Source organism: Bos mutus, chromosome 1 (assembly GCF_027580195.1).
Source record: "Bos mutus isolate GX-2022 chromosome 1, NWIPB_WYAK_1.1, whole genome shotgun sequence".
In the NCBI taxonomy this organism is placed as follows: Eukaryota; Metazoa; Chordata; class Mammalia; order Artiodactyla; family Bovidae; genus Bos; species Bos mutus.
This window is the reverse complement of record NC_091617.1, coordinates 49,016,151-49,304,508: the sequence shown is the minus strand read 5'-3', so window position 1 is coordinate 49,304,508 and position 288,358 is coordinate 49,016,151. Positions and strand designations below refer to the sequence as shown.

General features: G+C 37.2%; 1 protein-coding gene and 1 non-coding gene across 3 annotated transcripts; one reads left to right on the top strand and one right to left on the bottom strand.

The window, feature by feature from the left end:
• Positions 1–46,630: 46,630 nt before the first annotated feature.
• Positions 46,631–272,527, bottom strand: ALCAM (activated leukocyte cell adhesion molecule). Of its 2 annotated transcripts, XM_070368771.1 has the most exons (15): positions 271,811–272,527; positions 112,894–112,994; positions 108,297–108,516; positions 101,241–101,305; positions 99,490–99,577; positions 98,846–99,028; positions 93,667–93,794; positions 91,843–91,975; positions 72,808–72,920; positions 70,101–70,236; positions 69,858–69,995; positions 66,720–66,848; positions 64,826–64,864; positions 64,419–64,536; positions 46,631–46,746 (listed from the first exon to the last, which is right to left on the bottom strand). In XM_070368771.1, exons 1-15 carry the CDS (start codon positions 271,881–271,883, stop codon positions 46,659–46,661), a joined length of 1,752 nt encoding a protein of 583 aa, XP_070224872.1. In that variant the 5' UTR covers positions 271,884–272,527; the 3' UTR covers positions 46,631–46,658. The 2 variants fall into 2 exon arrangements, with proteins under 2 accessions (XP_070224872.1, XP_070224876.1); XM_070368775.1 differs by lacking the exon at positions 64,826–64,864.
• Positions 257,609–257,680, top strand: TRNAW-CCA (transfer RNA tryptophan (anticodon CCA)). Its single transcript has one exon. It is a non-coding gene; the product is annotated as a tRNA-Trp (tRNA).
• Positions 272,528–288,358: the final 15,831 nt, after the last annotated feature.

The following is a 288,358-nucleotide window of genomic DNA, read 5'->3' as shown; positions in this document are numbered from 1 at the left end:
ACATTTGAGTCAGTTCTAATGAGGTGGATGAACCTAGAGCCTATTTTACAGAGTAAAGTCAGAAAGAGAAAGATAAATATCATATACTAATGCATATATATAGATATAGAGAGATGGTACCAAAGAATTTATTTGCAGGGCAGCAATGGAGAAACAGACATAGAGAACAGACTTAAGGACATGGGGAGAGGGGAGGAGAGGGTGAGATGAATGGAGAGAATAACATGGACACTTACTTTACCATACATAAAAGAGATAGCCAATGGGAATTTGCTATATGTCCCAGAGAACTCAAGCAGGGCCTCTGTATCAACCTAGAGGGGTGGGATGGGAAGGAAGATGGGAGAGAGGTTCAAGAGGGAGTGGATATATGTATACCTATGGCTGATTCAGGTTGAGGTTTGACAGAAAACAGTAAAATTCTGTAAAGTAATTATCTTTCAATTAAAAAATAAATTTTAGAAAAAAATCAACTAGAAACTGATGAAAAATGGCAAAAACAAAAACAAAAAACTACATTCATCAAAACAGTAGACCAATGAAACACCTTTGAGAGCTAAAATGTAAACCAAGTAGAGAGGGTTTACAAGGGAGGGAAGAATACTCAATGGAGAAAATACATTCTCTTCAATAAATAGGTCCTGGGATAAGTGGATATTCACACACAAAAAAGTGAAACTGGATCCCTATCTTACACCACCTACACAACTTAAAATGGATTAAACACTTAAATGTCAACCTAAAACCATGAAACTCCTGAAAGAAAACATAGGAATAAAGCTCCCTGATTTGGGCCTTGGTAATGATTTTTTGCATATGGCACCTAAAGCACAAAGAACAAAATCAAATACAAACAAAATTGGACTACATCAAATTAAAAAGCTTCTTGTGAAACAAAAGAAACAATCAACAAAATGGAAAGACAACCTACAGAATGAGAAAAAAACATATCTGCAAATCATATATATGATAAGGGATCTAATACATACATATATATATATTTTTTAAAAACCTCATATAACTCAATAGCAAAATAATAATAATAACCCAACTTAAAAACATGCAAAGGACGTAATAGACATTTTTCTAAAGAATACATACAAATGGCCAACAGGTACATGACAAGATGTTCAACATTACTAGTCATTCAGTTCAGTTCAGTCGCTCAGTCATGTCCGACTCTTTGCGACCCCATGAATCGCAGCACGCCAGGCCTCCCCGTCCATCACCAATTCCCGGAGTTCACCCAGACTCAACATCCATCGAGTCAGTGATGCCATCCAGCCATCTCATCCTCTGTCATCCCCTTCTCCTCCTGCCCCCAATACCTCCCAGCATCAGAGTCTTTTCCAATCAGTCAACTCTTCGCATGAGGTGGCCAAAGTACTGGAGTTTCAGCTTAGCATCATTCCTTCCAAAGAAATCCTAGGGCTGATCTCCTTCAGAATGGACTGGTTGGATCTCCTTGCAGTCCAAGGGACTCTCAAGAGTCTTCTCCAACACCACAGCTGCTAAGTCACTTCAGTTGTGTTCAACTCTGTGTGACCCCATAGCCAGCAACCCACTAGGCTCCCCCGTCCCTGGGATTCTCCAGGCAAGAATACTGGAGTGGGTTGCCATTTCCTTCTCCAATGCATGAAAGTGAAAAGTGAAAGTGAAGTCGCTCAGTCATGCCCAACTCTTAGCGACCCCATGGACTGCAGCCTACCAGGCTCCTCCGTCCATGGGATTTTGCAGGCAAGAGTACTGGAGTGGGGTGCCATTGCCTTCTCCTCAGGGGAATGCATATTAAAATCACATAAGATATCACCACACCTTTTAGAATGGCCATCATCAAAAAGACAAAGATAATAAATACTGACATGAATGTGGAGAAAAGGGAACCCCTGTGTACCACAGGTGGGAATATAAGCTGGCATTGCCACTATGGAAAATAATACAAAGGATTCTCAAAAATGTTTAAGTATAATTACCATATGATTCAGCAATTCCATCCCTGGGTATGTATCCAAAGGAAACAAAAACACTAACTTGAAAATATCTGTACCCCAGTGTTCATAGTAGTATTATATTTACAAAAGCCAACACATGACAACTACCTAATTATCCACCAATGAATGAATGAATGAAGTAGTTGTATAAATACACAATGGAATATTCAAAAGTGAGAAAATTCTACCATTTGGGACAGTGCAGACAGACCTTGAAAGCATTATGCTAAGTATACTAAGTCAGAGAAAGAATACAAATAGTGTATTAATTCACCTATATAGAATCTCAGAAAAATAAAAAACAAAGCAAACTCAAAGAGGTAAGACTTAGTGTTACCAGAGGCTGAGGGCTGAGGGAGAAGAGCTGGAGGAAGGTGGTCAAAGGCACAAATTTCCAATTAGAAGATAAAGAAGCACTAGGAGTTTCATCTACAACATGATGACTGTAGTTAACACTGTTAAATGATATATAGAAATTTAAGAGTGTGGCTCAGTCTTAACTTAAAGAATCTGCCTGCCAGTACAGGGAATGAGGGTTCAGTCCCTGGGTTAGAAAAATGCCCTGGAGAAGGAAATGGCAACCCACTGCAGTATTCTTGCCTACCTAGCAAATTCCAGGGACAGAGGTGTCTGGCGGGCTACTACTGCACTTGGGGTAACAAAAGAGTCGGACATGTCTTAGCAACTAAACAAACAACATGATATACAGAAGTTTGTTAAGAGAGTTATCTTAACAGGTTCTCATCGTAGGACATTTTCTTTATTCTTTTTTTATCTATATGAGATGACAGATATTAGCCGAAATCAGACCATGATGCTATGAGCCTCAAACTTGTACAGTGGTGTGTGTCAACCAACTCTTAATAAAACTGGGTGGGGGAGAACAAAACTGAGATGTCCCTGAGTCAGAAGAAATTCCATCTGTGGACTGCAGTTAGCTCCTGCTTGAGAGTGGCCAGCCTGCTGGTCTGCCCTGCAGATATGACTTCCCAGCCCTCACAATCATGGAAACCAGTTCCTTGATCTCTCTTCCCCACTGGTGCAGGCAGAGACAAATGACTGCACTAGAATCAGTAAGCATGGCTGCTGTAATAGAAACCAAGTCCAGAATATTAATCAAAATGTTTTGATAATTAGGAATCACTGGCAGTGGCTTAAAATATTTGGGTGGAATACTGTTGCCAAACATATTTTTCTTTGAACAACAAACAAAATCCTATCAAGCTACAGGTCTGATCTATGTGCCCCTAACTTGAATCTCTATCATTATAATGATAGAGACTGGTTTTATCTAGACTGGCTTATCTAAGACCTTTGAATCAGGAGATAAGGTATCCCTTTGACACTGTCACAAGTATGTAGTGCAAAGCTTCTTTACAGCCTCCACAAAGGTGCTGCATCTCCTTACTAGTTACAGTCAACCAGGAAAGCACCTTGGCTCTGGGAGTCTGGATGCCAGGATAAGACATGACAGGCTGAGGGCAGGGGGTCAGGAGATAAACCAAACTTCAGCCTAAGTGCATATCAGAATAGGCCGAGTGAGTCTGCAAATACACTCTAAGGTCATTTTCCTTATGAATGCATTATTGGTACATACATATGCTGCAACTAACACAGTTCTACCACTGGCTCCCTGACCAAGGGAGTGAAGCCTGCTAAAATGAAAAGGGGATATTTGAAACCCCTAAAGTAATCCTTACCCATAAAACACAATACTGAACCTTTGGAAAAATGTCAAAAGTGAGTACCAACATCAAGTCTTGAGAAGATATAAGAGTGCTAGTCTGGGTTACGTTGTGTCCCCCTCCATCCTCATCCTCAGTACCTCAGAATGTAACCTTATTTGGCAATAGGGTTGTTGCAGATATAATTAGTTAAATTAAGATAAAATCAGGCTGGTGTGGTTTCTTAATCCAGTATGACTGGTGTCTTTGTATTAGAAGAGGAGAGACACAGAGAAGAGAATGCTATGTTAAGACACAGATACTCACAGAGGGATGATCCCATGTGACAATGGAGGCAGAAACTGACGTGATGAGCTACAAGCTAAGGAATGCCAAGGCCTGATGGGCAGGGCCAGAAGCCAGGTAGAGGCAAAAAACGATTTTTCTCTGCAGATTTCTGAGGAAGCATGGCCCTACAACAACTTGATTTTGAATGTCTAGACTCCAAGACTGTGAGACAATATATTTTTTGTTGTTTTTAGACACCCAGCTTATGATACTTTGTAACAGCAGCCATAGGAAAGTACTAGAGACCTGATCCCTTTCCTATCTTCATTTAACTTCCATTTCATCAGTGAAAAAGTTAGATGGGTCTTGAAGAATTCAATGTCTTAGCAGATCAGGTAGTAACCTCAATTATAGCTGACTAATCAGATGGGCCTTGCCTGAAGAAAATCAACAGAATCTCTAGTACATAGTACAAAGTTACTGAGAAGGCAGATGGTTATTTTTTTTAATGATATTATACATGTTTTAATGCCATTCTCCCAAATCATCCCCCCCTCCCTCTTCCACAGAGTCCAAAAGACTGTTCTATACATCTGTGTCTCTTTTGCTGTCTTGCATACAGGGTTATCATTACCATCTTTCTAAATTCCATATATATATGTGTTAGTATACTGTATTGGTGTTTTTCTTTCTGGCTTACTTCACTCTGTATAATAGGCTCCAGTTTCATCCACCTCATTAGAACTGATTCAAATGTATTCTTTTTAATGGCTGAGTAATACTCCATTGTGTAAATGTACCACAGCTTTCTTATCCATTCATCCGCTGATGGACATCTAGGTTGCTTCCATGTCCTGGCTATTATAAACAGTGCTGCGATGAACACTGGGGTACACGTGTCTCTTTCAATTCTGGTTTCCTCGGTGTGTATGCCCAGCAGTGGGATTGCTGTGTTGTATGGCAGTTCTATTTCCAGTTTTTTAAGGAATCTCCACACTGTTCTCCATAGTGGCTGTCCTAGTTTATTTTAAGCCAAGTCTATCAGAATCCATTTTCTTTCACTTGGAAGAGCCAACAGTATTTTTTACAATCTTAATTAATCTCTATGTTAACGTTCTAATTCTCCATCATACCTAGGTCCACAGGGATTTCTGTCATCACATTTCCATCGAACATTGCCTGTCTGCTACATTAAAGACTTCATGTCTACTGGACTTGATGAGCATAATACACATAATATCTCAGGAAGAAAAACGCATGCAGATAATGCACAATAAACCCCAAGAACATTCAAGGACATGCCAGTTTAGGGAAATTTCTGGATGTCTATTTCCAGGCATGGTACAGCTGTAGAGGAATGACAATTGCTTCACTTTGTCCTACCAACTACAGCGAAAAGGTTAAATATTCAGTGGGCCTCTTTGATTTTGGATGCAACATAATCATATCAGGATGTGCTGCTCTATCTACCAACGGAGAAGGCAATGGCACCCCACTCTAGTACTCTTGCCTGCAAAATCCCATGGAAGGAGGAGCCTGGTAGGCTGCAGTCCAAGGGGTAGCGAAGAGTCGGACACGACTGAGCGACTTCACTTTCACTTTTCACTTTCATGCATTGGAGAATGAAATGGCAACCCACTCCAGTGTTCTTGCCTGGAGAATCCCAGGGACGGGGGAGCCTGGTGGGCTGTTGTCTATGGGGTTGCACAGAGTCGGACATGACTGAAGCGACTTAGCAGCAGCAGCAGCAGCAGAGTAGGTGCCCTAGCTGTCCTAGATTGTGTTCCAAGAGCTCTATCACCTGAGTCTTCAGATGATCAAACAGTGCTTAAATATCCCATGGACCAGAGTGAGTGAAGTCTCTCAGTCGTGTCTGACTCTTTGCGACCCCATGGACTGTAACCTGCCAGGATCCTCTGTCTATGGGATTCTCCAGGCAAGAATACTGGAGTAGGTTGCCATTTCCTTCTCTGTGGGCCTGTGGAATGCTAAAGGGAGCCTGCCACAAACTCCATATGAGTGTTTCAGAGTTTCAAGCAATAAAACACTCTTTTCAACAACTCTCCTTTTGAGACATAGCTTTGGGCTGTTGCAGGTTCTAGTAGAGACTGGAGAAGTCTGTCACCAAAGAGCCAGGAACCTGAACTACCCACGTTACATTGAGCATCATCCATGGCCTAAGCCATCTGGGCATGTGCAGCAGCAGAGCGGCATCTAATGGCGCAAGAATTTTGCATGAGCAGGTGACTGATATGTATACACACTTAAACCCGATGCACTGATTTCTCTCCCTCGTCCCACATTTTTAGTCTCATGAGAAAGCTCCCTATGAAAAGTTGACTGAACAATAAAATGGCAACTGCTTTACTGACATTCTCTCCAAAGATATGGAAGATCTATCCCTTTAGTGTGAAGTGACAATCATTAATAGAAACCAAAGAAGGATGCAGAAGTCTAGGTAAGTGCCACAGATGTTCTAATACATAAGGTCAGCGTGACAGTTGTACCTGTCCTGAGGGTACAATAAAGGGAGCTTCCAACACGTGAAACAGAGCTGACTAGAGGGAGGGAGTGGGTGTATGGAAAAAACCTAGCAGGGAGATTTTTCAGAAGAGACTAGGCAAACAAGTATTTGAAATTTGAGTTAGATTGGATGTTACTATGTGTTATCTAGTAAAGAGAATATACACATAAGTATTTAAGCCTTCACAAAAGAATCGAGCTTTTAAACATTTAAAAAAATTAGAAATTCTTATGTGGAATTCTAACATTTAAAATACACAAAAGCAAAGACACTCTGATTGAATGGGAGACATGCTGGAAGCTGACTGCTTCCCTGTCTTGGTCTCCTTCCTACTGTTAAGCTGCCACTGGTTTAAAAGCCATCAGTGTTTAAGTTTTTACTGAGAACAAAATCATACCTGCGTTTTTAAAAAAACAGCATCAAATTAAAATGGAAGACAACCCAAGCTTTCCCCAAAAATGTATTTGAAAATTGTAAAAATGGTAGTTATAAATTATCCTCCTGTATATTTGACAATTTTTACACTTATAAGTCTCTTGTTTTTTCTGCAGTCTCAAAAAAGTCTCAGTGTGATTCTAGAAGTACAGAGTAATGTAAAGGCTTGAAATAAGGATAAAATATGTGTTTACCAAGTGTGTCTGGGCCCCATGGGGATTTAATAGTCTTATCCTACACCTACCTTGAAGGGGGAATTAACATTTCAGTAAAACCTATAGCAGTTTCTAAGGCTTTGTGAAATTAAATTCGTTTTGGGGGATTCAATACAAATTTTGTAGGAAAGAGGAGGAGAGGGCTGTATTTGCAAAAATTTTGCCACACAAAAATACTCAATATAACTCCCCCCTTAGACTTCTGAGTTCTGTCTCCAAAGTTCTAATGCATCTACAGTCATGTTATTTCCCTCCCATCCTTTCAGAACTCAATGTTTCCAGCTCTCTTGACTTTGGATTTCACCAACACTTCTATTCTCAGGTCTTGCTATTAATATAATCTTTCCCTTATTTCCTCCCCTAGATACAGAGCCTTACCATTTGCTCAGCAAAGCATGCAGTCTTCCTACACTCCATTTTTCTGAGAAGTCAGTAAATAGCTGATTATTCTGTCATTATTTTCTATCATATTTTTAACTTACTTAGGTTCATGTAACTGGTGGAATAAATCTCCATCGACACCCAGTTATATATTTTTCCCACCTCCTTCATTAATTATATAGTTCCTACCTACCCCTACCTATGGCCTCTTCATGGCATTATTACAGCAAACTTCATAATACTATACAGGCAGAAAAAGCTAGATTAAGTCATAGTAACAAAGGAATCCAAAATCTTGGTGATAGGAAAAAAATCTAAATATATGTCTTGCCCTTTCTGCATACCTGCTGTGGCTTCCCACCACACTCCAGAACTTAGTCTGATGAAGCAAACACCATCTCAAACATTCCTGGTCACAGTAACAGGAGAAAAGAGAGCTCTGCTGGCGGGGAGGTAGGGGTGCTGGGGGTGGGGAGGTGGTTTGAAAGCAATAATTGAATGCACAGGTCCAGATGTGCTATATATCTTCTTATACCTTATTACCCATCCACAGAGAGGCCCAAAACACATTATTCTATATGTGGAGAAGGCGGGAAGCCAGAAATACTTGTAGTCATCATTAATGATTACCATGCTGTATTAATAACATCTCAACCCACCTCTCATTTTTCTCCCCCACAAATGCAGAGGTGTAATTTCTAAGGTTTTGACACAGTTTGTTTCTTGCCACTTATTTTATATCTTGAAGGATGTACTGCAAAAACAGCTCTTTCTACTCTACTGTCTCCTTTTTCTCTTCTGAATCTCCAGTTTCCTTTTTTCTAAGTATTGTCAACAAAATATTTTATACACGCTATAGAAGAGCTGGAGGATGAAGTGTGGAATTTTGCCAAATTCACTCTAAAATGTTGCCTGAAAGCTTTCTTGCATGAGAATTGTCAGAAAATAATCTGAAGATTCTCAGTCTCTTCAATTACCCCAAGGAAAGACAAAAGCGAGCCAAAGATTAGTAGTAGATATAAACCAAAATGAATTTTTGTCACTTATATCATTTAGTCTTAAAGTGAGGGCTGTGTGTGTATGTGCACGTGCTTGGTCATTCAGTCGTGTTTGGCTCTCTGCAGCCCCATAGACTGTAGCCCACAGGCTCCCATGTTCATGGAATTCTCCAGGCAAGAATACTGGAGTGGCTATTAATGCTTTGGCCCAGATTCATTTGTCAGAACATATAGTTTGAATTTCAAACCCTGAACAAATGAAACACAATAAAGGTGAAGAATACTGCAGTTACAAATAGAGAGGAAGAAAGAGCATTAAGAAAAGGGACTAAGTGAAAGTGAAAATGGCTCAGTCACATCCGACTCTGTGACCCCATGGACATACAGTCCATGGAGTTCCCCAGGCTAGAATACTAGAGTGGGTAGCCTTTCCCTTCTCCAGGGGTCTTCCTAATCTAGGGATGAACCCAGGTCTCCTGCATTGCAGGAGGATTCTTTACCAGCTGAGTCACAAGACAAGTCCAAGGGTAGTGGCTAACGAGGGCATTATCAGTGGTGATGTTATCGGTGATTGAAAGTGGAGGACAGAGTTAGGAAGAAGGGACTGAACCAAATACACCTTCACAGAATTGTGTGTATGTTCTTATCTCCAAGGACAGTCTTCCTTAAAATTCTTAAGAAAATAAAAGTAACCTAGAGTGAAAAAAAGAAAGAAAGAAAGAATACTAGAATGGGTAGCCATTTCCTACTAATGGGGACCTTCCCAAACCAGGGATCAAACCTGCGTCCCTTGCATCTCCTGAATTGGCAGGTGGGTTTTTTTTTTTTTTTTTTTAACCACTAACACCACCCAGGAAGCCCATAGTGAGAGGGCAGCAGTAATTCACCATTGGCTTATAATCGATTTGTAAAAATTTCTCCTTTCTATTTAGATTGGAGTTGATCAGTGGCTAACCTCAGATATCCAGATGACACTACTCTTATGACAGAAAGTGAAGAAGAACTAAAAAGTCTTTTGATGAAAGTGAAAGAGGAGAGTGAAAAGTTGGCTTAAAGCTCAGCATTCAGAAAACTAAGATCATGGCATCTGGTCCCATCACTTCATGGCAAATAGATGGGGAAACAGTGGAAACAGTGGCTGACTTTATTTTTCTGGGATCCAAAATCACTGCAGATGGTGATTGCAGCCATGAAATTAAAAGACGCTTACTCCTTGGAAGGAAAGTTATGATCAGCCTAGACAGCATATTAAAAAGCAGAGACATTACTTTGTAAACAAAGGTCCATCTAGTCAAGGCTATGGTTTTTCCAGTGGTCATGTATGGATGTGAGAATTGGACTATAAAGAAAGCTGAGCACAGAAGAATTGATGCTTTTGAATTGTGGTGTTGGAGAAGACTCTTGAGAGTCCCTCGGACTGCAAGGAGATCCAACCAGTCCATCCTAAAGAAAATCAGTCCTGGGTGTTCATTGGAAAGACTGATGTTGAAGCTGAAACTCCAATACTTTGGCCACCTTTTGTGAAGAGCTGACTCATTTGGAAAGACCCTGATGCTGGAAAGATTGAGGGCAGAAGGAGAAGGGAACAACAGAGGATGCAATGGTTGGATGGCGTCACCGACTCAATGGATATGGCTTTGGGTGGAGTCCGGGAGTTGGTGATGGACAGGGAGGCCTGGCGTGCTGTGGTTCATGGGGTCACAAAGAGTTGGACACGACTGAGTGACTGAACTGAACTGATTGGTGGCTGGTATTATAAATGATTTTTTCATCACAACATCCAAGACTGATTTGCAGATAGTAGGCAGTTCCAAACTGTCAGTTACATTGTACAATAAGACACTAATTGCTTCTAGGAATGTTTAAATAGGCCAGTAGAAGCAAGGATTTTTTTTTTTTTTTCTGCAAAGACCCTTTCTTGATTAGAATTAATTTTAATACTCTATATAATCTACTTTCACAACAACTTTATAAGTATGCATTATTTTGCCAAATTTTAAAGTGGAAGAAAATGTTCTCCAAAAGATTAAATTACTTTCTCAGTTGTAAGTGATGATTTGGTCATCAGGAAACCTACAACAGGAATTCATGCTTTCATAAATCCAGGATTGTTTCCATTAAAAATCTGTTATAACTCTTGAAGCCAGATGTATCATTTAGGATTGGGTTTCGCTGCATTTATCCAGAATGGAACAAGACAGAAGTTCTTTTCTGTTGTCTCTATGGGGAGGTGGGCAGATTTGAGCCGCTGTGATGATCCTAGGGAATGATTCAGGACTCCCTCTGCTGTCTTTATTCCTCAACATGGCTGCCACCCTCAGCAACAGTTTATGCTCCAAGAGCACAATTGGTCTCCTGGGGTTTCCAGCCATCCCCTCCCTATTGAGGGTTAAATGGAGAATTACTAAAAATGAGCATTTCCCAACCAAGTCAACTCTTCTTAAGCTGTGTACTTTGAAGTCCTCACGACACTTCCATCTCTGTGTCATTGGTCAGAACTTAGCATGTGACCAATCTCATTCTAAGGGTGGCTGGAAACCTGTGGAATTAATATTTAGTTCTGAGAGATATGAACTCAGTAAAACTCATGGACCTGATACCAAGGAGGAGGGGAAGAATGGACATGACATAGGACAGTGGCTGTCTCTGCAACAGTTTGGTACCTATTTTAATCTGAATATTCTCTCCATCTTCAGTTCAGTTGCTCAGTAGTGTCTAACTCTTTGCGATGCCATGAACCACAGCACGCCAGCTTCCCTGTCCATCACCAACTCCTGGAGTTTACCCAAACTTATGTCCATTGACTCAGTGATGTCATCTAACCATTTCATCTTCTGTCATCCCCTTCTCCTGCCTTCAATCGTTCCCAACATCAGGGTCTTTTCAAATGAGTCAGCTCTTTGCATCAGGTGGCCAAAATAGGAGTTTCAGCTTCAACATCAGTCCTTCCAAAGAACACCCAGGACTGATTTCCTTTAGGATGGACTCGTTGGATCTCCTTGAAGTCCAAGAGACTCTCAAGAGTCTTCTCCAGCACCACAGTTCAAAAGCATCAATTCTTCTGTGCTCAGCTTTCTTCATAGTCCAACTCTCATATCCATACATGACCACTGGAAAAACTATAACCTTGACTAGACAGACCTTTGCTGAAAAAGTAACATCTTTGCTTTTTAACATGCTATCTAGGTTGGTCATAACTTTCCTTCCAAGGAGTAAGCATCTTTTGATTTCATGGCTGCAATCACCATCTGCAGTGATTTTGGAGCCCAGAAAAATAAATTCAGCCACTGTTTCCCCATCTATTTGCCATGAAGTGATGGGACCAGATGCCATGATCTGTTTTCTGAATGCTTAGCTTTAAGCCGACTTTTTCACTCTCTTCTTTCATTTTCATCAAGAGGCCCTTTAGTTCTTCTTCACTTTCTGCCATAAGGGTGGTGTCATCTGCATATCTGAGGTGACTGATACTTTTCCCAGCAATCTTGATTCCAGCTTGTGCTTCTTCAAGCCCAGCATTTCTCATGATGTACTCTGCATATAAGTTAAATAAGCAGAGTGACAACATACAGCCTTGACATGCTCCTTTTCCTATTTGGAACCAGTCTGTTGTTCCATCTCAAGTTCTAACTGTTGCTTCCTGATCTGCATACAGGTTTCTCAAGAGGTAGGTCAGGTGGTCTGGTAGTCCCATCTCTTTCAGAATTTTCCACAGTTTATTGTGATCCACACAGTCAAAGGCTTTGGCATAGTCAATAAAGCAGAAATAGATGTTTTTCTGGAACTCTATTGCTTTTTTGATCATCCAGCAGATGTTGGCAATTTGATCTCTGGTGCCTCTGCCTTTTCTAAAACCAGCTTGAACATCTGGAAGTTCACAGTTCACGTATTGCTGAGGCCTGGCTTGGAAAATTTTGAGCATTACTCTGCTAGTGTGTGAGATGAGTGCAATTGTGCGGTAGTTTGAACTTTGGCATTGCCTTTCTTTGGGATTAGAATGAAAACCGACCTTTTCCAGTCCTGAGGCCACTGCTGAGTTTTCCAAATTTGCTGGCATATTGACTGCAGTACTTTGACATCATCTTTTAGGATTTAAATAGCTCAACTGGAATTCCATCACCTCCACTAGCTTTTTTTGGAGTGATGCTTTCTAAGGCCCACTTGACTTCACATTCCAGGATGTCTGGCTCTAGGTCAGTGATCACACCATCGTGATTATCTGGGTCATGAAGATTTTTTTTTGTACAGTTCTTCTGTGTATTCTTGCCACCTCTTCTTAATATTTTCTGCTTCTGTTAGGTCCATACCATTTCTGTCCTTTATTGAGCCCATCTTTGCATGAAATCTTCCCCTGGTATTTCTAATTTTCTTGAAGAGATCTCTAGTCTTTGCTATTCTACTGTTTTCCTCTATTTCTTTGCACTGATCACTGAGGAAGGCTTTCTTATCTCTCCTTGCTATTCTTTGGAACACTGCATTGAAATGAGTATATCTTTCCTTTTCTCCTTTGCTTTTCACTTCTCTTCACAGCCATTTTGCTTTTATTAATTTCTTTTTCTTGGGGATGGTCTTGATCCCATTCTCCTGCACAGTTTCACAAACCTCCATCCATAGTTCATTAGGCACTCTATCAGATCTAGTCCCTTAAATCTATTTCTCACTTCCACTGTATAATCATAAGGGATTTGATTTAGATCATACCTGAATGGTCTAGTGGTTTTCCCTACTTTCTTCAATTTAAGTCTGAATTTGGCAATAAGGAGTTCATGATCTGAACCACAGTCAGCTCCCAGTCTTATTTTTGCTGACTGTATCGAGCTTCTCCATCTTTGGCTGCAAAAAATATAATCATACTGATTTTGGTGTTGACCATCTGGTGATGTCCATGTGTAGAGTCTTCTCTTGTGTTGTTGGAAGAGGGTGTTTGCTATGACCAGTGCATTCTCTTGGCAAAACTCTTATTAGTCTTTGCCCTGCTTCATTCTGTATTCCAAGGCCAAATTTGCCTGTTACTTCAGGTGTTTCTTGACTTCCTGCTTTTGCATTCCAGTCCCCTATAATGGAAAGGGCATCTTTTTGGGTGTTCTAAAAGGTCTTGTAGGTCTTCATAGAACCGTTCAACTTCAGCTTCTTCAGCATTAGTGGTTGGGGCATAGACTTGGATTACCGTGATATTGAATGGTTTGCTTCGGAAACGAACAGAGATCACTCTGTCGTTTTTGAGATTGTATCCAAGTACTGCATTTTGGACTCTTTCATTGACTATGGCTACTGCATTTCTTCTTAAGGATTCCTGCCCACAGTAGTAGATATAATGGTCATCTGAGTTAAATTCACCCATTCCAGTCCATCTTAGTTCGCTGATTTCTAGAATGTCGACGTTCCATTTCCAATTTACTTGATTCACGGACCTAACATTCCAGGTTCCTATGCAATATTGCTCTTTACAGCATTGGACCTTGCTTCTATCACCAGTCACATCCACAACTGGGTATTGTTTTTGCTTTGGCTCCATCCCTTCATTCTTTCTGGAGTTATTTCTCCACTGATCTCCAGTAGCATATTGGGCACCTACCGACTTCGGGAGTTCATCTTTCAGGGTCCTATCTTTTTGTCTTTTCATACTGTTCATGGGGTTCTCAAGGCAAGAATACTAAAGTGGTTTGCCATTCCCTTCTCAGTGGACCACATTCTGTCAGACCACATTCTGTCAGACCTCTCCAGCATAATCCGTCCACCCTGGGTGGCCCCACATGGCAAAGCTTAGTTTCATTGAGTTAGAGAAGGCTGTGGTCCATGTGATCTCCATCTTAAACCTCCAGTAAATAATGATTAATGCAGAAAATTACTATGAAATTATAGTTCTGCATTTTTATCATTTGTGAGGTATACTCTTTCACCACCACCTTTTCACATGATGTATCTTATTGTCAGTAGAACCAATACAATCAGTGAGGAGAAACTTATCAGTACTTGTCACCTGCCCTAACAGCCAGCTTCTGTTTGCCTAAGTTTACCATAGATGATGCATAGATGTCGCCTTTTGTTGTTGTGTTAGTTGCTCAGTCATGTCTGACTCTCCATGACGCCATGGACCGTAGCCTGCCAGGATCCTCTGTCCATACTGGAGTGGGTAGCCATTACCTTCTTCAGGGCATCTTCCCGACTCGGGGATCAAACCTGGGTCTCCTGCACTGCAGGCAGATTCTTTATCATCTGAGCCACCAGGGAAGCCCAGGTGTAATGGAGACTTACATTAATAAGAGCTCCAGAACCTGAGCCTCTTTTGACTGAAGGACAAAATTCCATTCCTTGCCACACTTGGATAAATTTAATAGTCATTTATTCTTTCATTTACTCCATAATTCAGAAGTATTTCTTGAGTATCTAAAAACAAGTATTGTCCTGGGCCCTGAGGATATGCCAGATACCATGTCTTTGCTTTCATGGGTATGGCAATCTTCTGGAGACAATGTGACACGGAAAACAAATTATATAAATATATGTATATATATATATATATACATACACACACACACACATACATACACACCAGAAGTGCTAAGCGCCAAGAAAAATAAAACAGGTATGTGATAAGGGGTGTGCTGTGGGAAGCAGGGTCATCTTGGAATTTACAATCAAAGAAAGTCTGGTAGGTGATACTTTTGTGGATAGTTAATTGAAAGCAGAGTGCTGACGTGCATGCCCAGAGGAAAGACACTCCAGGCAGCAAGGGATTTAGGATTAACCTTATCTCTCAGACACAATATTTGATCCAGTGACAAAAAAAGAAAAGAGCTATCAAACCATGAAAATACATGGAAAAAACTTACATGCATATAGCTAAATGAAAGAAGCCAGTTGGCAAAGCTTCTCCACTGTATGATTTCAATATGACAGGCTTGAGAAGGCAAAACTGTAGCAACAATAAAGGATCAATGGATAGATACTAGAGGTCTGTTAGGAAGGAATGATGAACAAGTGGAAAGCAGAGGCTTTTTAGGGCAGTGAGCCTATTCTCTATGATGCTGACAGTGAACACACCGCATTATGCATTTGTCAAGACCCACAGAATGCACAACAGAGTGAACCCTAATGTGGACTACGGACTTTAGGTAATTATAATATAGATATTGGATCAACTGGAACACATGTACCATACTAATGCAAGTTATTAATAACAGGAATGTGCATGCGTGTGAGAGGGGGGAGAAAGGAGGGTTGGGGAAAAGGAGTATATGGGGAATCCATTCTTTTGGCATAGTTTTCCTGTAAATTCTCTAGAAAGCCTTTAAAAAAATAGCTAGGGGAAGAAATACGCATAAAAGGATAAGATGAATTTGTGACTGCTTTTGCGATCTACCACAGCATCAAAGACCATCTGCCAAACCTCCGGATTCATCTCTTAATTCATCTCCCCAGGCTTCTGGTCAAATGGCTTAGCAACTCCCAACCCAGGCCCTGAATACAACTGCGTTTCTACACCCTGGTACATTTCCTGATGTTCTTCCCTTAGCTCGAGGGCTCCAAACTCCCCTTCTCTGTGTATTAAAGTTCTTTTCATTTCTTAACCAGATTCTCTTATTTTCTCCATAAATCTTGTTTGTATCCTTTAGTCAAAAATTATCCTCCTCCTCTTGTTTTCCAACAACATCCTGCTAGTGCCTTATTATTGATCCTGGTTGGCCTTATGTTATGCTGTTGTTGTATGTTTTTGAATCTGTTCCCCTTGAGGGCCAGTTCTTTATCTTAATTTTGATTCAATTATAACACTAAGCACAGTGCAAGGCATGTAAGTGGGACCAAGTGACTGTTAATTGGAAACAGTAATTTAAAACGTAGAAGAGAAGTGATAATTTAGTCACAAAAGTCTTGTTTTCTTGGTTTTCCAAAGCAGTTTGGATTTCCTGGTCCTCTTTCACTGCTAATGACCCAAATTACATTTTACTTGTAAAATAGAGAGAATGATATGGAGAGACAGTGTATGTTATTAAATTATACAAACAATAATAATAGGAAGTGATTTCATGTAAAGTATGTAGTGGAAAGGGAAATCGGATCTATTGAATATAAAAAATATCACATTTAACTTAGGGGCTGTGGTGAAGGAAAATACATATAAATTATTAGCTATTAGAGCTAGCAGATTCCTATTGTAATTGACAATGCTAACACTATAAACACAGTTTCATGAGAATAAATTTGGAGTCAATGCTATACCATTTGGGGGTATATTTTTCTTTATTACCTTGACAATCAGAAACAGTGGGGAGTTGAGTTGCTGATTTTAATTGATAAGCAGATTGCTTTTGCCAACTATTGAGCTCTAATGGCCAAGGTCTGCTCATTTTTTCAACATCATTTCTGTGCAATTGAAATAAAATGATCAATTATTCTTTTAAGCACAGCATCTGTGTTTCGAGGGCAAGTTAAGAACGGATGTAAAAATTGATTTTGTGGATGAGTCTCAGAGGGGTACTGGCTCTTTCCCTTCAGGAAAGTTCCCATCTTTGAGCAGAAGGCAGCTGCTAGAATTAGGGCACACGTGGCAGATATGTGCAGGTTTAGTACACAACCTATGGAGCAGTTTAAACTGGTAACAACTGACATAAGTGAGAGCTAATCTAATGCCACATTAGCTGAGAAAAACAAGTGACCTAAAGAGAGCAATAACTACTCAGTGTTACATACCTAGAAGGGAAAGAAGGCCATGACCCTAACAATACACAGCCTCTCCCGCTGCCACTATGAGGGACATGTGGGGTAGGGACAAGAACCAAGGAAGGAGAATCTCCATTGATGGGAAACTTTATCTTCTTCAAAATTCAGTAACAGCTTCACATAATCCCCTGGGCTTTGTAATATACACTTATTAATACAAATGTTTGTAGGGATGTGCTTAGTGATAGAACATGGTGCTTACAGATGTATGTATTCTATTATATCTGTATGCATATCTGTATTATGTACATCTGTATATCAGTTCAGTTGCTCAGTCGTGTCTGACTCTTTGCAACCCCATGGACTGCAGCATGCCAGGCTTCCCTGTTCATCACCAACTCCAGGAGCTTACTCAGACTCATCCCCATTGAGTCAGTGATGCCATCCAGCCATCTCATCTTCTGCCATCCCCTTCTCCTCCTGCCTTCAATCATTCCCAGCATCAGGGTCTTTTCAAATGTCAGTTCTTCACATCAGGTGGCCAAAGTATTGGAGTTTCAGCTTCAACATCAGGCCTTCCAATGAATATTCAAGACTGATTTCCTTTAGGATGGACTGGTTGGATCTCCCTGCTGTCCAAGGAACTCTCAAGAGTCTTCTCCAACACCACAGTTCAAAAGCATAAATTCTTTGGAGTTCAGCTGTCTTTATAGTTCAACTCTCACATCCATACATGATTACTGGATAAACCATAGCTTTGACTAGATGGACCTTTGTTGGCAAAGTAATGTCTCTGCTTTCAAATATGCTGTCTAGGTTGGTCACAACTTTTCTTTCAAGGAGCAAGCATCTTTTAATTTCATGGCTGCAGTCACCATCTGCAGTGATTCTGGAGCCCAAGAAAATAAAGTCTGTCATTGTTTCCACTGTTTCCCCATCTATTTGCCATGAAGTGATGGGACCAGATGCCATGATCTCAGTTTTCTGAATGTTGAGTATTAGCCAATTTTTTCACTCTCCTGTTTCACCTTCATCAAGAGGCTCTTTAGTTCTTCACTTTCTGCCATAAGAGTGGTGTCACTGGATATCTGAAGTTATTGCTATTTCTCCTAGCAATCTTGATTCCAGCTTGTGTTTCATCCAGTCCAGCAATTCTCATGATGTACTCTGCATATAAGTTAAATAAGCAGGGTGACAATATACAGCCGTGACGTACTCCTTTTCCAATTTGGAACCAGTCTGTTGTTCCATGTCTAGTTCTAACTGTTGCTTCTTGACCTGCATACAGATTTCTCAGGAAGCAGGTCAGGTTGTCTGGTGTTCCCATCTCTTGAAGAATTTTCCACAGCTTGTTGTGATCCACACAGTCAAAGGCTTTGGCATAGTCAGTAAACAGAAGTAGATGTTTTTCTATACATACACACATACATACATAAATGCATGCATATCCATATACATACATAAACGTATGTATATCTGTACTTTAGAAAATGTATGTATATCTGTATGTATTCTATTAGTTAGAAAATAGTATAAAATTAGAAAAAAAAAGAGAAAGGATCTGTAATCAAAAAAAAAAAAAAGAAAATAGTATTCATAAATGTATGTATTCTAAAGTGTATACCTAGGATCAAGATAACACCAGAAGAAATAATCTGTAGAAGAAAGAAAGAATCTTTCTTCTACATATAGCCCAGAATGTAGAGGGAAAAAATGAGCAAGACTATGATATGCATAAACCCAACTCAGTTAATACTCTACATGACATCCAAGACATGCCTAGTTCGAAAAGCTCCACCAATTCACTGACATCCCCAATTTTGATTAAAAAGATACCCTCCTGTTGTTTCATTTTCAGTGATGGAGCCTAGAGTTCATATGATCCATTCCTCTGCTGTGAACACCAGCCCAGGCAGCTATCTGTATCCCTACCAAACCCAACACACACACACACATCGCACTCCAACCTCAAGGGAGGAAAGACAAAATTCTTCATTTACCAAAACCATAAAAGCATTTAATTCATTTAGTTGTTTTGACTAGTAACTGAGCCAAATTTTATAAAATTCCTTGTACATGGCAATCTCATAAAAACTGCTGTTACTGTTACTACTGTTGCTGCTACTGTCTGATTCCAAGGCAACACATAATCTAGGCATTAACCGTTATGCATAATGAGTTCATTGTGATATAATATAAAGTGCTGAACCTGGAATCACATTCAAGAGAGTTGGCTTATTTACTCTACCTCCCTGAATCTCCACTTCTCCCTCTGTAAAATGGAGCAGTAGCATTTACCTCAGGATTGTTGTAAGGAATTGATGTACAATAATTAGGAAGTGGCTGGTGATGGATAAATGTCAGTATCTTCTGCGATCTTCTTCTAAACCCTGCCTGTGAGTGTCTCCACTCGAGATAAGAGGTCGCAGCACTTGAATCAGTGGGTTGTACACCTGCCATCCCTTCCTACTCTGAGTGATGGATGAAAACCTGTTATCTCTTTCTAAGCAGCAGCTGCTGTTGACTGCCACACAAGTGTTCCTGGAACATGTTGTGAGCAGACAGTGACGCATTATGGCCCACAGTCAGCTGACCATTTCTCTGGAGGAGTGAAAAACCCAAATACGGTATGTGAACCAGTGCAGTCAACCTATTCAGAATTTGGACCTGGATGGGTACAAGAGTGATCGCATCCTTAACTACCCCATTTCCAGCAACACTGCATGCTTAAGAAGCACTTAAAAGCCCATTCATTGTAATTGTGCATTTAAAATGCCCCAGTTTTTATGTTTATCTCTAAAGCCAATTATGTTCCTAAATTTGTTTTGCAAGTTTTCTCCCAGGAAATTTCCAGTCATTCTCCAGATTTAAGCTATTGTATGACTTTTTATCTCTTTCCACCATTCTTATCTATTCTACTGGCCACCAAGAAGTTTGTAAAGAAATTCAAGATGAATATTAACATGAATCCTGTACTAGCACTTCTTCAGAGAGGCAGAGTAATCTGGGAGGCAAGCAGGATACAGGATACTGATCGTCTCTCTGTAGGGGATCTGTATCAGTCAAGCCTCGCTTCTCTCAATTATGAAAGAGAGAAGAATGCATTCTGGTAAAGAATGGTTGAAGCTTAAGTGAACACACGAAAGGGAAATGCCTAGCACATAGCTGATGCTCAACTTTTCTATGGGTCTTCCTTCTCTACACACAGATTTGCTCAGTCTATCCTTGATTCCCCTTGTTAAAAACTTACTCTGAGCCTCTTGCCTATTTTAACTCAGCCCTGTCACAACTTCAGAGAAGCAATTTGTGAGCACGTAGCTGCAGAAATACCCCAACTGTGTAATTTCAGAGCTCCCGTGCTTGGTGGCGGGGATGGGAAGGATGGAGCCTTCCTGGGAAGAAGCAGTGACACTGTGGCTCCACCCGCTATGAGACCACAGGCGGCCTGACAGACAGGCACGTTTTCCAGGTGCCCACTGGGCTCAAAGCACCTGATTAGGCTCAGTGAGGGCAGACAAAGGAAAGAGATGATGGACCTCCTGCCTGGCTGCTCCTTCCACCAACTGCTCAGAAGCCTGAGAGAAGCCAGGGAGTCAAGGTTAGCTGGAAGATGTCATACCACAATGTACTCTACTCAAGCAGAGCTCATTTTGAGCTGGCAAGTATTGTTAGCACAGAAAATATTCACTCCTGGAGTAAGGAAGCTGGAAGTTAACCAGATTCAGAGCACTCAGGGGGCCTTGTAAATCACAGAGCTGCTGAACAACCTGAAAACTCAACTGAGAACAATGAGAGTATGTATTCCAGTCACAAAGGAGCATAGAAGCTTTTTGTAAACCCAGTGAAGGTAGATGCTGTGCGATTGCTTAACAGAGAGGACAAAATCTAGGACAGCAGCTACAACAAAGCCACAGAGAAGCCACAGTCCTGGTGTCTTTATTTTTACTCAGTACTTAAGTTTTTGGATCTGTCATTTGTGAATATTGCCTGATCAAAATGAAAACCTCCTGTGTGAACAGAGAAGGGCTGGGGAGGGCAGAGGCTAGTTTATCTCTGCAGTGGATCCGTCCCTCTGCCTTGCCTGAGGAGCTTGGAAGAGCAGACTGTTCCAGCTGGAGATAATGGGGAGCATGATCGCCCCACTGTCTCAATTATTTCTGAAATGCAAAAGTGCAAGGGCAGATTTGTATTTAGGAAAAACCCAAGCCTTCCCACACAGTTGTGGGCTTTGTTCTCCCAGTTTTCTTCTCAGAGTTCCACTCTCTCTGGGAGAACTAGATTCTCGCAGAAACTGAACCAAACTGGGAAGATTAATCCAGGTGGGTTACATGCCAGTTTTTCAACAAATCTTTGAAGGTGGATGTGTAACAGACATTTCTAATTATTTATAATGACACTTCTATTACTGTGGCTCTTTTCTCCTAAGGACTTAGATTTCAGCATGCTCTAGGGTACTGCTATTCATCACAGGTTATTTGTTTAAAAATTGAAGTAAGGGGGATATGCAATAGGCAATCTAAAATCACATTTTATTCATCTTTCCATTATTAACATTTTTATATTACCAAGAGTGACTACTTTCTTGTGTCAATTATATTTTTTAAAGACAAATTTCAAAGTTGTAACTTAAAAGATTTAAAGTCAAAGTCAACAATAAACTTCAGTATAGGAGAAAGAACTTCAGATTTGAGACAAAACACTAGGTTTAGTTTAACTGTATCACTTTAGAAAATGTTATTTACCCTTTCCAGCCCCAGTGTCGTTAGGTATAAAACAAGGATGAAAGTGTCTATGAAAATGAAAATGTTGTGGTTATTAGAGTTGAATTGTAGCTATAAGAGTTGAATGTGATCAATTAAATACACAAAAGCTACCAGGTGAAACAGTTTATGACAGTGTTTTCTTGGGTAGCGGTTCACGTTCACAGACGGAAGGATAGCTTTAAACAGAGGTCCCATATTTGAGGACCATGGATAAAGTTTCAAAGATGGAGTTCCCCAGGAAGTCCACAAATACCCTGAAAACAATGAGCAAAACTTCCGGGCACCTGTGTATGTTAGGACTCTGAGTTGCAAGTGACAGAAACTGAACCCATATCAACTTACCCAGACAAGAAAGTACAGGTAGAAGCCTGAGGAGCTTGGAACAGGTGGAACCAGGGCTTGGAATACAGCCAAGTTGCTTGCCCCACTTGGTAGCTGTTTCTTTCTCAAATGGGCATTATTTGTAAGCAGATAGGGTGTCGGGGGGTCCTAGAGAAAGAGAACCAGGCATGGTTTTCTTTACATAAGAGAAACTATTTTGGCCTTAACCATTTTGTGATCTAAGCCTAGCTAGAATGCTTGCTCTTGAGCAGGTCTCAGTAACTGATGTTAAGGAAATGCAGAAACAAAGGAAAAGTAGTCAAGAAACAGTCATTCAAAATACAACAGAAAAAAAAAAAAACAACAGAGTCCTGGTTCCTTCTCCAAGGTATACACAACAATCTGATACAAATCTGAGTTCTACAGGAACTAGGTCCCCCCACCCAGGTGGAGGATGGAATGATGATGTTGATCCTCCAAACTTCAATCAACTAAAGCTTGGACTCTGGCAACCTTTGCCCCAATTCTATAATGAATTCTGCTCTGCTCAAGCCCCTTCAAGTACACACATACCCTTTTGTCAAGGGTTCCTTCATTTTGGTGTTGGGGAGACACTACTTTGTGAACAATCCCTCGCATTCTTCATACTTGCTGCAAGTAATAATAAATCCCTCCTCCCGATCTCTGGGTTGGTTGCGTATTTCAGCAAACCTAGTTTTTGCATAACATATTCACTTTTACACAGCTGACCAGCTCCTCAAAAACATGTTGAGGGGCATGGATTCAGACTATCACTCACCCATACTCGAGAGGAACTGGTTCTCTCTCTTCCCAAGAGGTCTCAGGAGACGACTCCTTGTAAAGAGACTTCTGTCATTTTAGAACATCACTGTGACCAGGAGGCAGAGTATTGAAGATGCTAATGAGTACCACCTGCATGATGCAGAGTAGGAAAAAGGAAAGCATTTCCCAGGAGAAAAGGAGATTGCGTATGCGGAGAGAAAGTTCACATAAATGGACTATTTTGTGGGAATTCTTTATCAGATTTTCAAATGTTTACATTCACCATAGAGGAACCACACATATCTACAGATTTGAAAATTAAAAGGGTATTTCCTCTTGTGGAAATGTCTTAAGGCAGATATTTCTTAAAGAAACCTAATGTTCTGTGATACATAAAAAGTTTTCACTTAAGTTTAGTTCTGTGATTAAAAAATTAAGTTACTCACTAAAACCTTCACATAAATTAATATTCCAATTGACATGCAAAGAAGACTACAATTAAATTCTCAGTCAGCATCTTAGGTTCCATAAAATGGCTAATATCTGTAAATAGACATCCGTTAACTTCAACAAATATTTGAATACTTCTTATGCATAAGATTTTGAGCTTAGATAATGTCAAAATATAGTTGATCATTTTGAGGAAACATCCTTAACATTTGTGATGATTAATTTTACTTGTCGACTTAACTAGGCTATGGTGTCCAATCGCTTGTCAAACACCAATCTTGACGTCGCTTTGAAGGTACATTTTAGACGTGATGAACACTGCAATCAGTAGACCCAGGAACGCAGATTAGTCTCTATACTGTGCACAACTCACCTAAACAGCTGAAGCCCTTAAAAGCAAAAACGGGTTTCTCAAAAAAGCAGTTTGGCCTCAAAACTGCAGCATAAAAACCTCACCTAAGTTTCCAGCCAGCAGATTCCCAGCTTTCAGATTTTGGACTGAATACTGCAACACTAACCCTACCTTGAATTTCCAGCCTGCTGTACAGATTTCAAGACTCGCAAGCCCCACCATCATGTGAACCAATTCCTTAAGGCAAATCTCTTTCTTTCTCCTACTGGCTTTGTTTCTCTAGACTCTGGCTAATACAAGATCCCTAAAATATAAAGAGTATCAAAAATTGAGCCGAAAACCCAAAAATTAAATCAGCAGAAGAAGCAGACCTTCTGCAAGGTCACCTACCTTGACGTGGACTTCGATCACCGGCTTGAAAACATCCCACCAGCAGCGCAAGCAGCGGGGACAGAGCGGCGGGCGGAAGAGACCTTTGCAAGAAGCCTGCTCTGGGCCAACGCGGCTGCGTGAGGCTGAAACCCAGGCGCCGCCCACGAAAAGCCTGAGATGGTAAAGATGCATGTGTGGGTCATGATCGTCCTGCCTGAGATGGTGGTTAGCGTGGGATGGGGTGGGTGGGCTACAATTGCAAGAGCTTCAACCAGGTGCAAATCAAGCCTGATGGGCCCCCACCTGAGCATGTTCTCAGTCACCTATAGGGCCTCTGAAGCTCTTGGGGGGCGGGTGGGGGGGAGTGGACCACCCACTCCAGTGCTCAAGTAGCCTACTCTGCCAATAAAGGCACAGAATTCTCAAAAAAAAAAAAAAAAAAGACAGTTCTGTGACTGTTTCATGTAAAAAGAAATACCAAAGACACTTAATGTTTTTCAAGATTAGGGAAAGCACATTAACAGTAAATTAAAATATCTATATTACATATCAGAATGACAAAAAAAGAAATAGTTTCAATTTGTACTAGTAAACAAATGAACTCTGTTATTGGTAACCACACAGAGATAATTTTTTTAACCTGTGGTCACTTAATTATATTAAGGTAGTTAAAGAGACTTTCAGTGTGAGAAAACAGAGAAAAGATATGCAAAGTAAAACAAGTTAAATGTAAAACTGCTAGCTTAAATTTGAATTGGAAACTCATTTTTCTCTTAAAAAACAAGCACATTTCTTGACTCTGTCCACAGAAAACACCTAATAGCAACGAGAAGCTGTGTGGTTTGTGAATATAATTTCTACTAAAATATTCCAGGGCTCTTGATGAAATAAGTGTTTATAGCCAGACCTGGGGCAAGTGATGGGAACATGAACTTGAGACATCTTACTGTACAGGAAATAAGGAGTTTGTCTAGACCAATGTCCTCACATCAAAAGAAAACAGAAACCAAAATGTAAAGTGCTCTCTCCCTATTGGCCTAAAATGTGGAGCCCTATAATGGCACCCCACTCCAGTACTCTTGCCTGGAAAATCCCATGGATGGAGGAGCCTGGTGGGCCGCAGTCCATGTGGTCGCTAAGAGTCGGACAAGACTCAGCAACTTTGCTTTCACTTTTCACTTTCCTGCATTGGAGAAGGCAATGGCAGCCCACTCCAGTGTTCTTGCCTGGAGAATCTCAGGGATGGGGAAGCCTCGTGGGCTGCCATCTTTGGGGTCACACGGAATCGGACATGACTGAAGCAACTTAGCAGCAGCAGCAGCATACCAAGGTCACAGGTGTGGAGCCGTGGACCACAGTCACAGGAGAAAAATCTCTGGAACTTACCAAGCCCCATAGCAACTGTTGCCTTGAGCCTTGTGATCTAAACTGGCCAGGTCCCTGACCCCATGTTTGGTAAAAATACCCATGCTATTACCCACCCTGTAGCATCCTAACCAATCACCTAGTGCCACCTTTCTAGAAGGAATTTTCTCTGTCTCGAGGCTATAAAAATTGGCTACTAGCCTGTGAAATGGTTTTGCTCTCCCTTGAGCAGGCCTGCTGTTCTAACAGCATCTCCCACTCTAATAATTTTATTTTCCTCTCATTCTGCCTCGTGTTTGGAAATTCTTTTTCAACCTGCACACAGACCATGATGAATAGGACAATGTGAGCATCAAAATAATAATAATGCCAATGATAGATTGAAATGCATATGATATATAAAAATCCATTAGCTCATTAATATTCCTGAGGAAAAACTATTCCTTGGTTACCATTTGGAGTTCGTAAGACCCAATGTTGTTCCTCTAAAAACTGATGCAAGAAGAACCAGGCATCTATTCTTCCTTTCCTGTAGAAACTTTAGGGTAGGGTAACTAAGTAATTAATGTGTGTAGTTATTTATAGAAGACTCTCCTCTAATATCGGAGAAGGCAATGGTACCCCACTCCAGTACTCTTGCCTGGAAAATCCCATGGATGGAGGAGCCTGGTGGGCTGCAGTCCATGGGGTTGCTAAGAGTCAGACACAGCTGAGCAACTTCACTTTCACTTTTCCCTTTCATGAATTGAAGCAAATGGCAACCCACTCCAGTGTTCTTGCCTGGAGAATCCCAGGGACAGGGGAGCCTGGTGGGCTGCTGTCTATGGGATCACATAGAGCTGGACACGACTGAAGTGACTTAGCAGCAGCAGCAGCTCCTCTAACATATGCTGAAATAATGGTATAATTAGAAAATCACCATTTGCAACCTCCAGGTTATCAATGGAGCTGGAAAAAGGTCATCAATGTATGTTCAACCATTTGTTAAAGATTGATAGGGAAATTCATAAGAAATACTTTGAACCCCAAATCTAATAATCATTAAAAGTGTGACTACCACTTAACAAGTATTAGTGAGAATGTGGAAAAATTGCTACCCTTGTGCACTACTGGTTGACATGTATACAACTGCTGTGGAAAACAGTACAGCAGGTCCTCAAAAAATTAAAAATAGAATTCCGATATGGCCCAGCAATCCCACTTCTGAGTGTATATCTACCAAAATTGTAATCAGGGTCTTGAAGAGATATTTGGACACCTGTTTTCATAGCAGCACCATTCACAATAGCTAAAATGTGGGAGCAACCTAAGTGTCCACTGAAGGATGAATGGATGAGCAAAATATAGTATACACAAGCAATGGAATACTATTCATGCTTAACAAGGAAGGAAATCCTGAAAATACTACAAGATGGATGAACCTTGAGGTTATAATGCTAGGTGAAATAATCCAGTGACAAAAGACAAATATCCTGTGATTTCTCTTGTATGTGGTACTTCTGATAGTCAAAATCATAAAGACAGAAAGTGTAATGGTGGATGCTAGAGGCTGGGGAAAGGGAAAGTAGGTTGTTTTATAATACTTTTAGAGTTTCAATTTCATAAGATAAAAAGCTGTAGGGCTAGATAGTGTTGACAGTTGCATAACAATATAAATGAATATGATACTCCTGAACTGTACATTTAAAAGTGGTTATGCTGGTGCCTAGGTGGTGCAGTTTTAAAGAATTGCCTGCCAATGCAGGAGATGCAAGAGACTTGGCCTCAATCCTAGGGTTGGGAAGATACCCTAGAGTATGAAATGGCAACCCATCCCAGTTTTCTTGCCTGGAAAATTCCATGGACAGAGGAGCCTGGTGGGCCACAGTCCGTGGGGTCACAAAGAGTCAGACACGGCTGAGCAACTGAGCACAGCACAAAGTACAGCATGCAGGCACATTTGATGCTATGCATATTTACCACAATTTTTTAAAAACTGAGACTATTAGGCATGAACCTCCTGATGTGATACAAAAGGAACTGCATATTACAACCTACAAGAGATGTTTGCCTAGATAATTGCAACTAAATCTACTCAAGCATCTGCATTTAACCACGTGTTTACAAGGAATGTATATGTATGTACTCAGTCCCTAAGTTATGTCAAACTCTTTGCGATCCCGTGGACTGTATCCCACCGGGCTCTTCTGTCCATGGCATTCTCCGGTCAAGAACACTGGAATGGGTTGCTGTGCCCTCCTTCAGGGGATTTTCCTGACCCACGGATCAAACCCACATCTGCATTGGCAGGCAGATTCTTTACTGCTGAGCCACTTGAGTTGAATTTGGAATGATAAGCAGATTGAAGTTTGATAGGAGAAGGGAGGGCTTAGAGGAAAGCATTGAAAGCAGGGACCATATCACAAGAATAAAGGAGGAGCAAGCTGTTCCTGCAGGAAATAATAGGCATTGAGCTGCATTCTGGAAGCCCTTGAGTGTAGACGTGAGAAGACACAAATAAAAAAAAATAATGGCAGTCACTCATGAGTGCTTTATAAGGGCAAGGCACTGGATTTTTTGTGCTCATTTATTTCTCAGCAATCTTGTATGAGAGGCATTGCTTTCATTGTTATACAGATGAAGAATCTGGGGCTTACAAAAGGATAAGTGATGTCCTCAAGGACGTGTGTACTCACATGCTCAGTTGTATCCAACTCTTTGTGACCCCCTGGACTGTAGCCTGCCACGCTCCTCTGTCTGTGAGATTTCCCAGGCAAGGATATTGGAGTGGGTTGCCATTTCCTACTCTAAGGTCCCCAAGGACACTCAACACTTACAAACAAAGACGATTTCAAAGGTTCAACATCATTGCTTTCTTGACAATAGAATAGGAAATTCTTGAAGAAAGTATTGCTTATACCTCTCTAGCTAAAATGCAAATCACTCTCTGTGACTTTTCCCTGGATTATTTATCATATATTATATTTAATTGATTCAAATACCTTCAATTACAAGACTCAATGATTTCATGTACCAAGAAAAATGCTGTCAATTAGGGTAAAATACAATGTTTCATCATTTAGAATTTTTATTTGCTACCCATTGAAGGAATCTCTATGGTATTATTTAGACATTTATTTTGCATCACCTATCACTGTTATTATATATAAAATTAATGATATTAGCAAACTATGTTGGCTAAGGATTCCTAAAATTTCTTAGCATGCAATGTGGACTCTCCTACATTGCTTTTCAACTCAGTCAGCAAGGTCTATATTCTTCTATACATTTTCCTCTGTGCCATCAAGAGCCAAAATATACTTAAAGTCCACTGGTGTTGGGTACTTGTCTGTTTTGCCATAATATACAGATAGTCTACTTTTGAATTCCACTTAGAAGTTAATCCATTTTTTTTTTTCATGTCCTTCCCACCTCCTCCTGCAAATGCCTTTATCCTATGAGGTAAAAGAGTGCTTCTGATTTTCCTCCAATATACTGAAATTTAATTCTGCAAGTTTCGATGCTATAAATTTTCATATTTTCTTGTAAAATGACATCTATGGCACAAATGCTGTGAGGCAAAATAAGGTGTCATTGGGTATAACTTGTATCTTGATTACAGAGGTGTTAAAATGTGAGAAAGAAAAATGAAGGCCTTTGCACTGCTAAATATGGTAGTGGAAAATAACGTATTTGCTTAAACATTATGAGGTGTGGAGAGAGAACCAGCTGGGAGACTGCCTGGGTTAAATCCTCTCTTAAATTACTTACTGCAATGGCAACCCACTCCAGTACTCTTGCCTGGAAAATCCCATGGATGGAGGAGCCTGGTAGGCTGCAGTCCATGTGGTCGCTAAGAGTCGGACATGACTGAGTGACTTCAATTTCACTTTTGCTTTCATGCATTGGAGAAGGAAATGGCAACCCACTCCAATGTTCTTGCCTGGAGAATCCCAGCGACAGGGGAGCCTGGTGGGCTGCCGTCTATGGGGTCGCACAGAGTCAGACACGACTGAAGCGACTTAGCAGCAGCAGCAGCAGCAGTGTTTCAGCAACAGCCTCCCTTTCTCCCTAATTTCTCCCTGTCTTTCCTTTCTTCCTTCCTGCACATATTTATTGAATGTCTGTCATGAACTAGACATTAGTATAGGTATTTGGAAGTCATTAGAAAAAAAAATAAGGATCACACCCTTATCCATTTTGATTTTAATCTTAAGGAAAAGAAACATCTGAAAATTGTAGAGAAAAATAAAGATACTTTAGATGAGTGGGCTATGCAAACAAGTCAACAATCAAAACAAAAACATTTTTTCCTACAGTCAATTTAAACTCTTCAGAAATTACTTTCTGATCTTTATATTAATCATTTGCATAATTATGTGAATAAATTATGTATGTGTGTGTATTACTCTTTAAAATTGAAATACATATGGAGCTATTTGTACAGAACATCATGTATTCGTCAAGGTGAAGAAGAAAGACTTCTGCCTAAAATGATGATCAGTGAAATGCAAAAAAGGCAGCAGCATGAAAATGAAACATAAATGAGGTTTATAAAATTATCTTGGATATATTTCTCTGTGGTGTTGTTTTCAGCCCAGATGATCCCCACCCCACACCTTTAGCACATGAGTTCTTGTTTAAATAAGATGTCTTTGGAGTTACTTTGCTGTTACTCATATGTGTTATGAATTTTATTTTTCCTCCCTTAAATCCATGGAGAATATGTATCCTCCCTAAATGCATTTAGTCATCTTGAACTTGAAATATTTCCTTGGATTCCTCATATAGGAACAAATCTATTATTTTGTACAGGGAATATTTTTTTTTCTTTTGCTTGATATCACAGGATAAATTTTCAGCAATTTAAATTTAAATGAATCAATGTGGTAACTTTGATTTGCCTCTGTTCCTTCACAGCCATATATAGTAGTTTGCATTAATCAAATTAATAATAAAGGGATTAAAATGCTAACTTCTAAGGGAAGGATGTGTCAGTGGTATTAAATGTTGAACTTGGAATGATTGTTCTTGCATGTTAATTATTAGCTGCCTGAGATACAGAAGAAATTCAAGGAAATGATACTCTAACCATATGTTACCTTAATTTAGGAAAAGTTCCTTTAAAGGATGAACTGCATTGCACTGGGCTTTCTAATCTGACCACACACTAATTTAGATCAATGACCTCTAGTCCTTTAAGTCCACTGTCATTGGCAGTCATTGGGAGGCTTTTGTAAAGCTGTTTACAAAGTTACATATCAGGACACAACAAAAGATGCATTTGTTTACTAAATCGAATTTGTAATTGTGTGCAATAGAAAGGTCATCTCATTAGTTGTAGTGGTGAACAGATAATTTGTGGCATCCTGTTTTTGGTGTGTGGGTAGACTTGAGAAAGAGGAGAAAGTGGAAGGAACAGTAAGCAAGAAAGGATCACAAATGTGGTTTTTATCAACTGCTTAATTTCTTTCAGCAGCCTAACTGCTGCCACTTAATGGATTCCACAACACAGATGACCATTTTTCCTTCGTTAAGCCTAGGTATACAAATAATAATGGGGCTAAATCAGCAATTGTTTGGTTGCTGTAGTGTCCATTCAATGACTTTCAGTCTAAAGAACCAGACATCCCAGAAGAAAAGAGCCTTCTTTTTGAGTCCCCTATCCCTGGATGGAAACTTGGACAGGACTCATGACTTTTTGGCTCACTGAGAGCTAATAGACAGTTCTGTAATTACTTGAAATCACAAAACATAGTCTCATTTCAGCAAGGAAGAATGTTCAGTCCAAGATATTAATCAACAATTTGACAACTCAATCTTCATTGTGAAGGAAGGCTTTTCATTTTCTATTTTGCTCTGACTAAAGCTTGAGCACAGAAGTGCAGTGTGACTGCTTTTTCCCCATTACCACCACACACTTGCTTTGTATCTGGAGCTTTGACTTTTGGGACTTGGAGCATGGGGAAGGAGGAGGGAAAAGCCTAGAGAGGTAGGAAGTTTATTTATTGATGGTTTCAAGGTCTCTGGCCTTGGAGGATATTTAAAGCTATCTCTTCTAATTATTCAATATTCTCCCCCTCCAATATAGCACAGTAGGTCACAGACACAATAGACTAAGCTACAAAATTCTCCAAGCCAGGCTTTAGCAGTACGTGAACCATGAACTTCCAGATGATCAAGCTGGTTTTAGAAAAGGCACAGGAACCAGAGATCAAATTGTGAACATCCGCTGGATCACCGAAAAAGCAAGAGAGTTCCAGAAAAACATCTATTTCTGCTTTATTGACTATGCCAAAGCTTTTGACTGTGTAGATCACAGTAAACTGTGGAAAATTCTGAAAGAGATCGTACAAGACCACCTGACCTGCCTCTTGAGAAACCTATATGCAGGTCAGGAAGCAACAGTTAGAACTGGACATGGAACAACAGACTGGTTCCAAATAAGAAAAAGAGTACGTCAAGGCTGTATATTGTCACTCTGCTTATTTAACTTATATGCAGAGTACATCATGAGAAATACTGGGCTGCAAGAAGCACAGGCTGGAATCAAGATTGCCAGGAGAAATATCAATAACCTCAGATATGCAGATGACACCACCCTTATGGCAGAAAGTGAAGAGGAACTAAAAAGCCTCTTGATGAAAGTAAAAGTGGAAAGTGAAAAAGTTGGCTTAAAGCTCAATATTCAGAAAACTAAGATCATGGCATCTGGTCCCATCACTTCATGGTAAATAGATGGGGAAACAGTGGAAACAGTGTCAGACTTTATATTTTGGGGCTCCAAAATCACTGCAGATGGTGACTGCAGCCACAAAATTAAAAGACGCTTACTCCTTGGAAGGAAAGTTATGACCAACCTAGATAGCATATTGAAAAGCAGAGATATTACTTTGCCAACAAAGGCCCATCTAGTCAAGGCTATGGTTTTTTCAGTGATCATGTATGGATGTGAGAGTTGGACTGTAAAGAAAGCTGAGTGCCGAAGAATTGATGTTTTTGAACTGTGTTGTTGGAGAAGACTCTTGAGAGTCCCTTGGACTGCAAGGAGATCCAACCAGTCCATCCTAAAGCAGATCAGTCCTGGGTGTTCATTGGAAGGACTGATACTGAAGCTGAAGCTCCAATACTTTGACCACCTGATGCGAAGAGTTGACTCATTGGAAAAGACCCTGATGCTGGGAGGGATTGGGGACAGAAGGAGAAGGGGACAACAGAGGATGAGATGGCTGGATGGCATCACTGACTAGATGGACGTGAGTCTGAGTTAACTCCAGGAGTTGGTGATGGACAGGGAGGCCTGGCATGCTGTGATTCATGGGGTCGCAAAGAGTCGGACACAACTGAGCGACTGAACTGAACTGACCTGAAGCTACAAAGGAAGCAAGTAACTAAATGATTGAATTAGAAGAGGTGATGTCACCCCAAACAACACTCTATCAGTCTTAGTTGTACTGGGTCATGTGCGTCCATATTGCTACAAACTGCAGTAGACTAGAACAGAGTAAGGTGAACGTACATCCATCCAGTGTCTCCTGTTCAGCTGGTCCTGTGGTCCTTTTGCTTATGTCAGACCTTGACAGGGCCATTGAGCGTGCTGACAGTGGCACAGATCTGACTTTAAGCTAGAATGAGGACCCTTCCATGGGTGTTTTCCAAGGTCTTGTTTTCCAAGACCATTTCCAAGGATAACTACAAACAGATAGGCCAGAATTTGCCCAGGAGCTAATCTATTAGACCACATAGCACCAGCACATCAGCAGTTCTCAGAGACTTTGTCTTTCTAATGCAGAAAAAGATACTGTTCATGGTTTTGATATTTTAAAAAAATACCTATTTTTTTTGCTTACTGCCTCCATCTTTGTAATCTACACTCTGTTTTACCGGGTTTCCCTGCTCTGCCAAAAGCTCCAATTTGCATTCAGTAGTGCACACAGAGTCATTTTCTCCTTAACATTTGTATTTTATTCTTTAAAAGGCAATAGTCTCTGATGTAATCACCATTCTTGCCATTTTACAGATGAGATAAGTGAGGCTCAGGACTTTGAGTCTTGCGCTCCAGGCCTCACTGCTAAATAAGTTACAGATCCCTATTCATTTGGGAGTCCATTCAAAGACTGCAATTTTTTCATTAAACCAATAAGTACCTCTGTCTCTCAAGAATAATCTGTGCCATTTGGGGAACACAAGAAATAAAGTACCCTTCTCTCCCTTCATACCATCGTCACCATTACTTTATCTCGGAGGTAGTGGAGAGTTGGGTCTGCAGGATCTGCAAAAGTTGCAAGAGAATTCAGTGAGGGTGTATGCATGTGTGAAAGTGAAGTTGCTTAGTCATGCCCGACTCTTTGCGACCCCATGGATAGTAGCCTGCACCAAGCTCCTCCGTCCATGGGATTTTCAAGGCAAGAGTACTGGAGTGGGTTGCCATTTCCTTCTTCAGGGAATCTTCCCAACCCAGGGATTGAACCCAGGTCTCTCACATTGTAGACAGACGCTTTACCATCTGAGCCACCAGGGAAGTCTGTACACATGTGTATGTCTGTTTAATAACGCCATCCCGATTATTTGCTATTTAAATAGCCCTATTCATATTTTCCTCTGCTTACATTGAACCTTCCTGCTGAGAACTTTTATGTCTTTAAAACTTGGTGCCTGAAATGTGAAAACACAGGAAAAGGTTAATGAAAGCATAGAGAAAACTTTCCTGATATCTTTTGGGTTGTTGCCTGTGCTCTTTTAGATTCATGTTCTGACTTAGTGTCTGAATACCTGAGTGCTTGCTGATTTGTATGATTGTCCTAATGACCAATGACATGAATTACTGAAAACGTAATTAGGCCTTTTGAGCTAAGAATATTTTTTAAGAGACTCTGACATTTGGTGAGAAATGTGGTGTCAGCGGAATATCTAGCCTGAATATAATTTCTAATTTGGGAAAAGTATTGGCATGTAATTATATGAGCATATAGAGAGAGCAATTATATGAACCTGTCTTGAATGCTGAACTTTGGAACAATGAGAAGGGATGAGTGTGGGCCAGAGCCAGACAGAACACATAATGTGCCCAGTCTGCCCAGAAGCTTGTATATACACTTACAACTTATATACTTAAGATTGCTGGATAGCTACTTGGCATTGCTCCAGATAATTCTATGTGTTGATGCCAAAGTGCATTTAATACCACACAGAAGAGTTGGAGGTCCTGGTGGGAGAACATTGATCCCAGAAAGGTCAGAGAAGAGGGAAGCATTTCAGAAGCGCAAAAATCTAATCATTGGGGTTTTAATGAAATGTCTCTGATTTTTAGAGGAGAAATCCTTTTGATATTAATCTGACCTCAGAAGTCAACCAGGAACTTATTTGCCTCTGCAGAGGTGTGCCAGTTATTTACTGTCATATAACAATAGTCTCAAAACTCAGTAGCTTGAAACAACCCTCTATTATTATAATGCTCATGTCTGTGGGTCATCTGACAGCTGATGTGGCCTGGGCTCAGGTGATCTTGGCTGAGCTTGCTCACATGACTGTGGCTGGTGAGGAGCTCTGATCTAGCTGAGGCTTGTCTGAGGCACTTGACCTGGTACAGCTATGGTCCAAAGGTCCTCAGCCTCCTACTGGCATTAACAGGCTTGTCTTGGCTCATCCTTCTCATGGTGATGACAAGAAGAAATGTTGTAGGCCCCTTGAGGCCTAGGTCCAGAATAAGAAAATGGCTACTGGTCACTTCTACACAATTTTATGGGTCAAAGCAAATCATATGGCTGAGTCTAGAGTCAAGGGGTGGGAAAATATGCTCCACCTTTTTCTAGGAAGAACTACAGTCACATGCAAAGAGTATGAAGACAAGTTAGGGAAAATAATTGTGGTAACTAATGTAACAGATAGACCATAGAAGAAACAGGAATGCTGCTTGCAAAAGCATTTAATTTTAGGAAACATCTTCTGAAACATACAAAGAGAGGAATGGAAGGAAAGGACTTATCCTATGGTAGAGCTGTGGTGTGTCTTCTTCTAAGAAGAAATGTGAGCCAAGGAGAAAATCAAAGGTTGTGGAAGCTTTGTGACATGCTTCATATCACCAAGTCATCTTTTAGCAAAAGATCAGTTAACTGCAATTCCAAATACATGTGCTTTAAATCTGGGAACACGAACTGATTTGGAGAATCAAATCATAACTGAACAGTTCCCTGTGCACCTCTAAGTTCCCAGACCTCTGCTGCTCTGTTCTGCTCTTTCATTTCTAAATTGGAATGTAAATTATTTTGGTAAAGCCCATTTGACTTTGCTTCCAACCACATCATTTCTCCATTGGATCAAAAGCCTGGAAAAAACATTTTAAAGAAGAAAGTGAGAAGTTGATTTCCACCCTCAGCTATACACATCCATATACTACTTCCGCTGGTTAAGAATGGGGAATAATGGAGCTAGCCTGACAAGAACTGTCTTACTGGCAGTTTTTCTTAGGTACAATGCCAACAGTCACTGGGTAATGATACTGAGGGGGTTAATGTAAATTTCATTCCATCAACAATACAGCATAAAAACCACAGCATTACTATTTATAAATCTAAACAACCCTTTGGATGGAACACTAATTCCATATATTGCTATTGTCATCAGGACAGCAAAAAATATAATGAGTCCAGTTGCTGTCTGAGGAGGCCTTACAAATAGCTGTGAAAAGAAGAGAAGCAAAAAGCAAAGTAGAAAAGGAAAGATATACCCTTTTGAATTCAGAGTTCCAAAGAATAGCAAAGAGAGATAAGAAAGCTTTCCTCAGTGATCAGTGTAAAGAAATAGAGGAAAACAATAGAATGGGAAAGACTAGAGATCTCTTCAAGAAAATTAGAGATACCAAGGGAAGATTTCATGCAAAGATGGGCTCAATAAAGGACAGAAATGGTATGGACCTAACAGAAGCAGAAGATATTAAGAAGAGGTGGCAAGAACACACAGAAGAACTATACAAAAAAGATCTCCATGACCCAGATAATCACGACGGTGTGATCACTCACCTAGAGCCAGACATCCTGGAATGTGAAGTCAAGTGGGCCTTAGGAAGCATCACTACGAACAAAGTTAGTGGAGGTGATGGAATTCCAGTTGAGCTTCTTCAAATCCTAAAAGATGATGCTGTGAAAGTGCTGCACTCAATATGCCAGCAAATATGGAAAACTCAGCACAGGCCACAAGACTGGAAAAGGTCAGTTTTCATTCCAATCCCGAAGAAAGGCAATGCCCAGGAATGCTCAAACTACCACACAATTGTGCTCATCTCACACACTAGCACAGTAATGCTCAAAATTCTCCAAGCCAGGCTTCAACAGTACATGAATGGCGAAATTCCAGATGTTCAAGCTGGTTTTAGAAAAGGCAGAGGAACCAGAGATCAAATTGCCAACATTTGCTGGATCATCAAAAAAACAAGAGAGTTTCAGAAAACATCTGTCTACTTTATTGACTATGCCAAAGCCTTTGACTGTGTGGATTACCACAAACTGTGGAAAATTCTTCAAAAGATGGAATATCAGACCACCTGACCTGCCTCTTGAGAAATCTGTATGCGGGTCAGGAAACAAAAGTTAGAATTGGACATGGAACAACAGACTTGGTTCCAAATTAGAAATGGAGTATGTCAAGGTTGTATATTGTCACCCTGCTTATTTAATTATATGCATGGTACATCATGAGAAACACTGGGGTGGATGAAGCACAAGCTAGAATCAAGATTGCCAGAAGAAATATCAATAACCTCAGATATGCAGAAGACACTTCCCTTATGACAGAAAGTGAAGAAGAACTAAAAAGCCTCCTGGTGAAAGTGAAAAATGAGAGTGAAAAAGTTGGCTTAAAGCTCAACATTCAGAAAACTAAGATCATGGCATCTGGTACCATCACTTCACAGCAAATAGATGGAGAAACAGTGGAAACAATGGCTGACTTTATTTTTTTTTTGTCTCAGAATCACTGAAGATGGTCACTATAGCCATGAAATTAAAAGACACTTACTCCCTTACACTTTATTTATTTATTTTTTTGGCTCAAAATCACTGAAGATGGTCACTATAGCCATGAAATTAAAAGACATTTACTCCCTGGAAGGAAGTTATGACCAACCTAGATAGCATATTAAAAGCAAAGACATTACTTTGTCAACAAAAGTCTGTCTAGTCAAGGCTATGGTTTTTCCAGTAGTCATGTATGGATGTGAGAATTGGACTATAAAGAAAGCTGAGCACCGAAGAATTGATGGTTTTGAACTGTGGTGTTGGAGAAGACTCTTGAGAGTCCCTTGGACTGCAAGGAGATCCAACCAGTCTATTCTAAAGGAGATTAGTCCTGTGTGTTCATTTGAAGGACTTATGTTGAAGCTGAAACTCCAATACTTAGTCCACCTGAGGCAAAGAGCTGTGTCATTTGAAAAGACCCTGATGCTGGGAGAGATTGAGTGCAGGAGGAGAAGGGGATGATAGAGGATGAGATGGTTGGATGGTATTACTGACTCAATGGAGATGAGTTTGAGTAATCTCCGGGAGTTGTTGATGGACAGGGAGGCCTGGCATGCTTTGCTCCATGGAGTCACAAAGAGTTGGAGACAACTGAGTGACTTAACTGAACTGAACAGGCCAGTATCACTGATGAGCATAGAAGCAAAAATCATCAACAAAATTCTAGCAAACAGAATCCAACAACATATTAAAAAGATCATACATCATGACTAAGTAGGCTTTATCCTGGGATGCAAGGATTCTTCACTATTCACAAATCAATGTGATACACCACATTGACAAATTGAAAGATAAAAACCATATGATTATCTCAATAGATACAGAGAAAGCCTTTGACAAAATTCAACGTACATTTATAATAAAAACTCTCCAGAAAGCAGGCATAGAAGGAACATACCTCAACATGATAAAAGTGATATATGATAAACCCACAGAAAATATTATCCTCAATGGCGAAAAATTGAAAGCATTTCCCCTAAAGTAAGGAACAAGACAAGGATGCCCACTCTCCCCACTTCTATTCAACATAGTTTTGGAAGGTTTAGCCACAGCAATCAGGGAGTAAAAAGAAATAAAAAGAATCCAGATTGGAAAAGAAGAAGTAAACTCTCCCTGTTTGCAGATGACATGATCCTCTACATAGAAGACCCTAAAGACACCACCAGAAAATTACTAGAGCTAGCCAATGAATATTATAAAGTTGTAGGATATAAAGTTAATTCACATAAATCCCTTGCATTCCTCTACACTAACAATGAGAAAACAGAAAGAGAAGGAAACAATTCCATTCACCATTTTAATGAAAAGAATAAAATACTTGGGAATAAATCTACCTAAAGAAACAAAGACTTAAATATAGAAAACTATAAAACACTGATGAAAGAAATCGAAGATTTCTTAGATGGAGAAATATACTATGTTCATGGATTGGAAGAATCAATATAGTGAAAATGAGTATACTACCCAAAGCAATCTATAGATTCAATGTAATCCCTGTCAAGCTACCAATAATATTTTTCACAGAACTAGAATAAATAATATCACAATTTGTATGGAAATATAAAAAACCTCGAATAGCCAAAGCAATCTTGAGAAAGAAAAATGGAACTGGAGGAAGCAATCTGCCTGACTTCAGGCAATACTACAAAGCTACAGTCGTCAAAACAGTATGGTACTGGCACACAGACAGAACCATAGATCAATGGAAAAAAATAGAAAGCCCAGAGATAAGTCCATGCACCTATGGACACCTTATCTTTGACAAAGGAGGCAAGAATATACAATGGAGAAAAGACAATCTCTTTAACAAGTGGTGCTGTGAAAACTGGTCAACCACTGGTAAAAGAATGAAACTAGAATACTTTCTAACACCATACACAAAAATAAACTCAAAATTGCCGGAGCAATTCCAACTCCAGCAACCAGGGATTCAACCTGAAGAGGTGAACGGTGTCGGCGAATGAGACAGCCTCTTATTTTTCTTGGACTGCCTGTTTATTTCAAGTTTAAGATTCTCTTTTATACTTTTACAAAAACATTAGGCCAGAGGTTTGACATTTTCAGTTCCCCCTGTCCCAGATTTATTATCTCCATAAATCATTGTTGCTCTTCAAACAGAGTTCCTGCTTCAGTGATTCTTTTGGAATCAGCCTTATCATCTATTATCTACCTCCTCTAACGTGTCCTATAGTTAACTTGTGATTACCTAGTAACTCATGCTACATTCCTCAGTTTAGTACTTATCTTCCTAAATCCTGTTTGCCCCTAACATCCTGAGCTCACTATCTCTTAAAAAGGCTTCTAGCTATAGTGTCTCTAAAAATTCCTAACTTCTAAAATAAAATAAAATTTCCTAACTTCTATAAGCTATAGTAAAATATGTTAACTTTACAACATTCTTTAAATCTTTAACTTCTAACTGTTTTAATTATTTCTAAGCCCTAAATTCAGTAAACTCCTTTGCCATAAACATTCTCCTCACAAATAGGCTTCAGATAGCAATCCCTCCCATGGCCCCAAGCTATGGCCTATGTGCTCATCCTGGAACACTCTTTTGTAAAAATCCTTGAACAAATGTCAATGGTTAACTTTATGAATTATTTTCTGAGCACAGCTGCAGAAGGCTTTGTGCCTTCTCATGCTCTTCTCAGGAACAATAAGCACCTTAATATTCCTTTTCAGTCAACTTAGCCAAGGAAAGGAAAAGACAAGTCAGAATTACAAGGCCTAACTCCTTCATCCTGGGGCAGTGCCTACAGAATGAGAAGAGGGGTCTGGGGCCGTGCCTTCATTTTGTCAGTAATGTCTAATGAGGCTCCCAACACAAAATGAATTAAAGATCTAAATGTAAGACCAGAAACTATAAAACTCCTAGAGGAAAATATAGGCAAAACACTCTCTGACATACATCACAGCAGGATCCTCTATGACCCACCTCCCAGAGTAATGGAAATAAAAGCAAAAATAAACAAATGGGACTTAATTAAACTTAGCTTTTGCGCAACGAAGGAATCTATAAGCAAGGTGAAAAGACAGCCTTCAGAATGGGAGAAAATAATAGCAAATGAAGCAACTGACAAACAACTAATCTCAAAAATATACAAGCAGCTCCTGCAGCTCAATATGAGAAAAATAAAAGACCCAATCAAAAATGGTCCAAAGAACTAAACAGACATTTCTCCAAAGAATACATACAGATTGCTAACAAACACATGAAAAGATGCTTAACATCGCTCATTATCGGAGAAATGCAAACCAAAACCACAATGAGGTACCATCTCACTCTGGTCAGAATGGCTGCTATCAAAAAAAGTCTACAAACAATAAATGCTGGAGATGGTGTGGAGAAAAGGGAACCCTCTTACACTGTTGGTGGGAATGCAAACTAGTACAGCTACTATGGAGAACAGTGTGGAGATTCCTTTAAAAACTGGAAATAGACCTGCCATATGACCCAGCAATCCCACTGCTGGGCATACACACCAAGGAAACCAGAACTGAAAGAGACACGTGTACCCCAATGTTCATCGCAGCATTGTTTACTATAGCCAGGACATGGAAACAACCTAGATGTCCATCGGCATACAAATGGATAAGAAAGCTGTGGTACATATACACAATGGAATATTACTCAGCCATTAAAAAGAATGTATTTGAGTCAGTTCTAATGAGGTGGATGAAACTGGAGCCTATTATACAGAGTGAAGTAAGTCAGAAAGAGAAATACTAATATAGTATATTAACGCATATATATGGATTTAGAAAGATGGTAACAATGACCGTATATGTGAGACAGCAAAAGGGACACAGATATAAAGAACAGACTTGGACTCTGTGGGAGAAGGTGAGAGTGGGATGATTTGAGAGAATAGCATTGAAACATGTATATTACCATATGTGAAATAGATCACCAGTCCAAGTTCAATGCATGAAACAGGGCACTCAAAGCTGGTGCATTGGGACAACCCTGAGGGAGGGAGGGAAGTGGGAAGAGGGTTCAGGATGGGGGACACATGTACACCCATGGCTGATTCATGTCAATGTATGGCAAAATATACTATAATATTGTAAAGTAATTGGCCTCCAATTAAAAAAAAAAAGTTATGTGGTGCATGTATATGTGATATATATATATATGTATGTGTGTGTATAGGAAGTACTTAACAATGTGATGTGATATATTAAATTTAAATACAAAATTGTTTGAACACACATTATACAATTTAAATATATAATTTCTAATATATAATATTAAAATATTATAGTATTTGTATATTTAGTCATTTGAATATCTAGGAATAATCCTTTATAGATGGTATAAGCAGTTCATGTACCAATTAATATTTCTCAGTTTTACATATCATGAAAAGGAGGATCTCTTTATTAAAGAAGTGTGGAACTATAATAGATTTTGGTGAGCCCAGCCTTTAGAATCAGATCTGGTTTGATACCTTACTTACCTACTTAGAAGGTAAATGTACTCAGGAGTTATAGTATCTCTCTAAAGCTTAATTTTCTTCTCTTAAATGGAAGATATTTAATACAACTTATAACTTTTAAGGATTAAATAAGATAATATATAGATGGGCAGAGCTCACAGTACGGGCTCAACAAATATTAATTACTTTCTCTGGCATGCTGCAGTCCATGGAGTCACAGAGTTGGATATGACTGAGCGACTGAAATGAACTGAACTTTCTCTGACACACATAGCTAGCTTTACCTTATTTTGAGGGGGAAGCATTTCTAGGTTCATTCCTAGGTAATGTCAAATAGTATGCTGAATGAAGTGTTAGAGAGGAAGTGAAGAAATAGGTAAGGGTCCTCTTAGTTCAGTTCCGAGGACAGCCACATGGGACACCCACATAAGCATGATCCCATGGTTGAAAATGGAGACACATATTATAGAAATCACCACTTGTGAAATCGAGGACTAGCTGAAGTGGCCCACTTGACATAATAGGAAGGCAGAGACAATTTTATTTTGCTGCATTACCTCTCCAGGGCGATGGGGACTCACAGTGAGTTTTCAACTCTATAATAAAGACAACTACTTTCTATGCATTGACATCCTAGTTTAGACAAGAGGCAGACCAGCTGTGAGAGACGTGAAGACATATTTCAGTTTTATTATTTTAGGTATAGATGGGTATGTTAATCCATTTCCACATACAATTCCTGTAATCACAGATAGGGAGTGAACCTTGAACTGGCAAACAACTGTCTCCTGTTGTCAAAGAGTTAAGTTGGAAAGATGGAACCTCAAAGTTGAGAATTGGTGTATCATCTTCCTTCCCAGCCTTGCTGTGCTGATGGTTGCGGGCACACACACAAGCTTTCTTTTTTATCCAGGCACTGATCCACAGTTAACAATATTGTCTCTTTCTTCCCCCTGGCAAATTTTCTGCTTTCAGTCCATAGCTCAGAGTTTCCCATGTTCTGCTCTCTAGGTTCTGACAGCTCTTTTCAGACTTATTAGAAGCCAAGAAATAATTGTAGTATAAAACTCTCTTTCTATTGTCACATTGCTTCTTTCTGCAAATATATCTCAGGAGTTAAACTTTGAACCTTTGATCTCTCACACCAAAAGAAAAAAAATATTTATATGAAAGTAACTTAATTTTAGTGTTCATGGTTTATTATGGAAAGGAGGTGTTTAAAATTTTTAGAATTTTTTTAAGAAAATTCTAAGATAAAAGAAAAAAAGAAATCACAGTATTTACAGAGATAACAGAATGGCATAGCCATGCAGAACAAATAACTTTGGTTTTTCCCCTTTCACTTTGGTTTAAATATTGACCAAGATTCAATTTTTTTTCTGCCAAATAAAACTTCAATAAATCAAAGTTTAGAGGCAAAAATAACATATTTTCTTTTTTCCCATCATATTTTATACAGCATTGAGTCTAAATAGGATATTTTATGTATTTAATTCATACCAATACACTATAGGAAGCTTTTATTAAACTGAGTCACTATTGCTCAGACAGCAAATGGTTTACAAATGTACAACAATGTGTATTTCTAAATAATGCAAAAGTGGCAAAGTATTTATTCCTAATATTCTTCTGACTTTAACCTTTATTTTTCATTGCCTTCCTAATTAATTATTCCATCAATCTAAAAAACAAACACCAGTTTTCCTTTCCTCCCAAAGAACACAGTTCTATACCTGGGAATCTGATGTTCATTTTTTTTGGATAAAATTATGTAAATCTTGGGACAAAAATGGCCATGCCATGTTCTCCCAGAAACCAGGCTTCTACTTGAAAGAGCAAAGTTTAAAAGTCTAGTCACAAGTAGCTATTGGCCCATATCCAGTCTACCTCAAAAATTTTCATTTAATACTACCACCCTATAGAGTTCCTCCAGCATAAAACATGTTTATAAAGTTACAAATTTGAATGTAACTAAAGATACATAGACATTTTATTATTACACTTTAACATACTGCTTGATAAATTATGTACCAGTTAAAAACACTAAATGATCTCAAGGTGCATTCAATATCTGTAGCATAGTTAACAAAAACACACACGAAAAAAATATATATTCTATATTCTGTGGAAAATAACACAGCTTTGATAATGATCACTGTTAAAAATCTCCAATTCTGACTGGTATCTTTTTTTTAAAGGAAATAGGTATAATTTTAAGGCAGTGGATAACCCAAAGGATTTAACTCCAATTTTCAGTTCCAGTGATTTACATTGTAACCTATGAAAATGGGAATGTTAGCCATGAGTTTTCCAAACTGTCTCTTATACACTGACTTTCTTTTTATTTTGACAGAAAATAATTTACTAGCAGGTGTCTCTAAAGGTAAATGGTACCCAAGTTCTGTGTGCTGTTTTTTTTCATAACAAGAAAAAGCCTCAGTTTGGGAGTACTATTTATTATTATGTGTATGTCCATATGTGTGTGTGATTGCTTCTGAGAGTCAGCTGGTGGCACATTCACAGAAATAGTTCATCTGGTGCTTATCAACCTGACTCTCTGCCTGCTCCTCCCTAGTGATAAAAATCAGTTTTTGATTAGGGCAATGTGTGTCCCCAATCTTCACAAGCTTCCACCTTTGGGATTTAGGTGCTTGTGAGAAAGTTTGGGGGGATTACTGATAGCAATCAGAATCAGAAAGGTACCTGCTCAGATTATTCATATAAACAATTAAAATAAAAATATCACATTATACATCAGATTAACAGCAACTCCCAGAACAAAGCTTACAGTGTATAAAAATAGCTACGTAAAAAATTTACATAAAAGGCAAACCAAAAAGAAATTCTCAGTGCAGACATTTACAGAAAAAAATCAAACCAACACAACATATGACCTATCATCATGGCTGCCAAAACTTGTTATTGTTTGTAATTTCATTTCATTGTTTTACTTGAGATAATTCCTGAAATCCTGTGACAGCTTGGTAGAATGAACTGCTTAATACTTGAACCATGAATTGCTATCAGTGTCTTTGTATATGTCTTAAATACAATCCACGTTCATGCTTCAATTGTTCTATATAGTTTTTTTCTGAAATTATAAAAAAAACACAATTCAGATAAGTTACCATAGCAATCACTTTTTACAATTGGTATATGCTTTATACTAAATGTGATACTTCACAAGAACTTTTTTTTTTTTTTCACAAGAACTTTTTATAAAACTCTATCATTCCTGAACCTAGCTGCAATCCCAGGTATTGTTGCAGCTCTTTGATTAATAATTTTTTTTTTCTGAATTGTTGAAAGTCTTTATTTTGGGGAATCTTGCTTAATTCTTATGAAAATTATAAGGTTTTCCAGGAAAATATTTCATTCTGTTTCTTTTCAGGTTAAAAATCTCATTTATCCCTTCAAATCACACCCTATTTTGTAGGCTTTGTATGCAAGCTCATTTTCCTTTGAGAATTTACTCTATCTGATTTTGAAGAAAACAGAAGGCAAACTCCATGTTTATAAAGGATTGAGGAATGAATCCTAGAGAAGCAGAAATAAAAATCAGGTGGGAATGCTGCATGCTTGGCCTGCAGTGGAAGGCAGTATGGGGAAGGAATTCAGTTTTTACTCCTTTCACCCCATCATTTTGAAATTCTGGTTTTCAGATTTTAAAAATGTCTTATTTCAGTCATTTTATTTTTCTTTCCTTTGTGCATCCCTCTAATTTCAATTCCTTCCCTTGTTCTCATCTCCTTTATGAGATAAACTTAGGTGACCTACTCAAACTGTTAAACTTGTGGTTTACTTACAATCAACCAAATTTCACTGTGGTTGTTGGGGACTTTTACATATATGAATAAAGTATGGTAACACTTATTCTCAAGGACATAAAAATAATTTGTCCAAATGACTTCTCTGTTGGACTGGCTTGAGAGAACATAAATAAAAATAAAATGTTCAAATTGCAGGTGGCAATACCATGGAAACATACCTCTTGGAAACTGTCTTTAAAATCAAATTCATATAGCTATTATATATAGATATATGCAATATATATGTATGTATATAACATCAATATGTACATTATATACACATATATATGCATATATAGATACATACATATATACACTATTTGGAAAAGTTGTGTGTACACACATACAAATTTGTTCATCTTTTCATTAGAATGATTTGAGAAATGGCTGCATAAATACACTGGCCCTTCTAAGTATATTAAACCCTTGGATTAAAATTTTTATATTTTAAAATTGTTCTCATAATTGCTTTTTAAAGTAAAATATGAGAATGGCTCTTACCTAACCAAAACATCAATTTATAAAATTAAGCTTTTTGTACTCAGCAAAATTTTTGGCATTAGACTGAAAATGCTCATTGAATGTTAAAATCTCTAAATTGAGTTCAATTATCCTGAGGACAATGATTTGCTTGAGGATGGGGAGTCCATTGAGATTCCATTCTTCTGAGAATACCTTTCTGAGTAGCCAAAGTTTTCTTTGGAAAAAATTTCTTCCTGTTTTTAAAGCTGCAATTATAATGCATGTTAATGTCAAGGCCTTCCCTTTTATCACTAGAATGTTTCATATTTTCCTGGGAATTATCTTTGTAAACCTCACACAGCCTACCCACCTGGATGACAAGTGGAACAATTTCTCTCTTAGGCTTCTGTTTTGTGATTGTTTTCTTCTAACTTTTTGTTTTCTTCCATATTACCAAGGTCCTTGTTTACGTGTTTTGATGCAGTCCTATAAGAGAATTAAATACACATCATCACATTGACAAACATATTTAACTTTTCTTAAAAACTGGTTTAAAACTCAACATTCAAAACACAAAGATCACAGCATTCAGTCACATCACTTCATAACAAACAGATGGAGAAACAATGGAAACAGTGACAGGCTATTTTCTTGGGCTCCAAAATCGGTGGACAGTGGATGGTGACTGCAGCCATGAAATTAAAAGATGCTAGCTCCTTGAAGGAAAAGCTATGACAAACCTAGACAGTGTATTAAAAAGCAGACACCTTACTTTGCTGACAGAGGTCCATGTAGTCAAAGCTATGGTTTTTCCAGTGGTCATGTATGGATGTGAGAGTTGCACCATAAAGAAGGCTGAGCGCCAAAGAACTGATGCTTTCCAACTGTGGTGTTGGAGAAGACTCTTGAGAGTCCCTTGAACCCTAAGGAGATCAAACGAGTCAATCCTGAAGGAAATCAGTCCTGAATATTCATTGGAAGGACTGAGGCTGAAGTTGAAGCTCTAATACTATGGCCACCTGATGTGAAGAGCCAACAGATTGGAAAAGATCTTGAAGCTGAGAAATATTGAAGGCAGGAGGAGATGGGGACAACAGAGGACAAGATGGTTGGATGGCATCACTAACTCAATGGACATGAGTTTAGGCAAGCTCTGGGAGTTGGTGAAGAATAGGGAAGCCTATCCCATGCAGACCATGGGGTTGCAGAGTCAGACACAACTGAGCAACTGAACATTTTTAATATTAGAGGTCACATTAATGTACCTTTTAAAAGCAAATGTTTTACATCAAATACACATATGCCCTTAGGATGAACAATTCCACATCTGTGAGCCTTGACTGGTAATAGAACACATTTCACTGAAACTATCTTGACCCTGGGGTTGCATTACATATATGCTAAGAGAAATAGAAGTCATCAGGGAAACCACAGTGATGGTACTTCAAATTATTGTTGCTATATAATTCCTAGTAATTGTTATTGTTGTTCAGTTGCTAAGTCATGTCTAACTCTTTGCAATCCCATGGACTGCAGAATGCCAGGCTTCCCTGTCCTTAACTTTCTCTCAGAGTTTGCTCAAACTTATGTCTATTGAGTCAATGATTCCTAGTAATACTTACACTTTTAAAAATTATATAACACCAGATGTGTTTCTTGATTAAAGAAGCTGGGGTAGAAAATGCCATTTTTCCCTAAAAGTGAAAAATTTTAGAGAATATGCTATGCTTTAAATAGAATTCTGTAACTCATTTGCCAAGAATCACAACTTAAAAGTGTTAATAGTGTTTAAGAGTGTATGTTTTATGTCCAAGTGAGATAAAGACATACAGCTCATTCATATTGGGACATTAATTATATTTAGCCTAAATTTAATTTGTGATTAAAAGATTTTTAATTTAGCTTAAATGACAGTCTTCTAAATTGTTCATAAGCAGGAGAGAGTCCTATAATATGTGACAGGACAGATATGAATTTCAGTTCAGTTCAGTCGCTCAGTTGTGTCCGACTCTTTGCGACCCCATGAATCACAGCACACCAGGCCTCCCTCCATGTCCATCACCAACTCCTGGAGTTCACTCAGACTCATGTCCATCAAGTCAGTGATGCCATCTAGCCATCTCATCCTCTGTTGTCCCCTTCTCCTCCTGCCCCCAATCCCTCCAGCATCAGAGTCTTTTCCAATGAGTCAACTCTTCGCATGAGGTGGCCAAAGTACTGGAGTTTCAGCTTTAGCATCATTCCTTCCAAAGAAATCCCAGGGCTGATCTCCTTCAGAATGGACTGGTTGGATCTCCTTGCAGTCCAAGGGACTCTCAAGAGTCTTCTCCAACACCACAGTTCAAAAGCATCAATTCTTTGGCACTCAGCTTTCTTCACAGTCCAACTCTCACATCCATACATGACCACTGGAAAAACCATAGCCTTGACTAGATGGACCTTTGTTGGCAAAGTAACGTCTCTGCTTTTCAATATGTTATCTAGATTGGTCATAACTTTTCTTCTAAGGAGTAAGCGTCTTTAAATTTCATGGCTGCAGTCACCATCTGCAGTGATTTTGGAGCCCCCAAAAATAAAGTCTGACACTGTTTCCACTGTTTCCCCATCTATTTCCCATAAAATGATGGGTCCAGATGCCATGATCTTCACTTTCTGAATGCTGAGTTTTAAGCCAACTTTTTCACTCTCCTCTTTCACCTTCATCAAGAGGCTTTTTAGATATGAATTTACATATATAATATAAAGGTATATATACCATTATATATGTATATATCTATAATATAGATGGTGTATATATATAATGTAATGTATATATATATATATAATGTAATGGTGTGTGTTTGTATATATATATATATATATATATATATATATATAAAAATGTAGATGGATATATATCCAGTATTCTTGCCTGGAGAATCCTGTGGACAGAGGAGCCTGGTGGGCTGCTGTCCATACGGTCACACAGTTGGACACGACTGAAGCGACTTAGCATGCATGCATGCATTGGAGAAGTAAATGGCAACCCACTCCAGTATTCTTGCCTGGAGAATCCCAGGGACAGAGTAGCCTGGTGGGCTGCTGTCTATGGAGTCTCATAGAGTCGGACACGACTGAAGCGACTTAGCAGCAGCTGCATACATATCACAGATTTTTTGAGTTCTACTGTCTAATTAGTTACTTTGTGTGTGTGTGCTCAGTCACATCTGACTCTTTGCAACCCCACAAACTATATCTCACCAGGCTCCTTTGTCTATAGGGTTTTCCCAGCAGGCATACTGGAGTGAATTGTCACTTCCTTCTCCATGGGATCTTCCTGACCAAGGCATCGGGCCCGTATCTCCTGCATTGGCAGGTGGATTCTTTACCACTGAACCACCTGAGAAGCTTAATTAGTTACTTAACTAGTAACAAATAAAGTCTTAGTAACCTCAATAATGGAGTTTTCCAGGTGACTAAGTGGTGATGGACAGGGAGGCCTGGCGTGCTGCAGTCCATAGGGTCGCAAAGAGTCAGACACAACGAGAGACTTAACTGAAGTGAAGTGGTAAAGAATTCACTTGCCATTGCAGGAGACCCAGGAGATGTGGGTTTGATCCCTGAGTCAGAAGATCCCCTGGAAGAGGAAGTGGCAACCCACTCTAGTATTCTTGCCTGGAAAATCCCATGGACAGAGGAGCCTGGTGAGCTACAGTCCATAGGGTCCCAAAGAGTTGGATGTGACTGAGCAACTGAGCATGCACACATGCAACCTCAATAAAATCCATAGAAGATAATGTACCCATAAAAAGTGTACAATGAATTTTCAAAAGTGGATGCACGAATGTAACTGGTAACTGGCAACTAGCTCAAGAAACAGAATGGCTTCAGATGTAGAAGTCCCCCATTATACTCCCTTCCAGTCACTGCTACCTCCCCAAAGGTTATCACAATCCAGATTTTTCATAGAATGGTTTTATCTGTTTTTATAATTTGTTATAAATGGAATCATACCACATGTATTCATTTCTATCTGCCTTTTATTTAAACTCAACTTTATGTTTGTGATATTCACATATAATGTTGCATGTAGTTGTAGGTTGTTCATTCTCATTACTGTATAGCTTGTTATTGGGCTGATTTATTTCATTGATGATGGACATTCTTACTCTTTATTCTTTCTGGGATTTCACTTATGTTGATACATAAGGTAGACCTTTATATGTGTCCCACGTGTCTCTTATTCTCTTAAGCATCCTATGTATTCTTTTCCTCTCTGTGCCTCAACCTCTATGTGTTCTATTGATCTGTATTCTAGTTTGCTTCTCTTTTGTACTGCTGTGGCCAATCTACTTCTAAATTTATCTACCAGAGACATATTTTTAATAACCCAAACCCTAACCTATTTTAATATATTTCAGACCTATTTTAATATATATTTTAATATTATATAATGTAATATGGTGGCTTAGACAGTTGCTCAGATGGTAAAGAGTCTGACTGCAATACAGGAGAATTATATTTAATATTATATTTTAAAAAATATTTTAAAGTTAATTTCAATTTTTTGACTCCATCTCCTTTGGCCATCTTTCTTTCACTTTCAATATATTATTTATAGTTTTATTAATATCCTTGTCTGTTAACTACAATACCCAAATAATTCACAGATCCGCTTGTCTGCTTTTCCTCTTGATTATTGATTATATTTTCTTGACTCTTTGTAAATCTAGTCCTTTTTATTTTGCATGACACCATATACAAAATAATAGAAGAGTCTACACACAATGTTATTTTCCATCAAATAAGGTCCCCCCTTTACTTTGTTAAGCAGAAAGGTGAGCAGATAGGATGACTTCAATTCGGTCAGGGTTTGAGCTAGGTTGAAGCTCAGTTGCAGTTTTAGTAAGATTCAGTCTACATCTGGTTTGTCCCTATCCCTAAGTCATGGCCTTCTCAAGCTTCTGATTGAGATTCTGACATGTCTCGCTTTCTCCAGACCTTAAACATAGAGAGATCCAGCTCTTCCCATCATAAAGTCTCCACCCCGGTCTCCAGGCATCTGTCCTGTAACATTTCAAATGTGGTCAATCTCTTTAGTCTCCTTGACTTGAATGTAAACTCCTTGATAATAAGGACCATGTTTTACTTATACCTTCTTGTCTGAATAAGGTAGGCACCCAAAATATATTTCTTTTACTGAATTGAACTAACTGGCCTTATTACACTTCTTATGTATTTCCTTTTACTGTCCCTTATGATATTAGTGTTCACCAATATCAAGTCTAAACTAAAGAGCCTCTTGACAAGGGTGAAAAAGAGAGTGAAAAAGCTGGCTTAAAACTCAATATTCAAAAAATTAGGATCATGGCACCTGGTCCCATCACTGCATAGCATATAGATGGGAAAAAAGTGGAGGCAGTGACAGATTTTCTTTTTTGGGGCTCCAGAATCACTGCAGACAGTGACTGCAGCCATGAAATTAAATGATGCTTGCTCCTTGAAGGAAAATTATGACAAACCTAGTGTTTTAAAAAGCAGAGAAGTCATTTTGTTGACAAAGGTGCATTATAGTCAAAGCTATGGTTTCCCAGTAGTCGTATATGGAAGTGACAGTTGGACTATAAAGAAGGCTAAGCACCGAAGAATTGATGCTTTCAAACTGTGGTGTTGGAGAAGACTCTTGAGAGTCCCTTGGAGTACAAGGAGATCAACCAGTCAATCCTAAAGGAAATCAACACTGAATATTCACTGCAAGGACTGATGCTGAAGCTGAAGCTCCAATACTTTGGCCACCTGATGCAAAGAACCAATTTATTGGAAAAAACCGTGATGCTGAGAAAGATGGATGGCAGGAGGAGAAGGGGACGACAGAGGATGAGATGTTTGGATGGCATCATCAACACAATGGACATGAGTTTGAGCAAATTTTGGGAGATAGTGAAGGACAAGAAAGCCTGGTATGCTATAGTCCACGGGGTCTCAAAGAGTCAAACATAACTTAGTGACTGAACAACAACAGTATAAAGTCAGAACACACCCAGCTGCTTTTTCACAGATAGGTAAAATAGAATACTTTTGATAGCAATCAGCATAGTGATTGCCTAAGGGAAAAAGGATGACAGGGCTGTATAGGAAGGAATTCCAAAGGGGTGATGGGGTGCTCTATATCATGATTGGAATAATGGCTACAATGGTGTCTACATTTACCAAAACATATTTAATTACATATTAAATGTAAGCAAATTTTACCTTAATATAAAATTATTATATAGAGAAAAACTAAAGCATTATCCTCATGGCCAAGAATTGCAAGAATCAGGCAAAAAGTACAATGAGAAACTGGATACCATTCCTACTTCCAATTCTACTCACTTTATAGGTGGATTTAGTATTTGTGTAGGGATGAAGGGTAATTTCTGTGATTTCAAAAAATTCTATCAAATAAAAGAAGGGGGTCTTGAGAGGAAGGGAGTGACTAGAATTCTAAGGAAGTTGTGATTTTCAGGGAAAATCACAATATTTTTCAGCATATTGGTCAGGTAAAATCAGGCTAAGAATCACTGCTTACAGTTTGGTATTATGAAAAAGAGTTTGTTAAGGGTAACATGAAACATATTTGTAGAACATGTTTGTAGAAGGAGAGTTGAGCAACTTCAAACTGATTATTTTTAAAATCAAAAAAAGGAAAGAAAATTCCCATCTTTTCTTAATCTCACTGTCCAAAAAAAAAATAACTGCTAAAACTCTTATTATGCCTCATTGTGCCCCAGGCCAAGCATTTAGAAAAGGGCCTGGGGCACACTGAGGCATAATAGCTTTAGGATACCTCTGTTTTACACTGAAGTACACTAATAAACTTGCTTGTGGTTACACAGCTAGCAAACAGCAAAGCCAGGATTCAAACTCCAGTAGTCTGGCTCCAGGACCTATGGGCCAAGTTACACAGTTATACAAATATGCCAAGTGTTAACCACTGTGAAATGTTTTAAATAGAAATAAATTAGTGTTGCTGCTGCGGGAGGGAGGTATTCACTGAGTGCATGTATGTAAGATTTACTTGAAGATTTTACAAATTTTTGTTACTGAGAGTCTGCTCTCTCTAACTGGGAAAAAAACTCTAGAACTTACTCTTGGGCTTGATTACTTTTGGGCTCAGTTTAGAGCTTGATGTGGTAAAAATAAATATAATTTTATGGATGTGTCTTTTTTTTTAAATTTTATTTTATTTTTAAACTTTACAATATTGTATTAGTTTTGCCAAATATCGAAATGAATCCGCCACAGGTATACCTGTGTTCCCCATCCTGAACCCTCCTTCCTCCTCCCTCCCCATACCCTCCCTCTGGGTCGTCCCAGTGCACCAGCCCCAAGCATCCAGTATCCTGCATCGAACCTGGACTGGTGACTCGTTTCATACATGATATTATACATGTTTCAATGCTATTCTCCCAAATCTCCCCACCCTCTCCCTGTGTCTTTTTTAATTTTTGGAAATTTTAGCGGTTTGAAAGCATTACACAGGTTAGAAATCTATCTACTACTGGAAGAGAACAAAATTTTATTTAAACCATTCTTTTGAGCAATATTTTAAGTCAATATTTTTTTTTAAGTTGATTGATTTAAGGAAGGAGGTTAAGACATTTATAAACAATGAGCATTTCGGTTAAAATACAAATTATTACAATTACTTGTCTGGAGAGTTATGCATCAGTCAACTTTTTTATAATTTTAAAATGAGATAAAATTTAAATAATAGAATAACAAATTAATATTGGAAGAAGCTCTGGAGGTGACCCTCTAATCAGTAAAGTGGAGAGAAGAGTCTTAACCCTGAGGTTAGTAATCCTGGGTTCTAATCCTCATGTGTCAAGTGTGAGCTGAGTCCTTAGACAAGTCCCTCCTCTTAAGATGTTTGCTCTTCTGTAAATGGGGGACAGTAGGGTCTACTCCTAGGGCTGGTGTGAGGATAAATGTAGAATATATGTGAAAGTCCCCAGGAAGTGACAGGGACTCAAAACAATGGTGAGTCCTGGATTGTTGCCCAGCCACATAGCTACTGAGTGGCCGAAGAGAGTTCAATCCTCTCTCTCAACTACTCCTCTGTGTTATTTCTGTAAGTGCAGTGCTGTTAAGCATTCAAGTTGCTTTTAAGTAACATTTTAGAAGATTCTTTAACTTTTTTGTGAGATTTTCCCCAGTACTATAAATTTGTTACCAGATCTCTTTGAAAGAAGGTAAGGAACTAAATCCAGCAGTGTCTTCTAAATGTGCCTTTGCTTTAGAGTTACTAAGAGATGGGATAGAGATGTTACTAATGCTACAGTGGAAATCACATTGCAGTATATAAATGTATCAAATCAACACATGGTACACTTTAAATTTATTCAATGTTATACATCAACTATAGCTCAACTAACATAAATTTAAAAGGGGATAAAGGAGGTAGGAAAAGTGAAGGGGGTAGGAATGGCAGACATAGCCAATATATCATAATCTTGGAATGTGGTGTCATTTGAAAGGATACATAAAGTGTTCTAACAGAGTTGCACATTTGGAAAATAAAAACAATAGCCATGTATAATAACTCATACATGAAAGAATTCATAGGACTTTAGGTTTTCCAAATGTAGGCATATGTATAACAAATTCGAAAACTGAGAGGCAACATGAGGAATTAATACTTCCCAGTTTAAAAGGGCATTTTCTATGATTTCTACTATATAGCATGCCTGGAACACAGCACAGAAGGGCACCAGGATCACAGGTATTTACAACTGGGACCCTGGCAGTGTGGAATTGCCACTCTCAGCAAACCTGCCATTGATACCTGTGCAGGTAATCAGGATCATAACCATGAGAATAGTTATTTTTCTTTATTCCTTGGTCACAGCTCTCAGCAAAGTAAGCTTCCCCCTAGGCTAACCTTAATAAAGACTTAGAAGAGGAGAGGAGGGCTCTAAGCCCCACATCTCTGAAGGACATTTGTCAGCAGTTTTGGGGTTTGAAGAAGGAAATAAAGAAAAATGAATAGTTGGACTTCTTAAAGTTTTGATTTGATATCTTTAGCATTTCTTCAAATGACTGTCCGAAGAAACTCTCTACCAAAACAGGAAATCCTAATACTGGCAGTGAAAAATAGAAGACAGCCTTTCATTTGGGCAATAGCAGATATGGGAACCACCATTATGTCAGTGGATCAGTGGATCAAAATAAATGTAACAACACTGAATGTGCACAAAAGCAGGATGCCACTGGCATGTATTCAGCATCATGGTTCAAAGCATTTCCTTTAGGTGGGTGATTTAGGCATTTCCTTTAGGTGGGTAATTTAGGTGTTTCCTTTAGGTGGGTAATGTGGTAACAGTATGGGCAGAAGCAGAAACTTGAGAAATAGGACTTCCCTTCACTTTTGAAACAATGATTAAAAAAAAACAAAACATGAAATTAAACAAATTAAGTGAAATGCTAAAAGACACTTACTCCTTGGAAGGAAAGTTATGACCAACCTAGACAGCATATTAAAAAGCAGAGACATTACTTTGCCAACAAAGTCTGTCTAGTCAAGGCTATGGTTTTTCCAGTGGTCATGTATGGATGTGAGAGTTGGACTGTGAAGAAAGCTGAGTGCCAAAGAATTGATGCTTTTGAACTGTGGTGTTGGAGAAGACTCTTGAGAGTCCCTTGGACTGCAAGGAGATCCAACCATTCCATCCTAAAGGAGATCTGTCCTCGGTGTTCATTGGAAAGACTGATGTTGAAGCTGAAGCTCCAATACTTTGGCCACCTGGTGTGAAGAGCTGACTCATTTGAAAAGACCCTCATGCTGGGAAAGATTGAGGGCAGGAGGAGAAGTGAACGACAGAGGATGAGATGGTTGGATGGCATCACCAACTCGATGGACATAGGTTTGGGTGGACTCCAGGAGTTGCTGATGGACAGGGAGGCCTGGCATGCTGCAGTTCATGGGGTTGCAAAGAGTCAGACATGACTGAGTGACTGAATTGAACTTAACTGAAGTGAAATGCATGTATATAGACAGGCTTCTCTGGTGGCTCAGTGGTAAAGAATTCACCTGCCAATGCAGGAGATGCAGTTTTGATCCCTGGGTTAGAAAGATCCCCTGGAGAAGGAAATGGCAACCCATTCCAGTATTCTTGCTTGGGAAATCCCATGGACAGAGGAGCCTGGTGGGCTACAGTCCATGGGGTTGCAAAGAGATAGACAGGACTGAGGGACTAAGCACTCAAAGAGAGATAAAAATGGAAATTTTGATGCTATCTCTTCCCACTGGAAATGGTTCAATTCACATGTAGTAGGAGAGAGCAGGGCCATGGACACTTCTGCTCTTTTGGGGGGCCACGACCTTGTGACTGACTGAATGGGGACTCAAGCATTCCCACATTGTCTTATTTCCTATTTAGTCTCTTCTATTATTTATGCTTTGATAGAATAATGGGGCATTGTCTTTTATTCCTCTTTTGGCTGCCTGCCAGGCTATAGGGTAGTGAAGGAAAAAGAAATCAAAGCTTGGATTAGCTTGATGTCTAATATAAGGCAAGAGGCCACATCAGCTCTGCACTTGAAAACACATCCTCCAACCCCTAGCACTACATAAAATGCCAGCATGCAATTAAAGTCAGAGATGAAGTTTTAATTCCAAAGAAGTCCTTGTGAGGCAGCAAAATATATTTGAAAGTTTGTACGGGATACGGAATAATATACTGCATGCATTAACTTGGGCAGGTAATATTCACTGAGCCTTAGATACTATGAAATATGTTTAAGAAGGCAATGGCACCCCACTCCAGTACTCTTGCCTGGAAAATCCCATGGACGGAGGAGCCTGGTGGGCTGCAGTCCATGGGGTAGCTAAGAGTCGGACACGACTGAGCGACTTCACTTTCACTTTTCACTTTATGCATTGGAGAAGGAAATGGCAACCTACTCCAGTGTTCTTGCCTGGAGAATCCCAGGGATGGGAGAGACTGGTGGGCTGCCGTCTATGGGGTCGCATAGAGTCGGACACAACTGAAGCGACTTAGCAGCAGCAGCAGCAGCAGCAGCAAACTTATCTCATTAAATTTTGAGGATTTCAGTTAAGTAGTAATACACTAGGAAAGTCACTCAAAATGTACCATAAATGGTCCTTTAACCCTGTATTTTCAAGTCATTCAGCGGGGAGTCAATCTTTCCTTATGGGAACATTGATTTTAGAGAGAATATTGATTGAAAATAGAATTCAGTTAAAATTAAATTTCTTGCAAGATCCTCTTCCATATACTAAGAGATACTAATGAGAAGAGTTTTAGAAAGGCTTAATATAACCATATTTCTTAAAGTTTTGAGGTTAAAGACTAGTCTTCTTTAGTCTTTTGCCAATTTAGGACTGCCTGGTTTTTTTTCCCCTAAGACAGTAGGAGAATAGTAAAGCATTATATAAGGCAGAACTGACAAAAGATATTTGTGAATTTTAGACTTCACATTGTCCTCATATTGTACAAAAACTTCATGAAAATAGTCATGAGTTTCACAGTTGCAAAAGATAAATCTCTTGGTAAATTTCCAAGATCCATACAACATGTATTTTGAGATTATAAATGTTTGGTTGGTGCTTACTTTCAGTTTAGTGATAAGAAGTATGGTGGCCAAGGGTCTCTTAAATGTAACCCATCAGGAAATTATGGTTTTAATATACTTCTGAATAAGCTTGTGGCTACATCATGCTGCCTTACATTTTTTCCTTTATCTCTGACTCTTTCAATTTTTCAGTAGTTCTTATACTATAAAAAATGTGGGAGAGAATTTAGAACTCAAAAAGTAACATTTAACTTCCTCCAAATATAAAAACAATGTTCAGAGAATATGATGGATTGAATGGAGTAAATAATTTTAAAAGTCATTGAATTATCTCTAGGTCTAGGTCTTCATGTTTCCATGTTTCCTATTAAACATGGCTCAGATGGTAAAGAATCTGCCTGCAATGTAGGAGACTGAAGTTCAATCCCTGGGTAAGGAAGTTCCCTTGGAGAAGGAAATGGCAACCCACTCCAGTATTCTTGCCTGGAGAATTCCATGGACAGAGCAGCCTGGTGGGCTACAGTTCATTGGGTTGCAAAGAGTTGGACATGACTGAATGACTAATATTTTCACTTTTTTTCACCTGTTAAACAACTAGATATGAACTGGGTTTAGTCAGTTAATATCTTTTGACTGGAAATGACAGTTAATACCCTGCATACATAGGAAATTGCTGGGAGCCGGCATATTGCATATTGAGTGCAGCACTTTCCACAGCATCATCTTTCAGGATCTGGAATAGCTCAACTGGAATTCTATCACTGCTGGGAGCCAGCGTGAGGAACTCTGCCCATGACAAAGGTCATGAGGAAGGAGGCTCGGCATACGCAAAGGCGGGATCAAGCCTCAGGAGTCCCCCTGGAAATTCTCGAGCATCTACCCCCAAAACCAGAGTCTGCCTACTTTCTGCTTTGTGCTTTCACCTACACCTCTGACTTAACGGGGGGCTGTCCCCCACTACCTCTCTCTGAAACAAGAGTTAGCTTACAGCTCCAGTTAATAATTCCTGGGTGTGACAGTGTTTAACCTACAAACTCCTTTGGAAATCCTCTAGCCTACCTGAATAGGTTTTTCCGGCCACATGGGATTGTTCAGAGCCTCCCAACTGTGAGAGGCAGGAGATGTTCTAAACTGTCTAAACACAGATTCCTTTGAGTAGTTAAAAGATTGATTAGAAATTGTATTGGTGAAGGGTTTTTCACTTATTGGGCCAATGTTTGCTGCTAAGTCTCCATACTCTTTACCTACTGTGTCCTTGGCAGTGTATTGATTGATATAATGGGTGTATAGAAATGTAAGTAGTAGCCTCAATGTTTGTAACCTTGGACCCTTGAGTTAATTCTTTTCTTGATTGAGCCCACCTCACCTTTGCCCTATAGGAATGCAGCTTTGTCCAGTGCTTTTTTGGAGGCTGGTGCCTGACTTTGGAATAATCACCTTTAGAAAAAGATAAGTTTCTTAAAATGTTAACAGGCCTCCTGGCCAGAAGATGATGTAATTCACCTGAACTTTTGCATATGATAAGTTTGAAAGCCTGGCTTCAATTAGGACCAGGAACTGCTGTCCTTGCATGACTCCACCCCTTCCCCCATTATCCTCTATGCACAACTTAAGGTATAAAAACTACTTTGGAAAATAAAGTGCGGGCCTTGTTCACTGAAATTTGGTCTCCCCATGTCGCTCTCTCTCTCAAATTCTGGCTGAGTCTCCATCTGGAGCGCGGAACCCGCCATGCTTGCTAATTATGCCTGGGCTTCTAAGATCCGACCGGGGAGGCCTCAGTGTCTCCTCTCCTTCGGGAGAACGGAAGGACGCCTGCGGCCTACGTAAGTGGTGCAAACTTCTTGTCTTGAAGTTTTATTGGTCTCCCACGTAAACCAAGCTACTCAGCCTCTTTTCTCCACTGAATTTTCCTACTGAGCTATCCTCATTCTATTACTCTTTATATCTTTGATAAATATTTAAATAAATAGGTCGCCTATGCCGTCTCTTCTTCGAATACCCTGGATCAGCCGGGGCTGGACCCTGGCAGGAAATGATGAGTTATCCATTCTCACTATCAAAATATCTCAAAAAAAAAAAAAAAAATTTCCAGTGAGCAGTTATATGAATCAAAACAGTAGAGAAAGCACGAGTCCTTATTCTGCAATGAACATACCATATCACAACGTCAAGCACCACTGCTAAGCATTTCCTGCTGCAGTTTTCCATATTTAAAAATAGATATAAAAATATGTATCTCATATGAATGTAATGCGGAGTTCCTGGTTTTTGAGTAGTCATTAGGTATGTTGTACTCAAATTCTGCTGCTAAGTCACTTCAGTCGTGTCCAACCCTGTGCGACCCATGGACGGCAGCCCACCAGGCTCCCCCATCCCTGGGATTCTCCAGGCAAGAACACTGGAGTGGGTTGCCATTTCCTTCTCCAATGCATAAAAGTGAAAAGTGAAAGTGAAGTCGCTCAGTCGTGTCCAACTCTTCATGACCCCATAGACTGCAGCCCACCAGGCTCCTCCATCAATGGGATTTTCCAGGCAAGACTACTGGAGGCGGTGCCATTCTACTTGGGCATAAAAGATTGTTTCTCTCATTTCTCTCTCCACTGACATTAAATTGCCAGTGCAAAGAACTAATTTAATTGTTGCTACAAGTTGTTTGTAATAATGTGTGACTCACTAAGATTTTTGATGGCATCATTTCACAGGAGGGTAAACACAGGGGTATATTTCTTTAGGTATCTGAGAAAAAAAGTCTGAACCATATCTTTATTATTAAATTGTCTCATATCCATATAAAATGGTGATGAATTAAGCTAAACGTAGAAATGAAACTCATATTGATTTGTAAAGGTGAAGTTACCTAGAAGAAAAGGAAGAAAGGGAGTATAGTGGACCCAAAAATAGACTTAAGAACTCTTAACCTGAAAGCTCTTATTATGAATCTGCATTTACTCTGGGCATAAGTATTAACAATAACTCATATAGCAAAAATGCTTGCTTATCTCAGAGGGGAATAAAAAAGCTAGTCAGGAATGTGAAGCACTTTCTAGGAGAAGGAAATGGCACCCACTCCAGTATTCTCACCTGGAAAATCCCAAGGATACAGGAGCCTGGCAGGCTACAGCCCATGTGGTTGCAAAGAGTTGGACATGACTGAGTGAGCACAAATGTGAAGCACTTAGCAAATCTGAAGAGTTCTGCAAAGTCTTAATAAAAACACTTTGATGCTTGAGGTAAAACTGCAATTTATTTTGATTACCAATAATACTGACTCTAGCAAAGTTGGTGCACTTTTCAATAAATAACAGTTATTTAGACAAATGTCCAAGTCAGATGGTAAAATAAACACTTAATTAACTGAAGTACTTAATTGATGCTTTTGAACTGTGGTGTTGGATAAGACTCTTGAGAGTCCCTTGGACTGCAAGGAGATCCAACCAGTTCATTCTGAAGGAGATCAGCCCTGGTTTTTCTTTGGAGGGAATGATGCTAAAGCTGAAACTCCAGTACTTTGGCCACCTCATGCGAGGAGTTGACTCATTAGAAAAGTCTCTGATGCTGGGAGAGATTGAGGGCAGGAGATGAAGGGGACGACAGAGGATGAGATGGCTGGATGGCATCACTGACTCGATGGACGTGAGTCTGAGTGAACTCCGGGAGTTGGTGATGGACAGGGAGGCCTGGCGTGCTGCAATTCATGGGGTTGCAAAGAGTTGGACACGACTGAGCGACTGAACTGAACTGACTGACTTCAAAAGAAATGTATGCAGTCTTAGTCCTTAAACTAAAGACATTATGAAGCTAAATGTCCAGCATTTATTTACCCATGATTTTAATTCTGGGTTACCATATGGTAATATACAATGACATAACAACCTCCCTGCCCTCCACACACAATATTTTTTTCCTATTCATAGAAAGACAAATAGGATATGATGAAATATTGGCAATCAGAGTAGGATGATTAAGGACACTGGAGAGTGCCATGAATTTCACATTCATTTGATCATAATGTACAAGACTGCTGTTTATTTTTCAGTGAAATTTCAGGATACAGAGAAATTTTATTTTTATTCTTTAAGAAGTAAAATTACTTTGAAGTGCCCTAAATAAAAATTACCTTCAGAAATCCTAAATAAATAAAACCAAAATACTTTAGAGGCCAAGTTGTTAGATTTGTGAGCACCTCATTATAGATTATAAAGGAAGGATAAGATTTTGATAGTTGGGAAACTTAGACACATAGAAGGAGAATATCTAATAAGATAGATACTGCCTCTGGGAAATTACATTTCCTTTCTTCTACATGGTACAGACAGTCTTCTAAACTTTCCATGGAAACCATGGGTACAAAGCAACAATGAAGAGTTTGTAGGTAAAATGTTCACTGAGAAAAAAACCCACATTTGTTATCAAGTGATAGTGTGGACTGTTTGAGACTGAGGACTGAAGTGCTAAGACTAGCAGTGGCTATGCCCTAGTGTGAGAGTGGACATGCATATCAACTACAATACACAACAGGAATGTGTTTCTGCCTCTCTGAAGAGAGAAAAAGTAAGGCATAATGAGAGAAAATAAGACTTAGGAATTAAACACCAAGATTCTAAAACACTACTGCCTTAAATAAAATATAATTCTGTCGCTTACAAGTGTATGATCTTAAGCAAGCCTTATAACCATTCTCTGCCTTAGTTTGTTTCCAAAGTGAAATATGTATAATAAGATTATCTACTTCAGAGATGGACTGTGAGAACAAGGCAGAACTCAATCCATGCTCATATTATGTGAGTTTAAAAATTCTAAGCTACTACCTTCCTTTGATGGCAGATCCGTTCAAATATTACTTCACTGAAATTTGTATCTGTAAAGAGTAGAACCATGGATCTGATTCAGTCTGTTTTTTCTTTTGATTTTAAATTAACTCAACCTGAGTTGTTGATAGGGGTTATATCAAAACATCAAGAAAATACAAAATAAAGTCCAAAGTTACCACAAGCTACACACATTCCCTTGTAAAATTCAATTTCCTCATTTATAAGATACAGGGGTTTGAAACTCATGATTGAAACCAAGGGTACGCCACAGAATCACTAATGGAATTTTTATAAAATGCAATGCAAGAACTCCATCTTTGTCCAATTGCATCTGAATCTAGGGTCAGAGCTGGGGCAATGAGGAGTACTAGGCACATGTGTATGTTAAGAATCTTCACTGTTAAGGGTGAAAGAAGGAGTAAAAAAGCATGTTTAAAACTCACCATTCAGAAAACTAAGATCATGGCCTCTGGTCCCATCACCCCATGGCAAATAGAAAGGGGAAAAGTGGGATCAGTGACAGATTTTATTTTCTTGGATTCCAAAATCACTGTGGATGGTGACTGCAACCATGAAATTAAAAGATGCTGGATCCTTGGAAGCAAAGCTATGAAAAACCTACACAGCATAGTAAAAAGCAGAGATATCACTTTGCCAACAAAGGTCTGTATAGTCAAAGCCATGGCTTTTCCAATAGTCATGTACAGATGGGAGAGTTGGATCATAAAGAAGGTTGAGTGCTGAAGAATTGATGCTTTTGAACTGTGGTGTTGGAGAAGACTCTTGAGAGTCCTTTGGACTGCAAGGAGATTGAACTGGTCAATCTTAAAGGACATCAACCCTGAACATTCACTGAAAGGACTGATGCTGAAGCTAAAGCTCCAACTGGGCCACCTGATGCAAAGAGCCAACTCACTGGAAAAGAACTTGATGCTTGAAAAGATTAAGGGCAGAAGAAGCACGACAGAGGATGAGATGATTGAATGGCATTGCTGACTCAATAGACCTGAGTTTGAGCAAACTCCAGGAGACAGTGAAGGACAGGGAAGCCTGGCATGCTGCCGTCAATGTGGTCCAGAGAGTTGGACACAATTTGGCGACTGAACAACAACTGTTTATTGGATTTTCATTATAAAACACTATTAGATGATTTGTGAGGTTGACTCTACATTTATTATTGTATCATTCTAATAATCTTTAATCTAAACACCATTTAGTCATTTTTAAAGTAATTTTATTACTTTAATCATTTTTTTTAATTCAGCACAGCATAATGATGACTTTTCCTCTGAATTAGATCCTCCTATAAAACAAAGTGACCTAACTAGAATCTAAGAGGAGTAGTGACAGCAAGGCAGCTTGACCTCACCAACAATTTTGCTGCTGGCCTGTCACTGTAAAGACACCTGATGTCCCCATGGGATATACTAACCACTTTTAATTAATGTCCACAAACCTCCATCAAACAGTTCAGAATAGCTGACTCCTAGGGACTATGTGCTTTTTAAAAACCTACCTATGCATTGAGAAAAATAAGATAATTCAATTTGGACTACTGACTGAAAAAAATAAGGGGACACGTGTGAAATCACTCCAAGCCATGTCCCCAGTGTTGGTAATGTAGCCACGGTGAGCTGAAGCAAAATGTTATCAGCCTGACTTTGGGCAACATGTCTTTCCTCTTAGAGAAATTTACATGCTCAGCTGAAATAAACATAATGAACACATTGAATTTTCTCCCTGTGAAAGTCAATGAACAATGAAGATCTTTTTTCTTCAACTTACTTTGATTTCTTCATGTATAGCCAATAGACGACACCAGCAACTAGGGCAGCGAGGAGGAGACCAACAACAATTCCCACAATTAGTTTTGCCTGGTCATTAACCTTTTCTTTGTTTTCATCTACAACAAAGAAGAGAAGCCCATGCAATTACAGACAATGCCAAGCATTTCTGAAAAGAAGTCAATCTAGTTATTATTTCTGATTAAAAATGACCAAGGCTCACTACTAAGAGTAACATGCAAACTTGTGCTTCTAAGGGATTAAAATTTTAGCATTCTTACTATCTTGTCTCATTTGCTATTTTAATTCAAATCAAAATGTGGCAGCTAGGAAAATTATTTATGCAATGACACTTCATAAATCTTGAGCAGATAGTCAAGGAAGAAGAGCCGGCAGCATAGTACCTACCACTTATCTCGTCTGCCTCATCGTGTTCTGGAATACTTACTGAAATGAAAAATGTTAATATGAAATTAAAAACAAAATTTGTTGATATATGAAAGTCACCTTTACCATTATAGTATGATGTAATAATACTCAAAGATAAAATATCTATTCTACAGCTGAGGGTAGAAAAACTTACATTTAATAAAGCATGAACTTCCGTACAAAGAAATTCATCTTGTTTTAAAGAAAAGACAGTAGTTAAAACTGCAAAGGTATTGATCTACCATAGAAAACTTCACAACTGACAAGCTATAGTATTAATCTGAAATCCATAACTTTCCCACTATCTACCACCTTTTAATAGGATTTCTTTTTTTAGGAGAAACAAGTTGCAGTGCATGGAATCTACAGTGTAGTGTTTCTCAACTTCAATTTTCCTGCCTCGGTGGAGGAGAATTTATTTTCATACTCTAGTGTCAGAAATTTGCCACTTAGAGACATTTTCAAAGTGATAGGAGTGGTGGTTAAAACTGGGGACATCTCAGAGGTGAAGGTGCAATATATGTGATGCTTGTAAAAACCCTCCAAATGACTAATAGCACGATGATCTTGGCCCATTTAGAGGATTGTCACTGTGGTGGATTATCATTTAATATTAGACTAAATAAATATTTTTCTATGAACATGGGCTTCCATCAGAATTTTCAGTGATCATTGTTAAAATGCAGATTCCTAGACCCCTCCTCATACCTACTATATTGGAATTTTAGCAGGTGCTCATTGACTTTGAAAATGATGGTATTAAATGTTGATCAAACCACTGCAAGGTCTATAAGCCACTATTCAATGGGTTAGAATTAAAAAGAGAGACTTGTGTTCAGGAAGAAAGGATAACTTCTCTTTTAGGTAGGACAAATCAATACTCACTGAATTGAATTCAGAGAAGTCAATGCTCCTATTTTAGAGTTAAATTCATTTGGCTCTTTTCTCCTGTCAATCCAAAAGGTTTTTATATTCCAGTCATATTCTGTTAAGGGCCATTATCTTTAGAAAATTATTTTCTCCTAGCTTCAGCTAATTCCTAGCCAGTATATCTCTATCTTGCTAAAATCACATAGAGAATTCCAACTGACTGAAGAATGAAAGTTTGGAGAGTCAGTTGGTATCCTGCCCAGATCTGAGTCTCAGTCTAGGCCAGCCCTGATTTAAGACTAACACAGCAAAATAAAGAATTATAGAATTGAAGATGAGAGATAACTTCAACTTAAATAAAGAAGCAGCTATTGGTATCCATTACCTTGATTTCAGCATTGACAGATTTTTTTTCACTTTCTCTGAGATTATCTAATTTGTTTGATTTTTTAACCTATGATTCAAATTTGATATTCAAATGCATCAATTTTTGAAACTAGATTTTTGGATTCCTGATATCAGTTTTACTACCAATTTTCTGAGTGACTTTACGCATGTGGCATTCCTTTGCAAAATAAGAATAGGATAAATACCACAAAGAATTGAAATGAAAAATAATAGATTAAAGGGAATTAAAAATTTACTAAAATTAAAACTGTTAGAGAAATGTTTTCAGGTAATCTTTGAATCATCTGAACACAAAACATGGATTAAGTAAGAGCAACATAGTCCTTATCCTCTGTTGATCTTGGAAATATTCCTGTACAAGATAAAGTCTCTGATCCATAAAACATGAAATGATTTAACTGTCAAGACAAGGATTGTAAAGAATGGACACCAGGAAGAAAAAAAAAAGAACCTTATGATGATGATACCAAATGCAAAATAAATAAATAAAACTTACCATAATGCAGTACAGGAAGATGGAATTGAAGATTTTAAACTAATGAAGAATAACTTCAAATTTTCTTACTTTTTTTAATGCCAGAAAGGAAATACTCACTAGCAGAGACATTCAAGGAGTTTACTGTTCTCTCCAGCTGGTTTTCTGCTGTGCAAGTTAATGTAACATTCTCTTCAGGGGAAATGATAATTTTACTATAATACCTGCCATTGATATACGGAGATTCCTCTGTCTGGAAAAAGAAAAGGAACATGGCTTTAGAAATGGAAATGAATTAAAAACATAGGAAAGAGTAACACTGAATGAAACAAGATAGGTGCGGTGCTCTGCGGCATTATCTGGCATGCAAGGGTATATGTAAGTTCATAGATGAGACCATTTCAGGTTTATAACTACATCAGAGAGGAAAAAGAATAGTGAATCCATACTTGGATTTCTCTTTATGTTTCTATTATTAATTTTAATAATTAAACTAAGCTGTTCTTTTTCAATAGATGCTCGTTAGTTTATATTTTGGCATGATAGTACCTATCTCAAAATAATTAGAGATTAACTCATCACCAGTTTTCTTCTAATAAACTTATGAGTTTAATTCTATTTGTAAACTACATCCTCAGTTAGTAGAGCATGAACCTCTTAATCCCAGGGTGATAGGTTCATGCCCTAAGTTGGGTGGTTGCTCTCCTATGTTTAGGGCTTCCCTGGTGGCTTGGCAGTAAAGAATCTGCCTGGAATGCAGGAGATGTATGCAGGAGATGTGGGTTCAATCTCTGGATCAGGACGATCCCCTGGAGAAGGAAATGGTAACCCACTCCAGCATTCTTGCCTATATTCTTGCCTGGGCAATCTCACGGACAGAGGAGCCTGGTGGACTACAGTCTGCAAAAGAGTTGGACGTGACTTGTGGACTAAACAACAAAACTCATTCCCCTCCACTATAATGGTGAATTCTTTTATTTTAAACCATGATACATACGTGCATAGGTATGTATGGTTTTCTCATGGGAAAACCAGACTCTCTTTCTCAATTTATTTGAGTTAAATACAGAGGATGGGTTCTTTTTCAGTGACTAGTGATGAGGGTAACCACTGCTATTTAATTTCTTCAAACATAAGAGACAATTCACATTACTCTCTTCTGGATTCTCAGTCCAACTCCACTAAAGCAAGCACGTACTTGCATTGTTTTCTGAGACATATTATACACACCACGTCCTCTAGTCCTCTATTGCTCTATATGTGCTTTCTTCTCAAATGCATTGTAAAGGCCTTGAGGACAGGAGAGAGCTTCATGATTAGAGATATCATGGAGTCCCTGGGATAGGGGTGGGACAGAGGTATCAGCAGTTGTAAAATAATAGATTCACCATGTGATTGAGGAAGGAACAAATAAAAAAATTATGGCTGGATCATCACAAGCCTAGGACAAGAAAAATAACATATCACCTAGTGGGCCAGAATCAATCCTTCTCCTTGACAATGAAGAATGGATTATTATTTTTTATCCTCATAGTAAGTTCACCTGCTATTTTTCCAATTCCCACCAGTATTTTTCATATGACTTTCTCACTGGACTTTTCTCATATGACTTTTTTTTGTTTTTATTACTTTATCTCTACAAAATGCCTTTGCCTATTTCTAGGTTGACCTTTTAAATCTTTGTACCTTTTTCTTCATTAAACACTTATCTGATACTTATTTTTCTATTTTTTATGTTTACATTATCCAGAAACAAAAGGTTTTTTTGATATAATTATTATTAAATTGAACTAGAGAGCAAAAAAAAGAATAGAGTAGAATAGAAACTGTCATTTTTGATGCTAAAAAAGAGATCTAAACATTGTTAGCAATTCAGGTCTTTATTCTGAAATCAAGAGCCTCTTTGTCATCTTCAGGCATATTCTCTTGCTTGTGTGTCCCATCACATATAACCAAATCAGGAAGCATTTGCTTGTGTCCACTCCTTTAGGGACATTCCATACTTGAGTTATGCAAGTAAACATGCATCACCCATAGCTGAAAGAGCCAAAATTCACCAAGTTCCGCAAAACTAGACTACATAAGCTGGACCACTAGCCCACCTTCCCTAGACAGAGAAAGGGTGGACACTTTAAATTATGATTCTGGTTTATGCATGCCTTCTCAGATTTCAACTGAGTCTAAAGCTGGGAAAGAGGGAACACAGAAGATTCAAATAATCAAATGGCTCATGGGGGTATTCCTGAGGAATCTTTAAGTGGCTCCACTGAGAAGAGAGACATGAAGACTGTTGTGGAGAGAATGGAATTAACCAGTATGTCAGTAACCCAAGTTGACTGGCAATTTAATGCGATTACATATCTAAACAGTTTGTGATAAGCCAGATTCTCATATTTTTTTTTCAAAGAGAAAATTATTGGTAGTGTTCATACATTCTTAGCCTTTTACTACTGCAAACTAAAATGGTGTGACAAAGGTACAAATATTACTGTTTGGTTTACATACAAGTTTGTTCAGCAGAAATCATCCTAGATACTATATATTTAGCTAGCCATACTTTGGCCCCAGTACACACAGATCAGACCATATGTTCACAGTGACTATGTTCTTCACCATTCCCCAGGGCCAAGTCTCAAGAAGAAATGACCCATAATGTGCATAAAAGTAAGCAAAGTATAAGTGAGGCCACTTATACTGAGATGTGGAAGTTCAGGATGTAGGTAATATATACCTTAATGTTTTAATCACCCAAATTTCAGGAATTAGTGACCATGGGGTAATACCTAATTTATATATTTTTAAAATTTATTTTTAATTGGAGGATAATTGCTTTACAATGCTGTGTTGGTTGCTGTGGTACAACAATGTGAATCAGCCTTAAGCATACATATATCCCCCCACTTGAGACTTCCTCCCACCCCCCACCCTATGACACCCCTCTAGGTCATCACAGAGCACCCTATGCTATATAGCAGCTTCCCATGAGATATCCATTTTATACATGGTCATATACGTATGTCAATAGTACTCTCTTAATTTGTCCAGATACTGACCACAACAAAATAAGTCTTCCATGCTCCATGACCCTAGGATTTTAAATTTCTCTTTGAGCTACGGTCTTCCTTTGGGAGAAGTTAGCAAAAGCTTCCTCTGAGGACATAGCGTGAATTTCGTGTTGATAATGTTAGCTTACAGTTTAGATACCTAAATAAAACCCTACACTGCACCAAGTACAGCACTCAACAAGAAGACAAATACTTGCTTGGTTTATAACACTTCCACTGCCAGTAATTGTCCACTGTATAGCTGGCTTCGGAAAACCTTCCACATGGCAGATTATTGTTTTAGACAGTCCACTGGGATCAGTTTTCTTTGTCATTTTGATTTGAGGTTTTCCTAAAAATATTACAATTAAAATAAGATGTTGAACTGAGATCATAAAAGAAACAGATATTAAATTCTCAAAGAAAATTTTGAATTGGTGCTCACGTATTTTATTACCTTCTACAATTAGAGTCAACGACTCTCTTTTCTTTAATCCTTCAACCTCTTGCAGAGCTGTTTCACAGACATAGTTTCCAGCATCCTGATAATGAAGACTAGAAAATGATGGGCTAGATCGAAGCTTGACGTTATCCTGATTAAATAAAAAGTTAATTATGTCACATGGCACAATTATAGCTCTCCATGTATTTATTATATAATAATAAAGACTGAAATTATTCTTCTGGGTCTAATGAAAATTTCTTTTCTTAACTTCAAATGCTTTCACAAATAGACTTCCTTTTTCCTCTGAACTTTTAGAGTTAGACAAATCAGAGTTTTATTTCAGACTCTTCCATTTACTGAATTTATATTTGGAACAAGTTCATAAACTTCTGAGATTCAGCTTCCTTACTTGTAAATAGGGTAGTAATCTTACCATATTAAAGACAGTTATCAAGACATGGAATCTATTACAGAACAATTAAGACAAAAATGTTTTTTAAAGAAAACTTTTAAATGGCTTACTATACTAAAATTTCTATGAACAAATAAAATGCAACATTTAACTTTGAAAATAATTTTATATATAGAAAATAATACTATTTACCAGGAATTGAAATGCTCCTAAGGCAACCAAACACAATCTTAAGATTATATGGTCTTTGTACACTATAATTTTTTTTCCATTTCCATCAACTTACCAACAGGCAGGCAACATTGATCAGCACTACTGATATGAGTTATTTAATCAACAACAGTAACTGCAGCTTCTGTGGAAACTGGTTTAACCAAGTAAACTTAGCTTCTCTAGTTCTGAGTAAAACACACCATGAGTGTTCATATACCAAAAACCTATCAAGCCCTTTGACCATTAACTACCACAAACACATCATGTTAAGTATTCAGTCTATGGAGTGACATTTTAACTATCTGAGCAAATGAAATGTTGTGATGAGGCTGTGTTTAAGAGAAAATGAAATAATAAACTGAGTTTTAAGAGTTAAGATAACAAGTAACAGAGGATCTGGCATGAAAAGAGATCAAAAACCAATAGAAAATAATTTACATTTTCATCTAAAAGAAACTGGAGCAATATACTTCCCACAACTTTTTACAAAGATAATTCTTGTCAACCCCTATTTTAAGTGGTTTGATGTGTTTTTGTCAACTCAATACTGCTTAAGTGCTTCTGCTACATGTCACATTACAGGAATAAACAGACAGGGTGTATACTAGTTAAGGATTTGAGTGGAGGGAACATAGTAACAACTATGTTACTATATGTTACTATGTTACTATAGCCTACCAGGCTCCTCCATCCATGGGATTTTCCAGGCAAGAGAACTGGAGTGGGTTGCCATTGCCTTGACACAGGGATTGAACCCAGGTCTCCCAGATTGTAGGCAGACACTTTACCATCTGAGCCACCAGGGAAGTCCTGGTGATAACCTTATCTATGTTGATAACCTTAGTTAATAACCTTATCTCAAATCACCAATTTCCAATCCTACTAATCTCACTCTAAAAAGATAACAGCAATGCTTGGGTCCCCAGATAATGACCTACATTTCAGATGATAACAAGAACATTAGCGCTCAGGACAGCATATTAAAAAGCAGAGACATTATTTTGCTGACAAAGGTTCATCTAGTCAAAGCTAGTAGTCATGTATGGATGTGAGAGTTGGACCATAAAGAAAGCTGAGCACCAAAGAATTGACGCTTTTGAACTGTAGTGTTGGAGAAGGCTCTTGAGGGTCCCTTGGACTACATGGAGATCCAACCAGTGAACTGTAAAGGAAATCAGGCCTGAATATTCATTGGAAGGACTGATTCTGAAGCTGAAGCTCCAATGCTTTGGCCATCTGATGTGAAGAACTGACTCATTTGAAAAGACCCTGATGCTGGGAAAGACTGAAGAGGGGAGAAGAAGGGGACAACAGAGGATGAGATGGTTGGATGGCATCACCGACTCAATGGTCATGAGTTTGAGCAGGCTCCAGGAGTCGGCGATGGACAGGGAAGCCTGGCATACTGCAGTCCATGGGGTCGCAAAGAGTCGGACACAACTGAGCGACAGAACTAAACTGAACTGAAACACTCAGGAAATACAGACTAAGCTCTTAGTATGTTCCAGGTGTTCTACTACGGCCCAGGGGTGAAAAAAGATCACTACCATCAAGGAGCTACTAATTCATGGAACCCACATTCAAACACTTAAGGTCAGTCTCCAGAAAGGCAGAAGGTTATGTAACTATAGTGGTGTTTATGCTGGGTAAGGCCTGAGCCTGAGCCTCTACTCTGTCACCTATGAGCTCTCCGATTTCTCTCACTTCAAGTTCTTTGAAATAATGTAGGGAACTAACCATTTTCTTGCATATTTCACAGGGTTGTTATAAACACACTGTTAACAACATTATGGGTTAAAACACACTGGAAATTGCTAAAATATATAACTGTATATGCGTGTGTGTCCATATGCATGTGTATAATTATTTAGTAAATACACATAATTAAATTAATGCCCCAAACTAAGTTTCAGAGCAACAATTATGGATGCCATAGTGATGTTGAGTACCTCTAAATTTTATTGTAGTAATCTTTATTATTATATATAAAAAAAGAGAGTATGAGTTTTTGTGTATAAACATATTACACATGAATATACAAGAGAAGCCTAAAAGGAGTCAGTCCAAAAGTGGAACATTACCAAGAATACTTACTTTCATCCACACCACAGTTGCATTCCTACTGGCAGATATTGTGCATGACACAGGCAGAGCATCGCCAATCTGCTTAGTCACCTCCCCGCTTGGGTTTAAGGACAAATCCAAATCTGTGAAGCAGAAAAATATGCTTGAAATACAACTCCAGAAAGTAAGACAGTCAAAATATTTTTGGAGAAAAAAAATAGATGAAAGAAAGAAAAACTCCTGCTAACTCTACTTGAAATTCAGAAGTGATTTATGTGACTGAAATAACTCAAGTGTAGCATAATCACTCTAGTTTTTCAAGCCAGCTTTGAGACCAGTTTGGACAAGTGCGAATGGTCAATTTAATTGATTATGCGTTTATATGCAGTTAACATGATTGATATTTTGAATGCATGTAAGTATTCATCTGGGGTCTATCACCTTCAGAAAAAAATTCTTAAATCATTTCTGGAAGAAAATAAAGATGATGACTAAGTAAATATTATGAGAAGAATTGATAAGACATACCATGGGAAATCAAGTATATTTAGACAGCAGGTGATAAACTAAATTATCATAAGGTGTTTACACGTTTCTTCAGAGAGAACTGACTACAGTAGCTAGATATTTAAAAAAAAAATGCTATCCCATTTCTCATGCAGTTGAAATTTTAAATTTAATTTTTTTTGTTGAAGGATAATTGCTTTATAGAATTTTGTTGTTCTCTGTCAAACTTCAACATGAATCAGCCATAGGTATACATATATCCCCTCCCTTTAGAACCTCCCTCCCATCTCCCACCCCATCCTACCCGCTAGGTTGATACAGAGCTGCTGTTTGAGTTTCCCGAGCCATAGAGCAAATCCCCATTGTCTATCTATTTTACATATGGTAATGTAAGTTTCCATGTTACTCTTTCCATACATTTCACCCTCTCCTCCCCTGTCCCCATGTCCATAAGTCTATTCTCTATGTCTGTTTCTCCTTGTTGCCCTGAAAATAAATTCTTCAGTACCATTTTCCCAGATTCCGTATATATACATTAGAATACGATATTTATCTTTCCTTTTCTGACTTACTTCACTCTGTATAATAGGCTCTAGGTTCATCCACCTCATTACTACTGGCTCAAATGTACTCCTTTCTATGGCTGAGTAATATTCCATTGTGTATATGCACCATAACTTCTTATCCATTCATCTGTCTATGGACATCTAGGTAGCTTCCATGTTTTAGGTATTGTAAATAGTGCTGCAGTGAACAAAGGGATACATGTTGTCTTTTTCATTTTGGTTCCTCAGGGTATATGCTTAGGAGTGGGATTTCTGGGTCATATGGTGGTTTTATTCCTAGTTTTTTAAGGAATCTCCAAACTGTCTTGCATAGTAGCTGTATCAATTTACTTTCCCACCAACAGTGGAAGAGGATTCCCTTTTCTCCACACACTTTCCAGCATTTACTGTTTGTAGACATTTTGATGATGGCCATTCTGACTGGTGTGAGGTGATATCTTATTGTAGTTTTGATTCGCATTTCTATAATAATGAACAATGTTGAGAATCTTTTCATGTGCTTATTAGCCATCTGTATGTCTTCTTTGGAGAAATGTCTGTTTAGGTCTTTTCCCCATTTTTTGATCGGGTTGTTTGTTTTTCTGGTATTGAGTTGTGTGAGGTGCTAGTATACTTTGGAAATTAATCCTTTGTCAGTTGTTTCATTTGCTATTATTTACTCCCATTCTGAGGGTTGTCTTTTCACCTTGCTTATAGTTTCCTTTGCTGTGCAAAAGCTTTTAAGTTTAATCAGGTCCCACTTGTTTACTTTTGTTTTTATTTCTGTTACTCTAGGAGATGGGTCACAGAGGAACTTGCTTCGATTTATGTCATCAATTGTTCTGCCTTTGTTTTCCTCTAAGATTTTTATAGTTTCTGGTCTTACATTTAGGTCTTTAATCCATTTGGAGTTTATCTTTGTGTATGGTGTTAGGAACTGTTCTAATTTCATTCTTTTATATGTAGCTGTCCAGTTTTCCCAGCATTTATTGAAGAGGCTGTCTTTGTGTCATTGTATATTCTTGCCTACTTTGTCAAAAATAAGGTACCCATAGGTGCATGGGTTTATTTGCTTTCTATCTTGTTCCATTGGTTTATATTTCTGTTTTAGTACCAGTAGCATGATGTCTTGATGACTGTAGCTTTGTAGTATATCTGAAGTCAGGAAGGTTGATTCCTCCAGCTCCATTCTTCTTTCTTAAGACTGCTTTGGTTATTTGGGGTCTTTTGTGTTTCCATATGAATCATGAACTATTTTGTTCTAGTTCTGTGAAAAATGCCATTGGTAATTTCATAGGGATCACAATGAATCTGTAGATTGCATTTGGTAATATAGTCATTTTCACAATATTGATTCTTCCTACCCAGGAACAAGGAACATCTCTCCATCTGTTTATGTCACCTTTGATTTTTTTCATTAGTGTCTTATAATTTTCTGTGTACACTTCGTCTCCTTTGGTAAGTTTATTCCTAGATATTTAGTTATTTTTGTTGCAATGGTGAATGGGATTGATTTCTTAATTTCTTTTTCTGATTTTTCAGTTAGTATATAGAAATGCAAATGATTTCTGTGCATTGATTTTGTATCCTTTGCTAAATTCACTGATTAGCTCTAGTAATTTTCAGCTACTTTCATTAGGGTTTTCTATGTACAGTATCTTGTCATCTGCAAACAGTGAGAGCTTTATTTATTTTCTGATCTGGATTCATTTCTTTTTCTTCTCTGATAGCTGTAGCTAGGACTTCAGAACTAAGTAGAACAATAGTGACAAAAGTGGACACCTTTGTCTTGTTTCTGATCTTAGGGGGAGTGCTTTCAGCTTTTCACTATTGAGAATAATGTTTGCTGTAGGCTTATCATATACGGCCTTTACTATGTTGAGGTAGGTTCCTTCTATGCCCATTTTTTGAAGAGTTTTAATAAATTGGTGCTGAATTTGTCAAAGGCTTTTTCTGTATCTATTGAGATGGTCGTATGGTTTTTATCTTTCAATTTGTTAATATGGTGTATCACATTGATTGATTTGTGTATATTGAAGAACCTTTGCATCCCTGGAATAAACCCAGCTTGATCATGGAGTATGAACTTTTTGATGTTTTGCTGAATTCTGTTTGTTAAAATTTTTTGAGGATTTTTTCATCTTGTTCATCAGTGATATTGGCCTGTAGTTTTTGTGTGTGTGTGTGTGTTGTCTTTGTCTGGTTTTGGTTTTAGGGTGATGGTGGCCTCATAGAACAAGTTTGGAAGTGTTTCTTCCTTTGCAATTTTTGGAAAGAGTATTAGAAGGATAGGCATTAGCTCTTCTCTATTTGATAGAGTTCTCCTGTGAAGCCATCTGGTTCTGGGTTTTTGTTTTTTGGGAGATTTTTGATCACAGCTTCAATTTCAGTGCTTGTAATTGGGTTGTTCATAATTTCTATTTCTTCCTGGTTCAGTCTTGGAAGATCAAAATATTCTAACAATCTGTCCATTTCTTCCAGGTTGTCTATTTTATTGCCATATAGATGTTCATAACAGTCTTTTATAATCCTTTGTATTTCTGCATTGTCTGTTGTAACCTATCCTTTTTCATTTTTAATTGTGTTGTTTGCTTCTTCTCTTTTTTTCTTGATGAGTCTGGTTAATGGTTTGTCAACTTTGTTTATCATCTCAAAAAACCAGCTTTTAGTTTTATTAATCTTTACTACGGTTTCTTTCATTTCTTTTTCCATTATTTCTGCTTGGATCTTTATGATTTCTTTCCTTCTACTAATTTTGGGATTTTTCTGTTCTTCTTTTTCCAGTTGTTTTAGGTGTAAAGTTAGGTTGTCTATTCAATGTTTTTCTTGTTTCTTGAGGTAGGATTGTATTGCTATAAACTTCCCTCTTAGAACTGCTTTTGCTGCATCCCATAGTTTTTGAGTTATCATGTGTTTATTGTCATTTGTTTCTAGAAATTTTTTGATTTCCCTTTTGATTTCTACAGTAATCTGTTGGTTATTTAGGAATGTGTTGTTTGATCTCCATGTGTTTGTGTTTCTTACACTTTTTTTCTTGTAATTGATATCTAGTCTCATAGTATTGTGGTCAGAGAAGATGCTTGATGCACTTTCAATATTCTTAAATTTACTGAGGCTTGATTTGTGACCCAAGATGTGGTCTGTCCTGGGGAATGTTCCATGTGCACTTGAGAAGGTGTATTCTTCTGCATTTGGATGGAATGTCCTGAAGATATCAATGACATCCATTTCATCTAATGTATCATTTAAGACTTTTGTTTTCTTATTAATTTTCTGTTTTGATGAACTGTCCATTGGTGTGAGTGGGGTATTAAAGTCTCCTACTATTATTGAGTTATTGTTAATTTCTCCTTTTATGTCTGTTAGTCTTTGTCTTATGTATTGAGGTGCTCCTATGTTGGGTGAATATTTTCAATTGTTATGTCTTCCTCTTGGATTGATACCTTGATCACTATGTAGTGTCCTTCCTTATTGCTTGTAATCTTCTTTATTTTAAGGTCTATTTTGTTGATATAAGGATTGCTACTCCAGCTTTCTTTTGCTTCCCATTTTCATGGAATATATTTTTCCATCCTCTGATTTTCAATCTGTATGTGTCTTTAGGCCTAAAGTGGGTTTCTTGTAGACAGCATATATATGAGTCATGTTTTGTATCCATTAAGCCATTCTGTGTCTTTTGGTTGGAGCATTTAATCCATTTACATTTAAAGTAATTACTGATATATATTCCTGTTGCCATTTTTTTAATTGTTTGGGGTTGATTTTGTAGATCTTTTTTCTTCTGCTGTATTTCTTGACTATATAAGTCCCTTTAACATTTGTTGTTAAGCTGGTGTGGTCATACTGAATTCTCTTAACTTTTGCTTCTCTGAAAAGCTTTTTCTTTCTCCATCAGTTTTAAATGAGAATTTTGCTGGGTACAGTAATCTTGGTTGTAAGATTTTTCCCTTTCAGTACTTTAAATATATCCTGTCATTCCTTTCTGGCCTGCAGAGTTTCTGCTGAAAAATCAGCTCTTAAGAATATGGGGTTTCCCTTGTATGTTACTTGTTGCTTCTGTGCTGCTTTTAATATTCTTTCTTTTGTATTTAGTCTTTGTTAGTTTGATTAGTATGTGTCTTGGCATGTTTCTCCTTGGGTTTATCCTGTATGGGACTCTTTGTGTCTCTTGGACTTGAATGACTATTTCCTTTTCCATGTTGGGGAAATTTTCAACTATAATTTCTTCAAAAATTTTCTCATACCCTTTCTTTTTCTCTTCCTCTTCTGGGACCCCTATAATTCAAGTGTTGGTGCATTTGATATTGTCCCAGAGGTCTCTGAGACTATCCTCAGTTCTTTTCATTCTTTTTACTTTATTTTGCTCTTCAGAATTTATTTCTACCATTTTATATTCCAGCTTACTGATTCATTCTTCTGCTTCAGATATTCTGCTACTTATTCCTTCTAAAGTAGTTTTGATTTCAGTAATTGTATTGTTTGTCTTTGTATGTTTATTCTTTAATTCTTCTAGGTCTTTGTTAATTGATTCTTGCATTTTCTCCATTTTGTTTTCAATATTTTTGATCTTTACTATCATTATTCTGAATTCTTTTTCAAGTAGTTAGCCTATTTCCTCTTCTTTTATTTGTACTTCTCGTTTCTAGTTTGTTCCTTCATTTGTATAGTATTTCTCTGCCTTTTCATTATTATTAACTTATTGTGTTTGAGGTCTCCTTTTCCAAGGCTTCATGGAAAGTTGAATTCTTTCCTTCAAGAAGGTTTAATTTTTTCTTCCTTTTGGTTTCTGCCATCCTAAGGTTGATTCAGTGGTTTGTATAAGCTTCTTATAGGGTGAGATTTGTGCTGAGTTTTTGTTTGTTTTTTCCCTCTGATGGGCAAGGCTGAGTGAGGTGGTAATCCTCTCTGCTGATGATTGGGTTTATATTATTTTTTTGTTTGTTGCTTAGATGAGGTGTCCTGCACAGGGTGCTACTGGTGGTTGGGTGATGCTGGGTCTTGTATTCAAGGGGTTTGTTTGTGTGAGTTCTCACTATTTGATACTCCTTAGGGTTAGTTCCCTGGTAGTCTAAGGTTTTGGAGTCAGTGCTTCCACTTCAAAGGCTCAGGGCTTGGTCTCTGGTCAGAAAAGAAGATTCCACAAGTGGTTTTTTAATGGCATTAAGTGAAATTAAAACAAATATCCAAAAATGAGAAACCAAAGATGAACCCCAGACAAATGGCAGTTACAAAATCAGGCAAATAATAATTAAGATAATGGAATACATACACACACACACACACACACATATATATACCCATGAGCAAAGTCAAAACTGTCCAACAAAAATAAAGTACAGTTGATTTATCCAGCAAACAAAGGAAATAAAAAATTATATTTACCAGTTAAGAACAAAACTAACTAAAGCACAAACTCAAAAAAAAAAAAAAGAAAAACTAAAGCAAGGTGCCAAATGAGGAATAAAGCTATGAAAACAAAACTAATAAATATGTTGAGAGGAAAGAAAGAAAAAAAAGAAAGAATAGATATGCAAAGTTAAACAGAGGTAGATGAAGATTTATACTTATTAAAGATTAACTGCAAGGGGAAAAGAACAGTAGGAAGGGCAAACAAAGGAATAAATGTAGAGAAAATATAATAGGTTTAAAAAAATTAAAAATTAAAATTATTAAAAAAGGAAAAAAGAAAACAAAACAAAAACAAAACAGAAAAAAAAAAAAGGAAAGGAAAACTCCACTGAACTTCAAAAGCCCAATGTAGAGGCAGAGGTTTATAACAACAATAAAAAGTGTGACTGAATATATACATATACATCTATAAGCAAAATCAAAACAGCCCAACAAAAATAAAGTACAGTCGATTGACCCAGCAAATAAAGGAAATCAAAAATTATATCTACCAGAACAAAACTAACTAAAGCACAAACTGGAAAACAAAACTAAAGCAAAGTGCCAATTGGGGAATAAAGCAATGAAAATAAAACTAACAAATATGTTGAGCAGAAAGGAGAGAAAGAAAAAAATATATATGCAAAGTTAAATAGAGGTAGATAAAAAAGATTTATATATGTTAAAGATTAACAAGGGGAAAAGAACAGTAGGAAAAGCAAACAAAGGAATAAATGTAGAAAAAATAATAATAGTTTTAAAAAATTAAAAAAGAAAAAAAATAGGAAAACTCCACAGAACGGCAAAAGCCCAACATAGAGGCAGAGGTTTATAACAATAAAAAAATGTGACTGTGAAAAAAAATCTCAAAAGCTTAATTGGATTTCATAGTGCCAATAAAACAGACAACTACAACAGAGGGGGTTCAAAAAAGGAAACAAAAAGAAAAAAGTCCAAAAGATTCTACAGAACAAGTCAAAACATAAGAATAATAAATGTTTTTCTTGAGTCACTGCTGTCAGGGTCTTTACCCTTGCTGGGAGTCACAGTCTACCTTACCTCCCTAGGATGCCCTCCAACACTGTGCTGATCTCTGGACCTGCTTTGGGCAAAGCAACTCAGATTCAACTCAGATTCTGGTCCTAGTCCTGTGTGTTCTTGCCTCCAATGTCCACAGCTATCAGAACTAGTGCGTTTTCTTTTGTGGAAGCTCTAAATGACCTTTTATATATTCCATAGATACAGAGTCTGCCTAGTTGATTGTGTGGATTTAATCTGTAGCTTGCACAGCTGGTGGGAAGGTTTTGGGTCTTCCTTAGCCACACTGCCCGTGTGTTTCAGTTGTGGTTTTATTTCCACCTCTACACGTGGGTCATCCACTGAGGTTTGTTCTTGAGGCTGCCCTGGAGGACTTGGATTTGTCCCTGTGAGGGCCAGGTGGAGGTGGTGCAGCTGCTTGGGTTGCAGGGGTTCTGACAGCAACAGGTACCCAGGGAAGTTGGCAGTTAGGGCAGCAGGAAATATAGTGCTCTAGAAGGGTATGGCAACCAGTATTGGCCAATATGCTCCAGTATTCTTGCCTGGAGAATCCCCCTCCCTGACAGAGAAGCCTGGCAGATCACAGTCTACAGGGTCTCAAAGACTCGGACAGGACCGAAGTGACCCTGCGCGCATAGATGAAAGACTTTTTTGGCCTGTGGCAGCTCTGCCCCACTGAGAGTTGAGTGTGAAGGTGGCGCAGCTGTTTGCCTTGCAGGGACCCTGGCAGTGCCAAGTGTGTAGGGACACAGACTGCCTCCGCTGCAGGAGTTATGGCCCTATCAGGGTCTTTTTTTGAGCCTCTTGTAGCTGGCGATCAGAAGGTCTCTTTGGCCAGTCTTTCTCCATAGCTCCACCCATTCAGGCGTTTAGTGGGTTCCCTTGCCTGGGGTCCTTCTGTGTTATTTGGCACATAGAAGGGCCCCCTAGCTGGGGTCCTACTGTGTAGATTGGTGTGTCAGGTACTTACAGGGGCACCCTGGGTGGGGTCCTACTCTAGTTCTGCACCTGGGTGGGGTCCTACTTTGTAGTTCAGTGCGTCAGGTGTTTGATGGGCCAGCGTCTGTATTGTTCAGCTGCTGATGCTGGCAAGTGGGGAGAGAGGCTATGGTGATGGCTCCACCCCCTACGTGTGACTCAGCATTATTGCCTTGCTTCCATGGCTGCCTGGTTTTCCTCCACTGGCATTTCCCACCACGATCTCCTCCCTCACATCCCCTCGATCTGTCTCTCTGCAGTCAACAGTATCCCTTGCTCTGGGATTGCTCCACAATTTCTAAACCCCAGCTCCCAGCCGCTGCACCTTCCAGGGGACCAGCATTCCTGTTTGGGATGTGTATGGCTGCAGCAAGGACTATCTGATTCTCATTCCATTTAGACTGCCACAGATCAGCTGTTTCAGTCTCAGCCTTAAATGCTTCTCCTCTGACTTAGATAATTGCCTTGATGTAGGGATAGGACCATCGCTTCAGTTCCCCTACACAAGAAGTGCAAGTCCAGTGCTACTAACACTCCTGTTTTTTCCCCTAGTTTCTTCATCCTACTGAGCTTGGCGTGGTTTTATATAATCTTTTCCACTGATCAGGTACTCCTGTCTGCTCTCAGCTGGTGTTCTGCATGCACTTCTGTGTCTGAAGGTGTATTCCTGATATATCCGTGGAGAGAGATGTGTTCCACATCCACCTACTCCTCACCATCTTGTTCTCTCCAGTTGAAATTTTAAATAAGATTTATTGTTAGGTACATTGTCAGCAGATACCATTTTTTAAAAACACAGCATAAACACATCTAAGGAAGTATAATCTTTCAGATGGAAAGTAATTTCTATAAAAAACTACTGTCATAGTATGATTTGTATGAGGAAAATCCAGTTCAATAGAACCTTTATTGTACAGCTACTAGGTTCCAAGCACTGACAGGAGATACTGAGATGAATAATGAGCTTACAATTCACAATTTGAGGTAGAGGTAATATGCACTGTATGTGATGACACTACATAGCAGCATGAAATCAGTACCTAGTGGTAAAGGTGTTATAGATTAGGAGCTCAAGACATATTTGCTGAAAAACTAGAGTAAAGGCTACAGACAGAGGTACAAGCAAAGACTTATAGGAGAGTGGAGAACAGAACCAAACTGGGTTTCAAGGCAGTAATAAAGGTTTTGTATGGGAGGTGATATCTGTCTGTGGCCCCTGATGGTTGAGAAGGGCTTTGATAAGTGGAGATGTTGGTAAAACTTCTGCCACATAAGTAAAGGCAAAGAGGTAAGAGAGGGTGGTGGATTTCACAATGGTGAGTAAAATGGTATCAGTGGTTAAAACACATGGAAGATAAACCTATACAAGTAATTAAGGCGAGCCTATGAGGGACTATGCTTGCCATACTAAGTGAAGTGAAAGTACTAGTCTTTGCAACCCCATGGACTGTAACCTGCCAGGCTCCTCTGTCTTTGGAATTCTCCAGGCAAGAATTATGGACTGGCTAGCCATTCCCTTCTCCAGGGGTTCTTCCTGACCCAGGGATTGAACTCGGGTCTCCTGCATTGCAGATGGATTCTTTACTGTCTGAGCCACCAGGGAAGTCCATTTCAATTTGGTGATTTAGATGTATTCATTCATTAGTTAAATAAACATTCAGAGATGACAAAGCCTATTAGACATTATTAGAGTTATTGTATGCATCTGTGCTAAGTTGCTTCAGTCGTGTTCAACTCTGTGCGACCCTATGTACTGTAGCCAGCCAGGCTCCTTCTGTGTCTATGGGATTCTCCAGGCCAGAATACTGGAGTGGGTTGCCATGCCCTCCTCCAGGGAATCTTCCCTACCCAGGGACTAATCCCATGTCTCTTAAGTCTCCTGCACTGGTAGGCATGTTCTTTACCAGTGGCATCACCTTGGAAGACTGCCATATGGAGTTGGGACTCTATCCTATGGCAGTGGGGATTTGCCATTGCACCTTGTCCTTCCCGTTGGTTTTTCATGTTATAATCACAATTTGTTGATTGTTTGCAACATTATTTTTAATACTTGTTTCACCTACTAGGCTATAAGCATCATGAGGGTAGGGACCATGACCTGAGTTGTCACTGTGTATCCACAGTGCCTGGCACATTGTAGTCCTTCAAAAACTATTGTTGAATGAAGTGAAGAAGCATGTTTCTCAGTTTCTCATTAATATAAAAATATACATTATCACATAGAAAAGTGGAGTTTCCTCAGACAATTTTGTTGAGTTATATTTAGATGAGAATTCAATTCAGGTAGAGTTAAAGCCTTTATTAGTTGGACAGATAACTTGCCAGTGAGAAGACAGAAGTTTTTTTAAAGAATGATGATGGAGTTTGAAAGCTCAGATGAAGAATCTATATGTGAATGAATCAGCAGAGGACTAGTACTTCAGCAACTATGATTCTGTGGACTGAAAGCCTAATGAGAGGTCTGTTCTGCTATCATGTGCAAGTGCTGGTGGGCACTTCTCTATCCACTCCCTTTAGTCATCTATGAAAAGAAAACAAATCTTGATTTTTTGGAAACAATTTAGGATAAGTAGGCTAAAGTAGGATTTTTATGTTTTCATTTCATGTGAAAGTGAAAGTGTTAATTGCTCAGTTGTGTCTGACTCTTTGCAACCCCATAGACTGTAGTCCTCCAGGCTCCTCTGTCTATGGATTTTCCAGGCAAGAATACTGGAGTGGGTTGCCATTTCCTTCTCCAGGGTTCATTTCATGTAATTTAGAGGAAAATCTTGATTTACTTGCAATGTTGGTAGCTCAGCTGGTAAAGAATCTACCTGCAATGCAGGAGACCCGGTTCAATTCCTGGGTCAGGACGATCCTCTGGAGAATGGATAGGCTATCCACTCTAGTATTCTTGGGCTTCCCTGGTGGCTCAGCTGGTAAAGAATCCACCTGCAATGCAGGAGACCTGGGTTCAATCCTGGGTTGGGAAGATCCCCTGGAGAAGGGAATGGCTACCCACTCCCAGTATTCTAGCCTGGAGATTCCACGGACTGTATAGTCTACGGGGTACCAAAGAGTTGACACGACTGAGCAACTTTCATTTTCTTCACTACTTTAGCTTTTAAAGAGCAATACAGGCTTTAAAGCCCAGTGTTAGAGCCTACCTTGCAAAACCTAAATGTATTTAAATTAAATTTAATTAAATTGTGCTGAAATTCAATTAAACTGTTGCATGCTTTTAATTTTTCTTTTTTTTTTTAACCACAGCTGATCACTGAGTTATTATGCAGCTGCAGCCAAGCCTTGTGTCTAATCCTTCTGCTCTCTTTCCCTTTCTGCCTGATATCCAGGTGGGTTCTGAGTAGCTAGTATCTCTTAAACATAACCACATTGTACCATCTCTAAGCACTGGATTATTGATTACTGGTCCAAAGATCTCATGAGCAATGATTACAGAAAATTATTCCACAGGCAATTCTATTTACTGGTTATATTCCCTCACTTCACTTCTTTTTCCCTATGGAGCAAACTGAATAAATGATCCCAGGACAGAATAGTTCTCAGAGAAAAGGTAGCACAGTTGTTATCTGAGAAGTTGCTGCTTTCTCTCTAACTTGCCCCTGATGCCAGACACATTCTGATCTGTTCAACATGAAAATGAGCAAACAGAGAAGTAGCTTGGTTGTGAATCTTAATATTCGACTGTCACCACAGTGCCCTCCAGGGTGTGCTCCCAACATGAGACACTCAAAAGCAACCGTCTGGTTACTCTATTCCCCAATGTACTGCCTTACATCTCCTTCAAAGTTTTAACTCCTCTTCTACATGTTTTCCAAGCATTATCGGTAAAGTGAAAGATTTAGAAACATTTTCTCAGAACAGTTTCTAACATCTCTTTTCATTTTGAAACAAAGAAACACAATGAATAGGATTGTAATGGATCATGTCTAAAGAAACCTTACTGTAATGGGTCATGGCTAGAGGTGTTGTTGGGTACAATGGACTTATTAAAAACTTCCATCTATATCTCTAAGCAAAACTGACATTTGCCCAAAGAATGCTGTGAATTCTAGTGTCACCAGGGAGAAGTTCAAATTAGTTGCCCATTTCTACAATGCATTGGGTACATCAGTACTATAGACAGTCAGGAATTACAAAAAAGAGAATTGAAATAAAGGTCTATTTTCTATATATATTTATTATTTTAAATCTCCGGGAATAAATATAACTTTTGGAGCATCTTGTGTATAAAAGAGGGTTAAAAAGTATGTCCATGGTGATTTTCAAGTTATGTTTCCAGAAAATTCTTGTCCTTCTGTACAGAGACCATTAAACAACTCTTGGTGGTATCTACCTCCTCCTCCAAAGGAGGAGGTAGATATTCAACTTTGAGTCTATTCAACTTTGTGTTGCTTGGGTTGAGGGATTAAGAGTACTCTGTAAATTAAAAAAGATACTTAATCTATACTTTTCTAGGCCAAATGAAAAGTTTTTAAACTTCAAGAATACTCTAATATTAACTTAAAATATAAAACAATTTGTTACTTTAAGGTATATGTATTGTTGTTATTGCTCCTCTCGGCTGCTGCCCCTGATCTCGGACGTGGGGTAACTCCTCCTGGTCTTGGACCCTGACCTCGGATGCAGGGTAGCTCCTCCCAGCCGCCGCCCCTGACCTCAGACATGGGGTAGCTCCTGTTGGCTGTTCCTGCGCGTCGCAGCCTGGCACTCTTGGCCACTGACCCTGACCTCGGACGTGGGGTACTCCTCTTGGCTGCCTCCTCTTGGGCATGGGGTCCTCCCGGCTTTTGCCTCTGACCTCGGACGTGGGGTAGCCACCCGTGCTAAATGCGCCGGTTGCAGCCGCCTGCGCCGGAGGCCAGGGGCAGGGGCCGGGAGGACCTACCCCACGCCCGAGGCCAGGGGCAGCACCCAGGAGGAGCAACCCCACCTCCAAGGAGTGGTGGCTGTGCGGGCACAGGAGGGCCTAGAGGAGCTATTCCACGTTCAAGGTCAGAAGTGGGGGCAGCAGTGAGGAGATACCCCTTGTCCAAGGTAAGGAGCAGTGGCTGCGCTTTGCTGGAGCAGCCGTGAAGAGATACCCCATATCCAAGGTAAGAGAAACCCAAGTAAGATGGTAGGTGTTGCAAGAGGGCATCAGAGGGCAGACACACTGAAACCATAATCACAGAAAACTAGTCAATCTAATCACACTAGGAGCACAGCCTTGTCTAACTCAATGAAACTAAGCCATGCCCATGGGGCCACCCAAGACAGGTGGGTCATGGTGGAGAAGTCTGACAGAATGTGGTCCACTGGAGAAGGGAATGGCAAACCACTTCAGTATTCTTGCCTTGAGAACCCCATGAACTGTATGAAAAGGCAAAATGAGAGGATACTGAAAGAGGAACTCCCCAGGTCAGTAGGTGCTCAATATGCTACTGGAGATCAGTGGAGAAGTAACTCCAGAAAGAATGAAGGGATGGAGCAAAAGCAAAAACAATACCCAGTTGTGGATGTGACTGGTGATGGAAGCAAGGTCCGATGCTGTAAAGAGCAATAATGTATAGGAACCTGGAATGTCAGGTCCATGAATCAAGGCAAATTGGAAGTGGTCAAACAGGAGATGGCAAGAGTGAACGTTGACATTCTAGTAATCAGCGAACTAAAATGGACTGGAATGGGTGAATTTAACTCAGATGACCATTATGTCTACTACTGTGGGCAGGAATTCCTCAGAAGAAGTGGAGTAGCCATCATGGTCAACAAAAGAGTTCAAAATGCAGTACTTGGATGCAATCTCAAAAACGACAGAATGATCTCTGTTCGTTTCCAAGGCAAACCATTCAATATCACAGTAATCCAAGTCTATGCCCCAACCAGTAACGCTGAAGAAGCTGAAGTTGGACGGTTCTATGAAGACCTACAAGAGCTTTTAGAACTAACACCCAAAAAAGATGTCCTTTTCACTATAGGGGACTGGAATGAAAAAGTAGGAAGTCAAGAAACACCTGGAATAACAGGCAAATTTGGCCTTGGAATATGCAATGAAGCAGGGCAAAGACTAATAGAGTTTTGCCAAGAAAATGCACTGGTCAAACACCCTCTTCCAAAAACACAAGAGAAGACTCTACACATGGACATCACCAGATGGTCAACACCGAAATCAGATTGATTATATTCTTTGCAGCCAAAGATGGAGAAGCTCTTTACAGTCAACAAAAACAAGACCAGGAGCTGACTGTGGCTCAGATCATGAACTCCTTATTGCCAAATTCAGACTTAAATTGAAGAAAGTAGGGAAAACCACTGGAGAAGGCAATGGCACCCCACTCCAGTACTCTTGCCTGGAAAAATCCCACGGACAGAGGAGCCTGGAAGGCTGCAGTCCATGGGGTCGCTGAGGGTTGGGCATGACTGAGCGACTTCACTTTCACTTTTCACTGTCATGCATTGGAGAAGGAAATGGCAACCCACTCCAGTGTTCTTGCCTGGAGAATCCCAGGGATGGCGGAGCCTGGTGGGCTGCCATCTATGGGGTCGCACAGAGTTGGACATGACTGAAGTGACTTAACAGCAGCAGCAGCAGCAGGGAAAACCACTAGGACATTCAGGTATGACCTAAATCAAATCCCTTATAATTATACAGTGGAAGTGAGAAATAGATTTAAGGGACTAGATCTGATAGATAGACTGCCTGATGAACTATGGATTGAGGTTCGTGACATTGTACAGGAGACAGGGATCAAGACCATCCCCATGGAATGGAAAAGAAATGCAAAAAAGCAAAATGGCTGTCTGGGGAGGCCTTACAAATAGCTGTGAAAAGAATAGAAGTGAAAAGCAAAGGAGAAAAGGAAAGATATAAGCATCTGAATGCAGAGTTCCAATAGCAAGGAGAGATAAGAAAGCCTTCCTCAGCTATCAATGCAAAGAAATAGAGGAAAACAACAGAATGGGAAAGACTAGAGATCTCTTCAAGAAAATTAGAGATACCAAAGGGACATTTCATGCAAAGATGGGCTCGATAAAGGACAGAAATGTTATGGACCTAACAGAAGCAGAAGATATTAAGAAGAGGTGGCAAGAATACACAGAAGAACTGTACAAAAAAGATCTTCATGACCCAGATAATCACGATGGTGTGATCACTCACCTTGAGCCAGACATCCTGGAATGTGAAGTCAAGTGGGCCTTAGAAAGCATCACTATGAACAAAGCTAGTGGAGGTGATGGAATTCCACTGGAGCTATTTCAAATCCTGAAAGATGATGCTGTGAAAGTACTTCACTCAATATGCTAGCAAATTTGGAAAAGTCAGCAGTGGCCACAGGACTGGAAAAGGTCAGTTTGCATTCCAATCCCAAAGAAAGGCAATGCCAAAGAACGCTCAAACTACCGCACAATTGCACTCATCTCACATGCTAGTAAAGTAATGCTCAAAATTGTCCAAGCCAGGCAAAAGCAATATGTGAACCATGAACATCCAGATGTTCAAGCTGGTTTTAGAAAAGGCAGAGGAACCAGAGACCAAATTGCCAACATCCACTGGATCATCGAAAAAGCAAGAGAGTTCCAGAAAAACATCTATTTCTGCTTCACTGACTATGCCAAAACCTTTAACTGTGTGGATCACAATAAACTGGAAAATTCTGAAAGAGATGGGAATACCAGACCACCTCACCTGTCCCTTGAGAAATTTGTATGCAGGTCAGGAAGCAACAGTTAGAACTGGACATGGAACAACAGACTGGTTCCAAATAGGAAAAGGAGTACGTCAAGGCTGTATATTGTCACCCTGCTTATTTAACTTCTATGCAGAGTACATCATGAGAAATGCTGGGCTGGAAGAAGCACAAGCTGGAATCAAGATTGCCAGGAGAAATATCAATAACCTCAGATATGCAGATGACACCACCTTTATGGCAGAAAGTGAAGAAGAACTAAAAAGCCTCTTGATGAAGGTGAAAGAGGAAAGTGAAAAAGTTGGCTTAAAACTCAACATTCAGAAAATGAAGATCATGGCATCTGGTCCCATCACTTCATGGGAAATAGATGGGGAAACAGTGGAAACAGTGTCAGACTTTGTTTTTTTGGGCTCCAAAATCACTGTAGATGGTGACTGCAGCCATGAAATTAAAAGACACTTACTCCTTGGAAGGAAAGTTATGACCAACTTAGACAGCATATTGAAAAGCAGAAACATTACTTTGCCATCAAAGTTCCATCTAGTCAAGGCTATGGTTTTTCCAGTGGTCATGTATGAATGTGAGAGTTGGACTATGAAGAAAGCTGAGCGCCAAAGAATTCATGCTTTTGAACTGTGGTGTTGGAGAAGACTCTTGAGAGTCCCTTGAACTGCAAGGAGATGCAACCAGTCCATTCTGAAGGAGATCAGATTTCTGGGATTTCTTTGGAAGGAAAGATGCTAAAGCTTAAACTCCAGTACTTTGGTCACCTCATGCGAAGAGTTGACTCATTGGAAAAGATTCTGATGCTGGGAGGGATTGAGGGCAGGACAAGAAGGGGGTGACAGAGGATGAGATGGCTGGATGGCATCACCGACTCAATGGACGTGAGTCTGAGTGAACTCCGGGAGTTGGTGATGGACAGGGAGGCCTGGCGTGCTGCGATTCATGGGGTTGCAAAGAGTTGGACAAGACTGAGCGACTGAACTGAACTGAACTGATTGTTGTTATTGTTTAGTTGATAACTTGCATCCGACTTTTTGTGACTCCATGGACTACAGCAAGCTAGGCTCCCCTGTCCTTCACTATCTCCCAGAGTTTGCTCAGATTCATGTCCATTTAGTTGTGATGCTATCTAAACATCTCATGCTCTGCTGCCCCCTTATTCTTTTGCTTTCAATCTTTCCCAGCATCATGGTCTTTTCCAGTGAGTTGGATCTTCGCATCAGGTGGCCAAAGTATTACAACTTCAGCTTCAGGATTGGTCCTTCCAATGCATATTTGGGTTGATTTCTTTTAGGTTTGACTGATTGGATCTCCTTGCAGTTCAAGAGACTCTCAATATCTTCTCAAGCACCCCAATTCAAAAGAATCATTTCTTCGGCACTCAGCCTTTTTTATGGTTCAACTCTCACATCCGTACATGACTACTGGAAAAACCATAGCTTTGACTATATAGACCTTTGTCTGCCAAGTAATGTCTCTGCTTTTTAGTACACTGTCTAGATTTGTCAGAGCTTTTCTTCCAAGGAGCCAGCATCTTTTAATTCTATGGCTGCAGTCACCATCTGAGGTGATTTTTAACCCAAGAAAATAAAGTCGTCATTGTTTTCATTGTTTCCCCGTCTGTTTGCCATGAAGTGATAGGACTACGTGCCATGATTTTCATTTTTTGAACGTTGAGTTTTAAGCCAGCTTTTTAACTCTCCTCTTTCACTTTCATCAAGAGGCTCTTTAGTTCTTCACTTTCTGCCATTAGAGTGGTAACATCTGCATATCTGAGGTTGTTGATATTTCCCCCAGCAATCTTGATTCCAGCTTGTGATTCACCCAGCGCAGCATTTTGCATGATGTACTCTGCATATAAGTTAAATAAGAAGGATGACAATATACAACTTTGATGTACTCCTTTCCCAATTTGGAACCAATCCATTGTTTCATGTCCAGGTCTAAGTGTTGCTTCTTGACCTGTATACAGGTTTCTCAGGAGGCAGGTAAAGTAGTCTGGCATTCCTATCTCTTTAAGAGTTTTTCACAGTTTGTTGTGATCTATGCAGTTGAAGGCTTTAGTCAGTGAAGCATAGTCAGTGAAGCAGAAGTAGATGCTTTTTCTGGAATTCCCTTGCTTTCTCTATGATCCAACGAATGCTGGCAACTTGCTCTGGTTCCTCTGCCTTTTCTAACATCAGCTTGTAAATCTGTAAGTTCTCAGTTCACACACTGCTGATGCCTTTCTTGAAGGATACTGAGCAGAATCATTTGAAATGAGTACAGCTGTGTGGTAGTTTGAACTTACACACAAGAACTATACAAAAAAGTTCTTAATGACCAGGATAACCACAACAGTGTGGTATCATTCACCTAGAGCCAAACATTCTGAAGTGTGAAGTCAAGTGGACCTTATGAAGCCTTGCTACAAACAAAGCTAGTGGAGGTGCTGGAATTCCAGCTGAGCTACTTCAAATCTTAAAAGATAATGCTATTAAAGTGCTGCACTCAACATGTCAGCAAATTTGGAAAACTCAATAGTGGCCACAGGACTGCAAAAGGTTAGTTTTCATTCCAATCCCAAAGAGAGCAATGCCAAAAAATATTTAAAAAAAGATACACATGAATATTTTAATACCACAAATTGAAGACATTTAGATAGGAGACAGAGGTTTATCACTGCCAACAGTTACAATTATTAGATCTGTTCAAGATTTTAATACTGTAGGGCAAATTTAATATTGTAGGGCAAAGGGTAACATCAGATATGCAGATGTTACCACTCTAATGGCAGGACCAAATTTGGGTTCACTCTGATGGTCTCTAGTATATCTATCGAAATCACATTATTTAAGAAAAATAGAGTACAATTTATTTGAAAAGACAGCAGAGTTAGACTATGAGAAAAGGCCTTTCAAATGAAGTTAGTAAAGAAGAATAAATTGACTTACAGTGAACTGTGATGGCTGCTGAAGCAATCATGCTTTTTTTGTCTACCAGGGAGCATTTATAGTCTCCTGTTGCATTGCGTTTCACATCTGTCAGTGTGTAAGTATTTGAACTTCTAATTCCTTCAGGCTGTCCCTTTTGATAGAGGCAAAAACATCAGATGATTATACTTGGTAGCTACAATAAGAACAGTTGTATTTGTTGATAAAAATGACATTTTTCTCAGATAAGAAAAACAAAGGAATATGTTTCTTTGATTGGAAAAATGATATTAGATTTTGTATGATCTGAATCCTGGGAAAATAACTGATAATTTGATTCTAAGGAAATTGAGAAGGTAATTTACATTGTATTGATGGCATATATTTTGACATTATGGCTTGTGTTAAAGTAAAATTAAAAAAATAGCTAATATTTTATTTTTACATTTATCTCTTAATTTAACAAAAAGATTTGAGACAGCTTAAAAGAAAACATAACATATATCAAATTAAAGAAAGAAAGCAAGGAGGGAGAAAAGAAAGGAAGGGAGGTAGAAGGTGAGGGAAGAAGGAAGGGAGGAGAAAATAAATTTTTAAAAGAAAAAGAACTAGTAACTAAGAATTAAAAATATATTTTAAGTATTAGGAGTATATATTAACAAAAAACATAGTGACTGCTAAAACTAAGACACAAATTTGGCTCTGTAATCCCTGAAAATCAATGTAGAAACGTAATTAGTTTAAAATTTTCATTTGCATATCAGACAAAAACACTATGTCAGTTTATTAGGATACATAGAATCATCTGTCAACATTTAAGTATAAAGGTGAAAGTGAAAAGTGTTTAGTCACTCCGTCGTGTCCAACTCTTGGCGATCCCATGGACTGTAGGCTACCAGGTTCCTCTGCCCATATTCCAGGCAAGAATACTAGAGTGGGTTGACATTCCCTTCTCCAGGGGATTTTGACCCAGGAATTGAACCTGGGTCTCCTGCATTGCACGTAGATTCTTTTCATCTGAGCCACTAGGAAAGCTCCTTAAAGTAAAAAGAAATCACTTATACTTGTCTTCTGAGTAATCTGTGGTTGATAGTCTTAAGCATTACTGAACAATGCAGTGGGTAGCATAATGAACAGGCCCCTGCAGTAAACACAGTAAGAGTTGCATATGGCTTCTCCCAAAGCAATGTTTTGTCAAACACAAACCTGAGAAGGCTATGGGAGAGCAAGCAAGTGTCCTCAGACGTAGCTCTCACCTAGTCTGGTTCCACAGCACTATGACATCTAGAACACAGCCAAATTATCCTCTAGATGTCACTTCTTTCAGTTCCAATACTGATAAAAGTTAAGAAAATGGCCCTTCATGACCATGTATGATGGCAAGATATAGCCCATTGCTTTCCTCTATCAAGCTAAATATAATGGGCAACACAAGTGTCCCTATATTGGAGGTGTTCAGGAACACCCTCTGTGTGGATTTAGAATCCACATCAAACCATTTGCTATCATCATTCTACATTTTATATTTGTCTGCTTATGAAGAGCAGATTATTTTGGTTTATTTGGATGATGAGACTTTGAGTTTCTACCATTATGGTTTCCTATGATCAGGTCTTCTCCTGTTTGTCCCTGATTCCACTTAACATTGAATAAAAAAAGGCAAGAACACTGGCATATGCCAAAAAACTTTTAAAGGACATTCCACAGGTGTCCGTTGTCTCTAAGAATAACATCCTTTCTCACTTAAGCTGCCCAAGAACATACAATTCTTAATGTCAGCCAACTGCCAAACAATAGGACAGAATGATAGCCGTCTAGCTCAAGTAAAAATCCTGAATCACTTACTGGTAAGTAAAACAAAAACTCCTCAGGAGGAGGGTTACCATTTCCCAAGCATTTAAGAGTGATATTGTCCCCTTCTTTGATGGCATTTTTTGATGGCAGCACTTGTATTGTCACCTGCTCTGTAGGATCTGCAAGAGTCACAAACACAAGTTAACCATTTCATCAAGTACCAAATTACTTTGTACATATAATGTAAGTGACTAAATTATACACAGTTTTCTCAAGAAGCTAGTAATGGTAATTACTTAAATGTATCTTTTTATAGAAGGACTGAAGTTAATAGCTACTTGCTATAACAAGTACTAATCTTGGTTAGAGCAAACTACAAAGAAGCTCTGTTACATAAAAATCAATTTCTTCTTAGCAAAATGTCTTTACCTGAAATAGGAATGACCATAATTATTTTATGTGTAAAAGACCAGTAGGAACAATCTCATTGTATAATCTCATTATAAGGACATTTAACTATATTACACATATCTTACAGTTTGGAAAGATTGCTAGAAAAAGAGCTAAAACTATCAGGCACCCCCACACTCATATTACACAATAATATCTTATATTAAATAAAAAGGGACATGAGCCAAATAATACCAGGAAGATTTTTGATCTGCAGGAGAGCAGATTTGCTTTCAGAAAGATGAATCCCATAAACAGAGCAAGACCCTTAATATAATACAATCAACAGAACTGTGAATGTATTGTAATTCTTTTCTGTTCATTGGAGCCAAGATGCAACCTTAAATTCCATTTCGGTCATTTTTAAGGAGAAAATAGGGCTAAAGGGTATTCTTTGGTCAAGGCTACTGCTCAACAGTAGAATGCTAAAGGAATTAAAAGCTGGATGCACAGTGGACCATATCTACCCAACAGGAAATCAAAGGAGGCGGTGTTGGCAGTTATAAATGACCCATTTTCTAATATATTCACTTGTTATGTAGCTGGTAATACAATGAACAATGAATTTGGAAATCATATAATGTAAAGGTTTATTTTAGAGAGCCTTTTCCACAAGGCTTAATAACTACTGAGGCATGTGTCTATATTTCCAAACTGGCAGCACTAAAAAGAATCCATCTATGAAGACTTACTTTGCTATTAGCTAATAAAGTGAGATGAATAAGTAGTATAGCTGTTTTTCCTTCTATCTCTTTCAATCATTTACTTGCCTTTCTAAGATTAAAGGCAGAAAAAAAAAAAGAAACCTAGAAGGGTTGTTATAGATTGCCTCTGACTTTTTTCATGCTTGGGCATTTCTGAATATTTGCCCAGAAGGTTCTGAGGCTAAACAGTAATTGACTTAGTATATTTGTTCATTTTTCTGAATTTGCCCGAGGTAATTCCCTGACCAGTTCTCAGTACAGTGGGAAAGTAAATAAAGTTTGTCCCCCACTGGCCTTCCATTTTTAGGCCTCCCTCACTCATTCACATGGCCCTTCTCTGCCTGGTTTGGTCTGTCTCACGTCACTGCAGCATATCTCTGACCAAAGCTGACACCAGAACAGCCAGGAATCATAATCGATCTTACTTTCTGCTTTATTTTAACCCTGCTTGTCTGTATCCCTTCTTCAATAGGCTCTGCTCTGTACTGGAGAGTTGAAGACCTAGACTGAGATGAGGGGGTTAATGTAACACGTTGGAGTTTTAACAGTGGCTTTCTGGATGCTGGCTAATGTGCGTCCAACAAAATTAATGATCTCATACTCTCCCTTTGACTTTGAATTTTACTCTATTAGTAAATCATCAGTCTGCCAGTTACTCCAGCTTTCTCCTTTGTCTTCTCTTATCCACTCAATCACCCAATCTTAATGACTAATCCTTATATTTTGCATCTGATTCTTCCCTTCTCTTCTCCCAACACTTCCCTAGTGAAGGCTCTAATTAATCTACATCTGAAACATTGCCACTAAACGACATTTAGTTCCTCACCATAAGCCTTTCTGTTTTCTACATCTTTATACATATTTTCTCTAAATCAGTTTTGGAAATAGTGCTTTGACTATTACAATGATATTTAAAAGTCTTCATGCATTCCCAACAAGCAAAGATTGAAATAAAAATTTCTTAATCTGGTATCCACAACTGCTTTGAACTTACTTTGGGTAAGAATCATATATCTCATTACTCCATATATACCCCTACATAATAAACAAAAGGGTCTACTCAGTTTTTCTTTTTCTCATCTCTCCATTTATCTTATGTTCATTCATTTGGTTAATACTTGTTTAGTTCAAGTACTAAGTGCTGGAGTTACAAAGTTGAAAACAGCAATTCCCTGTCCTTAGTGTCCATCATAAATAAAATTCTTTTATTTATGATGACATCAAACTTATAAATTAAGAGTTACAAAGTTTAAAACAGCAATTCCCTGTCCTTAGTGTCCATCATAAATAAAACTCTTTTATGATGACATCAAACTTATAAATTAAGACTGTAACAACATTAAAACTGCCTAAGATGCATAAGCATAGCAATCACTGGTAGCTTATAGATTCACCAGATGAGGAAGCTTCCAGTTGGAGCTGACCCCAGAGCTAGGTTTTGAAAAATAAGATGTTTGCTGGATAATAAAGGTGACAGCGTGACAGCATATAAATAGGAATGTACACAGCATTCTACAGGAGGGATCTGGAAAATAGAACAGATTACAGAAGGCAGTGAAGTGGTGAAGGTTGAGAAAGGAAAGGGCCACGGCTATAGGAGACTCAAGGCATTTTTGAAATTGAAAATGTAAACATCACCCTGAAAGATCTGGGGAGTTGCTAAAGAGTTTTCATCACAGGAGTAACATGTTCCCATTTGTGTTTTAGAAAGATATTTCTGGCCGCAGCTTGCAGGGAAGTTTGGGGTGAATAGACAGGAGAACTATTTTTGAAGCTGTTACAAAAATACCAGCAATGAGGAATGGTGGCATAATCTTAGGCAGTGTCAAAAGGCACAATTAGATACACACAGATGAAAGAGGTACACTGTGAATCAGATATACACAGATGAAAGAGGTAGATTCTATAAAACTTTCAAGATGAATTGATCACATTTCTTTATCTTGAATGTATACTTCTGTACTTTTCATTTAGTTCCTCTTTCTCTTCTCTGAAGTCATACTGGAGCAATGAAAATCGCTCAGTCATGTCCAAGTCTTTGCGACCCCAGGGACTATACAGTGCATGGAGTTCTCTAGGCCAGAATACTGGAGTGAGTACCCGTTCCCGTCTCCAGGGGATCTTCCCAACCCAGGGATCGAACCTAGGTGTCCCTCATTGCAGTACCAGCTAGGCCACCAGGGAAGCCCATGAATACTGGCATGGGTAGCCTCTCCCTTCTCCAGTGGATCTTCCTGATGCAGGAATCAAACCTGGGTCTCATACCTACTGGATGAGAAACTCTAGAGCCAGGTCCAATAGTCCGTATTCTCACAAGTCCTTCAGGGGGTTCTGATGCACAATAATGTCTGGGGATCACTATTCTTGCACACCTGAACTCTCAGGACTATTCACTGAGTCTCTGTGGCACTTACCAGTTGCAACCTTGCACTGACAATTTCCTTCTGATGCACATATCTTCTCTACTGGAGAAACCTCTTGAATGTCAGGACAATGTCTTAAACACTTTTGGGTCTTAGCTTTGAAGGCCAGCACTGCATACATTGTGGCTTCTCAAAAGCTCTGCCAAATATGTCCCGCACAGCCAGTCACAGTAAAATCATTTCTTTCTTATTCATCCAAGGACTTTTCTACCCATCTATTTCCCCATGCCTGATATTCACATAGATTCTGTTCTTTCTAAGCCAATTTTCCAATCTTTTCCACTCATCTTGATGTTCTTTCCTATTTTGTACTTCTGTACTTACACCAAGATAGTTTATTTCCAATTGAATATCCCTGAACAGAGTTCTATTTCCACATACAGAAATAATAGTTTGATTTTAGATAAGCTGTACATGATGAAATCCTCTCAATCCTTGCTTTTAAATCAAGTTGAAACTTGTTTACAAAGTTTAAGGCAAAACATCTCATGATGGTTAGAGCAAGTGGAATTTCAGTTTTGCTCTTTATATAAGATTCTGCACTTCATGGAACCCAAATAGAAATGTAGCTGAGATAAAACTCTTTGAAGGTTTAATGGGCATTTCTACTCTTTCTCTCAAATAGATGTAGAAGTATTAGGTTATTCTACAACATATGACAGTATTATGGGAATTTATAATTCATTAAAAATAGTGAAATATTGTGTATCATTCCCTGAAATATATGTCTATATATTTTTCATTCCCTGAAAAATATGTCTATATGCTTATTAGGTAAAAATGATAATAGTACTTATTAACAGGCATTTAATGTGCTACATATAGTGCTATTTTAGATTTTTCATTTCACTTAATCTCCATAACACCACCATGAGTTAAGTATTATATTTTTCCTATTTCAAAATATGAAAACTGAGACAAAGTAGTTAAGCTTATTTTCTAGAAATACATAGTAACTGACAGCAATGAAACTTGATTGAGCCAGCATCTTTGCTCTAAATCATATTATCTTGACTTCCATCTTATAGGAAGGAACATAGCATTGGAGAAAAGGATTCTAATCCAGTTGCTAAAGCTAATTTAGGGCAAGTCTCTGAGTCTCATTTTGCTGTTAAATAAAATAATGGACTTAGATGATCAAGAAAGTTCCTTTGTAGTCTAATATTGCAGGTTTTAAAATCTGTGGTGTAAAGTTAAACAAAATACCTTGGAATTCAACATCCTATCTAACTTATGCAATTGATTGCACTATTAAAATATTTCTCTTTATTAAAATGGAAATTCCATATCTAGAAAACCAATCAGTCATAAGTCTCTATTCATCTGTCATTCATTCAGAAAACCATCAGCCGCATTCTGAACTCCTACAAAATCCATGACTATGTACCAGGGTTGAGAATTAACAGAAGAAATCAGACTAAGTTAGAGAATACAGAGGAGATGATTATAAATAACAAAGTAGAGACTGAAAGCTATCATAAGATGGGTGAGCATTTATTCTATAGGTCTTGCAAAAAGGAAGATATTATTTGGGTACTATGGAATAGGGATGGGAATTTGGAAATAGATTCCAAAGAACTTATGAATTGGGACTTAACATTGGAACATTTTTTCCAATATATTAAAATTGTATAATTATATTGAGGTACTTACAGTAAATATCAAAAACTGCTTGTTCAGAGTAAACTGTTTTCTGGCCAGATGGTCCATAATATGTCACAGAGCAGGTGAATGGCATTTGTATGTCAGCCTTGGTTGTCTTGTACTCCAGGGATGAAGTCATGGTATAGAGCTGAGTTACTGAGTCCATTTGCTTTCTAAAAATTATGACCACCGCTGAAGAAAATAAAGAACACTAATGGTAGGATCTTTCATCGGAAAATCACAGCCCTTAATTAACTGTCATAGCAACTTTGAGAAGTGGTTCGTCCTTCTTACTGCATTTAACAGGAGGGAAAATTGACATGTAGTGAGGTAGATGTCTTTTCAAAAGCATGAATTAGAGACATGGACAGAAATAGAATCCTGGGAATTGTATCTCCCACTCACTTTAATTAACTTCTAGAACATGCCATATACAGAGATAATTTTCTCTGCTCTTGATTCTTCTGCACAAGGTCTAAAATGACGGGTTTTAAAAAATCCCTTACTGATTTAATGGATACTTAAGTAACAAAGAATATAGAGTCATAAATCAAAAGAGGGCAATGCATTTAGACTCAGGATAGACTAAAGAATGCTTAGACAAGAGAAAGGCAAAACAGGTCACCTGAATTTATTGCCCACTTCTTACCCACCTCCTTCAAGAGGTTGCAGAACTTTTCCATTCCTGTACCATGTGATGTTGCCATCTGGATAACTGTCTTTTGAAATGCACTCACCCAACTGCAATATAGAGAGGAAATATTACAACCTTGGTTCCATCACGGGTTGTCCATTTGAAAGCCCCAGACTCCTCAAGGGATGCAGAGTTACTCCAATGATTTCTTGATCCATTCATTTTACAAGTCCCAACTAAGGACTGAATGAATGCACTCTTACATAAAAACAATGTCTTGTGTTTAAAATTATAGTCTTGCCCATTTTAAAATGTGCAGTAGATGCTGCCACCATTAGTAAAATCACATTCATTTAAAAGCATTACCCAATTAATTTTGACAGTCTTCATTTTTAACGTTAACTAAATAATATAACTGCATTAACATTGGCTATTACCATGGTTGATAGATCTGCATTTGAAAGAATCATTAACGGTGTTAAAATGAGGCTGCCTCTCCAACTTCATGCTACATTTCAGATGACATATACTTACAATGAACTGTAATCCTCACCACTGTACTTCACATGTGTTTTTAATATTTGTGTGTGTGTGTGTCTGTGCATGCGTGTACATGCTCAGCCATGTACAATTCTTTGCAATCCTGTGGACTGTAGCCCACCAGGCTCCTCTGTCCACGGGCTTCTCTAGGCAAGAATACTGGAAATGGAGTAGGTTGTCATTTCCTACTCCAGTTTTTAATATTTGCTGCTGCTGCTGCTAAGTCGCTTCAGTCGTGTCTGACTCTGTGCGACCCCATAGACAGCAGCCCACCAAGCTCCCTTGTCCCTGGGATTCTCCAGGCAAGAACACTGGAGTGGGTTGCCATTTCCTTCTCCAATGCATGAAGGTGAAAAGTGAAAGGGAAGTCGCTCAGTCGTGTCCGACTCTTTGCGACCCCATGGACTGCAGCCTACCAGGCTCCTCCATCCATGGGATTTTCCAGGCAAGAGTACTGGAGTGGGGTGCCATCGCCTTCTCCGTTTTAATATTTAGTGTTTATCAAATAATATTATGCAGTCAACTTTAATCTGATTCAAGGAATTTTGAACTTGCTTTTTCCTCCAATAAAGGAAATTTGGGCTATTCTAATTAGTGAAAATGAGATTATGAATCAGGTGATGTGCTCATATATGGAACTCCAGTTTTGTCTTTCCTTCAAATCTCTGCTAATATGATTGTACAAATCTGATCTTATACCTTTACTTCAACTTTTCAATAGTTTGTCAGTAAGATAGAGACCAAACATTATACATGACAGAAGGTTTGTCAGAATCCAGCCTCTCTTAACCCTTGAGATTTACTTCTTACTGGGCTCTCTTGCCCACTGGCTTGAGCACCCAAAATTCCAGCAGTACAAATAATGTGCTTCCCAACCATGCCGTTTCCTTTCACATGGTATTATTTCATATTGTTGGGAAGCCCTTTCTGACTGTGGTGTGCAGAAAATGTACTCATCTACCATGACTTAATTAAACGTTCAGTTCATTCAAACAAGAAAGACTTATGCTTTTTTTAAAAAGAAACTCTCATCTCCCCCTCCTCCCTTCAGAAATAACCACATCTTCCTCTGTGTCTCCTTTCTACCTTGTGCAGACTTTCTAACTGGTGCCTGGAACACTGGCAACTCCACAGAGCAAAGTCTATCTTATTTGTCCTGGCATCTGGGGACAAGAAAAGGCATTCAACAATAGACTAAGGAAAGGCAATCAATCAAAAATAAGTTCTTACCTTTTTAAGCTTGTCTGTCTCAAGAAATGGGGCTTTGCTTACAATTTCAGGTTTAGATGGTTGCTCTAAAGTTAAACAGAGAAATTTTAAGTGTATGTGGAAGAAGAAAATGGACATTTGTGATTTGGTTTACAGAAAAATAATTTACTCAAAGTAGAAAAATAAGCAACACAATAAAGTTTTCCCATATAATCTATAATTAATAAATCTGGTTAGCTACCCATTCCAGATATTTGCTTTATTATATTAAATATTATTTTAAATGCTTATTACTCCTGTGAATAAAATATTGGTGACATTTTCTGGATGCTTTATAAACAGTGAGTATGGTTTAGATGGTAACAGAGGTTAATGTATTAAAGAGGACATATTATCTGCAATTGATTACCATGTGCACTTTCTACTTATCAATAATTTCCAACTCTTTAGATGAAAACTGGAGTTCACATGAATTTGAATCACAGGGGTGCTTATTTAAAATACAGATTTCTGAGCTCTACCAGGCCAACTGAATCATATCTAGGGGAAATCCTATAAACCTATCTATTCTTAAAACAAGTTCCATTGGGGATTTTGGGGCACAGTGTAGTTTAAGAATCACTGCTCTAAAATCAAGGGAAATATATAGTGGTTAAGGGATGTAGAAACTCAAGTTTCCTATTATCTCAAACCTTGTCTTTTAAGTGAAGTTATATTATGAAACTATAAATGTGAGAAAATCTTTCAAATTTGGAACCTAAGATAATGGACAGAGGCATTTTCAATATAGGAAGTTCTATAAGCATATATTCTAATAGAGGCTTTGGGAAAAACTGATTACAAATTGGATCAGCATGGTATTATTTAAACTTATTTTATTCTAGCCTTTAGTTGTCTATCACTGATGGATTTTTTAACTTATTAATTGGCCTAACAATTAGTCTATAGAAAATGGATATTTCCTCACATTGTCATTGATTTTTATGAGTTTCACGGAGAACTATTCTATTCTCAAATAAATAGACAAAGACAACCAGCTATCCTTTCTTCCATAATCTTACTGTCTACCACTGTACATTTACTACCGAACTAAACTTGTTTTTCTATAATTATTATTCAGTTTGGAATTCAGTTATCAGACATGTTACCTAACCAGACCATTATAGGAAACATGAAAGAAGACAAAAAGTCTTTGGAACAGCAAAATGGGTATCACCAAGATTCCAGGCAAAAATAATGTAATCTTCTTCAAGTTAATATCCAGCGTTAATTTTCCCTTTGCAATTATTTTATATTAGAAATTAGAACAATGAATAATAATAGTGAATTTCCCTATGTGTTGAACTTGCACTTCAATTATAGGAGGCCTGCTGCTGCTGCTAAGTCGCTTCAGTCGTGTCTGACTCTGTGTGACCCATAGACGGCAGCCCACCAGGCTCCCCCGTCCCTGGGATTCTCCAGGCAGGAATACTGGAGTGGGTTGCCATTTCCTTCTCTAATGCATGAAAGTGAAAAGTGAAAGTGAAGTCTCTCAGTCGTGTCTGACTCCTAGCAACCCCATGGACTGCAGCCCCCCAGGCTCCTCCATCCATGGGATTTTCCAGGCAAGAGTACTGGAGTGGGTTGCCATTGCCTTCTCCAGACTATCTACTGTTAATTCTAGAAATATAATTTTCTTGATACAGTTTCCTGAAGACCAATTATCTTATTCTAAATGCACAGATTCAGTTCTAATGAGGTGGATGAAACTGGAGCCTATTATACAGAGTGAAGTAAGCCAGAAAGAAAAACACCAATACAGTATACTAACGCATATATATGGAATTTAGAAAGATGGTAACAATAACCCTGTGTACGAGACAGCAAAAGAGACACTGATGTATAGAACAGTCTTATGGACTCTGTGGAAGAGGGAGAGGGTGGGAAGATTTGGGAGAATGGCATTGAAGCATGTATAATATCATGTATAAAACGAGTCACCAGTCCAGGTTTGATGCACGATACTGGATGCTTGGGGATGGTGCACTGGGACGACCCAGAGGGATGGTATGGGGAGGGAGGAGGGAAGAGGGTTCAGGATGGGGAACACATGTATACCTGTGGCGGATTCATTTCGATATTTGGCAAAACTAACACAATATTGTAAAGTTTAAAAATAAAATAAAATTTAAAAAAAAGAAAATATAAGAAAGATTAAAAAGTGAAGAAAGACAGAAAAATAGAAAAGAATAACAAACAATTACATTAACACAAATAAGAAGTGACCTGGCTATCTCATTGCTAAGAATGTGACCAAAAATTATGAAAAACTACTCAAAATAAATAGCAATTTCTTGGAAATATGTAGCCTTCTACACATCAGCAAGTCCTAATTTTGTCACTATTTTAAAATACAATAATTAAAGCTCATAATTACAACTTGAGTTATTGATAAAACCTTAAATTTTGTTCAGAATCCAATGTTTGATGGCAAATGTCCAATGCCTTTGCGATAGGGCTACATCCAAAATATTTAAACAGAATGAAAATCTTGGGGTTTGAGTAAGTGAAAGTTCTCTGGGAACTAAAGTCAGCTACTCAGTGACACCTCTCTCAGAGCTCAAAAGAGGAAAAGTATTATATTAATTTATGTGGTTGATGAAAAGTCAAGATTAACAAGAAAAAAAGAGCAAATAGTTTTCTGTTTCCTCTTCAGTTACTATCTACGCCTGGAATATATATAGATTTGAAAAGATCCTCTAAAAAATTAGATTTTTAATAGAAAGTGCAGGTGGGCAGTTTTGTTAGGTTGCACTAATGTCTAGTTCATGAAAATCAGATGACAACTCGGTTAGACACATATTTCCTCTAATGTAGAATATATTCCTCTACTGTAATTTATAAACTCTGTATAACTGTCAATACTGGTGTGATAAAACTGTTGGTCTTTTCCACATGTCCATGTGTGCTTGTTTCCATAAACACTCTCTAAAATTTATTATTTCAATAAAAGAAAGTTGCAGCAAACCCAGGGAAACCTGATGAAAGGATACTTAAAATTTAGTTCTATTTGTACAGTTGTTCATTTTCCTATTTAGAAGAAAGAGTCATATTGAATACTGAGGAAGTAAGGCTAATACCAATTGCATTTCTTTGAGTTATTTTCTCAAACTTTTGTTTCAAATATTTCATATTAAATACATATTTTTCAGGTAACTTTCTCTCATATTAGCTTATAACAATCGATGAGTATCGGTTACAGGACCATAAAAGAGGACGTGTACTATTTTAGCAAAATTGCATATTGATTCCAAAGTGTTTGAAAAAGCTTTATGTGAATTACATCTTAATATGATTCATGGATTCATAACTAAGTATAGAATTGAAAGGAAAGGTCATGTCACAAATTTATTAGCATTATTAAAATAATTTTGTCAAGGGTTTCACAGCCAGGTGAGGATGAAGTGATGAACACAAAACTACTCTATATCACCCACAATGCACTAGAGTTATTCTCAAAAGCCACACAGAGGACAGCTCAATTTGATATGGGAGGAGAGTAAGAGGCAGGTGCACTGGCTACAGTGAGTCAAGGATGCTTCTCTCAGTATTTTCTCGACAATCACCTCTTGATGTACTTTAAGTAATCATCATGAGCATGAAATTATAGTTTATTTTCCTTATGAGATGGGAAGAGGTATTATTTTTTACATTTAAAGGATCAAAATTAAATATACAGGGTAGATCTCATTTGTTGAAAGGGTTATTTTCTGCTTCTTTCATTAAAAAAAAGAAGTGACTTGCATTTGAAGTTGAATTATTTTCACAGGGAGGGTTGGAGGAGGGATGCTCAGTTCTGATAAATATTGAGCTCAGTGTCCAAACGAAAGCTCTAAAATAACACTGTGATGTCAACCATTACTAGGAGAAGAGCTGGCTGGTCCAGGTAGACACCAGACTCGGAGTCACAGAAATAGTCTTCCTTTTAACACCACACACACCAGTGCAGAAGATTAGTCTAGACTGTGATTTTCAAAGGCTTTTTAGTGCTCAAGCCCTTCTCTCATTTTTTTTCCCCTGAAAAAAATATCATGAAAAAACTTTGAAACATTGAGGGACTAGAATTCTAGTTAATCAAGTAGAAGCAGCTCCTCACTTTCCTCAGCCTTTTTCATTATCTCCTCAAGAGAATTCTAGGAACAGAGTGGGAAAATCAGCACTTAATCTGAAGTACTCACTTACAGATGAAGAGAGACTTGCACCCCTTGCCCTGACTGGTGAAGTCACTTGTCCAAGGTCAGAAATTAGTAGCAGATCTAACAAAGCTAGATCTCCTGATGCCCAGTTCAGTGATTTTCCTATTATACCACCGACAGCCATTTAGCCATTTGGCTCTCTGGGCACGCATTCAACCTCTAAGACTTTTGCACAATCACAACAATGAATCTTTGGGAGAACTTTTAAAGGTTTGCTCTTGCTAAGGGATAGTTTTATTAACTTCAAATGTACATTAAATGCAAACAGTCTGATTTTAGTGCCATTTAACTACCAAACAAAAATGCCTTATTAGTGGTGACAAAGCACCGGACTTATTTTGGATCTGGTCTGCTTTACCGGCATGATTTCTTGCATGAGAGATATAGCTTAGAACTGAATAAACAAACCTTCATCAGAGTAATAAAGTCATCAGTCATGGCCTCTAGTTTGAACGAAAACAGTTTGACTTTGCTTATGAGGCGGACATTCTGCAGCAAGCTGATTTGGGATTAGCTCACATTAACCATACTCATTCTGTGGTACACAATGCATGTTGCTAGGTGACTCGACAGAAGGAAACAGAGGACTGATTGATGAGCCTAGTAACTCTTAAGTGACTTCAATATGTACATGCACAGAATGAAAGCCTCCATGTCACAGCTGCTATTTGCTTCACAAATAACGATCCAAAGTAAATTCATTATTTTTTAAAAAAGCAAAGTACCTATATGCTCTTGCAAACTCTTTCTTTATCATGAGCTGTGCTGTTTATTTAATTGGACTTGGAGGGTCCCACAGTTTCTAGTATAAAACCCCATTTTCAAAAATGTATAACTCATCTATTTAAATTCTTCCTGGCCCAGAGCCTGGAATGCAAATTCTGTTTCTGAGAATCACTTTGTTTTCAACAACATCCAAAAGAGAAGGGGGGTAGCGGGAGCTGATGGTATACAGGGTGTGAGTTTGTTTTTACAATCATAGATATCCCTGTATTCCAAAGCAGCTTACAAATTTTATCGAATTAAGCCAACTGAATTTCTGAGCATTTGAAAATTATATTCTAAAAATTGTATTCTGAAAATGGAACAACCTGGATTTTCTCAACTTTCTTGTAGCTTGTCTTGATATTTGGTAATTTTAACATAATAACAAGAAATGTGACAATGACATCAATACACATAATCTTTAGAGTGATGTGACTTAATCTCTGTACCTACTGCAGTATATTCCTGTATACTTATATTTATGACATCATGGCCTAATTAAAAGATTTTGGATGCTCTCTTTAGAAAAAATGTTTCTAGGAGTGCAAAATTCATCTTCCTAATAACACAAAAGTGAAATAAAAGGAAAGAAAAAAATACATGGGACTTTGGCAAATACAGGATGGAGATTATTTGGGGTGTTTACTAGAAGGGGGCATAACTGAGAAACACTTGGTACTTGGTTTGATCCATAAAATAATTGAGTTGAGTTGATGGTTTCTGGAAAGTGCCTTCTAAGCTGAAAGGTAATCAGCTGAAACATGTAATATGCTTTTACACGGTTCTTCTGGAGAACAAAGGCTTCTTTGATAGTATAAGCACTCTTTGAATCCTTGTCGTGAGCCCAAAGGAGCTTTGAAATCCATATAAATGCTTAAGGGACCATCCTACTTAGTTGCATGGGCTATTATAAGAGAAACAGGAAAAATCCAAGGTTACTTGCTGTAATAGCAAGGCCCTCTGGGTTTCTTTCTTCCCTGTTTATTTTAATAATTTCTAGGTGCTGTCAAGTTATCAGAAAACAGTGGAAAAAACAGAAAAGTAAGACCTTCTTGCCTAATTAAAAAAGACTGGCATTCTGAAACCTTTGAGACCTATTTTTCTCCCTGTAATTTCTAAGATATTATGATGTAATGAAGGTGGGATATTTTAAATATTAAAACATAAAACATTTTAATTAGAACTTCTCAAGTCATTTATTTGCAGAGCTATTTGCACCCTCACATTAACTACATAGTATCATTAGCCAAAGTAACCTACAGTAATTATTCCAAGCTTCTTTACAACTTTCTCTTCTTCCAATCCTACTCTACTTTTTCCCCTGATGGATTCCACATACACCTTCAGAGTGTGGTGAACTTCTTTATTTTATGGCAATTTTCTAAACCATTTGAACACTCTCAGAATGTAAATCAACAAGCATTAAGTGCTTAAGGTCAGAATGTGTGTGTGTACACACACATATACACATATACATATACAGAAAACTTAGGTCTCCTGCTTGCATTTTGTTATTGTTATACATCAAAATGGCAATTTTATATGGTTTAGCTTAATGTATACTTATATATGCATTGATATGCATGAATATGTGTATCAAAAATGTTCAAATTTTTCCATAACATTGTACAGAAATTCCCAATGAACTTTCTGGCCAACCCAGTATTATGTATCTATGTATTAGTATTTATCACATAACATTTATTTGTACATGTCAGTGAAAGTAAAAGTTCACAGGCTAGTTTTTATTTAACAGTACTTCATATCACAGGAAATTGTACCCAACAAAACAACAGAATATTCTTTTATTCCCTCACTGCAAATAAAAAAATATTCTGTTTCTTTGTTGGATAAAATTCTTATTTGAATTTCAGGTTTTTGTTTTTCTCATTGACAGTATGCATGAGCAGAATGAAGATCTCTAGAAGTCCTCTTACGCGATACCTGCTATACTACAGGTATCACTACAGAGAGTGATAGTACAGGAGACACTACCGAGAGTTCAGCCTTGTTTCTAAAGAACATTTTCTAGGACCAGTCATCAATCCCACTTAGCAGTTACATTCGGACTACTTACTGAACACCTTGACTACTGTAGGAGCCTCAAACACGTCGTCCTCAGTTACTAGCATGCACACAAATCTCTTTTCATCACTGATCTTTGCATTACTGATAGAGAGAGTATAGTTTTCTGAGAGGTTCAATCTGTCTTTGTATTCTGGTACATCGTCGTACTGCACACTTTTCTTTGTAGAGGACCTGAAGGCAATAAATACTGGGGAGCCATCGGGCTTTTCCTAAAAGTTAAAGTAACAATACATTAAAAAACAGGCATATTTAGACATTTCAGTATTACAGTCAGAGCAACAAAATTTTCTTGGTCATGTTATTCCATCAATATTTGTAGTTCTGTCCAAGAAGAAGAATTTTGGATATGAGCCTCCCATAAACCTTTGGTTACAGAGGATCACTCTTCATAAGGGAAAAGCTTTAAGTTCTTTTACAGCCATCAGCAAGTATACAAACATGAAAGGATGGAGCTTAAGTGATCCCAGCTTTTCTTGCATCTGAAGGACAGAATTGGTATGTTTTGAAATTGACAAGGGTTGGCCTTATGTATAATATAAAAGAAAAATAGGTGAAAACAAATGTGTTTTGTGTTATGCTACAAAAGGATTTTCATCTAACTATCACAGTAACATACACTTGAGCTGCAAACACTCGTTTAGAAATCCTAGGCAATTACCTTTAGCATGCTCATTACTTTAATCCATATACTTTATGTGCCCACACTTTTCAGTTTCAGTCAGAACTGACACAGTTGACCTTTACACATAACATAGTTTAATGAATCCTCATGGAGGAACAGTATATTTGCCCTTGCAAAAGGATCATGTCCATTAAAGCAATGGAATCCAATTAATCACTAAAACCCATGGTTTTGCTATCTGAGTCATAAAACTTAGCTCAGAGGGCTTTCATACAAAAACTTATTATCAAAATAAAATATAATCTGGCATATACACTTATGCCAAGAGAACTGAGACATATAATTCATTTCTTCCTTTGCTCTCACAAACATTCTCTTACCTAATAACAATAATCAAAAATAAGGGGCAATCTCTCTTCTACTTGGGGCTTCTCAGTGGTACTAGTGGTAAAGAATCTGCCTGCAATGCAGGAGCCACAGGAGATGTGGGTTCGATCCCTGGGTCGGGAATATCCCTTGAAGGAGGGCATGGCAACTCACTCCAGTATTCTTGCCTGGATAGTCCCATGGATAGAGGAGTCTGGCAGTCTACAGTCCATGGGGTTGCAAAGTATTGGATACGACTGAGCAGCTGAGCACACATGCGTGTACTCTCTTCTACTAAACTCACAAGGTCTTGAAGAAAATAAAATATAATAAAACATTTTAAAGTGTATGACAAATTTCAAGGTGTTAAGAGAAGTAACATTTAAAAAATTGTTTTATTTACTACCGTTATGAACTCAATGCTTGTGACCCTCCCAAAGTTGTACGTCTAAGCCCTAAGCCCCAGTGTGGGCCTTTAAGAGATGATTAGGTTTAGATGAGGTCTTGGGGATGGTACCCTCATGATGGAATTAGTGCCCTTATAAGAAGAGAAAGAAGCACAAGTGCTCTCGCTCTCTCAATGAGAACACAAAGAGGTCCTATGAGCCCATAGCAAGTGGCTGCTGCTGCTGCTGCTAAGTCACTTCAGTCTCGTCTGACTCTGTGCGACCCCATAGACGGCAGCCCACCAGGCTCCCCCGTCCCTGGGATTCTCCAGGCAAGAACACTGGAGTGGGTTGCCATTTCCTTCTCTGATGCATGAAACTGAAAAGTGAAAGTGAAGTCACTCAGTCGTGTCTGACTCTTTGTGACCCCATGGACTGCAGCCTACCAGGCTCCTCCTTCCATGGGATTTTCCAGGCAAGAGTACTGGAGTGGGGTGCCATTATAGCAAGTGGCAGGTGTTGGCAAATTGGGAATAGAGCCCTCTTCAAGAACTGAGTCAGCTGGCACCTTGATTTTGGACTGCTCAGCCTCCAGAACTCTGAGAAATAAACATCTGTTTATTTAAACTACCAGTCTGCGGTAGTTTGTTATTGCAGCCTAAGGTGATTAAGACAATTACTAAGCTAAAATTGGAGTCCAAAAGGTTCAGTTGGTTGAATATCTGAATACATAAGTAACATTCTCTTTAAATCTTTTAATATTGCTACAGGTTTACAGCACGAATCCTTGTACTAAATCATTCCTTCATTAAGAAAAATATGTTAGACCAGTAACTTAAATTTCTATAGTTGTTCACTCATGCAAGAAATGACAGTTATTACATTTTGAGCACTTAACTATAAGCCAGGGTACTTTCTTTGGGCTTCTCGTGCATTAATGGATTAAATACTTATAACAACCCTGTAAATGAAACATAATACTGGCCTCATTTATAGACAATGGAGACAGAGGTTGGTTAAATAACTGGTCTAGAGCCCCAGCCAGTGTATCTCAGCAGGGCCAAGACTGGAGCTTCACAGCCTGGCTCCAATATGACTACACTATATCACTCTTGACAGCCTCAGATGCTTCTTCTGTACCAGGCACAGAGGTGGATGCTGGTGAAGAAGCAGTGGGAGTCGGGTAGGATGGGGTGCACAGGGAGGTATGATCTCCATTATGGGAGATCTCCATTATGGGAGATTACCATGCAGCAAGAGAGAAATGAATCCATCTTTCCTCTGGGTTTGCTCCCTTTCACTCTTTCCAAATCTGCTCTTTGTCTTTCAGGTTACATTAAATTGAGGTTGTATACTGCATCTGGGAATCAAGACTGCTTTCAGAGCATATGGCACTTCAAATATAGCTCATCAGTTTATTGCTGAAGCTTTTTATTTCATTAACAGTTTGAAACCTGCCATTATTGTTTGTTTTCACTGCCATTGTGCCAGTTCAGTTTAGGTGAAAAGTATTCCCTGAGCATCAGAAATGTCGATAATCACAGAAGTTTTTCACCACTGGATTCCATTTATGTTAGCACTAAGTTTGACTCTAGGTGGTAGCCTCTCAGACCCTTGGGATTTTAGGATTGTGAATAGACTTTGTCCTCATAGGCCTTAACTTTGTATTTCCATTTTCATACGGAACCAGAAATAGTTAAAAATTACCCAGGGTGAGCTGGATATTAGGAGGAGGGAACAGGGAAGTGCTATGCTGCCTTGCCTTCTTCTTCTGCCTTCACCTACCCCATCACAGACTGTGTTTAGAACTCAGTGGTACCACACTCACAACAGTTTACATTTTTCACGCAATTATCATGTGCCCAGTACTAGGTAAGTATTCTTATATAAATTACTTCATGTAACCTTCACAACAGTGTAAAGAAGATTATCATTATCATCTCATTTTTTTTCCATGAGAAAGTGGGGATTAATTCACTTGTCTGGAATTCTATAGCCAGTACATGATAGATTATGTCAGTCTGACTTCAGAACCTGTACTTCAAGAGATTGTGTTTCACTATCCCTTGGATGCAACTATGCACATTTCTATTCTGTGGAACATTTGTTCTTGCAGATATCTGAGAGAAAAAGTTGTGTGGTTCAATAAACCTAAGAAATGAATGAACTCAGACAATTCATCATGTAGCTGTATATAGGAAAGGCTCTGAGAAGTATTAAAATACAACAGTTTTCAAGAATTATTGGACCATCAAATCCTTTTCCTATTCAAATATCTTTTAACATTTCAAGGACCTAGGGAAAATTTGCCAATTGTGTTCAATGAAACATATGTCCTCTGTTCAAACTTGCAAACTATTGTGTCTTATGTGATCTAGCACTGGGAAATGGTGCCCACAGATGCTTTTTGTTGGTTTTGGTAAATAGATTGAGGTATTTTATCAGTCAAAGTTTTCAAGCCTTTCCACTTCACCTACTAGGATAGCTATCCTGCATTTCCAACCTTGATACCTGAGAAAATATGATTTTGCTATCTGTAAGAAATGAATGGATGAGATGGTTGGATGGCATCATCAATTCGATGGACATGAGTTTGAGCAAGCTCCGGGAGTTGGTGATGGACAGGGGAGCCTGACGTGGTGTCCATGGGGTCGCAAAGAGTCAGACACGACTGAATGACTAAACAGAACTGAAAAAACGAATAAAATCAGCAATGTTAAATTTTAAAAGAAGCTACCACATCAACTGAGTTCTAAGACCAAGTACCAGAAATAGGCTGCTAATACTGATGACTAGTTTTCAGTGAACATTTGAATGCTCTGGTTCCTGGTACATCTTGCCTTTAGAGTAACAACACCAAACAAAACATGAGTATGTAGAGAATGGCAACCATTTTCCTCTAAGCTCTGTCCTATACTCCTTGAGTTTATTCTGGAATTCTGCCATTTCTTTTGCTTTGAAAACTTCAGGGTGACTCTTTCAGACTAATTTGAGCTAAGAATGATCTGTTTATTGGCTTTATTTTAAAATAGCATTTGTTATGTAAGGAAGTATTCTTTTGATATACTCAACACATTAATTTCATCTTCTTACATTTATACCCACAGTTAAATGTTACCATTATGTTATTTGAAATTCACATTTACTCATAGAAGGAACTTTCTTTAAAAGACTAGAGGCAACTAACCAAGTCCTAGATAGGTCACACTTACATATTTCCATTTGCCAAACATGAGATTCTGAGGTACATCAACTCGGCAAGGCATGATAATGGTATCTCCATATGCTGAGTTTACAGTATACCATCCAAGACCTTTAAAGGAAAGGAACAAAAGAGAGACAGAAGAGTTCAAATATTCTCTTGAAGCAGCAAAGCAAATAACTTTAGTACAAGATGCAAGTCTTAGCGAAGGTTTTGTATTATAATTTTATCCTATATGAAATTTGTATTTCATTAAATTACGCAGTTAGAACATATTTCCTATTTAAATATCAACAGCTCTTATTTAACTACTAAGCCTTTGAATGTTATATGATTCAAATCCATAAATCTCAGTTTTACCAGGGAATAGATAAGTGCATGGGTGCATGGTAAGTCATTTCAGTTGTGTCTGATTCTTTGCGGCCCTGTAGTATGTGGCCTGCCAGGCTCCTCTGTCCATGGAATTCTCCAGGAAAGAATACTGGAGTGGGTTGCCATGCCCTCCTCCCGGGAATCTTCATGATATAGGGATAGAGCCTGCATCTCCTGTGGCTCCTGTATTGTAGGTGGATTCTTTATCACTGCTGCTGCTGCTGCTAAGTCGCTTCAGTCGGGTCCGACTCTGTGTGACCCCATAGATGGCAGCCCACCAGGCTCCACCGTCCCTGGGATTCTCCAGGCAAGAACACTGGAGTGGGTTGCCATTTCCTTCTCCAAGGCATGAAAGTGAAAAGTGAAAGTGAAGTCGCTCAGTCGTGTCCAACTCTTAGCGACCCCACTTACTGCAGCCTACCAGGCTCCTCCATCCATGGGATTTTCCAGGCAAGAGTACTAGAGTGGGGTGCCATTGCCTTTATCACTGAGCCCTGTATAAATAAGTAGTATTCACCCACTGGTGAAGCCCCATATAAATAAGTAGTATATGCCAAAGGAACCATATAGCATCTGGGATTTATTTTCACCTTCAACTGTATTATATAAGGAGAAAATTCACTGTATTTCATAGAAACATAAGACTATACAAAGAGATTAATATGCTTAAATTTTTCAAAACTGGGTTCAAATATATTTGTGATTTTTATTTGAAAATACTCTTAAATTTAACTTCCAGAAAATTGCAAAAACTATCAAAAACTAAGAACACGTACAAATAAGCCCACAACTGAATCTTAATTATAAGTGGCAAAATGAGCATGAAAGTGTCCTGCTTTACTGTAATAATGGTTAAAGTACTAGTTTTCATTTTAACTCTACACAAAATATTAACATGATAAGAATCTGTAGGGAATTCCCTGGTGGTCCAGTGGTTAGAACTTTGCACTTTCACTACTAGAGAGAGGGTTCAATCCCAGGTAGGGGAAACAAGATCCTGCAAGCAAGGAGAGGGCAAAAAAGAAAAGATTTGTAGTATGAAATTTCTTCATGAAATGATTACACTGCTTTTTCGGTAGACAATCTAACTTGTTACTAAAGTATAGAAAACTTCCTTATTCAATATGTTATTGAAAAGAATGAAAATTATAACTAATTGAATTATCAATAATTTCCACATTTTTCATAGATATGTAACATACTATTCAAATTTATGACATTTAAAGAAACATAGGCATTTAATTTGGCAATAATATAGTATTTAGCAGATCTTTTTACTTTACTTTATTTACATCTGTCTTTAAGATTAGATACATTTACAATTATTTAATTGTATTAAATGATTTAATATCTATTAAGATACAACCAGTACTTTTGCCTGGAGAATCCCATGGATGGAGGAGCCTGGTAGGCTGCAGTCCATGGGGTCGCTAGGAGTCAGACACGACTGAGTGACTTCACTTTCACTTTTCACTTTCATGCATTGGAGAAGGAAATGGCAACCCACTCCAGTGTTCTTGCCTGGAGAATCCCAGGGACGGGGGAGCCTGGTGGCTGCCGTCTATGGGGTCACACAGAGTCGGACACGACTGAAGTGACTTAGCATAGCATAGCAAGATACCTCATAATGGGATGCGGAGTGTGAAGGGGCTAACTAAATTGAAGAGAAAAACAAACGATATTTTGTCCACCAGGTGGTGCTAAAGTGCAAAGCTAAGGTATTGTACAATGCATAAATAAGACCATCTTATGACTTTCTGAACAAACAAGACAGGGTGGATACTATCTTTCACTGTTACCCATCAGTCACAACATGTACAAAAATTTCATATTAACCTTAGTAAAGAAAGAAAAGGAATTCTGTCAACTGAGGAAGGTACTTTCCTTTAAAGCAATTTTGCTCCAGTGAACAAAAACATTACAGAGAACACAAATTTTCACAAAAATAAACCACACAACTACTTTTCAGGATTTTTAACATCATTAAAATGAAGAATACAAAGTATAGTATAAGCCATAGAATGTGTTTTTAACTTGCTATTAGAGACAAAATTTGACTAAAACTTTCATTACCTATTATTTTATAATGAAAAATTAATTTTTATCAATAATTTTCAATTGTTTAATGCCAATCATATTGTGATTTAAATTTCTTTTTACAATAAATCATTGAAGAGCATAAGACTGTAGATGAAGAAATGGTCTCTTCAGCTTTATTAAAATAAAAATTGTAAGGATTTAGATATGTGGTTGCAGACAAGCAAACTTCTGGCAGTTAAGAAACTGTTTTATTTCACAAGTAGAACTTGGTTTTGTACAATACTTTGGCTCCTAAATGTGGAACTTGTATCATGTATTTTAGGATCTGTTCAAGCACTGTACACAGGGTCTTCCAAGCCATGGAAACAATTTTGTGATTTAGTATTTTTTTTCATGACTATATAGCAAGACACTTGAATATGTAATGACTCTAGAAAGTTGTGAATCTCTTCCTTAAATTATGGCAAGACATGAATGTCTAATTATTTTCTGTATTATAAAAACATCTTTTGACAACTGATGGTGTTCCCACGGTTGGTCCAGGAGTGAAAACAGATTACAGGGCTTAGGTACCAATGAGGTGATCCTTTGCTAGGTAAAGGGAAATAAAAAATGCCTTTTCTAAAAAATGTAATGCTCTGCTCTATCTTACAGACCATTTTTCTTTCCTCTTGTCTATAAAGCTTCAATATACAGCAAACTTTATAATTGATTTAAAATTTTAAAATGCTATAATTTTATAATTGAAATTAAACCTATGTGAATTTCAAGTACATAATGTATTAGCATGATGAAAGCACAATTATAGCAGGGAAGGGAACACATTTTTTTTAACCACAGTATCCCAGGAATAATTTCTGGCACTTAATGGGCATCTAATAAGATAATTTTTCATTTGAATCTTGTGGAATCCTTTCCACTTTAGTTATCAAATTAACATCTTTGAAACCAGGGAGGCATTGACAACACCAGAACTTTCAAAATTCTTATTCCTGTCACCTACTGTAAAGGCTGTCATGTACTGTCTTCAATGTTTAGGGAACATGGATTTCAGCTTGAATGGCATGCTCTTACTTGAAGAGAAACAAACACAAATTCGATGTTTTTATGAGTTTATGGATGAAACTACAGGAGAGAACATTTCTTCCTTCCCTTTCAAGAGAAATGAAGCACTGTTTGTACTCCATAATTTACAAAAGTCCTTAAGAAATACCTTTTCCTTACCTGTGATGACCATTATACAGAGTTGTTTTTTAAAGCATTTGCAAAGTTATGGACTGGGTCTTTTACTGACAGCTCGATATCCAAAATTAGCCATGACAGGACTTCCCAGAAACATAGAGCAATAAGACATTTGACAAGAATGAGCATAGTAGGTAAAAGAGTGAGAAGAGAGCGAAGCCCTGGTCCACAGACTGAGGGCAGAATGAGTGATAATCATTTGGAAGGCATTAGGAGCCACAATCACAATGATTTTAGAAATAATTTTCAAGTTTGCCATATTCATCAACTTTCCTGTTCAGGTAGGAGTATAATGACTCCCAGGTTCATCTGAAAGAAAGACTTGTACCTGTGGGAGAGCTAATATTGTTAACCCTCTAGGGATAAAGTAGCTATAAAGACTACTATGATTTCATGATACATTGGCTTCCTGACACCTCTAGGGCACCTCAGTCTTTGAGATGGAAGTGCCAGGTAGACCCAAAGCACCTGTCAACACAAATAATTTTGTTTATACTTTTCATGGAAGCAAGAGATTTTATCTTTGAATTGCCAAGTCTGAATTAAATTTAGCTTACTAGAATCTCCCTGCAATTATTCCCTGTAATATTAGTTTGTTAAATTATTCATGGTTTCGTAGTCTAGAGATTATTGGATATTATTGCAAATATAAAATACCTATGATGTCCTTTCTCAAAGAGGCTAAATAGAAAATATAGAAGGAAATGTGTGTGTGCACAAGGGTTTGCATTTCTGTTCTATAACATGTTATGTCTATATGTACATGTCAGAAGATACTTTAAACTGGGCTAAATCACCTTCCGTATTAAATGTGTTCTAAAAATTTAGTGTAATGTTATTCATTATTATTACTGTTGCTATCAAAATGTCATGACATAGAATAAAACATAAATATGTGCTATACTTGAATAGCATTGTGTAGTTATTTAGTCATTCTTATGAAGAATTATTAGCTACAGATAAAGAACTATAGAACTAGAAAGGTGACATAGGAGAATTCAGTGAGAAAAAAATAAGACAAGCACAGACCAAGAAAAATCTCTTGACCAAATAATTTCACATATAGCATTCTCAGGCAAGTGATCATAAAATATAAGATAATTATAGTTATGTATTTTATACAGCAAATAATTTAAAGAGGCACTAAAACAGACTCTGGCAACCTTTTGAAGTCAGGTGAATGCTTTATATTTCTAATTAAAATAATAAAACTGTAATAATTTGGGCCATATTGGTGAGAATTTCTTTTTCTGTGTAGAGTAATTCTTAAGGATGGTCAATGTCTGAGTAATCATTCTTTTTGCATTATTGACAAATAGACATCTGCATTGAGGTCACTTAAAAGTCAGAATCTGCTACCATATTTCAAGCAAAAGTGCAGCAAATAATATAGAATAGTATAAGACCAAAATTCATCAGAGTCTGTTTTACAGGCTGTAATTTAGTGTGGTTAATTATTTTTTATTGCACTGATACTTTGAAAGCATCATCATCCTTAAAAGCATTTTTTTTTTTTAGCTCTGTAGCTCTGGTCGGTGCCATAGAAGGGTAAATCATTTTGCAATGGGCTCAGAACTTATGACATAAAAACTAAATTCCAGTTCTACAGAAATGTTAGAGAAATTTATTTGTGCAAATGAACTGTTGGGGGAGGAAGTAGGTAAAAATGAGAGTTATCCTTAGAAATTACTTTCATATGTATTTGACTGATTTTGACAAACATGCCAGTGTCCCTATTTGCTTTATTAATGAATTAAGATATGTACAACTCTAATTAAAACAGGTAGTGTTTCTTAATTTCATCACTGTTGACATTTGGGACTGAACAAATCTTTACTGTGGGGGGCTGTCCTGCATAATTCTAGCAGCACCCCTGTCTCTGCCCCTCAGATACCAATAGCACCTTCTTCTCAGTAAGACAACAGGAAAATCTTCAATCATGGCAAATGTCCCCAGGAGGCAAAACTGCCCCCAGAAATCCCAACTAGTTAAGAACTACTGGTTTAGACCTTCATTCATTTAATAAAACTGTGGTTTCCAATAAAGGGATCATTGTTTTAAAACAGAATCTTAGCGTAGGACTAAATAATCACTGAATATGAATGAAGGGATGGAGGAAGCAATTGCACATAATAATATCTATCAAATTGGTTTTCTTCACAGAAACATATTATATTAAACTACGATAGGAGGATTGATTTCTGACTTTGAAACATTGGGATCTAATCCAATCTAAGAAATTACAAAAGATCTATTTCACAGAAATCTACTTCATATATTCATTATACTGAAACAAATTGTATCTACTATATATACTTTCTAAAGTGTATATATCACATGTATCTTATTTATTTTTTTTAATTTAAATTTATTTATTTTAATTGGAGGCTAGTTACTTTACAATAGTGTATTGGTTTTGCCATACATCAACATGAATCCGCCACGGGTGTACACGTGTTCCCAATCCTGAACCCCGCTCCCATCTCCCTCCCCATACCATCCCTCTGGGTCATCCCAGTGCACCAGCCCCAAGCATCCTGTATTGTGCATCGAACCTGGACTGGCGATTCATTTCTTATATGATATTATACATGTTACAACATGTACCTTATTTGATATGATAAAATATAATAGCTCTACTGACAGAAGATTAAGCTGATGTCTTTAAAGAGTCTTCCAAACCTGATTTTATGATTCAATGACACATAATTATATCTCATAATTCCTCTCATAAACTATTATATTAAACAAGAGTTTAAAATCTTTGTCAAGGTCATGTAAAATACAACAAGTAAGATTTCTGTGTGTGTGTGTCTGCGAGCGTGTGCATATGTGATATGAGTTCTTGTAATTCCCAAATAACTTGGTTGCATGGCAGATGGGAGAAGACATCTAAGGGAATCCAATGTCACTTTGTGAAACTGAGAAAACAGCTATGCAGCCTCTTTTTTCTACAATTTCCTTCATAAACAGGGCCACATGGGGGGTCAAATTGGGTCTTTGCTGAATCAGAATTAGGAATACAATTTTTCAAAGTTTACTTCTACATTGCCTTTCATAAGTATCATATATTATAATGTAGATATAGTTGTGCAATTGCTACATATCAGAAAAATAGTAATTCTTCCTTTTTTTTTCTCTCACCAGTTGCTACAATTTTAGATATGCATTGTGTGCATACGTGCTTCAGTCATGTCTGACTCCTTGCAACCCTTTTTACTGTAGCCTGCCGGCTCCTTTGTCCATGGAATTTTCCAGGCAAGAATACTGGGGTGGGTAACCATTCCCTTCTCCAAGGGATCTTCCCAGTGCAGGGAGTTAACTTGCATATCTTGCATCTCCGCCATTGCAGATGGATTCTTTACCATTGAGCCACTGAGGAAGCCCCATAAATGCATTATATTATGTCTTTTAGATAAATGGTTAGGCCACTGTGGAATCACATTCAGGTGAAAAAAATCTTTTTACTAAATTATAAAATACTGCTAGTATTCAGGAATACACTATAATATATGTGTTTTTAACATTACTTCCAAGTTTGGCATGTTATAATGCTCAAAATATTTATCTTTTTAGTGGAGTATAGGTCAATTTAATAATCCATATTATATCACAGAAGGGACATCTAGAAAAACAATATAATTTAAAAAAATATAGTGACCAGTTTGCATTACTGTGCTGAAAATTACCTTCTCAATTTACCATGTGAAAATAAAAGTGGAAGTTACTCAGTTGTGTCTGACTCTTTGTGATCCCATGGACTGTACAGTCCGTGGAATTCTCCAGGCTAGAATACTGGAGTGGTTAGCCTTCCCCTTCTTCAGGGGATCTTCCCAACCCACAGATCGAACCCTGGTCTCCCACATTGCAGGCGGATTCTTTACCTGCTGAGCCGCAAGGGAAGCCCAAGAATATTGGAGTGGGTAGCCTATACCATATGCCTCATTATATAAATATCCTAAGCATATAATGATATATGAGCCTGATAAGTCACACTTATTTCCACTTAGTTTAGGTTTTACTTCATCTCTGCTTCATTTTTTATCATTGCTCCTTGGGACCATCTGCTTTGACTGAATTCCTACATATTCTTCAAGGCCCATCTCAAAAAATCACCTATTTATACATTAAACAAGCATCAAGTGTTTACTGAACACCTACTACAATCAACACCTACTACTACTATCAGGGCTTCCCTGATAGCTCAGTTAGTAAAGAGAATTCGCCTGCAATGCAAGAGACCCTGGTTCAATTCCTGGGTTGGGAAGATCCCCTGAAGAAGGGATAAGCTACCCCTCCAGTATTCTTGGGCTTCCCTTGTGGCTCAGTTGGTAAAGAATCTGCCTGCAATGCAGGAGACTGGGGTTTGATCCCTGGTTTGGGAAGATCCTCATTTTTTATTATAGTAATTTTGACAAATTATATCTTTGATTCTCATAAGGAACATGTCCTAAAACTGGCAGTTTACCCAAATTCATAAACGCACATAAAATTTTCTTAATAAAATGCAATAAACTGTTACATTTTTTTACTTTTTCTTTCCTTTCACCATCAACACCAGCATTTGGATTCCATTTGGGGTCACTTTTAAATTATAAAGCAAAAATTTTACTTAGAAATGATTTAAAAGCAAAAGAAATGATTTAATTTATGGACTTTTTTCTTACTTTTTGTGAAATGCCTCAGGAATTTTAAACCAGCAAAACACAAACTCTACTGTACTTGTTAGAATTTCTTAACTTGGGATCCATAAATGGACTTTATGGCATCTATGAATCCTCTAAAGTTATTTTTTAAAAAACCCAAATTGTAGTATACTGAGGCATCCCTTTTTAAAGAAAGAGAATTCAAAACTTTTATTAGATTGTCAAAGATTGCCTTGAATTAAAAAATAAAATATTTAAGGTTCATTCTAAATTGAACAGAACTTATGGAAGCATAATTTGATGCTATCTATCAAATTTAAAATGCAAATACCCTTTGATCCAGTAATTATACCATTGAGGATCTAGCCTACAAAAAGTTTTTGCACAAGTACATGATTATATATAAAGATAACACAGAATTATTTTGAATACTAAACAACTGAGGAAACTAATGTTCATTAAAACAGAAATATAAGCTAGAGGGTGTATCTACACAATGCTCTCCATGAACCCACTGAAACAAATAGGCAAATACTTTGTTTTCCTTTTTGTCTGTATATATTTCAGTATTTATTCTTTATCATTCATTTATTGGCTATTGAGTGCTCGCTTTGTGCCAAGGGCTGTCTAGGATAGGCAATTCACATTGATAAAAGGAAAACACCCTGTACTCAGACTTTAAATTCTAGACATATATATATATATATATATATATATATATATATGAATTTTAATTTCTTTTCAAAAGAGGGAGAAATTATCAGTTTAATTTCTCCACTATGCTGCAACCTATTTGAAGGAAAAATCTACATTGCCCTCACTTTGAAATTCATCACAGCGCCATGAAGGTTGCAGGTGCTCAATAATAATGGGTAAAATAAAGCCCCATTGCAGTGCACTGAAAGGAACTCTATCAGATCATATTCTTAGAGCCCTTAACTTTTAGTCTTCATTTAACATTTCAGAAAACCAAATACTATTCTTTGGGATTCTAGGGAATCCGGGAAGGTGGGGATAAAGCAGATACTGAAGTAATTAGAATTCAATATCTTAGCATTGTCCACCACCAAAAAGCTATTGTGTTTTAAAAATATTTTTAATGGAATAAAACATACACTCAAAACAGTGCACCGACCTAGATTTACATTTGAAATGTCACCAAGAGCATCAGGATTTAGGGTTTCTTTGACAGTTTTCTTCACATTCTTTGTTTTGAAGATGAAACTGGGGTTTCCAAAAATTTGTTTCAAAGGGGAGCTGTGTGTCACCAAGTCCTCATTCCTCAGTGATGAGTTTTTGACTGGACTACACAGTCTCTGTAAACACTGGTCCCTTTGTGGGGACAAACTCAAATAAAAATACTTAAAAACACTTCATGCTCTATTGCGAGGCAGGGGGAAGGCAAGAAGACTACACTGAACCAGAAATTTAAAATTTGTATATGAAAATAATAATCTTCTATATTTTATTTTAAAATGTAGTAAAGGAGACTAAAGAAAAGAATGTTTAATCATGTTTCCCTTTATATTCTACAGTTCACACATTATAATAATTACAAATATTTATGCAACTAATAATTTATGTAAGTTGAAATTCATAAAGTTGACTATTTTCCACTATCATGCTTCTCTCCTAATTATCTAGGACTTGATGCTATGTCATTAAGGAATTAATTAATCAATAAAATGAAAAGAATCAGTAAACATTATTTTCCTTTTGTTTCTCTCCCTCAATTCAATTTCCTGCATTAATTTTTGCATTGTCTCTATTCAGATCCTGAGGACTTCATTTGGGAACCAGCTTAACTAAAGAGGTAGGTAGAAGAAACCCCTATTTGAATACTGTCCCATGTTAGATGCAAAGGAAGGATGAAAACATTTATGCTCAAAGTTTAACTAAGTGTATCAGTTCTATTTGAATACTGAAAAGTTACATTTTACCATGTAAGTTGTATTGAAATTGTGAATATAACTTAATTATTTTAGCAAAGACAATAACTGTATTGTATTCACGAAAACACTATCAACAGGAAAGCAGGCACAACGCTTCACAAAAGACCTTAAGTGCATCATCTGAAGTAATGGGAACTTTTGGAATTTAGACTAGAGCCTGTCTTCAGAAAGAGTTCAATAGTTATTGTGACATTATTAAATTTGTTGTGTGCAAATAATTTAATGCCATGACAACAAAAAGACCTCTTGATTTGAGATAATCAAAGCTGTCCTTGATAACACTCTCCAACTCCCAAACAACAAATTCTTAATAGCTTTTACATTTCTCAAATGTCTTAGAAAAAACATATCATAAATATTTTTAGCCAATAAGATCATCATTGTTTTCAGAGAGCTTCTGTTAATAATAGCTTGTGCTAATTTTATTGCTTTAGCATTTAAAGTAATATTCTATAGCATTAGAGAATTTTACCCAATAATTGAGGTTATGAATTACGGGGGAGAGGGAGGGGATAGCAAATAAGTTGTCAAGGCTCCTGAATGAGCAGAGTAGTAAACTTTTGCTTCCTAATTGCTTGAGTGATCTTGTCCAGGATGCCTGCTTCTGGAATATTCCTGGTTAAGTATTTAACTAGGTACCAAAAAATGTTTACATAGGTTGAAATAGCTTTTTGCTCTTTTTTTCACATGAATTCCAATTAGCACTGCCTATGTCTCCTGAGGATATAGATTTGTACAATCAAACATGGTAAGTAATAAAGGTTAAAAAGCTATTTAATAGATTTCCCCACATATTTCGTGAAGATTGCTGGCTGATTTCCAAGACTTAGATTCGTGTAAATTCCATGCTTTTAAATTGACAACTTCCCACAGGAGTTGTAATATAAGTTAAGGTCATAGGAAGAAAATGATGGCTTTCTATGGCATTTGCCCTTTTTTAAGAACTAAACTCAGCTTACTATGAAATCTAGTTTTCTAGTTCTTATGAGGAAGAAGAAATAGAAACACTTGTCCAATACATATTTTTTGAAAGCAATTAAGACCACAGGAAAAATAAAATTTTCTTTAAAAAATTTAAAAGTAAAACAAATAGTTGCACAATAGGAAATCAACATAATATACTACATAAAAATGAAATCATCCTCCAGTCTTTTTTTTTTTTTTATATCTAGAATTACTTTATTCAGCTTCTAAGAAGATGGAGTTAGGGCACACATAATTAATGATGAGTTATCTGAGTCCATTTGCTAGGTTACAGAAGAGAAGGGGTTGGGTTTTTCAGAAGTTTTAATCTTTTGTTCTTATGGCTTTGTGGGGGAGTGGAGCAGAATTTTTAAATGTTCAATAACAATTTTAGATATTTTTAAAATTCCAGTCTACAGACAAGTAAGATTGAGCATGTGTTTATAGGCACACAATAATCACAAGCATGTTTATTGACTGTTGGTTTCTATGTAAGTAGATTTATGTAAAGAAAAAATTCATTTATTTTACCTGAAATTAAATTTTAATTAAATTTCAGAATTAAAAAATTTGTGAATACTGGTAGTTAATTTTTTCTTTGCTGAGTATTATTCTATCATGTGAATATATTGCAGTTTGATTATACATCTGTTGATGAAAGTATGGCTTGTTTCTAGTGAGTATTCTGAATATTCACTATTCTGACTAAATTTCTTTTAAACATTATTGTAAAAGTATTTCGGAGAAGGCGATGGCACCCCACTCCAGTACTCTTGCCTGGAATATCCCATGGACGGAGGAGCCCGGTGGGCTGCAGTCCATGGGGTCCCTGAAGAGTCGGGCTCAACTGAGCGACTTCACTTTCACTTTTCACTTTCATGCATTGGAGAAGGAAATGGCAACCCACTCCAGCGCTCCCGCCTGGAGAATCCCAGGGACGGGGGAGCCTCGTGGGCTGCCGTCCATGGGGTCGCACAGAGCTGGACACAACTGAAGTGACTCAGCAGCAGCAGCAGCAGTACAAGTATTTTGGGGGACAAACATTTTCTCTTTCACAAATAACTAGGACTAGAATCACTGGGCAATAGGATAGGTACAGTTTTAACTTTCAGCGTACCCCCCAGCAATAGAGGAAAGGTCCAGTTGCTTTCATCCTCCAGTCTTAAGAGGTTTTGTGTTGCTTCAAGGACAGGTCAGCATAGAGAATGACACCCATAGTAGCTTGTCTACAGCACAAGCTCAGTGGTATTGCTCTGAAATGCATGAACTTAGACAATATTAACAATAACTTTGATATATTCCACTTTCCCTAACAGTCATTACTCTTAATTGATGAGTAGGAGGAAAAGTGGGAAAGAGAACAAGATAATTTAGGAATGCAATGAGTAGAAATGACAAATATAGGAAGTTGTATTGAAAGGTAGTTTTAATCTTTTCTAAGGATATCAGAATGGGGAAATGCTTTTAAAGATCTTGTAAAATCTGGACCTTAATTTGGCTGAGCTTTGAAACTCTTCCTTACTCTTAAAGATTCTTAAGTTGCTGAACACTTTGTAATCCCAGAGGCTCATTGTAACTTTAAAATGTGTCATATTTATACTGTGATTTAGGAAAAGGTTTAATGATCTGCAGAGTTTCTGGAAGACTAACCATCATGGACAAAATGGCAAAAACGATAACAACAACAAACACCTAGAAAGGTGAGCAAGTTCTTACAGCAGGAAATGGCTCTTTTGCATTCAGCTGAATTATCTAGGCCAAAATACCAGAGTGGATAGCCTTTCCCTTCTCCAGGGATCTTCCCAACCCAGGATCGAACCCAGGTCTCTTGCATTGCAGGTGGATTCTTTACCAGCTGAGCCACAAGGGAACTGGCCCTCTAAAATTAGTAGGTTATTGGATCCTAGAAAATTCAGATTGCAATAGGGGTTTAGTGAAAAAAAAAAATAAAACCTACAGTTTGATTTAGTAAAGAGTTAGCCAAATTAAAAGCAAAAAATACATTAGAGCAATTATAGCAATAATAATGGACATTTTATGGTGATTTATAGTTTGTAGTACTCTTTTATGTATATTGTACATTTTTGCATTTGAATCTCACAATAGCCCTATATGATGAACGAATAAATGTTTATGGTGAACATATACTATGATGCTTCCTTTGCTGATGGGATCCTGTTCACCCTTCAAAGCCAAGAGACTACTACACAAGAGACTACACCAACAATATCAAACCAGTATGTAGTGAAGCTAGAGCACCAAATTAATTCTCACCTGAAGTCCAATACTCATCACTATTAGATAAACAGAAAATGATGACACATTCTTATTTCATTTTAAATTGTGGTTAAGCTAGGAATATTGTTTGAAAAGTATAAAATGTTTTCCGTATGTATTAGTAAATAAAACTTTCATATTTAACATTATAAAACCTATAGATCAGAAGGACAGAAGGACTAGCAAGAAAATAAACTATCAAGTTTACCACCTCTTTCTCAATTGGATGTTATATACCAACTGAGCATTTATTGCCAGGAAATATGTGAAGTCTTGTCTATGACAGCTCATCTGATTCTCAGAACACAACAGAAAACTGCTAATATCTGAAATAGATATCTTTCATATAAGGAATCAGAGGTATAAGAAGGCTTTTAAGTGTAGACGAGGCACCTTTGACAGGTGGAATAGCACTTTATTTAAGCATTTCAAACACCCAGCACAGTAGAGAAAATAGAGTAGACTACCAAGAAAAATTTATTGGATGAATAAAATGAAGGTTAGGATTCAAATTAAGTCTAACTTTAAAACTCATGCCTTTCCTCTCCATCAAAAAGAGTTTTCACAATTATAAGTTTTTGAAAATTTTTTACTTTTTATTGGGGGTATAGTTGACTTACAACGTTGTTTTAGTTTCTAGTGTTGTAGTTTAGTCCCTAAGTCATGTCCAACTACTGTGACCCCATGGATTGCAGCCTGCCAGGCTCCTCAGTCCATGGGATTTCCCAGACAAGAATACTAGAGTAGGTTGCCATTTTCTTCTCCAGGGGAACTTCCTGACCCAGCAATCGAACCTCGGTCTCCTGCATTGAAGGAAGATTCTTTACTGACTGAACTATGAGGGAACTCCATCAAAGTAAATAACTTTATCAAAGTAAATCAGTTATACATGTACATACATCCACTCTTTTTTAGATCCTTTTCCCATTTAGAGAAGCATCCTTTTCCTATTATAGAGTATTGAGTAGAGTTCCTTGTACTGAGTTAAAAATGTTTAAGTTCACAAAAAACCTTAACATAATGTTTATTCATAACTGCCAAATTCTGGAAGCAACCAAGATGTCCTTCAGTAGTGAATGGATAAACTAGGTGGTACATGCAATGGGATATCAGCAATAAAAAGAAATGAGCTACCAAGCTCATGAGCTCAAGCTCATGAAAAGACAAAGGAAACTTAAATGCACATTGCCAAGTGAAAGAAGTTAATCTGATTGATCTTCTGTATCAATCTGTATGACTCTGACATTATAGAAAAAGGTGAAACTATGGAGATAGTAAGGAGAGGAGTTCCCAGGGGGTTGATGAGAGGAAGGATGGGATGGATAGACAGAGCACAGAGAATGCTTTGAGTAGTGAAATTATTCTGATACTATGATGGTGGATACAAATAATTATACATTTGTCAAAACCAATAAAACATACAACACAAAGAGGAAAACATATAAATTATAGATTTTACTTAATAATAATAATGTGGCAATACTGACCCCTCAGTTGTAACAAATGTACCACACTTATGCAAGATGTTAATAATAGGGAAATAGGGGGATGGGGACCATTTAAGAGTATAGGGGAACTCTTTTCTATTGAATTTTTCTATAAACCTAAAGAAGAACAATGCACATAGTTTCTTCAGCCTATGGAATGTATACATTCTATATTCAGACAATCTCATTTAAATTCCCTTGGTTAAGATGGAAGGAAGGACATAAAATCTTCAAGGACAAAGCTTTGCATCCACCAGCAAAGGTGATCTCTGTCTAACCAGCTGCATCCCCAGGCAGCTCTCTGCAGGTGCAGACAACACCAAGACCTCTGCTGAACAGTATCCTGGGTGGTTGTGCTGCAGTAAGAAATGGTGTTTTATGATTATGTTTTCTACATATTCTCAATCCCACCAAGGTGCTAATAATATATTTGGTTCATCTTTGGATTAAAAGAGATAATGTCTTTGATAATTCGTTCATGGTTACTTCTCGGGAAGATAATGATGCTCAAAATCCCCCTAAACTTCATTTTATAATATTTACCTCCTTGGCTCTGCTATTCTTAACAGTTTTTAAAGACAATAGTGTCATTAAGGTTAAAAAAAAAAATCACTGTCCCTACACATTAAAAGAATACCATGTTACAGAGATGAGCTGCTGGAGTGTTAGCAAGGCTTCATGTTATATCATGTGTTTGGTTTATGAATCTCATTTGAGTTCTATAACTGAAAATACTCCTAAAGCTTCCTCTCAAGGAAGAAATTAATTAAAAACAAACAAACCAAATAGAAATGACTGGGATGCTTAGACTGTGTCACTGTCTGAAAATCCAATGGCAATTTTCAAGTTAGTTCCCCCTTAAGAGCTTTACCAAAACATGCTGTAAGTGTGCATTCTTCAGCTACAATTTTACCTGTGTATATAGAACAGATGATAAAGCACATCTCTGAAATCAGCTTTAAAATGTTTTCTTCATTATCATTTTTTCAATTGTCAGTAGCCTCAACATACAAGTATGAATATTGATGCATATTCAATCTCTCTCTCTCTCTCTGGAATATATATATATATATATATTCCATACCTTTATAGGTAATCAGTATGATTTTAGAATTTGTTATTCAGAAATTCATTGTTTCTTACCTCTAATTTTAAAACCTGAGAGATATTTTACAAAGGAAATTTCCAAACCAACATCATACCTAATAGTCACCCAAGGTAAACCTATATGGTCAGTGAAAATAACTCATACACAAGTACTTCAGAAAGATATCATTAGGGAAGTGTGCTATTCATTCTAAAACTTTTAAAGCTAAAAGATAATTTATAATGATGTACATTGGAAAGCCAGTGCAATCTACTGAAAATGGAAAATTGCATGTGCCTGAAGAATAGTCTATAGTAATTACAAGTTAAACATTTTTCCAATATTGTTGATGTAACTGAGAAACTATAAAAGATATATGCTAAACACCAAGAGCCACAGTTTGCATCTCAATATAAGTATTTTATTATTGACTTGTGTCATATTTTCCTTAATTTTTTCTAAAAGCCTAAGAAAATAAAATTTCCTTAACCCAAAAGATTGTATTTCAGGTAATTTATAAAAGCATTGTACCATAAAGCAATTGGTTGGCTACAATATGTCAGATACTGTATTCCTGTTCAGCACACAAACATAAAAAAATTATCTATTCGAAGGAGATTAAAATCTAGAAAAAGAGGCAACAGACAACACTACACAGGTATGGTTCAAGCCCTAATACTAAGAAGGTAAGTGACCTACAGAGTTAGTTGAACTATATGTTCTCCTGTTTTCCAGCCATTAAATAGAAGATAATAGTATCAAGCTCAAAGGGTTATTGTGAATATTAAATAAATTAATGTGTAAGCTGCTTAAAGGGCTTCTCTGGTGGCTCAAACAGTAAACAATCTGTTTGCAATGCAGGAGACCTGGGTCCAATCCCTGGGTTGGGAAGATCCCCTGGAGAAGGAAATGGAAACCCACTCCAGTATTCTTGCCTAGAGAATCCCATGGATGGAGGAGCCTGGCGGGCTACAGTCCATGCGGTCACAAAGAGTCAGGCATGACTGAGTGACTTAATACACAAACTGCTTGAAAGAATACTTTTCATACAAATGCTCAGTAAATGTTAACTATTAATAAAAGATGCTCAACATCATTAATCATTAGGGAAATCAAAGCCACAAGATACCACCTCATACCTCTTAGGATGGCTCTTACTAAAATGGTCAAAAGGTACATGCTAGTCAGAATGTGGAGAAAAAGGAATCTTTGTACACTGTTGGGGGGAATGTAAAATGGGTACAGCCATCATGGTAAAGTACAGATATAAATAGAAATACCATATGATCAGCAACCCACTTCTTGGTATATATCCAAGAAAACAAAATCACTATGTCTAAGTGATATTACACTCTCACAGTCACTGTGGCATTATTCACAGTAGCCAAGATATGTGAACAATTTAAATGTCCATCAATAAAGAAAATGTGATACACACACATACATACAACCACATAATAGAATGTTATTCAGCCTTAAAAAAGAAGAAAATAAGGAAATTCTGCCATTTGTGACAACATGGATGAATCTAGACATTTCACTGAGTGAAATAAGACAGACACAGAAAGACAAGCACTGCATAATCTCACTGATATGTCGAACATAAAAAGCCCAACACACAATAACAGAGAGTAAAATGGTGGTTGCTAGGGCTTGGGGGAGGGGGAAATGGGGAGATACTGGTCAAAGGCTACGAGTTTTCAGTTATGAGCAAGTTCTGGATACCTAATGTACATGCATGTGTGCTTAGTCGCTCAGTCTCTCTGACTCTGGCGACCCCATGGACTGTAGCCCACCAGGTTCCTCTGTCCACGGGACTCTCTAGGCAAGAATACTGGAGTGGGATGCCATTCCCTTCTCCAGAGGATCTTCCCAAACCGTGGATCAAACCTGGGTCTCCTTCATTGCAGGAGGATTCTTGACTGACTGAGCCACAAGTGATTATGCTGCTGCTGCTAAGTCGCTTCAGTCGTGTCCGACTCTGTGTGACCCCATAGACGGCAGCCCACCAGGCTCCCCCGTCCCTGGGATTCTCCAGGCAAGAACACTGGGGTGGGTTGCCATTTCCTTCTCCAACAAGTGATTATAATTATTAGTAATGCACACATGAAATTTGCTCAGATTAGATATGAAGGTTCTCATTCTATCCCCCCAACAACACACAAAGGGAAACTATTTGAGGTGATGGATACACTGGTTAGCTTAAATGTGGTAATCACAATGCAATATGTGTATCACAGCATCATGTTACACACTTCGCACACATACAATTTTTTTTCTGTCAATAATATCTCAGTAAAACTCAAAATGTTAGCTATTATACCTCTGTCTTTTATTATTTAGGGGAATCAAAGAGATTATGTGCCAAATGTTGTACAAGCAGAGGAGAGATTGATGAATAGACTGAAGAAGGCTTTATTCCAAAAGGACATTCATATTGACCTTCACAGACAAGGATTTCTTCAAGTGAGAAGGAGAATGAAGGAAAGTGCATGCAGATGAAATGCTGGGAACAAGAAGTATGATCTCATTCAGCCAGTGTGGCTAAAACTTAGGGCATGTGGGAGGTAATGGAAGGAAATACAGCTGGGAAGGCTGCTTCTGGAGTGATACTTAAACAACAGCTTAAATAATCTGGATTTTACCCTATAAAGAATGTGGAAGCAATAAAAGGGTTTTTTGGTGTATTTTAAGGATGGCAGTGAAGTGGTCAGATTTTTGCTGTTGAAAATTCTCCTTAGCAGTGTTGTGAAAGATAATCAACTACAGCAGAGACTAGGGGATGGTAACCTTGTTAGAAACTTACAATGTTTAGAAGGTCAAGTAATCATAGTGAAATATGGCAAGAGAATGAAGAAGAGAAAGCACAGTGAGGAGGAGACACTTCCAAAGTGGAATCTATGTGAGCTTCATGTGATCACAAAGTTCACATTTCCCAACCCAGCTGGGTACACTGCTCATGTGAAGAAGAGATAACACTTTGTCTCGTAGAAGCACATCATGCACCATGTGTGAAACCACACACAAACTAGGCAAATAGGAGAGCTGCCTTTTTATGTTAGCTTTTTGGAAAAAGCTTGAGACTAAACAATCAGAACCGTCCAAAGCAAATATTAAGTCTGGTGGTGTTAAGTGCTTGGATTTCTAAATGCAAATTGTTAATGTAACTTGCATTTTGGTTTTAACACATGCAAGCCCTTTTTGGTAAACACCGCAAAATACAGAAAGAGAAAAGCCATGGTGCTGGAACTTATATAGTCCTAAAGAAAATTTCCTGCTTATTATTCCACTAAGGCTTTGTGTTTACCAGTTAGAACTTTTGATGAAAAGAGCAAAAATGAAATGTAAAAGAAAAAGACCTACAATATTGAGCTTTTAGGTCACTACTAATTTTTCTTTTTTAGAGCAGTTTCTGAATTCAATTGGGATTCCAGAAGTGTTTCTTCAAGCACTGATGAGTGGGTCAAGGATCTCATAAAGCTTTGATATAAAATACAAAACCTGATACTATGTATAAAATAGAGAACTAATGAGAATATAATGTATAGCACAGGGAACTCTGCTTAATGAACTGTAGTGACCTGAATGGGAAGGAAGTCCAAAAGGAAGGGAAGATATGTATATGTGAGCTTCCCCGGTGGCTCAGATGGTAAAGAGTCCACCTGCAATGTAGGAGACCCAGATTTGATCCCTGGGTTGGGAGGATCCCCTGGAGGAGGAAATGGCAACCCACTCCAGTATTCTTGCCTGGAGAATTTCATGGACAGAGGAGACTAGTGGGCTAACGTCCATGTCCACAAAGAGATGGACATGAATGGGCGACGTGGGCCCATTTTTCATGTGTATATGTTTAGCTGATTCATTTTGTGGTACAGTAGAAACTAACACAACATTGTAAAGTAATTATACTCCAATAAAAATTAATTAAAAATACAAAGCCATTGTACTATTATAGTTTAAACATTCCAATTCAAGTGACAGTGTGACCAAAGATGGTTGCCAAAGACTATAAAGGGAGAGGGTGGAAAATATTACTTCTATATCTTTCAAATACCCCTTTCAGAAGTTGCTGGTAGCTGGGAGTTAGCAGCCTCTGATGGTGTTCTCTTTCTTTCCTTGCTGAACAAAAGCATAATCAAACAATCTGTGCCCTTGCTGCCAGGAAGTCAATCAATTCGACTAACCTGCACCTGCCTGTCTAATGTCCTTTCTCCTGTTCACCATTCAGCTGCTTCTGCGTGCTCTCCTTAAATGCCTGGACTTTAGGAAATGATTTCCAAATTATGGCCTCAAGTCCCCAGGATCATGGACTGTCATCTCCATCCACTTTTTCATTCTTAAAATGTCTGCCATTGATGTGATAGAGATTATCAACTGTCTTTATTAATAATTCAGTATAAAATATTGAATCTGCAACTCATAGTTGAAAGAACTCTGATGTGGTAGTCTAGGAACCTGAGTTCTTGCCTCATATTTGCCTTGAAATCATCAAGAATATGCTTTCTTAGGCCTCCATTTATCCATGTATAATATGATATAAAACAGGGCTTAAATATTCTAGGCTTAACATTCCCAAATATGAGAAAAGGATTCCCATGTTGGATTCTCATAAAGAATTCTTGTTAATTTTCAGCTGGCATTTGAAGCCATATTACTTTTATGTCTGGGCTGGCAAAATCTTTAAAAAAAAGAGAGAACATGTCAGATTTCTTATTTTCGCTTTATAACTTAAATTTGCTGTTGGCATTTCCAGTGAATATTTTAGAAACTTGACACTGACAAACTTTGGTTTTGGTTTCTAACTTCGCATCAATTGATGAGTGTTTTTAATTTAATTTTAGTTGGCTTTATATTGGTTACCAGTATCACTCAAGGATTATTAAAAACTTTTATACATTGGCTCAGCATGTAGTATGTTTTCAGTATGGGCATGTATCATATTTTGCATTACTCCAACAGTATGCAATACTATCATAACAGGCTCATGAGTCTAGAAACAGTGTTACAGAAAATTCTAAACTGAGCACATAATAATTTTGTTTAATTGTGGAGCAAAATGAATTAATATTATTTTCATCTTAATTACTTCTACTATAGATAATAAAAAATTACTGCCTTTCAAAATTAGAGTAGCACTTCATATATTTAGGATTACTCAGATATAATTTTTAGGCAATTGAAATCTAGCCCATTATGTACCATATTACATTAAATTTTTAATTCTTTCAGATGGAAAACATTTGTATCACATTGCATACTGTCCTGAAATTCAAATCAAATTATATAATACCTAACATTTATATATTACTTAAAAATGCACTTTCCAAGAAATCATCTCTTAAACCAAATATTATTCAGAATATAAATAAACTTTCTTGTGGTAATTCAGTTATTTCTACAAGCACATACTGTGCTATAATTCAGACAGGATCTTGGAAACTATTGAAATGATTAAACCTATTTGCTCTAGTATATGAAACAGCACAGGCCAATAGAATTTTGACATCACTATGTTTGTCTGAAATGACTTATCTTTTCTCTCACTGTTCCTGTCAGGTGTCATTCTTACGAATGATAACAGCTCAGATTTGCACGGTACTTGAGAGCCTACAAACCCTTTCCCATACATTGTTCCATCTTATGATTGCCTCATAGTCCCTTTCCAAATTGCCAGGCCTTTGAAAACAAGATAATCAAACTTAAAAAGAGATTCTATTTAAAGAGTAAACAATCTCTGTGTGAGGGCCCCAAGGACTTTCCCAAAGAATAAGGTTAGGAATGGTCATGGACACCAGCATTTATTTTGGCTGCTGAGAACCTATGTGTTTCCCATAGATTCTTGGCTGGGCTCTAAAGGGTTGAGTTTGGCAGATAAGAAGCCTCTGACTCTACAAAATACTCTGTTATTGCACTTTATACAATGGATTGTCTAGTGATTTAAAGGCATTGTACATTGGAATGAGAAATAACCTTAGAGATTATTCACTAGAGGTTACTCATCATACAACTAAGGAGGCTGAAGACTAGAGCATTTTTAGAGCTAAAGGTGGAACTGACTTCAGGAAACAACTCTTCTGCTCCCAATCAATGTTCTCTCTATTAACACCACAATGTGCACTTGTTCTAAATCTCTCTGATATTTTTAAGATACTGAGCTTTTGGAATCTAGCCAAATGATATGATGAAGATAATGTATTTTCAAGTGTATGTAGTACGACATACGGTGAAGCATGTAACAGAATGCCTGCCTTTCCCACTATTAAACTGTAAATACTTTATAGGTATTTTCTCCATAGTTTTGAAAGTTGGAGAGAAAACACTGTAAAAGACATACTGAGTTTTAAAAAAATGTTATCTGACTACTCCCACATACAAAGCCTATATTTTGAAAATACAAAATCCTAAAATAAGAGGCAAAGAAAAAAGAAAAGGAGTGAGAAAGGGAAGAAAGGGAAAAAGTAGGAAAGGAGAAAAGAAAGGAGGGAAGAAAGGAGGGAGGAAGGTAGAAAGAAGGGAAGAGATGGAGAAAGTAAATCATTCTTTGCATTTTAATAATAAGGAAGTATAGCAATTTTTGTGTTTCAATAATTTTCTCCCATTCTATTAATAATATGAACTATAATTAGTTTATGGTTAAATCAGCATAGGTATTTCAACTATAGCTTTCTGGCAGCAGGGAAAGAGTGGCTAAATTGGTCACTTGTATTCTAAGTGATGGTGTGTGAAAAACTGATTACTATTCCCCCTAAATTCTTCAGTTTCAACCAACACAATTAATACCAAACACTTTGGTGTTCAAGTGAGTGACAGTTTTGACTTGATATTTAGTTCTTCTCAGGTGTTCAGAGTAGGAAGAAATAATTGCCTATTACAATCTATTAGTAGTTCATTCTGACAAACAATCCTGTTTGTCAAATGACCGCAGTGGAATAGAAGAAAAATGGATCAAGTACTTTTAATATTTTATTTTAATAAAAAATGCATAATTTTTATGCATATGCATATGCATATTTTATGCATAATAAAAGCAGACTAAATATTTCACTGTAGAAAAGTCAGTTTTTTTGTTTTTATTACCTAACAACTTTTCACCATGTTCACACTTAACAACAACAATAAAAATGAAAGTACTCTTTTTTCCTTGGTTAGGAGAAATTGACTTGAATATTTGCAGATTTATTCTCATGATAAATTAATGATGATTCACATATTAGCTTTGGAAGTAGAATTCTGGAAAATAAATTCTACTATTAATTAATGTAGAAACTGTGCTGGTAAATCAAGTATAACATCTGAGAAATAAATTGGAGGACTTTAATTGGTCAATATGGGTCCTAAACAAAACCTATAATGAGGACCCTGAGTAGACTGTGTGAGTTAAGCAAATCCACAGCAGGTTTATCTTCTCCAAAGAGGCTCTGAAAGCAAAGTGATTGTTAGCTAAAATATTTTGAAATAAAAAACAGGCAATATCATATTAATTTAAAGAACCAGCCTTCACCAGTACAGCAATTCTAAAATTCCCACTTTAAAAAGTAGTTCTCCTGGGGATTCCAAGAGTTAAGTGGAGATGGAAGAGTGAAGAATGCATCCATATCTGAACTGAGGTAATTAGGGTAAGATGTTCTCTCTTGAAATCACATCAGCTTTCCACCTAAAGATCCTGAGGATATATGTTTGGTTCTGTCTGCCACCATTTACTTATTTGATCATGTGTTTAAATACAATAGGCCAATTACACCAAACAACCACATTTCCACCTCCAGAAGACTATAACCAATGAATACAATTTAGTTGGAAGAAAGATAGGCATGAACTAATTTATAAAACATATCTTTAAGGTAAAACATATTTCTTGTCACTAGAAGTTCAGTTCAGTCAGTCAGTCGTGTCTGACTCTGGGACCCCATGGACTGCAGCACGCCAGGCTTCCCTGTCTATTACCAACTCTTGGAGTTTATTCAAACTCATGTCCATGAAGTCAGTGATGCCATCCAACCATCTCATCCTCTGTTGTTCCCTTCTCCTCGCGCTTTCAATCTTTCCCAGCATCAGGTTCTTTTCCAGTAAGTCAGCTCTTTGCATCAGGTGGCCAAAGTATTGGAGTTTCAGCTTCAGCATCAGTCCTTCCAATAAATATTCAGGACTGATTTCCTTTAGGATTGACTGGTTGCATCTCTTTAGAGTCCAATGGACTCTCAAGAGTCTTCTCTAACACCACAGCTCAAAAGCATCAATTCTTCGGCACTCAGCTTTCTTTATAGTCCAACTCTCACATCCATACATGACTATTAGAAAAACCAAAGCTTTGACTAGATGGACTTTGTTAGCCAAGTAATGTTTCTGCTTTTTAATATGCTTTCTAGGTTGGTCATAGCTTTTCTTCCAAAGAGCAAGCATCTTTTAATTTCATGGCTGCAGTTACCATCTGCAGTGATTATGGGGCCCCCAAAAATAAAGTCTGTCACTGTTTCCATTGTTTCCCCATCTATTTGCTGTGAAGTGATGGGACCAGATGCCATGATCTTAGGTTTCTGAATGTTGAGTTTTAAGCCAACTTTTTTCACTCTCCTCTTTCACCTTCATCAAGAGGCTCTTTAGTTCTTCTTCACTTTCTGCCATAAGGGTGGTAGCATCTGCATATTTGAGGTTATTGATATTTCTCCCAACAATCTTGACTCCAGCTTGTGCTTCATCTAGCCCAATATATTGCATGATGTACTCTGCATATCAGTAAAATAAGCAGGGTGACAATATATAGCCTTGACATACTCCTTTCCTAATTTGGAACCAGTCTGTTGTTCCATGAACAGTTCTAACTGTTGCTTCTTGACCTGCATACAGATTTCTCAGGAGGCAGGTCAGGTGGTCTGGTATTCCCATCTCTTGAAGAATTTTCCAGTTTGTCGTGGAAAGTCAAAGGCTTTGGTGTAGTCAATAAAGCAGAAGTAGATGTTTTTCTGGAACTCTCTTGCTTTTGCAACGATCCAATGGATGTTGGCAATTTGATCTCTGGTTCCTCTGTCTTTTCTAAAACCAGCTTGAACATCTGGAATTTCACATGCTATTGAAGCCTGGTTGGAGAATTTTGAGCATTACTTTGCTAGCGTGTGAGATGAGTGCAATTCTGTGGTAGTTTGAACATACTTTGGCATTGCCTTTCTTTGGGATTGGAATGAAAACACTAGAAAGATAGAATTAAAGGACTTTTCTATTCATAACTCAAAGCCATGTTAATATTATGTGTGTGTTTTTGGCCTGGGGATTTGGGAAAGAATTAATAAAACATACCTTATCACTAAAATGATAATATTATAGTATGAAGATAAAACTGCATGACTTCTATATTCTGTTTTAGCTATAATTTACATTCTATTCTGATCTTTTGTCTTAACTGATAATCCACTTATCAATTTCTGGTTTTCGCTTACCTTAGTTCATTTACTTTTAGGGGAGATGAATACAGGCATATTTTAATTTATTTTCTAGGTCTTAGATATTGAAGATATGAGATCTCCATTCTACATGGCTTTGAGAATTCAACTTTACTTGGATTTTTACAGTGATCTAAATATCATTTCTAGTCAGCTGGTATATTTTAAGCACTTTCATGAACTCAGAAATAATTTGTGACATTGTACCATCGAAATTTATTGCCATTCATTTGCTTTTAAAAAGGTTGAGATAGGTTGAGTCCTTCTCATTCCTAAACATATACATCATTTTTACCATATACAATATAATTCAAAAAACTGTGAAAAACATTAGTATTTACATAACCTAAGGAAGAAACTGTTTCACTCTATTTTAGAGCAGCTTGTGATGAATTACATCTTCATTAATGGAACAAAGCCACTATCTAATATCACAATGACCATACCATGGCAAGACAGAAAACGCACATTATACTAATAGATAAGGTAGCTGCCCACCCCCCAACCCCCGCCCCGCGTGCGTGCACACACACACACACACACACACACACACAGCAAACTGACAAACATAACATGCTGGTAAAAAGGTTGTCAAACTTTAGACAAACTGCATTATGATTCTTCTTCTCTATTTAGTATGGAGACCTAAGTCCAGAGCACGTTATTCACACACTCAACATTTAGAAAACTTCTCAGTAATGCTGATGATTCACATTTAGTTTGTCTGACCAGAAAGTATGGAATAGCAAGCAGAATATTATACAGCAGGGGTCCTTGACCTCTGGGATCTAATGCCTGGTGGAGCTGAAGAAACATAATAGAAATAAAGTGCATAATAAGTGTAATGTGTTTGAATCATCCTGAAACCACCCCTCCCTACCTCACCCCCACCCCTGGTATATGGAGAAATGTTGGGGACTGCTGCTATAGAGCATGAGGGAAAAGCCCAAAGTTTTGCTATTCAAGTGTTCTGGTTTGAAGCCTAGCATCATGACTTCCTAGATGTAGAAGTCTTGAGTATATCATTTAATCCTCTGTGCTTCTCTACTTCACAAACTGTAAAATGGGAAAAAACTGTATCTCTCTTCCAGCATTAAGTAGATAATGAATGTAAGACACCAGTCACTCTGAACATGGTAGATGCTTCACAGAGGATAGCCCAATTTTCACTTTCAAACAATAAGAGCCGAGGAAATTCTGCTTGGCAACATATGAATTCAGTGACCACATCTTCCAAATGAAAAATTGAGACATAGTCTGCCAAGTATGAATGCGTTTTTGGTGACAGCAGGACAGAGCATTTGAAACTGGAAATGTCACTGCAAAACCATGATGGGTGTTTATCATGCTATGAGGAATATAGCCATCAGGAGCACATCCAAGAACATTCATTTTTAAAGGAATTTTATTTAACAACCTTTGGTATTTTCACTTCAAAAAGAAAGGAGACTAACTAGAGCACAATACACACCCCAAAAGTCATTTTCTCTGAAAAAGATATTCTTATGACAGATTTCATGTTGTTATAAATTGTAGAGATGAGCAATTCTGATGAATTGCATATAAAGTCAAATATAAAGAGCACTTAAAGGAAGCTCCTTATCAGTTAGGATGACTTGGGAATGCTTTCCTTCCTTCTCTACCTCCTTTTTCTATTTAGTGTCTAGAGAGAAAACATTGCTTATCTTCAATGCATTCCGTGACCTTTTAGAAGTCCCCCTTTCCTAGTGAGAATGATTTGATGTTGTTTAAAGAAAAAAAAAGAGAACATCCTCATGGTTTTCTGTGCTTCAGTGGGAAGCACACTTTATTTGAATTTCTTCCTTAAAGGATACCATAAAACTTTCTTTTCTTCATTGATTCAATTCAAAAATAGAGTAGAAAATTTTTTTCTTTCATTACTAAGAATACTTAGAGGGAGGTAATAGAGTGAAAGAGGAGATGTAAAAAGCTTATACAATTCATATTTGAGGGATAATCTTTACTGAACTTCTTCATTGCTCCTTTTGTGTCTTCCTTATACTTATGCCATAAATACATACATACATATTTTTTCAAAAAACTGGACAATCAGAATATCTAACATCACTGAGTATGGTAAAAAGCAATCTCTTTACAAACTATCTCTTCTAGTAATAATAAATTAGCCCACAACTTTACCCAAGATTGTCTTATCTATCTCAATTACTGTATTCTGTTATTGTACTTAACACTAAGAATGTCAAAAGACCTTGTAGAGAATGGAGAATGAGCGAGTGCACGCAGAATGATGTCTGCAAAGTCAAACAAAACTGAAGACAAGGAGGGAGCTAGGAAATATGTATTTCTTCTTCAGTGATTGAGGAGGGGAAACATTTTTTTAAAAACTCTGTTTAGATGACAGTATTTAAAAATGTAATTTTTCTTCTTTCCCTCCATCCCTAGTCCATATTTCCCCCTTTCTTTTCATACACAAGAAGCAAAGTTCTTTGTAAATTCTTGGAACAGAATTGATTTTTTCTTAAAGGCTATCAGATCTTTTTTTAACGACATAGACAATAATATGAAATGTTCTTAAGCAATGAAAATATAGTAGCAGTGTCATGCCTCTATCTAAACTAAAATCATTGGCTAAGAAATCATTCAACTGATTTGCAAAATCTAGATATATTCCTCTATTTCACAAATATTATTTAATATTATTTGATGTACTTTGTTGTCATGATGTGCAATGTTTCATATGTAGAAGAAATTCTCTGATCATTTTTTTTTCATAGCTCCTACAAGTTTTTCTGGTGGAAAAATAATTAGGTAATTTCAAAATTCATTTATTTTAAAGAAAGATCTCGACATTTCTAATAAGCACTTCAAACTTACCACAAATAGAAGTATTTATGCTTTGAGAACATCCAATTGTTGAAAGTTAAGAAAAAGCAAGAGATGGAAAGCAGAAATAGTTCAGTTCTCTTTTATTAAAAAGTTTATATGCATGGCTCATAAAATACACTCCGTAATTCTATGATTTTCCATGCCCTTAACATTTTCTTTATCTTTAGACAGAATCATCAACCCATTCTTAGCTAATCATTTATTTGCTGTCAAAGGTAGTCAATGGCACTTGATCTGGTTTGCTAATTTTAGACATAAACTGACTCTAATCTTTTGCTGCACTGTGTAAAATGTATCCCACCCTGCTTGCATATTTTGAGTACAACCTCAAACTCTTCTACAAAAACAAATTCTTATTCATGTTGCTTTTTTTGTTTCTACAAGTTTGGCATCTGATTCTTCCATTGCTGGAATTTGAGTCTGTCATTTTTTTGGAACCAGGACTCTATCTCTCATAGATTCCCTTTCTGTCTACACCCATCATCATGTTTTTCTTCTCCTGTAGAACAAACAAGCTTCATTCTCCCCCTCTTCATACCAAAGTGTCCTTCTTGTATTGCAGTTCATATCAAAGAGGATTCTTCTTAAAGAGAGATGAAAATACTGCCAGCCCCTAAGTGGCCTCAAGGGCTTGCAGCACCAAAGAGGAAGAAACTAAAAGGCTACATTACTGTTGGAGGATCAGAAATCATCCAGATTTCTGATGTGGAATGCGGGGTCAGGTGAAGCACCAAAGAGACCTCAGAGCTCTCAAGAGCATGGGCTCATCACCACAGATGTCACTCAGACACAGAATAAGTGGTGTTATTTTGGTGAAGAGGATATAAATGGTCAAAGCTCCCAGGTAAAAAAAGAAAAGAAAAGAAAAGAAAACTCTCCCAACTTAAATGAGTAATGAGTAAGGAGGAAGCTAGGAAAGCTTTTGAAAGAAGGGAGAAAGAAGGATTAATGCATCAAAGAAAAGAGAGGCATATGGGAGTAGCAATATAAATAAGAGAGAAGACAAATAGATGAGGAGCACCATAAAAGTAAGGAGAAAGCATTGCTGCCTGTCAAATTGGCATTGAAAAAAATTGTTTTAAAAAAGAGGTTCAATGCGCGATACTGGATGCTTGGGGCTGGTGCACTGGGACGACCCAGAGGGATGGTGTGGGGAGGGAGGAGGGAGGAGGGTTCAGGATGGGGAACACATGTATGCCTGTGGTGGATTCATTTTGATATTTGGCAAAACTAATACAATTATGTAAAGTTTAAAAATAAAATAAAATTAAAAAAAAAAAAAGAGAGAGACTTAATTTTTTCCCTTCTTCTCAGATACACAAGTTTAGCTGCTTAGGCTGAGAAAAGAAAAAGAGAAGGAATGAGAAAAGGAAGGAAGAAAGGAAACTCCGTCATCAAATAAAAGATCCTTTGCTACATTCTAGAATATGTCATCCTAGTGATGCTATGCTTAATTATTCCCTTAAAAATATTATCAAAATCACTCATATTACAAGAAAAGTAAAGTTGATGATTTTAGAAAGATAAATATACCTAATTAGGCACAATGAGCACAGTAATTTTTTTCTAAAGGACCCCAAATCCTCACAGATATCCTCATTGGCCCTTCTTTCCAGCAGGTAACTGGCAAAGAAAAATTGATTTCATTCCATAGTAGGAAAAATGAAACTCTTGCGTGGTTTTGATACATAAAAGGATTTTAAACATATCATCTTTAGAAGAAGACAGTCCAGGGATCAAATGCTGGCTTCATCATTTATAAGCTAAGCTTGAGAAGTTATTCAAACACCCTAAACCTCAATTTCCTCATGTATAAACTGAGGATAATGAGAGTCTTTATTTCCTAAGGTTGTTGTGAGGTCAAAATGAGTTCATTTAAATCACTGTAGCAGAGAGCCTAATACATCAGAATTTTTTTATTGCTGCTGTAACAAATTACTGCAAACATGAGGCGAAGTGTTAGTTTTACAGTCATGTTTGACTCTTGCAACCCCATGGACTGTAGCCCATGAGGCATCTCTGTCCATGAGGTTCTCCAGGCAAGATACTGGGGTGGGTAGCCATTCCCTTCTGTAGGGGATCTTCCTGACCCAGGGATCAAACCCAGGTCTCCTGAATTGCAGGCAGATTCTTTACTGTCTGAGCCATTAGGGAAACCACAAACATAGTGACTAAAAACAGAAGAATTGATTATGTTATAGTTCCTGGAGGTCAGAAGTCTGACCTGGGTCTCATTGGGCTAAAATCAAGGTGTCAGCAAGGTTATGTTCCTTTCTGAAGGCTCTGTGGGAGAATCTACTTTCTTGCCTGTTGTTGCCGTCTAGAAGCTGTGTGCAGTGCATTCCTCTTCTTGTTACCCGACTCCTACATCGTCAAAGTCAGCAAGATTGCCTGTTTTTCTCACTGCAGCATCAAAGCTTCTCTGCTTCCAAGAACTCATGTAATTATGTTGGGGCACCTGGACAGTCCAGGATAATTTCCTCTTAATCTCAATGCCTTTAATATTAATCACATCAGCAATGTCCCTTCTGCCACGTAAAGAAATATATTTCTGGGTTCCAGGGAACAGAAGGTGGGCATGTTGGTTGGGGTCAGGTCATTACCCTACTTCCCACAGCTTAGTACCTCAGAATTTACTACATAAATGTAATTACTTTATTATTTTTATCATTACCGTTACTAATTTTATTGGTATTAGCGTGGTCATAGGCCTACAGACTCTCATAACTTAGGTGTTATCAGTGACCCTGACCTCCCATACATATCCACACCTCTCATTTCGCAGTTGAAGAATTAGAAACCAAGAGATGGGAAATGAATTACTCAAGGCCATCCAGCCAATTGATGCTGATTTTCCTCAGTTCATCTCATTCTTGGCTCCACATAGTGCTTCCCCCATATTACATAGCTGAGAAAAGTAATCTTAAAAGTACACCTAATATTTATACTGAAGTTTATTTGCATAGAGCCTCAAAAATGTCAAACCAATTATTTAAGTTGCATAACCAACAGCATAAATTAAAACAATAATTATTCTACTTTTCATAGACTTAAGATATATTAGGGAGGATGCTTATACTTGCTAAACTTCACTAAAGCCAGATTAGAATTTTGATTTGGAAAAAGTAAGTTTTTAGAGCACAGATATTTTATCTATAAGCCTCTCCTTTCCTTGCTTGTTTTTTCTTGTATATTTCTTTCTTTGTTTTGTACCCATAGTTCTGAACGAATATGTTGTTTGTTCAGCAGGAAAAAATTAACACCACAAGAAGACAACAACTTATTTCATTTCTAATTTATGATAGCATTATATCACTCACCTATTATTCAATTTTTATTCAAAGAGTTTCTATGTTGATTCAAATAGGTTACCCATTGGGATTGTTTGATATATTCTGGGTTATAGTTTGAAAATATCCACCTGTATACTTTTCTACAGGGAAACAAGCAAAGACTAATGATATATTACAAATCTAACAGCCAATGGTCTGTTTTGATTTGATAGACACTTTATATAGACAAATTTTAGACATAACTATGTTTCTGTTCTCTAATACATATCAATCACATTATGATAAGGTGTTTGATGGCTATCCTTTCTTAGTCCCCTAATAAATTTATGCGCCTCACTTTTTAGTTGTTCTTCATGGTATTCCCAGGTGGCGCAGTGGTAAAGAATCTGTCCTCCAATGCAGGAGACACAGGTTTAATCCCTGGGTTAGGAAGAGTCCCTGGAGAAGGAAATGGCAACCCACTCCAGTATTCTTGTCTGGAAAATTCCATGGACAGAGGAGCCTGGTGGGCTATAGTCCAGGGGGTTGCAAAGAGTTGGACACAACTGAGAATGCACGCCTAATAGGCTAACTTTTCAAATTTCTTGACTTCTGATGCATGGCAGTATTGAATTTACTTGAATGAGAAACAAACTACTAAAACTACCTCACAATTGCACTCATCTCACATGCTAGCATGGAGAAGGAAATGGCAACCCACTCTGGTATTCTTGCCTGAAAGAATGGACAGAGGAGCCTGGTGGGCTACAGTCCATGGGTCCTCAAAGAGTCAGACACAACTGAAAAACTAAGCACGCACATGCTAGCAAAGAAATGCTTAAAATTCTCCAAGCCAGGCTTCAACAGTGGGTGAACTGTGAACTTCCAGATGTTCAAGCTGGTTTTAGGAAAGGCAGAGGAACCAGACATCAAATTGCCAACATCTGTTGGATCATCAACAAAGCAAGAGAGTTCCAGAAAAACATCTACTTCTGCTTTATTGACTACGCCAAAACCTTTGACTGTGTGGATCACAGTAAACTGTGGAAAATTCTTCAAGAGATGGGAATACCAGACCACCTGACCTGCCTCCTGAGAAATCTGTATGCAGGTCAAGAAGCAACAGTTAGAACTGGACATGGAAAAACAGCCTGGTTCTAAATGGAAAAGGAGTACATCAAGGCTGTATATTGTCACTCTGCTTATTTAACTTATATGCAGAGTACATTACGCGAAATGCTGGGCTGGATGAAGCACAAGTTGGATTCAAGATTGCCGGGAGAAATATCAATAGCCTAGGATATGCAGATGCCACCACCCTTATGGCAGAAAGTGAAGAAGAACTAAAGAGCCTCTTGATGAAAGTGAAAGAGAAGAGTGAAAAAGTTGGCTTAAAACTCAACATTCAGAAAACTAAGATCACGGTATCCAGTCCCATCACTTCATGGCAAATAGATGGAGAAACAATGGAAACAGTGACAGACTTTACTTTCTTAGGCTCCAAAATCACTGCAGATGGTGACTACAGCCATGAAATTAAGAGACGCTTGCTCCTTGGAAGAAAAGCTATGACCATCCTAGACAGCATATTAAAAAGCAGAGACATTACTTTGCCAACAAAGGTCTGTCTAGTCAAAGCTATGGTTTTTCCAGTAGTCATGTATGGATGTGAGAGTTGTACTATAAAGAAAGCTGAGTGCTGGAGAATTGATGCTTTTGAACTGTGGTGTGGAGTCCCTAGGACTGCAATGAGATCAAACCAGTCAATCCTAAAGGAAATCAGTCCTGAATATTTATTGGAAGGACTGATGCTGAAGCTGAAACTCCAATACTTTGGCCACCTGATGCAAAGAATGGACTCACTGGAAAAAACCCTGATGCTGGGAAAGATTGAAGGCAGGAGGAGAAGGGGATGACAGATGATCAGATGGTTGGATGGCATCACCGACTCAATGGACATGAGTTTGAGCAAGCTTCGGGAGTTGGTGACCGACAAGAAAGCCTGATGTGTTGCAGTCCATGGGGTCACAAAGAGTTGGACATGACTGAGTGATGGAACTGAACTGAACTGAATTAGAAATGTTAACAGAAAAGTTCTATCAATATCTAAATAAATCATTCTTAATCATTACTCTTTTGTGAAAATTCTTCATCCTTTTTTTTTCTTTAGGACATTGTGGGGAGAGGTTAATATTTATTAACAGAATAACTGGTATTATCTGGCAAGAAGCCTATCCACAATAAATTTAGCTATTTGAAATTTCTAGGTGACGGAATTCCTAGTTTACATGTAACTGATAAATGGCAAGTATATTTTTCCACAATGTTCCTGCCTTGTTAAATATATCTTCTTATGGAAGTGCTCATATATGCTCAGTCACTCAGTCATGTCCAACTCTTTGCGACCCCATGGACTGTAGTCCGCCAGGCTCCTTTGCCCATGGGATTTTTCCCAGCAAGAATACTAAAGTCAGTTGTCATATCTTCCTCCAGGGGATCTTCCCGACTCAGTGATCAAATACACATAGCCTGCATTGGCAGGTGGATTCTTTACCACTGAGGCACCTGGGAAGTATTATATTCCTTAATATCCAAGTGTCCTAAGTATAAACAAGCATAGCAAACATGATACTCAAAGTATGTATTATTCTGTGACAGACTGGATTTTTTTGATAATTCTTCCCTGTTAATTTGTATTCAAATTATACATTAACATTAACAAGAAACTGCAGACACTGGAAATTCATTTTTCATTTACAGGAGCCTGCTGCTAAGTCGCTTCAGTCGTGTTCGACTGTGCGACCCCATAGACGGCAGCCCACCAGGCTCCCCCGTCCCTGGGATTCTCCAGGCAAGAACAGGAGCCTGCCTATACAGGGTCAAAGATAATGGCTATTCAGAAACATTAGTGCCAAAAACACCGAAGATTTATTGAGTCCAATTCAATAAATGATGAAGAGGGGAACAGTCCAATAGGAAAGAAAGTGAAAGTGAAAGTGAAGTCGTTCAGTTGTGTCCGACTCTTTGCGACCCTGTAGACTGCAGCCCACCAGGCTCCTCTGTCCATGGGATTCTCCAGGCAAGAATACTGGAGTGGGTTGCCATTTCCTTCTCCAGGAGATCTTCCTGACCCAGGAATCGAACCCAGGTCTCCTACATTGCAGGCAGACACAGGCAGAGCCGGGAAGCCAGGGTTTATTCTCAGTCCAATAGGAGTATATTTTAAATTTAATTTTACATGAACATTTAGAGACCACAATCCTAAATCCTAATGTATATCCTGCTTTTTTCTCACCCATTTCTTCCAACCAACACACACACACACACACACACACACACCGAGTTACATTTCAAATAACAGAAAATATATAGGAAACAAAGAATCACAGGGCACAAGTGTGTACTTATGAAAGTAATATTTCACTTCTGTTTTCAAAGGTACTACAGGCTAAGAGAATTCAGTGTTACAAAGTAAACCTGAACAGTTATCTTTATTTACCCAATTTCTTTCACTAAGTGTTAAAATAAGTCTATTGAGTACGGTCATTTGACATCACTCTTCTAGCATAAGGTATCAACGAAATGTTTCTGAAAGTCTAGGAACATAAGAGGCTCAAACATTTGGTGTTTAGAAAATGAGAGATTATAAAAACTTCACTACAATGCCTAAATAAGGAAGACACTTGCAACCTAGAAATTCTTAATAAAGAAGACTTTCAGGAGGGAGGACACTTGCTGCCTAAGATATCATATATTTTTAGCCTCACTTCTCCAAATTCCTTACTTTGCTAGGGAAACAAAAGTTCTTAAAATGTACATTGGAATCAGACCTGAGAGGCAGGAACTGATAGCAGCACTAACTTTACTTAGAAAGTGTTATTGGATCTCCTTGCAGTTCAAGGGACTCTCAAGAGTCTTCTCCAACACCACAGTTCCAAACCTCACCAAGGAAATGCTACTCAGTCCTGAATATTCATTGGAAGGACTGATGCTAAAGCTGAAACTCCAAAACTTTGGCCACCTGAAGCGAAGAACTGACTCATTGGAAAAGACCCTGATGCTGGGCAAGATTGAAGACAGGAGGAGAAGGGGATGACAGAGGATGAGATGGTTCGGTGGCGTCACCATCCTGATAAACATGAATTTGAGCAAGCTCCAGAAATTGGTGATGGACAGGGAAGCCTGGCATGCTGCGGTCCATGGTGTCGCAAAGACTCAGACACGGCTGAGTGACTAAACTGACTAAGTGTTTCCTTGTCTTATATAAATGTACAAAATTTCTTATCCATGCATCTGTGGATGTATAGTATGTTTTTTTCTGTATCTGTGTACTGTAAATAGTGCTGTGTAAACATTTCCAAATTACAGTTCTTTCCAGGTAAAGGCCCACAGTGCAAGTACTGGACCTTACGGTATCTCTGTCCTTGGGTTTTTGGGGAGTCTCCGTGCTGTTCTCCACGGTGGCTGTTACTAATTTGCAGTCTCACCAGTGTCTTAGGAATGTTCTTTTTTCTCCAGTTCCTCTCCAGCATTTATTGTTCGTAAAGTTTTGAAATTGACCATTATGACTGGTGGGAGGTTATACCTCCATGTATTTTTGATTTTCATTTCTTTAGTAATGATTGATACTGAGAGTTTCTACTTTTTTTTTTTTAACGTGTTTGAGTAAAATTTTCCCACTTAAAAAAAAAAAGAAAGTGTTATTGGCACACCGACTGGAATGTGAAAAATAAAACAGGTGAAAATCATTAAATGGTGACCTAGCTAAGTGAGTTTAAGTGATGGATGGGGAAAAGTACCCAGATAAATTTATTTATGGTAATAAGTCTTTTCTCTATGTCAAGACAGTCTTCAGAAAATGCAGTTTATATTCAGATTGAATTATACCTAAAGGCAGCATAAATGTACATATTTACACTGACACTTCTTTTATATATCTTTCCCTGGAGAATAAAATGTTCTGGATGAGAAAATTTACAAGATAACTAAAGCATACTCATTTAATTATAAAATTATATCAAGAAAACATGTTTTGACATTTTGGGTGGCAATTTCTCTAAAATGCACTGAACATCCCACTGATTTATCCATCAAACTTGATCACATGCTAAGCAGAAACTATCCTATTTTAGATGATATAAGGGTCAAAATTATTGCCCTGTTATTTAAGCAAATGAATTCTCTGGGAGGTACTATGCAGTTTGAGTGATGGACTATCCACTAAATGCCTTCTGGATTGCTGCATTTCTCTAGATTGTGATACTTCAATCTCCTTTATCACTGTCAACCTCACTTCTTTATCGTATCTGGTTTAAGGATTTTCCCTTCCTTTCCTTGCTTCTTTTAAACGATGCTTCACTAAAATGAACTAAACCATAATAGAGAATCAGACAACTGAGATATAAAATTCAGGAGTCTTAAATAATCACACAAGAACCTACAGGTAGCACTTTCTTCTTCTTGCATAAGGATAGATATAGAACTAGTTTTGGATGAATATTATTGAAATAATTGTTAAAAGTCTGACTTATGAATATGGTATACATGAATTTGCTGTCTTTCACCTCAAACTATTAGAATATTAATATGGATTAGGATATGAAAAATGTGGTGCTTATTGATATCACATGGGAGTTTGCTAGAAAAAAGCTCAGTACTACTCCATCTTGAAATCCACTGAATCATAATTTTGACAATATCCCCACAAGAACTTAATGCATATTAAATTTAAGAAACACTGATTTAGAACATAATACCCTCCAACAACAGGCTCTACAATGACGAAATTTCATTACTATCACCTGAGAAATCAGGAATTTCTGTTCTGAGAGCTCAATTTTTCCCTTTAATACTCTTCAATTTACCTTCATGGATTATTTTTACTATCTTACATACCCTCAGAAAATTGTTATTTTCAAGGAATTTTCAGGTAAGAAAATTGTTATTTTCAAACCTGAGTTGAAATAAATTTGTTGCAGATAAAGGGATATATTACTCAATTCATTTAGAGCCAAGAATCATAGATTTTTAATTCCTTGAGAACATTATAAATTTTCAGGATCAATCTAATCCCCTCAATTTACACAAGAGAAAACGGAAGTCCAGGAAGATGAAATGACTTGGTTTAACACACTAATCAAGTATTAGCATGCTTTATTCTATCTTAATCACAGATCCACTCAATTCCTTTTGTTTGTTTAAAATATTTTTTTCTGTTGAAATTCATGCACTCTTTTCTACTCATCAGTATCAAAACTGTTCAGTGGGTTCATTCTCCCTTAGATTAAACTCTACATATCTTTATCAAGACTTATAGTAGGAGTCCCATGTATTTATGCCTCACACTTAGTTCAGTCTCCAGTATTCTTGCCAGAAAAAATCTTATGGATAGAGGAACCTGGCAAGGTTACAGTCCTTGGGGTCGCAAAGAGTTGGATACAACTGAGTGACTGAGTCTAAGTTAAAGCTTCATTCATTTTTCCACAGAGTTTTCCTGATCTCCATTTCTCCTTTGCATTCAGGTTAGTGGCACTCTATGCAAGCTCCTTAAATTTTACTGGCTCAGCCTAGGAACTCTTCTTAAAGTAGCAACTGAAACTTTCTCTACTACATCATCAGCTCTCAGGAGCTAATCTTACTCTCTACCTTTATAAGTCTTTAGTCACATCTTGTAGGGTTAGGATAAAAAAACTCAACTCCACCTTCCTCTCAGACCTCATAACTCTTAACAATAAGTACTAGTGTTAGTCATGGCAAAGGCATGGTTGTAGAAGATTATGAGCTCTGGTGAAAGAGACAAATATTAAGAGCTTTTTTGTTTCTGGCCTCTCTTTCTTGAGGTCTCTTATAGCTCTTGGATTACTTGTTCTATTTGCATTATTTTCTCTTATTCTTTCTATGTAGCTAATAGGTGAGCAAAGGACAGGAATACATCATTTTCCTCTCACAAGCCTACGCCATAAACCAGGAAAATAGGGAATAGGAGTTGACCCCAAAATCAGATCTTAGTCTCAGCCTTTTTAGCCTAATCTGTGCTCAGCCCAGGAGCACAAATTCCATATGGCTATAAGTTTAAATCTAATTAGTAATAAAAGGTATACTTTACCTAGAATCTCCCTCACACAGAACTCTCCATGAGGATTTGGGAGATGGATGTGAGGGGAAGAAAAGAAGGAGGGGCTTCTTATTAAAAATATAAATAGGCTCCAAACAGTTTTTATAGTTAGATTTTTAAGAAATAGTTATTTCACCTCTAAAATGTATGCTCTTGTATCTTAGCTGGTTTTCCCAAATCCAAATGAAAGCTTTCTTTTTTGTGTGGCTTATAGATAAAACTCTTGCAAAACTAGGCAAAAATCCTCTTCCCTCATTGGTAACCTATTTTGAATCTGAGCCTAGCACAGCAACTAAATAAATAAATATGTTTGTAGTCTGCTCAGAGAGATAGCCTAAGAATAATTCACTATTAAAAATAACCTAATTTTTAATGCAGGTGTTTAATTTCAAAATAAAATTCATCCATTTTAAAGTTAGACTTCATGCTAACCAATTCGAAAATTAATGTTGAAAGATAAATGTAACCTAATTCCTGAAGTATTTTTCATCTATATTTTTAGGAATGCCTTTGGATTGGTTAACTATCAGAAGCTGGCCTTTCTAAATGCCCCATATCTAGCAAATTAATTTAGCTGTCAGTATATGCATCTTGTTCTGTGGTAAATTATTAGTGAACAACCAGTGCAATTATAACAGATGAATACTCACTAAGATGCATAAGATGAGAATTCAAAATGATGCAGAACACATTCTCTCCTTATTAAAAACAAATACTAATTCCCCCTAATATGGACTTTGTTTCGCATTTTGCTCTCCCTGGCCTCTCCCTTTAAGAAGAATTACTGAGTTACAGCTAAGTATAGTATAAAGACACAATTGAAGTTTGTTGAATGCCCACTTGAAAGGTAGAAAATATATCAGGCTTTACAAGCTGATATAAGTCTTATTTGGAGAATTGCAATTCATGCAAAAATTCAGTAAGTGCTACATCTCAAATAACTGAGTACAGTAAGCATCCACTAAGCATGAAAGAATCCTTAAAGAATCAAGCTGAGCTTTAGAAGTATCTATCACAATATTAAGATCTTCATTCAATAAATTGGATTGGTATCTCTCCCAGTAGGATTATCATTGTAATGACACTGCCCAGCAGGATACTATTTTATAAAGCATAGGAAGATCAGTGCTTTCATCTAAAAATATTAAATTTAGAAAGGTTCAAAGTTGCTACAAATAGGTTAACTCTTTCAAAGCTTTCGCTAAATGTTATTGAAAGAACTGTTTAATCCAAATAGTTCTGTAAGCAATAACTTTCTAAAAAGATATATGATCTTGCTATTTTGGTAGCTGGTAAAATATCAAGAGGAGCAAGGCCTTGCTTGACAGATTGTAAGAATTATTTTTTTTGGTAAACTGATATAATCTGTGTAACAGAGTCAGAGTTTAAATTTGCACATCATTATTTGGGTTCATACAGTAATAAATTTGTACTTTTCTTAAATTGCCTTTATAAGCTGTTGATTAACACTTACCATTGGAGTATGCGGGGATGAATCAAATACCGGATTCAAAAATATGAAATAGCCCTTTTTTCTGAGCTAAAAAATGGCCATAAGTGGATAATTTCATACTGTTTAACCTAAAGCCAAGGTTAGTAGATATATAATTTCATTAATATCATGATTACTATTCAATAATCCAGCTGTTTGGTCTGTAGCAGAGTGAGCATAGTGAAATCGCTCAGTCATGTCCAACTCTTTGTGACGCCATGGACTGTAGCCCACCAGGCTCCTCCATCCATGGGATTTTCCAGGCAAGAGTACTGGAGTGGGTTTCCATTTCCTTCTCCAGGGGATTTTCCCAATCCAGGGATTGAACCCAGGTCTCCCGCATTGCAGGCAAGACACTTTACCGTGTACTACATATTTATTAAGTGAATAAATAGTGGAGAGTTAACACAACTCTTTCATCTATTAGTCTTCTTATACACATAATGCTTAAATCCAACTTTCTGGGTCAAACTATATTGATTTAGTGTATCTTCTGTATTCCAGAAAGCACAGAAGCAGATGAGTTCCTTCTATTTTTTTTTTTTGTTGTTATATGCAATGCTTTTAACTCTATTTCTCTCTTTTCTTCTCTTTCTTCTTCCCCCTCCTCCCTTCCCTTTCTCCTTCCCTCTCTCAAACACACACACACACACACACACACTACAGTCCTGTCTGACATCTCAAAAATAATCCTAGACTATTGACTGTAATTACAAGATTTCTTTCAAATATAAATCAGTGAAGTATTCAAGGCAAAACACAAAGGCATTTTTTGACCAGAAGCAGTCTGTGTGTGAGTGTTAATGCTAGCAACTGAATGCACCATCCACAGGCTTCTTTTCATACTACATTAGAGATGCAATATTTGGTTTTGCAAGAATATCTTTTATTTTTGTCTTCTAAGTGGAATTTATTTTTTTAATTTGAAATTTGATCATTAAACACTGGACAATGAATAAAAGATTGCTATTTATTTTAATTTTTGAGCAAATATTTAGGGGATGTTTGGTAAATACTGAGAATGTTTTCAAGATTTCTACTATTTTCCAAAGAAATCCATCCTGATTTTAAGTTTGTTTATAGGCTTAATGAAAATTATTTGCTTTCCTAAAGTATGAGCATGTACAGGGTCACTAGCTTCTGAATAGTTTCTCTAGTTGAGCTGTTTTCATTTTGGTGGCACATTTCCACAACAGCTGTTTATTCCACATGTTTATGTTGAAAACATATTAATCTGAGCACCTGGATATAATTATCATTATGTACAAATGTCTTTGGATGTTAATGATCCCTCTTCTGCCCTTTCTCTATTGTCTGAAACCTGATGTTATTAAGAAATAATATCTTTGTGTCATCGTGGTACTGCTAACATCCTGAAAGTCATCCACATTGATTTTGGTTAAGAAAGCTTGAGTTCCGGTAAATATTCTTCAGTTAACTGTGTATAACTCAATAAATAGATATTTCTTTTTTTTTCCCATGGGAGTATGTATTAATATTGACTTGGTAATAATAATATAACTCACTGATCTTTGTTCATCTGGAAACATTTAAATTTAACAATTTTTTCCTTGAGATCTGGGTGTGACAAACATGTAAGATGCCATTTGGATTAAGCTGGTAAAGGAAAATATCGTCATTGCTCAGATTATTGATATTCTTGATATGGTTTCCCAGTTGATATAATGAATACAATTCATCTAGTAGAGGAAACACAGCAAAAGTTGCTCTCAAACTTTACTCTTTATATTATTTCAACATTTCCTTCCATGGTTGATATTCTGATATATGACATGAACTTGACATATGATGGCTCTATTTGTCTACTTCTATCCCCTAGGAAATTGCTTCTGGTCAAGAATGCTTACTTGTTTACTTTCAATACTGTACATAAAATATTGGCTCCTGAAGAACCACTTTATTAAGTCCCTAAAGTTTACAAATAAAAGAAAAAGATAAAGACTCATTGAGACTTGTTTAAGAACACTCAGCTTGTTAAAAAGCACTTGTAACTTAATTGGGTTTTGTAAAACGCTAGACAGGCTAAGCTCTGACATTCAGAATAAAGCAAACTATAAATCTGAAAAAAATTATTCATTACCACATGTACTTCATTTCACCCCTTTCACTTGTGGTCACATGCATTTTAAAATACATATTTCTTTTTTTGACTTCATGGTATCTTGCTCTCCTGATACTCTTCTATCCTCTCTGGGTTATCCTTTACTTTCAGTATCTGCCTGGATGTTTATGTTGTATCAACTGCATCCAGTTGCCAGGATCTGTCGGTCAGTATAATCAGCCCTGACCATGCTTCTGTGAAAATCTTCTTCACCTGAATGTTTCACACACATCTTTAACTTAATATGGCCCAAACTGAACAACTATTTTCTTGCTCTCCTCACTCTATCATCCATAGGCAAATAATTTTTCTCCTATATTTTCTACTTGGTTACTAATTCAACAATCTATACAAGCAACCAAACTGGGCAGGTGAATGTCACTCTAGATTTCTCTACCACTCTCAGTTCCCCACACTTAATCAAACACAAAGTCCTCCTAACATCTTATATGGATGTCTGTCATGTGTCTTGTCCTCATTCTCTCCGTTCTACCACAGTTCATATAATGCCTGTGAAAACACATAATATGTGCTTTATAAGTTTTTATGGATGAATGACTAGAACAAGAATGAACAAATGAATGATGACTAAGACATCGTTCCTATCCTCATTTAGCTCACTGTCTAGCAAACAGAGAAAGATAAAGACATATTTTTGTGATGTATGATGTTCCAAGAAAAGTCGTATATAAGAGGTCACCTAAGCTGGGGTGTGAGGAAGTCTTTCTAAAGAACAAAAATCTAGGTAATGAATAAATTTACTTACTCATTTATAATCTATTTAGTTTTCTACTAATCTTTTCAGATTTTGTAGGGGAGAAATTTGGATGGGCTTTCCTCATGGCTCAGATGGTAAAGAATCTTCCTGCAATGCAGGAGACCCGGGTTCAATCCCCAGGTTGGGAAGATCTCCTGGAGATGGGAATGACTATCCACTCCAGTATTCTTGCCTGGAAAATTCCATGGACAGAAGAGCCTGGTGAGCTACAGTCTATGGGGCTGCAAAGCGGAACATGACTGAGCGAATTTTCTTTTCACTTTGGGTGGTTAACAAAAGGAAATTCAGTGGTTTCCACAAAGACCAGTTTGGCTTTTCTGCTCCCCAGGTAGCCATGACTGCTTAGATGTTCTTGGGCACATTTTTTTTCCTAAAAGACCTATTCTGTTTTACAAAATTAATGACTCACAGCAAAAGACTTAGCCCCAGATTTTGATAAAAAATCATGAAACATAAGGCTTTCATTAATTAGCAGATTATGTTGTTCTATAAACTTAAATGAATTCAGATGAATCCTTATGTTTTAATATAAAGCATAGGCTACACAAATACACTGATAAAGCTATAGGATAAGATTCAGCTTCAGCCTTTGTGTGAGATGAGCTCCATGGGCTGCTCTCAGCTATATGATGACACTCAAAATGAACAGGTATTCCTAGTGGTCTTTACTACTTTTATTTGGTCTGAGATGGACAAATAATGTATTAACAATAATAATAGTCATAATTCAAATTTTCCTAATATAATTTCTAGAAAAAAAATCTCCTTGAAAATTTATAAAATTCTTCCCATATAATATTCAATATGAATTAATATTAGTAGTAAATTATCAAGTTTCAAGCAGTATTTCCTGGCTCTACGTTAAAGTTTGTTTTCCATTAAATTTTCTTTTTGGGGTTAATTAGTTTACAGTGTTATGAAACCTATCAAATAATAACTTTGTTTGCTCTCTAATTACCAGACATGATTCAGTAAATAGTGAAGAGATCAATAGATTTAATTCTCATTTTTAATTTAAACATACAAATTATCTTTAATGAATCAGTCTAGCATCTCAAATAACGCCTTTATAGTTTCATAAAGAAAACACTAAATAATACCTAAACAACAGAGGGAAAACATAGCTTTCTTTTATATTTTCCATCAAGAAAAACTCTCATCACTAAATTTGTGCAACTCTCTATCTTAATTCAGTGTATGAAATATGTGGAGAAATTTATTAAACAAAATATTCCTCTATTTGGTTCCTTTTGGTAAAGGCACTATTTAAAATCTGTACTTAATGCCAAATAGCCAAAATAATCTTGATAAAGAACAACACTGGAGGTATCATGCTTCCTGATTTAAAACTATAAAATACAAAATTATAGTAATCAAAACAGTATAGCATTAGCATAAAAACAGACTATATTATTGTAACATATATATTAATGTTATATAATGAGATACATATTAACAGAACAAAATAAAGAGCCCCTAAATAAACTCACACATATATGTTCAACTAATTTACAACAAAGAAGGCAAGAATATATGATGGGAAAAGGACAGATTCTTCAATAAATGATGCTGGGGAAACTAGATGCAAAAGAATAAAACTGGACCAGTCTCTTATACCATAAAGAAAAATTAACTCAAAATGGATTAAAGACTTAAATGAAAACCCCAAACCATAAAACTCCTAGAGAAAACAAAGGTGGTAAGCTCTTTGACATCAGTCTTAGCAATGTTTTTTTGGGATCTAACTTCAAAAGGCAAGGGAAACAAAAGAAAAAATAAATAAATGGGACTACAGCAAACCAAAAAACTGCACAGTGAAGGAAACCAACAGAAAATAAAAAGGCAGCCTACTGAATGGAAGATGTTTGTAAATCATAATCTGATAAGGGGCTATTATCTAAAATATATAAAGAACTCCTACAACTCAATAACAAAAAAACAATCCAATTAAAAAATGGGTAGATGATCTGAATAGACATTTTTCCAAAGAAGACATACAATGAATAGGTGTATGAAAAGATGTTCAACATGACTCATCGTGAGCGAAATGCAAATCAAAACCACAGTAAGATATCACCTCACAACTGTGAAAAAGCTATTATCAAAAAGACAATATAGCAGGTGTTGGTGACAATGTAGAGAAAAGGGAACCCTTGTACACTGTTGGTGGTATTGTAAATTGGTGCAGTAACTATGGAAAACAGTATGGTGGTTCCTCAATTAAAAATAGATCTACCATATGTGATCTGGCAATTTTACTCAGTAATTTTCCAAAGGGAAAAACACACACACACACACCAATTCAAAAAAGATCTATGCATCCTCCAGTGTTAGCTGCAGCATTATTGACAATCGCCAAGATACGGAAGCAATCTAAGTATTCATGGATAAATGAATGGATAAAAGAGATGTAGTGCATATATACTGTACAGTGGAATACCAGCCGAAATGAAGAATGAAATCTTGTCATTGTGACATGGATGGACCTTGAGGTTATCATGCTAAGTGCAACAAGTCAGAGAAAGACAAATACCACATGATTTCACTAATATGTAGAACCCAAAAAATAAACAAATAAAAAAACTAGAGACAGACTCATAGATACAGAAAATAGCCTAGTGGTTGCCAGAGGGGAAAAGGATGGAACAGGTGAAATAAGTACAAACTTTCAGTTATAAAATAAATACATCATGAGGATATAATATACAGCATGAAAAATATAGTGAATAATATTGCATTAATTTTATACGGTGGCATATGGTTACTAGACATATTGGGATGACCATTTCACAATGCACACAAATGTTGAATAACTATGTTGAACATCTGAAACTAATTAATACTGTATGTCAACTACACCTCAAGAAAGACCAAATCATTTTAATAGTAAGTTAACTGAAAAGGCAAAATAATAAAATAAGATCTGTATTCAGTCTGGACTACTTGTAGAATTAGTTTTTGAAAAAGATGATAAAAATACTACTAATTCAGAATTACACACCACATTCTATCATCATTTCACTTACTTTTACTTTCTTTCCATGGTAAAATTACATTTTTAACTTAGTATCCTATAACCTGTGCTATGAATGATCTAGCTTTTAGAAAGGAAAGGGAAGGCATCACTTACATCAGTAAAAAATGAAATTCCAGTTATTTCCCAGTATGGGAAGAAGAATAGCATCAAGCTATGTATAATATGTCTGCCCTGACTCCCCTCGCAATTGTTGAGTAACATTGAAAAGGTGTTTATACACTACAATTATGTGCTCAGTTTTTGGTTTTAGGAAACAAAAATATATTTATGTCTTACATAAGTGCAGAGTCTGATAGCATTTGCTTTATTGGCCCCATTAAGTAACCCAAACTCACCAATTTTCTCAGTTTTCTGGCTAAAAAATACATTTTACTTTCCACTATCATGACTGCTAATGGCTCTACTCTTATAAACAGTGTTAGGAAAAAAACTAGAACTTCTTATATCCCAAGGTTGTGCTACTTTCAGCCTCTGTGAGGGTCAACAGATAGGGCAATGAGAGAAGTTATGCACTGTCACAGCCTGAACAAAATCTCATCAATCAGAGAACAAGATTTTACTCTCTGGTGCTTTCTTTTCACTGGAGTGGAAACAAAGGAAAGAATCCCCAAACAAGCAATTCTGATGAATTACCATGTTAGACTATGAGAACAAAAGGCAGTGCTTATATCTCAAGTATGCAGTTTCCAACATGAATAAATAGTTCTTAGAAAATACATTTTATCTGAATTTTATTTCATAAACACAGGAGGTCCAAAGTAACAGCACATAAAAGCTAAAAAAGATCTGAAGTCAAGCTTTATTCTATGTATGGAGAAGAGAAATGTTCTCATCCTGACAAGAACTTTTTTTTTCACTGCATGTTAGCCTAGCACACCCCTTACACAACCTCAGATGTCTGGCCATGGTGAAGCCATGCTTTGGAGGGATTTTGATCGGAGCTCTATGAGTCTGTTAAGTCAATGGATCAGAATTCAGCTCACTTCTCAAACCACCTCTTGGAAACTGCTTCCAAAACTTTACAATATGTATTTACACACACACACACACACACACGCTCCAGCAAGCTGAGGATTAAAAAGCACTAAACAGACCAGAAATCTGAGGCCAGTGAATGAATAAACTTTTGATTTATTCTTACTTCCACGGTTTTTCCCATATATCTTTGTTAACACACTATGTCAAAATGTGTACATTCATACTGTTAGGATGGGTAGTAAGGAATATAGAGATTCTACATTCAAGGTTGTACCTAGTATAGGGTAGGAATAGATTAGATATAACCGAGTGGAATCTCCACGGTACATGATCTGTTCAAAACTTTGCAGACATAAACATTAGGCGTAACTAGATTTTAGGAGACTGATTCTCAGTATCTAAACTCATAAAGAATGGCTATTTAATCCAACTAAAAAGAAATAGTTTCAAAATAGATGTGTATAAAACAAGATTGACCATGTTAATAACAAGCATAAGAAACATGCAATGGATATTTTATGTCAAATAAAATAGACTCAAATGAAGAGTATTACTAATATAAAAGAAACATTTCAGGGTAATAAGAGAATTAAAAAGATATAATCCCATGGATGGAGGAGCCTGGAAGGCTGCAGTCCATGGGGTTGCTGAGGGTCGGACACGACTGAGCGATTTCACTTTCACTTTTTACTTTCATGTATTGGAGAAGGAAATGGCAACCCATTCCAGTGTTCTTGCCTGGAGAATCCCAGGGACGGGGGAGCCTGGTGGGCTGCCGTCTATGGGGTCGCACAGAGTCGGACACAACTGACATGACTTGGCAGTAGCACCAGCAAGCAATCATAAATGCATACAAACCTAATAACAGAGCTTCAAAGTACATGAAAGCAAAAATATATAGAATTAAAGGGAACAATAAATAATTCTACAATCATAGTTGGAGATTTTTAATATCCTCTTGGCAACTGATAGAACAAGTAGTCACAAAAACACAATACAGAGATATATAATCGTAAATAACAGTCAACTACCTTTGCCTATTGATATTTGTATAATATAAATATAAGACCTTAAAAGAAAGGAATATGAATGTAAAAAATAATTATAAAATTGGGTATCTATTTTTGCTACAATTCCAAAAACATTATTATTTTGCAAAACTCATTAATCAATCTTTGGTATTCAGTCTCTTAACAATCTTTTCACTGATTGTAAATCTATTTGTTATTATATAATTAACCTTAGAAATCTTTGTTAAATATGTATAATATGTTGTACAATAAAAGGAAAGTGTTTGCAAAATATTGATTACACAATTTAAAATACAGTAACTGAACGATTTGTAACCTGATCAAACATCAACAAAATATTTAATTCAATTCTTTAAGTGTGAATGACAGAAAGCTTTAAAAAGTCTCAATAAAGCTTTAAACATTTACTTTTATTTAACATACATAATCAAACATCTATTTTGTATTTTGCTTTAGTTTTTGAAGCACTTACCTTTTAAAATCTAATTAGAGAAGAAAATTTTCAATTATGTATTTAGTAGCTTGATAATTATTTTTAAAATATCCTCTATGTACATGTGAGGCATTATTCCAGAAGCTAGGGATATATTCATAATCTCTGCTCTAATAAACTTTATATTCTAATGGGGAAGTAAGAAAGCAAATAAGAATATAAAAATAGCTAACTATTTAATTATAATGGTGCTATAAAGGTGAAGTAAACAGTGATGCCTGGAGAAGGAAATGGCAATCCACTCGAGTATTTTTGCCTGGAGAAACCCATGGACAGAGGAGCCTGGCAGGCTACAGTCCATGGGGTCACAAGAGTCGGACATGACTTAGCGACTAAACCACCACCACCACCAAACAGTGGTATCAAAGTATGTGGTAGATAGCTTCAAGAGACAGAAAATGGAACTGAACTTTGAAGAATGAACAAAAGTTAATTAATCAATGAAGAGAGTCTAAGAAAGAGAGAAATACGTGAAGCTTGAATCAAAAAGGGGAAAATGTATTTGAAAGACCCTAGAGAAAGCCTGTTAATGGATCACAGAAGAAGGAAGAATGGTTACCAGGTAAGGCAGGCAAGGTTAGCTAAGCCTGGTAGACCAAGTAAATGATTAATAGCTTTTTCTCTAGTTGCGGTGGATAGTTAAAGCACTTGAGACAGGTGATTTAAAATTGAAAAGTAGATATTCTGAATTTAGAGAGTCAAAGAGAACAGCAAACTATAGTTCCTAGGTTTCTAGCCTAAGCAACTAAGTGGATGGTGATGCCACTTGCTGAGATGGGAAAAATAGAAAAGGTAGAAATCTGTGGAAGAATTAGAGAGTACTTTTTGGGACATACTGAATTTTAGTGGAGGTGCTGTAAGACATTCAAAGGAAAAAGTTATGGGTACAACTCAATATAGAATTGTATATCAGAGAAATGTTTTAGTTTAGAGGTATAAATTTTAAGGATCATTATCACACAGATGACAATGAATGCTATAACTGTGAATGAGAACATTTAGAGACAGAAGAGAATTGCTATCAAAATATGACACTTGAAGCTCAAGCAACTTTACCACTTGGAGAAGGTTAGGTAGATGAGATAAGCCAGCAAAGGAAAGAACAAGTGTGTGCAGTGCGGTGAAGGGCAAGAAAGTAGTGCCTAGAGGAAGCAATCATCATTAGCTTGTGGTGTACCAGAGAAGCCATGCAAAATGAAGAACCCCGAATCCTGTTGCTTTAACATTATGGCCTACTATTGATTTTACACTGAATCACTTTTTTGCTGGAGGGATGAAACTTGGAGGAAAAAGCTTAATGAAAAAGGCATGTGTTATTAAAAAGGAAGCTGGGTTGTTAAAAAGGAAGAAAAAGAAGGTGGCCATTGGAAGAGTGAAGAAAAGTAGGGTTATATTGATAGAAATACATTTTTTTTAAGTTGGTAGCATTTTGGGAATGGTGATGAAGGCAAGGATCAAGTTCAGAGGCAGAGAGTACAGACAAAGGAGAGTGTAAAGCACCTGAGAAACTGAGAGAGGCTATGACAAAGTATGAGTTAAGTTTTCATTAATTCAATAATCAGAGACAACATTTAGAAGAGCTTTCTCTTAGATTTATTCAAATAATCTGATATTTTATTTAGCATGAAATTTATCAGTTATATTTGATGCTAAAAAACTTTACTGCCAAATTATGTATGTGATTAAGTCTTCTTTATTTAAAATGTATGCCCCAGTTAATGAAAAGTTATAGATATGTCTTATCTACTTAGCAAAGTCTACTTTAAAGGGAAATGTTAACTTAACCAGCAAATTAGTTTTAAGCAAGTATACAACTGAAACAGATGAACAGAATACATACTACAATTTACTGTTTTATTTCTGGAGATTTACCTGAGTGATTTCTTCTCAGAGAAACCAGAGTGTTTTAATTCAGAATACAGGCTTTAAAACAAATGCCCTCTACCTACCTACAATGTAAACAAACACCATCAAGAATATAATAGGTTAGAAAGTGTACTGCCAGATTTTTACCCACAGCAGGGGGATAAGTAGGTGACTCTGGATGTAGCTACAAGAGCACGGCAGTTGTAGATATTTAGATATTGTTTGCTCTAATTGAGCTGCTCTGGGGATGAACTTCAATGGGCCAGTTGAATGAGTGGGCTGTCTGTAATGTATTTTACATGTGACACAAATAAAAAGAACCAGGAATCCAAAGGAGAGAGATACAATAATTTCAGTAAATATAATAATAATATAAAGTTATGGTATGTCTACTGCAGGGGCTTCCCTGGTGGCTCAGTGGTAAAGAATCTGCCTGCAAATGCAGGACACATGGCTTCGATCCCTGGTTCAGGAATAACTCCTAGAGAAGGAAATGGCAACCAACTCCAGTACTCTTGCCTGAGAAATCCCATGGATAGAGCAGCCTGGCAGGCTACAGTCTATGGGGTCACAAACAGTCAGACACGACTGAACAACTGAACAATAACAACAAAAATGAATAAAGGTACATATGGCTGCTATAATCTTATGTCCTAGAGACAGTTTAACAAACTGAACAACCTCTCATAGAACAAGGGAACATAAATTGTCATAAAATTTTCCACATAATGCTTCAATCTAGTCTACAAACTGCAATGTGGAACAAGTTGGAGCACATACACAAACACATGAAGCTGCTTCATGAACACCACAGAGAAAAGTTGACATGCGGATTGCATTCCAATAGTTCTATTTAGTGTCTAATTACATATTTAACTCAAAATTATGGGAGGGCAAGTGACAGAACAGCATCAAAATTCTTGTAACAAGGTCTACATAATCCATTTGATGTTGTTGGAAAAACAGCATATGTTTTGGGTAATTGCTGAAATCTCAAAGGATATTTTCCCAACTTCTGAGAGTGAAACCAAATGCTACAAACCCCAACCACTACCTGTGATACTGATGGAACCAGGTACATAATCACAGTGATGGGGTCAATAATTAAGTAGTCATTAACTCTTAAAAGCATGGTTTCAACCTTGAATGTAACTCTTTGATAACTGGGTATAACAGACATTTGAAGACAGCCACTTTTACTCTTTAAAGAAAAACTGTCCTGTTTCCATTGTTAGCAGCGGCCCACATTGGCTAGGTGGCTTGATTGACCTAAATACCTCTCCAGGATTTAAGAGGGAAAGAATGGAGCAGGAGATGGAATGTGCCATGAAACTATGGGTAGGAGCATTACACATATATTCTTTAGTCATAATGCTTTTTGGTGAGAAATGTAAGCAAATAAGAAAGTATCTGCTGACCTTTTAACAGAACAATAATCAAGCTTTTTACAGCCAAGATGTTCTTAGAAAATGACATCGTTACTTCCCATAAGTTTCTTTTTCAGGTAACTTTTCCCCTTTTCTCAACAGTTTGGCCAGAGTAAATATAAATTCTGGCTTCCAAAAGAGAATGATTTAACCATTAAACAATAAAGAATCTTATTCCCCATGCTATCACATTTGACCTATTCCACATTAATAAAATTTTCCAAGCAATATTCTAATTAAATGAAAATAAACCAATAAATTAACCTACATGTATAAGAAAAATGGTCCTGTAGATGGTCCTCTTATTTCTCCTATTTTCTTCCTTCTCCTTCCCCCAGTCTCATTCTTTTGGGGGAGTTGATATTGAGAAGAAGGACAGAAAATTAGTGTAAAGTAAATGTAGCATTTCACTGAGCAGCTTCGAGAGTTGAAAAATTCAGTACAAAGCTCAGAAAATGGAACGTTCTAATGCAATTTTCTAGTGAACTTAAACTAGGGAGGAAAAACAGTCTTTAAATATTTCAATTATTCTTTAAAACCTTTTGAAAGTGATTTAACCCCTTTATTGGCTTATTAAATATAGTCTATGGAGAAAAAAAACATATTTGATGAGTTAGATTGTATAAATCAGAATCACTGTTATTAATAATAATTCTCATTGTACATTTCTGGGATGATATCAAAGTTTGGACTGATCGTAAATAATCTTCAAAAAATGCCATAGAAAGTTCTCTTCTGAGTAAATCCTGTTTATCACTTGCTCTTTTTTTCTCTTTTCTCTTTCATTTAAATCTGAGCACTATAAAATTCTGATAAAGTGAGAACTATAGTTAATTCTATTCATAGTAACTTTAATTTTTATATGTATAAATAATTTTCAATTATCAAAATATGAATTATTTTAATTATATTTTAACCTCTAAGCACTTGCTTCCTAACTTCCACTAACATGGTTGATTAACTCATTATTAACACAAATATATTCATTATTTATTGTGGCAAAGTAACACCTGGAATGATGGTTCTATTTATTTATGAATTAATTGTGTAAGTTCATTCTCATTCTGGTAAATATATGAAGAACTTTTAGGATGGGAGAGATTACATACTGTCTTAATCTGTAGCGCGTGGAAGATGGAATGCTAATCCAAAGGAGAGGAGAGGAAAGCTGCATAGTAATTTTTTTTTTTTTTAAAAAAGAATGATTCTCAGTTTATCTATTTATTAATAATATGAACCTACTATGTACAAAGCACACTTGAATTCTGGTACCCAGTTTCCACCTTTTAAGACTTTAGAGAATAATTGAAAAAAAGGATGACTTTCAATTTAGGTAAAAATTGTAGACAGAAATTAAACCTATCATTTGCTGAGTACTTACCAAGTATCAGCCACATTAAAATACTATATTTATATATACACACACACACATATGTGTATATATATATATATGTGACATATATATACACATATATATACATATATATACACACATATATGTGTGTGTATATATAAATATATATATAGAATGTTATATATATATATATAATGTTATGTATAATATAATGTATATATCACAAAACCCCACACATACAACATATCATAGTGTCTCTAGGGAATAAGAGTTATTATTTCTGTGTTTATAGATATAAAAACTGAGGCTCAGTGAGGTTAAGTAAACCAGAGAGTTTATGAGTTCATGTTTCAATATGAGAAGGAGATCACACTGTCAGCTAAAATAGTAATGGTATATATTTTCTACACACACCTTATTTATTTGGTCCACCGACAAAATCCTATAAAACCAAGAAACATATGAATTTGCCCAGTGCCATTATCTATTTCTAAGTTCAACTCTCAATTCTTCCACTTTCTGCTTACTTTTGGTCTCTTTAGTGCCTTCAAATTACATAAATAACTTCAAATTACATAAATAACAGTAAGATCCATAGTCTTACTGACTTAACAAAGCAGAGTTTGGAGCTAACAGCATCTGAAGCAGGGTTGGGTGGAGGAATCTTGGAAAGGAAAAAGCTGAAGAGGGGCAGAGGACAAATACTGTAGATTACATTTGCCTAATAACTAGCAGAGCCCTGAACTATATACACATGAGCATTGAAAATTCTAAGAAACCCAATTAAGGCTAAAAGATATGAACAAATTGCTAGCTACTTCACCAAGCTGTGGAGACAAAGCTTGAAATTAATTGCCTCATAAAGCAAACAAACAAAAAAACACTCTTTGGGAGAATATAACAGAATCTAGAGTCTTTACACGGAGAAGGCAATGGCACCCCACTCCAGTACTCTTGCCTGGAAAATCCTATGGATGGAGGAGCCTGGCGGGCTGCAGTCCATGGGGTCACTAAGAGTCAGACACAACTGAGCGACTTCACTTTCACTTTTCACTTTCATGTATTGGAGAAGGAAATGGCAACCCACTCCAGTGTTCTTGCCTGGAGAATCCCAGGGACGGGGGAGCCTGGTGGGCTGCCGTCTATGGGGTCGCACAGAGTTGGACACAACTGAAGTGACTTAGCAGCAGCAGCAGCAGAGTCTTTACAATGCATTCATTATTCACAAGTCCTGGACTTGTGTATAATAATAATGAATAATCTGATATTATCACACATATAAAGAAATAGAATAATGTGATTCACATGTATGGAAATGACAGCCAAAGAAAACTGGCCTTTGTGTGACCCAAATGTTCAAATTAGCAGGCAAGAACTTTTTTTTTTTTTTTTTCAGGCAAGGACTTTTAAACAGCGTATTATAATTATACTCAAAGATATTTACTAAAAAAATCAGTAAACAAATAAGAAATGACACCAGGAAATAAAAAGAAACCAAACAGAATTTTATAACTGAAAAAGTCAGTATCTGAAATAGGAGGTTGAAGTGGACCTACAACATTCATTTAGATAAATACCAGTGTTTTCAGACATGCCAGCTTCACATTTTAAGTATGAACTCACAATAAAACTAAACTGAATATTATTTTATGTGCTCTCAGTCATCGTTTATGACTCTGTTCAGCCCTGTTAGTAAGAAATTCTTTTTCAGAAAAGGAATAGAGATGACAAAGTAAATTATATCAGCAACTTGTCACATGCACTGCCCACGAGACATGAAAACACAACCTTTTCACAATGGACATGCAGTTTCATGGGTTGATTTTCCTGCAATGCCAACAGGATGCAAAAAGCATTCATATGATCTATTCCTCTATAAAAATAACACAAAGAAATGGTTTTTGATCAAGTTTACAGACACAGTCTATATGTTCACCATATGATATTGCTTAGGAGGGGTATCAAATAGTCAAAGCTATGTTATTAGATCTCTTAGGATTAATCTCTAACCAACCAATGGTTGATCAACCAAACTTCTTACTAACTAATGGAAAATCCCATGGACGGAGGGCCTGATGGGCTGCAGTCCATGGGGTCGCTAAGAGTCGGACACGACTGAGTGACTTCACTTTCACTTTTCACTTTCATGAACTGGAGAAGGCAATGGCAACCTACTCCAGTGTTCTTGCCTGGAGAATCCCAGGGATCGGGGAGCCTGGTGGGCTGCTGTCTATGGGGTCACACATGACTAAAGCGACCTAGCAGCAGCAAGGTAGTTTTATTATATATTTTATAGTTATCCTAGTCTGTAGCAGAAAGAGCAGTAAAGCCAAGAGTTTGGTATAAGGTTGTTTTATTATTTCTTGATCAAACATGTTGTGTGTTCAATTTGAACCATTTTCCTTCTCCTAAGAACCACAGTTTGTTCTATTACACCATATACATGGCTCAATGATAAAATTAGCCCATTCTATTGTAATTGTCCTTTTCTTGCCTACATCCTTCATCACATTCAAACTTCTTGAGAGAGGTATAAATTACTGCTTTCTCATTGGCCAACAGGCAACCACATGGAAAGAATCACAAAAATTGACCCCTCAGTTCAGTTCAGTCACTCAGTCGTGTCCGACTCTTTGCAACCCCATGAATCGCAGCACGCCAGGCCTCCCTGTCCATCACCAACTCCCGGAGTTCACCCAGACTTACGTCCATCAAGTCAGTGATGCCATCCAGCCATCTCATCCTCTGTCGTCCCCTTCTCCTCCTGCCCCCAATCCCTCCCAGCATCAGAGTCTTTTCCAATGAGTCAACTCTTCGCATGAGGTAGCCAAAGTACTGGAGTTTCAGCTTTAGCATCATTCCTTCCAAAGAAATCCCAGGGCTGATCTCCTTCAGAATGGACTGGTTGGATCTCCTTGCAGTCCAAAGGACTCTCAAGAGTCTTCTCCAACTCCACAGTTCGAAAGCATCAATTCTAAGGCGCTCAGCTTTCTTCACAGTCCAACTCTCACATCCATACATGACCACAGGAAAAACTATAGCCTTGAGTAGACGAACCTTTGTTGGCAAAGTAATGTCTCTGCTTTTGAATATGCTGTCTAGGTTGGTCATAACTTTCCTTCCTCACAAAACTGAAAATTTAAAGTGAGAGATGAAAAAGTGAAAAAAAAAATTTCAAGATGTCTGAGGCAGTGGTGGACAAATGCAATAAAATTGTAAGTACCACAGTGCTGTTCTGCAAAATGAGATCCCTCATTTGTATTGCTCATAAGTGCATTTTTTATTTGGTACACTGCAGGCACCAAATAATTTTTCTCACTTTAGAATCAGGGTCTGAAAATCATCTGAAATTTAAGCTAGGAAGAATCAATATAAATCTGAAGAAATGATGCTGAAAAATCATTTATTTATTTCAGAAATAAATCTGAAAAAATTTAAGGTATCTCCAAACATCACTGAAGATCTTGAAATTTTTCCTAATTAAAAATATGTCACAAAAGATCAAGAGTCAAATTATCTACGAAAGTCACCTTATAGGAAAGATTATACTACGAGAAGCATGCAATTAATAAGGAATATTGAAGAATAAGAGTCATATAGTAAAATGTCTCTGTACGTCTCTTACACACTCTGTGGGAGAGGTTTTTTTTAAGACTAAAATCCAATATTGGTTATCTACAGAGAAATATTCCTAGGTTGAAGAAGATTCATTTCATTAAGCCTGCACTAGATGAAAATGTCACTCTTTATATAACTCTGTGTTTATGAAATATCTATTTAATCTGTAGACTGACTTTCTGAAGGAATCTACCTACTAGTGCACCAAGCTCTCATTAGGTAAACATTTCTGTGCTTAACAGGAATGAAGAAAAATAAATCAATATTTACTTAGCCAATAATACATTCCAGAGAAGTTCTTATGCAATTTTCATATATGGTCTATGTAATTCTCAGCAGAGTCCTGAATAAGTATTATATTCATTTTACAAATAGAAAAATTAAATTCAGAGGGATTAAATTATATATTCAAGGTTACACAGCTGTTAAATGGTGAGGTTCAGAATTAAACCTCATTCTACATGGTTCCAAAGTCCATACTCTTTCTTTTCTACTATAAATTGATAAAATGCCATTTTGCTTCATAAATCAATTTCTGATGAGCCTGCTTAGAGCAAATCACTTCTACAGAGTCTACTCAATTACCCTATGTGGAATTGATAAAATCAAAAGTCTAACTCATTCAAGCAGTTGAGATTAGACCTTGAGTCTCCTGGTGGAAAAATCCAACAACCGGGCTTCTGGCATTTGAGGCTAGAAGTCAAATATCTGTTTGCTCATTTGACCTGGATCTAGACAGAATCAATTCAGGTCATTTGTCACTAATTAATATGTGCTGAAACAATGTTCTAAACATTTAGGGTTTATAACCTTTTCATTCTGCATGTCTTAGAGATGCCAGAGTACAGTTGCCTCTTGATTAAGCTGGGTGGACAAGTTAACCTTTGAGCTACATCCTGGAACATGAGAAAGAATGGCTTTGTTAACAAATGGAGCTGGGAAGAGAAGGATGTTTTTTAATATAAAAAGAACAGATGGATATAAGAACAGCATTTAAACACTTCTTATACAAAAGCAAACTCTTCAGAACATATGCAGCCTTAATAAATGAGTAACCATTAAATAAAAATGTGAAGATGGCACAATGCTAGAGAATGCTTTTGCCTGATCTCTGGCCCCTGATGGCTGAAATGTCTTGTGATTTGCACTTAAGAGCATAGTTACCCTGGCCTATTCATCCATGATTTTTTAGAGAACATTCAAGATGACCAGAAAGGCACTTATTAGGTATAGAGAGCACTGGAAATTAGGGGAGTCTGGACCTACAAAGACAAGTGCTCCCCCAAATACTGAAGAGTTATGAAATCAATCATAAAGCTGGGATAACAGAATAGCTGTCATCACATTGTTTGAGTTAGAAATCAAGGACCAAGAAGTAAATGGTGGCAGGAAATAAAAAAAAATTAGATACTAGGGACTATTTGAGTGTTTTGAATAAAAGATGAATGTAAAATTAATGTTGTATGAAGATGATGGCCACTTAGAGACTGGCATTGCTTTGATTTTTAATGAAATCATCATAGATCTGAGGTTTGAAGGACAGTGACTGCCTCTCTTCTTGCAGTATTTTTTTTGGTGTTTAAAATCAAAACCTATTTACCTCTTTGGTAATACACAGTGGTCTAACTCTCCTGTTGTTGTTTAGTCACCAAGTCCTGTCCAAGTCTTTTGTAACCCCATAGACTGTAGCCCGCCAGGCTCCTCTGTCCATAGGATTATCCCAGTGAAAATACTGGAGTGGGCTGTCATCTCCTCCTCCAGGGGATCTTCCAATTTAGGGATTGAATCTATGTCTCCTGTCTTCACATAATATAAACCATGCTAAGTTACTAATTATTCAATTTTTGTTCTATTATACTGCATTTCATAGAGTCAAATATTCCTCTACATAGAAGCTTTCAGTGAAAATTTTGGTGGAAAAAATATGAATTTGCCAACACTGTAAATATGCTTAGACAAGACAGGACTGTCTCTGTTCTATGCATTACCTCGCGCGTATATGGAAGTTGACAGATTGGCTTTTGTAGAGCAGCAGATATTTTACATGCATTAAATACTGAGAAACAAACTGCACATCTTGTTAGCTTATTTTAATCTTGCTGTGGTGAACAAAATATCTGCGCATTATAAAAACCTTCCTTAGGAAGGATACAAATTTTATAAATTGCCAATCCTCCAGATAAAGTAATCTGCAGTCCCTGGGAAATTGCTATTCCTTCTATTGATTGAGTAACTTCAAGGAAAACACTTCAGTAACAGAACAAAATCTCCCATATTCCTAAACAGCTTCATTGCATCTCTGAATCCATGGCCCCAATATTCCACAGTTATATATTATAACACATTCACTATGAAAAATGTAATAGACATCTGTGTTATCTCCAAAAGTCAACAAAGGAATTTTTTAGAGTAATTGCAAATTTTAAACTTTTCAAGAGAATTAGTTTAGCCTTGTGATGCAGGTGGTACTCACTGAATAATCCTCCTTTTCTAAAAACCCTCCAAACGTTCAATTCATATAAATTGCAAATCAAAAGACTTAACAAGAAAATGTTATATTTTCATCAAAATGCTTTAAGTAAGTGTTTCAAGTTGTTCACTGTTGGAAAATTCTGTTCTTAAAGTTATGTCACTTAAAGGTTTCTGCACCTTTACCTTCTTAGCATATAGACTTACTGGGCACAGAAATAGACAAATTAGAAATATATGGTGAAGATAAAAATTCCATCACAGCAGGCAGGAAAATGTATGCAAGAGAACCACCATTAAATAAACAACCACCCTAATAGCTGCTGCTGGAGATAATGTTGTGCTGACACAGTAAAACAGGGCTGAAATATTACTGAAATTCAAATGCTGGGAAGTTCCTTTTGGGTATATAGTTTTTAATAAAAATTATTAAGTGATACTGACTTTTATTCCTTTTCATGATTGAAATATGGTTTTCTGAAAGGTATGCAACAAAATAAGGTTAAACTGCATTATATTTGTTATTTGGTATGTCAGCTATGAAGGAGTAGCTTTAAAAAAAATAATATCCAAGATACAGATTTAAGATGGTCATGCTGACACTTTATTTTTCTTGTACATATGGATCTGATCTCTCTCAATTTTCAACTTAAACTTGGAGAGTGCACAGCTAATATTCTGTGTGTTTTGGAACAGTGCCTGGAAAAGAAGACTGTGAGAAATGGATAGAGAGGTTAGGCTAGCAATATAGCATTTTTGAGTAGAATGTCACTATGCAATACAAGCTTTGTAAGTACATATTTTATATTAAACTACCTAGACTTCAATACTTTTGGAATGGTTTTCAACTGTTTTATCATGTTTTAAGAGTAATACTAAGTTTGAAACACCAACGTATGTTAACTTTATGTGCAGCAATTTCCTTTCCTATGAGCAGTGAACAACTGAATTAAACTTTTCCCACCAGTACTTACTCATATTCATTGATTAGCAATGTAATTATTCTTTAAACACATTACATTTTACTCTGTTAAATATGGGTCTTTTGACATATATGTCAATCTGTAAAATTAATATATATCTCAATCTATAGTTTAGAAAGTATAAAGGCATCTGCTGAAGCTAGAATGGCAAATATTTTAAATTCTTATACATGTATATTATATAAAATGAAATATTATATGTAATAAAAAATATTTGGGTGGATATACCAGTACTGCTCCCATTCTCCAAAATAGTTGTTCTTTCTCTTTTATGCTTCTCTACCTATCTCTCTGCAAATCTATGTGGCACATTCTCAAAGGGCATGAAAGATAAGAAAGAAAAGTATATAAATATTACTCATACTGATTTTAATATTTATCCTAATGATAAGTATTCATTTGATAGCTGTTGAATGGAATTTATTCATTAACTGACCAAAAGTTTGGCTATCCACTTCTAACTTTTTACAAACTTTTGATGAACATGAGATGGTTTTATGTTCATTTGCTTCTAGAAATATTTTGACAATTATATTTGACATGCTACAGAATCTTATATACAAAATATCATTTTTGATTATATTTTCACAGAATTATGGAAATTCTCAAATAATTCCACTTTCTTCTAGAATAACTGAAGTATATCTAGTATGACTGTCCATGTAATCAATTTGAAATAAGTTTGGTTTGACTTGCGTCCATATGCATGGGAGACCATGTATTAATAGGAATTGTCATCTAGAGTCTGAAGTAGTACATGGAACATAGTAGGTATTCAATAAATATTTTATTACTTAATGAACATCTCTATGTTATCCCAAGTCAAGATAGGAGGTGATAGAGCATGGAAAAGAAAACAATGGACTAGGGTTTAGAAGAAATGGTTTCCGTCCTTTCTTTTTCTCACTTAGTATAAGAAGGCAATGGCACCCCACTCCAGTACTCTTGCCTGGAAAATCCCATGGATGGAGGAGCCTGGAGGGCTGCAGTCCATGGGGTTGCTGAGGGTCGGACACGACTGAGCGACTTCACTTTCACTTTTCACTTTCATGCATTGGAGAAGGAAATAGCAACCCACTCCAGTGTTCTTGCCTAGAGAATCCCAGGGATGGGGGGGCCTGTTGGGCTGCCGTCTATGGGGTTGCACAGAGTCGGACATGACTAAAGTGACTTAGCATAGCATAGCATAGCATAAGCTGTTCACTTAGCTTATTTGTATTCCATATTTATTCCCAATAATTTGTCTTCCCAAATTATTGTATCTAGGCTTCAAACTGCTTTTGCTTGGAATGCTGCCCCCCCTGCTTATTGTGACCAATAGCCACTCATTCTTATTAAACTCATTAAGTTTCAGATATCATCACACTCCTTCACATGATTCTGGTTTAACCTCAGCCAGCATTGATCTCTTTCCTTTTACACTTATAAGTTCTTTAACATGTTGTAAGTCTTACTTCCCCAGTACAATCTCATGTTCATCAAAAGTTTATAAAAACTTAGAAGCTGATAGCCAAACTTCAATAACAGTTTGGTCAGTTAATGAATAAATTCCATGCAGCAGCCATCAAATGAATATGTACCATCAGGGACATCCAGAGGTCTCAAACTTACAACTGAATTGTCTCAAATATGTGTTTTATTTGACCATCACACAATTTCAATGTTTAACCAATCGCAGATATTCATGTGAGAAAGGATGACAAAAAATAGTTTTCTAATTTCTCTTAGAAAAATACACAATCTGGTCCCACTGGGCCTGCTTCTTGTCTAGCAGTGATCAACCAGAGCTGAATAACTACTGCCCTATTTAGTCCAGGCACATATTTACATTAATCCCCACCCAGCATGAACCTGTGAGATTTTAACTCCTGAAGATACTTCATCCTAATATACCCACCCTCAGAACCACTCTGAAACATCCACCCCATACACACAGACTCCAAACTTACTTGGTCTCTAAAAAGACCCAAGGTCTCTATCTATATATCTGTTAGGCATTTCATATTTTAAATGTTTAAATTTTAAAAAGCTATCTAAATTGTCAGGTTATCTTCCTGTTTCCTATATGTCCGTAAAGTGAGATTCAACTTAAAAATGGTGTTGAATCTACTTCTTATTTCCCATCTTCACTAATGATACATTGAGCAATTAGAAATCAAAAAGCCATTTTGACTTCTTCATCTACATATCCAGTTATTTCCCAAGTTCTGTCAGATTTACTGGCAGAGAGAGCAGTTAGGGTGATCGTGGTGGTGGGAGGGGGACTCATTTTCTCCTCTCCATTCCTATTGCTTCTTGCCCTCAGTCTGCACTTGGTGAAATGGTGCCCCTCACTCTGTGAGGGTACCTGTCCTTAAAATTAACAGAGCTGCACTAAGCAACTCCATTTAGCTCTGATTTCAGATTCCAGAAACCAGAGTCAATTTATAGTCAACAGTAAAAGAGTTGTTTTAGAGCCCAAATTCACTTTCATGGAGCTTGCAAAATGGCACTTCGAAACATTTACAATGATCTAAGAGACGATTGGTGAAATGTTTTGGCACCAGCAAGTCTGCTGTGCAGCTCTCAAGACAAGTGGCATTTCAACCTATATCCTACTTGACTTTATTAGAAGCACTGTATGTGAGAGAAACAGGAAATTTGCACAGCACTTTTAAAGTAATGCGGTGAATTATAAATTAATGAGGGTTTAGTATGGGAAGGGAATAACATCTGCAGAAGAGCGGATTTCATAAAGACAAAAGGGAAAAAGGTTTCCCTTAATAAAACATAACCTTTCTGCACGCACAATCAATTCTCAATTAGTCATACCAGAGAGAGTATCCACCACAGACTGTCAAACTGCCTCTCTTTAACTGCTTCCTTTCCCCCACACTGTTTTCTGATTCTTCCTCCTCTCACCCAAGATGCTCCTTGAATTAATATTTCCAACAATTTTCTTCAATCTGTTTCTGCCATCAAAAAATCCAATTTTCTTTTTATTTCAATGGAGTCTCTATTGCATGATACAGCTTTTCCTCCCACAGTTTCCTGGCCTTTCTCTGCTCAAGCCTAATGTTTAGTCAATCAAATTGGGTAAGAAGCCAGAAGAGAACAGGAACTCAGAGGAGAAATGATTTCCCTAGGAAGTTCTCCAATTCCTTCTTTATACCTCTTTAATGAGCATACAGCAATGAAGTCATCACTTTGGAAGTGCAAACAGACAACAGAGAAATTTTTGGAATGCTTTCAAAGTTCAATTCAACAATTATGGATTGAGTACTTACTTACTATGTGCAAAGCCTTTAAGTGGGTACATAGGAAAAAGAACTCTCTACCCTACAGGGCTTACACTCTAACTGGAAGGGGAAGTAGAAGATAATTTTACAAATAACGAAGACCCACACCATGACTTGTATCATAGTAATACCATCAATGTTTCATTCAATAATGTCAGTAGACAGTAACCAAACATTCACTACTTTTTAGATGCCCTATAAAGCCCTGGGGATACCAGGATAAACAAGATAATACCCTATCTTCACAGTCTATTAGGAAAGTAATGCAAGGAAACAGTTACAAACATCAAGATTAAAATGTTCACTTAAGTGCTATGTAGAAAAGCATGGCTATATGTGTGCCAGAAAGAAAGTTTCTATCTCTGCCCAGGAATGGGCAGGAGTGCCAAGAAAGTTTTCACAGAGAAGGAGCTGCATCTTGAAGGGCAAAGAGAGAAAGGCATTTAATACTGAAGGACCAGGATGTGCAGAAGCCTGGAAGTATGAAAGAACATTCTGCATTCCAGAAGAGTTCATAGTTCTGTAAGGCTGGTGTACTCACAGGACCTGACCGGGGGTGCTGGGAGACAAATCAAGGAAGAAATATGATCCTGGAAAGCTTTTAGGAGTTAAGCACCCAAATAGGTGTCAAAAATTTGTGTGAATGAATGAATGAATAAGGAGTTTGGCTTTTATTCTAAACGTGTTGCATATGTATAGAAGGATTTGCATTTGGGAAAAGGTTCCAGAAGGTGAATGTGATGGTTGGATCGCAGGGGCTAAGATGAAAGGTATAGAGACCAGACAGGACATTCCTGCAGTTGTCCATGTAAGATGACGTGCATGTGTGCATGCTAAGTTGCTTCAGTCATGTCTGACTTTGCAACCCTGTGGACTGTAGCCCACCAGGCTCCTCTGTCCGTGGGATTCTCCAGGCAAGAATACTGAAGTGGGTTGCAATGACCTCCTCCAGAGGATCTTCCTGACCCAGGGATCAAACCGAGTCTCTTATGTCTCCTGCACTGGCAGCTGGGTTCTTTACCACTAGCACCACCTGGGAAGCCCCATGTACAATGATATGAGCCCTCAATACAGGGAGAGCTGAAAAACCAGAGTAGAACTGTTTCAGAGGTTAAATGGCATAGCTTGTTGAATAACTGGATATGAGGAGGTAAGAGAGAGCTCAAACATGAAGTAGTTTTTCAGGTTTGTAGTTTGGATAATTGAGTAGATTTTGGTGCCCTTCATACAGATAGGGAATCTGAGAAGAAAAGCAAGTTTTTAATTCTACCTAAGCTACCACATGCTCAGCAGAAATTCCTCAGGTACTTATTTGAGGTTCATTTGATCTTTACTTGTGGGCTTCCCTGGTGGCTCAGATGGTAAAGCATCTGCCTGCAATGTGGGAGACCCAGGTTCAATCTATGGGTTGGGAAGATCCCGTGGAGAAGGAAATGGCAACCCACTCCAGTACTCTTGCCTGGAAAATTCCATGCACTGAGGAGCCTGGTAGGCTACAGTCATTGGGGTCGCAAAGAGTCAGACACGACTGAGCGACTTCACTTTCTTTCTTTCGTTCTTATCTTTACTTAGATAATTTAAAAATAAGCCTAAATACCTAGCTTACCAATTCAGCATAAGTTAGAAACTGAAATTTTTGAGTAGGTAGGTTTCACAGAGCATTAAGAAATGAGAGCCAATAGCTTAAGAGAAAGAGGCAAAAAAACCTTAAAAGCAAACAAAACCACACCAACTGGTGCAGTTTTTATTTCTGGCATTGCTTAATGACATTTACCATTTCTCTATGTGCTGAAGTAGAATGCTACCCTGGCCCACATATGCCAAGGTAGGTTTTCCATACAAAACTTAACAGTCCACCCAGCTTCACTAATGGGTTAAGCACATGGCTCCTCATTTAAAGGAGCAGCTTAGAACTACTGCATTCAAGGTACTTTCCAGGGAAAGTAACCTTGAACTTAATATTGCTTAATACACAGTAGCGCCACCTTTTCTGTAGTTTTGATTTCCATGGTTTCAGTTACTTTTAGTCAAAAACAGTCTGAAAATATTAAATGGAAAATTCCAGGAATAAACCATTCATACATTTTTGAAATTTCTGGCTTTCTGAGTAGTATGATAAAATCTCATGCTGTCTGCTCCATTCCACCATTCCTGGAATGTGAATTGTCTCTTTGTCTAGAGTATCCAGCCTGTAAGTCACTGAGTAGTTGCTCCCTTAGTAGCCATCTGAGTTATCAGATCAACTGCTGGGCTATCACAATACTTGTGTTCAAGTATCCCTTATTTCACCTAAGAGCCCTTCAGCATAATAGTGGTAATGCTGGCAATTTGGATATGTCAAAGAGAAGCCATGAAGTGCTTCCTTTAAAGTGAAAAGGTGAAAGTTCTTGAATTAATAAGAAAAGAAAAAAAACTAGGCTGTGGTTGCTAAGATATATGCTAAGAAGGAATCTTCAATCCATGAAATCATGAAGAATGGAAGAGAAATGTGTGCTAGTTTTGCTGTAGCACCTCAAACTGTAAAAGTTATGGCCATAGTGCAGGATAAGAGCCAGTTAAGATGGAAAAAGCATTCAATCTGTACAGTAAGATATTTTCAGAGAGAGACCATGTTCATATAACTTGTATTACAGTAAATGGCTATAATTATTATATTTATCATTGTTATTAATCTCTTACCATGCTAATTTATACATTAAACTTCATCATATGTATGTACATATAGAAAAAAACATTGTATATATTTGGGTGCAGTATGCCGGCAGTTTCAGGCATTCATGAGAGATTGCTGTATATCAAAAATCTGGGTTAAAGAACTTTTAAAGTTCTGTAATGATTCCTGATCCAACCATTCCTCTAAAATTTATTTTCTGAGTTAAATGATTACCCTGGATGTAGATATTCAGTTGTAGTGTGCTGGTTCAGCTATAAAGTTGTTTTTCTGAACTGCATGTACAGTAAGGATGATTATAAGAAATAGTTCTAGGAAACTAGCTTTTCTTAATCTTTCTAATAAGTGTATTGCTTAAGAGATTCTTTAGTACAATATCAGTACCCTTTCATTCATTCAAGATATATTCATTGATTATCTATAATTTTTCAGACACTGTGCTAGATTTTAGAGATAAAATATGATGAATAACATAGCACCACTGCTATTAAGAAACTTTCAAAACCACGGTGGAGAAAGATGATTAAACAAGTAATTATAATACAATGTTGTAAGTGCAATGATACTGATATGTCTCAAATGACAGTACTACAGAGGAGGGGCACCTAACAATGCCATTGTAGGAATGCATGTGGAATTTCTAAGTGTTCTGAGTAAGTCAGTGAGAAGTGGTACGACATGCCAGGTAGAATTAGAGAGCATATGGGAAGGCATGGAAACACTGTAAAGTTTTTCTCAGTACCAGAATAGCTCTGATTCTTCTGCACATCTGAACACGAGAATGTGCAGCACATATGACATCTCCCTATTTTTGTAGGATGCTAGTCACTTGTGCCTTCCTTTAGCAAATGAACAGCACTTCCTAATACACACTTTGTAGTATTATCATCCCCAGCCTCATCTTATTGGTTTTACTTAATTCATCTGTGTCCTGATTTCCTTGCTTTTTAACATTATTTTAAAGTCATTAAAATGCATTTTGTAAGGAATAGTAAACCCTTTAGCATAAAGTGGAGTATAGATAAATAAAAACTCTAATGGGGGGTCATGATAATAGTAACATCTTTTAGAACAAAGGCAAATAACTCCAAACACTTGATCATCAGTGTGTAACTGATATTCATGATGCTCACCCCTAAATCATCAAGAAAAGTTTAAACCTTTTATGTTTTATATAAATCAGGATGGGGAGCACATGTACACCCGTGGTGGATTCATGTTGATGTATGGCAAAACCAATACAATATTGTAAAGTAATTAACCTCCAATTAAAATAAATAAATTTAAATTAAAAAAAAATAAAGTTCACTTGTTTTAAATACCCCGATCATTTAAAAATGGTTAATTTAACATATTAGCGTGAATAAACTTATAAATCTTTAGATCAAAAACATGTCTAACTGGAATTGCTTTTCCCTGAGGTCCATAATAAGTAGAAGCTTTCATGTGCTTGATTTAGAAATACTTTTAATATAATGTAAAAATCTACTTAGCTAGTAAAAATAAAAATCTCCAAGCTAATAAATTCTCTTTTTAGCTTAAAATAGTTTGTTTACTGTTAGTTGCCACTAAGTGAAACCTAGCTAATAGTTAATCTGTTGGATAACTTTGTGATTAATCTCTATGAGTATGAATAAATTAAGGAAAGTATTATTTGATTATAGTATTAGTTGATAAAAGCAAAGCACCTGTCATAATCCTGCTAGAGTTTTCAGAATTACATTAAAAATATTATAAATATAATGCTATCTCCCTTTCAGTTAGTGACTTGAGCAAGTCATTTAATCTCCAGTGCTTAAGTTTTCTCATATGTATAATGAGTGAAGTACTAGCATAAAGGGCAGATTTGAAGATAAGATTAAATGAAATAATACATATTTTATATAAAACATAAAATTGTACCTGACAAATTAAAAGTACTCAAATAGAATACAAATATTTTTATTAGTATTAATTTTCTCAAAGGGGTTTCTGACACCCACACAATTAAAGAAACACTGCCCTATATTTTCATGACTTTTATTTTAGAAATTATGTGAGTAACCAAGATTGATTCAAAGTATTTAAAATTATTTTTAAAATGATAAATGGGCCTATGTGAGGTGGTGCGGGAGATGACAGTTGGCCCAGGATATTGAGAAGATGAAGGATAATCTGAGATCTGCAAATCTGCATACCAATTTTTGTAGAACTTCTACCAAAATGCATCTGCTTCCACAGAGCAAAAAGGAATGACATGGAGGGATAATATAGAATCTCAGTCAAGATTAGGAGGAAAAGAATAAAAGAGGAGATTCCAACCACAGAAAACAAAAAAGGAGAAGAAAATACCATGACCCTGTGATTTAATTGGTGGAGTATCTCAACCATTACTTAGATTGGCTACTCTATGCAACATATGAAGCACCTTCAAACTGATAAATTTGTGGTAAATATTCATGGTGCTATTATTTGAATTATTATTAGTAGCATTTGGGAAGCAATAAGTAGTACCCAGAAGGCAGTAACCATGTGGAACACTTTTTTGCTTCAAAGACACAAGGACCTATCATTCTTTATTTTTTAATGAGAACTGTGGTAGTTTGGCATCATAGACTAGTTTGGATTCAATCAGCAACATTTTTTTAAATTCATCATTTAGGAAAAAAGAAAATGAGAAAACAATCCATTTGATGAAAATAGTATACTTCCATTGAAGTACACAGCAATACCACCATTCTCTTGGTGATTTTCCTCCTCTATTTCTCATTAGCTTCATCCCATTAAAATTTTTGACAAATATAAATCCTATAAACCTGATTGGTTTGATTAACCTAATAAAGAAAAAAAAAGTCAGCCACTTATCAACCTTCACCTGACATTGACATAAAGTCTTTACATGGCACAGTTCCTGGGCTTTGTCATTTGAAATGGGACAAGGGATAGCTTAGTAGAATGAATAGGGTTGCAGTGCAACAGATTAATTAAGCAGCTCACAGGAATGATATTGAGAGGTAACTGATTAATTGAACATTGAAGCCATCTAATCAAATAGCAGACACAATAAATATGTTTCTTCAGAGATAAATTATGCCCTGATTAGCATATTCATTCACAGAGTTGAATTAACTCTTTATCTGCTTTTAAAACTTTGCTTAGCTGTAAATAATTACCTCTTTCATGTTGTTCTAAAAATGCCTGGTGAACATGCCTGTATCCTTCAAGATTTGAGCAGCTTATTCATTAATTATGCAAGCTTTCTGTTCACAAAAGAGGTAAAAAGTCCACTGAGCCATTATTATTATTCCACACAACCACAGGCAGACAAAGCATACAATATAATTGAAGATGAATCAGTAAGAAACAAGAACCTAGGGTTTAATAAGAAAGGGAGAATAGATAGTTGCGAAAATATTAAAATCAAAGATCTACCAAGTCATTTATAAATGAAAATATGCCTTTTGAAGTGTGAAAGCATGGTAATTATTTTTTTCATATGAGCCTATGGAAAAGATGGTCACTTTGCGTTTATAAAGTTTCAGCAAAATAAAGGGTTGAACTTAAATCAGGGCAACTGGGGGAAGATGAATTCACAGAGCGTAAAGCAGTTCATTTGTACTTAAACTGTCTTCCCTTTTGCTAATACTGGAGCCTTGCCCCCTATTTTTGACACCCGGGCAGAATCCAGTTGTCACAGCTGTGTAGCTCAATGAATAGCAAGAGTCTGCTCCCTGTGCTTGTGGATGCTCATCATCAAAGAGGGTCTGTCACCCCCTAGTCCAGAGGCAAGTTCCCTGCCAGCCTGAAGGAACTGAGCTTCATGGGGGAAGGGCAGAAAGTCCCAGAGATAAGAAATGTGGCCTTGTCAGCATCTGAGCCCTGGCAGCATCTAGTCCTAAAGCAGAGTCCTGATTGAATTCCTGTGTCAATGATTTTCTTACAGAAATTCAAGCTCCACCAAGGAAGAGCTCTCCGGGAAAGAGGTCCTATGAATGCCTCTGCTGCCACAGATGTCATGTGGAAAATTGGATGGAGCCATGGTTACTCATCTCTCTGAGTTGGAATTGGCTAAAAGGGCAGTATCATGTGTAGAGGCAAGATGTTACAGAGCTGTTGGCTGAAAAGAGATTCAGATTACTGGAATTATTTATTCTAATGGAAACTAAAGGACTATAAGTGAGATTTTTTTTCTTTCAGCTTAGAAGAATTTCAACATATCAGGGGTGATAATGCCTAATATTTTATGCATATATTTGCATTTTGTATATACATGTACAGATGAAGACTGCTTAAAATTGATGAGAAAGAGTAGGTCTCTCTCTGTGTACCTCACTTCCTCTCTGTTTTTTATTATTTATTTACCACATTTCTATAGTTTACAAAATCCTAAAGTTGAAAGATTTGTAGGCAGAAAGAAATAATATGTAAGATGTATTTCATATATATGATAATTATTTTAAAATGATCAGAACAAGGAAGTCTCTAAACTGGAACTGAAATGATTTCATAATGTTACTGAAATACTTATAGTTGAACTTCAGATGACTTTTAAATAAATAACTCTAAAAGAAAATAGTGTATCTATTAGAACTTCACAATCACAACTGCTTTTATTTGGTTGTTGTGGTATCTACATATCGAGGGTTCATGTTAAACACATCCAATTGCAATAATATATAAATCTATATGAAAAATATAATCAGGACCCAATCAAACATCTTTCTCCTCATATTTTTGATCTACTCCTTAGAGCATTAAAAAGATAAAGTGAAGTACACCTTTTCAATCTATTCGTGTGTTTATTGGCAACAATGTTGTGAAGGAAGACAGAAACCCATTTCACTACCAAAACCCAGCATTATTTGATAACAAGAGCAGTTCAGTTCAGTCACTCAGTTGTGTCCAACTCTTTGCGACCCCGTGAATCACAGCACGCCAGGCCTCCCTGTCCATCACCAACTCCCGGAGTTCACTCAAACTCAAGTCCATCGAGTCAGTGATGCCATCCAGCCATCTCATCCTCTGTCGTCCCTTTTCCTCCTGCTCCCAATCCCTCTCAACATCAGAGTCTTTTCCAGTGAGTCAACTCTTCGCATGAGGTGGCCAAAGTACTGGAGTTTCAGCTTTAGCATCATTCCTTCCAAAGAACACCCAGCACTGATCTCCTTTAGAATGGACTGGTTGGATCTCCTTGCAGTCCAAGGGATTCAAGAGTCTTCTCCAACACCACAGTTCAAAAGCATCAATTCTTCGGCACTCAGCTTTCTTCACAGTCCAACTCTCACATCCATACATGACCACTGAAAAAACCATAGCTTTGACTAGACGGACCTTTGTTGGCAAAATAATGTCTCTGCTTTTCAATATGCTATCTATGTTGGTCATAACTTTCCTTCCAAGGAGGAAGAGTCTTTTAATTTCATGGCTGCAATCAGCATCTGCAGTGATTTTGGAGCCCAAAACAATAAAGTCTGACACTGTTTCCACTGTTTCCCCATCTATTTCCCATGAAGTGATGGGACCAGATGTCATGATTTTAGTTTTCTGAATGTTGAGCTTTAAGCCAACTTTTTCACTCTCCTCTTTCACTTGCATCAAGAGGCTTTTTACTTCCTCTTCACTTTCTGCCATAAGGGTGGTATCATCTGCATATCTGAGGTTATTGATATTTCTCCTGGCAATCTTGATTCCAGCTTGTGCTTCTTCCAGTCCAGCATTTCTCATGACTTACTCTGCATATAAGTTAAATAAGCAGGGTGACAATATACAGCCTTGACGTACTCCTCTTACTATTTGGAACCAGTCTGTTGTTCCATGTCCAGTTCTAACTGTTGTTTCCTGACCTGCATATAGGTTTCTGTTATTCCCATCGCTTTCAGAATTTTCCACAATTTATTGTGATCCACACAGTCAAAGGCTTTGGTATAGTCAATAAAACACAAATAGATGTTTTTCTGGAACTCTCTTGCTTTTTAGAGGATCCAGCGGATGTTGGCAATTTGATCTCTGGTTCCTCTGCCTTTTCTAAAACCAGCTTGAACATCTGGAAGTTCACGGTTCATATATTGCTGAAGCCTGGCTTGGAGAATTTTGAGCATTACTTTACTAGTGTGTGAGAAGAGCAGAACACTTGTCAAAAACAAGCTAGAGCTTTGAGGATTATATTTTTCAAAATTATAAACATAAACTTGTCTTCCTTTTAATATGACAAGTGGTGATTTACCTTTAAAAATATATTTAATCTCATTAAATTCTGAAATTTAATGCTGCACTGAAATTACAACGCTTTTACATCTTTCCCTCTTAGCTAATCCTTCCAATTTTTAAAGATGAAAATTACCTGTTCATGTATTACTTAACCAACATTTATTGTATTTGAATATGTGGCAGCTGTGTAATGGAGTGAATTAACTTACGTATGTCTTCAGTGTTAATTTCCCCAATTATTTTTGTTGTTGTTGCTCTTTAAGTTCATTATAAATATAATTATTGTCTGCCAGACTAAGATGAATTAAGGTCACAAAAATAATTTGTTTCATAAATTATTCATCAAAAAAACTGCTAGTTGTTTCCTGGATGTACTTGGAATGTATGAGTTATATACATTTGTGTATATGTATCAGTTGAGTTCAGTCCCTCAGTTGTGTCTGACTCTTTGCAACCCCATGGACTGCAGCATGCTAGGCTTCCCTGTCCTTCACCAACTCACGGAACTTGCTCAAACTCATGTCCATCGAGTCGGTCATGCCATCCAACCATCTCATCCTCTGTCGGCCCCTTCTCTTCCCACCTTCAATCTTTCCCAGCATCAGGGTCTTTTCAAACAAGTCAGTTTTTCACATCAGGTGGCCAAAGTATTGGAGTTTCAGCTTCAGCTTCAGTCCTTCCAATGAATATTCAGGGCTGATTTCCTTTAGGATGGACTGGTTGGATCTCCTTGCAGTCCAAGAGGCTCTCAAGTGCCTTTTCCAACACCACAGTTCAAGAGCATCAATTCTTCGGTGCTCAGCTTTCTTTATATTCCAATTCTTACATTCCTTACATGACTACTGGAAAAACCATAGCTTTGACTAGAAGGACCTTTGTTGGCAATGTAATGTCTCTGTTTTTTATTATGCTGTCTAGGTTGGTCACAGCTTTTCTTCCAAGGAGCAAGAGTCTTTTAATTTCATGGCTGTAGTCACCATCTGCAGTGATTTTGGAGCCCAAGAAAGTAAAGTCTGTCCCTGTTTCAATTGTTTCCCCATCTATTTGCCATGAAGTGATGGGACTGGATGTATGATCTTCGTTTACTGAATGTTGAGTTTTAAGCCAACTTTTTCACTCTCCTCTTTCACTTTCATCAAGAGGCTCTTTATCTTCTTTTCTTTTTGCCATAAGGGTGGTGTCATCTGCATATTTGAGGTTATTGATATTTCTCCCAGCAATCTAAATTCCAGCTTGTATTACATCCAACCCAGCATTATGCATGATGTACTCTGCATATAAGTTAAATAAGCAGGGTGAAAATATATAGTCTTGACATACTCCTTTCCCAATTTAGAACCAGTCTGTTGTTCCATGTCCAGTTCTAACTGTTGCTTCTTGACCTGCATACACATTTCTCAGGAGGCAGATAAGGTGGTCTGGTATTCCCATCTCTTGAAGAATTTACCAGTTTGTTGTGATCCACACAGTCAAAGGCTTTGGCATAGTCAATAAAGCAGCAGCAGATGTTTTTCGGGAACTCTCTTGCTTTTTTGATGATCCAACGGATGTTGGCAATTTGATGTCTCGTTCCACTGCCTTTTCTAAATCCAGCTTGAACATCTGGGAGTTCATGGTTCATATACATATAAACTTCTTCCTAGGGTTGTTGTTGCTGTTCAGTCACTAGGTTGTGTCTGACTCTTTGTGACCCCATAAACTGCAGAATGCCAGGCTTCCCTGTCTTTCATTATCTCCCTGAGTTTGCTCAAACTATGTCCATTGAGTCAGTGATGCCATCCATCTTTCTAGTGTTGCTTTCAATATTTTCAAAATGAAAGGTCATTGTTCATATTTGTTACGATCTGCATAGGTGATTACTTACCTGACTACTTATCTTTTAAAAAGAGCAGAAAGATAAAAAGCATGAATATTTTTTAAAAGTATATACAATAAAAATAATATTACTAAGCATTTGGTTCTATTTGTAAAGATGAATACCTTGAACATTGGAGGGACCAGATTTAAATAATCATGGCATTTTGAATTATTTTTTCATCTTTAGAACAAATTTTAAATGTGTTTTGTGGCTTTTTGAATTTATTTTATTTGGTCAATATTTTTGTTTACTTAAAGAAAAATCCCAGATAATCTAACTGATTAAGGGAAGACATAAAAAGTCTAAACACACCAATCACTAGTAATGAAATTGATTCAATAATCAAAAAACCCACCAAATAAAAGTTCAGAACAACATGACTTTACACCAAACTTTTGTAGAAGAGAAAACACCTATCCTCCTCAAACTATCCCCCAAAAAATTTAAAAGGAAGGAATGCTTCCAAACTCATTCTATGAGAGTGAGTTACCATTACCCTGATCCCATAACCAGATAAAGACACTACACAAGCAAATATTAGAGTCCAATATGCCTCATAAACATACATGTAAAAATCCTCAACAAAATATTAGCCAACAAAATTCAACAATGCATTAAATAGATTATATACCATTATATACCATTATCACGGAGAAGGCAATGGCACCCCACTCCAGTACTCTTGCTTGGAAAACCCCATGGACGGAAGAGCCTGGTAGGCTGCCGTCTCAGGGGTCGCACAGAGTCGGACACGACTGAAGTGACTTAGCAGCATACCATTATCAAATGGGATTTATTCCAAGGATGGTTCAGTATGTGCAAATCAATCGTGTGATACACCACATTAACAAAGCGAAAGATTAAGAATCCTGTGGTCATCTCAATAAGTGGAAAAAAAGCATTCCAGAGAATTCAACACCCATTTGATATCACTGTCAACAAAGTGGGTGGAGAAGGGACATACATCAGCTTAATACAAACTATGTATGATGAACCCTCTGAAATCAGGAACAAGACAAGAATGCCTAGTATCACCAGTCTTAATCAAGATAGTATTGGAAATCCTAGATAAAAAAATAAGACAAAAAAAGAAAAAGAAAAAAGGGAGAGATAAAAGGTATCCAAACTGAAAAGAAAACAAAACAGTCACTATTTGAAGATGACATTATGCTACATATAGAAAATTTAGGTATTTTATTCTCTATGATGCAATTGTTTTCTTAACTTCTCTGTCTGATAGTTCTTTTCAATGTAGAGAAATGCAACAAATATCTCTATATTGATTTTTTTATCCTGCAACTTTACTGAATTCATTTATCAGTTCTAATAGATTTTTGGTGAAAACTTTAGTGTTTTCTATACATTGTATAATGAAGAAAATCCAAAAAATAGGGGGTATATGTACATATATATATATATATATATATATGATTCACTTTGCTATACAGTATAAATCAGCACAACCTTGTAAAGCAACTGTACTTTAATAAAATTAATTTAAACAAGAATAAAATACCTAGGAATAAATTTAACCAAGGAAATGAAAGACCTGTATTCTGAAAAATATGAGACATTGAGGAAAAAATGTGAAGATGATGCAGATAAATGGAAAGATATACTATGCTGATAGATCAGAATTAATGTCATTAAAATGTTCATAACTACCTAAGTAATCTGCAGATTCAATGTAGTCCCTATCAAAACATACATGACATTTTTTCATAGTACTAAAACAAGTAATCATAAAATTGTATGAAATTCCAAGAATCCTAATAGCCAAACAATCTTAAGAAAGAAAAATTGTAGCTGGATGCATTATGCTCTCTGATTTCAAAATATACTACAAAGCTACAGCAACCAAAATTGTATAGTACTGGAACAAAAACAGGGACATAGATCAAGGTAACAAAATGGTGAACCCAGAAGTAAACTCACACTTATTTTGTCAATTAATTTATGACAAAAGAGCAAAGACTATACAACCAGGAAAAGAGAGTCTCATAAATAAATGATATTGGGAAAACTGGACAGCAACATGCAAAAGAATGAAATTGGACAACTTTCTCACACCATATGTAAAAATAAACTCAAAATGGATTAAAGACTTAAAGGTAAGACCTGAAACCATAAAACTCCTCCAAAAAGACATAGACCGTGTACCCTTTGACACTGTCATTACCAGCATTTTTTTTGGATTTCCCTCTTCAGGCAAGGGCAACAAAAGGAAAAAATAAACAAATGGGACCACATCAAGTTAAAAAGCTTTTGTGCAGCAAAGGAAACCATCAACAAAATGAAAAGGCAACCTACTGAATGGGAGAAGATATTTCAAATCATATATCTGATAAAGAGTTAACACCCAATACATATAGGAACTCACACAATTCAATATCAGAAAAAAAAATAATAAATGGACAGAGGACCTGAATAAACATTTTTCTCAGGAAGACATACCAATGGCCAACAGACACATGAAAAGATTCTCAGCATCACTAATCATCAGGAAAATGCAAATCAATACCATAATGAGATATCACCTCACACCTGTCAGAATGGCGATTACCAAAAAAAACAAAAATCAAGTTTTGGCTAGGATATGTGTAGTTACTAGGATTGAATACTATTGTAGCTACTATGGAAAACAGCATGGAGATTTAAATTAAAGATGAAACTTCCCTGTGATCCAGCAATTCCACTTCTGGATATTTTCCTAAAGAAAACAAAAACACTAATTCAAAAAGGCATCTTCCCCACTTGTTACACTGCTATATACAATAGCCAAGAGATGAAGACAAAACTGAATATTACTCAGCCATAAAAAGAATGAAATCTTACCGTTTACAATAACATGGGTGGACCTAGAGAATATTATGCTGAGTATTGATATATGTCAGACAGAAAAAGACAAATACTGTATAAGTTCACTTATATGTGGAATCTAACAAAACAAAACAGAACATAAACAAATTCAGATACAGAGAACAAACTAGTGAATGCTAGAGAGGAAGGAGGTGAGAAGTTGGGTAAAATAGGTGATAGGGATTGAGGAACAAACTTCCAGTTATAAAATGAGTAATTCACAAGGATGTAAATGTACATAGCAGGGGGCCCCAACTCCTGGGCCCTGGACTGCTACCATGCATGGCGTGTTAGGAACTGGGCCACACAGCAGGAGGTGAGAGGCAGGCGAGCGAGAGAAACTTCATCTGTATTTGCGGCCACTCCCTATTGCTTGTATTACCATCTGAGCTCTGCTTCCTGTCAGATCAGTGGCAGCATTAGATTCTCTAAGGAGTGTGAACTGTATTGTAAACTGCATATGCAAGCTATCTAGGTTGCGTGTTCCTTATAAGACTTATCCGAAACCATTCCCACTCCTGGTCTGTGGAAAAATGTCTTCCATGAAACCAGTCCTTGGGGTCAAAAGTAAGGGGACCACTGATGTACAGTATTGGGAATATAGTCAATAGTACTGCAGTGCCTTTGTATGGTAACAGATGGTTACTAGACTTGTGGTGATCAATGAATAACATATATAAATGTTGAATCACTATGTCCTAAACCTGAAATAACATAATGTTATATGTCAACTATATTTCAATTAAAAATATATATTTTGTCTATTTGTAGAAAATAAATTGCAATACTACTGTAAAAGCAAATACAACTACCTTTATTTTGAGTGATTATAAAAAGCCATATTTCTTGCCCTGTTATGAACAAATCATGCTATTCTTACAGTCATTTTTTAAAAATTTATTTTTAATTGAAGGATAATTGCTTTACAATATTGCATTGGTTTCTGCTACACATCAACATGAATCAGCCATGGGTATACATATGTCTCCTTCCTCTTGAACCTACCTCTCGCCTCCCATCCCTTCCCACCCCTCTAGGTTGTTACAGAACCCTGGTATCAGTTCTCTGACTCATAGCAAATTCCCATTGTCTAGCTATCTTACATATGGTAGTGTATATGTTTCCATGCTACTCTCTTCATTCATTTTTTTAAAGGCCTTTTAAGAAACTAGTAGTGGTTTCATTTTATTCAAAAGGAATAAAATCAGTTCAGCAATAGACTATATTATACAATTATCCCAAATTCTTTTTATCATATCAGGAACTTTATTAAAAATTTAGTCTATGTTTTTGTCATCATGACAACAGTCCTCTGAAACTGGGTATAGATTGAAAGTAGGCATTAAAGAAACATTTGATTTATCTTCTAATACTGTGAAAGTAAGAGTTCTGAATTTGATTCAAGGTATGAAAGCTATAATTGGCCTGATTTAAAATTATTCATGTCAGCAAGTTTATATGCAACTTCTCTAAGCCTATTTTAATAACAAAACTTCTCTCAGCCTATTTTTATAACAAAGATATTTCATTTTACATTTGCCCAGTGTTGAAGACACAAGCATACATATATATTTTTTAATTATAATTTCAAGAGAAATCATATTTTCTAGTTTAAAAAGCCTATTATTTTACACAAACCTCTGCTATGGTTTTAATTACTGATTAATTGAATTTTATTATATACCTTTTACTATTATTCAATGTATAATGTTGAATTGTATTTTGTATAGCTGTGATTTAATTCATTGGTTCTAAACATTTCTTCTGCTTTTAGGAAGCTCATTTGCACAATATCCTTTATTCAGAAACATCGCACATGGGCAGTATGAATTTCAATGCAATAGAAATGAGGGAAACAGGGAGGCTGCTGCTGCTGCTGCTAAGTCGCTTCAGTCGTGTCCGACTTTGTGCAACCCCATAGACGGCAGCCCACCAGGCTCCGCCACCCCTGGGATTCTCCAGGCAAGAACACTGGAGTGGGTTGCCATTTCCTTCTCCAATGCAAGAAAGTGAAAAGTAAAAGTGAAGTTGCTCAGTCATGTCCGACTCTTCGCGATCCCATGGACTGCAGCCTACCAGGCTCCTCCGTCCATGGGATTTTGCAGGCAAGAGTACTGGAGTGGGGTGCCATTGCCTTCTCTGAAACAGGGAGGAGGCATTTCAAATTTAGAGAAAGTTGGAGAGGGAGGATGCAATTTGTAAAAGGTACCTTTAAGGACCATGATTTAAACCTTATGAAAATATGCTTGTCCTCATATAAAAATTAACAACTAAATGAATAATCTTTCAATTTAGTTTTCCAAGTAATACATATTATTTTAATCATATATCTTAGGGTGTGCTGAAAAACGAAATAATAAAAAAAAATCCTTAGGTTAAAACAACTCTCTTTATGAAAAAGTATCCTATTGATATTTCTTGTAATCATGTTTTGACATATTGTAGGCTTCTTCCAATCTGAGAACTTTTGAATTTAATTATTTAAAAAAAGTAATTCTTTCTTTTAAAAAGTCTTTTTTTTTCCCTTAAAATATTTGACTTTTTCTTATTTATCCTAAGGCACAAAGTAGAAAGATATCTTCATTATTACCTTGAGGGGAAATGTTTTAATTTAAAATAAATTTGTAAAATTACTTGGCTCACATCCTTCAACGTTTTAATACACTTTGAAAACAATAAATGTCATTAAGTTCATGATGTCTCTGAGAGTTAGGATGGCCCTAAGTGTACCCTGGTACCTCAAACCTGGGAGACAAAAAGAGGTGCAAAGGCCAAAGATAGATTGGCTCTGGTCATATTCTAATTCTAATTAATAATATAAAATCTCAGTCAGCCTCAAAACCAGCATCAACCCATTTATAAGCTTTCAATCTTCTACTCTTCCCAGTGTGCACGTGTGTGTGTATGTGTGTGTGTATGTGAATCCCCTTGGTTATTTTAAAAAGCAGAGAACAAAAAGTCTTAAAGTAAATGATAAAAATTGAGGCTTGACTATAAAGTACTGAAGTTTGAAAACAGGTTCTAAATGCCATTCCAAAAGAACAACAGCAATAACCTACATGTAATGGCAGTGGCCTTGGAATAAACATATTGCTACTCAGGGTGACTCCTTACAAGTATGTAGCATTCATTTAGATATTTAAGTAGAGTTGGATTTCTTTAAATATCAATCTTGTTAACATTATCTTACAGTCATACTTCAAAACTTAGAAGAAATGCTAAACCCTTCTTTTATGAAACATTAATATAATGAGGATTTGGAGCCTGTTGGACAGGGAAAAAAAGTTTTGCAGAAGTTTTAGATATGTAGAAAAACAGACATTTGAAGGTGAGTTGTGAATGGGCTAGAATACTATTTCATTTATTGATCACAGGATTTACAAGAGGCAACATGGGAAGGATGCATAGTCAAGGTCAGCTGCATCTTTACATTTAAGTTCATATATTAACTGATGAGCTATGGCTCTATATATTTCCTACTGGAAATCTGTGAAGGCTTTTTCTTTCAATTGATTAAAAGCAAAGGAAAGTTGACAGGGGAACTAATGAGCTATGCATAATGAATAAGATGGCAATGTTCTCTTCTAGTCAATATTCCCTTTTATAAAAATGGGAGCAGAAACCTGATTCGATGCATTGCCATAGAGGCTGATCTGTGAACTTCGGCCACTGTAGCAACTACACTGTTAAGAACCTTTAGTTACCACAGTTAAAAAGTATCATTTTGATATTTGGCAAAACTAATACAATTATGTAAAGTTTAAAAATAAAATAAAATTAGAAAAAAAAAACTAAAAAAAAAAAAGTATATGTAAACATGAAAACAAAATCAATTATCTGATTCTGGACTTAAAAAATGGTGAGCCTGCAAGAAAAGTCATATCTAATATTTAGAACTTGTGTTTCCTTTTATTCTTGTTTGGTCACTAAGTACATTGGTCCTTTGGCAAATGGCCAAATGATATTTGGGCTTCTATTCAAAATCCAGTGATTATGGTTGATGTACAGAACCAAATTGTAAATTCAGGTCTTATTATTTATTCAGGTCCTATTTGCTAAGGCTTTAGCTGGACAAGGAAATGGTAAACCAACCCAGTATTCAGTCAGTTCAGTCACTCCGTCATGTCCTACTCTTTGAGACCCCATGGACTGCAGCACATCAGGCCTCCCTGTCCATCATCAACTTCCAGAGCTTGCTCAAACTCATGTCCATCGAGTAAGGTCATGCCATCCAACCAGCTCATCCTCTGTCCCCCTTCCTCCTGCCTTCAATCTTTCCCAGCACCAGGGTTTCCGCAATGAGTCAGTTCTTCGTGTCAGGTGGCCAAAGTATTGGAGCTTCAGCTTCAGCATCAGTCCTTCTAATGATATTCAGGACTGATTTCCTTTAGGATTGACTAGTTGGATCTCCTTGTAGTCCAAGGGACTCTCAAGAGTCTTCTCTGACACCACAGTTCAAAAGCATCAATTCTTCAGTGCTCAGATTTCTTTATGGTCTTCTCACATCCATACATGACTACTGGAAAACACCCAGTATTATTGCCTGGAAACTGCCTCTGCCATGGACAGAGGAGCCTGGTGGGCTATAGTCCATGGGGACGCAGAGTTGGGTATGATTTAAAAGACCGCATGCACAAGGCCTCAGCAGCTAAGAACAAATGCTCTTGAAAGGGTTTTCTAACTCATACAAAGCCATAGGTGAAATTTTTTTAAAAGAGGATGTTTCTTTTCTCTGTTTCCACACCCTTATTCTGTTATCCCAAGAAGATTCACCAAGACCCAAATGGCCTGGACTTCCAAAGAAACTCACACCTTTCCTCTATTGCCTGAAAAGAAATTTTCTGGGGCAGCAGATCTGAGATAGCATTAACAGAAAAGCAATTTGTTTGGTTATCTGATGGAGGTAATTTATGTAGAAGTGTGCAATGACTTACATTTCCTGCCTGACTTGCTTTTTAAAAAAGGGATTATTAACATAAATGAATCTTGATTACTGACAGGAGATGGTAGGCTCAGTGCTCTTTGCTAACGTCTTCCCTAGGGCATGTTGGAGGTAAGAGGTCAGTAACTTGGCAACCCTTTAAAGACTGCAGCGACTTTTTAGTTCAAAGTCTCTTATTTGATGGCCTCTGAGCGAAGTGCCGAAGACAGTTTCATAAAAGAGACACTCCAGTCCCCATCCTTGAGAAGTTGTAACTTGAGGAGGTTGTCTCCTCACCATCTCCCCTCCTCTAGCAAGAACAAAAAAATTAAGCAAAACAGAGCAAAATAAAACAGGTCTGAAAAGACTCTATGCTACTCCAGGATGGGCAGCAGGATAATCAGTAAATATTTTGCTTTTTAGCTTTAGAGTTGTTCAATAATATTTTTTTTCTTATCAAAAGTGGTACCACTTAGGAGTTTCTCTTTCCTGTTTCATTTTGCTTTGACTTTCCTGCCCCAAGGTTCCCTTCAGTTCACTCGCTCAGTTGTGTCTGACTCTCTGTGGCCCCATGGATTCAGCATGCCAGGCTTCTCTGTCCATCACTAACTCCTGGAGCTTGCTCAAACTCATGTCCATTGAGTCAGTGGTGCCTACTCAAGGTTCCCTTACTTGATTTAGGTGTTATTTCTTGTGCGGACCACAGCTAAATTACTCCCAGGTGTTTTCTCTCATCTGAATTTGTTTTCTCCTTATCCTGTTAAGAGTTTTACCCTTATCACTTTAATCTGCATTGATAAGTATTGTCCTTTGCAAATATTAAATGATCTTTACATATGGTTGAATGAATGATACACAACTGATATTTTTCCCATAGGAAAGAAGTAATACTGTGTATTTAAATCATCTTTAGAAAGAAAAGTTTACCCAAAGTAAGACCATAGCTTCATATGCTTTTAGATTCAAGACAGTAAGTCAAATGCTGCAATCCATGAAAAAATTTTCTTAATTTGTATTAAGATGGAAGAAGAAAAGAATTTAAAATAACCATTAATGAAAAAAATTATTCAAGTTTTACTGAACCTTTGACTCAACAAATTGATGAAAACTGATTTTGAAGCATTAACAGTTGACTGTGTTTACAAAAGCACCATAATGGAAAAGTACATCTAAATTTTGTCATTCTTATCTGTTTTTTTAAAAGAAATATTTAAAAATGAAACTAAAGGACAGCACTTCAATTAACCATGACAGTATTCATTTAAAAAATCTCTCCTATAATGGTTAAATATTACTAGATGATTTTAAATTGTTTACTGTACCAATAAACAATTATTATAAATGACATAAATATTTTATTTTTAGTCATAAATCATAAGGTAAAAGAAAATCACAGCTTGTCTGACTTGGTATTTTGAACTTAAAGCTAAATGGAAAATAACTACCATCTTTATGATTAATGGTGCTATAGGTTGAGGGCTTTTATTCAAAATATTGATTTAATTGATTTATGCCCTGAACTAAATAAGTAAGGAAATGAGAGAAGAGAAATAGCATGGACATTCAGAAATTACTGAATATAATGTAAAATTCTGAAAAATAAATTGCAAAGATACAGCAATAAAATAATTTTCTTTTTTAGAATACAGGATAGTGTCACACAAAATTTTATTTTTTACAAAAAGCCTGAATGTTAATGTTAAAACATAAAATGTAATTCATTTTTATTCATTTATTTCTTTCCATCATTTAAAAAAAGAAATAGAAAAAATGGTATTACCTATATAGCTTAATCTAGTTTTTCTGTTATTTGTATTCCATTCATTAGCATTTCATGCTGGAAATCTTACATTTCTTTACTTTTTGTGAAAGTCGCTCAGTCGTGTCTGACTCTTTGTGATCCCATAGACCGTAGCCTGCCAGGTACCTCTGTCCATGGAATTCTCCAGGCCAGAATACTGGAGTGTGTAACCATTCCCTTTTCCAGGGAATCTCCCAACCCAGGGATCAAACCCAGGTCGCCTGCATTGCAGGCAGATTCTTTACCAGCTGAGCTACCAGGAATCTTTGATTTAAATTTTAGGCAGTAATTATTGATATGCATTTTTTTATGATGATATTTCAGAGCAAGGGAAAGTAAAGAATACTTATGAAAAGAGAGTGGATATGTTCTACAAATTCTGCTAGAACTTTCACATGACATGCCTAACTTTATTTAAAGACAAATTTAAAATCAAAAAGAAAAATTACTGGCATACACAAAAATGGTACCTATAGTTTAATGTAAAATAAACTGTTATAATAGTAGAATATTTATTAACACTTTGAGCTTTATTTCTGATGATACAGACCAGAACTGAACTGTAAAAGTATTCTTTTAACCACACTTTTCCTTTCATGTTATAGCCAATAAAAACAATGACAACAACAACAAAATAGCAAGTTTTGTAGCCACAGGGAATTCTGCTCTCTATTAAGCAACTATACTTATTGTCCTGACCTGCAGCCTGGAAGATTCCTTCAGGAAATATAAAATAGAATACAGAAATTACTCACTCAGGATTGGGATTGGATTCATTCTGTGCTCTGTGTACTTGTATCCTGATCTTACTGCACCTGACCTTTTTAATTCTAGATCAATACTTGCTCCAACTTTCCATTTTAAGATACAAGAAGGTCAGAATTCCACACTGAGTCCAGATTCTTTCCATCCCCAATTCTCATTCATGTGTTTTACTTATCTTATTTCTTTCTTCCCAACAGAATCACAAGCTCATTTTAGAAAGAGACTGTTTCTTTACCCAGATCATAGTAAGTATAATTTGTTGAGTACTTACCATATGGAAAGTGAATTTCATGATTTTCTACACATACCAACAACAACAACAAAAAATCCCAAACATATAAAGTGTTTTTGTTTAGTTTCATTTTACAGTTGGCCCTTGAACAACATGGGTTTAAACTGCTTGGATCCACTTATATACAGATAGTTTTCAATAGTAAATATTACATGATCTGTGGTTGGCTGAATCCAAGGATGCTGAGCAATCTTGGATATGAAGGGCAAACTATAAATTACAGGCAGATTAACCACTGCATTATCCAAGGGTAAACTGTTTTACTTTGTCATTTTTATTGATAATGAAACTGAGTGAGTGCTGTTGCATTAGTCATATCTGACTCTGCGCAACCCTATGGATGGTAGACGGTCAAGCTCCTCTGATGGGATTCTCCAGGCAAGAATACTGGAGTGGATTGCCATATCCTCCAGGGGATATTCCCAACCCCAGGATCGAAACTACAGCTCCTAAGTCTCCTGCATTGGCAGGTGGGTTCTTTACCACTAGCGCCACCTGTGAAGTCAATGATCTTTTTTTTCCTGAAAGATGAGTGTGAAAAAAGCCCGAAAGATGACTTTGTGCATATGAGTTGTTGGGCAGAATCATATATTTACAAATAGGGTTTGAGTTTAGGCTACAGCTTTTCTTTTAAAGTTTAAATGGGGCCTAAATTTAAAATTGATAAAAATGTAAATTTTCCTTCAATGAGAGCTGAGGAACCTTTTCATATGCGTAGATGTAAAAATAGGCTGCTTCTAATTTGTATACAATGGTTTAAGTATGATATTTTGTATTCATTTGTAACAAAAATGAATACAAAATGAAAAGGAATTCATAATACTGTAATAAATTTTGGGATAGATTTTAAATGAGAAACTTTTTATGTTAACTTACATCCTTTTTCTCTCTTGGAGGAAAAAAAAGTGTTAAATCAGATTCAGGAAGAGCCTATTACCCAGGAAGATGATATGCTATTAGGACAGTAGTTCCTTTAATATTAGAGCTAACTAGATTTTACTAAGTTCATGTAATATAGTTGAATTAATTTAAATGTCCTTATGTATTAAATTTCCTTTCTTATTAGCTGTTGTTGATGAAGTGTTCTAATGTTTTAATATGTAAGAACCAGCCAGAACTTCTTTCACAAAACACCTAGAATTTTTAAAAATCATTTTTATTACTTTAGAAAAGAAAACAACAACAACAAAAAATCCTTCTAGGTAATATCAAGAATGTTAAGGAATAGTCTTTAAAATTTTTCCTTGTCTCAAGATATCTGGGGACCCTGAGGGGTAGAAGTGATAGAAAAATAAAAACTAATTTTATCTTTGCCATGAAATTATATACTGTCACAGCAACAGTAGTCCAGAAATTCAAAAAGGTTGTTCTAAAGAATACCGAATGAGCCCCCCCCAGAAGGTATATGAAAAATAATTAATCTTTTTACTAATAAAATTAAACAAAGGTTACTATTATGTATGACATATTACAGGTTTAAAAATTCTGTTATTAAGTTTTTAGAGGACTGTAATTATTATAGTCAATAATCAACTATAAAGAGAATAAAAGAAAATTCTTAGTATTTCTCCTCAAAATTATAGTATGTGGAAGTGAGAAATGAATTAATGCAAATACCCTCTTGAATCAAACTTGAATCTAGTTCCCATATCATGAAGTATATTATGCCAGGTATCATGAGCTGAATGTGTATGTCCCCTTAAATTTACATGTTGAAGTCCCAACTTCAATATGATAGTATTAGGAGGTGGGGCTTTGGGAAGTGATTATGTCCTAAGGGTGGAGCACTCTTGAAGGAGATTAGTGTCCTTATAAAAGAGACCCCAGAGAGTTCCCTTGCTCCTTCTACCACATGAGGACCCGAAAAGAAAAAGATCATTTATAAATCAGGAAGTGGGCTCTCATATGACACTAAACTTGCTGGTGTCTTGATACAGGACTTCCCAGTCTCCAGAACTATGAGTAGTATTACGTGTCTATTATCTTTAAGCCAACCAGCCTATTGTATTCTGTTACAGGAGCAAAAAGGTGAAAGTGAAAGTCACTCAGTCATGTCCAACTCTTTGCGATCCCATGGAATTCTTGAGGCAAGAATACTGGAGTGGGTTGCCATTTCCTTCTCCAGGGGATCTCCCTGACTCAGCAATCAAACCCAGGTCTCCTGCACTGCAGGCAGATTCTTTATCATCTGAGCTGTGAACAGACCATAACATTATTTTGCCAGAGGTCAACACATATTTGGTCTCTCCCACCTGGGCTCCAAAATCACTGCAGATGGTGATTGCAGCCATGAAATCAAAAGATGCTTACTCCTTGGAAGGAAAGTTATGACCAACCTAGATAGCATATTAAAAAGCAGAGACATTACTTTGTCAACAAAGGTCCATCTAGTCAAGGCTATGATTTTTCCAGTGGTCATGTACGGATATGAGTTGGACTATAAAGAAAGCTGAGCACCAAAGAATTGATGCTTTTGAACTGTGGTGTTGGAGAAGACTCTTGAGAGTCCCTTGGACTGCACGGAGATCCAAGCAGTCCATCCTAAAGGAGATGGGTGTTCACTGGAAGAACTGATGTTGAAGCTGAAACTCCAATACTTTGGCCATGGGATGCGAAGAACTGACTCATTTGAAAAGACCCTGATGCTGGGAAAGATTGAGGGCAGGAGGAGAAGGGGATGACCAAGGATGAGATGGTTGGATGGCATCACCAACTCAATGGACATGGGTCTGGTAGACTCTGGCAGTTGGTGATGGATAGGGAGGCCTGGTGTGCTGTGGTTCATGGGGTCACAAAGAGTCGGACACAACTGAGCAACTGAACTGAACTGATGGGCAGGAACTAGGGATAATCACAAGGTGTACTCTAAGAAAATCTAGCAGTGTTTGTGTTCTCTTTTAATTTACTCATATTAAATTTAAGAAGGAGAAAAAATAGCATTTATTTTTCTGTCAACAGCTCTAGATGGTATGTTTTACCTTGTGTGACTTGCCACTGGTGGCTTCAGCTGTGCTGACTACAAAATTGAAGATAATTAATCATTACTTCTTTCTGTCAATATCATACAATGATAAGCATGGTTTAAAAAAAGAGAAAGAACAATCCAATCTCCACAGAAGGAGTTGCAATTTACTAAATCATACAGAAGCCTAAAATTTCTTGAGGAATCAACACATATGCCCTCATTTCACAATTGAAGAAAGTTAAGAGTTTTGCCTAATGTCATATCACTGCCTTGTAGCAGAAGCAAAGACTAAAACACAACAAACCATACTAGGATTTTACTTATCTTCATACTATAATTTCTTTTCAGAGACTTCCTTTTAAATCACAAACATAAGAGTTTACAATATTTAGTTAGGCTTAGAATTCTATTCACATGTAGAAAACTGGTTCACAATTTCTACATATATGTATTATCATTAGGCAGAATTTCATACTGTGCACTACTAAATAAGAGTTCAATAAACAATGATTTTATTAGCACCTTCAAAATTCCAACATAAGCTTATGCAAGAGTTAAGAAATAAACAGCTTCATTTCTGGAGAATTGGTTATCTTTTAGGTCAGTGGTCCATAATTTACCTAATGCTACTTTAGTGTCCTGATAAATTTAATTTGTTTTCTCACCAGTAAGAATGGGTCTATGAATTACTTTAGTAATTCCCCAAGAGGATAGAAAGGCCAATGTAGAATATATTTAGATATATTAAAAGATATAAAACTTTTAGTAAAGGAAACTCAAAATCTGAGACAAAATATTCTCTATATTACACTTTCAAAAAAAGGACAAATCATTTAAATTAAAATCTAATTTAAAATAAATACTGTATGTTCAACTTAAGTGAGAAAAGAATTTGAAAAAAAAAATAGATACATGTATATAAATAACTGAATCACTTTGCTGTACAGTTGAAACTGCCACAACAATGTTCATCAACTATACTCCAATATAAATTAAAAGCTAAAATAAAAAAAAATAAGTAGATCTTAGCAAAATGAACTTTTCACATTTCAGTCTCATTTACCATGAACTCCACTATTCTTGACTGGAGAATTCCATTGACAGAAGAGCCTGGTGGGCTACAGTCCGTGGAGTTGCAAAGAGTTAGACACAACAGAGATAAAAATTTTATTTTATTTTATTTTACTATGAACAGAAAACTAAGACAATTGATTAAGATAAAATCTTAGGTATTTGAAAGCTTTCCCAAAATTGCACTCTGTTTTTCTTAATGGTTTCTCACTTCTATGTCAATCACAAAATTTATAGTCATATTAAATTAGCTATAGTATGAGACAAAAAATGCTTTGAAGTTCCTGAATGAAAAGCTCTGTTTTAATGCAACACATTATTAATTTCATAAATGCCAAAGAATTTAAAAGAGAAAGTCATTTTATGAGAATAGGTTTTGAAATTGATAAGAATAAGAAATTCTTACTATCAAGGGCACCTTAGTCTTATTTTTTAAGATCAGTTAGTCTCATAATTAAGACCCTTCCATATATCCCCAGTGGTGGGACAATGAGGTAAGTAATTTGGGGCGAGGGGAGAAAATATGAAGAAACTCTTCTATTGCTCTTAATTAATCACTCAGTCTTCTTTGTGGCAGCAGATCCAGGAAAACTTCTCTGCAGTGAGATAAAGCCTAATTGGAGGATTCATTCTGACCAGCTCATAATGTCTATCACAAAATTTAAAGACACTGTCTATAACCCACTTACAGGGTGTCAGCTTGTCTGAGAGTGTGCATATATTTTCGTACTGTGAAGGAAGTAATGTTAAGCTCTGTTTAGAAACTTCCTCAGCACATTCCAAAGACAGTAGAGGAGGAATTTGGTAGCTTAGACACAACTTTTTCATGGATTCTATGAAAAAATATTCAGGGTCTTGTAGTGAAAAACTACTTGTCTGGAGTATCTGAATGTTTTATTGAATCAGAGGAAGATCTGATTTGAAACTGCACACTGAACATTTATTTATTGATAGAGCCTGTTTGTCCTTAACAAATCTTGGCATTGAGGACCTGGCATCAACTAGGATATTCTGTGACAAGCATCCAGCAATAACAGAAAAATTAAACCAAGAGTGGTTCTTAGAAATGTATCTAACATAGTACCTGATTATTATAGCAATAAGCAAGAATTTTCATTGTCTCTGGAAGGAGGAAAAAATGATATCTAAACTTAAGTGTAATATTTGCACATTCTCTCTGCTTTACTACATGGCCATTTCTGAAAGTTCAAAGTGTTATGAACAGAGTTCTCCAGTTTAATTTATGTGTGTGTGTGCATATTAGCTGGGCAATTAGTTGCATTACATTTAACTGGTTAATGTTCATGCTCCTATTGTTTCAGAGACTATGATTAGAACAAAAGTGTATATATAAATCCTTGTAACACACTGGTTACAAAATGTGGTCCACTGGAGAAGGGAATGGCAAACCACTTCAGTATTCTTGCCTTGAGAACCCCATGAACAGTATGAAAAGTCAAAAAGATAGGAAAATAAAAGATGAACTCCCCAGGTTGGTAGGTGCCCAATATGCTACTGGAAATCAGTGGAGAACTAACTCCAGAAAGAATGAAAGGATGGAGCCAAAGCAAAACAACATCCAATTGTGGATGTGACTGGTGATAGAAGCAAGGTCTGATGCTGTAAAGAGCAATACTGCATAGGAACCTGGAATGTTAGGTCCATGAATCAAGGCAAATTGGAAGTGGTCAAACAGGAGATGGCAAGAGTCAATGTCGACATTCTAGGAATCAGCGAACTAAAATGGACTGGAATGGGTGAATTTAACTCAGATGGCCATTATATCTTCTCCTGTGGGCAAGAATCCCTGAGAAGAACTGGAGTAGCCATCATAGTCAACAAAAGAGTCTGAAATGCAGTACTTGGATGCAGTCTCAAAAGCGACAGAATGATCTCCATTCGTTTCTAAGGCAAACCATTCAATATGGTTTGATTCAGGTCTATGCCCTGACCAGTAATGCTGAAAAACCTGAAATTGAATGGTTACATGAAGACCTACAAGAACTTCTAGAACTAATACCCCAAAAATGTATCCTTTTCATTATAGGGGACTGGAATGCAAAAAAAGTAGGAAGTCAAGAAACACCTGAAACAGGTAAATTTGGCATGGAATACAGAATGAAGCAGGGCAAAGGCTAATAGAGTTTTGCCAAGAGAACGCACTGGTGATAGCAAACACCCTCTTCCAACAACATAAGAGAAGACTCTATACACGGACATCACCAGATGGTCAATACCAAAATCAGATTGATTATATTCTTTGCAGCCAAATGGAGAAGGTCTACACAGCAAAAACAAGACGGGGAGCTGATTGTGGCTTAGATAATGAACTCCTCATTGCCAAATTCAGACTTTAATTGAAGAAAGTAGGGAAAACCACTGGACCATTCAGGTATAACCTAAATCAAATCCCTTACAATTATAAGTAGAAGTGAGAAATAAGATTCAAGGGATTAGATCTGATAGACAGAGTGCCTGAAGAACTATGCACAAAGGTTCATGACACTGTACAGGAGGCAGTGATAGAGACCATCCCCAAGAAAAAGAAATTCAAGAAAGCAAAATGGCTGTCTCAGGAGGCCTTACTAATAGCCATGAAAAGAAGAGAAGAGAAAACCAAAGGTGAAAAGGAACAATATACCCATTTGAATGCAGAGTTCCAAAGAATAGCAAGGAGAGATAAGAAAGTCTTGCTCAGGAATCAGTACAAAGAAATAGAGGAAAACAATAGAATGGGAAAGACTAGAGATCTCTTCAAGAGAATTAGACATACCAAGGGAACATTTCATGCAAGATGGGCACAATAAAGGACAGAAATGGTATGGACCTAACAGAAGCAGAAGATATTAAGAAGAGGTGGCAAGAATATACAGAAGAACTATATAAAAAAGATCTTCACAACCCGGAAAATCATGGTAGGATCACTCACCTAGAGCCGGAGATCCTGGAATGCAAAGTCAAGTGGGCCTTAGGAAGCATTACTACGAACACAGCTAGTGGAGGTGATGGAATTCTAGCTGGGCTACTTCAAATCCTAAAAGATGATGCTGTGAAAGTGCTGCAACCAACATGCCAGCAAATTCGGAAAACTCAGCAGTGGCCACAGGACTGGAAAAGGTCAGTTTTCATTCCAATCCCAAAGAAAGGCAATGTCCAGGAATGCTCAAATTACTGCACAATTGCACTCATCTCACATATGAGCATTGTAATGCTTAAAATTCTCCAAGCCAGGCTTCAACAGTACATGAACAGTGAACTTTCAGATGTTCAAACTGGTTTTAGGAAATGCAAAGGAACCAGAGATCAAATTGCCAATATCTTCTGGATCATCCAAAAAGCAAGAGAGATCCAGAAAAACATCTATTTCTGCTTTATTGACTATGCCAAAGCCTTTGACTGTGTGGATCACAAGAAACTGTGGAAAATTCTGATAGGGATGGAAATACCAGACCACCTGACCTGCCTCTTGAAAAATCTGTATGCAGATCAGGAAGCAACAGTTAGAACTGGACATGGAACAACAGACTGGTTCCAAATAGGAAAAGGAGTACGTCAAAGCTGTATATTGTCACCCTGCTTATTTAACTTATATGCAGAGTACATCATGAGAAATGCTGGGCTGGAAGAAGCACAAGCTGGAATCAAGATTGTTGGGAAAAATATCAATAACTTCATATATGCAGATGACACGACCCTTAGGGAAGAAAGTGAAAAAGGACTAAAGAGCTCCTTGATGAAAGTGAAAGAGGAAAGTGAAAAAGTTGGCTTAAAACTCAACATTCAGAAAACTAAAATCATGGCATCTGGTCCCATCACTTCATGGCAAATAGATGGGGAAACAGTGGAAACAGTGACAGACTTTATTTCGGGGGGCTCTAAAATCAGTGCAGATGTTGACTGCAGCCATGAAATTAAAAGACAATTGCTTCTTGGAAGGAAAGTTATGACCAACCTAGACAGCATATGAAAAAGAAGAGACATTACTTTGCCAACAAAGGTCCATCTAGTCAAAGCTATGGTTTTTCTAGTAGTCATGTATGGATATGAGAGATGGACTATAAAGAAATCTGAGCACTGAAGAATTGATGCTTTTGAACTGTGGTATTGGTGAAGAGTCTTGAGAGTCCCTTGGACTGCAATGAGATCCAACCAGTCCATCCTAAAGGAAATCAGTCCTGAATATTCATTGGAAGGACTGATGCTGAAGCTGAAACTCCAATACTTTGGCCACCTGATACGAAGAACTGACTCATTTGAAATGACTCTGATGCTGGGAAAGATTGAAGGCAGGAGGAGAAAGGGACGACAGAGGATGACATGGTTTGATGGCATCACTGACTCAATGGATAAGAGTTTGAGTAAACTCCAGGAGTTGGGGATGGACAGGGATGCCTGGCATGCTGCAGTACATGGGCCACAGAGTCGGACATGACTGAGTGACTGAACTGACTGAAGATACTTGTTTATACCAGTTATTTGTTTAGTTCAGACTCTGCAGGATGATTTTCTTTCTAATATGCATTTTCCAATGCCTATATTTGAACCAAAGTTTTGATATATGGCAGATAGTCTCAATCTGAGAATAATAGATATACAGACCATGGCAAGTGACTGAAAGAGTTTTTAAAGCTAGTATTGGAAAGTAAGGTATTAAATAAATACAAGATTATATACATCAGTGGTATCAAATTATTACTAATGATCATCTTATGTATTAAGCACAGTACTAAGTTTGACAGCCTATCATTTAATTCTCATTAAAAACCATATAAGATAGACTCTATACTTCCTTTTTACAGATAAGGTAACTGGGGCTCACAGAGGATAAAAACCCTAGCTAAACCAATTTTTGAAAAGACAGAATCAAGATTTCAACCCAGATCTTCTTGGATTTTAAACTCTTATCTTTTTCATTACAAAATGCTACCTCAAACATAAGCAGCTTTCTAAGACAAGTGTAATAGAAACTGCTTCTTTTAGGATTGTATTTAGAATATGAGATGTTAACATATAAGTTTATATTTAATTACATCTCATACATTATTTTCAAATGTTTTAAGAAAAAAAAGCTATTATTTGTTTGTTTCAATTTTCCTACAGAAAAAAATAGGATTGATATGCATGAATTCTGAAAGGCTTATTTTATTTCAAACAAACCCTAAAACAACAAATATGCAAGTTGCATGTTTTTCAGTTGTCAATAACACTATTTTAAAGAACATTTCCATGGAGACCTCTTTAGAAGTATGAGTTTATCCTTTCCTGAATATTCACTAAGAATAGATTATTCATATGTCTAATTCTGGCATAAATGTATATGGGGGAGATTTATAGGCTTAGCTGATTCTTTCATTTTACAGAACTGTTCATTATTACACTTCAAATTTTGCCACATGAAATTCTTTTTCATATTGAAAACACACTCCTATTAAAAAGCTTTTGTTCAATAAGATTTTATTATAGCCAAGATGTGTGCAGAATTGAAAAGTAAATTACTATCTTATACTTTTAAATGATTTGGTCCTCAGTTTGGATAGAACAGCTTTTGAAATATGACAGTTAATGAGAGCACTGCACTTCCATTTACTTTCATAATTCATAACAAAAACAGGGTGGCAACACCTTGAAAACAATAAACACACACCCAGGAGAGCTTAGACACTTTTCCTTGCATAGTTAAGCTCCTTAGATTGATTGCTTTAATGGCCCTATTTTGTACCCCTTCCCGTACAGCCTATGCTTGCCACATGATCTTTTAGTTCTGCTCACTAAGGAGGCACAGATCTCTTTCTCTCTTCTTAAATTTGGGCTCACATTGAATCTTGCTTTGACCACTCTAATGATAGCAAATGTGATACAAGAGTCTTCAGAAAAGTGCTTACACATTGCTGCTCACTCTTGCCCAAAACATGCCCAGACTGGTCTCCCTCATGAAAAGAGATCTTGGATTGGAGCTAATTTGCCCCAGTTATGATCCCTGAGCCAGCTGATACCTCTGACCTCTCTCCCTCCCCTCTGACACCTGCACCTAAGCAAACCTAGCCAAAATCAGCCAAGGTTAGACCAGACTGGCTGAACTCCATGGACTCGCAAGCTATATAAATGTTTATTTGTTATTTGCTGCTAAGTTTTAGTGGTTGTTTATAATGTCACATTACTGCAGTTCAGTTCGGATCAGTCTCTCAGTCGTGTCCAACTCTTTGCGATCGCATGAATCACAGCACGCCAGGCCTCCTGTCCATCACCAACTCCCGGAGTTCACTCAAACTCACATCCATTGAGTCGGTGATGCCATCCAGCCATCTCATCCTCTGTCGTCCCTTCTCCTGCCCCCAATCCCTCCCAGCATCAGAGTCTTTTCCAATGAGTCAACTCTTTGCATGAGGTGGCCAAAGTACTGGAGTTTCAGCTTTAGCATCAGTCCTTCCAATGAACACCCAGGGCTGATCTCCTTTAGAATGGACTGGTTGGATCTCATTGCAGTCCAAGGAACTCTCAAGAGTCTTCTCCAACACCACAGTTCAAAAGCATCAATTCTTTGGCACTCAGCTTTCTTCATAGTCCAACTCTCACATCCATACACGACCACTGGAAAAACCATAGCCTTGACTAGACGGACCTTTGTTGGCAAAGTAATGTCTCTGCTTTTGAATATGCTATCTAGGTTGGTCATAACTTTCCTTCCAAGGAGTAAGTGTCTTTTAATTTCATGGCTGCAGTCACCATCTGCAGTGATTTTGGAGCCCCCAAAAATAAAGTCTGACACTGTTTCCACTGTTTCCCCATCTATTTCCCATGAAGTGATGGGACCAGATGCCATGATCTTCGTTTTCTGAATGGTGAGCTTTAAGCCATCTTTTTCACTCTCCTCTTTCACTTTCATCAAGAGGCTTTTTAGTTCCTCTTCACTTTCTGCCATAAGGGTGGTGTTATCTGCATATTTGAGGTTATTAATATTTCTCCCGGCAATCTTGATTCCAGCTTGTGCTTCTTCCAGCCTAGCATTTCTCATGATGTACTCTGCATATAAGTTAAATAAGCAGGGTGACAATATGCAGGCTTGACGTACTCCTTTTCCTATTTGGAACCAGTCTGTTGTTCCATGTCCAGTTCTAACTGTTGCTTCCTGACATGCATATAGGTTTCTCCAGAGGCAGGTCAGGGGTATTCCCATCTCGTGAAGAATTTTCCACAGTTTATTGTGATCCACACAGTCAAAGGCTTTGGCATAGTCAATAAAGCAGAAATAGATGTTTTTCTGGAACTCTCTTGCTTTTTCCATTATCCAGCATATGTTGGCAATTTGATCTCTGGTTTCTCTGCCTTTTCTAAAACCAGCTTGAACATCTGGAAGTTCATGGTTCACAAATTGCTGAAGCCTGGCTTGGAGAATTTTGAGCATTACTTTATTAGCATGTGACATGAGTGCATTTGTGCAGTAGTTTGAGCATTCTTTGGCTTTGCCTATCTTTGGGATTGGGATTACTGCAGATATATCTAAATTATATACTCTGTCTCTTCTCCTTTTTCCATCTTTCTAAGAGTATAAGTGAGGATCTGCAATTAAGAAATAAAGTGAAAGCGAAGTCGTTCAGTTGTGTCCGACTCTTTGCGACCCCTTGGACTGTAGCTTATCATGTTCCTTTGTCCATGGGATTTTCCAGGCAAGAACACTGGAGTGGGTTGCCATTTCCTACTCCAGAGGATCTTGCCGACCCAGGGATCGAACCTGGGTCTCCTGCATTGTAGGCAGACACTATACCATCTGAGCTACCAGGGAAGTCAATTAAGAAATAAGTTCATCTTAATAAAGTACATTATATATTTCTTAATTAGGAAACAGCCCATGAGCACATTTCTACATTCAGGTTTCTATTAAATTACCATTTACTGAGCATCTATTATATTTCTGGCACTGTGCTAAGAACTCCAAATATAAATAAATAGTTCAAAAGATATGTCTGGAACTGTTAGAGCAACAAAATAAGCAAAGTAGTAAAGAAATATGATTGAAAGCATAAAATGAATATACATGAGCATATATGGATATAAATGATTACATAAATAATAAGGGAGAACAGATAAATGTCCCATGCAGAATGTGTGTGTGTGTGTGTGTGTGTGTGTGTATGCACGCATGCTCAGTTGTGTCTTACTCTTTGCAACCCTATGGACTGCAGCCCACCAGGCTCCTCTGTCCGTGGAATTTTCCAGGCAAGTATACTGGAGGGGACTGCCATTTCCTAGTCCAGGGGATCTTCCCACCCCAGGGATGGAACCAGTGTTTCCTGGGTCTCTTCATTGGCAGGCAGATTCTTTACCATTGAGCCACCTGAGAAGCCCATGTATGATAATTCTGAGTAATTTAGGTAGGTACTTTACACTTAAGGAGGCAGAGAATAAATAACCTGTCCTTAAGTGAGGGCTGCACACAGTGACTTCTTTCCAAAATCCATGGTATAGAAAGAGGGAAGAAGAGTAATTTCACTGGGCAGAAACCTAACAAACACCAACTCAGCCAGGCGTTCGAGGTTAACAACAGCAGCTGTTAATCATGTTGATAGTATGAACCTCGGATATGATGGGATGAAAATTGCATTTTGCCTCTGTGGTTTCCCTCCTCAAAACCTAATATTTTAATCCCAAAATTATCACAAGAAAAACAACAGATGAATCCCAATAAGGAATATTCTACTAAATAACTGACCAGTACTCCTCAAAACTGTGAAGATGAATAAAAAGGGGAGTAGGGTGGGATTTGAGCAACTGTCATAGTAAAGAAGACCTTAAAGAGGCATGATGACTGAATGAAGAGGGGTGTTCTAATGATATTAGGGCAAAAACTAAGAAATTCTGAATAAAGTATGAATTATAATTAATAATTACTTAATTATTATTCATTCATTAATTGTGACAAATGTACCATACTGTTTAAGATGTTGAGAACAGGGAAAACTGGGTATGGAGTACATGGGACTCTGTGCTATTTTCACAACTTTTCTATAAATCCAAAACAGTCTGAAATTAAACTTTTATTAAAAATATAGTGTCCCTGAAAATATGCAACAATTAGTATGTGTTTTTTTAAAAATGAATCATTCACTGCTCTACTGCACAGATGGAAGATTTTGATTGATTATATACAACATTTTGTTTATGTATTATTGACTTGTTTGCTTTCTCTTTCATTACCTAAGAAGATTCTCTTGAAATTTCAGACAGTTTTTCTAAAAAATCTGAAAAATTATTATTTCCCAAACAGTGTTATAAAGAAATGAATTTTAACAGATTGCTAATTTAATATAAATCACTAGTAAACAAATAGTATCTCATTCTGAATTTGCTAGGTAAAGTAATTTTAATTTTAAAATGAATTTAAATGAACGTATCTTGCACTATTTTAACATAATTTTGAAAGTATAATGTAAATTGAATAATCACATAGTTCTCACTATCATTTTCTAAAATTATAGTCAAATATCACTTCTTGTCACAGTTTTCTGGAGAAGATTAATGGTAAGATCACAGAGATAGCAGCTGTTTAAATATTCTTTTTATTTACAAAGCTAGCTTAATAAATAACCAGTCTGCTTAGCAACTATAACCTTTTTTTCAGCTGCAAAACTTTCATGAAGGTCCCCTACATATACAGAACATTATTATTTTTTAACACTAGTTTATTATCCTTAATAACTTAGTGGTATGAGACAAATGTTCATTGAAGTGACAGAAATAACCATTAGCTCATATGTTTGGTAGCTTTAAAGAAATGAAAGCTATCCATTGAGCTTTGGTAAACAGGTCTAAAAGATAAAGGAAGCAGGTGTAGAAGACATTTAATAAAACATGCCTCTCATTTTTATTCCTTTTCTGTTTGGTTTCTTGGGAATCTCTGTTTGACAGTGAACTGCAGTATATTTGCTTCAGGCAGATACTTTTGTTCTTTCTGTCTACTGACGTGGCAACCAAGAGAAGAATAATAGAAGAATAGTTGACACCTAATATTGTCTTAAAGAGCAAAATAGACTTTTTGCAGATAGGATTATAGTGTGAAACAATTTAAGATGTTGGGTTTTGTTTTTGTGTGTATGTGTGTGTGTGTGTGTTTCCAGCCATGCTGTATGGGGGATCTTAGTTCTCTGACCAGGAATCAAATCCATGCCTGCTTCAGTGGAAGCATGAAGTCTTGATCACTGGACTACCAGGGAAGTCCAAGACATTGGTTTAGTATTTATTATCTGAAGTTGGCCATAAAATGGAAGCATAGATTTCAAAGGTTAGAAGGCAATCATGTTATGCTTGATTTTTTTTTTTAATCTGGAAGGAAGAATATTAACATAAATTCACTAAAAGTGTTTTGCTCTGTCCAATGTGAAGATTATATTGAGTATAAATGGACAAATTTAAATCACTAGGTCATAAAGATTAAAGATTTGTTCTTCCTTTCTTAAGGACCTGGAAGGGAAGGTCCTTCCTTTCTTAAGGACCTTTCTTAAGGACCTTAAGAAGGGAGACCCTTTCTTAAGGGTCTCCAGAAGGGAATTACACCAATTCCCTTCTGGAGACCAACTCCAGCGCACTGTGGGACCAGTTTGTTTTTTTGCATGCCCTCACAAACACACGTTTCAGTTTTAATAAATATTTTTGGTTAACAGTTTCAGACACTAATAGTATTAAGCCACCTTTGCTTTGTGTAATGGTCCATACAACTACCATGTCTCCACAGGAGATACAAATAGTGGAATTATTAAAAGATATATAAATGCAGTGTTCCATGAATTACCTTTTAAAAGTAGAAATTCTAAATATTTATTAGAAGACTGTAATATCTACTATTGCACTTTCCTCAATATCTCATTCCTTCTTTAATGAGATTAGCAGAAATTTTATATATAATAAATTTATATAAATACATAAAAATGTTTGTATATACATTACTAGTATTTATAGTACTGCATTATATGTAGTATTCTAAAAATATGTATGGAGTACTCAACCTCTCAAGTAAACTCAACTCAGAAATTTTATATATAATAAATTTATATATACAAAGTTATACATAATTAATTTATATATACATAAAAATGTATATATATATATTACTAGTATTTATAGTACATACATTATATGTAGTATTCTAAAAATATGTACAGAGTACTCAACTAATCTCTTCCAGTACCAGAAAACATGACTATCACAGAAGATAGTCATAGTTGCAGAGAAGAACCATTAGAATTTTTTTTCAAATTAAAAAAAAAGTGGCTTATAAGGGTGAAAAATTAAGAGGTAAAAAATATTCTGATGTCCCTGGATTTCTTTTTTTTAGATTTTATTATTTCCAGATTCATTAAATCTTAAGAGGAACATTGTGTCAAAGGGCCTTTTAGCCCTGGAAAACATTTAGCTTGAAAAACTTAAGCATCCAATTCTAAGGTCGTCATGGGAGTTTACCAAGGATATGAGTAGTGTGATTCTAAGAGCACACAGCAGCTCATGGTCTTTCTAGGCATTCTAATATTTAGTTCAGGTGCTTCAAGGTTATAAATCAAGGATTTTAAAATGTTTTTCTTTCTTTTTCAAAATTGCTTTGTGTAGGGGCTAGAGGGATAAAATATATCTTACCTCAATCTAACCTTTGATTTGTGTATCATTTTAATAAATATTATAAATTGTGTCTAATTCTAAAATTAGACACGTCTGGATGAGCATGTCTGGATGCTCATCCATGCTCATCTATCTTTGGATGAGCATTTCTGCTCATGTCTGGAAACGTCCTTTGTGTACAATTTGTAAACGTTTTCCAATGGAAAGAATTGTGCACATAGTAGTTAAATTTCTAGGAGAGCTGAGAGAAGCAAAATAACAAGTGCTGAAGAGCTGGCAAGGAGAAATCAAGGAAAGAGTTAAAAAGTACACATGGGTTAGGTTACACTGAACCAAAATGAAGTCTAGGTTAATCTAAGAACCTAGTCAATTATATGTACTCTCTCCATACAAACCCTCAAAAGCACTCCAAACTTTACTAAAGAACATTGTGAAGCTCATTTAAGGACTCTGTTCCAGAAGCTCAGGTGTTAAAGAGTCCTTGCTTTAAGTAAAGTGTCAGACAAGGCAGAGAAAGAGATGAAGAATGGTAGATGGTCCATTCTTTCCTTCACCACTCAAAGGCAATCTTCAGCCTATGATGATGAAACAGTGTGAACAGACGGCAAAAAGTAGCAGCAATGGAAGTTTTAAGGCAATCTAAAGTAGAGTTTGTCCTTCTACCCACATCCCACCTTTTTTTCCTCTCTGCCTCTCAGTTCTTCCTCTCCCTTCTCCTCTATCACTTTATTACAGATGAAAGAAAGACACAATTGTGTCAGGGGCAGCCTCAGTTTACCAGAAAAGGAGGAGCATAGCCATTTGGAGTCTTCTGGTAAGAATGAGAACGATAACCTTGGCCAGCCATTCCACTTCACCAGTTATCCTGGCTGCCCTCTCCCCACTTCCCTACTGTGTCTGCTTTCCCTGCATTTCCCTACTGTGCAAGGAACTACTAAGAACTAGAGACAGTTCTTTGGAAAGGATGGGCAGTGGTGAAGGAAAGAAAATGATTTCCTTTATTTTTCCTTCCTTTCACACTCCTAAAGATTTCTTCAAAGCCAGACAATTTCCACTGGCACTGAGGAAGGCAGCAGAATCTCTGTGTCTCTCCAGAAGGAATGACTGTTCAACTGTAAGAGAACTATCTTAATCATTGAATCATTGGATATAAATACAAAACTACCCATATTGTAAATTATGCTTATTTTTAATCAATAATGGAAACATTAAAAAATACATTTACAAAAGTCTAGTGATTCATTTTTGCTGTTAATTCTAGTCATATTTATAATATCCAGGGAATAATATGTTATATGCTAATTTACATTTTACATTTGAAAGTGAAAGTGAAGTTGCTCAGTCATGTCTGACTCTTTGAGACCCCATGGACACCAGGCTCCTCCGTCCGTGGGATTTTCTAGGCAAGAGTACTGGAGTGGGTTGCCATTTCCTTCTCCAGGGCACTTCCTTACCCAGGGATCGAACCCAGGTCTCCCACATTGTAAACAGATGCTTTACCATCTGAGCCACCAGGGAAGCTAATTTACATTTTGCATTTGAAGCAAATAGTAATTCTACATTGTCCAGACCTTTAGGCTTCCCAGATGGCTCAATGGTAAAGTCTGCCTGCCAATATAGGAGATGCAGGTTTGATCCCTGAGTTGGGAAGATCCTCTGGAGTAGGAAATGGCAACCCACTCTAGTATTCTTGCCTGGGAAATCCCATTGACAGAGGAGCCTGGTGGGCTACAGTCGATGGGGGTCACAGAGCGTCAAGCACAACTGAATGACTAAACAGCAGCAGCAGGCCTCCTTTAACATATCCAAGATGAGTTATATCCCCAAGGAAATTCCTTCACAAAAGTAGATAATGCTACACACTCTTGAATTTTTTGGCCAGCTGTTATATTCTTTCCTCCATTTTCTGTTAATCTTAAAAGTAACCAAAAGATAAAAACAACCATCACTGTCCCAGTAGAGATGTCTGGGGATTGATTCTAAGTCTTCCTAAATTCTAGGTAGGCTTATGAACTTTATGGTATCTTGCCAAATGAAATCCCAAAGTCTAATTCAGAAGAATCCTCATTGCTTAAGCAGTTAACAAACTGTATAACTGGAAAGCAACTGAAACTTTTTCTTCATGTCAGAATATTGAGGGGTTGCTTTTTAAAACCCTTTTGAGTATTTTTTATTTCTAACATAATATTGAAATAACTTAGGGGCCAAGAACCTTAAAAAATAGAATAAACATAAAAAGATGATTATTTTTATTTGACACCAACTATAATTTAATTTAAACTGCTAGTTTATCAGCTCAAAAACTAAAGCCTATATAACTCAAATGATTTACCCAAAGTCACTCATCAAGTTAAAGTCACTATATATAGATCAAAAAATACCCAAACTTTCACTCAAATTAAGTTTCTAGTTTATAACCCTAAAATGAGGAACAAGTGTATAACCTAAAATGAGCAAGACAGTGCCTACAAAAATAGCAAAGTAGAGTTTAGTTTTGCTATGATCTGAAGGCCAGCATTCCCTTCTACTCAAAGCATAGGTCCCCTATTAAAGTAAATCATTGAAATCTTCTAAGGATCTCATTTTTGAAAGAGAGACTTCTACTTTTCTAAGAAATAAACAAATCAGCAACCACAGAGCAACTAGGTAAAGTCTGCTGCTCATGTTATGACAGAGTATTTTGCCATTCCAATAATCATGTGATGGATACTCCAATTCCCCAGAATCTGCCCCCCACTTTACTGTAAAAAGTATCAAACTATGCCAGCAAAAACTGCCTACTAGTTGTAGTATTAATCTTTTTACTATGTACATACCAGTGGCTATTTAATCTATGCCTAGTTATTATAAGGTACTGAATGTTACATTTAAAATACAAGCTTACAGCTAATCAGAAGCTAATTAAAAACTTTACACTATAATTTTCTCTGCTTGCTTTCATCTGTAGTTTTACAGGAATAATTATGTGATTTTTATAGTGTAATCTATTTGATTTTTATAGTGTAATACATTTAATCTTTATGATAAATTATTCTTTAAATCATTTCTGGAGAACAAAAATCAGTTTCCTAGACTAAAAAAGTGCTCAGCTGAAGCTCTAAAAGAACAATATTCCTCTAATAGAAGCTCCTCCTCTGACAATTTGAGAGGGTCTCCTCTGGATAAAGAGAAAATTTCTCAAGCCTAACTAGATATTATACAGACACATGAAAAAAAAAGTAAAGCAAATGGAACCATTGTGTCGCCAAACATATAGCACAGCCTGAACTCAAGTAAGAAAGTAATCTTTTCAGAAAGATTAGCACTTACACTGAAATAATTATAGATGTACTTAATAATTACGAAGCACAGAACATGACTACATACATACAGAATTTTAGCACTTATTCTTCTATTTATGGTTATAATAACTTGCATCTTTGAGCTCCATCCTCCCTATCTCTAGAATGAAACTCAAAATAGCTGAACACACTGCCACCCACAAGCTTGAGGCCAGAGTTCAAGTTCTAGTTCTAGTTCTTACTTCAGGGTACTTAGTGCAACGGCAGGTACACAGCAGGTGCTCAGTTTTTTGGATATGTCTAAAGGTGATGAAAAATGGCAGGTTTCTTTGGGAAAGGGCAAGATTAGCAAGAGAAGTAAGGATAACCTCGTCAGAATATTGATGTGAAGCCCCAGCCACACTAAAATGACATCAAAACAATGATATCATGTTAGAACACTATAGCTATTTCAAAGAAACAAATCTTTGTTGATAGATTATGATAGGTGAAGAAGAGGAAAAAGAACTTACTCTCTAACCTGTGAATCTGGCTTCATTCACTTAGCAGATGTGTTCAGTTGTATCCAACTCTTTGCAACTCCGTGGATTATATGTAGCCTGCCAGGCTCCCCTGTGCATGAAATTTTCCAGGCAAGCATACTGGAGTGGGTCGCCATTTCCTTCTCCAAGGGATCTTCCCAACCCAGGGATCAAACCCACGTCTCCTGTACTGCAGGTGGATTCTTTACCACTGAACCACCAGGGAAGCCTTGAATACTGCAGTGGGTTGCCATGCCTTCCTTCAAGGGATCTTCCTGACCCAGGAGTCAAATTTTTGTCTCCTGCATCTGCTGCATTGACAGGTGGATTCTTCACCACAGATCCACCTGGGAAGCCCAAACTGGCCTTACAATTATTTAATATATCTACCCCAAATTCTAAGATAAGCGAAGTTAATTCTTCAGTATAATACCATAAAAGTTCTCATTCTTATACCAACATGTTTTTGCTCTGAAATGCCCTCTCATTCTCAGCATAGTAAAAATAACATGATTTTTGGATTAAAAAAATTCTGTTTTAATATGAATTCTGACATTTGACTAGATGTATAATTAGGATAGCATGGCTCCTTATAAATTTGGACTAAGTACTTAATAAGCTTTTTTGTGAGGATTAAATGAGATAATAATAATGAATAATGGACATAATTTATTGAGAACATACTGTGGCTAATAGCCAATCCAATACCATTATACATGTATTTAAACACCACGTTTTTTACCAGTATTTAAACATGTATATATTTACATGTATGTAAAATGTATTTACATGTTTTACATGTATTTAAATACTACCCTTATGGTGGAAAGCACAGAAGAACTAAAAAGTTTCTTGATGAAAGTGAAAGAGGAGAGTGAAAAAGTTGGCTTAAAACTCAACATTCAAAAAACTAAGATCATGGTATCCAGTCCCATCACTTCATAGAAAATAGGTGGGGAAACAATGGAAACAGTGAGTCTTTGTTTTCTTAAAGTGAGAGACTTTATTTTTGGGGGCTCCAAAATCACTGCAGATGGTGATTGCAGCCATGAAATTAAAAGATGCTTGCTCTTTGGAAGAAAAGCTATGACCAACCTAGACAGCATATTAAAAAGCAGAAACATTACTTGGCCAACAGAGGTCTATCTAGTCAAAGCTATGGTTTTCCCAGTAGTCATGTATGGATGTGAGAGTTGGACTATAAAGAAAGCTGAGCATCGAAGAATTGATGCTTTTGAACTATGTGGTGTTGGAGAAGACTCTTGCGAGTCCCTTGGACTGCAAGGAAATCCAACCAGTCCATCCTAAAGGAAATCAGTTCTGAATATTCATTGGAAGGACTGATGCTGAAGCTGAAACTCCAATACTTTGGCTACCTGATGTGAAGAACTGACTCATTTGAAAAGAGCCTAATGCTGGGAAAGATTGAAGGCAAGAGTAGAAGGAGATGACAGAGGATAAGATGGTTTGATGGTATCACTGACTGAATGGACATGAGTTTGAGCAAGCTCAGGGAGTTGGTGATGGACAGGAAGGCCTGGTGTGCTACAGTTCATGGGGTCGCAGAGTTGGACACAACTCAGTAACTGAACTGACTGACATGTATTTATATACTTGATACTTGTAATAACACTATGAAGTAAGATAAGATACCATTTCTTATACATGAGGAAGTTGGGGCATGGAAAACTAAAGCAATTTTCTAGTAAAGATGTGTGGTTTCTGAGCTGGCACTGTTAACTTCTAAAAAACATATGTATCTGTAGTAGTGTTCCTGGTATAGTAGAAAATGTTACTAAATGAACAATCTGAAATTTTAATAAGAAATCATTTATTTAAAAAAATACTAGGCATATTTTCCTCAAACTATTCAAATACAAGTAGCTTATCTGACACAAGATAAAACAGTTGCCATGAATCAAAGTTACTGTATATATAATTAGGCTCTTAGCTCTATTTTCCCTCTATAAAAAGTGTATTAACTCTTAACTATAGGATCAAGATTTATTAATGTGTGGATTTCTTTAGACTTAAATACTAAGGGATCTTTTCTTTATATTAAATTAAAACATTAATTTGTAGAATAAAATGACATGAGTGTATATAATTTTCTAGTAAAATCTGTGAAAATACTGTTACCAACTAAAGTAATTTGGTTACTGCAGTAATACAAATTTTAGTCATTAGAGAAACAAACATGGTCCTGACAAAGAATTAGAATTAGTATAGAACTTAACGCTTGCTCCTTGGAAGAAAATCTATGACAAACCTAGACAGTGTACTAAAAAGCAGAGACACTACTTTGCTGACAAATGTCCACATAGTTAAAGCTATGGTTTCTCCAGTAGTTATGTACAGATGTGAGAGCTGGACAGTAAAAAAGGCTGAGCGCCGAAGAACTGATGCCTTCATACTGTGGTACTGGAGAAGATTCTTGAGAGTCCCTTGGACAGCAAGGAGATCCAACCAGTCAATCTGAAAGGAAATCAACCCTGAATATTCACTGGAAGGACTGAAGCTGAAGCTGAAGCTTCATTACTTTGGCTACCTGATGCAAAGAGCCAACTCATTGGAAAAGACCCTGATGCTGGGAAAGATTGAAGGCAGGAGGAGAAGAGGATGACAGGATAAGATGGTTGGATGGCATCACCAACTCAATGGAAATAAGTTTGAGAAAACTCTGGGAAATAATGCAATTTGATTAGTTCTTATGGTAAAAGTTTATTAAAAATAGAATATGTGGTCATTGAGATTTTATATTTTCAATGTTACACTCAACACAGAATTTTCATGGACCACAAAAGAAACATAGCAAAGATAGTATTCTCTTTTTTCTATCAATTCCACAGTGTTTCCCTCCTATCATAGGCTCTTGTCTTATATTTAATTCAGTCAGTTAGAATGTTAGTGGTGATTAGTAACTGTGACCAGTGCCATTTGCTTACTCTCTCTGAAGCTACTTCTGGCTCTTTGAAATAAAGCTAACAACTCTTATCTCTGAAGGTTATTGCTACTATTAAGGGAGATAGTATAGGTAAAACACATCATATCTAAAATATGTTTTAAATAGACTCTGAGGATTATAAAAAATGTTTACTTAATTATTTGCCCACAGGTTGCCAATCCTGAAAAAAACTGCTCCAAAGTTACTACCAATTTATCATTCATGCCTTAAAATGCAACCAAATTGTGTTGCATTTAACCCTGAATCTTTTAACCCATACTCCCACAGAGATGACAAATCTCTGTCCTTTCGCTTTCCTTTCTTCTGCACAGACATCTTCCACACCTTCACCAAAATATATTGCTCCCTCATTTATGTTCTCATAGCAATATCTCCATTATTATCCCCATCCTAGTGCATTATAGCTAGCTGTGAATATGCGTGTCATTTTGACTGCACTGAGTACATCCAGAGAGAGAACCTGACACCTTCTGGAATGCCATCACTGAACTGAATGACTCAGGAACGGCTTTAAGAAATAAATGCTCTATGAGGTAAGGAAGATAATACTAAAAATTATTATTTGATAGGAAACAATTTTCAAAATTCAAATATATAATTCCAAATGCTCTTGTCTACCGAATCAGTTCAGCTCCCTGAGAGTTCAGTCTATGGTTACTCGATTCTGGCTGAAGTTTAGATGCAATATTTCCTCAAAGCTAACATTCTTGGAACCAGATTTTGATTCTCGTATAGTGGATAGCAACCTGTGGAACCTGTCCTTGAATTTTGCTAAGTTAAAACAATCTTTTCAATGTTCTTTGATACAGAACTCTGAGAATATAATAAAAGGCATTACATATCTAGGCATTAAACACTTTTGGAGCACCATTTTTAAAGAAAGGCAAGTTTTGTCTAAGTTTCTGCAAGTGTTCTATACATGGCAAGTTGGAAAGAAGAAAGCAGCTCCTTCTGGAGCAATAAAAGAGCAGGCTTCTCATTTTTCACATTTGGGATACTCAGGTATCTTCATTCCTTGTAACTGTTTACTAGTCTGTGTGCTACTTGTGGAATGAAGGAACTTCAGGAACTCTTTAGTGAGCACAACCTGAATCAATTCCTATCCAGTTCTTCCTAAAGGACAATTCAGATGTCTGGTATTTGAGAGGGGCTTCCACAGAGATGTGTGAACATTCACTTTCTATTGGCTTTTTAAACTTTCTATTATACTGGTTTTTGTCTTTTCAGAGGTAAAGGCCTTTTTGAGAAACCAAGAAAAGCAATGAAAATTCTCTTAAGAAGAATGCAAGTGAGCAGATACTACAATAGTCATATCACTAAAACAACATGTATGCATCATATCAGTTTGGGTGTCCACAAACATGACTTAAATTGAGTTATATGTCAATGAATTGTTTTAAATTTTTATTGTTGAGAACCAAAATAAATGCGATCACTTGAAGATCATGTATACATGAAGAAGAAGAAAGGAAAAGAGGAAGGAGAACATCCAACAGTGACTCTATGATGCGAGGTAACTCAGTTGTCTACAGGAAAATTGGAACATGTACACTTTAGGAAATTTTTTAAAGTCTTTAGTATTTGTTAATCTCTCACTTTAAAATATGAAATAATATTTATGATTCTTCAAAAATTCCAAAAAAGGTTTTTATATTTGATCTTATACATATATATACATATACAAGCCCCATCCATCTTCCACATACATATCCAGATGGCTAAAACAGAAACCTATAAATGTGCCAGGCACACAGTAGGCACACAACAAACACTCATTTTGGGAAATGAAGCTCAATTCTTTTAAAAAATTTTTAATTTGGGTATAGTTTTTTACAAAGATGTGTTAGTTTCAACTGTACAATGAAGTGAATCAGCTATATGTTTACAAATATCCCCTCCCTTTTGGTCCTCTTTCCCTCCCTCCATCCCACCCACCTAGATCACCACAGAGCAAAAAGCTGAGCTTCCTGTGCTATACATCAGGTTTCTCACTAGCTGTCTGTTTTACACATGGCAGTGCACATAGTTCAGTCCCAAACTCCCAATTCATCCCTCTATTGTCTGTGTCTCTATTCCTGATGCAGATCAAAACTACAATGAAGTATCACCTCATACCACTCTGAATGGCCATCATCAAAAAACAAACAAACAAACAAATTCTGGAGAGGGTATGGAAAAAAGAGAATCTTCTTGCACTGTTGATGGGAATATAAATTGGTAGAGTCACTGAAGAGAACAGTATGGAGGTTCCTTAAAAAACTAAAAATAGGAAGGTTGATTCCTCCAGCTCCATTCCTTTCTCAAGACTGCTTTGGCGATTCGGGGTCTTTGTGTTTCCACATGAATTGTGAAATTTTTTGTTCTAGTTCTGTGAAAAATGCCATTGGTAATTTGATAGGGATCACATTGACTCTGTAGATTGCATTTGGTAATATAGTCATTTTCACAATATTGATTCTTCCTACCCAGGAACAAGGAATATCTCTCTATCTGTTTATGTCGCCTTTGATTTCTTTCATTAGTGTCTTATAATTTTTTGTGTACAGTTCATCTTCTTAGGTAAGTTTATTCCTAGATAATTAATTCTTTTTGTTGCAATGGTGAATGAGATTGATTCCTTAATTTCTCTTTCTGATTTTTCATTGTTAGTATATGGAAATGCAAGTGATTTCTGTGCATTGATTTTGTACCCTGAAACTTTGCTAAATTCACTGATTAGCTCTAGTAATTTTCTGATACCATCATTAGGGTTTTCTGTGCACAGTATCATGTCATCTGCAAACAGTGAGAGCTTTACTTCTTTTCCAATCTGGATTCTGTTTATTTCTTTTTCTTCTCTGATTGCTGTAGCTAGAACTTCCAGAACTATGTTGAATAACAGTGGTAAGAGTGGACACCCTTGTCTTATTCCTGATCTTAGGGGGAATGCTTTCAGTTTTTTACCATTGAGAATGATGTTTGCTGTAGGCTTATCATATATGTCCCCTAACTATGTTGAGGTAGGTTCTTTCTATGCCCATTCTCTTAAGATGTTTAATCATAAATGGCTGCTGAATTTTGTCAAAGGCTTTTTCTGCATCTATTGAGATGATCATATAGTTTTTATCTTTCGATTTGTTAATATGGTGTATCACATTGATTGGTTTGTGTATATTGAAGAATCTTTGCTTCCCTGGAATAAACCCAAATTGATCATGGTGTATGAGATTATTGATGTGTTGTTCAATTCTGATTGCTAAAATTTTGTTGAGGATTTTTGCATCTATGTTCATCAGTGATATTGGCCTGTAGTTTTCTTTTTTTGTGTTGTCTTTGTCTGGTTTTGGTATCAGAGTGATGGTGGCTTCGTAGAAGAGGTCCTTCCTCTGAAATTTTTTATAAGAGTTTTAGAAGGATAGGCATTAGCTCTTCTCTAAATGTTTGATAGAATTCTCCTGTGAAGCCATCTAGTCCTGGACTCTTTGGGAGATTTTTGATCACAGCTGCTATTTCAGTGCTTGTGATTGGGTTGTTCATAATTTCTATTTCTTCCTGGTTCAGTCTTGGAAGATTGAACTTTTTTAAGAATCTGTCCATTTCTTCCAGACTATCCATTTTATTGCCATATAGTTGTTCATAATAGTGTCTTATAATTCTTTGTATTTTTGCATTGTCTGTTGTAACCTCTCCTTTTTCGTTTCTAATTTTGTTGATTTGATTCTTCTCTCTTTTTTTCTTGATGAGTCTGGCTAGAGGTTTGTCAATTTTGTTTATCTTCTCAAAGAACCAGCTTTTAGTGTTATTAATCTTTACTATTGTTTCCTTCATTTCTTTTTCATTTATTTCTGCTCAGATCTTTATGATTTCTTTCCTTCTACTAATTGTAAGGCTTTTTTTGTTGTTGTTGTTCTTCTTCTTTTTCCAGTTATTTTAGGTGTAAAGTTAGGTTGTCTAGATATTTGATGTTTTTCTTATTTCTTGAGGTAGGAGTGTATTGATATAAACTTCTGTCTTAGACCTGATTTTGCTGTATCCCATAGGTTTTGCGTTGTCATGCTTTCACTGTCATTTGTTTCTAGAAAATGTTTTCTAGAAATGTATAATCAACTTACATGACTTCAGATTATACTACAAAGCTACAGTCATCAAGACAGTATGGTACTGGCACAAAAACAGAAATGTAGACCAATGGAAAAAGATAGAAAGCAAAGAAATAAACCCATGCACCTATGGATACCTTATTTCTGACAAAGGAGGCAAGAATATACAATAGGGCAAAGACAGCCTCTTCAATAAATGGTGCTGGGAAAACTGGACAACTACATGTAAAAGAATGAAATTAGAACACTTCCTAATACCATACACAAAGACAAACTCAAAATGGTTTAAAGACCTAAATGTAAGACCAGAAACTGTAAAATTCTTAGAGGAAAACAGAGGTGGCACACTCGATGACATAAATCAAAGCAAGATCCTCTATGACCCACCTCCCAGAATAATGGAAATAAAAACAAAAGTAAACAAGTGGGACCTGATTAAACCTAAAAGCTTTTGCACAGCAAAGGAAACTATAAGCAAAGTGAAAAGACAACCCTCAGAATGGGAGAAAATAATAGCAAATGAAACAAATGACAAAGGATTAATTTCTAAAATATACAAGCAGCTCATAGAACTCAATACCAGAAAAACAAACAACCCAATCAAAAAGTGGGAAAAAGACCTAAACAGACATTTCTCCAAACAAGATATACATAGCTAACAAACACATGAAAAGATGCTCAACATCACTCATTATTAGAGAAATGCAAATCAAAACTACAATGAGGTATCATTACCATATGAAGTTCAATTCTACTTTCGCTATGTGACCCTCATCACAATGTGAACTATGTGGTACTATGCTTCCTTGCATGTCATTATTATTTAATCATTCCCCAAGGAAATTAAATTTTTCATAACCATCTGTTTATTTTGACCACCACATACTGTTAAATCACAGATTAGTAGCAGATACTCCAAATGGAGAAATGATTCCTTTGAGACCACTCATAATTTCTAGTATGTTACATTTTAAAAAATTCTCCATAGGAAATTTTATTACCATCTACTTTAAGGCCTAACAAAATTTGGCACTTTATGTTCATTTTCCTTCCTTATCTCTGGACTCTCCCTGTCAAAATGACCTTTAAAACATTGCAGAGTTATTGCATTCCCTGTGACGTGGTTAGGGGCAACACTTTTATCACTTCTCAAAGTGAATGTACCTCTCTTGACTTATTACCTCATTTTTCCATTAGTGCTCTAGAAACATTATTGTTTCCCTGACTCCTATTTTTTGTTTTCATTTTTATTAGTTATGTCTGTTATAGTCCGAACTTAACTGTTTGACTTTCTCAAATGCAGCAATGAAAAGAAGTGGCACCAATCTGAATGTGACTCAGAAATCAAGTTGCCTCCTGAACTTAAACACTCCAGATTTCTTCCCTAACTTAAATTTCTTTGGCCTCACTGTATCCTTTAGGGAAACAAATGATAATTCAAACTGTAATTTTGTAATGTACTGAATTCTTTTAAATTTTTGAGAAAGAGGGTAAATTTACTATTTTGTACATATAAAAACTATATAGTAAATTTTTATCTTATAGCATCCTCTTTTAGAAGATTATAAAAATAAGAGGTCTTGTAGATGTGCTGAAATTGTGGGAAAAGATAAATATCTTAAAATACAGCAAAGTATATCAACTGTTCAAGGAAACAGAAATGGAAACTGATAAGGAATTTTATTTGTAAGAAGGCAAGAAAATGGTAGAAATGAAAGAGCAGTTAGATGATAATATGTAAGGAAGGAATTGAAAATGTTTTATGACTTGGTATAAAAAATAGAACTCTGAAAAAACTCCATTTACAACAAGTTGCACTTCTGGGGTGAAAAATATTTAGGAGACTCAAGAAACTAAAGATATAACTGAATACCTAAAATAGGAAACAGTAGCTTTTGTCCTAACTGTACTTTTTATAACTCCATACTCCTCATTTGTATTTTGGTTATTATAGCTTTTTTATGCAAAAACTCTCCAAATTCTGAGCCAGATGAACCTTAATGTATCAAATTAACTTAGTAGCAAAATCAGACTAAATCAACCAAATACACAAACAAAGAAACAAAACCACACACACATCAGAAGAAAAAAAAAATCCAACTCTCAATCATCACAATCCATGGTTTTAGAAAAATTTACTCTATGACATGAATTTGAACTGTCATTAATTTTTGTAAAATCTCATTGTAGAGCAGACTGATTGAATGAAGCATATCTGCTTAACTGCAGAATCAAGGAGAACTGATGTCATACTCAGCCTATCAGCTGTTTCTTGGTGGAGAATTAACTTAAAAGCTTTTAGAGCATTTAAATTCTTACTCTAAAGCTAACCAACACTCACAGTGCCCCATGTGAGAAATGGAAATATGATTTTTAAATGGACAGCTGGTGAAGATTACATTTTAATATTCTTAAAACCAAAACAGTCACCTCCTCAACCCCCTTATTGTCTGTTTAACCTTTAAAAACAAAGTATGAAACATTTTCAAAACACACAAGATTTACATTAAAGCTTAAACTTGATGAATGCAAAGACCTCTGTAGAGAGAATGAGCACAGCCATGTATCATAGGAGGAAATGAAGACAAAATATATATCTTCACTTAGGGTGAGTCAGTACCAATGCATCAGTCCCCTCAAATTAACCAGCAAAAGGACAATCCCTTTTTTGTGGTATTTCTAACCAAAATATCATGTCCTCAGGTTACAGTGAAGAAAATAATACTCATCTTTGAAGAAATAAAGGGGGTTAATAATTTCTCAGAGGCTCATCATCAATCATTTAAACAATATTGACAAAAAAAAAAGGAACAGATTTTGTTTTGTATGTCCTGGGAGAGTATACAATAAAAGGACATGAATGCTTCACACTAATCAAAATTACTGCTACTACTTCAAGAACTGTGAACAAAGCTGGTGGAGGTGTTGGAATTCCTGTTGAGCTATTTCAAATCCTAAAAGAGGATGCTCTAAAAGTGCTGCACTCAATATGTCAGTAAATTTGGAAAACTCAGCAGTGGCCACAGGTCTGGAAAATGTCAGTTTTCATTCCAATCCCAAAGAAAGGCAATGCCAAAGAATGCTCAAACTACTGCACAATTGCACTCATCTCACACGCTAGTAAAGTAATGCTCAAAATTCTCCAAGCTAGGCTTCAGCAATACGTGAACCGTGAACTTCCAGATGTTCAAGCTGGTTTCAGAAAAGGCAGAGGAACCAGAGATCAAATTGCCAACATCTGCTGGGTCGTCGAAAAAGCAAGAGAGTTTCAGAAAAACGTCTATTTTTGCTTTATTGATTATGCCAAAGCCTTTGACTGTGTGGATCACAATAAACTGTGGAAAATTCTGAAGGAGATGGGAATACCAGACCACCTGACCTGCCTCTTGAGAAATCTGTATGCAGATCAGGAAACAAAAGTTAGAACTGGACATGGAACAACAGACTGGTTCCAAACGGGAAAAGGAGTACGTCAAGGCTGTATATTGTCACCCTGCTTATTTAATTTATATGCAGAGTACATCATGAGAAACGCTGGGCTGGATGAAGCACAAGCTGGAATCAAGATTGCCAGGAGACATATCAATAACCTCAGATATGCAGATGCCACCACCCTTATGGCAGAAAGTGAAGAGGAACTAAAAAGCCTCTTGATGAAAGTGAGAGAGGAGAGTGAAAAAGTTGGCTTAAAGCTCAACATTCAGAAAATGAAGATCATGGCATCTGGTCCCATCACTTTATGGGAAATAGATGGGGAAACAGTGGAAACAATGTCAGACTTTATTTTTTGGGGCTCCAAAATCACTGCAGATGGTGATTGCAGGCATGAAATTAAAAGATGCTTACTCCTTGGAAGGAAGTTATGACCAACCTAGACAGCATATTAAAAAGCAGAGACATTACTTTGTCAACAAAGGTCCATCTAGTCAAGGCTATAGTTTTTCTAGTAGTCATGTATGGATGTGAAAGTTGGAGTATAAAGAAAGCTGAGAGCAGAAGAATTGATGCTTTTGAATTGTGGTGTTGGAGAAGACTCTTGAGAGTCCCCTGGATTACAAGGAGATCCAACAAGTCCATCCAAAAGGAGATCAGTCATTGGTGTTCATTGGAAGGACTGATGTTGAAGCTGAGACCCCAGTACTTTGGCCACCTGACGCAAAGAGCTGACTCATTGGAAAAGACCCTGAGGCTGGGAAATATTGAGGGCAGGAGGAGAAGGGGACGACAGAGGATGAGATGGTTAGATGGCATCATCGACTCAATGGAAATGGGTTTGGGTGGATTCCAGCAGTTGGTGATGGACAGGGAGGCCTGGTGTGCTGCAGTTCATGGGGTTGCAAAGAGTCAGACACGACTGAGCGACTGAATTGAACTGAATATATAAATTGAAAAAATGAAGTAATATTCATAGAATATACACTATGTTAACTGCTTTACATGTTACCTTATTTAACTTTACTAGTCCTCATGAGGGGAGTAAAATTATCTCCCAATTTCCTGATTTAAAATAAACAAATAAAGAAATCCCACAAAACCTGAGACTAAAGTATTTGTTCAGGGTAATAGAATCAGCAAGCAGTCAAGCTGTGATGTGAATCTAAGCCTCAATGGTTAGCAAAAGACTATTATCTTCCTACTAGAGTTATTTCATTTAATTCAGTAAGTGTTCACTAAATATCTATTACTCATATACGTTACATATTTGGACAAAATGGTGAAAAAAATGGAATTGCCATTGTCCTCAAGAAGCTTAAGAATCAGTTGGAGAACACCTTGCCCAAATGACTAAACATAACACAATAATGTAGTGTAAAATCCTGAGGATTTAGGCCAGGAGGGCATGGAATGGAGAGAAAGTGAGCCATCAGGAAAGATTTGGGGAAAAGTTCCTAGAACTGAAGGGAGTTAACCAGGAGAAACAGGATTTTTAGATGCAGAGGAAATGGTATGTGTAAAGGTCTTAGGTGGGAGAGTAAAGCAGGGAGATTTAGAGGGAACAAAAGAAGTTCAGTAAAGCTGAAGCTTGGGTATACAGGAGATGAACATCACTAGGGAATGTCACTAGGCCACAGCGTTGTGCTTTTCCATAGTTCCTAACAGGGATTTTTATAAGAGGTTATAAGACGCTATTGAAACATTTTAAGCAATGGATGACACAGATTTTTTTTCTAAAAAAAAATTTCCAGCTATGAGAATAGACTGTAGAGTTTCCAAAGGAAATGTGGGAAAATTAGAAAGCTATTGCAGTAGTTCAAGGAAGAAATGAACTAAGAATAGACCATTTCTTTCTCATAGAAATGGAGAAAGTTTATTGAGACATAACTAGAAATAAAATCAACATAATTTGCTGATTAACTGTGGAACATGATGGATAGAGTGATGTCAAGAATAATTCAGAATACTGGTCTAAAAATTGGTTGACTAGTCATGCCACTTATCAAACACTGGGAACACTAAAAAAGGGGCTGTTGCTGCGGCTGCTAAGTCGCATCAGTCGTGTCCGACTCTGTGCGACTCCAGAGACGGCAGCCCACCAGGCTCCCCCGTCCCTGGGATTCTCCAGGCAAGAACACTGGAGTGGGTTGCCATTTCCTTCTCCAATGCATGAGAGTGAAAAGTGAAAGTGAAGTCGTTCAGTCGTGTCCGACTCTTCGCAACCCCATGGACTGCAGCCCACCAGGCTCCTCCGCCCATGGGATTTTCCAGGCAAGAGTGCTGGAATGGGTTCCCAATGCCTTCTTCGTAAAAAAAAAAAGGTGGGGGGGGGCAATAAGGGGCAATTTCATTAAGATAACAGTTATTATTATCAATAATAATAATGATGATAACCAACTGTTGAATGCTATGTAGCAGAAATTTTATATGCGTTTTCTCATATTCTCACAACTGCCCTCTGAAGTTGCTATTCTAATTATGTCAATTTTATAAGCGAAAAAAATTAAGACAAGGAAAGTACTTTAGTAACTTACCCACTAGTATGAGCCAATGCCAACTAGGAGGATGTAAGAAAAAAATCATTAAAGAGAGATTAGATGCTATGTTTCAAAAAAGATCAAGGCATTGTTCAAGTCTCCTCTTAGTACTCTGTATCCTAAGGGGACATCCTAATGAATTTATTCTCCATGGGAAATCATTGGTCAGAAGACTCTATACTGCATCCTTGAAAAAGAGCAAGGTCAAGTTTAGAATGACAGATGGAGCAAAGAATTAGGAGCCAGACAGAAGCTAAATGAAAGGGCCAAATTTGGAAACAAGCATGATTGTTGGAAGACTACCACAAATAGCATTACCCAGCACACCTGCCTTGTCTGTTGGCAGGAATATAGTGCAGGAGAGTGCCCAGCTGTCTTATAGAGATACACTAAAGAATTTCAATAGGAAAATGTACTAAAAAGAAAATAAAACATATACCAACTTTACCTCAAAATGTGAGTAATTCTCATTACATTTTAACTGTACAACCTACAGAATAACACTATGAATGCTCTCCGTAAACTCCTTATCCATAAACTCCTTATGGTGGCATAAAGGAAAGTTCAGTTCAGTCACTCAGTCATGACCGACTCTTTGCAACCCCATGAAAGGTAGCATGCCAGGATTCCCTGTACATCACCAACTCCTGAAGCCTACTCAAACTCATGTCCATTGCATTAGTGATGCCATCCAACCATTTCATTCTCTGTCATCCCCATCTCCTCCCGCCTTCACCCTTTCCCAGCATCAGGGTCTTTTCAAATGAGTCAGTTCTTCACATCAGGTGGCCAAAATATTGGAATATCAGCTTCAGCATCAGTGCTTCCAATGAATATTCAGTACTGATTTCTTTTAGGATGGACTGGTTAGATCTCCTTGAAGTCCAAGGGACTCCCAAGAGTCTTCTCCAAACCAGAGCTCAAAAGCATCAATTCTTCAGCGCTCAGCTTTGTTTAAAGTATAACTCACATCCATACAAACTACTGGAAAAACCATAGCTTTGACTAGACAGACCTTTGTTGGCAAAGTAATGTCTCTGCTTTTTAATATGCTGTCTAGGTTGGTCACAGCTTTTCTCCAAGGAGCAAGCATCTTTGAATTTCATGGCTGCAGTCACCATCTGCAGTGATGTTGGAGCCCACCAAAATAAAAATTAAAAACAATAAAGTCTCTCACTGTTTCCATTGTTTCCCCATCTATTTGCCATGAAGTGATGCGACCAGATGCCATGATCTTAGTTTTCTGAATGTTGAGTTTTAAGCCAACTTTTTTCACTCTCCTCTTTCACTTTCATCAAGAGGCTTTTTAGTTCTTCGCTTTATACCATGAGGGTGGTGTCATCTGCATATCTGAGGTTACTGATATTTCTCCCAGCGATACTGAATCCAGCTCGTGCTTCATCCAGCCCAACATTTTGCATGATGTACTCTGCATATAAGTTAAATAAGCAGGGTGAGAATGTATAACCTTGATGTACTCCTTTCCTGATTTGGAACCAGTCTGTTGTTCCATGTCCAGTTCTAACTGTTGCTTCTTGAACTGCATACAGATTTCTCAGGAGGCAGGTAGGTGGTCTGGTATTCCCATCTATTTCAGGATTTTCCACAGTTTGTTGTGATCCGTACAGTCAAAGACTTTGGCATAGTCAATAAAGCAGAAGTAGATGTTTTTCTGGAACTCTCTTGCTTTTTCCATGATCCAGCAGATGTTGGCAATTTGATCTCTGGTTCTTCTACCTTTTCTAAATCCTGCTGGAACATCTGTAAATTCATGGTTCACGTACTGCTGAAGCCTGGCTTGGAGAACTTTGAGCATTAATTTTCTGGCATGTGAGATGAGTGCAATTGTACGGTAGTTTAAACATTCTCTGGCATTGCCTTTCTTAGGGGTTGGAATGAAAACTGACCTTTTCTAGTCCTGTGGCCACTGCTGAGTTTCCCAAATTTGCTGGCATATTGACTGCAGCACTTTCACAGCATCATCTTTCAGAATTTGAAATAGCTCAACTGGAATTCCATCACCTCCACTAACTTTGTTCGTAGTGATGCTTCCTAAGGCCCACTTGACTTCAGACTCTAGGATGTCTGGCTCTAGGTGAGTGATCACACCATCGTGGTTATCTGGGTCATGCAGATCTTGTTTATATAGTTCTCCTCTGTATGCCTGCCACCTCTTCTTAATATCTTCTGCTTCTGTTAGGTCCCTACCATTTCTGTCCTTTATTGTGTGCATCTTTTCATGAAATGTTCCCTTGGTATGTCTAATTTTTTGAAGAGATCTCTAGGCTTTCCCATTCTATTGTTTTCCTCTATTTCTTTGCATTGATCACTGAGGAAGACTTTCTTATCTCTCCTTGCTATTCTTTAGAACTCTGCATTCAAATGGTTATATCTTTCCTTTCCTCCTTTGCCTTTAGCTTCTCTTCTTTTCTCAGCTATTTGTAGGCTCTCCTTGGACAACCATTTTTCTTTTTGCATTTCTTTTTCTTGGGGATGGTCTTGATCCCTGTCTCCCATACAATGTCACAAACTTCCATCCATAGTTCTTCAGGCACTCTGTCTATAACATCTAATCCCTTGAATCTATTTGTGACTTCCACTATATAATTGTAAGGGATTTGATTTAGGTCATACCTGAATGGTCTAGTGGTTTTCCCTACTTTCTTCAATTTAAGTCTGAATTTGGCAATAAGTTCATGATCTGAGCCATAGTCAGCTCCTGGTCTTATTTTTACTGACGGTATAGAGCTTCTCCATCTTTGGATGCAAAGAATTTAGTCAATCTGATTTCAGTATTGACTATCTGGTGATGTCCATGTATAGAGTCTTCTCTTGTGTTGTTGGAAGAAGGTGTTTGCTATGACCAGTGCATTGTCTTGGCAAAACTCTGTTAGCCTTTGACCTGCTTCATTTTGTACTCCAAGGCCAAATTTGCCTGTTACTCTAGGTATCTCTTGGCTTCCTATTTTTGCATTCCAGTCCCCTATAATGAAAAGGACATCTTTTATGGGTGTTAGTTCTAGAACTTCTTGCAGGTCTTCACAGAACTGTTCAAATTCAGCTTCTTCAGCATTACGGTTGGGGCATAGTTGGATTACTGTGATATTGAATGGTTTGCCTTGGAAACGAACAGAGATCATTCTGTTGTTTTTGAGATTGCATCCAAGTACTGTATTTTGGACTCTTTTGTTGACTATGATGGCTACTCCATTTCTTCCAAGGGATTCTTGCCCACAGTAGTAGATATAATGGTCATCTGAGTTAAATTCATCCATTCCAGTCCATTTTATTTCACTGATTGCTAAAATGTCGATGTTCACTCTTGCCATCTCCTGTTTGACCACTTCCACACCATTGGTAAAAGTATAATGAAGCTGTATTCTTTGACATAAAATTGTAGGGTTGATTTGGCAAAACTAATATTGTAAAGTTTAAAAATAAAATAAAATTAAAAAAAATTGTAGGGTTGATTTAAGAAGAAAGAGCACAAAGACAAAAATCTCGATGGAAAAAGATTTTTTTTTTCTTTTTTTTTATTATCAGTAACACCTTCTGGGGTTAACATTCTCAAGTAAAACTAATTTATATATGGCTACTTTGATTCAACATACTTGCTGGTTCACGTTGTTTCCAGAAGAAAACCAATAAGTGTTTCCACCATTTTCATTAATTTGGCCATGGGGCTGAGCAGCAGGTTGTTTTCTGAAGGGAATATCTATAAACTGTTGTCAGTGGACAGAAATTTTCATTTCCTTGCAAAAGCTGGTCCTTAGGAGATCACTTATCTGGAGATCTCTACTTATCTTTCACTTTACACAATTTCTGCCTTTTAAAAATTTATTTCCAAAGCATAGACTTGAGACACCTATAAGATTTATTTGTTTCAGGAAAACTATATGTCCCATAGTTTTTCTTTCTAAAGAACTTTATCTTAACTAATTAATCCATAAAACCTCTCTGAGACCAAAGTGGTGAAAGCAAGTATTTCATGTTTATTGAGAAAGAGCAAATTTAGGTATCTTGCCTGGAGTATCTCAATAATTAAGCATGGAAAAATGTGGCATCTATCAGATATTCCAATATGCTCTCTAAATAAGACTCCACAATAGTTTCAGGCTGCTGGCCTGACAGTGCATGCAAAACAGTACTCTAGAGAGAAGCCAAAATTTTCTGAGCTGGCACAGATCTTGCTGGTGCTTTATCTAATATATCTCTTGAATCAGCTCTACCAGTTCTGCTCTCAATGCTGTCGATCAGATTGAGTTTGTCTCTTACCTTCATTATAGCTTCTTAAATGCTCTTCTTCTTTCTAAACTTTCTCCCCAAACATATCTTAAATACTATCATCAGACTTGCCTTTCTCAAATACAAGTAGTTTCTTCATTCCCTCAGTCAAAAAAGCTTTTGATATGTTTACAAAATAAGCTCCACACCCCTTATCTTAGAATTCAAATCCTCCTCAAGTTTAACTACAACTTTATTTTTGAACTTTATCTCCCACTACACTGACTCTTAGTCCATCTTTTACCAAGAAACACAACCACACACACATACATGTGCATATACCCTATATTCTCTGAACATGCTTTACGCTTTCTCAAATTTGAGTTTATTTGATCAAGCTGTTTTGTAAAGTACTCTTGAACTTCATAGCAGCCTTCACACACTTCATAGGTCAACTGCATAAAGAAGCTACCCAATTCATCCCAGTTTGATAAAAATCTATATTTCTCTTCTAAACTCACAGTACTTTGAATGTGCATCTCTTTAAACACTTTCACTGCTTATCTTAAACTTTGTGTTTCTCTGCATCACTGGATTTTAAATCACTAAATAGAAGAACTTTATCTAAGTATTAATACTTGTATTTATTCCCCTCCATCAGTGTTGGGCATGATGTTCTACATATAGTAAGCACTGCATTTGCTAAACTTAATAATGTTTTATCAATTACATCATAGCACATGTCCATTTTAGGTCTAAGTAAAGATAATTATGTCCTATATCATTTTCTTCCATTCATTGATTGCAAAAATTCAATAAAAATATTCCACATTCTATTTTATTACTTTTCATTGTGTTTCTTCGATAAAAAGAGATTGTAACTAAAAGGAAGCCTACAATGATCAAACACATGTTGCAATAAAAAGGATCTGTGGATATATTACCTATCCAGTATTAAGTCTGCTCTATATCAAATAGAGATTCTTGGCATTATTACACTGATAATTCTAAACAACTTGTTAAATATCAGTCCTTTCATTTTACAGATGAGAAGGACAGAAACGGAATATGTGACTTATCCTGTGCCCAGTTATTAGGTTCCAGAGCAGGATCTATAAGTTAGGTTTATTTTACCATAGAGTCTAGACATGTTCTAGACTACAGCACAAATTCCCAGGTCTACAAAATTGAAATGCAGTGCAAATATGTATAGAAGAGATGGAGAGACTATTTTTCAACCTTATTTGTATAGCATATTTATAGAGAGATTTAACATGAGAAAGAACTACTAAACAAATATATCCTTCTAGAAATGCCCCAGCCTATAATATTTAACCTAAAATATATGGTGTTACTATCAGATACATATTTTAAATCATATGATAATTTAAAAATATAATCTTTGCAGACATAATAAATACCAATTACTGTGCCAAGTATTTGATTCACTAATTAATCATCACAAGAACACTAAGGTAAATACTTCCATACATTTTACAGATGAAGAAATGGAAATTCAGAGATGGTATTAATTTATCCAAGATCACAATGCTAGGTAGGGGTGGGACATTGATTTAGAACCAGGACTGCTGGAATGGCAAGATATATTTCCTAACTATGTGTGCAAGTTTATATAATCCAGGCAGAACTTAAGCAACTGAAATGTTAAATTTAGATAAAGCTTTTATTATTATTTATCATATGTAAGGAGTTTACATGCATGAGATTTATAATAATTTTGTTGAAAATGTTTCCTTGAAGAAATTCTAATTAATATCCTCTTTAACACAACCTTTGGTTGTTACTGAGTATTTAATATAAAATATTAAACATAGTAGATGAACATTAACTTATAGTTCATATTTTTATTTACATGCTGTTCTAGTATTTCCCAAAATTAGGAGCCAAGGGAAATTTTTTCTTAAACTAGACAAAATCACCATTTGTTTCCTGCTTTTGTTGACTTGTGGCGCTATATCTAAGTCATTTTTCTTCCAAAGAACATAGCACTTAAGACTGTAAATCATCTCATGTGTAAAAGAAACAATATGGCACTTAAAAATATGATTCTGAATTAAAATTTGAGCATTTCCCAAACACAAAAATACAATGTAAGATTAATAACTCACAAACAAGAAGTGCAAATGGATCACTAATTCTACTGCTTTTAATAAAAAATCATTTTTACTTCTAACAGTGTTACTATGAGAGGAATATATTTGTTTAAATTTTGAATACCACATTTCAGACTAATTATAATTATGCAATTTAAACATCATCTACCATTTCAGTTAACAATGAAAATAAGGCACATCTGTTTCTAATAATTTTGGCCTTCAAGTTTTTCTTTAACTACATGCTTCAAGATTGTTAAAGTCGAAATGCTGAATGTCCTGATTATTTGGTCACACGAATCTCTTTTTCCCCTTATGGGTACAATTCTGTGACACTAAAAATTTAAGAATTACTTTATACTATACACTCAGAGGTCTGTAAATGACTTTAGAGGTTTATCCTCTCATTCTCCAGGTTTTACTCATATCATTCTATATGTATGCTATTAGTCCTGATATTAAATATCTTAAAGGGAAACGATTTCATTTCCTCCTTCAGCAATTTGTTGCAATTCATAAAATGCCCTAACCACTATGACAGTTTTTCCATTCTTCCTATTTACAATATAAATGTTACATGTGATTAAATCATTTCATACACTTTTCATCTGAAAGATAAATACATTCTACTCCATCATCCCTGGTGGCTCAGATGATGAGTCTGCCTGCAATGCAGGAGGACACGGGGTTTGATCCCCAGGTTGGGAAGATCCCCTGGAGTAGGAAATGGCTCCCCACTCCAGTCTTCTTGCCTGGAGAATTCCATGGACAGAGGAGCCTGGCAGGCTGGGGTCAGAAAGAGTTAGACACACTGAGCAACTAACATACATACTTCCTCCTTCATTTTAAGTTATATTTCTCTCCAAGGTTATGAAACCCCAAACACAGAGGACTGTAGAACCTTCTATATATTCTGCTCCTTAGCATTAGAAGCCGTTCATGTCAGTAGTTACTCATGGAGTCAAGTGAGGACTTCTGTTGCCATAAAGGCAGCATTGCTAAGAAACCCCTGTTCAGCTCTGTAGAGATGATAATCAGCATCTCTAAACTCTGGACACTATATACCAATTTGCCCTTAGTCCCTTTACTGATTTTGATGAATAATTTCCTCATAGATAATCTCTGTACAATGGGAATTGCCCATGTTTTAGGGGCTAATTTGAGAATTAAATGAGTTAAAACATGTGAAGAGCTTATAACAGTGCCTGCACATAGTAAATAATCAATAAATGTCACTTGTTGCTCCTAATACCATGATACTATTTCAATTACTCCTATTATTTACTACTATTGCTCTTGCTACTACTACTGCTGTTGCTACTGTGACTATTATTACTACTACTCCTTTACTACTACTACTATTGCTACTACTATTACTTCTTTGATTCTCTTCTACTGCCATCAGACCCTGGCAGATGCACTTTTTCTACCATGTGGGGCATCCAGAGTGAGCTTTAGGGAACTGAACATCACTTCCTCCCAACTCCTACTGCTAAGTCGCTTCAGTCATGTCCGACTCTGTGCAACCCCATAGACGGCAGCCCACCAGGCTCCGCCATCCCTGGGATTCTCCAGGCAAGAACACTGGAGTGGGTTGCCATTTCCTTCTCCAATGCCAACTCCTAACTCCTCTTAATTGTACAGTTGAGCCAGGCTCTCCCTGATCACATGGCCTCTAACATAATTATTATCCACAGTTGATAAAGACACTGCAGCAAATTTATACACATCAGGGCCTCTAGCTTTTCTGCCCCTTCATCCTTCCTGAGAGCTTTCTGACAGTCTGTCATTTTGTAAGATCTGCATTAGTGTTCTTCCATTAACATGAATAATTGAAAGTTGCCTAACAGAAATATCTTTCAATATTATATGATGTTTATCAACTTCATAAATGGGCTGTGATGTTTTGTATACAAGTATATATAAAATTATAAGGATAGGCCAAAAATTAAATTTCTTAAAAACTGTTATATTGGGAAAATATTATACTTTTTTCTCATAAGGTGATGTCAAATGAAATTTTGAAAATAATTAAATATACTTTTTTAAAAAGCAATTTGAATTTTCAAAATGTCACACAGTCATTCTTAATGTTTACTCCTTAAATCCCCATGGGAGAGTATGTCATCATCAAACATTTTTTTTCACAGATGAAAGGTCTAACTTGTAGATATGAAGCCACTTAAAGATGAGTCAAACTGTGATTAGATTTCACAATCTCTAAGTCACTAGCATGCTGCTAAGAGTATTGAAGTACTGCCTGCCACAGAAAGGTAACAGAATAAATGAGTTAGCCTTTAGGTTTCCAAATAAACCAACAGTAGATCATCAACCAAGTAAATAAAGCCTATTTCCATGGAGCTACAAATAATATCAGAGTACACAAACACATACACACCATAGACACACACGTACAAAGGAAAAATGGGCACACGCCTCTGCCCTGATTTGCCTTGAACTCACTCTGATTCTCTGATGGATTTTATGGAAGACCTCAGATGCTACGTCCTTCCCACCAATGTTAGACAACTTGTTTTTGTGACTTCTAACACTGCCCGTCCAACCTGCCTTTCCCATAGTGCTAATTCTGAGTGACCCAGATTGATGATCTTAGGGACTGAAACTGCAAATGGACGGCTGTTCAGATGGCCTTGTTACAACATCAAAGGTGACTGTGAGGATAAAATAAAGCCAGTAAAGTTACAAGTAGCAAATTCAAATTCATGTAGGTATTATTACAAAAATATAGACCAATCTGTTGTATATGCATTGCAATCATATAGCTCCTGTTAGCAACGTATGGCACAGTAAACTATTTTTAGGACAAGAAATTCCTAGTACTATGATAAAGTGTCTAGAATTAGCACATTTCTTGACAGAAATTTCCACTGAGTACAAATGAAATCACTAGATTACGTAACAGTAAATTGTTTCACTTGTTTTCTGTATAAGCCATTACTTGAAATATTTCAGTATTATTTTTATCATTCTCTTTGCTTGGTGTTTGTCATTATTCATTATCTCAGAATTACTTAGTGTTTCTCTTCTCTGCTTTTCACTCTCAAGCAGTAGTTCTCAATCATAGCTACACATCAGAATCAACTCCAAAGTTTTTTGTGTTTTTTTTTTTTTACTTAATTGCCTGCAGTGAAAGTCAGTTATTAGTATTTTGTAAGACTCCCAAGATGATCCTACGGTGCAGTCAGTGTTGAAAACCACTGATCTACAGGCATTTACTTTGTTTCTGAGAATCAAATCATTACCTAATAATGAGTAAAGGCAGTAGTCACTGAAAGGATTACAGTATGGGAGTGGAAACTGCATAATTTATTCTACATGGTATGAAGAATATCCTACAAAAGAGTTGAAATTATTAATTTCTTAAATTCTGTGAAAGTAGGGACTATGTCTATCTTGGCTACTACTACATTTCCAGGTGTTCAGTTCAGTTCAGTTCAGCCACTCAGTCATGTCTGACTCTTTGTGACCCCATGGACTGCAGCACACCAGGCCTCCCTGTCCATAACCAACTCCCAGAGCTTATTCAAATTCATGTCCATTGAGTCGGTGATGGCATCCAACCATCTCATCCTCTGTCATCCCCTTCTCCTCCTGCCTTCAATCTTTCCCAACATCAGGGTCTTCTCAAATGAGTCCTTATTAATAACATAGTAAACAATTGCTGGATAAATGAATAAACAAACAACCATACTGAATTTATTGGGAAGGAAAAGAAATTTCTTATGAGAAAATTATCTGAATATGATCTTCTCCTGAAAATTCTGTCTAGCTCCTCCAATGTATTGCCCCTGTGTCACAGTCCTTTAAGTAGTAAGGGACTTCTCAAGTAGTTGTATATAGAAGTCAGCAAGGTTTAAATGTCTCAGTGGCACTTCATTAAACACATGATACAAATTCCAGAGAGACAGCTATTACACTTTTAAGTCCAACTTCAAAACAGGAGTAGAATACATATAAACATATATGCATATAAAATTGTATATAAAATAAAGGTATCAATATACCTGTGACAGAAAGTAGGTAATGGTAGTGAGGGATGGAGTAAGGGAAATTAGAGTAATATTTGCTACTTTTTAAGAGCAGTTTTTATACAAAGAGACAGAGGCTGTCTGCTAAACAAGTTAATTTAAGCCAGTGGTTAAGAATACTCTGTATTTTCAGGCCAATGGCAACTCTGCTGAAAGAAAGCCAAAGCTTTCCAAACAGAGTGACCCTTGTTGTCTTTGTGTGAACTGACCAGCTCTTTTGGATTTTCCAGGGAGGGCAGGTTTTCACAGTTGGGTGGTCAGAAAACTCCAATCTCTAAGATTGGACTAAAAACACAAAACCATAGTGATAGACAGAGCTGTGAACAATTATGAGACAGAGAAATTAATATTAACAACAATAACTAAATATAATCTTTTGCTTATTTCATTCACTGTTTATATTGAAGTTTGATAAGGAAATTTAAAGAGTTGCAGACAATAAATCTACATAGGTCTAATATGTATATATATGTGCAATACAATGTTAATTGAGACTAGGTATTTTTTGTTAGCTATTTTGAATTTTTTAAACTAGTTTTTTGGCAAATGAATAACTAAGTTAATATTTTAATATTTTTACACGGTGTTATATTTCATCTTTTCAAATTCATAAAATTTAAAATGGAAGATGAGTCTTGTAAATGTAGCAAGCTATTTTAAGCTTCAGAGAAATAAAAGACATGCAATTTCCTCTGAAGCTAAAATGTATAAAACAAAAATAGGTCAGTAAATATTAACTAAATGTATTTTGCACTATAACAGATACAGAAATAAGGTGACAACTGCACAAATTTTATCTGAATAATTCCTATAGAATCTAAGATGCATTCATTTTGAGATGGAAAAGACCATCAAATTCAAGTAGCATTTTTCAAAACTGATAAAAGTTTATTGCTATCGGTATCTTATGGTAGTTTCAAATATACCTTATAAGAAATTCACATTTAAGGCTGTGTTTCAATGTACTTTGGGTAAACTGTCCCAAATCACTTAAGATTCCCAAGGGAAAGGGCTGAGGCTGAGAACAAAATAAAGGAAGTGTAAAGGTAGTTAAAAAAAAAAAAGGCTTATGAAGGCTAGAGGCCCTTTTCTTTTGCTGCTCTTGGCAGAAGGAACAAAGTGAAAGGCAATCTTCAGTGTTAAGAAAAATGCAGACATGAATAATGGTGATTAAAAATTGGTAAATACTACCAGCTTCTTTATAAATACCCTTCCTAAATGTACTATGTTTAATCGTTTAGTGTACAAAAGATATGACCAAAGCAAAAGCCATAAAAGAGGTTTTCATGCTAGGAAAATAATTTATACAACAAACACAAGTGTAGTCATTCTAGCTGGCATGCTGCTATCCATCTTAATTATTGCAATAAATGAACTGCTGGCCATCACTTTTAAACGACTATGCAAATCTGGAGGCTTACCAAAAGATCAGAAAGAAAAGCTTTATGTTAAAATAAAGTGATGATTAGATTGGAAATCAAGCCATAATGCTGATGATACATTTTTCTGGGATAAACAAGCTGGCTTTGTCTTTGAAAACTGTATCTATCTGACCTTGTAAATTTCTTGATTATTTTATAAGCAACTACACAATATGTGGGCTATCCAAACACCAGACTGCATATATAGAAAGCATACTTACTGCTGAAAATAACTACAAAGGGAGTCCTGCAGTGGGCAGGGGTCATCAGAAGGTAGGCTCATTAGAGACTGGGTAGATAGACAACATTGCCTTCCTCTGGCACAGCAATTACCAAAGTGCGGTTCCAGGAACTGCAGCACCAGCAATATAAGGGAACTTGTTAGAAATGCAAATTCTGGACCCCATATCAGAAGTGCTGAAATTGGACATTCTAGGCACTGGACCCAACAATCTATGTTTTAGCAAGCTAACTAGGTCCTTCTGATGCATGTCTGAGTTTGGGAACCATAGTTTCACTGAAATGAAAGCTCATGGGACCATATTGTGTTTGCTGCTGATCCCCACCACTCAACCTAGCACACTGGCTAGTTCATGGTAGGCACTCAAATATTTGTTGATTGAATTCATTAAAAAGAAACCTTTTTCTGAAATAAAGTAGACTTTAAAAGATATCCCAAATCATTTTAGGTATTTCTAGTGCTATAAATAAATAATTTCATTTACAGAAGTTAAACTTTTTAAAAAGTTTCATTTAAATGGAATCATTCTGATTCAAATTTAGTCAACTGCTGTTGAAAAACAAAATGTTCTTTAACAAGTTATCATGACAATCATTACATGCTGCTGCTGCTAAGTCGCTTCAGTCGTGTGTCTGACTCTGTGTGACCCCATAGACGGCAGCCCACCAGGCTCCCCCGTCCCTGGGATTCTCCAGGCAAGAACACTGGAGTGGGTTGCCATTTCCTTCTCCAATGCATGAAAGTGAAAAGTGAAAGTGAAGTCGCTCAGTCGTGTCCGACTCTTAGCGACCCCACAAACTGCAGCCTACCAGGCTCCTCCATCCATGGGATTTTCCAGACAAGAGTACCGGAGTGGGGTGCCATTGCCTTCTCCGAATCATTACATAAATAGTTTTGAATTTATGAATGGGTAGTTTGTTCATTTTCTGTTGGTACTATTGGATGGAGGATTATTTGAGGAGGAATTGGTCTTCTTGAAAAATAAAATCTATTGCCTATTATTCTCCATAACTGGCATAAATTATTTATTAAACGTAGTCATCCATTTAAACTTTTTAGCTATCATTTTTTGTTATTCAACATAATTTAATATATTCATTAAATTCTGTGTCACAAAATAGCTAGCACTTTGGATAGCTTCAATTCATATATATCGATACATGTGCAAAATCTGCAAAAGATATCCTTTATTTTTCAAATTCAGTGCTCACAGAGGATGAACAAAAATAAAAACTTGAAAATAAGAGTAAGATGTGTATCTGCAAACTCTAAACTTATATTGCCAGTTAAATAAGGAAACAAATGCCAACAGGACAATTTATGAACCTCAAGGGGCAGAATAACGGCTGTCATCATTTTACAAAGTACAATTTTAGGAGACATGCTTTTATTGCATTTTTGTTTGAATTATAAACTTTAGTAGAAAATGGGAAATTGGGCACAGTCATATATTTTAACTTTAGCAAACCATGTGATATAGCCTTAAAAAGTTAATTCCATTCATCTGCAATAGGAAACCTGTCACCAGGATCTGAAAATTGGCTGAAAGCCAACAAATAGAAAGTCAATAAACAGTGTTTAATGCTTAAAGATATGCATTCCCTTTTTATAAAAATTACTATTTCACATGCTGATGTATAACAAAAGAACTATAGAACTGCTATGAAATGAATCCAGAGGCCATGAACTTTGGAAAGGAATGAAAACCCATAATGGAACAATCTATTCTCCTGAATGTCATCAGTGGTGTTAGCTATGCCAATAATTGCTGACACCAGGAGCATCCAGGGCAGGAGAAAAGAACAAAAGAAACAGAGGATCAGGTAGTGAAGAAAGCTATGGTTCCATCAAACTTTAATTCCTAGGGAGTACATATCACAGCAGAATGTCAAAAACTTTATTAAGCCCACTACAAATCTACTTTTAAAACTCAGCTGATATTAATGCCTTGATCCATCTTTTGTTTTCTCCTCTGAGGAAGAAGCCCAAGTTGCTAAGCACTCTATTTCCATTTCTTGGCTCCTCCTCCTCCAACTTTAACAGTTTGCTTAATCAATCCCCATTTGCTCCCAAGTCTAGTTCTGCCACTTCAGCTTGCTCCATCTTCTCTGTTGACCCACATGCATATTAAGATCTCTTCTTTTCCAAATATACTCCATTAAATCAAACCCCTTAGCTCCTTGACCTCCTATTTCTCTCCTTATCATTATCAATCTCCATTTTCTGTCTGCATTGTACTCCATTGACTGGTGCCGTTGCTGTGTTCCTCTTACACCTTTTGACGTAGTAACTATCTTATTTGTCTTTATCCAGCACAATAGCTATATGCAATGGCATGCTCCTCATGGATGTCTAATAAATATTAAGTTAATAAAAGTACAAGTATTATTGTGTATTATTGTGCAAGTTTTACATAGTATTAAAACTTACTTGCAAGTATTATATAGTAAAGAAAAGTATTATTGTGCCTGTCCAGTCCCTTCCATTACCACATTCCCAATTTTCATGAAACTGCAGAAAGCTGTCAACTTTCCCTCCTCCAATCGTAGCTGCTTGGTCTGAAGTCAGTATCTGATCCAAGCTAAGCCAAAAAGAATCCTTTCCGTGCTAATTTGGACCTGGAACTAGGCAAACAATGCTGGTTAGTTTACTGAGTGAAGATGAACCAAATCCAGGCGATATAGCCTAACCTTCAGCATTAGAATCAAAATACGATAGTTTGCAGAAAGAGAGAAGGCACACAAAGACAAAGAAAAACTAAGAAATGGAGAAAGAGAACTGACAGCAATCATGCCCTTGATTCTGTTCAGTTCCCAGTCCTAAATCCTAGGTGTATCATTTCCCGTTGTTATACAGATATTTTGTACCCTCATTATAAACCCCCTTTTTTGCTTAAACTACATCAAGTAGACCACTGTCACTGCAATAAAAGATCCTAACCAAAACAGGTACCAGAATCATGAGTCATATTTAGTTAATTACTTTTGACTTAATAAGAGAAAAGCATATTTTCAGTGTAAATAAAATAGAAAGCTAATGTGGAAAAGTCACTTGAAATCAGACAGAACAAATATATAACATGAGTATATACAGAGTAAGAAAGTAATAAAAATCATTTACAGGTGGGAAGTAGGAATCTATTTGTCATTTTGGGTTTTTACACATTTGTATATTTTCAGAAGACAAAAAGCTCTAGATATCCATTTTACTATATAGGATGAGGGTGACAATATGTGGAATATTGCCATGAAAAAATTCCATTGAATATGGTTCAACATAAAATGCAAAAGTGTACTCTGTTGTGGTCACTGTTGTTCAGTTGCTAAGTTGTGTCCAACTCTTTGTGATCCCATGGAATGCAGCACGTCAGGCTTCCCTGTCCCTTACCACCTCCTGAAGTTTGTTCCAACTCATATCCATTGAGTCGGTGATGCCATCCAACCATCTCATCCTCTATTGTCCACTTCTCCTCCTGCCCTCAATCTTTCCCAGCGTCAGGATCTTTTCCAGTGAGTTAACTCTTTGCATCAGATGGCCAAAGTAGTGGAGCTTCAGCTTCAGCATCAGTCCTTCCAGTGAATATTCAGGGTTGATTTCCTTTGATTGACTGCTTTGATCTCCTTGCTGTCCAAGAGACTCTCAAGAGTCTTCTCCAGCAACACAATTTGAATGCATCAGTTCTTCTATATGGTTCAACTCTCAGATCCATATTTGACTACTGAAAAACCATTGCTTTGACTATATAGACCTTGTTGTCATCACTACATATACATATTTTTAGTGGACAGCTATAAAAAAGTCCAGAGTAACCGTTAAAAAATTGAATAGTACAAAACCTTTGTCAATAAGTTAGCAGGAAAGTCACTTCATTAAATCACAGATCTTGCTTGTTAACTTATGATAAGCTTTAGGTGCAATTCTGTGGTATGTAATGCATACTTCATTTACAATGCTTAACCTGGTCATTATTAACCTATCCTGAACTTGTTTCACTAATTATAAAACTACTTCTACTTTCCGTATTAATAGAAAGGATAATAACATAAAGCAAAACCTTATGAGAACACCATGATAGATTCTGAAAAAGCAAAGGCAATCTTTGTAAGCTACTGAATTATTAAATAATTTTCCAAAATATATTCATTGGCTTGCCACACTTTCTACATGGCTGCAGCTAATCTTAAAATGAAAAAAGAATCATTTGCCAAACTAAATAAGTTTGCTCATGACAATAAATGCATGAGACCCATAGACCATAAAGCTGCATGAAATAACTCTGAAATAAGAAAAATAATTTTGTGGAGTACTTTGTGGAATATGTTTCATATCTTGTATTTTCTTAAAAACAGTGATAACTTATTAAAAGTCCTCTGGGACAAAGGTCTGTTTTTTTTTTTTACAAAGTCAGCCTAGGTTGAAGTAGTTAAAGAAAATCTTTGAAGCCCTAGTAAATGTAAATGGTAGCAAAGAAATGTCAATTGAGAAGCAAGTGATTTGCTTTTTGAAGATGGAAAAGCCCAAGCATCCGGGAGTGAGGGTGGAGGCTGACTGACCAGGGTTGTGTGCATCTGCAGCAGCCAACTGGAAACATATCAAGATGCCTATGCTTCCCTCCTTGCTCGAATATCCAGTTTGTGTGTGCCTGCTTACTCAGTCGTGTCTGACTCTTTGCGACCCCATGGACTATAGCCCGCCAGGCTACATGGAATTCTCCAGGCAAGAATACTAGAGTGGGTTGCTATTTCCTTCCAGTTTAGGTACCATCATCTCATACAGATGCACATAGGCAGTGAGTCAGGTGTTATGGGCTACATGGAAAAGGAAAAGAGGAACTAAATACACTCACCTTACTGCCTCAAACTATTCTGTACCTTCTTAGTGGGTTCAATGATCTAAGAATTAATTTTAATTCTTTCAGCTTTAGGTGTTTTACATACTGTTACCATACTTGGTGAAAGTGCCATAGTACTCTGCCTACCAATGTGGCATTCTTGAGGAAATGGACTATAATCACATTTTAAAAACACACAAAGCCTTTTTGTTTGCTCCTGTAGCTATGGGATTACTATGGCAATTTGAGGGGATTCATAATGCTTTTCATATACTATTCATCCCAGCTTATAAACTGAAAGCACTTTTACTTAAATCAGCCTGGCTTCTATACATGACAAGTGAGATCAGTTATAATACTCTGGAATTGTTGATTACCTACAGGCAGGTGTTCATTATATTTTTCAATAAAAAAAAAACCCAAAAACCTTTTACTCCCTGTCTTAATTTTAGTATCTTATTCTTTCAGTTGTTTCTTTTAATACACGTTTATGTGTGTTTTAAAGTCTAATCTCTTTTGAATTAGCTCTTGAATAGCTGTGAACTAAATGTCAGATACAAAGGAAGGCCTAGAAATCAGAACAATTTGTATTTCTAAATGCCAGAATACAATCTAAAAGTAAGACACCATTAGACTGCCAGTACTGAAAAGAATCATTTTATGAGCAACGTTTCTGAAAAATGCCAGAGATAACGACTACAGGGAGATTGTGGCCCAAGTGGTGTTAATGAATCAGGTGAGTTATAAATCGTTTTGTATGAATCTACACTTGAAAAAATAATCCTTTGTTGTTAGAAGGATTGCGAGGAGGGTTAACTCTGCCTCACAGACTTTAGCTCTGCTAAATTCCTCCTATGAAGACTTAAGATTTAATATTCCTCCATTCCTCTAAGCACTCCTTAAATTAGAATAACAAAAAGTTTTATTTGCAGATATTTATGCTTTGAAATTTTCTAATTGATAAAACCTATTTGGTAATACAATTTTTCTATATTCTGTGTAGTAATATTTTATCTTTGATAACCCCTGAGTCCTCCAGCTTCTTATGAGGTGCTAAGAATTCAGCATACCAGCAAAAAATGATGAAAATAATACAATTATTGTTGGCTACTTCTCCAAATTTAAAATTAGTCTTAATTTAAGTAAGCTTAAAATTAAAAACTGGATGATATAAATTCCAAATTATGAAGAACTCATATGTTCATATAAGAACTTCATAGAAATAAATTGTGTAGACTTCTTTAGTAGGCTATTTTGCTCTTCTCTTGTATTTTTATTTTTAATGCAGAAATATAGTTCTAGATGACCCCAGAGAGCAAATAATCTTAAATTTGGAAAATATGTTTCATTTGTGTAATATATTTTATTTGTAAGTGTGAATAGAATAATGTTTCCTAAGCACTGATTCTCCAAGCGTTTTAAATCAGAAACCAGATTAAACAATGCTAAACAAATTTCTTTACATCAGACATTAGTAAAGCTTATCTGTACACTGAATTTTAAGAGTGAGTATAAATATGTACCATAATTAGGCCTTCATGAATTTCATGAAGGCCTAATTATTGGGATCATAAGAGTATAAGAAATTTCATAATGAATTTCATGATGGCCTAATTATTGGGATCATAAGGGTATAAGAAACACTTCTCCAGGACTACAATTCCACAAGCTTCTAAATTTATCAATTTCATAAAACAAGGTTCAACAACCTTTGGTGTCAGAAAATTATCACTGATACAAAATTAAAATTTCTCTTATATGTTTTCTTCTCAGGCTCATTTGTTTATCTATACAGATGTGAATTTGTTACCTATATGCCTGAACAATCTTTTAGTAGGTATCATATAGGCTTACATTTACATTTGCAAGTCACTTCAAAATATCAATTAACAAGAAACCTGTAATATTTAACTTATATACAGAGTACATCATGAGAAATGCTGGGCTGGAAGATGCACAAGCTGTAATAAAGATTGCGGGGAGAAATATCAATAATCTCAGATAGGCAGATGACACCACCCTTATGGCAGAAAGTGAAGAAGAACTAAAGAACCTCTTGATAAAAGTGAAAGAGGAGAGTGAAAAAGTTGGCTTAAAGCTCAACATTCAGAAAACTAAGATCATGGAATCTGGTCCCATCACGTCACGGCAAATAGATGGGGAAACAGTGAAAACAGCGTCAGACTTTATTTTTTTGGGCTCCAAAATCACTGCAGATGGTGATTGCAGCCATGAAATTAAAAATGCTTACTCCTTGGAAGGAAAGTTATGACCAACCTGGCCAGCATATTAAAAAGCAGAGATATTATTTTGTCAACAAAGGTCCATCTAGTCAAGGCTATGGTTTTTCCAGTAGTCGTGTACGGATGTGAGAGTTGGACTATAAAGAAAGCTGAGCGCCAAAGAATTGATGCTTTTGAACTATGGTGTTGGAGAAGACTCTTGAGAGTCCCTTGGACTGCAAGGAGATCCAACCAGTCCATCCTAAAGGAGATCAGTCCTGGGAGTTCACTGGAAGGACTGGTGTTGGAAGGACTGATGTTGAAGCTGAAACTCCAATACTTCGGCCACCTGATGCGAAGAGCTGACTCATTTGAAAAGACCCTCAGGCTGGGAAAGATTGAGGGCAGGAGGAGAAGGGGACGACAGAGGATGAGATGGTTGGTTGGCATCACCGACTCACTGGACGTGAATTTGCGTAAACTTCAGGAGCTGGTGATGGATAGGGAGGCCTGGCGTGCTGTGGTTCATGGGGTTGCAAAGAGTTGGACACGACTGAGTGACTGAACTGAACTGTAATACCATCTTAAATTGATTTAAAGTTAAATGTGGACTAGTATTTTGTAAAATGTCAATAGAAATGAGGGGTCATTTTAATTCCAATATATTTGTTAAGTTTACTATAATAAATCAAAAAACTTTCATGGGTCTAAAGAAAAGAAACAGAAGCAAGAAACAGGCAAAAATGAGTATAACTGTTACTCTAAAATTTTATAATAATGAATGGCACTATATGCAGAGAAATGTTCTAATTTCTCAAGTCAAAATAAATACATTACTTTCTGGAGAAGAAAGTATCTCTTCTATAGTTTTGGTAGTAGCACTATTGTTTAATAATCTTTGTACTAGTAGCTTATTTAAAAATAATATACAAATTATAAATACTCAAATCACGTAAAAGAATATGCAGTTAAAACAGAAAAAGCTTCCTTCTGTCTTGTATCCCCTGCCCTCTCTTTCAGAGATAGCCATTACTAAATGTTCTTGTATGTTTTTCAGAAAAAAAATAGCTTTGTATACACAAGCATGTTAAATGACTATGTCTGTGTAAAGATATATTCCATTTTCTTGCAAATGAGCATATTACATACATTGTTCTGTCACTACTTTTTTCTGAATAAAAAAAGGATAAAGAAAACTATAGTGGGATAATTTTCCACTTTACATGAAAATTTTTTCCTCTTATGTATTATATTTGCATATATATAATATTTAAACTTTTCCATGGAAGGTTTAGCATATTAAAACATTATTTAAGATGTTGACAACAATGGCAGTACTAACAATAATAGATAACATTTCAGCCTGTACTTCTTGCCATTCAATTTGCTAATCACTTTACAAAGATTATCTCATTTAGTTCTTTCAGCAACTCTGGTATTATTACTACTTTCACATTACAGATGGGCTTCCCTTGTGGCTCAGCTGATAACAAATCCACCTGCAATGCAGGAGACCTGGGTTCAATCCATGCATTGGGAAGATCCCCTGGAGAAGGCAAAGGCTACCCACTCCAGTATTCTGGCCTGGAGAATTCCATGGGCTGTATAGTTCATGGGGTCCCAAAGAATCAGACAGGACTGAGTGACTTTCACTCATTCACTCACATTACAGACAAGGAAACTGACCTAGAGACATTACATAACCTGCCCACTTAAATATCTGTTTCAGTTATTCATTCTTCCTCTTTTCTTTCACAAACTCCTTAATATAACCACTCAATTTATACTGTCTATGAGTGCATGCATGCTCAGTCACTTCAGTCATATCTGACTCTTTGTGACCCTCTAGACTGCAGCCCACCAGGCTCCTCTGTCCATGGGATTCTCCAGGCAAGAATACTGGAGTGGATTGCCATGCCCTCCTCTAGGGGATCTTCCCAATTGGGGGATCAAACTTGCATCTGTCTTCATCCTCTGTATTGCAGGCAGATTTTTTTGCCCACTGAGCCACCTGGGAAGCCTCTATGGTCTTTATATCTTGAATTTAAAGTCTCAGGTCTCTGAAACCTAAAGAGCTAAAAGATCCACAGGGTCTGGTTAGACTCATTTGCAATCTAATTTTTAAGTTCAAAATCTACCCATGTGGGGCTTCCCTGGTGGCTCAGTGGTAAAGAATCCTCCTGCCAGTGTGGAGGACATGGGTTTGATCCCTGGTCTGGGAAGATTCCACATGCCACAGAGCAACTAAGCCCATGCACAACAACTACTGAGCCTGTGCTCTAGAGCCCAGGAGCCACAACTACTGAGCCTGTGTGCCACAACTACTGAAGCCCACAGATTCTAGAGCCGTTGCTCCAGAATAAGAGAAGCCACCAAAGCACATGCACCACAACTAGAAAGTAGCGCCCACCTGCCTCAACTAAAGAAAATCCTGCACAACAATGAAGACCCAGCACAGCCAAAACTAAATAAATTTAAAACTCTACCCATTTTATCTTTTAAAAGAAAAAGAAGTCTGATCTCTTAAACTAAGTTTCCTAAAAGGATATTTCAACAATTGAATATTAAGCTAAGGTTCAGATCCAAAATTACAACACTCAAAAACATAGACAATTTGAACCAGAGGGATCTTAAGTTACAGTTTCTATCATGTAACAGGTAAGAAAAATGAAGTGTTTATCACCAAGTTTATTATCCTTTCATACTGATCTCTGCATTGAAAGAGATATCAGAAAAATCTCTGCCTTGATTATAAAATACATATAAAACATCCCAGACAGACAATTGGCTATAACATTTTGTAACACTATCAGAGATGGCAGTCTCTGAGTCATTCTCAAAAGCAGCAAATTCATAGTCAAGGAACTATCTTTTTTCAGTAGCTGAACCCTGTGTTGTGATTATTGATGTAGGACAGCTGTCTGTGAAGATAGAGTCATGGATCAGTGTTTTCATCACAGCTATTAATTCAGTTTACCCCTTCCTTCTCCAGACTTTAACTCTTCCTCACAAGACCTGTGTTCTGTAAGGTTTAATCAAGTTTATTGTTTTTCTCTGCACCAAATCTAACTTCTCTATATCTTTATTTCAAATATAGAGACCAAAATGAAAACATGATAGTAGATTCTCATCAAGTATGTTCAGTGTTGACTAGGGGAGAAGTTATATCCCTCCTGTCTGCCATAATTCCACACACTGATAATGCCTGTCTATACTTTATTCTTTATTTCTACAGTTTATTGTTTTATTTATGGGACAATATGATTGGTAATCTCAAACTGCAAAATGTTACATCGCTAGCTCTTAATGAGCACATTGGTGAGAACAAAAGAACAACAACTAATACCAAGAGAGGCAATGCAAAGATCCTTTTTATTTGGCAATATAATTAAATCACATAACACTTATAATCACATGGAAGGAAACACCTATAATCACATGGAAGGAAACTCACCCACTTATAATCAGTCACATGTTCTGGCCTAATATCATCATTGAGCAACCAAAGAAACAGAAAACAACAAAATCCCAGGACAGAACTGAAACTTGGGGCTCGTATTTCCTCTCCAGTCTCCTACATCACTCTGCCATTGATCACTGGCAGTCAAGCCTCACCAAGTAGGAAAGCTCCTGGTCACTGTTATCCACGCCACAACGATCCTGGTTACTGTTACTGATTTAACAATGATAAACAAACACTCACTATTAAATATTTTCTAGTTTAATCATTGAACAATAAAGTTAGTGAAGTATATAACTGTTTTCTTAGCTTCTTTTTCATTTTATTTTACTATTTGTGAAGCAACTATAGTTAATAATGTAGTTATGTGGTTAACAAGTACACACAGGTACTGTTGTGAGAATCAATTCACTTTTAAAAAACTTAGTAGTACATCCCATATCCTGCAAACATCTAAAGAGAAAAAACTAACAGATTGTGCAATATTTCCAGAAGGCAAAGTAAATAACCACAAAAAAGTAAAGGATGATCTTATGTTTGAACTGTTTCTGGGCTTTGTTTGATGGTATTTTGTGGGGAGTGGAGAGGTTTGGTTAAATATTTTATTTTTATTTCCGCCTGCCATTCCTGTAGCAAACTCATTTGGAAGTTCAGCCTGTTTGACTACTAAACACTGCTGTGGAAAATGTAATTACCACTCAGTTATTTTAATTTTCAAGGATAAATCTCTAAATATCTATCTAGAAAATTATCTGAGGTGAGAAAAGATAAAACTCAAAATTTATCAATTTGAAATATCATTAATATAATGATATATAATAGTATAATTAATATAACACTTAATATGATATTAACCAGAGTGAGATGAAAACTATTGGGAAAATAATGTTTATTAGGTAACTTGATCATTCTACCTTTGACCTTGTTTTCATGTTAAATGATTAAATTCAGAAGGATACCATTCTAAACATTAGAGATTGTGCTTGAAAAAGGAATATAATGATAACGAGTTATTTGGTAGTTCTTGAATTGGGCTTTGTGTTCAAACAGGCATGTGTCTCATAAATGTGTGTAACTCTATAGGAAATAATAAACATCTCTCACACTATTTCAACTTTTAAAAAATCCACAACTCATTTAAAAATCAACTAAATACATATATTTATTTTAATATAATGACAGGCCAAGTTGAGGCTGTCAGGAAGCAGGGTCTAATGTCTCAGGATAAAGGCAATGGGGAAAGAAGGTAGGAAGGTAGTATGTGGGGGAAAGTGTCACAAAATCTAAGCATGGGGAGTAATGTCCCCAGCCAATAAGAATTGATTTGGCTGAATTCTTGCCTTATGAATAAACCAGGGGAGGGAAACTGTAAGTGGAACCAAATTTGCAGTTATTATGGTCTTGAATTCAGTTGGCTTAAGCACGAGCCATTGTGTAGTTGATGCCAAACAGATGTAGAGGCACCTATTCTAACCAAAGATATTTCACTGGTTCATTTTTGTATACCTAACTCTGGTTTTCTAATACCCACTTCTTCCTTCTTCAGGATATCCACCCATCAGACTTCCTTTTCCAGAAGTTGAGTAGTCACCCACTTATCTTTCTGTTATACTCATTTCTCTAACTTTAACTTTCTCTGCAAACTTGGGAGTTAAACTCTTCATTTCAGCCCAGACCCACTCTTTGAAACAGAAGCTCAATGCTCAAGTCTTATCTCAGGCCCACTAATCCCTAGGTTTAGGGCAGATCATTTAATACTATGTTAATAGCATATGCTCCATCCATCTGTGGGGCGAGTAGTTTCAAAAACACTGTCTTAGCAGATTCTCACTGGTTCATGTAGGGAACTGGATTTGTATAAACAAGACTTCAGCACTCATCACCGATCAGAATATGCATAAATATGCTTAGTTGGAAAATGACAGTTATATTGTATAGTTATATAATTTCACTATTAAATGATATGCCCTAGAATTACTTGATTTAACTTAAGTTGATCTCCAGAATTCAGCAAACTTATACCATTCAGAATTACCCAACTTTGATAATTTCACATTCTGCTATGGTAATATTGGATAGACACTGCTAAATTTGGTTAATAATTATCTGGGTTTCAATAGAGATTTGCATCAAAATTTCTCCATAAGAGGTTTCTTTCCAGCCATTGTTCTCCCTACTCCAAGATTAAAAAAAAAAATTAAGTGATTTTTAGTTATTGAGAAGAGAGATTCAAATTTGGAATTACTAGAGAATATTATCAACCAGGTGCTGAGCTGAAAAGAAAAATTATTTTATGGTATGATGCTACTGGTCCACATAAGCAATCTGTGATAAACTCTTTTTAAATAGCAATTTCTCTTTCATGCTAGAATTCAAGTTTGTCTCTCTTTTCTCTCTGTAGAGAGGTCCACTCATTCACTCTTATATATTCCTCTGTAGTACAGGCTGCCCCCTTAAGCATTCCTTGTCTTTTATAGCATATACAAAATACTCATTTTTTCCTGTAATCACATCTTCTATAAGAAAATTTAACTTTTGAAACCTGTTAACATAGAATAAAATAAGGCTCATTGATAACGAAAATTATTTCATTGTATTAACCTTAGATTCTCTATCCATGGAAAATTGAAAGCTCTATGATTTATATATTGTCTGACACGACTGTGGGATGATTGCTTTGTTGGATCACAATATTGTTACTGTGGAGCCTATATGAGAACCCTAGAATCCATGCAACATTTGTCATAGAAATCAGTAACATTTTTTCAAGCAGTAGAAGACATTAAAAAAAAAATTATCATGTGGACTACTTGATTAATCCAGACTTTTGACAGGTCATTGACATGGCCCACCAGTTTTATATATATAAATAAAAAGTCTCATTTACTTGGCTTTATTTGAGAATATGTTTACAGTGATTAATTTTTGATACATGTGCATTCAACACTATACACATTCAAAGTCCTATATTATAAAGGCTGAAAGTGACAGTAGACTTGGTAACTCAAAAAATAAATAAATTTAAAAATAATAATAAAATAAAAACTAAATGGCCTATGCACACTATTATATGTAAAATACATAATCAACAAGGACCTACTGCATAGCATAGGCAACTGTACTCAATACTCTGTAATAACCTATATGAGAAAATAATCTGAAAAAGAATAGATATATGAATAACTAAATCACTTTGCTGTACCCCTGGAACTAACACAATATTTTAAATCAACTATATGCCAATGAAAAATAAAAATAAAAATGCCTGGGGGAAAATATAAAATAAAAAGTATAATCTTTAGGCTTAAAATTGATTATACAAATATATTGGTCATTCTTTTCTAAGGTACTACTGTGCATGGAGCATACCAGGTATATAATCTGTGGGAAATATTAATGACAATGTGTTGCATTTGTGTTGGTTTATCTGGACAAGTACTTTTATAATATACTAGAAAATATTAGAATTTGTCTGTGGGATTCAGGACTTGAGTAGCAGACCATAGAAGTAAAAATTTACTAACAAGGTATTCTATAGGGAATAACAGAATAAAGCCATGATAGTAAAGTTAAAATTCCAAACAACTGGGAAGGAGTCACGGTAAAGTAAAAAATAAATAAAGGCTTATGTTTTAAAAAAGACTTTAACTAGAAATCTTATAAGGATTAAGATTACTTTACCCAGAGAAAAAATGTAAGTTTCAAGTGCACAAGGTTTATTTTTCAGTAAAAACAAAATCCATTTTTTCATGAACTTTTCTCTATCTGTGCCTACATTTTAAAAATTCTTCAATAAAAAATACTTCTGCAGAAGTAACACTAGATTTTTTTCAAATTATCTCTGATATTTTACCGTTAACAGCCTTCAAGTCATGGCCCACAATACATACATATCTTCTGTGGTACAAATATATTCAATATTGCCTGTGTGACTAATAAACTTCTAATGAAATCTTTTCTATCCTGTTTTTGCCATAATCAGGAAAATGCCCTGATCCAAAGTTTTAACTTAAGAATTCAAAACAGGAGAAATAAAATTATTACCAGTCATTTACTGCCTATTGAGGATGTGTTCCTACAATTTTCCTAGAAAAAATTAGTCTTAAAAACAAAAATAAATCAGTTTAAATGCACTTCTGTATTTCTCTGGATGATCTTACATTTAATGTTCAATGTCTATGAACACTAAAGGAACACAGTTATTAAGGTTTTTATTTTATGTTAACCTGGATTGACACCTGGAAGTAAAACTAGACCAACTTTACTCCACTTCTTTGTATACTTCATTGCATAGCTTGGGTGAAAAAGTGAAAGTCAGCTGCTCAATCGTGTCTGACACTTTGTGACCCCATGGATTATAGCCCACCAGGCTCCTCTGTCCATGGGATTCTCCAGGCAAAAGTACTGGATTTGGCAGCTATTCCCTTCTCTAGGGGGTCTTCCTGACCTAGGGATGGAATCCAGGTATCCTGCATTGCAGGCAGATTCTTTACCATCTTAGCCACCAGGGAAGCTGGCAGCTTGGGTAAAATATGGCAAATATTTCTTTTCAAGAACCGTAATTCAGGACATTATCCGTTCTCTAATTGAATTTCTAAAAACCATTGAAAAATTGTCCCCGTACAGATATTCATATATAAAATATATATATAGGCTTTATTAAGGGCTTTTTTCCCTGGTGGCTCAGCGGTTAAAGCGTCTGCCTCCAATGCGGGAAACCCGGGTTCGATCCCTGGGTTGGGAAGATCCCCTGGAGAAGGAAATGGAAACCCACTCCAGTAATCTTGCCTGGAGAATCCCATGGACGGAGGAGCCTGGTAGGCTACCGTCCAAGCGGTCCTAAAGAGTCGGACACGACTGAGCGGCTTCACTTTCACTTTCTTTCACTTTATTAAGATTTCTATTTTTACTTAATGTATTTATTCAATCTTCATATATTTATGGGGGATATGGTGTGTATCAGTAGACTCTGAGTAGGAAAAGAGATTAAGACATAGCCCCTGCCTCCAGAACATAAAAATCCTCTTCTACAACTACTACTACTACTACTACTAAGTCACTTCAGTCATGTCTGATTCTGTTCGACACAGTCGAACACCCACCAGGCTCCCCCGTCCCTGGGATTCTCCAGGCAAGAACACTGGAGTGGGTTGCCATTTCCTTCTCCAAGGCATGAAAGTGAAAAGTGAAAGTGAAGTCGCTCAGTCGTGTCCGATCCTCAGCGACCCCATGGACTGCAGCCTACCAGGCTCCTCCGTCCATGGGATTTTCCAGGCAAGAGTACTGGAGTGGGGTGCCATTGCCTTCTCCGAAAAATCCTCTAAGGTAGAGAGAAATGAGTAAACCGGCATTGGGCAATAGAGGAAATTAGCTTTAGAACTATAGAGAGCATACACTTTAGGGCAATCAGGGAAGAATTTCTGAAGAAGATGACATCCAAATTGTGTCTGGATGGAGATGCCAATTATTTTTCAGGCAAAGAGATGGTGATGGAGGAGGGTAGAGAGAGAAATCTGGAATAAGACAGTGACATGAATAACAACACAGGGTCAAGGAGGTCATGGCACACTTAGAAGTATGCCTGGAGCACAGATTTCCAAGAAAGACTGTGTCAAGAAAGGCATGAAGGACCTAAAATGTTACACTTATAAGTTTGTATTTTATCTTTACAGTAACAGAGAGCCACTGAAGTATTTTAAGCAGAACAGTAACAAGATTCTTTCACATCTTAATTTCATTTTAATGGCAGATAGAAGAGATTGGAGGGGTGCTAGACTGAAGTTTGGGAAAACAGACTATTTTTTTTTACTTCCTTAAAATTGCTTATGATCACTACTCTATTGTACTCTGAATCTAGGGTCTACATAAATCTGTCTTAAGCACATACACATTTTCTTACTCTTAAATTACCTCTTGCCAACTTACAAGAATGACCTAAAACAACAGTATGCTTTCAGACACTGTGAACTACAGTCTGCAATTTTAGCTTTAATTTTACCTCTAAATTTAGATCACAATGCAATTATGCTTCATTATCAGATAAGAATTGTGTCATAATGAATATAATACTAATAATTAATGGATAAAGTCTAGGCATTTGTGAATGACTTGTTTCATATAACAAATAAATTCAGTTAATGACTAATAAATAACATGACATCACTGTCATTCATAGTCTACTTCTTGAGTAGAGAAAAAAGGTGGACTGGGGAGGAGCTACAGGTGTCAATTTTATAATTTTGAACAGCCTGAGACCTCTCTGTTTTATGTGTTATATTAGTGGGAGTAAGTTGGGTTTATAATCATATTTGGGGGAAGTTAGAGATTAACTGAATTTAAATATTTCAGTAATATTAACAATGGGCTGAGAGCAGATTATTTGACAACCACACTACTGAATGAGCTTGCCCCTATTGCATGCATTATTACAGAAGAGGGATTAAACAATTTTCCCAGTGTCACCCAGCTAAGAAGGTGAAGAGTTGAGATGAGATCTCAAAACCACTCAGTTTGCCTCCAGAAGCTACACTCTCAAAACTCTAATCTAAACAGAAAGAAAGCTAAATTAAACAAGCACTTACTTCAAAGAATGCTTAAAACTATAATGAATAAGTTACAGGCCTCAATCCCAGGTTTCCCTACTAGCACTGCCATGAAAGCACATATCTAACTTTAATTTATGAAATGTTTAAAAGATGTCTCTTTGTTGGCAATTCTTACACGTACTGGGCCATTTCTTTAATTGATGGCATTTTTAAAATAAATTACCCTTGGTGGATTCATGTTGATGTATGGCAAAACCAATACAATATTGTAAAGTAATTAGCTTCCAATTAAAATAAATAAATTTATATTTAAAATAAAATAAAGAAAAAAAAAAAATAAAATAAATTAGGAGGTCTATGTATAGAATTAGGCAATTTTCTGTAGAACTCATAATTTCTGTTTTGAATAAAAAGTAAATAAGAATCATAATTTTAAAACCTTTTTTCTTAATTGGGCCTCCAGTAAAAGTTATTGATTACTACCGATTCAAACCTGTATAAATTTTTCTAAATCAACGTATAATTTTGAATCTTAGAATTTTTAAGACCTTAGAAATCATATGAGACAATACTTTCATGACAAAAGTGAACCCCAGAAAAGGTAAATGAATTGTCAGGGTCACACACAAGTGACAGAGTTCAACTTAGACTGAAAATATAGTTGGAGCTATCTAAATCAAGGGGATATTTGGAAAAATAAAAAAGCAAAAGATATGAGTATAGGCTATTTGCACATAGAAATCTATAATCACTTGGTTAAAAATCTAGGCAGAGTGTGAAAAATACCAGCTATTTTTCCTCTTCTATTCCAATATATAACTGTCTTATTTAACAGATATCACAAAAGTAATATCAAAATATTCATTATTTTATCACTGGAAATAAACTTGTCCTTTGATGTTTTGCTGTATTAATTTGAAGTATGCTTCTCAAGAGTATATCTACTTTAATTTCCTCTAGTGATTTATTATTCAAAGGATACAGAGAACTAAGAACTAGGGTTTTAAAACATATATTATTTGCAGAAGCACTTTTTGAATTCCATTAATAAGAGGAAGATATTGTTCAATTTCAAAAATATCATTAATATTAAAATTATAGATTTTTAATAATTTCATTATTAAATTAGAGGTCAGCAGAAAATCATAATAAATAGAAGCATCCTACAGTACTCATAAAAGTAAAGTAGTGGAGCTCCCTCTATTGAATTATGGTTGAGAAAATGCATCTTGTATTTAAAATCATAATTTTGTCTTCAAAACAACTCTATTATAATACTGTAAAACTTTTCCCTTTTTAAGCTCTAATACTTTTCAAATTATAGAAGCACATATGCAATATCAATTTCTAAGAATAATATTATAAATTGCTTATGTCTTTATAATTTTACAAGGTGTTATTTTTCTTTAACGATTTTTGTTTGCAGGAAATTACATTTTAAGGCTGCAATTTTCAATTTGTGTTTTTCTTTTGTTTTCCTTGAGTTCGTAAAACTGAAAAGCTATTTGGCAGATACTGGGACTATGATATATCCTAATAAGAATATGAATTCCAATTTTGTTATGGAAACTCAAAAATGTACTTTAATGGAACTAAATATATCTTCCAACTAGTAAAGTGAGGTATTTCACATATTTTTCTGTTACAAATAAACTGACATTTATTATAATATTATGAATACTGAAAAATGTGATTCATAATGATTATTATTGGTTGAGAGTCCACTTTGTGCCAGGCACTGAGTCATGCACTATGCCTTCATTACTTTCTTGAATATTCACATCAAATGAACTTGATAGTATCGTAATCCTCGTTTTACAAACAAGAAGTTAAAGGCAAGAAACAGTAATCAAACTATTGTTCTGATCCACAGCCCAAGTTCTTGAGCTCTTGTGCAATGGAATATACTCTATGTATTGACAGTCTGTAAAATCTGTAAGCAGTGACAGTCTACAAAAATTAAGCAATTATTTTTTAATACCACTGAGGTATAGCCACAGTGTACACACACACACACACACACACACAAAATCACTACTCAGGTAATTCAAATCCTTTTTAGCTCAATATTGAGGATCATTTCTAGAAAATGATAACCTCCAAACCATACCTGGAAACTCTACTCTTTTTACTGTTTAATCATTTATTTTAGAAAGAAGATATACTTATCAGCAAAGAGAAAAACAGCTGAGTTGATGCAGGTTTTGTTTTAATAAACATATTTATTTGCCATTCCAGTATGATAAGAAAAGCTGTTTTATCATATACCAATCAGTCATTCCTAAAGGAAATTTTCTATTTTAGAATTAGATTATGATACACTGGGGTTGGGCTTCATAGAGGATTAATCCAACAGGATAAATGCAAATATATATTACATTTTTCTCTTAGATCTGATATCAAAAGCATTATTCATTATTCATATTTTGTTTATCTCTGCAAAAATATAAAACCTATGCCTTATGACCAACATAAACATTTTTCTTAGAAAATGTCATACCTATCACTAGGTAGAGAAAATGCCTATAGAATGAAGGCCACAAGTTTGAATATTTAAAAGTAAATGCTAGGCAGAAATTGCTTTATTTATAAAATTACAGTATGTACATACAGTAAGTCCATTATGAGCATTTGTTGCCTTTTAAAAATATATCTTCAGCATATACTTGTTGGAAACTTCATGTATCTATTTTATGGTTTCTCCACATAAAAGTAATTATAAAATTATACTTTACTCATTTCCATAGTTGGGCCAAAAATTACAGGGTGAAACATATGTAATAGCACTGATATTTTTTATAAACTTATGGAAGATGGTATTTTTATCAGCTCAAAACTAATTTTGACAATCCTGTTAAAACAAACTTGGAAGAATTTTTCAAAATATGATTTACTTAAAAATGAGGTCTGTTTAGTAAAACCTATTAAACAGAGTTTAGAAAATGGTGTTAGTGAGACCACCCACAAATGTATATTGCATCCACAATGAACTAACATGAATACTTGGAAACCACTTGTGTGATGAAAAGCATTATCAACTACTCAAGGTTCACATCTTGCTCCCTCTTAATCCACTGCTTCAGTTAATCTCATCCCATAGAGTATGAATCTTCTAAAATGGAAAAAAATATGGCTCATGATTATATGATTTATGTTCTAAAAGTTACCTATCTTATGTGGAAATAGCAATGATAATAATTCATAATAAATGCACTTCTTTCCTGCATTTGTGGCTCCATGGTCATGACTGAGCATGCACACACCGTCCTGTATACTGGGGCTTCCCAGGTGGCTCAGTGGCAAAGAATCAACCTGCCAATGCAGGAGACACGGGTTCAGTCCCTGGGTGGGGAAGATCTTCTGGAGAAGGAGATGGCAACCCACTTCGGGATTCTTGCCTGGGAAACCCCATGGACAGAGGAGCCTGGCAGGCTCATCTCATGGGGTCGTTAGAAGAGTTGGACAGAACTTAGCGACTAAACAACAACTCCTGTGTATTCAAGTTAGACATTAAATTGTCTATAATTTTCCCTTACATAAAGATGTGTGCCAATTATTCCTATAATTCTCATTTTTCCCACAAGCTCTAAATAAATAAGAATCAACATATTATCCTGGTTTTCTAAAAGTTATAGTAATAGTAGAGAAGTATGGGTAAGGTGCATCCGCATATACCTTTGTTGCGATTAAAGATATGCCTCTGTGTGCTAAGTCATGTCCGACTCTTCACGACATTATGGACCACAGCCCTCTAGGCTCCTCTGTCCATGGGATTCTCCAGACAAGAATACTGGAGTGAGTTGCCATGTCCTCCTCCAGGGGTTCTTCCAATCCCAGGATCAAACCCAAGTCTTCTGAGGCTCCTGCATTGGGAGGCAGATTCTTTACTGCTGAGCTGCTGAGGAAACTTCTCAAAGATACATATTCCATTTTTAAATAGAAATATAATTGACATATATTTGTTTTAGGTGTACAACATAATGATTTCATAGATGTATATATTGCAAAACCATCCAGCACAATAAGTTTAGTTAACTATCATCTCCACACATAGTTACAATTATTTTCTGTGATGAAAACTTTTAAGATCTACTTTCTTAGCAACTTTTAAGTATACAATTCAATATATACTCTTTGAACTGTAATTATTAACAGAATCTCTTTCTAAATGTAAAATACATATATTCTTTGACTCAGCAATTTCACTTCTAAGATATTTTCCTGCCAACATAATTGATCTTATGAAGGAGAACCAGTATTAAAATGTCCACTACCACACTGTTTGTAATAAAGATTAGGGAAAAAATCTACATTTCCAAGAACTGGGGAAATGGTTAATTATGGTATGCACAATAAACTCCAATATACCATGTGAAAAAATGAGGTAGAGATGTGCTGATATTAGATATTCTTTTATTCTCCAAAATGTGCTTCTAAATGAAAAAGGAAAAGTACAAAATGGTATGTAGAGTATGTTCCCCCTAGGTATTTTTAAAGTGGAGAAAGTATACATGCAAATATGTGTTAGTATACAAGAATTTGAATAAAATCAAAGAGATCCTCTGCTGAACCCCACAACTGGTAAGTAAATTAGGGAAATTACAAAAAAGAATTTGAACAACGTCAAGAAATTCCTGGTTACCTCCAGGAGTGAGAACCATATTCCTTCTCCTTAGTGTATTCACTCATCTCATTCCTTCAGTTCATATCTTCTGCTTAATTATCTCTCAACTTTAGATATCACTTCTTGAAAGAACCTTTCTGATTTGTTTTCCTAACCTCCAGACCAAATTTGGCCACACTGACGTAAAATGTTCTTTATGCATCCTCGTAGTACTTAGCAAAAGTTCTATCCAATAATTGTATAATTAGTTGACTTATGTCTGTTTTACAGAGAGAACATAATTTCTTGACATGAAAGACTTGGCTATTTAGTAGCTAGTTTATTACTGTATCTCCAGCACCAAGCTCAATGCTTTGCACATACTGAACATAATTTGAATGCTATTATATATGTTGAATGGTTAACTGACAAGAGTTTTAATTAATTTTGGCTTGGTTATATGATCTTAAGCAAGTAGCTGAGTACTTTTAAGGTTCTTCATAGCTCTAAAACCTTGAACCTATGGGTCTAAACATACATCAAACTAAAACCACTGTTGTCCCAAAAATGGTGATTAAGTTTCTTTTGAATTTTACTTCTCTTTACCTGTATGTTCCTCTATCTTAGCTGTCAAATAGAAGAACTGAACAAGACAGAAGTCTAAGACACCTTCTCAGTTTCCCAGTAACCTCTCTCTATCACATTTTAGCTTCTGATCATGAATTGCATGCCTTTAACCCTTCAGTCTCTCTCTCCACATATACATACACACATACATACACAGATTAAACTTGCCATAATTTTATTCCAGGGGAAAATTAAGTTTGAACAGTGGGCAACAGTATTCTTATTGGACACTGCTCTACAATATATGAGCCCCTATAATATTTTGTGCCTAATAATCTGGAAAAGAAGGGTGTAAACTGTGGATATGGAGTTAAGGATCTGTAGGAAGGATCCCTGCTACTGCCACACCCCTCACTACTATTGTGAGAGGCAGACTGATTACAAAAATAATACTAACCCTCTCTCCTGGTCTTTATCAACCCCTTTAGCAAAGTGATTTTTGGCTCCTTCCATTCAATAAATGGAGATGATTTCCCCATCCTTGAATTTGAGCTGGGATTGAAATTTGTCTTTACAAACAATGCGGCAGAATGGTTTTCCAGAAGACTTGCACACTTCTGCCTTCTCTCGGAATCCAGCTTCCATCAAGAGAACTAGCCTATGGAACCTAATCAGAAAGTGAAAGACTATGGAAAATAATTAATTTTTCCTGAACAACAACCAGTTAAATCCCAAACACAAAGCTACATAGGCTGACCCACAGCAGACTACAATAGAATGATATGGAACTAAAACCATAAGAGCACCCAAATATCTAGTCTAAATTGCCAAATAGAAAAATAATTAACTACATAAGACAGTTGCTGTTTTAAACCATTATATTTTGGAATACTTTATTATGTGGCATAGTTAACTGACACATTGTGGTTCAAAATTTTAATAAGAGTAGCAAGACTTATTTTTGTTTTTTGCTTGATTTGGAACTAGGTAAATTTTATACCCAGAAACCTCTCAACTATTAGGGAAAGTACTTAAGAATATGCTGATAAGAGTTTTAGCCACAGTGTCCAATGCCCTCTCCCTTCAATCTATCCTATTAATAAGGACAAATCTATGGCACCCTTTAACTGTGTGCTTAGATAATACCTTCTCACGTTTCCTACCTCCATTTCCTTTTGGAGTTTTCGGAATATCTGAGACCCTCAGAGACAGATGAACCAAACAACCAGTGAGTGACCAATCAGGAACAGTCAGTCTTGACACCGACTGTCATGGTCATGTTGTTGGCTGTTGCAAGTCAGGTCACCATATCTAACTGATAGCTCACAACTGTAGCTCACATATACAAAAAGACTTGATACCTTCCTACAATTGTATAGATATCCTTGGTAATTTATTTTTAGATCTAAATTGACAATGGAGCTACTGAGAAACTTTACAGAAGAACAGAATGAGAATTGTGCAGCTGGCTAAGAAAGGATTTCAGAATCAAATTGAAATAGGCCTTCTCTAGATAACTCCACGGCTAAGTATAGCTTTCAGGTGAATTTCAAATACCACTACTCTCTTGGCATCTCAGGTCGATTTGATTTCCACTCCAGTCCATGGAATCCTTAATGTTTCACACATACTACAATATTCTGGGGTTCTAGCCATAACCTTATATCTCTGTCGAACTTGACATTAAAGAAACATATAACCCCTTATTGATACTTCACTGTAGCTGATACTTAAAAAGGTTAGAAATAAGCAGTGTGTCAGGATGAGGAATGCCTTAACTGTAGTATTCTAACTTAAGTATTCTAAGACAGACACATAGACAGTCAAGTCATTAATAACTATTGTGACCATATAATTTGCCATCCAAACTGCACTTGTGAGAGTGAAAGGGTACCATTAATAATTGAATAAACCAGGCATAATTCAGGAGTGTCTTGGATCTACCATGATGTATGGGTCATGGAGTGACAGAACAGAGTTTTAGGGAGTAAAAAGGCAGGGAAGCAAGCCAGAGGAACTGGACAGCTATCTAATATCTGATTAGACTTTTCTCCCACAATTTCATTTCATTGTATTGCAATACTATGAATTCTTAGAGGTTCAGTCATAATCGTGTTCATTGAAGTACCTCAACTCAAAGTTGAATTACGTAATCCTTTGATTAGAAATTTTTGGATTTTGCACAACTCTGATTGCCCCTTGAATAGAATGGATAATTGGGAACTGACTGGATAAATAAAAGAGGAAGCACTAAAAGCTAATTTCGTTCTTGGAACATACACTACAATAATGGGATCTGATAATAGGTTACCATAAAACAATTACTGAATACTACAGCACATTTGGAACTAGGCCTAGCTGAAATATATATGGTATTCCGTCTAATACGTTTGGGGGAGAGAACATAAATTTTGTTATCTAAACAGAGAAATTAGCTGGATGAAAATATCAGTAACTACAAATATATGATCATATTTTGTACACTATAGGGATACTTGTAATAACCGTAAGATTTAACCTTATCAAAAGCCAATAATATCCTTTTTTTAGATATATTTTAGTCTTGGCTTTGTTCTCCACAGGAAAAGGAAACTTCTGCCCAAATAAAAAAGTAATGAGAAATAAAAATGGACATTTTTCTGGTCTTTTTCAATCTGTATCGAAAATAAAAAGGAGCTGATATCCAAAAGTAATAATCAAATAAACATTAATTCATCACTTACCACTCCCAAGAAAATTTTCTTTAGTATTCCAATAAGTTAGCTGAATTCTTAATATGCTATATAAAATCATGTGTGAGAAATAAAATGGGCCTTTATGAAAACCTAACAAATTACACTTTGAGGGAAATTAAAGTTTCTGTGTATACACACAGACACAGAGTTACTCTTTTATCATAGCTGCAACTATGTTGCTCTCCTGTATATTTGGGATACACATTGCATGTGTCTACTTGAGAGAATTGTTCCAGAGAGCTAGAACTCTTTGATGACGTTTTATGTGAAACAGATGACTAGAACAAAAAGAGATGTGTTTGGGAATATATAATAGGGTGATTATAAAGCATTTAAAATACTATATGACAAAAAGCTGCCATCTTACACTAAGTAATGCTGACAATTTAGTGCTTGGTTTTACAAAGGCCTGTATTTAGTGTCATGAAAACTTGAGGGTGAAAAGGGGAAAAAAAGAAAACATTTTTGCCTGCTTTTAATAAAAAGTTCCAAGTGATAAGTGGAATATATTTAAAAGTGTTACTCTATTAAGGATATAATAAAAGTCTTAATATAGCATGTTTTACTTGAAAAATTCAAAATGCTGAGCAAGGGAGTTACTAATCTCACCAAAATCAGAATGATGCACTACACAAGGAGATAATTTTACAGATGGGAAATAAAAAAGGAGTAGAAAAATAACTTCCCCAAGGTTACAAAATTCTTATGCAGCATAGCTACAAACTGAACACATGAGTACTAATACCAATATAAAGAATTTTTTGTTAACTTTTAGGAGTCTTAAAGTAGGTTTTTGTTGATTTTTTTCTTTTTAATAAGTCAACAATAGAGAAGCATTTCTTCTAAATTTCTATTTTTAAAGACAAGCTAGTTTAGATTTTCTAAAAAGTCAGAAAAAGTTTAGAATCTAGTCATAAAAATATTTTGGATTTCTACAGATTTCAAAATGACACAAAAGCCTTATTATATTCTATTTACTTCTATATTGTACACACAACTATGAAGCAAATCAAGTTTGTTTAGGAGCATTTTTAATATGTACATATAAGACTTTGAACATTTTAGCATAAACCATGACTTACATTTTATTCTAGGAACTATATATGAAGTTTAAATACAGCCAGTCTTCCAGAAGGGATGGGCTGCAGTAAAGAGTTTTTCTGTATCTGTTTTTTTTTTTTTTTACGACCTAAAGCCTTTTCTGACTGTTGGGATCCCTTTTACCAGGAGAATGGGAGACTAATTCTATTATACATTTTTTAATAGTATGATTCAGGCCCAGAGGAGTAAGCACAAGATATGAGTTTAAAAAGAAGGAAAAAAGATGGAAAACTAGCAATTGGGAGCCACTCACATTTTTCTAGTAATCGAATTTATAGGAATTGTGTCTGTCCAGGCTGTTTGAAAGCATTAGAAAAATACAATTGGAAAATGACTCTGCCTTGCCTAAATGGGCTTTTTACCTTAGGTCATTAGAAACAGAATTCTGAGCTGTCAGAGCTCTCAGCAGAGTCTCAGTCCACCCTTTTCCTTATATATGCGGATACTGAAGCCCAAGATGGTGAAATGACTTGCTCAAGTGCCTGAAGGTAAATGACCTGAAACAAACCTAGGAAAGCAGTTTACTTTAAATAGTGACCCATTAAATTATGAATTGCTATTGTATTAAATCGTCAAGGAAACAGCAATATTACTGGCTTCTAAGCAGTTTGCAGTTTTGAAATTATAAATTTTAATAGTCCCAAATCAGGTAGTCTGAAGGACATTATTTGATGTTTTTCCCAAGGCCTGTTGAGATAAACAGATGCATTCCGAACATAATATTTCACTGGGGGAGGGGGAGGGGGACCTTCAAGGGTGCTTATGCTTTGGAATGAACCTTATGTCAGTGAGCAATTCAGAAACATTGCAGAGAGGAGTGCACACAGATGACCCAAGAGAAGAAATAGATAATTACAGGACCCCACCTTCCTGTAAATAACCAAGGAAAGCCTTTTTAAAAGCAATACAAAATGTCACCACAGGCTGACGCTCTTTCTACGAGAATAATGAGATTCTTGCTCCCTCAGATGCTGAGCACATACTTCATCGCCTTTATCGCCGAATTCATTTTCCGTGGTTCATAGATAATTCTCCTTCTCCCTTCAAAATAGACTACATACCATGCCTACAATATATTGATTTCAATGCTATATAGTGACTATAGACGGAAAGACCTGCAGGGGCAGTTTCACAAACTCTAGGTCTAAACACACTGTCAAAAGGGCTCCGGAAATGAAGGGCTGCACGCGGGGCAGTCAGTTAGTGCCTTTGAATAAGCCAGCTATTGGCACTGCATCCCCACCGGGCTCGGCTGTGCTGAGGGATCCGAAGAAGGCGCACTTGCAGTCCAAGACTTGCGTCCAGAGTCTGGACATGGCGGTTTTAGTGTCATAATCCTTTCTTTCAAAACACACATGCCGTACGGAGAATCTGGAGCATACGTCAGCCGGGTAAATTCAAGGAAAGCGCCGATCTGAGGGTCCGAGCCTTCCGACCCGCAGATCAGTTGCGGGTCGGCAGCTGTAAGGGAGCCCTCCCGGGCTGGCTGGAAGCATGCAGTTGGGTGCCGGAGAGAAACGCGAGCTTGCTGCGCCAAAACAGTCGCCCCAAGATCCGAAAGAGGAACCTCTCCCTTTTTAGCAGTTACAAGTGCGGAAAAACCTGTCCTCCGAGGTGGCCCAACTGAAAATAAATTCAGCACTGAAAAGGAAACTGGGCGTATGCGTGTGGTCTGGGGGTGGAGGATGTAGGTGAGACTTACACTCTTAAGGTGGCCAGGGGGTTAAAACCAACTGTAGGCGTGTGGATCTTTGCATTTTACAAACTACAGCACCCTCACGCTCCCTCCTCTCCCCTCGACTCCTGAATGAGTGCCCTTGCTTCCCACACCGGACACTGGGATCTGGAAAAAGTGAGATCTGTACAGTGCCTGACCCAAGGGGGTCTCCCCTTCCTCCTTCTCAGGTGTTCTCGCCCCACCCCACCAGCTTTCAATCCGGTTCAACTCTCGCTTCACACTCCCAGCCCCAGAGCCGGAGATCTGTCACAGACCTCTCTTGCCTCAGAACAGCACGCGAGCTCATTACCTCAACTAGAAATGTAACTTTAAAAGAGACCAGATCTGGGGAGGGCACCCACCTCCCGCGTACCACCACCACACACACACAGCGGTGGCAGTTCACCAACACCAGGGATCTTCAGGCTCTAACCCCCAGCCTCACTCTCCCCTCCTTTCCTGGGAGACATCCAGAGGCTTTCAAACCTCTGCTTTGACCTGAGCTTGCCAACAACTAAAGGTATGTGCAGAAATAAAAGATGAGAAAAGCAAGTGAGTTTTCCTTTGATAAAAACTAAAGTAAGGAGCAAGAGGACAAACAGAAGCCGGAATAACAGGAAGTAGGAGTTTTATCTTCAACTGTCTAGGAGGGGCTACAGATCAAAACTTCAAAGGGAGAAAAGAATGTCCCCCCAAATCCTCAAGTCAAGGGAAAATTAACCTGCTGCTCTGGCAAGCGACTGCGAGCACGCGGAACGCCCTGTGAGGATCAACTCCTGTCAGCCACCCAGCGGGTCTCGAGGATGACAGCGCCAGGGGACGTCCCTAAGGGCGAGGAAAGGGATTCCCAGACGAGATATATTAGTTGTTGGGGTTTTTTTTTTTCCTTATGAGTCTCAACACAGAACTGAAAACTGAGGTCGGATCACCGGTCCTGACCAATCCTCAGCCGCCTCACTAAGGGCGCACAGACCTGGCTGCGGATTCCAGTCCAGGCTGCGTCCTTTGCCCGCCGTCACCCCCACCCTCACAACCCACCCAGACAATGGAGGAAGGGGCTTCCAAGCCGCGGCCGGAGCTTTTCAGTGGATCCAAAGAGGAAAGCCCTCCCTTCCTTTCTTCACCTCTCACCCAGGGGAAGTTACCAGGGGATTTATCACGAAAAAGTGCGAGTTATTGCCTCAGAGCTAAGCGAAAGGGAAACTGCCCAGAGCGCAGTGACGTGGACTTTGATACCCGGGGGGTTGTCAGAGGGCGAGAGCCCGCCACCCAGGCGGGGGCCGCATGGGGGAAGGGGAGAGAACCAGACGAATCTCGCCTGCGGGCCCCCTGAAGCCCCGACCCCGGCCGCACCCAAACTTCCTGGAGATTTATCCAGTGCCCCAGTCGCTGCCCCAACTTGAGCCAACCGACCGAACTCAAACATGCGGCACAGGTGAGGGAACCCAGGGCCAGCTCTGTGCCCGCACCACCGGTCCCTTACCTCCCCCATCCGCCTGGGCGCGCCGCCCACGGGGGTGGGGGGCGCGAGGCCCGGGCCCGGGACCTAGGAAGCTGCCCCCCGGTCCAGGCCGCCCTGGGGCTGCTCCGAGGCCCCTGTTCTTACCTGGCCTAAGGACAGCAGCGGAGATCAAGAGGCAGAAGACCAGACGGCAGGAGGGGGCCGCCTTCGAAGCCATATTCCTCCTCCTCAGGGACCACCGACAGAGTCCGCGCCGCAGGAGGGGGCGTCGTCCCCGGCCCCGCGCGCTCGCTCTCCGGACGCTGGGGGCAGAGGCTTCTCCCTGACACACTGCCCTCTGGGCTGTGGCGCTGCACCTTCCCGTCTCCGCCGCCCGCAACTTTCCACCACGCAGTGCCCAACTCCTCCCGCCTCCGCTTCCACACCCGCCCTCGGCCCCTTTGGCTGCTCCTCCCGGGGCCGGCGACCCTCTCTTCCCGGGAGACACTTGAGTAATTCGGAAAGGTATACGTGGTTCTTTTTAGCGGGTCCGTTGTTTTCCTTCTCTCGTAATAATAATAATGGTAGTGGCAGTGTGCATAAAAAGCCCAGTATTAGGAAAGAACTGCTGGGGGTGGCAACCGAAGGGCGACAGGTCCAGGCGGTCTCCTCAGGTGGCAGCGGCGGTGGCAGCGACAGCAGCGGCGCCAGCGGCGGTCTCTGGGCTGCTCTGAGTGGAGCGACTGGAAGGCGTGTGTAAGCTGCCGCTCTCCTCCTCCCTTCGCCTCCTCCCTCTCTCCTCTCAGCTCCCCGCTTCGCAGGAGGTAGAGCCAAGTGCAGGTGGTAGGAGCGGGATCCGCAGCCTAGAGGCGCTGCAGGACCAAGTCCCAGACTGAGGCCGAATCTGGAACTCCTTTGGGAAGTCGCGCGCGCCGCGTCCTGGAGCCCCCAAGTGGGCGGGGTATTTTAGTGGCTCCGCCCCGGGGCCACGCCCGCCAATAGGAAGCGGACCCAGAAGCAGCCGGCTCTCGGTAGGGCCTCCAAGACCGCCACTTGCAGTGTAGTTATCAGAGCTCTGTTCAGACCTACTCTAACTTCACACTGCCCACGCAGCTTCGCAGCGTTTCATATTGCCCTTTTTGCCCCCAGACGCCTGTTCACTGGCTCACTCCTCAGGGACTTTTCGTCCGTGATATCGCAGCCTGCTTCTTCTGCAAAGGGAATAGTAGGGCAGGGAGGTAGGAGTACAGACTTTGCCAGACACTCTCAACTTTGGGTCCAATTTGTGGGGGGTGGGGAGCAAAAGAGGGAGGAAGGGGCTGGAGGAGGTAGCTAGGGTGGGAACTTGCCTCCGAGAAGTTAAAATGAACAGCTACTGATTGGCGCTGTTGCGGGAGCAACTCATTAGGCTGAGTCCTCCTTCTAACCTCCCGCCCCCCCTCCCCCCGCCACGTGCCCTTCTCGCACACACCTTTTGCGGGCAGATCACTTGAGTTGACTGCCCAGTTGCAAATAGAAAATATTTACTCTTTCCCTGGGGAAATTAAACCAGGAATTTCTAGATCCATACTTCGTCACACAGATTTTCCCAGTATCTGCAAAAGCCAAAGCGTGTGTCTTTTTTATTTTGAATTAAGCGGCGACTTTAAATTGCAAACAGAAATCTTCAAGTTACTCTAACAGCCAAGCTTCTTTTCCGTTTCAAAAAGCCAGGCATCCCGGCAGATGGACAGGCTTCTCCGGCAATTTCTAAAGATTAAATCACCTCCCAGGCGGAACATTAGGAAGCTGTGTTGCTTTCAGATCAGGCAGAGAGCATGAAGGAATATTTTCCTCTAGAACACCTGGGTGGAGCTGTCGAAGCCCTTAGTGGCTCTAAATCCAGGATGTGGGATCACAACTCTCATCCACAAAGCATAATAAAATCTTGGTCCCAGAACCACTTCGCCAAGGCATTGAATAGCCTTCCGTGCATCACAGGGTCACCCCTGTGTGAGGCTAGTTTCCAGAAGAGAATGTCAACTAGCAATCTTCACATGCTGCGCTCTTTCATCAGAAGGCTTGAGTCACCAGCTAGATGGGGATGAAGGGAGTTCGTGGCAGGAGAAATAATAAAACAAGCGGGAGCACGGTCGCGTGTGTACACACGTCTTTGAATTCTTTTTCTTTTCATGCTGAAATCTCTAAGCTCCCTCTTCCGCTGTGATTTTTATGATAAAGGCTGCCAGTCTTGTCTTCCTGGTTCTCCTTACATTACATTCACAGTATTCTAGAGTTCTTATATTTTTTCTCTCTAAATAAGTAGTTTCTCCCTCTTGATTTTAACATGAACATCTCATTTTCATCTATGGACCTACAAGAAGGCAAATGCTATAAGGCAAACACCTTTTAATTCAGTATTCCATGAGTTAAGTTTGACTGCATTGCTAGCATTCCAATGGGATCCTGTAGAAATCCTTTAGGGAATTGTTTCCCTTTTAACAGCAGTTCTAAGTAGCTTTACAGGGACAAATCATCCTAACTAGATATTTAACCTGGACCCCTCTCCCTCTCAACTCTCTCTGTCTGATCCCCTTTATTTTGGAATGAGAGTTAATATAGCATAATTGTTAAAAAGTGGATCTGCAAAAGGCAGAGTGTTTGATTTGGGTTTTGACATTTATCAGCTGCATGATCTTGATGAACTCAATCTCTCTAAGCCTCAGTTTCCTTACTTGTAAAAGCTGATAACAATAGTGCCAGCTTTGTGAGATTGCTCTCATGATTAAATGAAATCTCACAAATAGTTGGCTAGGCACAGTAGAAGGAGGATGGGCTTTAGGGAGCAATCAGAGTCTAGTTAAAACTCCTGTTCTGCACAAGTGAGTGACCTTGAGCAAAAGTCAGTCTCATAATCAAAGTGTGATGACATATCAGAGTGCCACCTTCAAAGGTGTGCAGCTAAGTTGGATCAAAATACAATCTATAAGTTGAGCATGCTATACATACTTACATTTAGGACAAGTATGATTGTAGATAGTGCTCAGTTCCTCTAGTTTTCCTTTTAGAGAGGAATTTGTCCTATCCTAGGAAAATATCTTAACATGACACTTGGAGCAGTAACTCCAAAAGTTATTACTCATCTATAGCTAAGGTCACAAAAGTGATGGTGAAACTACTCTATATTAAATCACATAATAAAAAAAATGAGAAATTACAAAATAATAAAAATAAGAATTTGGCAGGGGAGTGAAGACAGTGATGCTGAGAAAAGAAGGGACAAAAAAAAAAAAAAGAAGAAGAAGAAGGGACAATGACTAAGCCACACAATTCTAAACTGAAATGGTAGAAGACCTTTAAATATATTATGCTGTGCTGCTGCTAAGTCACTTCAGTCGTGTCCGACTCTGTGCGACCCCATAGACGGCAGCCCACCAGGCTTCCCTGTCCCTGGGATTCTCCAGGCAAGAGCACTGGAGTGGGTTGCCATTTCCTTCTCCAATGCATGAAAGTGAAAAGTGAAAGTGAAGTAGCTCAGTCGTGTCCAACTCTGTGCGATCCCATGGACTGCAGCTTACCAGGCTCCTCCGTCCATGGGATTTTCTAGGCAAGAGTAATGGAGTGGGGTGCCATTGCCTTCTCCGTTAAATATATTATAAATAACATTAATAACAGTTATTGAACACTTACTTTTTGTTAGGCTATTCTAAATAATTTATATGAATTAGTGGAATAATCTCCCCTCAAAAAACCCTATGAGGGAGGTGCTAATATTGTCTTCATTTTACTCATGAAGAAACTGAAGCCCAGAGACATGGAGTAACTTTTCCAAGGTCACACAATCATCCATGATTCATAGTAATGGTAATGCCACAATTCTACCCAAGGCATTTTGATGTTAGAGCTTCATTTCTATTTACTTGCTTATCACTATCCACTTCATTTATCAGAAATGTGTAATAATAAATTTGACTTTTTTTGCTTGGGGAGGGGGGTGTTCATTAAATATAAACTCCTTTATAGTCTCAAAGCTTTAATAAAGGCCCCTACTCTCAAATACATTTCCCTTGAGGAAATTAGTGAAGCAGTGCACCCTATCTGCATGAGCGAGGTCAGTGCATATGAGATGACAATACTATTTCTAGTAATTTAGCATAAGTAAGAGCTCAGAATTGGAAATAAGCTTGAAATATAAGTTCCACAAAACAATGTAGTAGAGTATTTGTTCTTCACAATCTAAAGAATGGAGAGTTGGAATCACTTTACCTAGTTCTTAACAGGAAGACCTTTTCTGGTGCATCTGGATCACAATTGCTTTTGTTATAACCTAGAAAACAGTATTCCAATGATATTTACCAGTTTAGTCATGCATCAGAGCATCATAATGGGTACTTCTTATTGCAGGAAATAAAATGAATAATGTTCAGCCAGAGAAAAACATATTTCTTGTTACCTGAAACATGAGAAGCATTTTGCATCTCCAGTATAAAAGAATTCATCATCAGTCAGGACAGTATGCTGAAAGCAGTAACAGCACAGTAAACAATTTTTCAGTTTAGAATCTGTTGAGATCAGTTCTCAGGATCCCAGAGGCTCAGGTCAGGAAATTTTGCCCCATCTGTACTAACCCATCAGTATGTGACAATACAGTTAGGTGGGGCATGTGAGCATTTAAAAAGTTGAGGTGATTTTTTCTTTGATCAATGTAAACAATTTCCCACTAGAGATGAAATTTCCCAAAGATAGTTTTGGAGGCTGGGGATGCTTGTTACCACATTTGTCACAGTGTTTTGTGTGCCTTCCTAGTTTTTAACAAAAGATGTATGCAATTCAAGAGCATACAACAAATCTGACTCACTTTGTCCCCACCCCCACCTCCCCAACAATGAGTACACATTTCGGGCCAATACCTTGCAAATACATAGAGTACTCTGTAAGTATGAGGGATATGTAATGAGAAAGAGTTCTTTACAGAACAGAGACCCTGAAACAAACTTAACAGAAAGAGTGAAAAATAGAGATGAAAAGTGTTTCCACTGTGTCTTCAATGATTGGACTAATATGTTCTGGTACCAATTCCAAAGTGTGGGTTTTTTTTCACACACCACCAAGGAATTCTTGGACACTAGCGGAATGTTCTACAATTCAACTTAATTATGACAGTATCAGCCTGGTTATAGTCTTAACCAGAGAGAAGAAATGCCTATGCAACTTGTATAGGAAGGAGAGCAGAGCTTCCTTGCTCTCTGAGCAAGCCTCTCTCCCCAAATATCCATCTGTTTACCAACCCAGAAGCTCGTGGAACCCAGTCCTTTCAAGTTTTTATGGAAGCTTCATTACATAAGCACAATTGATTAATTACAATGTAATTGTACACAATTGTACACAATTACAATGTAATTGATTACATTCTTGGCCATTAGTGGTTGAATTTACTCTCAAGTCCCACTCCCCACCCAGGAGGTCCAGAGGTGGGACTAAAGGTCTCACACTTTAATCACAGAGTCAGATCTCCTGGCAACCAAGAACCATCCTTAGGTGACCTAGGGCTTTCCAAAGTCACCTCATTAACATAGCAAAAGATCCCCTTTTCCCTCTCCTTATTTAGGAAATCCCAAGAGTTTTAGGAGCTGTGTGCCAGGAGTCAAGACCAAATATTATATTTCTTAGTATCACATACAATTTTACATCTAGGCAGACTAAGATTTAGGAAAGGCGAAGAGAATGAGTCAAGGCCTAGTCACCATAGTGAAAACCTTGAAACATAAGCTGAGAAACTTAATCTACAGGAAGAAGAGAGTGGAAACAATTATTTGTCATCAGTGAGAAGAAAACAGAGCCATGCTCACTGAGAACAGAAGCCTGACTAGTAAAGTTCTCCAGTGACCAGGCAGGGAATGGGCAAGGGCCTTGCCTAATGCATTGATGAGAGAGACTGAAATAGATTAGACTGAAATGCTAAGTGGTATTTATATTAAGTCTAGAAAGATACAATTATTTTAAAGAAGCACAGGGTTTACACAGGTATAAGACAAAGCTCTGTTTCATTTCTGGACCCTAAAGGCTTTTAAGTCAGTGATGCCTAAAATGACTCTAGACATGGACTGGGGAACAGAAGGGTATCTGTCCTTCTATAAAATTTTCTCTTGAACTTTATTGTTTAATTTTGATTAATAGTGATATAAGTCATCACTTGAATAAAATTTTGCAACTCACATCTTCAATAACATTAGCTAATAAAGCTGTATCACTGGAGCTCAGGAGGGCAAAAACTCAGTCTATGGTAAACACTAAGTTCTTATTCCAGACTGTGGATCACTCAGTGTCCGGGTACAAAAAGAAATTCACAGCTTTTTCAATCAAAGCAGAAATCCACTTAGTCATTTCCTTCCTGTCTTCTACATGAGAAATGGAGAAAGAATCTAGTAAGCTCTTTGACTATGAAATATATACCGTAACTATAAAACAAATGCCAAAACTCTTAGTGTATTGAACACTCGTAATTCATTAGTGATTTCACTAGATGCATAAAATTTACTCAAAAATTATAACAGTCTGAGTTCATCCTATCAGTTGAGAGTTTCTCTTCCAAGGTCTTTATGTTTTCAACTTTTAACTGAAATATACCATTCTTTCAGTTTTGGGTAATTAGAAAGTGACTAAGAGTGTGATTATTCAAATTGTTGATACCTCAAAAGAAGTTTCAACATGATTACCTCTCCAAAAATTCTCCAAACTTTTCTCTACTTGCTCTGTCGTATGTCTGCTGTGCTCAGTCCCTCAGTCATGTCTGACTCTGTGGCCCATGGACTGTACCCTGCCAGTCCTCTTCTGCCCATGAAGTTTTCCAGGCAAGAATACTGGAGTGGATTGCCATTTTCTACTCGAAGCATATGTCTGCTAGCCATTGTGATTTATTATAATTTCATTCAGGAATTAGAAGAGAACAAATAATGACTATCGAAATTGAAAATAATGTATTTTTGATTTTCTAAAACAAATCATCATGGATTTAATGGACCTCTGGAAAACTGAATTAATTAAATATTAACTAGGCCTAGGTTATGTATACCATTTTTCCTTAAAATAATTAAGATACTTGAGTTTACAGAAAAGCATTAAGAAGAAATTCTTGCATAAATTTATTATCCTTAAGGAGTTATTTTTTTAGAAGTGATATTAATTAACAAAAAAAGATTAATAACACTGAATAATGTCTCATTGATTATGTAACATATGAATCTTTTCATTTTAATGTTTCTTAGGGATTTACAAGCAATTGAGATGAAGAGTTTTCATTCTTTATTTAAATACAAGTTTTTTTTTTTTCCTAATGTAGGCTTACTCTGAAGTCCAATTTCCTATTTCCCCATTTGATCCAATCAAACCACCTACCGTATTCCCACAATCAGGCCTTTGCACTCGCAATTTCTAATCCTTGATACTCTTTAACCCTGTTATTAGTGTAGCTTACTCCATCATCTTTTCCAAGGTATTTGCTCAAATGTTACTGTCTCACTGAAGCTTTCCATGAACAACTGTTTAAATTTTCAACGCCCCCAGCCCCAATACTCCTTATCTTCCTTTCATGTTTCATTTTTTCCTCTATCGACTCTATCACCATGTAACATGATAGCTTGAAAGCTCAATGAGGGCAGAAATGTGTGTAGCTGGATGACTAGAATAGACAGACACATTAGTAGGCACACAATACTACTTGACTAATGAGTACATCCAATCATGAATGGTTGATGAATAATAAATTACTGTGAAAGGTAATTAATAAACTGAAACAGGTGGCGCTGCTTTTACTGAAGTTTGATAAAGCAGCCTGCAGGTTCACTTCCCCCTTTAGATACTTCAAAACTTTTCAGCATAGTTAGGAAACCCACCAGGCCAGTGTAACTGTATCATATGACAGGTGAGGTAATTGAGGTCCCAGGAATCAGAAGACTTTATCAAAATTTACACAGATATGGGTAAATACCATCTTGCTTAAATGCAAAAGGACCACTTTCTGGCAGAGTAAATACACAAGATCCTCTGTAACTTTTAAATCAAATAAACCAATATAAAAAAATATTTGGATGCTATCAGGTATTATTAGTCAATTTTAAATGCAGTGTATTTAACCAAATTTTTTCGGAACAGACATTCTGAATAAAGTTCTATATAACATTTCTCTAAGACATGATTATGGATGCAGTATCAATATTGCAAAGTCTACAGAGGTGGCTCAGTTTTCAAGATTTTAAGCCTCAATGTTCTTTATACTTTGTTCTTTACAGGGTGCATTTGGCAAAATTATAATTCAGAGCAATGTATTCCACAAACATAGATGATTCATAACCTATTCAGCTAACAGTGCTATAGGACAAATATTTAATTTAATTTAATGTCCAGCATTTTAACATTACAGGGAGGTGTTTAATGTGCTTACTTTTCTTTGTAAGGGCAAGAAATCCACTTAATAATTGTACCTCAAGGTGAAAGCTTAAGAGAAAACACAATACATTTTAAAACAGCTCTAAAAGCTAGTGCACAAGAAGATTTATAAACATGTATGTGCTTTCGTTGAAGTCACCAGAATATGTGATGTGTGTGTGAGCTGGCAGGAAAGTATCAATAGATGAAATGATTTTTAGCTATGGCTTCCAGTGTTGAAATTCTGTTAAAACTAGTTAATTGATACATCTTTTAAGGAAAATTATTTGCCTTTTTATAAAACTGATATCCAAGTTATAGAGTGAAGCATAATGTCCAAGAGCAGTTAATATATCAAGGTAGGAGATAATGCCCAAAGAATGTAACTCTCGATCATTTTTCCCAGTGAGTGCTAAGTCACCTAAGTGTCTGATTCTTTGGAGCATTATGGACTGTAGCCCACCAGGCTTCTCTGTCCATGGGGGTTCTCCAGGCAGGAAGGACACTTCAAAAGAGAGTAAGATACATGGTTATTTCTCAGATTTTCTCAGGACTGAGACAAATCTTGAGTTTTGGATTTAACTCTCTAAATTCAACACTTAAAGACAAAGGGACATCAAAGAGCAGCTTGAGAAGTGTGAATGGAAGGGGAATCATGGTCATCTATCCTTACTGAGAAGATAATAGCCTTAATTACTCAGGTTTTTCTCCCACAGCAGCAACTGAGTCATCTTCTATTCTCACTTCTGCTCTCCTCATGTCTTCAACTTCTGGGATCTTTCCAGAAAGTCTAAGTAAAACTCCCAAGTTACTCTATCTTGAGGTGATTTTTCACCATCTGCTCAAATTCCTGCCATGAAATTTAAGATGTGAAGCCTTTTTTTCTAGCACTGATATGTCTTTCCAGTTCTAAGGTGATCAGCATTTCCTTCTCTTGTCTTTTTCTCCCAACTGAGTGCCTTGTCTTTGGCTAGTTCTGTGAAAGCTCAGCTTCAAATACTAAAGTCATGACAATTTCTGAAAGAAGGAAGAGATGTATTATGGTCTGGATATCAGTGAAAGAAAGAGATATTTAAAGAGAGGTGAGTCATAGGTCAGGAAAACACACAATTAAATAAGAATTATCTTAGAATATAAGCCAAAAAAGGGAATTTAGTTCTTGGTATTTCCCCTTCCCCTTTCCTTCTGCTTTTTATTTATGTATTTGAGCTACAGAGACATTGTTTTGATAATGCCAGTCGGCCAGCAAGAGTTTGTCATCATGTCGGGAAATTTTTACCAAAGTTTTTGTAATGGTCAGGATACTTTCAACTGAAAAATGACAAACACATGATCCAAAGAGTATAACTGAGAAAAAAAAAAAAAAAAGAGGAGGAGGAGGAGGTGACTTACTGGTTTAAATGGCTGGGAATCCCCAAAGTATGTATATGTTTAGGCACATCAGGATCAAAGCATTTGAACAAAGTTGTCAAGACTCTTTGTTCTTCTTTCCATATTTCAGCTCTATATCCCTTTGCTTGTCTTGGACTGTTTTCTTAGTTTCTCTGCTGTGGCCCAACTTCTTTCATCCAAAAAGATACCTTCAAACCCACCTTTGACCAAAAAAGATACCTTCAAACTTAAGCTTATATTCATAGGGATTGAAATTCTAAGGGAAGAAATAGCCTCTAACTCATGGAAATAGGTGGGGCTTCCCAGGTGATGCTAGTGGTAAAGAAACTGCCTGCCAATGCAGGAGACATATGAGACAAGGGTTCAATCCCTGGGTTGGGAAGATCCTCTGGAGAAGGACATGGCAACTCATCCAGTATTCTTGCCTGGGAAATCCCATGGACAGAGGAGCCTGGTGGCTATAGTCAGTTCGACATAGCACACACGCACACATGGAAAAGTGTACAATCGGTTTTACCCATCTCTTCAGTAATTTACTGTAAATAAGAATATCCAGGACCATGACTGACCAGTCCTGAGTCATATTCCACCTCTGCAGCCAGAAGGTGGGTGGGCATCACACTTGACGGTACCTCAGAATTACAGGGATGGGGGCCATTCCCTAAGGAGCAGACAAAAACAGTAGATATACACTGCATTTGCTTTATGTTATTTTTAAACTGATTCTTAGAACCAAGATGCTTTCTGTTCAGATTGTGTACAACAAGAGCTTTTGATCGCTGCTGCTGCTGCTAAGTCACTTTAGTCGTGTCCGACTCTGTGCGACCCCATAGACGGCAGCCCACCAGGCTCCCCCGTCCCTGGGATTCTCCAGGCAAGAACACTGGAGTGGGTTGCCATTTCCTTCTCCAATGCATGAGAGTGAAAAGTGAAAGTGAAGTCGCTGAGTCATGTCCGACTCCCAGGGACCCCGTGGACTGCAGCCTACCAGGCTCCTCCGTCCATGGGATTTTCCAGGCAAGAGTACTGGAGTGGGGTGCCATTGCCTTCTCCGGAGCTTTTGATTTTGAAGGTGAAAAACAGAAATATTCTGTAACATAGGAAAACCTAATCTTGTCTTCATCCTTGCTCCTTTCTAAGGGCTAGATCACTGGCACAAAGAGAAAACAGGCATTACTTGAAAATTCTTACTAATGGTTTCCCAGGTGCCTCAGTGGTAAAGAATATAATGCAATGCAGGAGACACAGGAGATGCTGGTTCTATCCCTGAGTTGGGAAGATAACCTGGAGAAGTAAATGGCAACCCACTCCAGTATTCTTGTCTGGAAAATTCTATGGACAGAGGAGCCTGACAAATTGCAGTCCTTGGGGTCACAAAGAGTTGGACACAACTGAGGGACTGAGCATACATGTCCTGTACATACTCTGTTTATGTGGGGAAGGAGTAAGCATTAGTGTTGTTCTATGCTTAGAAGGATGTGAAACAAAGTGACAAAATAAATATTCTGAAGTATTCACAAATATGCTTATTTCCTCTGAGAGTCTGCCAAACAAACAGGTATTTCCTCAGGACTTCTTTTGAAGGTGAGCTGAGTAACTCCTTTCAACTTTATTGTCCATGTATTTGCTACACCTGATTTTCCATCAATTTATCACTGTCATCAGTATGCTGTTGTCCTTACATAAAGGAAAAGTAGAAAAATAGCCAGAAATTCATATTGGCCAATCTCTCTGATTCATCTAGGCCCAATATTTTCAGTTTCAGCAGTCCTTAAGACAAGTACCTATAGAAAGTCAACACTCTGGTCTTTTTTCAAGCAAACTGCCTCCCCCATCCTGGAATGGTGATTTTAAGCAAGGAGCAGCCAGCAGCAAATCCTCAATCACACATTCTACTGGATGCCTTTACAATTAGCTCAATCTATCTACCTTCTTGAGTATAACTAAATGAACCTTCTTTCCAGCCTCCATGCATTATCCCTTCTTTCTTAAAGAATCACCACAAATCATACCCCTTCTCTAACACATGGCCCAAGTTTCCACTCCTCCGTGGTACTGTTGTAAACTTCTATCCAGAGATGCTTGTGTGCAGTGCTTCTGAATGCCACCTCCTGTATGTCACATTGGCAGCTTGAAATTGCCATCGTGGGAAATGGAAATTGGAAATTGGCAAACACTACAAATCCGGGTTGGTTTTGGTTTTGAGAGATAGTTGTTTTCAGTTCACTTCAGTCGCTCAGTTGTGTCCAGCTCTTTGTGACCCCATGGACTTCAGCATACCAGGCTTCCCATCCATCAACAATCCCCGGAGCATGCTCAAACTAATATTCATCAAGTCGGTGATGCTATCCAACCATCTCGTCCTCTGTTGTTCCCTTCTCCTTTAGCGTTTAATCTTTCCTAGCATCAGGGTCTTTTTCAATGAGTCAGCTCTTTGCATCAGGTGGCCAAAGTATTGGAGTTTAAGCTTCAACATGTCCTTCCAATGAATATTCAAGACTGACTTTCTTCAGGATTGACTGGTTTGATTTCCTTGCAGCCCAAGGGACTCTCAAGAGTCTTCTCCAACACCACAGTTCAAAAGCATCAATTCTTCCACACTCAGCTTTCTTTATAGTCCAACTTTCACATCCATACATGACTACTGGAAAAACCATAGCCTTGCCTTTGTTGCCTTTGACCTTTGTTGCAAAGTAATGTCTTTGCTTTTTAATATGCTGTCTAGGTTGGTTATAGCTTTTCTTCCAAGGAGCAAACATCTTTTAAATTCATGGCTGCAATCGCCATTTGCAGTGCTTTGGAGTCCAAGGAAATAAAGTCTCTCACTGTTTCCATGGTTTCCCCATCTATTTGCCATGAAGTTATGGGACTGAATGCCATGATCTTAGTTTTCTGAATTTTGAGTTTTAAGCCAACTTTTTGACTCTCCTCTTTCACTTATATCAAGAGGTTCTTTAGTTCTTCTTCACTTTCTGCCATAAGGGTGGTGCCATCTGCATATCAGAGGTTATTGATATTTCTCCTGGCAATCTTGATTCCAGCTTGTGCTTCATCCAGCCTGGCATTTCACATGATGTATATGTTAAACATATACATATAAGTTAAACAAGCAGGGGTTCCATGTCCAGTTCTAACTGTTGTTTCCTGACCTGCTTACAGATTTCTCAAGAGGCAGGTCAGATGGACTGGTATTCCCATTTCTTTCAGAGTTTTCCACAGTTTGTTGTGATCCACACAGTCAAAGGCTTTGGCATTGTCAATAAAGCAGAGTAGATGTTTTTCTGGAACTCTCTTGCTTTTTCTATGGCCCAACGTCTGTTGGCAATTTGACCTCTGTTTCCTCTGCCTTTTCTAAATCCAGCTTGAACATCTGGAAGTTCTCAGTTCACGAGAACTTCATGAAATGTTGAAGGCTGGCTTGGAGAATTTTGAGCATTACCATGCTAGTTGTGAGATGAGTGCAATTGTGTAGTAGTTTGAACATTCTTTGGCATTGCCCTTCTTTGGGAAAAGAATGAAAACTGACCTTTTCCAGTCCTGTGGCCATTGCATGGTTTTCCAAGTTTGCTGGCATATTGAATGCAGCTCTTTCACAGCATCATCTTTTAGGATTTGAAATAGCTCAACTGGAATTTCATCACCTCCACTAGCTTTGTTCATAGTGATACTTCCTAAGGCCTACTTGACTTCACATTCCAGGATGTCTGGCTCTAGGTGAATGATCACACTATCGTGGTTATCTGGGTCATTAAGATCTTTTTGTATAGTTCTTCTGTGTATTCTCGCCACCCTTTCTTAATATCTTCTGCTTCTGTTAGGTCCATACTATTTCTGCCCTTTATTGTGCTCATCTTTTCACATAGTGTTCCCTTAGTATCTCTAATTTTCTTGAAAAGATCTCTAGTCTTTCCTATTCTATTGTTTTCCTCTATTTCTTTGCATTGATCGCTGAGGAAGGCTTTCTTATCTCTCCTTGCTATTCTTTCGAGTTCTGCATTCAGATGGTTGTTTTAACAACTAGCATATCATACTGTCCTTGGAATTGACTTTATTCTTCACTAACCACTTTAACAGTGCTGAGGGTGGTGTCAGATATACTCAAGTTCTGGTTCATTGATCTAGTATTTATGTGACAGTGAGTTGTTTCACCTGAGTCAGTTTCCTTAAGTAAAATAACACAGGTGAAGTTTCTGGCAGAGAAAAGTGCTGAATAAGAGTAGCTATTTCATCAATGGCACTTGATCCTTCATGTGTATTCCATTCATAGTTTGGATTAGCTATGTTTCTGGATATATGTTGATGTCTTTTGTACTTGCTTTCCTTGACCACAGAACCCCGAGTGTTAAAAAGAATCATCAGAGTATCTTGCTTAGTGTGCTTGGTAGATAGTGAATCCACAGTAAATACTACTGTAGGGCATATTCATAGAGTAGGCAGTCACAGAGTCAAAAATGTGTGGCCAGTGATGCCTGACAGCACTAGATTAAGAGTGTTGTGTGGGCTGTGCTAAGTTGCTTCAGTTGTGTCCGACTCTTTTCGAACCTATGGACTGTAGACTGCCAAGCTTCTCTGTCCATAGGATTCTCTGGGCAAGAATACTGGAGTGGGTTGCCATGCCCTTCTCCAGGGAATTTTCTGGATTCAGGGATCTAACCCGTATCTCCCAGGGATCAACCCCCCATCTTCCATGGATCAACTCTGATGTTTCATGATTTGGCAGGCAGGTTCTTTACTACTAGAGCTATATGGGAAGCCTAGTTTAAGAATGCCTGAATTTCAATCTCAGAACACAGCATACTAAATTGTAAGAACTCCTGGATCAAACATTTCTACTTTTGAATCACAGTTCCACCTCTAATCATCTGTGCTGACTTCATCAAGTTACTGGCCTCAGCTTCGTCATCTGTTAAATGGATGAAAGAGTAGCTTTGTACTTAGTGTCACAATTTAGGAAGATCCCTTGTACTAAAAGATGCTAAATGGGTGGACAGTCTTAATAAAAAGTGGCTACTACCATTCTTCCACTAGTCGATCCTGTGGTTTAATCTTCCTAAGCTTCATAGACTTAACTATATCTATAAAAGTGAGAGGGCTAATTTAGTGTTCTTTCAAGAGATCTTTTTTTATTTTGAATAAGTTTCTTTATGTCAAAAGCCCTTTATTCTAGAAACAGATAGAAGCCCTAATGCCAATACTCGTTGGTGAACAAAATCTCTCCCTTCGAGTCTCACTACTGCTAGCCCAGGCCCCCATCACTGTACAGGAATTTTCCAACCAGTCACCTACCATGTGGCTCTACTTTTCATCCTCCAGACTTCCCTGTGGTCTTCTTAGGCAGACACACACACACACACACACACACATTTGATTGTGGCACTCCCTTTCTTTAAAATCTCTGCTGGAATCATTTTACCTACAAATGAAGGTTAACCTTCCTAGCAAGATCTCTGAAGCCCTTGACATTCTTGTCCTGGTTTCATATTTGCCCATATTAGTTTCATATCACAACCCTCTCTTGTGAGCACTATGCTTCAGTCAGGTGGAACTCACTGTTTCCTAAACATACCCTGGCAGCCTTTCTCAACTTATGTCATTACACATATGGTTCTTTTGGCAGCCTGAGATGCACCTACTAGCCTACCCCTTTGTTTTCCTGGGATACTCCTACTCATATTTCAAGACCCACCTCACATGTCAAGTTGTCTTTTAAAAGGTTTTCCTGATTCCCCCAGGCAGTGTTAGTCATGCTGTCTGTATTTCTACAGTGCTAGCACTTTCCTCTTTGAATTATATTTATCTGTTTACAAGTCTGGCTCCTCCACTGGATCAGTAACTTCTCAGTAGTGATGTGCCACAAGTCTGGAGTCAGACTGTCTGGTTTATAAACCCCTGCACCAACACATACTAGATGAATGAGCTTGAGAAAGCTACTCAACTTCTTTAATCGCCCATTTTCTCACCTATAAAATAGAATGTTTGCATTATCAGGGTCCTATAGTAATTAAAAGAGAAAATGCATGTAAAGCTCCTACCTATATGCCTGGCATAAATTAAGGACTCAATAACTTAATCATTCTCAATGTTGATGGTGATGTCAAAGGAGATGGGACAGCAGCAGTGGGAGAAAGTGATGGGAAAAAAAGAAAGAAAAACCCTCATTTATCTTTGCAGTCCCTGGACCAGTTCCCAGTCTGGCATCTAGTAAGTACTCAATGCATGTTTGTTGAATGAATGGTGCTACTTTATAGCACACCTAAAATGACAGATACCAGCTCTTTTCTCATATGTGAGTGAAGATGTTGAATTAATTTTTGAGATGCCAACAACTGAGTTGCTGATGGAGACTGGGAGGAGGGGGGAAAAAGGAGGATGGAGGATAGAGAAGGAAAGTAGTATGTTGGGCATGCTCTTTATACCTTCGTCTAAGCATTACTGTTGTTGTCATTATTAAGAACGGAAACTTTTTTTTAAAGAAATTAAGTGGTGAGGATTCCCAGTCTAGAGAGCAGCCCCACCAACAGGCATCACTTGGGTGTGAGGACAGGACTTTCCTGGTGGCTCAGACGGTAAAGCGTCTGTCTACAATGTGGGAGACCTGGGTTCGATCCCTGGGTCGGGAAGATCCCCTGGAGAAGGAAATGGCAATCCTCTCCAGTACTATTACCTGGAAAATGCCATGGACAGAAGATCCTGGTAGGCTACAGTCCATGGGGTCGCGAAAAGTCAGACACGACTGAGCGACTTCACTTTGGGTGTGAGGCAGTCAAAGCAAACTCCTTTGATGTGATAGAAGAGCCAGAGGGCAAAACCGCAGGCAGCAAGGGGTTGGAATGCAAGGGGCTCAGAACGAAAATACTTTCATACTATCGGGAGGGGCCGAGATCACTTAATGATGAAACCCCTGGACTAGAAAGGACT

What these genes read in the sequence shown, in the direction of transcription:
- ALCAM (XM_070368771.1), bottom strand. Translation starts at nt 271,883, where the DNA reads ATGGCTTCGAAGGCGGCCCCCTCCTGCCGTCTGGTCTTCTGCCTCTTG. An exon ending in AGACAGACAAGCTTAAAAAG is followed by an intron (nt 99,578 to 101,240) that starts GTAAGAACTTAT and finishes TCTATATTGCAG; the next exon opens with TTGGGTGAGTGCATTTCAAA. An exon ending in AAGTGTTATAAACCAAGCAA is followed by an intron (nt 66,849 to 69,857) that starts GTATTTGTCTTC and finishes TTTTCCAGACAG; the next exon opens with AGGAATCTCCGTATATCAAT.